General features: G+C 41.6%; 3 protein-coding genes across 11 annotated transcripts; all 3 read right to left on the reverse strand.

The window, feature by feature from the left end:
* Window positions 1–15,305: 15,305 nt before the first annotated feature.
* Window positions 15,306–148,450, reverse strand: SH3KBP1 (SH3 domain containing kinase binding protein 1). 2 transcript variants are annotated; one of them, XM_056861726.1, is made up of 18 exons: window positions 148,324–148,450; window positions 111,721–111,844; window positions 94,410–94,516; window positions 88,720–88,846; window positions 85,311–85,385; window positions 79,501–79,697; window positions 55,737–55,809; window positions 51,643–51,737; window positions 39,864–39,965; window positions 37,052–37,103; window positions 35,564–35,644; window positions 34,167–34,329; window positions 31,612–31,697; window positions 22,957–23,066; window positions 19,704–19,829; window positions 17,811–18,082; window positions 16,550–16,613; window positions 15,306–15,799 (listed from the first exon to the last, which is right to left on the reverse strand). In XM_056861726.1, exons 1-18 carry the CDS (start codon window positions 148,375–148,377, stop codon window positions 15,758–15,760), a joined length of 1,950 nt encoding a protein of 649 aa, XP_056717704.1. In that variant the 5' UTR covers window positions 148,378–148,450; the 3' UTR covers window positions 15,306–15,757. The 2 variants fall into 2 exon arrangements, with proteins under 2 accessions (XP_056717704.1, XP_056717705.1); XM_056861727.1 differs by lacking the exon at window positions 85,311–85,385.
* Window positions 148,451–177,699: 29,249 nt separating this feature from the next.
* BCLAF3 (BCLAF1 and THRAP3 family member 3) lies at window positions 177,700–212,157 on the reverse strand. Its single transcript, XM_056861725.1, has 11 exons — window positions 212,082–212,157; window positions 210,578–211,156; window positions 209,580–210,245; window positions 206,234–206,412; window positions 205,588–205,696; window positions 204,644–204,707; window positions 204,213–204,331; window positions 201,247–201,361; window positions 188,598–188,687; window positions 178,959–179,108; window positions 177,700–177,714 (listed from the first exon to the last, which is right to left on the reverse strand). Exons 1-11 carry the CDS (start codon window positions 212,120–212,122, stop codon window positions 177,700–177,702), a joined length of 2,127 nt encoding a protein of 708 aa, XP_056717703.1. The 5' UTR covers window positions 212,123–212,157.
* Window positions 212,158–245,778: 33,621 nt separating this feature from the next.
* On the reverse strand, window positions 245,779–280,013 carry MAP7D2 (MAP7 domain containing 2). Of its 8 annotated transcripts, none has more exons than XM_056861848.1 (15): window positions 279,939–280,013; window positions 278,274–278,437; window positions 271,924–272,032; window positions 271,025–271,120; window positions 267,331–267,441; window positions 262,895–263,043; window positions 259,965–260,092; window positions 257,354–257,586; window positions 255,852–255,978; window positions 254,325–254,529; window positions 253,486–253,590; window positions 252,176–252,229; window positions 250,916–250,994; window positions 247,538–247,724; window positions 245,779–246,136 (listed from the first exon to the last, which is right to left on the reverse strand). In XM_056861848.1, the coding sequence occupies exons 2-15, from the start codon at window positions 278,352–278,354 to the stop codon at window positions 245,887–245,889; spliced, it is 1,914 nt and encodes a 637-aa protein (XP_056717826.1). In that variant the 5' UTR covers window positions 278,355–278,437; window positions 279,939–280,013; the 3' UTR covers window positions 245,779–245,886. The 8 variants fall into 8 exon arrangements, with proteins under 8 accessions (XP_056717826.1, XP_056717827.1, XP_056717829.1 ...); XM_056861849.1 differs by having other exon boundaries at window positions 245,780–246,136; window positions 262,895–263,019; XM_056861851.1 differs by lacking the exon at window positions 271,025–271,120 and having other exon boundaries at window positions 245,780–246,136.
* Window positions 280,014–288,358: the final 8,345 nt, after the last annotated feature.

Here is a 288,358-nt window from a genome sequence, read left to right on the forward strand (position 1 = left end):
GGTGGGCAGTGCCGCCACACACACCCCCCCCCGGGGAGGGCGGTGGGATTACTTAGGGGGGCACGAAGAGCCAAGACTAGATGAATTCAAGCCACCGTATTCCCTATGGTCGAAAACGCATGGTCGCTTTATCCTCCTTTAATCCCTGTTTCAGCTAAGATTCAGCCTGGATCGAACGCATGCGTTTCACTTAATGTGCATTCGATCCTGGCTAAAACAAGGATTAAAGGAGGATAAAGCGACCATGCATTTTCGACCTATGACTATGTATGGGTGTGAAAGCTGGACCGTGAAGACAGCTGATCGGAAGAAAGTGGATTGAAACGGTTCAAGACTTTCTATTCCTTGGCTCCGCCATCAACCCAAAGGGAGACTGCAGCCAAGAAATCAGGAGGAGATTGAGACTGGGAAGGGCAGCCATGAAGGAGCTAGAAAAGATTCTGAAGTGTCAGGATGTGTCACCAGCCACCAAGATTAAGTTAATTCATGCCATCATATTCCCTATTACTATGTCTGGGTGTGAAAGCTGGACAGTTAAGAAAGCTGATAGGAAGAAAGTGGATTTAAACGGTTCAAGACTTTCTGTTCCTTGGCTCCACCATCAACCCAAAGGGAGACTGCAACCAAGAAATATAGTATTTGTAGGATTTAACTTCAGCTATAGCAAAATGACTAAACTGAGGCTGTCGTATTTTGGTCGTGCCATGAGACGACAAGAGTCACTGGAAAAGACAGTCATGCCAGGAAAAGTGGAGGGCAGCAGGAAAAGAGGAAGACCCAACAAGAGATGGATGGACTCCATAAAGGAAGCCACGGCCTTCAATTTGCAGGATCTGAGCAAGGCTGTCAAAGACAGGAATTTTGGAGGACTTTCATTCATAGGGTTGCCATCAGAAGCGACTTGACGGCACTTAACACACACAAGAGGCAAGGGGGCAGCAGGGGGCGCTAGAGGTGGGCCCCTTCGACTGTGCTCCTCACTAATTTACAATCGATCAAGCCAATGGCACCATGCTGGCAAATTTGGTGGAAACTATCAGAATTTCCCCCCCAGACTTTGAGGAGCTGGGACCACTGGATCAAGTTCATCCGTTTTGTTGGATAAATTTTTACTAAAAAGTTTTAATTTGATTTTGAATAGATGTGCAATTGTTACTGTTTTGAAAATTTTATTATTGTTAGTGAGCCATGCAAACCCCTATTATGAATAATGCTTTTTATAGGATAGGGTAGGAGGCGCTGGGGTTGAATTTGTGGAACCAAGGGGGCGGTGGCCCAAAACGTTTGGGAACCTCTGGTCTACACCTTACGCATCTGAACAAGAGGGCTCTAGTAAGCTTGTAGAGGAAGGAACTGGCAAACCACTTCTTGCCTTGAAAACCCCATAAGGGGTCGCCATAAGTCAGCTGTGACTTGACAGCACTTTACACACACACAGTAAGCTTGTGCTACAATTAACGTTTCGTATTTAAGACCTCACAAGATTCATTGTTATTATGGCCATATCTAGACTATATCAGAAGGCTTTTTTAAACCAAATAATACATAATTGCGAGGTGCACAGTTTGATTTTCAAATGGTCAGTTGCTTAAGTAGTATGTGTTTCCATGCTTCCTCAAAGGTGGAAAAATGCAACTGCCTTTTTGGCAGAACTGAGATCTGCACCTAGTAGAAAGCAGTCCAGAGCATTGCACATATTTGTCCCGAAGGCCAGATCAAATTCATTGGCAACATCAGTATCCTAGAACATTCAAGACAAGGCCCTAGATGAAGAGACTGCTTTTGATGGGACCAGTGGACCCTATGAAATAACCCATTTTATTTCTGGTTCAAAACTACAAACTGTTGTGGAACTATGGAATTCTCACCAACTATGTTATCTGTTTGAACCTGCCAGACATTTTGCAAAGGAGAAATACAAGAGGCTTTCAAGTAATGGATTTTTCCTCCCCCTCCATTTTTTTAACCAACATCCTGCCTGCTAAGGAGTTCTGGAGAACACGGCCACACACTGTTTTGCATCATTTTGGTTGTACTTAACAAAAGTCATGTTAACACCCTTTATTTCTATTTTTTTGCATTCATTATGTGACACAGAGGCCGGCAATGACAAAACACTTCTGAACATCTCTTGCCTTGAAAACCCTACAGGGTCACCATAAGTCAGCTGTGACTTGACTGCAAAAAAAGTGATAATAAAGTTACCTGTTAAAAATAGGTCAAGACTACTGTTTTACCATCAAGCCTCACTATTGATTGATTGATGCAGAAGAGGTCCTGAATTGCTGCCTGGCTGCAGTGATTAACTGGCTTAAAGTGAACAAATTAAAACTAAACCCTGAATAGACAGCGATAATTCTGGCTGGGAAGGTGGAGGCCTTGAAGGACATGGTCTTCCTTACTTTTGACAGAGTTCAACTGACCCTTGCTGACTCAGTTAAAATCTTTGGGGTCATACTAGATCCAGCTTTATTACTGGAGAACCAAGTTAATGCAGCTGCAAAGAACACTTTGTACTAACTCAGCCGAGCCCGTAAGGCGGCCCCTTACCTTGATAAGGCTGACCTGGCCATATGAAGCCATGCCACAATAATATCGAGACTAGACTACTGAATTGCACTGTACATTGGTCTCCCCTCAAAATCAACTCGAAAACTCCAACTGGTCCAGAATGCCATGGCTCAGCTATTAACGGAAGCTAGATGGAGCGTGCATATTACTCCCATTCTGCAGATGATCCATTGGCTGCCCATTTGTTACTGAGCTCAGTTTAAGGTATTGGCTATCACATACAAAGCCATTCACAGCCTTGACCCATCTTATTTGTGGGACTTCCTCTGCTCTGCCATGATAACTTTGCACAAGTCAGCAGGGGCTTCTGCAGGTGCTAAACGTGCTTTCTTCATTGCTGCTCCTGCCTTGTGGAATGGCCTGCCCAAGGAGGTCAAGAAGGCTCTCTCCTCGCCTTCCACAAACTATGCAAAACTGAATTATTCAAGAGGACTTTTCTGTGCAGATAGTACAAATTGAAAACAATCTTACCTGGATAAATTATTGGGACTGTGATCTATACTGCTGAGTATAACTTATTGTAGTAGGACTCCTGATGTAAACTCTGTGTTGTATAGGCCATTTATGCAGGGGAGGTTTTGCATTGGATTTGCCGCTCTCTAGATGCACATTTTCCCCATCCCAATTCTCAAAACTCAAAAATAAGCCCCCATGCAGAGTTCTGAGAATTCAGATGGGGAAAATGTGCATTTAGAGAGCGGCAAATCCAATGTGAAACCTCCCCTGTAAAAATGACCATAGTGTGTTATATGCAACTACTTATGCTATGCTTCAGTTCTTTCTGGTGGTTCCAGACTTCTGACATCCTTATGCATTGGTAATTAAATGTCCCATTTTGTTGATTGTACTGACTCACTGGTCATTTATGCAGGGGAAGTTTGCGTTTGGTTTGCTGCACAGTTTTCTGTTCCGAATTCTCAAACACTTTATGCATGAGGGATTCCCCCCCCCAATTCAAAAAGTACCTTGTGATTCTGTGCTTCTGAGTCCCTCCCCCTGAAAATGCAGCCTTGTTGCACTTTACTTGGAGGGGGCAGGTTAGCTCTTAAAGGGACTGTGTGCTTTTGCTGGGTATTCCTCCCCACCTTTCCTCAACAGCTCCCTGCTGGCCCAGGAGCTGCCTTCCAATCTTTGCAGCCTTCTTCAGTGTCTTCCTGCACATTTCATGATGGATTAACTCCCTCTTTTGTGCTTTGCTTTGAGGGAAGGGGTTGGATGGGAGGGACAGACACGTGGGAGGGAGACACCAAAATGGGCATGGGGAGAGAAACCTGAACTTAAGAGCTGTGCATGGAAATAGGGGGAATTTGCCTCGAAGCAGTATTAAAATTCGTCCTAAAACAGGATCCTAGAACTGCGGGGGAAAGTCACGTCAGAAGGTTGGTAAAATCATGAATAATGCAAAAGAAGCCTCGAAACAGTCTGCAAACTGTGTGTGTGTGTGTGTGTGTGTGTGTGTAAAGTGCCCTCAAGTCACAACCGACTTATGGCGACCCCTTTTGGGGTTTTCATGGCAAGAGACTAACAGAGGTGGTTTGCCAGTGCCTTCCTCTGCACAGCAACCCTGGTATTCCTTGGTGGTCTCTCATCCAAATACTAACCAGGGCTGACCCTGCTTAGCTTCTGAGATCTGACGAGATCAGGCTAGCCTGGGCCATCCAGGTCAGGGCCTGCAAACTATATACCCCTGCATAAATGGCCACTATGTGTAATCCTCCTTGAGTCCCTGTGCGAAAGCTGGACTATGAATAAAGTAAATAAAATTTGAAGCATTCTTCTGGTTTTTAAAGTTTTGCGTTGTTTGAATGAAATGTACTAGACTAACAGCTGTTTCAGGCTCTACAGTGCTACAATTCCATTACAGCAGGGGTTTGGAATATCAGGCCCAGGGGCCTTTTAAGGCCCGTGAAATCATTTGGTCTGGTCCTTTGTGGGTCCTGGCAGATCTCTAGCTCAGAAGGATCTAAGACTGGTGATCTGCCCCTCCCGCGGACAGGAATAGCCTTTATTCAAGGCAGTTGTGAGTTTGTTTTGCTGAAAAAAGGAACCCTCTTTCCCCCTTGCAGAAGAGTCGTTAGCTATGGAACTGCTAGGACTGCCCAAGAAACTGTGTTAACCCTTTCCCACCCGGGCCATGGAAACGTATTCCCTCTGTACTACAAGAAGGCTGGGGGTGGAAGTGGCAACAAGGGAGGGGTTAAAGGGGGCAGGGCCAGAATGCGCATGAGGGGGGGGAGTTCTTAGCCAGTGTGTCCTCATTTCATCCCTGTAGGCGGAGGTATCAGGAGCCGGCTGTAGAATCCGGCCCTGACCATGCAGAGCAGGAGCAACTCCAGCATGTGGCTGGACTGCTACGCCCAGCTGGTGCAACAGACCATCCTGTGCCTCCAGATGGGCGAGTACACCCCTGGTTGGATGCCTGCCTGCTTGCCCGTGTGTGTGGGGGGGTCATCTGGGGCAGCTGCCTGCTTGGGGCTTGGTCAGCTAATTTACACAAAACCAAGTCAAGATGCTGGACTAAGGCTATTGTAACTCTCTTGCTAAAAGGGAAGTTCTGATATTGCTCTAAAGAAGTTCTTTTTTTCCTCTAAATGACGTTAAATGTTGCAATTCTTGTGTAACCAAATCCTATTCATGTTACTTAATGAGAAATAAACAACAGCAAGTTTGGTGGAATTTACTCCTAAGCATATGACATTGGAAATATAATGGATGCTTTCCAGAGTAATAAACCATAGGCTGGGTTCATTTTCCAAGGAGGACTAAGGCATAATGGCAGAACACATACTTTGTACGGCAAGAGTCTGGGACATGTCCAGTTAGAGGATCTTAGCCCTCAGTGCCAGAATCAGTACACATCTCTATATCCAAATGGGCAATGAAATAGACTGAACAGATTGAAAGAGTACCTCATTTATGTACTGCTGAAAAAAATGGTCTCATCAGGTAAAGTTTACTTGGGTATTTTCTGTCCGGTTTTTACATCTTCCATTATTAGACAATGTCACTGATTGACAATTATTAGAATTGCTCTAGGGAGTCCTCACTGCCACTGATTATCTAGATCCAAAAAAGTTGAGGTTAAGATCTACCCTCTGCACTGAGACTTCTTTTATAGTTGCCTGGGTTGATCTTTATCTGGAGATGGATTGGTAGAATATGACCACCTATCATCTTGGGCTTTTGAGTCAGGTGTAGCCGTCCTCTGTCTGGATCTTGCTATCACCATTCTATCTCAATTATAATGACATAATGATACATTCTATGTGAAACTGATCTTGAAGATGACTTGAATTTATAATTCTACCTTTTACTAATGCTAGTTAAATCCCAGCAATTAAAGCTGCTGTACTTGAAGGAACACTTTCTTCAACTTTCTATCCCAGTCACTTTCTAGTGGTGATCTTTGTTCCCACTTTAGAGTGTAACAATAGCCAGCAGGTAAAGTTATGTTCTGTTCATTTATTTTTTAACCAGGTGACTGGCAGTGATGTGTTTTAATCAGTGTTGTGCTGTATGATTATTTCTTTTCCAGTATTTTAGTGGTTTTATAAATTTCCGTGAATACTTTTAATAGAAATTCAACATAAATACACAAATACCACCTTTATAGAAGCCAGTTTTAATTTTAAACTTGTGATCTTAATCATGTTAATATTAATATTGAAGTATGTGTGTGTCAAGTGCTGTCAAGTACTTGCGTGGACCGGAAAGTGAAATTGTAACAGGAGATGAAGAGAGGGCAGAACTCCTCAATTCCTACTTTCCCTCAGTTTTTTCTCGTGAGGGAAGTGGTGCTCAACATGGCATAAACAGAACATGTGATGAGGGAAGGGATTTGCAGCCTAGAATTGGCATTGGGGTAGTGCACAAACACCTGGTTTCTTTAAATGAAACAAAATCCTCTGGGCCAGATGAATTGCACCCAAGGGTACTCAAAGAACTTGCAGATGTAATTTCGGAACCTCTCTCCATTATTTTTGAAAGGTCTTGGCAAACACGTGAGGTGCCAGACGATTGGAGGCGGGCAAATGTCCCTATCTTCAAGAAGGAGAAAAAGGAGTATCCAGGTAACTACCGACCCATCAGCTTTACTTCTACACCAGGAAAAGTATTTGAACAAATAATCAAACAGTCCGTCCTTGAGCATTTAGAAAGGATGGATCTGATCACCAAGAGCCAGCATGGGTTTCTCAAGAATAAGTCATGTCAGACTAATCTTATCTCCTTTTTTGAGAAAGTTACTACCTTGCTGGATCAGGGGAATGCTGTAGACATAGTTTATCTAGATTTCAGTAAGGCAGATAAGGTTCCACATAGCATTCTAGTTGACAAATTGGGAAAATGTGGGTTAGATCCTATTATTGTTAGATGGATCTGCAACTGGTTGACAGATCGTACCCAAAGAGCGCTAGTTAATGGTTCCTAGTCCACTTGGAGAGAAGTGACTAGTGGAGTTCCTCAGGGATCTGTGCTGGGCCCTGTGTTGTTCAACATCTTTATAAATGATTTGGATGAAGGAATACAGGGGATGCTTATTAAATTTGCAGATGATACTAAATCGGGAGGGGTAGCAAATACAGTAGAAGACAGAGCCAAGATGCAGGATGATCTCGACAGGCTGGAGAAATGGGCTAGAACTTATAAAATGCACTTCAACAAAGACAAATGTAAAGTTCTCCATTGAGGTAGGAAAAATCAAATGCATAATTATAGGATGGGGGACACTTGTTTGAGCAGTAGTGTGTGTGAAAAGGATCTTGGGGTCTTAGTAGACCAAACACTGAACATGAGTCAGCAGTGTGATGCTGTAACTAAGAAGGCAAATGCAGTCTTGGGCTGCATCAACAGAAGTATAGTGTCCAGATCACGCGAAGTGATGGTATCGCTTTACTCTGCTCTGGTTAGACCTCAACTAGAGTACTGTGTTCAGTTTTGGGCACCACAAGTTAAGAAAGATGTGGACAAGCTGGAACGTGTCCAGAGAAGGGAAACAAAGATGGTGAGGGGTCTGGAAACCAAGTCCTATGAGGAAAGGTTAAAGGAGCTGGGTATGTTTAGCCTGAAGAGGAGAAGACTTAGAGGGGATATGATAACCATGTTCAAGTACCGTATTTTTCGCTCCATAACACGCACCTGACCATAACACGCACCTAGTTTTTAGAGGAGCTGTGCTGGGCGGCTGGGAGGGACCTCCCACAGCCCAGCTGGCTGGCAGCTTTAAAGCCGGCTCCTGGGGCGGCCCAGCTCCACGCCCCGCTGCTGCTGCGCTGGAGCCCGGCCGTACATCTTTCTGCAATGCCAGAGCCGGGCCGCCCCAGGAGCCGGCTTTAAAGCCGCCAGCCAGCTGGGCAGCGGGAGGCCCCTCCCATCCCCCAGCTGGCTGGCGGCGTCCTAGCCGGCTCCCGGGGCCCTGCGCCCCGCTGCCGCTGCGCTGGGCGGCTGGGAGGGACCTCATACCGGTGCATTCGCTCCATAACACGCACAGACATTTCCCCTCACTTTTGAGGAGGAAAAAAGTGTGTGTTATGGAGCGAAAAATACGGTACTTGAAGGGCTGTCATATAGAGGAGGGTGCCGAGTTGTTTTCTGTTGCTCAAGACTGTCGGACCAGAAACAACAGACCAGAAACAAATTAAATCAAAAGAGTTTCCATCTAGACATTAGGAAGAATTTTCTAACAGAGCGGTTCCTCAGTGGAACAGGCTTCCTCGGGAGGTGGTAAGCTCTTCTTCCCTGGAGGTTTTAAAGAAGAGGTTAGATGGCCATCTGTCAGCAATGCTGATTCTGTGACCTTAGGCAGATGATGAGAGGGAGGGCATCTTGGCCATCTTCTGGTCACTAGGGGTGTGGAGGGGGGAGGTAGTTGTGAATTTCCTGCATTGTGCAGGGGGTTGGACTTGAAGGCTCTGGGGGTCCCTTCCAATTCTATGATTCTAAGTACTGTATAACACTACAACACCCAGTTCCTACATATAGTAGTGTTAATAAATTTCCTTTTCCTTTTAGTATTCTTTATGAATACTGCCCCCAGACTATAAACATGACTTAGAGCCGTTGCAGTCTTACCAGTTCATCCTGTTCCCTTCAGTTCTCTACATCAACGTCTCTACAGTTGATCATTTCCTGTCTTACTAAGAGGCAAGGTCTTAAAGTTCATATTTTAGGAAGTGGAACTTGAAGTAGTGCAAAAATATTTGTTTTGGCAAAAGGATTGAATCCCACGTTGTTGTGGGTAAGATTGTGAATCCGATTGAAGAACTGCTTTTCGTTATTTTTCTATTGTCCCTTAAAAGAACATCAAAAAACTGTTCTCCCTTTTTTCCTTGATGAGGTTGTACTTTGATATTGACATACAAGGCTGGTAGGTGAACAAGCTGAAACTGAATCCAGACAAGAAGGTGATGTGGTCATACACAGTGGATGGTCTTGAAGCAGCGGCCATTAAAGATCCGGTCATTATATTTCATTCAGATTCCTGCTTGCTGCTAGCTGTATTGCCTGATGGAAGCAGTTACACCGCCATGTGGCTTTTCCAGGAAGCTGACAGGCATTATTCATGGGTAATCCCTGTACATTTCTTCTCCAGTGGAGGTGGCAGGAAGGAAAGTGCTGGGACTAATCCCTGCCATTGGTTCTGCTGTGAAGTCCTGCTGTAATGGCCCTACCATTTGAGTGCCTGTGTGCTGCCCACAGCAACAGGGTATCCAGGTTAGCTTCATGGATAACATTGGCAGCTCGTTGAAAGAGCAGTCAAGTCAGAGCTTCCTGTTTATCTAGACTGGCTATAGGGGGAAGCCATGTAGAGTTGGGGAGAGAAAATTATTGCTGTGTTATAGGTGTTACTCCCATCTGTCTTGTATAGCAATAATGGCAGTAGACTCAATTCTTCCTGCCAGGATAAGCAGTGGCAGAAAATTGCAAATATTTTACTGGAGACATTGCAGCATTGTATAGGCAGAGAAAAATTACAGTAACTTCAGGAAACATTGTCAAAATTGTTAAATTTCATTTTAAAAAAGATGTACTTGAGTACAATTTTTAGCTGAACGTCACAAGAGCGTTGGTTTAGCATAAATCTAGCATTCCATTTGTATACGTGTTTGTAACAGCATCTCTGTTGCAGATCAAGCAATTGGAATAAAACTGGGTACACACAATCACAGATCAATATATCTAATCCTCAAATGGCCCTATGTGCAGATACTTAAATCCATGGCTTGGTGCCACATTGACAGAAGGAAGATTTTTCTGCAAACTTAGGGGACCTCCCAGGATTTCAGAAAAATCTGAAACTATAAAAAAGGGGGGTGGTTTTCCAAACACCAGGATCCAATTTGAGGTAAATCACATGGTTGGAAGTCACATGATACAACTTGGCTACAGCTAAGCAAGTCTAAATCTGGCCCCATGGTGAAGAATCCATGGCGGAAGACTGGTAAGGGTTAATAAATAAATCCGCAGTATGTTCCTTGAAGGCTGAAATTTCAAATGGAAGTTGTTAAGCACCTTTGGCACATAACCACGTTTCAAATTCAAACTCCTTTAAGAACTATAGGAGATAACACTCACTTTCTGGCCACAGATTCTAAATAGTTTCAATTCTATCTATCTGGCTGTCTGTCTATCTATCATCTTTGAGCAGAAAACAAAGAAACAAAAAAAGCCTTACTTGGTGTTATTCTTCTGATATTTAATTAGGACTGAGTTCCCAGAAAGAAGGATTATGTTGTAACAGCATATAGTATGTATATGAGTATATTTGCCTGTTGAATTAACCATATGTATTTTTCTGGCAAGGCCGTAATAAAGTGTTTGTTTAATTATTGCTCCTATAAATTTTGCCATAGACAGAGTAACAGAATAATTTATATACGATAATAGTCACGTCATTTGCGCTCTTGTACCGCCAGATGTCTCGTTGGACATCCACATTTTTAAATAAAGGAGTAATTAAACTTGCCCTCAGCTCATTAAATATTGGACACTGCATGGTAATATGTTTGATAGTTTTAACTTTGTCAAGTGAGCATCTACATGTTCTATTTGAGTATGGCACTTTTTTATATCTTCCCTCCAGTACTGCTGAAGGAAGGGCATTCATTCTTGCCAAAGTAAAAGCTCTTCTAGGCTTTGGTATTGTCAGATGATAGAAATCAGTTGTTTCAGGAGGGCAATACCCAAAAAGGATGTTGAGCATACCCTACGAACCCAATTCCTTTATTCACGTTTTGATTAGCCTAGTTATTTCCAGATATGAAGGAATGGCCCCCAGTAATGGTTAGTGAGATTAAGGCCTTGATTAAGCAACAAAAAAAGGGGAAAGCACCTGGTCCTGGCCTAATACTAGTGGAATTGTTTAAAACTGACCCAGAGTGGTGGGCACTGTTTCTGGCCCCAGTATTTACAAATATGAACAAGACGGGAAGCATGCCTGAAGTATGGTGTAGAGCGATAATTGTCCCGATTTATAAAAAGGAGGATTCAGTGGACTTGAAAATTATCGTCCAGTAAGTTTGTTGTCCACCATTGGAATAGTTTCAATTATATAAATTTCCTTGAAAGGAAGGCCTCCTTTTTTCACCATATAAAAAGTTTTAGTGAAAATATAATGAAAACTTACTATTCATGCCTTTTAAGTGGTGGGCAGCAGAAACCTAAGGTTGATCAATCGGGTATGCTGTTTAAACCAATGTCACCCCAATTATAGCTAGCTAGTATCCTATGCGTGTTCAGCAGAGAAAAGATAATAAGAATAATTTTTTTAAAGGAACAGAAACCATAGCAACAGCAGTAGAACCCACAGTGACACCACCAATATCTACCAATCACACAGCAGCATAATGACAAAACCCCCATACATACCACATATGGAACGAAACATTTGACTTACTGTGAGGGTTTCTTTTTATCAGTAGAATGGAAAGTATCCTGAAAGAACTACACTCCCTGCTTGCTCTGTGGGAAGGAATAGATACCTTCTACTGACGAGAAGAAACCCTCAAGGTAAATCCATATTTCATTTTCCATCAGTGGAGGAAGGGGTCCTGAAATGGGATGTTGAAAAGCTATGTCATCCCTGGTAGGTAGAGTACCAAGCGTTGGAGGAATTCCTGGGGACCACCTGCTGGAGAACTCGCTTGTCAAAGGCTGCTTCTGTAGACCTGTAGTGTTCAGCTTATAGTACCTCATGAAAGTAGAGGCTGGTATCAAGGTTGCTGCTTTGCAGATTTTGCAATAGGAGCAATGGTGGGAAAAAGCAGTTGAGGTGGCTGCTGCTCAACCTTGGAATGAAAGGCAAATATTGCTGCCAGGTGCACCTTCAGCGAGGAGACCGATACGCCTCCATCCTCGAGAAACAACAAATATTATATCTGCTAACAGAGAGGCTCCGTTGGTGGTTGCTCAGTTGGCAAATTTGTGCCATTTTGTGGAATAGGATTTTCGTGTGGCCGGCTTAAGAACAGTGGTAAGAATCTCAGTAACCCTTGCCGACCCAGGAGTCAGGGACCGATTAGCAACACCTTTAAGTGTAGTGACTGAGCATTGCAATGAAGCAAAGGGCCTGTGTTTATTAGATCTTCCTTCCCCCAGGAGAGTAATATGAAGACCCCTAGACAAGGCCCCAGAGGGTGGATAACCACCCTCCCTGACTAATATGGGGTAGTGAAGAAGCAGTCTTAATTTGAGAACTTTCTATACAGAATTAATTCAGGAGAAAACTGCTAGATCTAAAAGTATACTGATAGACATTGTTTCATTTAATTGTGCAAACAGAAAAGGCAAAACTACAACGAGAACAAATATTCTATAATACAGGTGGGGGGTTTTAGGTGTTAAGTCACATCTGCCATTGCCTTCCTCCACATCACAAACCTGGTATTTCTTGGAGATCTCCCATCCAAATACTTGCCAGGGTTGACCCTGCTTAGCTTCTAAAATCTGACGAGATCAGACTAGCCTGGGGTATCCACATAATGTTAAAAGAGGCAAATAAACCATTCTTGTGTTTGAAGATGCAGCTTGATGTTAATATGAAATAAAATTCTAGTAATGCACATTGCTTAATAAAATTAGCCATAAATTTCTAGTTTATCTGTGCCTGTTAAATTCTATTTTGTACAGCTCAAACAAAACATTTGTAATTAATCTTTTCTCTTTTCCTTTGGTTAGAAAAAATATTCTAAAATAACCAAGTTACGACTTCAAGTTTAGATGTCATTAGTAAAAAAAATTCAGTGTAGAAAATGTCATTTCTTTTTGTTTTGTGTAAATGTAATTCATTGTGAAAATTAATTCATTGTGAAAATTAACTTAACTATCCAGGAACAATGAAGCTTAGAACAAAATAATTTCCACAAAATCTCATTTAATCTTATATTACAAATCACAATACGTTGGACTCCTCAATACAAGTTTTATAAAATGACAATTTACCATCTTAACAAGAGGGAAAATATTAGAGACCCTGCTTTCAGGTCAGTCAACACTAATCAGTTTTGTTTAAATAACATTTTAGAACCATGTCACATTTCAAGGCCTTGTCTAAGAATTTATACTATACTCATTCACAGTTTTTCCAATGAATGAAATCAGAAATTCACAATGCGGTCCTGCAATTTTCCAAGTGCAAATATATACACACTTCCTGTCCACTTGTTGAAGTATCCAAATTCTGAAGTTAGTAGCTATAAACCTTTATTGCTAGAAAACTGTAAGAGAATTAGAAAGATCCAGTAAGAAACACTGATCCAGAATCTATTTCAACCCCAGATTCATGCTTAACTAATACATTGCTGTTGTGTCATGGGAATCACTTCCCAATGGTCAGGTCAGGTCTATATACAAAGACCAAAGCAGCTGGGCAGATGATGTGATGATTCCCACACCTGCAACAGTGTCTCCCAGAAAAGAGTGGTACTGGCATGGTAAGGAACCACATACATTTGCCTGATGTGTGGTTTCTCCCTGTACATGTTATTTGAGCTGTGCTGCCCTGGCAACATAAAAAGGAGTCTTCTGAAAGGGCTTGAAAATGCTCTCTCTCGTGACAACTTCGCATATTCTTTCCACAAAGATGTCTGCAGTTTGGAATGCATGGTAACCCCTGCCATTCATACAAGTGCTTGTTAAAATAATTTATTTTCAGTGATCTATTCAAAGTAGCATGCCAGTTTAGATCAGCCAAGGTCACATGCCAAAACCCACAGACCTTAGGCATCTTGGGTATACATCCAAACTTTTGCTCCAATACTAAATGCTTTAGCCATCATATTTCCCTGTGATATCGTCATAATGTTATTGCAAAACCAGATCATCATATATGGTAATACTGTCTTAAGTACTTGCAAGGTTTAGTAGTGGCCATTAGAGATTTTTTTGTAAGATAAAATAATACTGATCTATTGACCTCATATAGATGTTGCAAAGATCAAGGAGTTGATTTTTTCATGCTAAAAAGTGATATTGATTTAAAATCTTAGAGGTATCACAGTGACGGATGTTTTAAGTAGAGCTTCATGTTAACAAGTGAGAAATATACACAAAGATTCTGATTGAAAACTAAATTTAAAGTACTTGCTGTTTTATCTTTTATGCAGGTATTTATAAATTATCTTACTGTAATCAAGTTGCAAGTCTTTCAACCAACTAGAACTAAAGGAAAATAACCTTCAGTACTCAAATTTGTAGAGAGATGGTAACCAGCCACTCTTGGCATGATAAAGAGATCCACTGTGTGATATTTAATGTAAACGTAATAGCTCAGACTATAGAGCTGTGCAAAAACAACACTGTATTGTTAACATTCCACAGAAGAAATTGGATGGTTCAGTATCACATATACTGTTCTAGGAGGCTTAATTAAATCTATTATGAAAATAGAAAACCCAACTACAATTTTTTGTCATGAACTGCTTCCATGCATACGAACAAACACAATCTCTCTCTCTCTCTCCTACACACACAGTCTGTACCCAACAAAATATGAAAACCTCTCTACCTACAAATACCAAAAGTAAACATCTCTTTTCTGTAACTCTAAGGAAAGAAAGCCCAGATGCAAGGATGCTACTAGAACAAAATCACCCATTTCCAATCATCAGCAAGCTCACAGTAGAATGTGGCAATTGACATTAAACATCAAGTTAATATGTCACAACATTCTGAGTGTGAAATAATACAACTCTCTCTCATTGATTTATATTTTATTTGTTTTTACTCTTAGATTACGCATATTCCGTTCACCCAGGATGCGCAAGGATGAAGATGAAAGCAGGTATTTAGGTGTTTGAATGAAATCAAGCAGAGGTGAATCAGCTGAATAAAAAAGCTGTAGCTGTTGAAATAAAGCTCCTTCAACCTGATGTAGCCATTACACCCACTTCAGCAAAGAGCATCTGTTTCTCTGAACAAACAGCTAATATATATTGAAAGAGTGACCTCTAGTGGACTGTCAGGCCTCATTGTGATAGCTACATTACTACGACCTGGCCTGCGACCAGCTTTGATCAGCGTTTGGCAAAAGAAGGCACAAATCATTGTTAAGACCAGATATCTCTTAATTTTTTTTCTCCTTTTTAAATACACTATTTTGTACACAAGATTCAATTTGTAGATAGTTTTTGGACATAAGTTTGCATATGTAATAGTATTTAAAATAACAACACAAAGTTAGACTGCTGTATGTAAAGCAAAGAAAGAGAGAGAGAGAGAGCACAGGAAAAACGAACGCCCCCTCCCCCAATGCCAACATTTATTTCTAGATATATGCAGTACAAACGTTTTAAGAATTTGTGACAAAAGACAATTTAAAAAGTCAAAATCATAAAACTTGTAAACTGATAAACCTGAAGTACATATTACTTATGGAAAATATCGTTAAAATAGTACCACTATGAACTAAACTGCCTGAGTTTTCAGTTTGTTTTGTGAACATAGAGAAGATTTTAGCACAGTAAGAACAATTTCAATCAAAACCCAGTGCCATAACCAACCAGCCATATCACAAGGAATTTCCCCTCTTCTCTGGAACTTGTGTTGTGCTATCAAAACTCTTGTGCTAGTTGTTCAAACAAAGGGATGTTAGAGGCAGATCATAAATCATTTGGCACAAAGTTATTTTATCTGGGGCATAAATCCAAGTCTGTGTCAGGATGAATAATGCAACATTCCACCAATCAGGTATTCACTTTGATTGAAGAGCTTTCTTTATATCATTAACCTCCATCTATAAAGCAGGGAAGAAAACATCTAAATTAAATGCTCTCCAATAATTAGCTATTCCTGCTTGGAACACCTAATAATGCATGCTTTAAAGATGTAGCAGCGCATTGCATTTTCAACTTCAATGTTACACAAGGGGTCAAAAATTCAAACAGGCAGCACCATATTGCCCTCACAGCTAATCATAGGGCTGCAACATTTAAGAGGACTATGTACAGTTCAGGTCTCCCCATCTCGAAGCAGGAATTCCCCTATGAAGAAACATGTTAGACTGTTCTAGGTGACAGGAGGAGCACTAGCATGCATTCCACACCCACATGCTTGGCAGAGCAGGGCTCTCCTCCCCTCCTACTTCAGCCCTCTGAAGTTTTGTTCTTGGGGATCAGTGGATCCTCAGGAATCGCTTAGGGGGCAGAGTGGGGCATTGCACTGGAAGGAGAGAATGGGCAGAAATCACTGCTCCCTCTTCCAAAGATTAAAGGGCCATTCAGTCTTCAGAATGGTGAGTGGTTGGATACATTCCAGTATGTTAGGAAATATCCTAATAATAGAAAAGTGTTTTAAGTAAATTTCACAGTTCTGAGACGCATTTCATCCTCAATGTTAAAAATAGATGCCACATTTGTAGGACCAAAATTTCCTTTAAAATACTTCTATTTGTACTTTTAATTTATGATAGTTATTTATCTTCCTTAAACATTTCTCTCTACAAAAGATGCTTCAGACCACAGATGTACCTGTAATGTACAAGTACCTGTAATCGTAGCCGGATCTTCTTTTCTTCATCTAATTCAGACAGCAACTGTTTAATTTCTTTTCTAGTAAAACAAAATATATATAATTATATTACCATGTTGGAGGCACATGCAGTTTTAGTTAGCATTACTTAACAGTTTCCCCTACATTTGTTTTGCTTCTGTGAGTTATGTTAGAAATCTTGGGGTTATCAACGTGACATTTAAGCCAAGACTCTTACACCATGCAAAGCCTAATTAAATCATCATCATGTGACTGTCTGAATGTAGCCTACTTCACTAACTGTAATAAGCTAGGTCCCATCAAAGCAGGATCTAAAGTTAATTCATTCTGAAGCTGGGGAAGGTGGGAACAGACTCCAATAAGGACAGCTCAAGAGCTTTTCAGTCTTCCACCCATGTTAAGAATAACCAGAAAGGGGAAGATAATATATTTCTAGAATATGATTTCAAACTAATATGAACTGTAGAGAACTGCTTAACTAAATGAGGGGGCTCCTCCAAACCATTTTTCCCCAATTTTGTCTAGGCCAGGTATGAAAGATATGTTCAGCTCAGCATAACTTTTGCTTTTGAGACAGATGGAAGTGCCTACTATTTTCAAGTTCATCAAAATTAATAAAAAGACATTCTTGAAAATACAGATTACAAATAGAATACACAAGAATAAATACCAGTTGAGCTGAAAAACCACATCAAATTGTATATTTGGAGTGGCAGCTCCTTGAGAAATTATTTCATATTGTTATACTAACTGTACAATCCTAAGCAGAATTAGTTTAATAGGTTCAGAAGGATGTAACTTTGTTGAAATGTATTTACTATGTTGAAATTGATTTATTAGAATACTTGTATCCTGCCTTTCCTTCTGGCGCAAGGTGGCTCCAATCATTTCATCTTACTTCATATACTCCCCATCTTACTTACCTACTGTCCATCCCACTTCAATTTAAAGTTCTCACATGTTTGATTAGATAACCATGAGATTACAAACACATGTGGATTTTACTTTCTTTTAAAGAAATTATAATGGCAATAGAACTCCAAAGAGTTTAATGCAGTTATTTTTATGGGGTTACGTTTTCTTGCTTTCCCATTGTCCTATATCAACCTTTTCATAACACCTTGTCAAGTAAGAAGGCAAGTGACAATCACACAATCAAAATATCAATGGAGAGAAAGAGACATGGACTTTATGAATTAACATATGGGAAGAGTTAGTACACAGTACCATGCCTAAAAGGGATTAATTACACTTACTTCTGCTGATCTTTCATTGTTTCAATGATAGTTCGCAGCTCCTTGACTTGTGTTCTCAGCTCTTCCAAAGCTGCTTCACTTTGGCTGGACTGATCAGTCTTTGGCTTTCCTTCAGTACTGAACAAAGATGGGGAATTTGATCGATGGCCCGCTGCTCCTACTGAAACTGAGTGAAATGCTGATGAAGATGAAGATGATAATGATGATGGAACATTGCTTCCACTTATCAAGCTCCCTGGCTTGGTAGGCAGTGAAGTTTTGTTATCAGATACCTATTAAAACAAAACACAGGATCATTAGGGTTACCAATAATGAAAAGCTCCAGTTTCATAGCTGTTTTTCTCCATCCAGTGGCCATGCTGAAAGACCTTAGCCTGGATGTTTTATACACCACTCAACTATGTCTTTTCAAAATGTAACATTGTGCTGACATGTGACTGCTATGGGAATACTGCTGGACAGACTGTTCCCCAAACTGCTATTGTTGACCAGAAAAAATATCAACATAAACTGGGTTAGTGGGGTGTGGATTGATAAATACTCCAAATGGTACACAACACAGAGAGATTACATTATTAAAAATAAGAAATCAAAATTGTGATTGCATTTTTATTATAATGTCAAATGCATCTAATCAAGTTGGCTCTGCACAAAGCAGGTTTACAAGCTTTACCTGTGCTAGAAACAAGAGAATGTAATATAGGTGACCCTAGTTGCTGTTTCTAACATATTATATAGTATATGTAAAGTCTAAAGTATACTGGTCTGGATTGTATGTAGATCAATAGGACCCCTGGAATCAGAAATGTTGCATGATACACATTTGAGTAAAACTGAGTACAAATAAATAAAATTGGATAAAACCATCCCAAATCAGCCATTAAGGAAAGCTACACACCATTCACGATACCTGATTGCTAGCTGTAAGAACCTTGCCACTGATTCAATTATTTTTGGGTTTTGTGTGGTCACAAGATAGGATGTCCTTTTCACCAGAGAGCCATTCCCTGTTTACGAACAGTGGGTCAATGAATTGGGATCAGCTACAAGCATAAAAGCAACAATTGAAAAGGACATGCACAAGGGATTCAATTTCACCATTCCCACAGGGGCAAACTCTGCCCACAAATGGGATTTTATTAAATCACATGGAGTTGTACTTACCATGGGGAAAGACATACAGGATAGAATACTTAGGGTTGGACCCAGACTAGCAGGTGCAAGGATTTCCACTTGAGTGTGATTTTCCTGCTTCCACACTCCTGTGGCAGACCAAAATGCCCCACCCCCAGATCTTGTTCCTGAGGGTTCCCTCTCCTCCCAGAACTGAATTTCAGGGGGAGGCATTTTGGGCTGCTGGGGGATGGGAAAAGGCAGGAAAACTGTGCTCTTAATTGAAACTCATTTCGTTTGTGGTATCGCCTCATCCAAGCCTTACAGTGCATTCCTAAGGAGAGTTACTCCAGTCTAAGCGCATTCATTTCAATGGGCTTAGACTGGAGTAACTCTCCTTAGGAATGTACTGTTAGTTTCAAAATGGGAACAAAGATTCAAATCCGTACTGAACTCTAAAATACTTTGGGCAAGTCACTATGGAATGCTCTAGATATACAGCTGAGTACTACATGGGCTTTAGGCTCATATACATCTGTCACTACACACAGAAAATAATGTGTAAGCTAGATGTGTTTGTCATCTTGACTTGTCTTTCATCCATTTTGTAAGAAAGTCTGAAAAACCAGGTGATCATGTGTCCAGACCATAGGAACTGAATTGTGTGTTCGCTGCCTAATGCTCAGGTTATCATACATCTATGTGCAGTGACAATACTACTACATCAGGCATTATATGTATCAGCTGTCACCACAGTAAAAAAATTCCCAAGTAACTTACTAGTGATATTGTAACAGTCTTTGCTTTCTTCAGTGGTTCAGCTACTTTGTGTGGAAGTGAGATGTGTTCTTCTTTCTCATCTTCAGGACTTGGTGAATCAAAAAAGTCAGGACTTGAAAGTGAAGACTGAGGGGGGGGGAAAGAGAATATTTTCTTTCTAAATATATTTCAAAAGAACATGCTTATTTGCAGTAAAAATTAAACATTACTCTATTTTAATCCACAATGTCAATATATGCCAACAACTTCCTTTGGATCACAGTCCAGTTCAAACATTTGAACCACTTAAATTGTACTAAATTCTCTGAGGATTGACAAGCAAAATGTTTCAGTGATGGTTTCTTTTTAAGGAAAGCTGGTAGTGAAGGAGACGCTTTGCAGTTAACCTCCTGGCCAGGTAAGCAATCCGACTAGAAAGCCATGTGGTTGCTTAATTCATACAAAGTCCCCAACATACGATATTTTACCAGCATCCTCACGCTTCAGGTCTATTCAAAGAGGGCTAATCATGAAGCAAAGTCAATCCTGGGCTGCAGAGAAGCATGAAGAGATATGAAAATTACACATAGGGAAAAACTGACAGAAGGTGAAGCCATGCACAAATGAATCAAAGATGCAATACGTTTGTATTTGCATGGCGTTACTACTACAGAATCTGGTTGTGCACCTTAAGGCCACTTTAATATTTATTAACTCAGCAGGACTCCACCATTGTTTAACTGAAAGAAACCATTTTTCCCATTATCTGTTAACACTATTTTTCTCCACTGTTTATTTTTCTTCATTTCATTCTTTTCATTCCACAGAGCACTCTTGTTTCTCTTCACCATCAGCCCTTGGTTATACTCTTTCTTTCTTCCCATCCAATGCTACTGATGACTTTGCACCCCAACTACATCTTGTTAGATAACATCCAGAATCCTCCCCACAACAAGCAGCAGACAGATACTCCGTGAAGCCTACAAACAAGCAACAGCCCTCATCTGGATTTAGCTATCAACAGTTGTTGTTAGACCCATCCCCCATGAATGTGTACAAAACTCATAAAAAGGGAGATCTAGTATCCATTAACATAACTTGTCATAGTAAACACCTTGGTAAGTATGTGTTGTGTGAAATATTCTCTTTTGTCTCTCTTGAACTTCCTGCCAATCAATTTTATTGGGTGAGCTCATATTTTAACTTTATAAAGCAAGAAAAAATTCTCTCTTCCAACTCACTTTGCCATTCATAATTGTATAAACCTATGTCATGTTCTGTCATGAGAAGGGGTGGAGCCTGGACACATTTTTTTTGTCCATGGAGAGTCCCTTTTTAGGAGCCTCCTAGCCCCACATGGTCTCTTCTACTCCCTTCAGCTCTGGAGCAGGCAAGGGCCTTAACTCAATGCAAACACTTTTGGTTTGAAGGCTTGACTGGGGGGGATGGGACTGTTTTTACTGGGCTTCTAACTCAGCATCAATACCTGACCCCCTCAGGTCTGACTCACCCCCACTCTGAAGAAAAAGATCAGCTCCCTCTGACAGCAGCCTCACTTCTGCCCAGTTCAGAGAGTGAATGCCTTCCATCTCTCTGCAAGGGCCTATATGCTTCTTGTACGGTTGCCCGGCTGCAGCTTTCAACCCCTGGGAGGAAGTGGGGGCAGGTCCTGACATTGTGCTGGCATGTTGGTGTCTCTTCAAGTAAAAACTGTGACATTTTTAGCCTCTCTAACATTTTTTTAAAAAAAACCTCTATAGTTTTACCATGGAGTGCTGGAATGGTGCCAGCATGCACTGCTTTCCCATTTCCTCCTGCTGGCACCTGAGTTGCCAGTGGGCAACAAGCTCAGATGCCAAGGTGGCCTGCCTTTCTTAGATTTTTGACAGAGCTCCTGCCTTTCCCTGTGTTTCCCCCAGTTTAATCCTGAGGCTTGGGGTGTGCCTGAGAAATGTAGGCCTGCATGAACATTTGCAGTAAGGCCAGAGAGAATCATGACATGCCCCATCCCATTCCCTATTTAGGTCTTTTCCTAACTAAAAAGTTCAAAACACTTCAACCTTACCTTTCCTAATCCACAGATCAGTTTGGCTTTATTTTTCATGGTTCCCACCCCCCCCACCATTTCAAAGAGATCTTTTCATGACCAGAACAGCACTCCAAATTTCCAAATTTGTCCACACCATGGACAACAGGTATTCAGGTGTTGTAATACTTTGTAGAGATTTCCGGCTGCTTCCCCACAGTGTAATTTATCCATGGAACTTTCAATGCGCCTGCAATCGGCACCCACATGACAGTTTTCCCTGCACTTTTTCTTGCCTTAGCAATAAAATGAGAACAATGACAGAATATATTTGAAGACGGTTCAGAAATTTCAATTGGTCCAAAATGAGGTGGCCTTGGCTACTACAGGAATCATATCACCCCTCTGCTGAGAGTGATGCACTGGCCACCCATCTGTTTCTGGGCACAAGTGAACATGTTGGTTCTTACCTTTCTGTTAAATTGTTTTAGATCTGCTGTTATATTGTTTTAGATTGTAATGGCCTCTGGCCTTATACAATACATTTGACTTTGACCTTTCAAGCCCCAAGTGGCTTGGGGCTAGGGTCCCTGATAGACCATCCTCCCATGCCTTCCAGTTAAGATCTGCCTCTCCAGCCTCGTTCCCCATGCCCCTGCCTTCAGAGGTGAGGTGAGTGACGAGTAGGGGCAGAGGGGCACTTTGTATGGTGGCGCTTTGCCTTTGGAATGTCCTCCCCCTAATTTACTTTCTTTCAGTCTCCAGGCTAGAACACCTTTTTAGCCAGGCTTTTAATTCAGGGCTTATCTAATCAACCTTTTAATGATCTGCTCTGTTTTATGGATTTTTATGCTGCTTGTGTTTTTTTAATAGTTTTTTTAATGGCTTGTGTTATATACCGTGTTTTTTATTTGTAAGCTGCCGTGAGCAGGACTCTGAAAAGGGGGCATAGAAATATTCTAAATAATAAATATATATTTTATTTATTGAAAACATTTCTATGCTGACTTTCCACCTGAATAGGGAATGCTGACATTGAGCCAGTTTTTGCATCCGTTGTATATAAATGGCGTTTAAATGACATAAAAGCAAATGCCAGATGCCAAAGAAATTTGTCAAAAGAAATAGGCAGGATGAAAATGGTAATTATTACCATGCACATAAATTCAGCAACAAAAACAAAATGCATATTTGTGCATCACTATATGGCATACCCTTTTTGAATATTTTCCCTTACAGAATACTTACAGATGTAAATGACTGAGATGGCGGTCTTCTGCCAGTAGCTTTCGGTCTGGTAGTTGTTGGGTGGCTGAGTTTCTCTGCAATGGGTACTACAGAATCAAACCCTTCCAGATCTTAAGGACATGGGGAGAAAACGTGGATCAAAATCACTCAAGGTGGTAACTAATTAGATTATTTTTTTTAAAAAATTCTATTTTACATTTCTGAGTTCCCATACTGTAGGACTGATCTTAATTTTATGCGCAGACATACAGAAACCTTTATCTTTCCTCCCAGTTAAACCTTTAAATGGTTGAGGAAATAATTAAGCACTGGATGTTTTATATCCAATCTATATGAGATGAATGAATGACTATTCTAACAGTGCAGTCCAGGGAACCACAGCGGTCGGGGAGCGGTGTGGCCGTGGCACCGCTGCAGCACCTCTAAAGAGGTTTCCCAGCCGCCGCGGGTGGCGGGAGGGAAGGGGTTTAAATTTTTTAAAACCCTAAAATGGAGGGAAAGGCCCTATTGCAAACAGCGATGCTGCACTATCAAAAATGGTGGTGCAGCAATGCCGTTGCGTTTGGGGAATTCCCAGTGCGAAAAGGGTTAGGAAGCTGCCTAACTGCAGCTCTGCCCCCCTGGAACACCGCTGCGGGGACTTGCTGCGGCGGTCCAGGGGGGCCAGCGGAAATGACTCTACACCGGCATCCATGCCAGTTTGCATGGTGCAAATGGTACAGACACTGCCATAGGGGTTACGCTGGCTCCTAAAAGCATTCACCCCCCCTTCAGGATTGCACAGTAGGAGTATTTTAATAAGCAATAGTAACAGAAGGAGTATCACACTGTTGCAAATCAAAAGAAATCACAAGAACAGCTCTTTTTAAAAAAGTATTTGCACCATAATGTTTAAAAATGCTATGGTTCTTCACAGCCAAATATTATGACAATCTGGTTCTTGTAGGTTATCCGGGCTGTGTGACCGTGGTCTTGGTAAGCAGATTAAGACAATCTGCTTCCCATACTCCCCAAGCAATTGACCCCTTTGACTCCTGATGATTCTGCTTCTAATCAGGTTTATCAGGTACTTTTAAGTCCTTGTCACAGTGAAATGTTGCACATTCTGTTATTCAGTATTTGGCAGAGTATGAAGTTGACCTTGGGCCATTAACAGTACTCTCACTCAACCTACAGAAAGACAGGCTAAGGCAAACCATCTCCAAACGTCTCTTGCTTTGAAAACCCTACGGGGTCGCCGTAAGTCAGCTGTGACGGCATTTACCACTACCAAATGAAGTTGCAAGATTATCCTTGCAGAGATAAGGTGATAATAGAGATAACCTGTGTTTTCATTAACCCTACTGAGACTGTGATGGACACTAGCCTAATAGCTATTATCTGATGCCTATGTCCAATTTATTACATTAGAATATTTTTATCAATAAAGCAACAATATATGCTAAGGAAGCTCCTGTGAAATTATATTTTTATTCTTATAACTTTATTTTTTTACCAAATAGTTAGTTAAATACTTACAAACTGGATAGTATCCAACAACAAGATGATTATCATGTAAATGTACCAATATATCTCTATTCATAATTCCTATTAATGCTTTATTTGAGCAATAAATAATCTGCTTGAAAGGCTGCAATCAAATTACATCAACAGTGATACAGCGAAGAACATAAAGGTCACACTCAGGAAAGGGTTAAAAGGTTCACATTTTGTTGTCAGTAAATGATGAGAGCATCTGAAGGTTAAACCACCTAGTTTATCAATGTAGTTTTACAACAACCTTTCTAAATTATTACCTGACCTCTTCTGCATACTTATCTTTCTCACACACACACACCAAGTTTATATTATACATGTACAGGTACTCAGCACCACCTCCTGTACTAAAGCCATACTTAAATGTTGTTGTTTTTTAAAGTGGGAATAGAATGGAGATAGGGCTCTCTGCCCTAGGGAGCTATTGGTCCCATTCATACATTCTGTACTTTGACTGGCAGCAATTCCCTTCAGCCTGGGGACCTTTCATATGCAAAATATGTGCTCTTCCTCTCTCCCATCCATCTCTCTATTCTTTCATATTCCAACTCAGAACCTGTTTCTTGCACAACACCTCAAACGAATAGCAAAATCTTCATAACCAACAGAAAAGAACCTTAAATATGAGCAGCTGTATTTCCTCACATCCATCCCATGGATAGGATTCAAGGCATCTCCAAGCACAGCAGGATTTCCCTGCCTTCTTCCCTCTTGCTGCAGCCTACTCCTCTCCCTGAAATTCTGTTCCAGCGACTCTCAGGAACAGTGTGGGTGAACAGTGGGAAGGGAGTATCAGCAAAAATCATCCTTCCCTCCTCCAACAATAGAAGTTCAATTCCACTGATAGAAAATCTGTTCTGCAAGAAGAACAGCACCTTTGGATCCAGTCTCTCGTTACCCTGTGCCTTGCCTTTCTTTTGTCCCTTTTTTTTTACTCATCTAAATTTAGACTATCCTATCCAATGGTGATATATAAAATTAAAGAAATTTCTTACCCCACAGTACTCAATTGGATATCTCACTTTGAATGGAATTTTGCTAGCTGCATGTTCCTTTCAAGCAATGAAGGTCACTACAGATTAGAAAAATTTGCACTCTCTTGGCTTAAAGGAGACAAGTGGTAGCCTTTATTGATTAAACTGATGTAAAAGATAGAGACTGAAAAATAGTCTGTGGGATGTCAGTGTTTTTAATCCCGTGAAATGATTTTTTGCGTTTATATTGTGCTACTGTTTCTTAAACTATGTATAGATAACTAATTAAAAAAAAAAACTAACTAGAATTGGAAATTAGAATGTTGTTCATATTAAGAATAAAGCCTCAATTTAATTGAAATACTAGTGATTGGAATAAAGATAATCCATCACTATCATTGTCAACAATATTGAGTGGAAGTGGGGGAAGAATGAGAGATATTCTCTTGTGTTCACAAGGATGTCCAACATGGCTCTGATCTCTCAGAAACAAGTCATACTGTACAATTCCAAAGATACAGAGATACACACTTGAGAGACCTACAGAAAACATTTTTGCAACTACAATATCCTGCTGATATGGTGAGAAAGATGATTGAGAAGGCCAGAATGATACCCAGGCACAACTTACTACAAGATAAGCCCAGAGAGAATGACAACAGAACACCTCTGGTTGTCACTTATAGCTCCCAACTAAAACCAGTCCAACGTATTATTAAGGACCTACAACCAATGCTGGATTGTGACACTTCCCTCGCTGAAGCACTGGGGGGGGGTCCCTTTCTTGCTTACAGACAGCCGGCTAACCTAAAACAACTTCTCACCCATGATGATAAACTACTTAACAGGAACATGGACTCTGGCACCAAGGCCTGCAACAAACCAAGGTGCCAACTTTGCCCTCATATAGATTCTAGGAACATCATCTCTGGACCCACCAATGTCAGCCATACTATCTCAGGTTCATACTCCTGCTCATCTTCTAATGTAATTTATGCCATCACATGCCAGCAATGCCCTTCCACAATCTACACTGGACAAACAGGTCAGTCTCTTAGACAAAGATTAAATGGACATAAGTCTGACATCAGAAACCACAATATTGAAAAACCAGTGGGAGAACATTTCAACCTTCCAGGACATTCTGTTGCAGATTTAAGAGTAGCAGTTCTCTTACAAAGGAATTTCAAAGGGAGATTGGAAAGAGAAACTGCTGAATTACAGTTGATATTCAAACTAAAGACAATGCATTTACCTGGGCTGAATAAAGACCTTGCATTCATGGCTCGTTACCTATGCTGATTTCTCCACACCCATCTCTCCCCTGGACATCACAGACTCTTCTGCATACCACACCTAATCCCATCACGCCTGCTATTCACATTGACATACTGTTAACATTTACATACTAATACTTGTCTGAATTCACTCTCCTCTACTTAAAGACAGATGGATTCACTTTCTAGCTGTATCTGAAGAAGTGAGCTGTGGCTCACGAAAGCTCATACCCTGCCAGAAAATATTTTTGTTAGTCTTTAAAGTGCTACTGGACTCTTGCTCTTTTCTACTACTGCAGACAGACTAACACGGCTACCCACTGTGTACAATTCCAAAGAAAGTTACACCCTTCTATGCCCTTAGAAGTGTGTAACTCTGCTTAGGGTTGAATCCATGGCTGCCTTTACCTCTTAACATATCCCATGACATACCATAATAAAAATCTCAGAATTATTTATAATGCTTGTATTAGTATTCAAATGAAAAAATGCATATTGACATGAAATTCTGAAAAAGAAAGGTTACATCCTGTGGACAGGTTTCTATCAAGTCTCTGAATGTGCTAGAAACTAATTTATGAATAATAAAATCCAGCCATAGAATATGCTGCTCTCAGAAGAGTTTAACTCATACAGACGTTCTATGTATATTCCATTTTATTGAGGCTGAAAAATCATAATCATAAAATCATAATCATACAAAAATTATTCTTCAGGGCATATAGGGTGATTAGTTAACAAATGTCATTTAACAAACCTGGGTAATTCTATTAAACTGGGAAGGGTGGCGTGTACATTTTTATGATAAACAGACCATGAACAGATAAATTATAATTCAAATTTCACAATTTTTTCACATAGGAAACCAAACAGTGCACCTTAACGATTTATCTTCCCTTATTTTAGGTAAACATTGTTTCTTTCCTGCACCCTACTAACCCATCCTCTGAAAAAAAAAACCTTTCCTCTGACATACAGAACTTAACAGCACCTTTTGTGTAGTGTCTTGACACTTCTTTAATCTATTGACATGCATGTGCCCTTCTAAAATCTAAAAATTGGTTCATCCCACAGACCAGTCTATATCAAATTAAAATTGTAGGGGAAAAAAGATTATACTAGTCTCATGTTGCTCTGGAGGAAAAAAAGAACAAGTTTAAAATAATGGGTAGATCCCATGGATTTCAAATCCATATCTGTACAATGGCAGTAGTCCAGGTGATCCAAGAGGTGCATTTGGGTCATGATGAACAGTGGCTTTCATGTTCTTTCCAATGAGCTCTACAATCAACCCTCTGGGAATCCCTGCATGCATAAAATGATTTCCCTTCTAAGAAAAGAACAGGAAGCTCTTCATATGCAATTGTCAGACTCTGATGTTGGGCTGGAGTCCAGGACTGTCTCCTTCTCAAAAGTTCCTTTAGTAGGGCTTGCCCTGGGGGAACCTCAGAAGACAGTGAGGTTTACAGCACCCTCTCCCACTCCTACCAGTAACCTCTCCCTAGTTGCCTTAGGTGTGGTTTTTGGCCCTACCTCCCTTGTTCTCCCAGGGTGCACCTTTTTAAGGGTGGGCCTGGGATAAGACAATTCTGGCTTCACCCACTTTCTCTATCCTGGGGGATGGGACTATGTGAGTGGCAGGTCCTAGGCCCACGGAAGAAGCTGCCTGCCTGGGATCCCATTTTCCCTGTCCCTCCTCCCTGGGAAGCCTTATAGGGGTTCTCCTCTGGCCCGTGCAGTGAAGGAGGTCACTGCAGCCTGTTTCCTGCCCTTCCACAGAAGCCTTCCTAGCTCCCACAACAGATGTAGAATAGGCCATCACCTGTGATGGATTCTGCTGCTCCACTGCCACACTTGTTGCCGCATGCCTCTGCTGCTGGCCCTTGGGGGCTGGCTGCTGGCTGGCCACTGGTCTGGCCAGCATCTCTGGGTGTCACGGTGAGCTGGGAAGCGGCTCCTGTGGCAATTTATTGGGCTTCTGTGGTCCTCCCTGGATGGTTCCCTTGGCATGGTCTGAAGGCCTCTGTCTCCTCAGAGGTAGGTGCAGGGGTGGGAGGTATGACCCTGGCCAGCAATGCTTTGGGTTACATGTTGTTTTGGTCCAAGGTCCATGCATTCTAATTTACACTAAAGATGGATGTGGCTTTTGATTTAACTTGTAATGATGGTCCAAAAGTATTTATTCGATCTTTAGGACAGCAACACTTTTAATTGTAACAATGAACGTTTATGCATTGTGGATGTGCATAAACTAATGCACTATTTTAGAGGAACTAGATTAACAATTAAATAACACCTCTTAGTCTACAACAACTGTATTAGCGACAACAAAACAAAACAGGATGTCAAGAGAATGATACTATCATGCCGCTCATTCTGAAGCAAAATAAATGGCAGGACAGACAGAAGGTGGAAAACAGCCTTACCATCATCAAGTGAAGAAGAGTTACCCATGGTAAAAGGATGTAAATGGGGAAAGCTTGAAGAAATATGAGTAGAAAGGAAAAGAAAGGCATCACTGGAAATGTAGAAAAAGAAGAGAAAAGAAAACAAGGTGTGAGGAGGAAAGGGGAATATGTTTTCTCTAGACACTTAACATTAAGAGACTAACAACTTTTTTGAGAGAAAGAGGTGGGACCACACTTCCATGGCAAATCTAAGAACAAAAATGTCTTATGTGCCAATAATCAAATTTGAAAACAATAAGCACAAAATTAATGTATTAAGTAACTCTGCCTTATTAGATTAAAATATCCTAAATTTCCATGCTAAGAAAATTACATCAAGTCAACCCATCCATCTGGGAGTCATGTTAAAATACGCTTGCATCAAATTTACAGTCAGCTATTTCCATTTCACACAAAGTTAACACAACTCATCCCTGACTGCAAACTTGTAGCCAGCATCCTACAAATCCAACAATACTTCTCCAAGGTATACTCCAACTATGTGTGGCTTGATTTGTACATGTGTGTTTTATAAAGCATGCTTGCTAACAAAGTATTGCTGGACTTCAGCCTATAAAGACTGCAGCTGAAGCCTATCCTCTGCTGACTTACATCACCGTGTAAGAGGCCGTTCTGACAATATTTCTTGCCTTGCATGCATTTTACTTTAATTTCACCTGCTCTCATTCTGCCCTCACTCCATTAATGAATATAAATCTTCTAAAGTATTTCTCCATTCTCTCCTATTTTCATTCACATTATAACATTACCAACAATATAAAATGTAATCCAATCACTCTTCACTCTCGAAATCATTACGAAACCCATTAAACGCCCTAAACTATTCAATTTCTTGTACGAGTAACACTGTGTAATACTGTAATTCTTCAGTTTTTATTTAATTCTGTATCTTTCTATTTTCTTTTTAACCTTTAAACAAAAATCCAGAATCTCTTATGAAAGTATGTGGCCTATGAATGCTCTATAATGGACTGTTCTGAGTTTATTTTCTTTTTCACAGATTAGGGAGTCCTGATTTGCTGTTGATTTTTCAAATTCTGGAATTGTAATTCGCTGCTGCGATCCTCATTTATGCTTCCAAAACTTTTAGAAATCCCATAACGATTTATTGCTATTAAGTGATTATAATTTTCATACAGCCTTTTACTCATTGCTAAAATTTACCTATCATTATGTGTTAACTCTAATAATTTTGAAGGATATGAAATTATTAATAGCATTAGTCATAATTATAATCAAGCCTTTAAACTAAAAACACACACTGTGTCATGGTGGCATTTATTGCTTTTTTAATGAGGAAACATAATAAATATACCCATTTAAGTATTCTTATTTGTAGTTTATTGATTTTTACAACCACATAGTACTGCTAGTCTAAGTGAAGTGTTTGACTGAAAAAGTTACATTTATGAACTTAACAGGTGCAGAGATTCTGCACAGCAGTGGGGGACTCACATGAAACAGACACGAAATCTGAGAGCAAATCACCACCTGATTCTAAACGTTCTTATTTGGAATTAAGTCTTGCAAAGTTCAATGGACTTGCTTCCAAATGAGTATGTTTAGGATTGCAGCCCAATTATTAGAAACCTTTGTTTTAAATGTTAGTACAACAGCTGCAAATAAATGCAAAACTGCCAAGTGTGGAGAAAAGGAAGGTTAGTCAATTGCAGCATAGCATTTTATCAACATGTGCTCTGTGCTGAAGCCACAGCATAAAAATAACAGTGCATGCTACCAATGAGCTGTAGTAATGCTTACAATTTAGGATACAAAGAGTCTGCCTTTTACAAAAACATGTCTGCTGCAGCACAGTTGTTATTGAACTGAGTGACTGAAGCAGATGACATTGAAATATTTCCATCTGCAAATGACACTGTCCTTGGATTTGTTTTCAGATATATGACCACAGTCAGAACACCTCACCTCCCCACCCCCCACCCCCTCAGGAGTCTACTACACCAGCAACTTGGAACACGGCTCTTATGGATGGTGAACTCATGAAGGGAACAAGAATTAAACTGCAGCTTTAGTCCTCAAAGTTTAACGTGAAGTGATTCAGGATATTTGAACCGTTGTTTAACTATTACAGAGATCTGCAATTCCTTGTAAAAACGGCAGCAACTACTTAAGGTAATTTTTAAAAAAATTCTAGCTTTTAAAAGAAAAAATATAAATTATACGCAATTGTACAAAAAATTTTTGTTAAAAGATCAACATTTTTGTATCTAGTTCTTTCTACATTTACAAAAAAAAACCAATACCCAATAAAATAGCTCCTAATTAAAATGTTATCACAAAATGTATGGTTGTATTAAGAATGCAGAAGTGCATATGGAGCTGGAAGCTTGATAACAAGATGACTTTACTACGTAGGTTATAAAAAGCACCTCAACTTACCAATGTCATTGCTTCTTTCTGTGGCGTCTTTCTCTAAGGTGCTGGATAGTGTACAACCCACTATGTCTAATTTTGGAATATCACTCCTGTATTTTGAAACAAAAGTGACATTTACTAGAATTGCCTGTTAGCAGTACCTTTTTAGCTTTCATCTAACGGGAGAAAGAAGCATTCCTCTTACACAGCTCCTGAATCAGAGCACGCTGTCAGCGAAAGTCATCTCTTGTAAACCGACATGCTGCTTGGATTAACCTTATCTTGTTTCTCTTTAACACCTGTCAAATGGGCCTATTTTAGACACACCAGAACCCTAAACCATTTCTCAGATGTTATCAGCATCTTGAAATGAAAAAGTCAAAAAGCATAAAAAACCCCATTTCAACTAATGTTTTCAAATAATATTTTTGCCCCCAAAATCATGAAAACAAATGGCATAACTGTGCAGGTTAATTAACAGACACAGAGAAATTGTCAAGCTGTGATGACAGGAGTTACGATTTCCTCAGTTTTGAGCTGCTGGCTGAAGCTCCTTCATTATGATTGTTCCCATATCACTCACAGCTGACATCATATGAACGTAAGAATAGCCAAATGCATCAGTCAAATGGTCCACTTAGCTGAGCATCCTGTTTTTAACAGTGGCCAGGGTACTCTGGCAACAGCCCTCACTTGCTAACCACTCCCCAGCGTCTGACAATCAGATGTATTGGGTATTTGAACACAGAGATTCTATACAGTTATCATGTTCAATACCAAGCAATAGACCTAACCTCCATAAATTCATCCACCCCCTTTTTAATCTCGGCCAGTGGCTATCACCACATTTTATGGTCAACTACCCATCTGAATTAACAATTTGTTTCCTAAGGTGACCCTAAGTTCTAGTACTATGGGAGATAAGTTTCTTGTTATTTATTTATTTCATTTGTACCCCACCATTCTCTCCAGTGGGGACCCAAAGCTTCATTTTACGCTCACCATAATCCTCTGGAAGTTATGCTGAGTGTGTGTGGCTGGCCCAAGGACACCCAGCAACATCCCATGGCAGATCGGAATTTAAACCTGAGTCTTCCAAATCTTAGTCCAACAACTCTAACCACTTGTCAGGAGCAGGCCATGAGGATGGTATGCGGTAGTGCGATTGTGCTGCTTCCAGGTGCTGTTGTGCTATTCTGTCCAAGGCCGTGTTTAGTCTTCATAGATTCCCATACTGTGGGAATCGCCAAGTACTCCTTCCTGCCTCTTGGAGGGGGGGGGTTGCCTGGGTAACCGGTTATCTCCTTTTGCTCTTCCATATATGCTATGTACCTTGCCTTTGACCCTTACTAGTGTCCTTTTGAATATGGCTTCTGAAACCTGTCGATTCTACCCAATAAAAATGCTTTTGTGGATTGGTTGTCTGCTGAAGTCTGTTTAAGGGGGCCGCAGGACTAGAGCTTACACCACTACACTACTCTGTTGTTTATCCACTTCCTCCACATAAAGTATATTTTTTGTAGACCATTATGATGTCACCTCTCATCCCGTAACAAAAGGACCTGGAACTCACGGGATAATAACAAAAATTCTGGTCAGATAGGTTAATACAGACCGCACAACATTTATATGCATCTAAACCTTTCAATGACCTAAGAACTTCCCTAATCAATATGAAAGATCCATCTGAGGCCATACACTTATATGATAAGCTAATTAATAACTTTACTGGTTCACTTAACCAACAAAATGTTTGTAAGCTTAAGTCTCGAGGTGATAATGTAAACCCCTGGTTTGATAGGGTATGTCGTAGTCTGAAATTCTATCTGTGAACGATCTACCATCGGTACCGTTCCACTAACAGGAACTCATTACCAGCTGAATATTTTAACACTAAGAAACAGATAAATAGTTTAATCAAATTAAAAAAGAAATCCTTTATTGACAAGCAGCTAACCAAATCCATCCTTACTAATAATACCGGACAATTCTGGGCATTAGTTTCTGATGCTTTTCGAAACAAACCCTCCCCAAGTTCAACAATTTCCTCCCTTACATGGTATGATTATTTTTTAGGCCTTTTTTATGATCAGGGAGAATTTTCTACAGGAACGACAGAATTAAACCCAATAGAAACTCCTGATTGGCCGCCCGTATCCCCAGAAGAAATAAAAACATTAATTAACCAATTTTAATTTTTTTTAAAAAAATGTCACCTCTCAATTGTTTTTTTCTAAGCTAAAAAGCCCCAAATGGTTTAAGACCTGACTGTTCTTTTTGCTTGCTCTTTTCTTCACTTTTTTAATCCCTTCAGTAGCCTTTCTAAGCTGCAGAGACCAGAACAGTACACAGTATAACAAGCCAACTCCCCAGTTTTTTCACAATAGATTTTAAAATGGTAACAGGATTTCTATTCCCCCCACCCCAGGCTCTTTATTTAAGGTTGCAATCCCACATATACTTATATTTCCAAAGGGAATCATCAGTAACTGTGTAAAAAAACTGCACCATAGGAATTGAAAAATTTATTCGCCCACACAGTCATTACTCCTACTAGGAAGTACTTGAAGAAACAATACCTTGTATGGGTCATAGGCACAATTGGTCTTTCTGGTCTTCTTGGAGGCAACGTACCGGGCCTGTTCAAAGAGTTTGTTTTCGGTGGTCGAGGTTTCTTCGGTGGTATTGCAGGAACAGAAGGCTTCTGTAAATCTAACAGTTTTTGATCTCTCTCTGGTCTTTCTTTAAATCAATTTCCCCCCAAAAGAATAAAGACATTATTAAGCAGAACTCCCTGACCTACCAAGCTCTATAACCTTGAGAAGTGATAAATACTGACAATGAGCAATCTTGTATTAACTCACAACTCTTTACTGCAACAATAGTAGTGGCCTGTATCCTGCCTTAGGCTGGAGAAAAAATATTTTTATTGACATGTATCCTACCTTTGTCTAGGGAGCCTTTCTTTAACAAGCTGCTCTTAGGCTAGAAGAAGGGATCAGGGTTTACTCAGTGGAGTAGGATATATGCCAATATATCCTACACACTAATTGCTTTAAGGGATATGGAACTAACTCCTTTATAAACTTACTCTCTACAAATTCTAGACAGCAAGAGATTGCTCCATCAGCTTTGTAGAAGGAGTTAGCAAAATTTAGCAAAAGTTGAAAGAATTAAAAGCAGGGTCGTGGGAGAGCCTCAGAACAGTGTTGCTAGTCAGTTATGGGACTCTCCGAAACCTAGTCAAACTAAGATTTTGGGCACCAATAATTTTTTGGACAAATAAATCCGTTATTTATATTCATATTCAAACATTTCTCTAGCCAGTAACAATAGATGGCCTTACTGTGCAGATACAAAATTCTGCATAGGAGGGCCACCCAAGGATAGGGTATATCTTTCTGCAAACTTGAGTTCTTCCATAAAGATTTGAAAACTTTTTAAAATTGGGGGGGGGGGGTAAAAGCACCAAAACACTATGACTGTACATGTGCAGAAATCACAGGAAAAAGATCCCCAATGGTCAGATAGCATTTCAGATCGCTGTAGAAACTAGGGTCGGCAACCTCCAGGTGGGGGCATGGAGATTATAACTGATCTTCAGGTGACAGAGGTCAGTTCCCCTGCACAAAACAAGGCTGTTCTGGCAGGGCCTGTTGGGGACAAATCCATGCTGTCTTCCCCGAATCACCAAGTTGTCCTTCAGATGCTCACAGATTGATCTCTTTAATATCAGTCCACTGTCTGAAGAGGGCAGGGACCTAGTCGGTCTGAAAAAGGGATCCACAGCAGATGGCCCAGCAAAACCATTGAAAAAGGGCTTTGTTAACAGCACCAGTTTTTTACATGAAATTAAGGGATGAAATAACAAAGATATGGATTGGAAAGTCATAAAATGTACTTGATTTACCCTCAGCGACTAGCTTAGAAAATATGGATTAAAACACACTTTTCCACTCAGAAGTTAATTTCCTACCTTTTTCTTCTGTTCGATGAGGAAGACATTCTGGTCTTTCAGGAGGTACTTTTTTTATTTCATGCTTTCTATCTGTGATAGCTGTCAAAAATCAAAATTCAGTTATTAAGGAAAAGGTAAATCTAAAAAAAGTGCACACACCAACATTCTGGGTTGGATCCTATCTATGATTCTGTTCTGATAATGGCAGAGCCTTGCTCTAGCACAAAGAACTTTACTTCTGGTGTCATCAGAGCAAGGAACCTTGTACCACAGATGGTACCTTGTGCCAGGGATTATTTAAGTGGAGATGATGGCAGGTATCCTACCACTCTGCTCAACAAAATGTGAAGTCCTCTACCAGCCCAAGGAGGCTTTCGCCAACTTAAGTGGCTCTTCTGTTAGGAAAAACGCTCCTAGGGCAGGAAAAGGTCTACAAACATTGCAAAATGGAGTGGTAGGATGCCTGCCAGTAGCTTATAAAGAACATGTTAATCCAACCAGGCTATGTATTTTCCCAATAAACTCTTACATGAACAAAATACAAGTAGCAGACTAACACATATACTGCAGCATAAGTTGGTGCTTCCATTGTGACTGTTGAAACTGCTATACCTCCTGGCATTCTTTGATTGTAATATCAGAGTATGCTGGTTTTTGTTACTATAAAGACCACACTGTAGCAGCAGATATTGACCACTGTGCTTACTTTCACCCCCTCTCCCCATCTTCATTCTGCTTTAAAGGACAAGGAGAGAGTGGCCAAGTTGTGTAGAGGGTGCTCTCATAAAACTATCTTTGCACTGTACAAGTTGCTACTCAGGTCTTGATCTCCTGAAGGCAATTGCTGCTTATCTGGGCAAGCAATACATTACTATAATATAGGGTCCCTCTTTAGAAAACAAAACTGTGTTTATTCACCATTACTGTATAGTTTGCTAGTTCTGGCAAGAGAAATCAGTGCATTCCGCTAATGAAACATTAGTGGCTTTAATTTCAGCTGAGCATATAATTTGCAGGTTAGTGCTTTTCTATAACAACCACTAGATGGCAAGGCTATATTGTTGCTTATGAGCAATTTAGAGAGATTTTTGGATAAACAATAATCTATGTCATAAAAACAATAATCTATGTCATAAAATCAAAGGTCTTCTTTGTGGCTGGAGGTAAAAAGAAAGTGTAAAAAACTGTGGTGAACTGAAGTATAATCCCTTAATGAAGAAATAAATCAACTCTCCCTGACTAGTTTAATTTGGGAAAATATATAACAAATTCCAGTTTCTCACCTAACTGTGATTGATTCATCACAATTTCCGTCACAATTTCTTACTGTCATGAGCAACCCTGAAAGTGCCACAGTAATCTATTACGAAAGTACCTGCAGTTTAACAATTCTTGAATGGCATGGTAGATAGTGACACTGACAGTCTATATTAAGAGAGAGAAAAAAGGTCTGACTGTCTAAAAGCTATATTTACTGGTGTTTATCATATGACAGCAGCGCATTACCTAATCCTTGTTTGATGGCAGGAGCCGATGGAGGTGGTGGTTTCTTAGGTCGCTGAAGCAAAAGGAAGTATCCATAAGATTACTAGCAAGAATTTATAATGAATTTAAGATTTATTTTATGCTTACACCCTGAAGAGGAAAACAAATCCTGTAAAGTTTTTATCACTGTATTAAGTACAACTTTAAAGAGAACACCACAGAAAACAATGATTACCACTTTTATAATCAATACAATTGTTCCCAAAGATTAAAAATGAAAAGCTCCAACTGACATGGCCCTTGTGTATCAGACAGCACAGTGAACATCAAAAACTACTTTGGAAAATACATAGACACTATGGAATCTGAAATAACATTCATAGAGTAAACCAAATCAGTAAACAAAAATCATAGGAAAAGCTCTCCTCAGGGTATGTTTTTATTATGTGCTGCTGTACGTCTGTATTCCCATTTGCAGAAGACACTGTCAAACACCAGTAAAGCCTCTGCAAACAAAATTATACATATAAATAACATACTATTTGCCATTATTTAACCGATCCTAATTCAAAAAAGTCTTCAGTACAGTGGCTGTTAAACAAATATATCTAATGAACCTTTTCCGGATTTCAGTTCCTTTCCCTAAGAACACACAGTGGCTCTTAAACACAGGGAAAGACACAGAGCTGACAAATGCTATGAAGTGTCAAGAAGAGGGGCGTTATTATAAAAAAGGTCAAAATGTTGGGAATTTATAGTATTATGAAACAAAAAAATTGATCATTGACATTTTGTGTTCAAATAATTGAGCAAATCCATAATATGGCGAGATACTTATTACCACTTAGTGTTAAGGTAAGGCTGTTACATTATTTAGAAGAGATAGTGGCAGAAACAGATTTGGAAATAGCTCTTTTAACAACAGCTAAAATATGTATGGAGCCCCGTGGCGCAGAGTGGTAAACTGCAGTACTGCAGTCCAAGCTCTGCTCACGACCTGAGTTCTATCCCGATGGAAGTCGATTTCAGGTAGCCGGCTCAGGTTGACTCAGCCTTCCATCCTTCTAAGGTCGGTAAAACTTGCTGGGGGTAAAGGGAAGATGACTGGGGAAGGCACTGGCAAACCACCCCATAAACAAAGTCTGCCTAGGAAAAGTTGGGATGTGACGTCACCCCATGGGTCAGGAATGACCCGGTGCTTGCACAGGGGACCTTTACCTTTAAATATATATATATGTATAGCAGTGAGGTGGAAAAAACCTGATTTTCTGACTATGAAGGAATGGTGTATGAGAATATGGAATGTATTATCATTAATGACAAAAATTAACATACCGAGGGAGATTTAAAGAGCTAGCCTTCCCTGACAAATTTGTGGAGAAATGGTCTATGTTTATTCAGTATTGGAATTTTAAATTCCAAGATAAGATCTCACCTTTTGTTAATCTGGGTGTGATATAAATATTAAGATTAAACAGAATCAAAGTTACTCTGGTATTTATTTTTTATTCTTCTATCCCGCTGAATATTCTCTCTCTCCAGTGCAGGTGAAGTTTCTTAGATCTTGGAGACATACAAGATGCCTTCTTTTCTCCATTTTAGATCCTAGAATTATACCAACTTCTAGTGTACAGCATGTGCTCAAAGAGTGTAGTTAGTGAAGAAGTAATCTCTCAGGGAGCCTACAACTAACAGTCTAAGTCTTATTGGGAAATATTTTCTACCTTACACAGCTGATGGCGCTGAACTTGAAAATAGTTTCTAAACAAAAAAATCATCACTCAAACTGGTTCTCTGCTTGGGGATAAAAACATAAGAAAAGCCATGCTGGATCAAACCAAGGCCCATCAAGTCCAGCAGTCTGTCCACACAGTTGCCAACCAGGTGCCTCTAGGAAGCCCTCAAACAAGACGACTGCAGCAGGCATTATCCTGCCTGTGTTCCAAAGCACCTAATATAATAGGCATGTTCCTCTGATACTGCACAGAATAGGTATGCATCATGACTAGCATCCATTTTGACTAATAGCCATGGATAGCCCTATGCTCTATGAACATGTCCAGTCCCTTCTTAAAGCCTTCCAAGTTGGTGGCCATCACCACATCCTGGAGCAGGGAGTTTCACAATTTAACTATGTGTTCTGTGAAAAAGTACTTCCTTTTGTATGTTTTGAATCTCTCACCCTTCAGCTTCAGAAGATGACCCCACAACACCATCAGGACAAGATCTATTCAATTGGTTGCCTTATTAACTAGGACAAAGTTGTATTTGTGGTAACTATGTAATCTGTACATATGCTGTACTTTTGAATATGCTGTACTTTTACATTTTATACTTTCCAAACGGATTCAGATATATCTCTATGATTCAATATTCCCATGGCCAAAACAATGATATAAAGATGCTGTAACAGAACATTCAGAATACTGCCATCTTCTTTCTGAAATAATGCATTAAGGCTGCTTGTAAGATAAGGTGACATATGTCTAAAGCAGGTGGTTTCATATTCTTTCTCGTTAGCACCCTGCATGTTAATGAGCAAAAAGCCTAGCAAATTAAACTACGCATCAGCAGTCGGGATTTCAGAGAAATATTACTGAGGCTGGATGAATAGTTTTAAAAATCGACATAGTATGCTGTGAAAAAGCTACAAATATTCAAATGGAAGCAATCATATAAAAATCATTTTCAGGAGGCTTTCAAAAGATGCAGCTATTGGATATTTTTTCTCAATAACAAGTTACAAATAAATGACCGTGAAGAACTCAGGTGTATGAGTGACTTAAGTACTACTCTCCATTACAAAAGAAAATGACAGAAAAAATGTTCATACCTCTTTTTCAAAATCAGAATGAAGAAGTTTAACAAAGTTATCAGGAAAGACTCCTCGTTTGCCACCGAGTTCTCCTTCCCACCAGCCAGCATCGATGCACTCCTGTGGCTCACCAAGAAAACCAGTGAGGCAGTTAGAATGATTTAATAATGGTCAGTTTTATTATGTAACTTTAAAGTACTTATACCATGAGTGAATGATAGAATACAAAGCAGTAAATTCCATGTTATAGAGTCACAATAGCATATCTTAGGGAAGATATCAAGAGGGAAACAAAACTGTATATGTTCACCCAGTTAAAGCGTGTTTTTGTATATTTTAGATTTTGTGTACGTATTGTATTTGTCCGTGTTTCTTTTTGTTATGTATTTTATGTTAGTTTGTATTATTAGTTATGAAATAAAAAATTAATTAAAAAAAGAAAACCAATGAGATTATGACTAGTACAAAAACATATGCTCAAGGATAATATATTTCAGAAGTACAAACAGATGCATGCAAAACAAACTGCTGTTGTCATAATGGCATCACTGATATGCTGGTAACTAAGTTTAGATAGGATTAAGCTTTCCATATAAAATCAAGTTAACAGCTTGTGTTTGCTCCTCGACACAGTTTTGTTAAGCAGGTTGAAAGAGCGCCTTCTTTTAATTACATGTAGCTTGTGAGCTCCCCACATTTAGGAAGGCATGTTTTATTCCAGAGACCATTTGGTGGAGCTTGAATTGTTCCAGTAGATTCAGCTGCCGCTAAGCCTACCTCTTGGCCTGAAGCTGCAGCATCGGTTGTGCTGGGGGTGGGGGTGGGGGGTGATTCTGGGTAGTTGGGACCCAGCAATGGCTGTCAGCCAGGTAGCTCTCAAGCAGCTTTTTGCAACCTGCCCCGCCAGCCCCTTGTTGGGAAGGATGGGGGTCGGCAGACCTGAGGGCTACAGGCTTCTATCTTGTCCGCAACTCTGGCTGAAAAGGAACAGGCTGAAGGTGTGCTGGGTATTCAGGAACTCTCTCAGCAAAGATCCAGTGCAGCTAGCAACAGGCACTCAGTGGAGTAAGGTATCTAGAAATGAATCTAAATGTTTTAAAGTTGGTTAACTTGTGTGTTTTATTCTGTTTTAATTTTGTTAATAGGAGTATTATTTAAGTCCTTGCAACTTAGCTGCTGCATAGTTCACCACTTTGAATCCAAGCAGGATAGAAATGTTTTAAACAGAAAATAAATACAGTTTTTAGTCTCTCTTTATTTCCCAAGGATCATCTCTTAACTACAGTCAACTTCTCCCATATGAGGCAGTACTCTATGGGGTGATTAGAATGCCGACTGGTATCCAGATATTTAAGAGTGTTGACAAGTCTCAGGCAAGTTGTGAGACCCCTGCTTATCACATGGGTAGACACAATAGTAGCAAATCATGACTGAAACATATTTGTAACATGACAGAGTTTTCAAAAGGCTGATGCTTATTTCTCCCTCTACTAAAGTTTATTTTGTTCCTTCCTTTCAAAGGAACCTAGGAAGGAAAGCAGCCTAGAGTTTTGATTGTGTTAAGAAAAAAAAAGACAGAAATAAGGACTTTGTTTACAAATACACATATGAGCCAGAAACACACATAGATCTTCTTCACTTTATAAAACATACAGGTATTCAAACATTGGTAAATTGTAACAACAGATGTAACCCTAACAATACAGTATTACAAGCAAGATCCAGCACAAATTCATCAGTACAGTTGACACAAAGAACAAGCCAACTTCATTGGAGCTACCTCTAAGCACTTCTTGGGTGGGTAGCATTTTCTGCTTGGGCTTCTGTTTATGCATGGAACTGAAAAGGAGACAGAGGGAGAAAACGCATGGTAGCTTTATTCTCCTTTAATCCCTGTTTTAGCCAGGATCGAACGCACATTAGGCGAAACGCATGCATTTGATCCTGGCTGAATCCTGGCTGAAACAGGGATTAAAGGAGGATAAAGTGACCATGCATTTTCGCCCAGAGCCTCTGTTGACACTACACACGTGTGTGGGGGGTTTTGGTTCTGCATGCTATTTCAGGTTTCCTTCCCTGCACGCAGTGTGCACAAGGTACAAATGTGAAACCAATAAAACCAATAAAATGAAAAAATATTTTAAGAAATTACATGGCCACAGGGGTTTCCCTTGGTTGGGGGTGGGGCACACAGCACTTTGCATGAAGGCCGGTCAAATGTTCTGAACCAGAATCAGATTTATTAGTACGGCATATGCCAGTAAAACATTTGTATCATCTATACATGAGATTACATAGATTTTAAAGAGACGATACCTGGTTAAAATTCTTGACTAATATTTAAGAAACTAAAATTCACTAAATATTAAAAGAAAAACTGAAAAAAATAATCTAGTTGCCATGACCCAACTTTAAGCAGCGGAGTTTATATGTGACTGCTAATCAGATTTATGAATACGGCGAAGCCATTAAAATAGTCATATCAATTACAAAATAGAATTAAAAGATACAATATCTAAAACTATGGGATATATAATTCTTAAATAGATAAATAAATTAGCTGAAAACCTCAGATTAAAATAACATTCTCCATTTTAGGTTTGATTGCCAGGCCCCCGCTTTGTCTGGCGGTTCTTGTATATAGCAGCACAGAATTTAGCAGCTTGTTTCATCGTCTGGGCTGACCCTTCCCGTAATGTTCTGAACTGGTTGGCTGATATAGGGAGCAAAAGTCATACCAAGGTAGCAAGAAGATTTGTCCTCACTATTAGTGACTGGCTTTATTTTAACCCACAGCATGCCTCACAGCTAGGGTATTGTGAAGAGGAAGAAACTGGTTACTAAACCCAATTTTAAAGGCACCATTTAGCAAGATACTGGATCATTACAGTCTTATTTTTGGAGTCTATGTCTTACCACAGGACAATGCACTAGACTTCCAGAATTACTTAGCATCTGACCAAATTAATACTTTAACAATCTGACTGGAGAATAAGGAAACAGTATATAAACTGAATATTTTCTTTGTTGCTTTTATGATGCATTTATTTTATTGTTATCCACCCTGGCTCCCAGTTCTCTGGGAGAAATGTTTTAAATAAATAACCTAAGAAATAAGCAGCCTAGTTCATCTGATTTATAAGCCAGCCTTTGGTCAGAAGAGACTAGCCTTCTTAAAACATGTATATCTCCTGCACTCTATGAAAGAAATGGAGGAAATATTCCTAGTGATATCACACTTGTTTATGGGATGAGAGACAATTTCAGGAATTTTCTAAGGTTACTCCACGGAGACAGGTTTAGGATGATAATGGAGTGATAAACAGGATGTGCCAAGAAGCCCCAGGCTGTCCTTTGGCCAGGACTGGGTAAGTGCCAAGATGGATTTTTAAAATTTTTCTATTTTAAATTTTTAAAATTTCCTAAACTGGAGACAAAGGGTTAAACTATCAGCTTGGTTTTGGCAATGTATGCCAAAGAGGAGGATCTGGAAGAACAAAGCCTGAAGCAGGTTACAAAGCTGGAGAGAAACCTTTGTTAATTTTACGCTTCACTTGAGCCCATTTCCAAAAGGGAAATTTCAAGGTAAAGCACTGATAAATTTAAGGATTAGCAAATTATTCTCTTTTTGGTTTCTTTCTGGTAATCTGCAACATCTGTAGGTGGGCTCTGATTAATTCCCATTTATCCAGTTTATGTAAGATTAAAGTTTTTACCTTTAAAGATGTTTGGTGGTTTTTGACTTAATTTAACTCTTACCTTGTCACTCATTAATGCAGAACACCATGATCTAGCCAAGCTAGAGGGGTAACTTGGACTAAAGGACAGAAAGAGGTTTTTTCTCTCACACACACCCCTGCTAGTGAATCACACCCCTGCACATTCACCTGCTAGTGAATCAGAGCACCGGGAGGCAGTTGGCAGGAGGGACCGGGATTAGTAGCAAGTCTACCTAAGAAGAACTCTTTGCAGGAAAGAAGGTTGGGAGATGCATTAACAAGCTGTCAGTCGCTTGCCAGGGAGAGTTAAAGAGAGGGGCCGAGAGGGTGAATATATGATACCCTTCACATCATCATACTTCCTCTTCCTTGCCTTCTTTCAGCTCTTCCCTTACATCAATTATGGCCGGAAAGTTTGTCCCAAGTTGCTTCTTTGGCCATTTCCACATGGTGTGTTCAATGCTTTTGAGAGGCAGGTTTTTCCCCGGCTTCCCCACAACATTGTAGTGTTTTCCGTTCATGTGTGTTCTCTGAAGTGGCCCTCACCTCATGGAGTGGCCAGCCTGCTGAGGCCAAAAAGTCTCCCACCCTTGTGGCTTTCTGCAAAGAAAATTCACCAAAACTGTGACCCATCCAACCCTCTGATCTTCTACTAGTAAATATACAGAAAACCCAAAGTTTAGATTCCTGCCCAGGCCCAAAGTGATCTTCAGGACTCATGACAACATGGTTTGTACAGTGAGGGAAAAAAGTATTTGATCCCCTGCTGAATTTGCCCGTTTTGCCCTCTGACGAAGAAATGACCATAATTTTAATGGTAGATCTATTGCAGCTGTGAGAGACAGAATAACAACAGGAAAACTCCCAGAAACCCAGAAGATAAAAGTCAGAGATTGATGTGCATTATAATGAGTGAAATAAGTATTTGATCCCGTATCAACCAGCTTGAAAACTGGGCTACAAGACTATTGCCAAGCAGCTTGGTGAGAAGGTGACAACAGTTGGTGCAATAATTCGCAAATGGAAAAACACAAAATAACTGTCAACCTTCCTCGGTCTGGGGCTCCATGCAAGATCTCATCTCGTGGAGTTGCAATGATCATGAGAACGGTGATGAAGCAGCCCAGAACTACACGGGGGGAACTTGTCAATGATCTCAGGGCAGCTGGGACCATAGTCACCATGAAAACAGTTGGTAACACGCTACGCCGTGAAGGACTGAGATCTTGCAGAGCCCGCAAGGTCCCCTTGCTCAAGAAAGCACATGTACAGGCCCGTCTGCCATTTGCCAATGCACACCTGAATGACCCAGAGGAGAACTGGGTGAAAGTGTTGTGGTCAGATGAGACCAAAATTGAGCTCTTTGGCATCAACTCAACTCGCCGTGTTTGGAGGAGGAGGAGAAATGCTGCCTACGACCCCAAGAACATCATCCCCACCGTCAAACATGGAGGGGGACATATTATGCTTTGGGGGTGTTTTTCTGCTAAGGGGACAGGACACCTTCACCACATCGAAGGGACGATGGACGGGACCATGTATCGTCAAATCTTGGGTGAGCACCTCCTTCCCTCAGCCAGGGCATTGAAAATGGGTTGAGGATGGGTATTCCAGCATGACAATGACCCAAAACACACGGCCAAGGCAACAAAGTAGTGGCTCAAGAAGAAGCACATTAAGGTCCTGGAGTGGCCTAGCCAGACTCCAGACCTTAATCCCATTGAAAATCTGTGGAGGGAGCTGAAGGTTCGAGTAGATACACATCAGCCTCGAAATCTTACTGACTTGGAGAGGATCTGCAAAGAGGAGTGGGACAAAATACCTCCTGAGATGTGTGCAAACCTGGTGGCCACCTACAAGAAACGTCTGACCTCTGTAACTGCCAACAAGGGTTTTGCCACCAAGTACTAAGTCATCTTTTGCAAAGGGATCAAATACTTATTTAATGCACATCAATCTCTGACTTTTGTCTTCTGGGTTTCTGGGGTTTTTCCTGTTGTTATTCTGTCTCTCACAGCTACAATAAACCTACCATTAAAATTATGAACTGGTCATTTCTTTGTCAGAGGGCAAACGGGCAAATTCAGCAGGGGATCAAATACTTTTTTCCCTCACTGCATATACTTGCCAGTCTGAGCACACATTCCTTTCTAATTCCTTTCAAATATATTTCCTCAGCTGTTACAGAATGTATGGACTGTTGCATCCATATCTGAACTTGTACAGGAAAAATACTAAGAACAAATATTTTCCTTACAAGTACATGCAAAAAGATAATGGTAAAAAAAAGGAATAAGAAAAATATGTGTGTGTGTGTGTGTAAAGCGCTGTCAAGTCGCAGCTGACATATGACGACCCCTTTTGGGGTTTTCATGGCAAGGGACTAACAGAGGTGGTTTGCCAGTGCCTTCCTCTGCACAGCAACCCTGGTATTCATTGGTGGTCTCCCATCCAAATACCAATCAGGGCTGACCAAGAAAAATATAGCTTATGTTTAAACAAAACTGTTTTAGCCGGCGGCAGACTGACACTTTTTGATGTATCATTATTACCACTGCTACTATTTATAAAACATCCAGCCATCTGTCTAGCACTCTGAATAGAAATTAAATAAAGCTTCTTGCCCCAATATGAATCACAATCTGCACAAGACCATGGAATAGGTATCCTTTGATTTATGTTTTTAAAAAAGAACGTTCAGTTTATACCCTTGATATTATTTTCAGTATAATACTTGTCACAAGCAAAATATAAATACTACTACTGTCAGGAGTTGAAAAATCTGTGAATAAGGAAAAAATGCATTTGTTATGCACTTTTCAGGACTGTGACAACTGTTCAGATTTTGGGCAATTTGAACATTAGCGACTTCAACTGCAAACAGGGACTCAGGAAAAAGGCATTCTAAGCCCTGTTGTCTTAAATCCTTTCAAAGGAATTCAAACTGGTTCTTTCTGCTTGCAAAGCATGAACACTATAACTAAGCATAAATCCAGAATCCATTCAGGCTTCTCATAATGGAGCAACAGAACCAGAACAGAAAAGAAATTGCCCCTTATTCACAACAATCTACAATTGCCTGAAAGGTTGTGGGGGGGTTTTCTATCAAAATTCATTATAGAATAAAATATATATTGCCATGGCAAATAATTCCTAATAAATTATTAAGCAAAACAGTAAATTAAACATTTAAAACATAATAGTAAGTAACACGTGTGTTCAGAGGTCTAGTGACTGGCCTGGAAACAAACAGTCAGCACTTAAGACAACATACAATTATTTGTTGAGTCCTTTGTGGAAGAACTATAATTAATCTAATTGGGTACAAAATTAAAACAGTTGTGAATAAATCTGAAAGTTTAAAAGAAACAACAAACTAAATCTTAAAAAAAAAAGTGTGCCTCAGCAACTAGCAGAAGTAGCCTTGGGTAGATATTAAATTAGAACCATATTACAATAAAGATTATACTTTTCTTTCCACTAAGTGGGTTTATTATATTGTGCATGCATAGAGCAAGATACACTGATTTAAGGTCATGTATTTCTCATAAGAAATGTGGCTACTTGGAATATGAAACCTCTGATTTACGTATAATAATAGAAGTATGGCAGGCTGCTTTAATATGTGTAGTTAACACACAACACCAGATATTCATTTATTGATTGCTCATAGGGGTGTGCATATTGATAAACCTGAATTGAAAATAAACCAAAAATATTTGGGTTTTGGTTTTACCGAACGCCCAATCCTGGGGGTCTCCCTGAAGCTGAATAGGTGATTCCTGGAGGTCTCCCATCAAAATACTAGCCAGGGCCGACCCTGCTTAGCTTCTGAGATCTGACAAAATCAGGCTAGCCTGGGGCTAGATGATAAATGTCTTTTACCTGACATTATTGCCACATTGTGAGTGTATCTTATCTTTGTTTGCACATGCATAATTAGCCAGCACTGCCCAATTAAAGCTTTGGCTGATTCAACCAACTGCAGTTTGTAACATTCCCAATTTATTTCTGCCTAACTGATAAGCTGAGAACTTCATGACAAACAGGATCGCTGGGGAAACAAAGCGTTTGACTGCCACAGCATATTCTTAAATTCAGCCCTCAGATCAGTTCATCCTGTCCTTTGTGTTCACCACCTGACTTGAAACCAAGTTAGGCAGCTCTGATAGATAAGTTTCGTTTCACCATTTCTGCACCTGCACAGGAAGAAAGTCAATCTTCCCTCCACTTCACAGTTGGGTCAGGTCATTATAGGTCTACATCACTCAGTTTGCCTCCCAATTTTTCTTTGCTTTGATATATTGCCTGTTACTGGTGGTATGTATTTATCACAAGACTTGCAATAACCTGCTCCCCCCCCAATGAAAACCTAAGGTATGTGAAAACAGCCAGTTACTCATACTCATGATGTGATCAGTTGCTGAGGGAAGACTAGGATTTCCTCAGAAAACTCCCGGGAGTCACTGAACACTGGATAATTTGTCCTTGACTGGGACACAGAGGGTGCTTTTACTTTAGCCAGCATGGACTCTGCACACAGTTTTTATTGTTTAAAAATCTTAAAAGACATTTGTGGGATGGGGAAACAAAATACAACCCACACAAGACTGTGCAAGAAAACACATGCACAGACCTCCAGCTATTAACATGCAAGTGGCCAGATGTACTCCCAACCAATCAACATAAAGGTCTTTTCAAATTCATTGTTTCAACTGTTATCTTTGTAATTCTTTATTTGAACAACTGGCATGTGCTGGTCTATGACCATAACAACAATAAATTAAACTAAACTAAACTAAGAACAACTGGCAGTAGCCGCAGCGCGGGGAAGGGGGTGATTACATTTCCATGCATCCGCAGGTGCTACATTATCCAGCCATGTTTACTCATGAGCCAACAGCTTGGTGAACATTCAGCTGGTGTGATCATGACACATGACCTCAATGTAAACTGAACCAGCAGGTTCTTGAGCATGTCTACATTCGATATTAAAGATGTACAAAAATAAATATCAGTCTGTACATCTACAAACAAAATGTAGTGCTTCATTGTCTCAGCCTTGCTAAATAGTCAAGCATTTTAGCCAGAACTGCAATATTCAATATGGCCATAGGACAGAGACACATAAAAGCAGTAGCCCAATAGGGAGAGGAACTACACAGAACCTGGTTCTGATGTGCTTCTTGAACCTACCTAACCATCCCTCATTGACCTCACTGGTCTGCACTAGGTGCTGCTTATCCATGCAGCTGAACATTGTTGAAATAGCAACAAAACTGCTGGTGTGCAAATGAAAGCGTACAATTCTCAGATTTGTTGCCACTTACAATGGAGCATGCTCAGCAGCAGCAGAAATCGAAGACTTTACCCTTTTATTGCTCACAACTGGAATTAGATTTCCCTGTACTAAAGGTGCCCTAACCTGGACAGCCCAGGCTAGCCTGATCTTTTAAACATTTTAACAAATGTATTAGCGGTATTAAAACAGCTAGATTCAAATCCAGTAGCACCTTAGAGACTGAAAAGATTTTCAGTGTTAAGCTTTTGAGAATCAAAGTTCCCTTCAACAGACACCAAGGAGATTTGATTCTCGAAGGTTTATAACCCAAAAATCCTGTCGTCTCTACAGCGTTACCTGACTTGGATCTAGCTGTTCTACTGCAGAGCAGCACAGCTTACCTCTGAAATTATCTTTATATTAAAAGATAATAAAATAAAAGATATTGTTATTTTAACAAGAGTAAATGGAACCCCATGGTGCAGAGTGGTAAGCTGCAGTACTGCAGTCCAAGCTCTGCTCACGACCTGAGTTCGATCCCAACGGAAGTTGGTTGCAGGTAGCCGGCTCAAGGTTGACTCAGCTTTCCATCATTCCGAGGTCGGTAAAACGAGTACCCAGCTTGCTGGGGGTAAAGGGAAGATGACTGGGGAAGGCACTGGCAAACCACCCCGTAAACAAAGTCTGCCTAGTAACTGTTGGGATGTGACGTCACCCCATGGGTCAGGAATGACCCGGTGCTTGCACAGGGGACCTTTACCTTTTACCTTTAAATGGAGTGAAGAGTTTAGAATGATGGAATAGGATCTGGGATTTTGAATCTCTACTCTGCCAATGGGAGCTTGCTGAGTGACATTAGGCCAACCACACTCTCGCAACCTAACCTGATACACAGGATTGTTGTCAGGATAAAATGGAGGAGACTGATGTGAGTAGCTTTTGGGTCTCTCCCTATTGGAGAGAAAGGTGGGGTATAAATGAAGTAAACAAATAACAGTATTTCAATTTAGGTATTTCATTACCATCAAATTGCTACAGGTTATCCTAACAGTTTTTAGTATAAAGTTTTGTACTTTTAAAACAAGACTTTTTGAAAACCTTCATGACATTTGATGTTGTCTGATCCTTATTGATCAAGCTTTCAACTTCTGAGGGGGGAAAAGATGCATGGTTTCTATATAGGCACAGAAGACAGTCCTGAAAAATAACAGTTCTTGCAAATAAAGGATATCTTCATATTGATTTAATTTGGAGGGGGAAAATACCATCTTCCTTGACTGAAACTATTTTTAAACATTCCTTTCTGTGTGACTTGTATTTCTAAATGACTTTTAAAAAATCAGCTCCTGCAGCCATGAGTGAAATTATCTGGGAAGATTATTCTTCCTTTTATTGATTGAAAACTATAGGAGAGGCATTCCTCAATTTTAAGGACAAACTGCATGAAGATAACCTTTAAACTAACAGGACTGCTCTTGAAAACAATGGTTTGAAGACAGCAGTGCTTTTGAAATAATGTTATAAGACTTCTGTTATCCTGCCTACTGTAAATCATTTGCTATATAGAGTTAGAGTAACCTGATTGATTGATTGATTAAATAAATCAAGCATAACTTTATTCATACATGTACATTACATATGTATACACTGTGTGTATGGGTGCACGCAGACATGTATAAAATACAGAGAAACATGGACAGGACAAGCATTTCTTCTTGGTTCTCCAGAGACCCGGCACAGTATAGAACCAGCTCACTGTGGAGCATGGTAAATTCTATGTCAATAAGGTATTTCTTGAATTTGCTATCTCTGTCAAGAAACCTTCTTTTATATGGAAGGAGAGCTAAAGCTTACACTGCCATAGCTGAAGTTAAATCCTACAAATACTATCCAGCTCCATTTAGAATTACTTTTCCTTGCTATCCTGTTTCTTTTCAGTTTTCTAGTGTTGTTATTAAATATTTATAGGGAAGCAGAAGCAGTGGCCTTACATATGATCACTGGACATCACACTTCTGTACTCCTCTTCCAGAAAAGCTGGTTAAGTTGCAAAGGAACACAACATACTGGCAATTATGCCTATGGGGTGATCCACACATTACTGAAGCAGTCCTGGGAGGGGGGTTCTACTGGCCTGCTGTGGAAACACTCAAGTGTATCCCCAAAAATACATGGCTTAGCCAAATAATATCCCTCCCCAGGTAGATAAAATGATGTAGGGGAAAGCAGAACCTCTTTCTCCATCCCCACCACAGTCCTGCTCCAAATCTGGCACCCTACACACAGGAATTGAGGACAACCCACAACAACCTTCCACGAGTTTTCTGCTGGATTCAGCAGATTCAGCAAATTATGCAGAAAAAGTTGTGTGGCTTTTAACATGGAAGGGCATTTTACAAGATACAGTAAGGCCATTTATGCATGGGAGGTTTTGCCTTGGATTTGCCACTCTTTAAATGCACATTTTTCCCATCCAAATTCTAAAAACTCAACAATAAGCCCCCATGCAGAGTTTTGAGAATTCAGATGGGGAAAATGTGCATCTAGAGTGGCAAATCCAAGGCAAAACCTCCCATGCATAAATAGCCCACGTGACCATTTCCCATCTGTATTTTTCTGATGGTACTTCATGCTTTTGAAGTGTATCTCCCATAACACCTCAAACTGTATGTTACAGTCACATACAGACATGCAATTTGAGTGGATAGTCTGAGTATAAGCAAGAGGCAACAGCTATTTTTTATCTGAAAATACATGGCTACTTTAAAGTGCATGGAAGAGAAGAACATTGAATTACCTTATTGACAAGAGTGACAATATCACCTTCTTTGATTGTCAGTTCATCTTCATTCTGTGCTTCATATGGAAATATTACTTTGCAATACTCCTTTACTGCAAGAAGAGGACACAATATAACATTTTATTTCAAAATAATGAGTAAAGCTTACTGAATGGTACTTGCACAACTGCCTCCTCTGCCCACTAAGCCACCCCTCCCAAAATGCTGCCAGGGCCAGGGACTCTCACAAACAGCGTGAGCGGGTATCAGCAAAAATTATCCCCTAACTCTGCCAATGCATTGCTGACCTGCTAGAGTTCCAGAATAGCACCTTTGGAACCAACTCATTGTAATTGCACATAAAAACTTCTGTTATATCGAAATGCTTACCATATAACAAATAGAAAATATCACTTTTGCGCTTGATAAAGTGAGCTCTGACTCAAAAACTCACACTGGAACAAATTATATTGGGCTTTAAAGTGCCATGGGACTTTTGTCTATCACTTTTTGTGAAACTCAAGGAGGTTATGTAAACTTTAGTCAAACAGAAGGGTTGGGCTACAGCCGGATGGGGATATAGGTGGGCTCCATGCACATGTTAAGTAGCAAGTGGGAGAAGAAGAGTTGGTTTTTATATGCCAACTTTCTCTACCATTAAAGGAAGAATCAAACCAGCTTAGAGAGAACTCTAGAGCACTGTGACTAGCCCAAGGTCACCCAGCTGGGTTCATGTGGAGGAGTGGGGAATCAAATCCGGTTCTCTGGATTAGAGTCCACCGCTCCAAACCACCACTCTTAACCACTACACCACACTGGCTCTCAATGGGGTTTGTTATAGCCTTTGTAAAGCAATGGGGCTTGTTATAGCCTTTGTAGAGCATATGGTGGTACCCAGTGTACCCACTGACTGAAATGTAAAAAATATATTCCTATGAATGTTAATAAAAATCCTTCCTATACTGTAACCCTACTTCCTCACTAGCCCTGCAATGATTATATCAGAATCACATTGATCAAGCAAGCACATTCAGTTTCTTTTAAAGATATGGCATCTCAGCTCTTATTGTTTTTAGAAAATGCAAGCATATTACCACTGAAATACTGTCCAGAAAAAGCAATTATGCTCCTTAAACCAAGTATTGCTAAGAGATTAGCCATTATGATACAAGAATATAAGCATCACAATTTAATGCCAAACAGCAGTTACAGCCTCAAGACACACCAGGAGCATACCATTCTATTAGTGAATATATGATATATACATGACATCACATTAATATACACATTAATATAGCATGTATTAATATGAATATTATATATTGTATAATATATACATATTAACACATCATAGTAATGTAACATATTAATGCACAGCAGCCTACACAAGAGGCAATTACTATAATTATAACTGACCATTTTTTTCATAACAGTACACGAGGCTAGATCCCAGTTCTTATATTTTTAGTCAAAAGGATAAAAGCTTTTCTGACTGACTTTAGGAAAGCAATTGTTATGCAGTGTCAGTACTTTGGTGTCCGTATCCTAGATACAGGCCTGATTTAAAACCTAATAATAGTCTAATATTATGTACCCATCTTTACCTTGCTTGTATTCCCAAGAAGTAGTTCCTCTGTATCTGACAAATTCAATTTGCAAATAGTTTTCCTGTTCTTCTAATACACTACACTTTTTTTCCACCAAATTTTCTTTGGCTGCTTTGTGATACTCATGGAAGATCTTCTATATTCGCAGCGCTCTGAAAACTGTTCTCCTTCTTTGCATGTTCTCCATTATCTTTGGTCAAACTGGATTGAAACATTCTGCTTGCTGGGGGTTGGTAGAAGAAGTGGGCTGACAAGCTTCAAGATTGTGGGGTTTGAAAACTGCAGCTAAACTCTCACCCTTTGCCATTTCCCTATCAAAATATCCCACATTCTCTGTTGAGGCTTAAAGCAGTCCAAGAGGACCACAGAAATGGGAGAAATTGAATGGTGGGAAAGAGGATAGCTGTCTCTCCTCCTCTAGCACCATGACTCCAATCCATACAGGGTTCTTCCACAACTGCTCTTCGGGGCCAAATTACACATTGGGAGTGTTTACAGAACACTTCCCCTATTTTAACCCTCAGAGCTCCCAAAGCAAGTCTGATAGATCCTTTTCTAATGTGATAATAGAATTCGATCTACTTACTACAGCTATTAGAATTTAGAGAGTAGAAAAGCTTTAGTAGTTTGGAGTTGGATTCCAACCTTTCCATGAACAGAGCAAGTCTGCATAAGAACTTTCCCACTGTACTCCATAAAAAGCTACTTCTGATAGTGAGGGATCCTCATGGCATCAGGGGGTATGGCACAAGAGCAGCAGCAATGAGGGGAATTTGCAGAAATCTTCTCCATTCTCTTTTCTCTGTTTGGGATAACTTGCTCTAATCGCTCAAGAGTGAACAGAATGATTTCTGTCAATTTGCTTTCTTGCTGTAGTTCCCACAATAAAGTCCAAGCTATCCCTGAAAGTGGATTTTTCAGAGGGGTACAGGGGATTCATACTGGAAGTATAAGGCAGCAGAGTTGTGCCATTTCTAGAATGAAAGAACCCAACCCTGTAACTTCTTATAATATACATGAGAGACAAGAACAAATGATAAAGAAAGGAGGAAATAAATTAACTGATCTACTTGGTCAGTTTCAGCATTGTTTTTGTGTGTGTGTGTGTGTGCAAAGAACACATATATATGTATGTTTTAAGTTGGTGAAGATTTAAATAAAAAAAAGATTCTCTCCCCACCCCACATCTCAAGCTATCCAGCCTGTTAGCAGCTGACTGCTAGTTCTCTTCCCCAATCAACCAAGGCAAAAGAGCAGTGTGAGTGTGTTTGTATGTGCATGTGCAAAGCTCATGTATGAGCTATTGGAAGGATTTCGAATTAAAAAAAAAACCATCAAGAATGTGTGTTTCTAGCAGCCAACCCTTTTCTACTTATTTTTCATAATGCTTTATTTGGATTGTGAAGGTGGGGGGAATATCACCCTATACTTTAAAATAAACTTCAACCTGAAACTTCCAATGTTTTATAAACAAATCCCACTTTTAAAAATTGTAGTCTTCTTTTGTCTTTACTCTAGCAAACCTAGGTAACTTCATCATACAACAGACCACAGAGAATCATAACATCCCCTTTTCTCAATACAAGGTATTTGAGACCAGCTATTAAAGAAGACTAGATGTTGGTTTTCAGCATTTGTCCTTATTTGCTATAACTATGCCTAAACATTTAAAGATGATTAAGCAAGATAGGAACTGTCTAAGGCATTGGAGTATAAGGTTTCTTCATTCTCCTTCCCAGGAAAAGAAATCGCTCAGCGAGAGAAAGGTCTCTCCTTGTGAAGAACTCTCTTCTTTAACAGTATACTGTAATTACATAGTGCAATCCTAAACAGAGTTATAATATTAATCAAGGTTACTGAGCTTAGAAGAGTGCACCTTTGTATAGGGCTGCACCATCAATCTCCTAGCCGCGCAAAGAAATAATCCTGCTTCCAAACACAAGGGAGGACTGGGGCTATTAATGGTAAAGTTGTATAAACCGGACTGAAGCATAAGAATCTGATGTCAACTAGATACTAACAAGTATTTTTTCTTTCTAGGAGGTAAGGAAACCTAATTATAGGGTTCAACCATTTTTAAACACACACTAATTCATAGTACTGGAAATGCATACTACTATTTTTACTTCTGGGAGACCACTGTCTGACAGTATTTACTCAGAAAAACAAAGACAAAATATTAAATATATATTTCTGAGATGCATGTGCAAGAGGATTTTTAAAAAACAACAACAGAAGAACAGCCAACAAATTGGATTTCTTTAGGAGCTGAAAGTGCAATATAATCCAATATTCTGTGTGAGAAAGTAGTGAATAAAAGGATAATTCAATTGTTAAAGTCTGTGAAACAAAATGCCTAGACATTTTTAGCACAAAGCCCTATGGTATATTCACTTGGTTATTTTTTAAATTAGAACACTGCTAAAAAATGAAAGTACTCCCAAATTTCCCATGCTGACCAACTACTCTGAGTACAAGGAGAAATAAAATATTAGCAAGACTTACTCTTTGTTCTGCTGTCCAATTCTATTTTCGACGGCTCCTGAATTGTAGCTGTAGTTATTCTTTTTCCAACCGTCTGCAAACATATAAGTGATTCCTCTTAGTCTCTTTTCTCTCACTGTCTTAAAATTGGTAGTAAGCAAAATATCACCATTAATGTATTTGCTTCTCTACGAGAACAAATGGTCAATTTTAAAAAACCACCTTATTAAGAAGTGGAAGGGTTCACCTGCTCCTTACCTGCCACAGTCCCTTCGGAGTTTAAATGGTTAGTTAATTGACCTGTTGTGCCTTATAGTTACATACCTGTTTGCTAAAAGGCAGTTCTCCTTTCTATATTGTCATATAAAATATCGCAAATTGTCTTTGAACTCTCATTAATTGTATTTACAGTTATACAAGCATAGGTACAAACAGGAATATACTATATAACCCTGTAAAAATTTGACTACCTAAATGGTGCAATTATTCCATAATAATTTAACTTGGTGGTTAAAAAAACCCTCTGAGGGTTGATAATTTGACAAAAGAAACAGCCTTCTATGACAAAATGCAGGCCAGATCAGGCCCTTTGAGGGCTGTTATCACACCTGTGATCTGAGGTAGCCACCACCTCCCACTCCCGATTCTGAGCTGCGGGGGCCTTCCGATCTTGCTGGCTGGGACCTCCACATGGAAATCCAAGCCTGCAAGCAGCGGGGAGCAGAAGGGGGGGGCTCCAGTCCAGAACTTGGGTTGCACTCCCCCCCCACTCCCGAAGTTGGGGGCTGCTGGGGAGGGCAATGAGGCTGGTGAGCCTGCTGTGGGTTGGTACACATGGCCCAGCCTGACCAAATGACATTTATGTCATATCTGGCCCTCGTAACAAATGAGTTCTGGAACTTTTCAGTTTAGAAAAAAAGACATCTGAAAGGAGACATGAGAGATGTTCATAAAATTATGCATGGGATGGGGAAAGTGAATAGAACAGAATTCGGGGACCTCCAATGGTTGTTAGGCAATAGATTCCAGATAGACAAAAGGAAATGCTTTACTCAACAAGTTGGGAATTCATTGCCAGTGGATGCAGTTATAGCCACAAGCATGGAGATTAGAGAGATTAATAGAGGATAAGTCCATCAATGGCTATGAGCCATGGTGACCAAAAGGAACCTCCTTATCCAAAGGCAACAAACCTCTGAATACCAGTATCGGGGAAAAGCCTTGGTCTTTGTATCCTGTTTACTGGGTCTCCAGGGCATCTGCTTGGCAGCTGTGTTGCTGAACTAGATACACCACTGGTCTGATCTAACAGGGCTGTTCTTATGTTCTTAACATTGAGCAGTGAATATGTGGAAGTCAGTGATATTGACAGCATCTAGTTGATGCAATAAAAAGTATGGTAGGGTGAGGGAGTTTTATGGCTGCGTAGCGAAGATCATTTCAACTGCTACTTTTATAATACAGGCTAAGAGCTGTTGAACAGGGAGATGTAGTATTAAGCAATTTTTGCCTTCTTAAGAAAGCAGAAGATATTAACCAGAAGCATACTGGAAGCACAAGACAGTAACCTTTTTGCTGAAAAAGGAAAACAGAGGCAATAGAGAATACCAGTGCCCTCTGGGGGGGGATTACCCAGGGAGGCATTAAGAGGCAAGGGGGCAGCAGGGGGACACTAGAGGTGGGCCCCTTTAACTGTGTTGTCAGATAGGTAGGGGGCGGTGGGGTTGAGTCTGTGGAACCAAGGGGGCGGTGACCCAAAAAGTTTGGAAACTACTGGTTTAGAAGGATGTAACTCTGCTTTGGATTACACTGTAAAGGTTCCCAGACATCATTAAGAAATCCCAGGACGATAGTCCAAAATTTGTGGCGTACAGGGCAGATCTGCCATAGAAATATATTTAATTAATTAACTCAAAAGGTTGGATACAAAAGCACATTTTCGTCTGGTAGACAGGTTATATGAAAGGTGAAACAGCTAATTAATGTTTGAGGGGGCACATGTCTGAACCATGTGAATTAAATTTAGTGTCCTTTAAATGACTGCCATCTCTGAGAATCGTTTCCCTATGTTCTTTGGGAACATCTCAAAGAACATCGGGAAAGGTACATCTCAGGCTACAAGTATCAGTCTTCTTTTTGCAGATAAAATAGAATACACACAAACTTCCATATTTTAGCTCAACCACATTTACAGTGCAATCCTATGCAGCTACTCAAGTCTAAGTCCATTGAAATGAATGAGCTTAGATTGGAGCAACTCTACTTAGAATTGCACTGTTATTTAATATTTCAAATCTCTCACAAAAGAAAGACCAACTTATCACTGTTTTTTCTTTTAAACATGTTTTTGAAAAGTGGTTACCTTTCCATTTTAACCAAAGAATACATGCATGTTGGTTCTTTAAATCACCCTGTCATTTAAACATGTCAAAATACGACACATCAAGGATTTTTCAACTCTGCCTGAATATGTACAAATGATAAAATAGCATGAAAAATGGAATTAAGGGGGATTTTTCTCAGTGGAGCTTTTTCATCCTCCACCCACCGTATTTTATTGGGAAAATTTGCAGCATCATGAACTGTATAACCAACAGTGTTCTGGGGCAAAATTTACCTCCGTTGCACTTTTTTTGGAAGAATGGATAGAGGAGACCTCTACATTTTTCTCCCTTTTAGGATATTTTCACCTGCACATTAGTAAACAATGTGCTCAAAATACAGCGACTTACAGTTTTCTTTCAGAAAGCTGCTTGGACACACACACACAAACAGAAGAGCAATATGACCAGAATATGAATATTGGAAACAATACCCATATCAGTATGTCTTGGTAACAGATCATTACGCCTCTGTGGTTTACACTGACATAAAAGGTCACTAATTAATCATATGCAAGATGACACTTGTTGTCGTCATTCTGTTTTGGGTATGACAATTACGCAAAAAAGAGAAAGCAGCACAAATTTCTTGCTTCCTGTTTCACATCTTTATCTTGTCCAAAGTGAATCTTTTTTGCAGCCACTTCAAATGGGGAGGTATAGAAATTCTGTTTCAGACAAGATGAGAAATATAGAAAGAAAAAGACTATGGTTTTTGCTCTTCCAGCAACTATTGCTGAAAGACTATTGCTCTTCCAGCAACACGATCACACTTCTTTCCTTCAAGCTCCCTTGACCAAAAGGTCTTCAGCAGTAAAAGAGAAGCCTTTATTTCTTTAAGGAAAATATGGTGGATAGATACTTGGCTACTGCCAATGAACACAATCACACTTCAAACTACTCAGAATAAGTTGTTCTGAACATCCATTTTTAAGGCACTTGTTCTAGTGAATTTACTAGCTACTGGTGAATTTATCATAAGTGCATATTGTTTCTCCAGGGTCCTCAGATTTTGATATTTTTGGATCTTGTTTTAATAGGGCATATGCACACAAAAAACAAATATCTGAAGGCTCAAACTGAATGATCAATATCTCAAATAAAATAGGGGAATCAACTGTGTGATTAAAGTCTTCATTAAAGGACAAAGGGAGAATTGCTTCTGATTGCCCACACGGGAATAGGGTAGACATGAAAGGGGATTCTAAAGTAAAGTGGGATAGCCACCTAAGGATGCCCAAGGGCACATGCCAGGCAAGTCGAAAGAGAGAGACAGGGTGGAGGTGTTTCTATGCTAATGCTAGAAGCCTCCAAGCGAAAATAGGGAAGTTAGAGTGCATTGTTTTAAGGGAAAGCATAGATATAGTGAACATTACAGAAACCTGGTGGAAGGGAGAGAACCATTGGGATACGGTCATTCCTGAATACAAACTCCATAGAAATGACAGGGAAGGCATATTGGATGGGGTGTTGCTATGTATATCAAGGAAGGCATAGAGTCTAATAAACTAGAAACCATAAAAGGGCAGGCTCATCCACAGAATCCTTGTGGGTGATGATTCCAGGCCACAAAGGTAATTTAGTACTGGGGATGTTCTATCGTCCCCCTGACCAAAGGGCTCAGGGTGATCTAGAGATGGACAATGAATTAAGGGAAGTATCCAAAGTTGATTAAGCAGTAATAATGGGAGACTTTAACCACACTCATGTTGACTGGATAAATGCATGCTCCAGTCAAGCCAAAGTGATAACATTTCTAAACATCCTCAATGACTGCGCCCTCGAACAGTGGGTCATGGACCCAACCAGAGGGTAGGCAATCTTGGACTTAATAGTCTGTGGTGCTGCCAGCGACTTAGTGCGGGATGTGGATGTAATTGAGCCAATAGGCATTAGTGACCACAATGGCATCAAATTTAATTTACATGTATGTGGGAAAGGGCCTGGGAAATCTCACACAATTACCTTTGACTTTAAAACAGGGAACTACTCTAACATGAGAAACCTGGTAGAAAAGGAAGTTGAAAAGAAAAATTACGAAGGGTAAATTGCTGCCATTGACAACTACTCTTTGAGCGAGGTTCTCCAACCAGTTCTCTATCCACCTAACTATACTAGGGTCCACTCCACAGTTCTCTAGTTTACCCATCAGGATATCATGGGGAACCCTGTCAAAAGCCTGAATGAAATCCAAGTAAACAACATCAACTGCATTCCCTCAATCCAGTACGCTTGTCACTCAATCGAAGAAGGAAACAAGGTTGGTCTGGCAGGACCTGTTGTGGACAAATCCATGCTGACTTCCCCAGATCACCAAGTCATCCTTCAGATGCTCACAGATTGATCTCTTTAATATCTGCTCCCGTATCTTCCCTGGGATAGGGGTCAAACTAGCCTGTAGTTGCCTGGCCTGTGGTTGCCTGGGTCATCCCTCCTCCCTTTTTTTAACATTCGGATAACGTTCACTCTCCTCCAATCTTGTGGCACATCTCCCATCCTCCTGGAGGTTTGGAAGATGATGGACAAAGGCTCTGTAAGCTCTCTAGAAAGTTATTTGAACATTCTCGAGTTCATATTGTCTGGCCCGGGGGATCTGAACTCATCCAGCGCAGCCAGATGTTTCTCAACTACCTTTCTGTTCATGTCAACCAACACCTGAAGCCTCCTTTGGCTCCTTTAGACCTGGCCCTTCCAGGTGGGCCTCTGCAGTTTGATTGCCTTAATTTAAATTCCTACATTGGTTGTCTCCTTCCCCTTGTGGTATTAGTTTAAAGTCCTCCTGATGAATCTCTCCAGGTTTCTTCCAAAAACATTCTTCCCCAACCTTGAAAGGTGAATTCCATCCCGTGCTAATAGATCATCATCCAGAAAACCTAGCCCGTGGTCCCAGAATCCAAACTGCTCCGGCCAGCACCACCAACGCAGCCATTGGTTCACCTCCATTGTCTTTTGTTCCTGTTGCATTCCCCTTCCTGACAGGAAGGATTGAAGAGACCACCACCAAGGCCCCCATTCTCTTCAGCTTCCTCCCAAGAGCTTCATAGTCAGCTTTAATGTTTTCAGTGGTGTTCATAGCTGTATTGTTGGTTCCCACATGAACCATCACAAATGGGTAATGATCTCTAGGTTTTACCAGTTTTGGTATCTGGTCTATAGTATCTTTAATTTTTGTACCTGGCAAGCAACACACCTCTTGGGCCATGGGGTCAGGCCTGGACACATGACGTTCCATATCCCTCAGCAGGGAGTCACCTACAACCAACACTTTCCTTTTCCTTCCAGTGCCAGCTCTTCATGTCCCCCTGTCCCCCTCCCTCTGTCTTCCTTGTGCTTGTGTTTCTTCCACTGGCAGTGTTTCTGGCTCTTCCACCACTGTAAGGGCCTGGAATTGATTCCTGAGTTCTAATGGCGCTGAGTGCTGTCTCACTCAATGCCTATGGGGATGTGTTGCAGAGCTCTGAGGAGTCTTGTTAGGGCAGGCAACCATACTGTTGTCCCTTTGAATCATTTCTCCTTCCCTATGCAGGGCCTTAAGGCTTCTGTTAATAAAATCCTCCCCTTCCTTGATGTCACAGAGAGTAGCAACCCTTTCCTCCAGGCTCCGAACCTTGTACTGTAAAAGCTTTATCAACTTACACTTCTGACAGGTGAAGTCCATCTTGTCCTCAGGGTGGAAAACAAACATGGTACGCTTCCTGCAGGTGACTGGGAATGGTCCTGGAGCATCCATCATCACCCTCATAGTAAATTATTTCACTCTAGAAAGACTTTGGTGTGTTGGTCTCACCTGAAACTAACAGACCTAAGCACTGTCTACTGAAGGCAAAAGGAGTGGCAAAAACACCAATGTAAAGGCCTCTTAACTACTTACATAGTCTATATATTATATTCATGAGCGCTTGTCCCATTGATAGTCACTTGTGGACATCGTTCACACAGGCCAACACACAAAAACTTTGCAACAGATGACAGCAATGAAGATTAGAGCAACTAGCTGCTAAAAACACAAGTGACTGTGGACCAATAGCTCTGTACAAGTTCCTTTTGAAGACAGAGAGGAACAGCCTTTCCTGCTCACAAGCAGCAGGTCAGAGCAACACTAATAATAAAACTTTTAAAAGGTAAAGGTAGTCCCCTGAGCAAGCACTGGGTCATTACTGACCCATGGGGTGCTTTGCCATTGCCTTCCCTAGTCGTACTCATTTTACCAACCTCAGAAGGTTGGAAGGCTGATCAAACCTGAAAAGGCTACTTGAAACTGACTTCCGTCAGGATTGAACTCAGGTTGTGAACAGAGCTTTGACTGCAGTACTGGCCCAGGTTATTGTCAGACACACACACACCCCATCCTATCTGTATTGGAAGCTAAGCTTGTGTAGTGGTTAAAATGTCAGATTAGGATCTGGGAAATCCAGGTTCAAATCCCCAGCCTGCCATGGAAGCTTCCTGGATGACCTTGGGCCAGTCACACACTCTCAGCCTAATTTACCTCACAGGTTTGTTGTGAGGATAAAATAGAGAAGGGAAAACTGTGTAAGCCACTTTCAGTCCCCCTTGAGAAAGGCGGGATATAAATAAAGTTATTAAACAAATGTTCTAACTTCTGTTCCTTATTTGTTACCACTAAAGCAGATTACCATTCTATTATCATGCGTAAAGGGTAGAGCAGTGGACTCTAATCTAAAGAACCAGGTTCAATTCCCCACTCCTCTATATGAAGGCTGCTGGGTGACCTTGGGCCAGTCACAGTTCTCTCAGAACTCTCAGCCCATGCGAAGCCCTGTAAAAGTTTTTTATTGTTGGTCTGGGACCCTATTAAACATTTCGATACCCATGCAAAGCCAGGCAATGGAAAACCGCCTCTGAACTTCTCTTGCCTTGAAAACTCTATGGGGTTGCCATAAATCAGCTGTGAATTGACGGCAAACACACATACAAAGGGTGGGTGGGGGGAAATGATCTTTTTACTATTATGGGGAAATATAACCGCCCCCTTCTGTTAAGAAAGATTTGCTGCTATACTACTATTAAATACATTGTAAGTTGCCAACCAGGATGGATGACGAGTTGAGACTGAAAAATAAAGCGGTGGGGGAGAAAAATTAGAAATGGGAATAGACAAATGGCACCTTGTGAAAAGAAGACAGCAAAATGAAGGAGGAGAAAAGTGTAGAAAAGAGTTAGAGAAATGTAGGAAAAGACAACAAAAGTGGTTCCCCCCCCCCCATTTTGCTACCACACACTAACAAGGCTGCCCCTTTGCAAGACCCGGCTGTGCAGGAGCTGGGTAGAACTAAAGAAAGATGGGACCCCTAAACCTTGTTAGGAGGCTGCATTGTGGCAATGATGATAGCTTGTCCTGGCTGGTCTTGCCCAGCGGTGGCTTGGCTGATGGGTTTAACAGGCTCTGATCGGCAAATGGTTTCCCTCAGCCTCGTATGAAACTTTGCAGAAAGGCCAAGAAGACACCAGAGTCAGACACTGCTGCTCTTTGTGGTGCTCTGCCTTCCCTGCGCCCTGAGTGGCTGCAGCCAGAACTGCATCAGGATTTTTTTTTTTAAATGCATTCAATGAATACCGCATGACGTTGGCTTCAGGGGCCCTGCAACTGACTTGGGCCCCCTGAATGTTGTCCCCCCCACTCTTGGTGGCCCTATCTGGTTCACAGAGGTGGGGCTTGTAGTGGGAGAGTCATCTCAGATGAGTTGACCCCCACCCCCCCGGTATATAAGACTCTATCTAGCCTGCTCCAGTTCAAAGCCCTACCGCCCCTTTCATATCCATGCTACTGCTCAGCATCTCTGTGGCCTGGGTAGCTTCTCTCAGGGATGTTCTGAAAGTAGGGTTGCCAACCTCCAGGTAGTAAACAATTCCAATTGAGACTGGGTTGTTTTTATGTAACCAAAACCAAACCAAAATTCATCTCTATTGTGTTGAGATACACACGATTTGCCCCGCAGGGCTTAACACCCAAATGATAAAGAGTTAGCTGATGTTGTGTTATAGCTCACACAATTAGCCTCACAAGGCTGAAAGCCAATAATAACAACCTGAAAAAATATTATACATTTACAATGGCCACTAGGGCTTATTACATTGCATAAATACAAAGTGTATCAATACATAGTGTATCCAAATGATCACGAAGAAAAGGTAGTCAAAGCTGGAGTCAATGACCAGGTCCAAGGCGGGCTAGCAAGGACGCGTTTCGAAATCTTCATCAGCTAACTGACCCGACGAAATTTTAAAGGGACTACTTTAAATTAGTTCATTCTATTCATGTGCAGTGAGCATCTAAAGTTAATAAGGATATTAACAGAGCCTGACAGCTAAACACCGAGTTATGAGAACACATATTATTAAACACATATTATCACCAATTATAACAGTTCTAAGGTTAATGGTATGAAATAGACAAGACTAGCTTACCCACTGCTTCAATGTATCAGGAACCGCATCAGCAGAACTTCATTATGGTATAAAAAAGGCATATCAAGCACAGGACGTCCAAAAAATTCTAAACTGTCAAGAGAGACGCTTCATCTTTCTCTTTAAAACGTTAGCCCCTAGTGGCTTAAACACTGATTTCGACCTGTCCTGTTTTTTATAATCATCCTGTCACTTTAACAATTCTTCCTTCTGCTACACCTAGCCCACAGCTGAAGGTATTTCAGTGCACAGTCAAAGTTACTTTTCACTCCGAAGAAATCTTTGCAACCATATGGATGCATTCGATTTATTCCATTGGAGCTCTTGCCTAAAGAATTTTTGGTTTATTTGGTAAGATTTCTTTACATTATTTCCTTATGCATTGTTCACTTTTGAAGTTAGATCTATAATGTTTGGTTTTGTTACACTCTAGAAGGGCTTACCTTAATGAAATTCTGCTGATGCGGTTCCTGATACACTGACTCCAGCTTTGATCATTTGATCATTTGGATACACTATGTATTGATACACTTTGTATGTATGCAATGTAATAAGCCCTAGTGGCCATTGTAAATGTATAATATTTTTTCAGGTTGTTATTATTGGCTTTCAGCCTCTCAAAAAAACCTCCCACCAGTGGTGAAGAAAGACCTGGCAACCCTATCTGAAAGAGGACAGTTCCTACTACTACTGACTTACACTGCTTCTCAGCTGCTTTGCTGGTATTGTGTGCTGATGTCTACTGAGTAAACTGCCACCACCTGGGCAGCTCCACAGTCAAACTCAGGTAACCTCTCTACAGGCAGCAGCAGTGCCCAGCCAGGTCCAGCTGATACTCTGCCATTCTGTCTCTTCAGGGTCATCTATGTCTGGAGCCCAGAAGATACTTTATTTCTCTGGTTAAAAAAAACAAAAACAACGTTTCTTCCTTCTTCCAAAATTGTCTGGGAGAAAAAGATTTTTGAGTTTCAGTTTGCTAATCCTGCCATTACTGCTTATGTTAAGACATTCAAAATGCTTCAGTTCAGAAGTTTTTATTGGGATTACTGTATATAAATGGCATGCAGTAAGTCAAATGCAATGGTTTTGATAAAGAGGACATAGTCATAACAAATAGAGCAAATTACATTAGAATCACTGATGAACATTTTGTAAATTACAAAATTAAACGAATATTAGGCCTCTCTATTATGCATCCCTCTGTTCCATGATAAATTAAAAACAAACAAAACAAACCCCTGAATTAAATGATAATTTTTACAAATATGGAATTCAAAACCTTTCATGTCTCCATTTTTTCTTTCAGCTATAAAAAACTCTTTTGGGTTCTTTTGCCATGCCATTTAGACTAATGTAGAATTATTATTTTTATCGCCATTAAGTCGCAGCTGACTTGTGGTGACCCCTTAGGGTTTTCAAGACAAGACATTCAGTGGTTTGCCACTGCCTGCCTGTGTAGCAACCCTAACAACAACAACAATAATCATTATCATCATATTTTTAGGCTGCTCTATCCCAACAAGTTGGGTTCAGAGTGGCGTACAACATTATTACACAATTAAAACCAATACAGTATACAAGTTAAGCTAAAATATTAATTAAAATTGACAGTGCCTTTCATTTATAGCATCCAAACAATAGAGGAAGAAGAGGGGGAAGGAAGAGAAGGGACTCCCTAGGCTTCCCTGGCGGTCTCCCATCAAAGCACTAACTGTCATGACCTTCTTTGCCCAGCCCAGTGGCTCTGAGTCCTTGGGAAAAGAGACCGAGGAGGACCAGAGAGGGCCCAACACTGCAGAGGTGCCTGCTGATGACGTTCCAGCAGAGCCAGAGGCCTCCCAAGCCAGTGCCTGCAAGGGAGACTTCACCACTGGCCCCTGGAATAACCACCAGGCTTTTGCCAGGCAGAATGCGAACCTGGGCCCATAGTCCCCCAGAGGATGCTCCCACTCTGCAGGAATGGCAGTGGCAGAAGGCCTGGGCCACGGTGGCCCAAAGGAAGTAAAGTACTTTAGGCTGCATGCAATCCCATCCCAGAACCAAAGAATGAGAACAACAATTCTTTGCAGGATCCCTTGCTTTAAGCACAGTGCAGCAGGAGCTCAGCACCTGCCAGCAGGGCAGTTGAGCCCTGATTACTTCCCAGGCCATTCAGGCTGAGGCTTGGGAAGGCTGCCTTGCTGTATCAACTTGTCCACTAAGCACAAGCTCCAATTCCCTGCCTCCAACTCCTGTCAATGCTCTCAAGATTCACTATCTAGACCCGAGGGCACTGCTTCCAAGGAGACCAAACTGGGCCTACCTGCAGCGTGTAGGACATGAACCAGGGTTGACCCTGCTTAGCTTCCAAGATCTGATGAGATCAGGCTAGCCTAGGCTATTCAGGTTAGGGTGTAGAATGATTAGTGTGCTATAAACATAATACCTGACATTTTAAATCAAACCTATACTATTTTATATCTCACTGTAGTTTATAAAATGGGGTCTGGCTTTTGTGTACTGTTGTACAGAAAACAGATCAAGAATCTTAAAAGACATGACAGTAGCAGCCACACTACTTTATTCATATGCCTGTCCCAGTCACACATAAAGTGGTAGAAAGACTGATGTTACATCATAAGTGATGCACAGGTGAACAATATTGCTTCCCTGTTGCTGCCTTGCTTCGGGTGGTTTTTGTTCAGCCTAACTCATTTCCAGTATCAGAGCCAGGCAGGGAGGGCAGAGTGCTGAGAGATAAGGTGAAAGGGGCAGGATTTTGTCTCCTCATTTACAGAACAAACCAGAGGAAGGCTACCTAAAAAGGTGCAAGCACTGGGTCATTCCTCACCCATGGGGTGACGTCACATCCCGACGTTTATCAGTCAGGCTTTGTTTACGGGGTGGTTTGCCAGTGCCTTCTCCAGTCATCTTCCCTTTACCCCCAGCAAGCTGGGTACTCATTTTACCAACCCCGGAAGGATGGAAGGCTGAGTCAACCTTGAGCTGGCTACCTGAAACCAACTTCCATCGGTATCGAACTCAGGTTGTGAGCAGAGCTTGGACTGCAGTACTGCAGCTTACCACTCTGCGCCACAGGGCTCCTGAAGCTACCTACCTGTCTCTATAAACATCAGAAATCAAACACCTCGCTTGTTTGTTGTTGTTCTATGTTATTCTTGCACTGTTTTAAATATATTATATATTCATTCATTCTGATATTTCTGGTTATCTTCAGATGTCACAAACAAACCACACAAATACAACTTGCTTGCTTTCCCTCCCCCACACACATGGTGGAATGACTTATTTGCCCAGAAACCCATATCTGGACATCACAGTAAACTGGATTCTGGAGCTTCTAAAATCAGAAATCTTTCAAAAACACTCTGGCCAAATGACAAGGCATTGCTTCAGGGTGTAGGAGGTGAAGAAACCTTGCTATACCAACCCTTTCCATACTTAATCAATACAGTGGGGATTGACTTAATCCCTAAAGTAGTAAATGAAATTTTTCTGCAGAAAGAGATCTGAAATTGAATATCATGTGTGAAACTTCTACATTTATTACACAAATGGCCATTAACTATAATATAACTATAGTAAGCCATTAACTAGTTCCTTGATCCAATCAGTGCCACAACCATTGTTCTATCAGGACTTTAGTTTATTAGTCATTATTCAGCCTAACACTGATTCCATTGTGTCAGTGTGGTTTGAAGAAACCAGCAGTGCTGTCACCAGGATGCTGATGACACTGAAATTCAAGGCCAATATAAAACATAGGGGAGAAGACAGACTTCCAGAGAATACAATCAGTTAGCTTCCACAGGGCATAAAATGGATTCTATGAGCACTAACTTCTTACTATCTAGGTATGGATCTAATGCAAAGTTGCCCCTCATTTTCACTTTCCGGCAGTCCAGAAAGATGTGGTTGATGGTATTAGAAGTCACTGAAAGCTCTAGAAGGGTCAATAAGGACATATTCCCTCACCTATCTCCCAGGAAAGGTCATCCTCCAACACAGCTATATTTCTCTGTGAGTCACATCTTCCTTTTAAAATGCAAGACTATACAAACACCAGCTATAACAAACATTGAATCAAGAAAGCTGCCTATAGTGTTAAGTAGACCTAAATACTACGAAAAACAGGCAGTGTTTGCCTTCATTCTAAACTAGGTAATTGGGGCTCAGAGCATCAGCTGAGTTCAGCAGAATGTCAGTATCCTGGAGTCTCTTTTTAAGCTGTGACTTTACTGTCCTAAGACTTATCTACGACAAAGTACATCTTTTTAAAAAGGCCTTTAACACCATATACTCAAGTAGTTGTAGAACATAGTTCCAGAAGAGATGCATTCTATGTTATGGCACTGACATTCTCTTACACACCCAACAATGTTTCAATAATCACATTTGTTACCTCTTTTTATCTTCTCAAAATCCATATTTATTTTTCATATTTCTAAACCATTCAGAGGCAATTAAGTTAGCATGTCCAATTCATTCATGGATAAAAAATTTATTTTTAAAAATTGTAAGAAACAATTCTCAGCAAATTTATTTTACTTAAAACATTTATATGCTGCCTTCCCACCCAAATAGGGTACCCAAGGTGGCGAACACTCTATAGGAACAATTCAAACATATCAATTGGCGTATTTATTTTTCTCATTTTAGTATGGTTCCAAGTTTGCTACTGCAAAATGGACTCTCTATGGTTTTTCCAGAATGGCTTTTGATACTTCAATAACTGGAAGCACCATCTTCACCAGTACTGCCTATAGCCCACCAGTTAAGAGCCTCTTCTGAAGCTGTACCCATGCTTGCAGAGGTGAGATGGGTGGCAATCAAGGGCTTTTTCAATGGTGGTGCCTCACCTCTGGAGTGCTCCCCTATGAGCCTTGCCTGGCATTTAACTTGTTATCCTTTAGGTGCCGGGCTAAACCCTTCCTTTTAACGGAGGCTTTTAACTAAGGGGTTTACATCTTTTATAAAACATATTTTACCTTCTGCCCTAGCCTGAAGACATACCTACATCATTTTAGACAGCTTGATGTGTTATAGTGTTTTCATGTCCTGACTTGTATTTAATGGCTTGTTTTGTTTTTAATGGCTATGGCTTAATAGTTTTGTTTTATTGTTTTAATTGTAAGTTGACTTCAACAGGTCTGTAGAATTTTCCAAATAAACAACTGTGGATGTTTTCTTTGTCATTACATTGCAGAAGTACATTGAAGTGCCAAACTATACTTTATGTTGGGGATCTGTAATCAGATTCTCAATGTATAGCTTAGCTTTAAAAAACAATTGTAGGAGCTCCCAAGGGGATGACGATGTTGAAAGGGGTGTTAATTCTTATCCCAGTCAAAACTGGCTATTGGTTACTTTTACTTTGGTACAAAAAAAAGAGGTTCATCTTTTTACTCTATCAGGGCTAAAAGTAGCAGGGCTAATGGTGGTTTCAATAACAAGAAATATCTGGGGAGAGGGATGAACCATAGTTTCCGCAGCACCAACCCATGTCTCCCTTCTCCATTTGTCTCTTAAGGATAAACCACATGCTGGGGGAATCCCAAGTGCCCAACAGAACATGTAGTTTGCCTTATTAGTACTGTATCAGTACTACAGTTTTGAGTTTGGAGACGGGGTATATTTGTGACAAGAACTGTGAGCTGGTGAAGCACCTTTGCATGCAGAGTGTCACTATACAAACTGCTGTGGGAGTGTGATTGCCTTCACTTGTAAAGACAGCAAACATCACAAAGATGCCATAAGTATCCAGTACCCTATCATTCAGAGGAAACTATACCTTGTAGTATTGCCTGGAGGAACCTCTCTGTGCTTGTGAAGAATAGCAGGAAATGATTACATCAGGGTTGTCAAATGTAAGGCCTGCAGGCCAGATCTGGCCCCTTGAGAGCTCTTATCTGGCCCGCGAGCCAGCCACCCCCACTCTTGATATGGGCTGGTGAGGCATGGCTCAGCCCAACCGAGTGACATTTATGTCATATCCATCCCTCGTAACAATTGAGTTCGACAGTCCTGGGTTAAATACTGTGTAGTGACCCCTCATCCCAGAAGTGTTATTTCCAAAATGCTCATCACACATGGATCCAAAACACACTTACTTGAAGTTAAATTTTACTTAAAGTGGATTAATTACAACTAAAGAACTATCTTAAACTTATGGACAATAAGCACATGCATCTTCAACTATACTTAAAATGCTTTCACTCAAGTACACTGACTTTCCTTCTTCATTGCTTACTTCTACAACTATTTCTCCTTTTCTTGAATTCTATTCTACCCCCATCAAGGGCGGTTTGGTATTTCTTTTTCTCACCAATACATTTTCTTGCTTTCTGCCTATTGTTAGTTTTTATTTTATTTTTAGATTAACATCTATGGAAAACAGTACAATTAAGTTCATGAAAAAGGAAACAGACAACCCACACATTTTTCCATCCATGTCAACTTATTCTACAGGTTATGCAGAGGAACAGAAAAGGACAGGAATTTGTAGGATACTTTGCAATGTGGAATGCAAACTGCAGTGATGATTGTGAGATTCTAATCTGTGACATGCCCCATCCAGAGATGACTATCACACAGTTGATTTTCTGAGCAGAGACTAGGAGATTTGCTGAACAGCAAAATGATGCAAGTAGCTAGCACCAAAACAGTAGCAGGAAGCGCTCTGGCACGAGGGCTACAAGTTACCATTTCAGCAGTCTTGTTGAAATGGTTTCCCAGAAGTTCTCAGAATTACCCCAATTTTTCTACATCAGTGTAGTGAGAACAAAAGTTTTTGGATACAGTCCCCCAGGTACTTTTTCACAAGTCATTTCGAAATGGAAAAGGCAAGAGCCCAGATACAGACTCACATATATTTTCCACTGCCAGTGATGTGTGCGTTTATTGTGTCAGTCTATGACCGTGTAGAGCCATGTACAAATCCCCATTGGGCAAGAAACTAATTGGATAACCTTGGGACAATTTATCTCTCAGCTGAACTTACCTCAAAGGGATGTTGTAAGGATAAAACAGGAAGACTATATAAACCACCATGACCTCTTTGTAAGAACGGTGGAATAAAAATGAAACATGCATTTCAATAAGGCTTGCAAAGACCTTTTTTTTGTGGGGGGGTTAGATTTCATTTTTGGTAGATTGTGTTCTCTCTTACCCTAGTGTTATTTTTTTTAAATGACTATGTTATTTCTCACTTCATGTGTTCAAAATATTTTAGACATTTCAGTTACATGTTAAATGTTATCCTTCCATCCATCTCATTCTCTTTTGTTCTGTCCCAAACAGGAAAAGGAAAGACACATGGCACATAGTAATCTAAAAAAGCTATTCAGGGAACTATGCATCTTTGTTCCATATTTCAAGCAGAAGTTGAAACGTCTGCTTTTAAACACATACACAGAATTAGTCTTATAGATATAAAATTACACTAAGACTGGCATATATTACTATATATATATATATATATATATATATATATATATATATATATATATATATATATATATATATATATATAACAATAGCAGTTTGTTCATTATACAGCAGTAGAAACTGTTAAATTTTAATTAAGAATGATTTTACCATGAGAACTAGGTGTCATATGCAGACATAATTCTGTCTTAATTTTCAAACAGAAAATACAAAAAGCCGACCAACATTAATAATTCAGAAATCTTTTTCTGGAAAAGAAGAACTTTAATATACCTAACTACTTTGGAAACAGGCCTCACTTCACCTTCACAAATATCAACACAAATGAATGAAACCTTTTCTAGCGTGCGCACGCACACACACACACACACACACACAGAGAGAGTTTATTAAATAGCAAGTCTTAAAGCAGTTCCTCCCCCCCCCCAAAAAAAAGGCCAACATTAAATCAAGGATATCATAAAACATCTGTATACATTTACAGATCAAAGGGGAAGAGTGATGCGGCTATAGAGTTCCAGGGCATCCTGCCTTTGCAAAGGAGTAACTTATTTTAATATGTTACTTATTACTTCACAAACACAGATGGAGCTGTTTTCCATTTTAAGACTCCAGTGAAAAGTCTCTCACTTTTAACACATCATTTTTATGCCATGACACAATTAGCCAAAGGCCTTCTTGCCAAACATCTGTGCTCTACATTATGCGAGTTACAACACAGTTGAAGAAATAAGCAAAAAGAGAAGCATTTGGAGACAGACATACCTCTTCTCCCATTGTGAAGTAAAGCTGCTCTTCTAGCGATTACACTAAGCAGCCTTCAAGAGCCTCAGTGGGAGCCCTCCCACTTCCTCCTAAGTGCTGAGCTCACTAAGTCTAGGAGACCAAGCCTAAAACTGAGTCACATTTAAGACCAATGTGAGTTAAGAGGAAAGCAAAACTTGCCCTTGTTTATTTCACTGGAAACCTGGAATTGCTCGCAGTTTGGGCTACACCACGATAGTGAGGTTTTCTGTCCTACCTACCAAGAAAGCTGGGTTTCTTCTAGCTTAACATACATGGAGAGTGAAAATGTCAACACTGGCAAAAGGAATTTTTTCCCCACGACCACACAGTGAGAAAAATATTTTCAAACAAAATTAATCAAACATAAATCCAGAAAAAAGTCATCTTTCTTCCTTAAGATACTCATACCCCACTACTTCATATGGTGGGAAATGAGCAGATTTTGCTGGAGAATGACTCAGTAAGAAGCAGCAACGTAGACGGCAACTTTAATTAAATAAGCTGTTACTATGTATAGAGATGACTTCAATAATGCTACTAGAACATAAAAACTACTTCTAGGTTGCAGTGTAGGTGAAGTATACTCAAGGTAGGTATTACAACATAAACGTTCTAACAGCATGATGGTATCTTTTCGCCTTTCTCTCCCCCGCTCCCTGTTAAAAATAACAAACAGAAAATTAAAAAGAAAATAGAGGGGCTTTAGACTGGTAGTAACAATTTGATAAATGCTATCATTCGTTTATGTTGGAAATGGAATATCAAAAATTTAATGAACAGAAATAATGACAGCCCCACATTGATTTCTTACACAGTTACACAATGGGCACCTCTAGCATCAACACGCTCAGCTCAAAACGATGCAGTGGAACAGGTTCGGACCTGACTCCACAGGGCAAGATGCCACCCACAATGAATCACCAAACCCAGTTTCCTAAATATGACTTTCAGTTCAAGCCTCTGCTGAAATACAACTTTCCGGTTTTCCAACAGCTAAATAACTTTACAGGATATTTCCAGAACTCATCATTTCTACCAGTGGGTAGAATGCCAGCCTTGGAACTGGCAGACCTGAGTTCAGATGTCTCCATAGTGATGAGGACAAGTTACATAAAATCTATGAACTAGGGTTCTCTGTTGGCAAGCCTGACTAGCCAGGCAGGACTGGTGTGACAGCAAATAAGGCTGCTGAAGATCCACAATGTATATGCATTATGGTATGTATGTTAATCGAGGTTAGGGTTTAAGTAGCCCTTCAGAATTTATTTGGAATCCACCGGCACATTTGATAATCATTTTTCACCTGGAAATATTGGGATGAAAATCCTTTGCATAAACAAAAAAGTTGATCAGTGGGTTTTGTTTCTTTGCCATGTTCGTCGCAAACAATGATCAAACCTATGATACAAGGATGGCTCAGTTTTCAGCTGCTCCTGTTAAGTGCAAACTACAAATAGGCCCACACCACAAGTAGATATAGGCTGAAGTCCCAAACCCATTTAACTGTAGTTAGGTCTCACTGAACTTTTGTGGAGCTAATGTCAAAATAGAAGTATTTAGTATTACACTGGGGCAGCCCATTATTGAAGGGGGGTAAATCCGCTGTGGCTAGGAGTGGCACAGCCTTCTCAGAGTCTTCCCAGCCACCAAATATAAAAGCATTTACAAAAATTAAAAAGAGAAAATGCCTACAAAGCAGAAAGCGAGGCTATGCCCCCCAAAATGGTGGCGTAGCAACACTTCTCCTCGAGGGAGTGTTCCCCTAGTGAAAGGGGTTAGGAAGCTGACTAACATCAGCTCCGCCCCTTGGAATGCCCCCCCCCCACGCTGGTGCGGGCTCCTACTTCCAGAATTTTGCTGCCAGCATTGCAGCATTGGTGGCAGAGTCCTGCACAGCAGCATGGCTTACCAGTGCTGGCATGAATGCCCTCCCCCCCGTGCCAGGGTAAGTGCCCCTTATCCTGGGATAAGTGGGCACTTAGGTTGGCGAGCGGTCACACCGGCTTCTAAGCCAATTTGGCTCCCCCCCTTTAGGACTGCAGCCTTAGTTTTCAACCCAAATAATGTTCCTAAATTCCCTACACTCTGTGAGCCAAACTAGACATGGTGTCCACAGGTCTGACCTGTGGACACCGTCACATCTGGTTTAGTTTGACCTTCTAGCGTGCACACACACATTCACTTTTGACAATGCCATTCATCAAAAGGGATTCTATAGGGCAGGGCAATTCAAAATATGCCTCTGTACCAGCAACCCTACTATTATGAACCCTTCCTATTCTGACAAGCACTTTCTTCACTACTACTGAATAAAAGCTATATGGATAGAAAAATGACCACATAATCAGGTTCTCATTCCAGTTACAAAAAGATGGTACTCAATATAGTTTTATCTGCCTTATAATAAAACAGTGAAAGAATTCCAATACAATTTAAATCAGGGGTGGGGAATGTCAGGCCCGGGGGCCATATAAGGCCTGCGAAATTATTTGGTCTGGCCCTTTGTGGGTCCTGCAAGATCTCTGGCTCAGAAAGATCTAAGACTGGCGATCCGCCCCCTCCTGCGGACAGGAACAGCCTCTATTCAAGGCAGATGTGAGTTTGTTTTGCAGAGAAAAGGAACCTTCTTTACTCCTTGGAGAAGAGTCATTAGCTATGGAGCTGTTATGACCGCCCAAGAAACTGTATTAAACCTTTCCCACCTGGGAAAGAAATCTTTTCCTCTGTACTACAAGAGGGCTGGGGGCAGAAGTGGTGACAATGGAGGGGTTAAAGGGGGCAGGGCCAGAATGCACGGCCCACGAATGATGTTATAAATATCCAAATGGCCCTTGGCAGAAAAAAGGTTCCCCACCCCTGATTTAAAGTTAAAAAAAATCATGCACTTCAAGTCATTATTTTTGCCAAATAACTTGAGGAATCTTAGCTCATCCAATAACATTTGAATATGCAACTAGGGTGCTTCCCTCTGATACTATTTACCAATTCATTTATTCTTGTGAATTCAGATAACTATGAATGCCACCGTTTGGAAGGAATATCGTTATTCCCAGGTGCCTTCCTGGTTTCAAAGTGCTCAGTTTTACTGACAGAGAGCTTCCATCACAATTGTAGGGCAATAATTTCAAGGATGAATTATTGAAGCCCAGTTGCCTCTCTTGATTTGGAGGATGGGTTTGTGATGCAACTGGTAAGATATTCTATAATAATCACTCAAACTACATACAGATACTTCAGCTCATCCAGGGTCAATTCTACTACAATTAGGAATTTATTTATTTTTGTCTTCAGGAAAGATTATTTCATATTTTGGCCATTCTTCAAGATCAGGATCTAAAGGTGAATATTCACAATCTGATTTCTCAGAAACTGAACCACAAACGAGTAACCCCTGATATTCATCCACAGTAACTTAAAGCAGAACAGCAACACAACTACGAATTTTCTTCAGTTAAAATTCAACAGTGTGGGTGCTTTTTCTTGTTGTGTTGTTGTTGTTTTGCTTTATGTCATTTAGTTTCATTTGTAAGAACAAGACAAAATAATCAGAAGGAGAAAGCCCTCCTCCAAGGTCCGCAGGAAGCCTCCCCACCCCGCCCCGCCAATGGAGCTCTTTTACTGCCCAGGGGAACCTGCGCCCGCCTCACTGTTTTTATTTTGCAAAGGCAGAGAGTAAAGACAGATCCGAGAGGAGGGGGGAGGTCTAAAGCCAACAGTTTAATGCTGATATGATGGTATACCGGCATGCCAGTATTAATTTTTTTTTAAAACCTCAGCATTAGGTCAACCCTTAACCAGCATCAGCCAATCACAAAGCGGTGATGAAAATTATGACCACTACCCTATTATCCTGCGGAGCTGCGCATGAGAACATTCCTCCCTGATCTTTTTTGCAGGATTGATGCGGGGCGGAGTTCACCATGCGTTCAGTTTTTTGATCTCGGGATAGAAAAGTGTGAGACGTGAGAGGGACAAACCAATGACATCCTAGCCATGTGTTAATGGCCACAGTGAGAATAATATAGCTATATGGAGCCTGATTCTCGTTCTGCTCCTTCTCTTGCATATACAGCCTGCTATACAGGGAATCTAATAATGAAATCCATTTGTGGCATCCTCGTCTCCCATCCACATTTTAACTCAAAACCAATGCTGGATAGAGAAGGTATTGATTTCTTGTTCAATAAATCATTTTAAAATAATGACTGCTCAGTCGTACAAAACTGGCTTTTTGAATTACTACAAATTGGCTTTTCAAACAGCTTTTAAATTGAGGAACTGTTACAGCAGGGGACTGTATCACTTCCTGTATTTTTTATACATCTGGACTCCCATATTTTTCAGTTACTTTCTTCACCCAAATGAAGTCTTCTTACAGAAACCATGTGAGGGGAACTAGTTGCTCATCAGCTTCAGCAACAGTAATTGTTGCAGTCACATTTTGGAAAATAATGGCAATACAACTTATTTGCATTACTTCAATGCAGTCTGCTTTAAACCAATACTGTTATTGAGGTGCAGAACTGTTATGATTTCAAGCTCACAGTTCTTCAAGTGAAACCTTCTCTCTTACCAGAGTAATACCCCTATTACTTTGCTACGAATAGCCAGGGAATTAGATAAAGCTTAATAAATTTTGTATACCCTAACAATTTTGTCATATCTCAAAAGAGTGTGATTGTATAGGAATTCACTCAGGGAAGAATGCACATCTTCGCTTAAATCAGCTCCCAGCTGTGAATTACCTATCAGACCAGCAATTCCAAGAGGAGGAGGAGCTGAACCCATTCTGCTTCAGATAAATCAGTGACACATATTTGATAAAACTCCTGTCCATTACAGTTGATAACTGTGCTGAAAAAGCTACAGTGTTCACTTGCAAGAGGTCTACCAACTTTTCAATTCTGTGGCCTAAAACAAATCAACAACAAAATGCATTGGTTTGGAAAATTAGTGTTGCCCAAGGAGGATACAATGCTTTCTTAGAAAAGGAAATTCTTGGAGGAGTTGATTGCCTTCCAAGACTCATCATCTTCTAAGAAACCTTTATGAAACTTCACCAGGATTTTGTTTGCATGGTTAGACTGTTATGAATAGAAAAAAGACCTCTTATTTCAAGAGTCTTTGCTGTATTCAAGTCAGAGAGGAAAAAATAAAACTCAGTTTTAAGCTGTTATACATAATCTTGCTTCCAACTTCTACGCAGAAAATGATTTTATGGTTTCTTCTGGAACTTTGCAATGAGAAGTGACATACCTAATGTAACACAAATAGTGCTACCAGAAAATACCATAAACACGAAGCAGAACTTTGATGCACTCAGACACACATGAGGTCTCAAGGGGTACGCGAACAGAATAATGAACAAGTGCGCTTGTAACAAAGGGACTGTGGAACAACGAATAATATAGACTGTAGTTATCTGTGTCAAGACAGGAATAGTGCAAAAGAACAGTAAAAAAGAAAACCTGCTATTTTTTTTTTCATTTTTACTTAACAAAATGAAAATAAACTTACAAAGAGCCACTTTACAAATACTGTTTTGCAGTTCATGAAAGGAGGAAATGTCAAGTGCAAATGTTTATCAGAGAATATGACAACCCATTCTGTTCCCCCACATTCTTGTACAAGCTTCAATGTACTCCCAACAGCCCCTAGACAATGAGAACACCACCCAATTTTCTTCAGAGAATTGTAACACTCTAATTTCATGGGACACAAAGTTACATCCTAGGGCCTACTATTGATGTCTCATCTTGGGATGTGTTTGGAACAGATAATTTGCTCAGGTGCTAATTCAATGCATGGGCTTCTGTGGTGACTTAAGTGTTGGGTTGTAGTTACCAGGGAAGCTCAAAAGCTATGGGAAGGATTTTTTTCCAATGCCACCAGCCACAGGATTTCAATAAAAAGGAGTCCATTAGCTTAATTCTGGTAGGAAACGTAGCCTTCGTCCCCTGACTTGGTCATGTGGGGATTCAGGGAGCTATTTAAAGATGTGGTAGGAACCATTCAAGATTGTTCTGCTAACTGAGCCAGTTACTGTATACTTGTGGTATCTCTGTCCATTTTTCCTAGATATTATATCCACTTCCTCCTCTACTACTACAAACATTTGAACCATCTTTGCACTGCAATCTGTCATTCTTGATAACTTTTGTTCCTCAGCTCAGTGTGCTCACAAATTTCCTGCCTACTACAATATATGTAACTTTTATTATATATTACCATCTGATGTTATTTGTTCAAGTACATTAATTTTGAATAACAGGATAGCAAACATTGTTACATGCAAAAATTTTCATTAAACATAAGCAGCCAGAAAATTGTATTGTATGGCGTCTCGAAATATGAATGGCCCAAAGCTAGGACACATTAGTGTCCTTCACTTTGAGGGAAAGGCTGAGGAGTTGATTTGCTATGTGTACTTGAAAATCAACACTGCAGTTATTAAATAAAATTCTATAAAGTTCACCCGAAGACAGCACAACTACAGTTCAGACTGAACCATAATACTATTTGCATAGTCTTCAAGCAGATATTAAAACACTGTTACATTAAAAGGCATAATTTACCCACTGGTATAAAGGATTTTTCTTCTAGGCACTTAGGATGATCAATTACTTCAACTTACCAATATTCATTTTCTTGACTTTGGCAGAGGATAAAACCCAACAGTCAAACTTAGGTTTAAAACAACCAAATGTCAAACATATCTGAGGATCTTTAATTATTGACTGTACCTTTTCAACAGGCAGAAAGTCATTGTCTACTTCAATTGATCTTGGCCGTAGTTTTATAGGTTTGTCCTTGAAAATGTCACCAAAACCAATCCCCTTGACCTTTTTGGGTTGGATTGTTGCTGCCCCATTGGCACCTTCTGATTTTGTGCTGCTTGAGTCACCACCGTCACTTTCAGAGCCTGCAGCATCTCTTAAGCCTGTGAGACAGAAGGGAGGAAAAGAAATGTATGACCGCTGTCAAGAATTTACTTCTAAACAACAACTGTGCAATGTGTATTGTTTTAAAAAATGAAAAATTAAAGTAAGTGGCTCCAGTCAGAAAGTACTTGGGTTAATAGTGGGCCTTGTGTTCGTATAACTCATGTCAAACTACTTATGCAATATTATCTGTGGGAGAACTAGAGCACTGAATACTAGTTAATCAAATATGCAATCTAATAACCTGCACAGTATTGCCAACGCATTTAATTACATTCCTGTCTAGCTGAGGCAATCTTGTTACAAATGCATGCATCCACACCCCTGTGCAGAAATAAAATGAATCAAAACAGACAGCCTGATTGGCTTTAGTAGCCTCAGTGAGAAAGGCTATTCCGCTTATATTAGCTTAAAGGATAAACAGGTTTTACTTGAACAGCTTCACTGAGATACTGTCTTGCTATGGATGCATACCAAATACTCCTCTGTGCAAGCAAGCTGAAGGTATAAGATCTCACTCTTTTCCTCCAAAGACACACAGAAGCATAGATTGAGCAAGCAACAAATGAATGATACAGTTTGAAATTCTGACAATTAAAGCATGAATGGCCAACAAAACATTGTTAATCTAGCTAACTTGTATTGTGCCAGTCAAGCAGAATACATAATTCTGGAACACTATCTCTTAGAGCATAACTAACTGGGATTGTATTTAGCATATGGTAAGCCCTAACATTTAATAATCATATCCTATTCACGTGTATTCTAACATCATTTAATAATCATACCCTATACACGTTCAATAAAGATACTATGAAATAGTTAGCATTCACAAAATGACAGCTCACAAACAAGTTCATAGACAACTTTTCAACGTTTTCACATGAATAGGCATACTCCCCCCCACAATTTAAAAGTCAGATCACTGGTCCATCCAGCTCTGTTAACACTATTTTGACTGACATTGGCTCACTAGGCTCTTAGGCAAAAAAGAGATCTCCCCTAATACCTTCTTATTTAGACCCTTTTACTGGAGATGCCAATGACTGAAATGTCTGCATGCAAAGAAAGCAGCCTGCTCTACCACCAAGACAGGGGATACCTAATTTTAACCTTAGCTTTAGCAATATTTCACTGTAAAGAAAAAAAAACCCACTCTACTGGGTTTATAGGAATCAAACATTTAAAAATACAGTTACAATTTGTGCACGAGGCACCAGACACTCAAAATCAGTGCACTAACAATAATTATTCCCTAGGGTTTTGCTGGCATCAGCACAGAATTCAGCAACACATTGAGATTTCTCAGAGACAATGACAGTGGGATGTATTAAATTACCTTTTGAATTTTACCATAGTATTTGTTTTTATTTTAACACCTTTTAAAATACAGGGAAACAATTGTTTCCATATGTAAAAATAAGAAAAGGAACAAAATAAATGTCCACAACACTGCCTTGCTTTGAAAATAAACTGCACCAGAGTTATCTATGTTATGTTACAGTTATATGATAAGCGCTATCTATGTTATGACACAGTTATATAATCAATGTGTATTGTAATATATCTTTCTCAAACTGCATTAATGTCAACTCTCATCTGAGACAGCTTTTTCTTATTCTTTATGTTAGGTTTTTAAATATATATATATTTATAAATAAATATATATATACACACACACTTCCAATACAGAGAGAATGATATTAGTCCTTACCCGGCATTATCTTCACAGATATTGAGCACTGCAAAGTCAGTTGCATAAAATATATATAACTGAGCCACCTAAGAGTTTCTGTCTAATCTGATCTGCCAACCAGGAAGAACCGTGTGCTAAATAAAACTACAATTAGTATTGTATTGTATTAGGGGATATTCCTTTTCAGAAAAAAAGAGAGAGATTGCAATATTTCCTTTGCTCCACTTTCATTTTTTACAGATAAATCTGCAAAACATTAGTATAATAAATACATCAGGATAGTTGGAAAAGACCAAACAACTTCTTTATGCTTTGCGCTTCAATAAATCTTTAAGTCTTTCAGGTATCACAAGACTCCTTTTTGATGTAAGACAGCATTGGACAACTACTCCACTGGAACTTTAAGTGCTTGAAATGGTCAACATCTCCATTCCAATGTTATCTAATTTTACTTAGTTGCTTTTTTTTACAAACATAGTATTGTTCGCAGCAAAAAGGCCACTACAAACTAGCCATCCACATACAAGACATCTCAGTCAGTCCATATTAACCACTACAAAACAAAGGATGTTTGTGAATAGGTCCTGTTAACCTATGGAAGTCAACCAAGCCATGTGCTACAGCAAAATATGCTAAGTTGGTACGGAGAAAAACTCCAAACATGGTTGCCCATCAGATCCTGGTTGTGAGCAAAACTAATTAATCAAATTTCCAAACAAAATATTAGATTACTCCATGCCAATTAAAGTTGATGGTAGAACTTTGGTGAAGGAAAGAGGAAATCCCAAGGCTCCCATTGACTTTAACTAATCAAGACAAGTGTAAATCTTAGGACTGCACTGCAAGTCTAGTGCCACCTGTCCAACTAATGATTAAACAAAGCAATTTGCATTTTGGTTTAGTGTCAATTATCGGGTGCCTATGTCCGACACCGACCTTGTTTTAAGAAGGCTATATTTATTTTAAAAATCAGAAGATATATTACATTACAAAAGTTTAACACTTTAAAAGTCTTGTGATATATATCATAGATGTATTCATAATTCCAGAATATATTCCTCAGGAAGACACAGTTTTAACCTCCAACAATGTTTTGTCATTTCCTTTCTTAAACACAAATCATATTCTGTAACACAAACAAGCTTGAACAAGCTTGATTTATGCCTTGGCAACAAATCATGCAGACTAAAAGGGGAATAAGCAGTTTCCTGTAACATGGGGCAACATGAATGGCAGGGCTCCCTTGGCATAGCTGGGAAGCTATTATTATGGATGCAGACAATTTTTCTTTTTTTCCAGAAACCATAACAAAAGATTGTTTCTGTTAAGTTTTTGTCTTCTGCTTCTGTCTACTGCCTTAGCCATTCACTTGTTTTAATTTCTTTAGCACTTCCTGTTATGTTGGTTATTTGGCAGAAGACGCAATACAACAATGGAAATAAAGTATTTTCCACATGACATCTATAGTAAAGCTTATATTACAAGCCTAAAAAATAACATTTGGAGACCTGGAGCATAGCTTTTTTTTCCGGTGAACTCTGCATTTATGTGCCCAGCGGCATCTGCTTGCATTTTAATGTTTAATCACTGTAACTGACCACTGTGCATGTGTTTATTACATTGTCATAAATTTACTTTAACTCTACATTACTAGAAGTGGAGGAGAGAGGTTAAAACAGCCCTATTTTAAATGAGTCACAGAAAGTGAAAAAATTATATGAGAGCACTAATGTTTTGCTTACTATGAACAAACGTTTTGATCTACAAAATCAGAATTGTGAATAAATCTAAGGCCAGTTGCCACCCAGCTTAATGGGGATAAAGTGTAGAAGACTTGGGAAGGCAATGGCAAACCACCCCGTAAACATAGTCTGCCTAGTAAATATCACGATGTGACGATACCCCATAGGTCAGTAATGACCCAGCGCTTGACCTTTACCTTTGTTGCTTCTGAACAACTCTTAAGACAGTGGCTGGCAAAAATATAGTCATGGACTGGGATCTGTTCTTGGGATTACAGTGAATAGCAAAACACATGAATACTGGGAGACAGGGACAAAGGGGGTCTTGGCTTCCTAGTCACAACATAACCAAATAACCCACAAAATGCAACAATGTAATATTTAATATGGTAAAATGGTGGGGGTACAGAAGGGGTCTACAACCTTTTTCAGCCTGCAGGCACCTTTGGAATTCTGACACAGGATGGTGGGCACAACCACAAAATGGCCTTTTATGCATGGAAAGTTTGCATTGGGTTTGCCCCTCTCTAGATGCAGTTTTCTTATCTAAATTTTCAAAACTCTATGCATGGGGGCCTTTTGCTCCGAGGAAATTCCAGGAGTACCTTATGATCAATTATGCATCTCCAGCTAAAATGTGGAGCTTTTGAACCACATGGGAGTTAGTCCCCCTGAAAATAGTTTGTAATTGGCTGTAGTATATATTTTTTTAAATACATCACCAGCCCCCGCCATCCCCACAGAGGGATTATTTCATTTTAAATGAACTGAGTGGCCATTTTACAGCCAAAGCAGAGAAAGGTCCAGATAACCACCTCCCCTCCCAACCAATTTGTTTCTGACTATCTCACTGCAGGGATCATAACAACATAAAAACACTCGCATAGTCATTTCCATTTCATCATTCCATCGGTAATCTAGCAGGGAGGGAGGGAAATCAGCCCAGCTCTGATGGATCTGCGATGTCTGAAAAAACTTGCAGGGAAAGATCTGGTGTGTCGTCCCCAATGCATTCGGGTCACTCAGTGGTAAATTGCTTGAATTGGGGGGGGGTGCCGGGTCTTTCCCTGGTGTGCCAGGGGGGAGGGGTGTGCCGGGTCTTCCCTTCAGTCCAGCATTGTTTGCGAAGCTAAATACTCATGCATAAATAGTCAATGTCAGTGAATGAGGTTATTTTCTTGCATACACATAAAATTACAGATATTGAGCTAGCTAAAAAACTCTCATCCATCTTCATTTTGCAGGCATTTACACACTTATGCAAAAGGAATAGGAAAAATAGCTTCTCCAGCTGTCCCTTTACAGGAGCTCTTCTTCCATGAGCCCAGACATTTTAAACCTGCATTATTTCTTGTAACCATGACAGTTGGTGCTGAATCACTGGTGAAAGCCCCCTGCACATGTTTACAGTAAGAGAGAGATTCTGGATAGATTCTGATAGGAACAAAAATGATGTCAACAAAATTTGATATACTGATGTTGTTATCAACTTCCACCTGAATTATAACAATATATTAAAGCAGGGGAAATCTGATGACTTCAACAGAAGTGTCAGCTTTCCTCTGAGTAGCTGCAATATGGCAAACAAAAGGAAAGGTCTAAAGTAAGAAGCAATTAGTGAAAGGGAGGTAAACCCCGCTCCCATCCCCTACCCCAGCCATTCTCACTGCACACATCCAGAACACGGCTTTGCATTAAATATAATAGGCTAGAAAACATTGTATATAGCCTCCTTTGTTATCAAAAAGCAGGTCTGGCTGATAAGTGTTTTCTTATTAAAAATAATTCTATTCTTTGTTGGGTAAACCATCCTAAACAAACTTGAATAGTTGTATTTTGCCCACCCTGGTCACATAGTGCTTAAGAGTAAATTGCTTTTCATGGAACATCACTCAGAAATATGCATTCTAATTCCAGCAAACTGTTAAAGTATACATTTATAAATTAATATTCTATTATGCAGTAGTGCCCCATACCTTCAATACTGTTCATACATGTGTACACATACACATCAGCCTATAGGATTGGCAGCATCACAGCATACACACAGCATATTCACGCATAACAGCCAAAGCTGAGTGCAATGGGTAGCTGTTATTCAATGGCAGATGAAATTGCACACAATCAAGGAAGCGGACTTAGCTTAGCATTCCTTCTTTTAAAAATTAACTCACTGTTATAGCGTCTGTAGCTGTCAATCTTGGTTGGTGCCACTTTATACAGAATTGAACCTTCAAAGGCAGATTTTCCTGACAGGAGAACAAAGGAAAAGGAAAAACAAAACAAAAAGGGGTACAAGAAATCGAATAGTGGCAAAAGAAAGGATAGGAAAGGATAGTTTTAAAAGTCTTTGCTGTGGACTGAAAGATTTATTAGCAGAAGAACAGGACTTTCAGTAGTCAAGTTTCACTAAATGCATTTCCAACAGGAAGATATAATGATTTTGCGAAGAATTACATCATAATATAAATAATTATCATTTCCTATGATCTCACGGGTTGTCAAAGTCAAAACGTTAACTACAGTACATACAACCACACTTTTTAATTAAAAGTTCCACTATGTTTCCACTTCACTTTTAATCTGATTATGTAGTTTAATTTTTTAAACTTCTTAACTGACATATTAAGATGTTTCAAAGACTTTAGTTCCAAAGATGTCTCAAATAGGAGCCTATTACACACCTGCACTGTCCTACAACACCCATAAAAGATACTCCTCCCCTTCATTTGAACTACTTGCATCATTCATGTGTCCTTTATCCAACCTCCTTGCTAGCTTTCCAAATGCCAGGGAAGGGTGTGTATATGATTAGAAATTATTCTGGTTCTATGGTTTCACTTGATGGATCTTTTAAATTATCCATAAGCCACCTGCATACTCAATATCATCACACCCAGCTACGTACACATGAACACATGAAGCTGCCTTATACTGAATCAGACGCTTGGTCCATCAAAGTCAGTATTGTCTACTCAGACCAGCAGCGCCTCTCCAGGGTCTCAGGCAGAGATCTTTCACATCACCTACTTGCCTAGTCCCTTTAACTGGAGATGCCAGGGATTGAACCTGGGACCTTCTGCATGCCAAGCAGATGCTCTACCTCTGAGCCACAGCCCCACCCCTCTGAAGACATTATGTGAACAATTATGAGAATTGACCTTCCTCAGAAGAAAGTCCCCCAAGATGAAAACACAATATGGTGATGGGGCAGGTCAATGCAAAAAAATTCAAACATTTTGAAATATGGATTATTATTCAAATTTATTATAATCCAAATTATAAATATTTTGATTATTATCCAAATATTGCTGGCAATATTCCCACAATGGATCCCTTCCACCAGGCAGACAGGTATGTGGACAGTGTGACAAACCTTTAATGGAGAGAAAAAGCAAGGCCATGAATCTGTCTGCTTTTGGGTCCAAAAGATCAAGGAAAGTGTTCATTGAGTTTGGAATGAGATATATACATGTCGCTGTTGCTGAAAAACAGCCCATCCAGTCCCTGTACCTTTCCATAATATCTTGTACAAACTATCTGTGGCCTCATGTTATACATTTCCCCACCTGCCTGCCAGCTGAAGTCATTGACTGGGGGCAGGAAATGTATCTTCATGAAGTTACAATATGTTTACTCATAGGTCAATATTGTGGTGGAGGACTAGAAAGCTAGATGAGTGACTTCTTTTTTCAGTGTTAATGCACATTTGTGCTGCAATGTCTATTTCTGACTCAATTTAATCCATCAATACTTGTATATTTTAGATTAAAGCCATACATTAAAAGTACAGTGTTACTGCATCAGCATCTCAAACTACTGTCAGAAGTATAAACCAATGGGTAATCATACAACATACAGAAATAAGATTTCTAACAATATGCAGGAGTAAACAAAATTGATCATTTTTATTCCATTAAAGCTAATGAAAGCAATGTAACAGCCATTCCTCCAACTATATTATATGTATCCATATGTTATCCAATATTATTATAGTTTATAATAGAGCAAGTGATCTGAAAGAATACAATTTTTTCAAAATGGTGGCTAAATTCTTCAATATTAAATAAAATCTAAAGTAATAATTTTAATAGTATTAAACCCAACATAAAAAAGTATTAAACATGCATTTAAAAAGAAGTAAAACAGCAGTTTTAGGGAAGTGGCTATGAGGACAACACTTTCCAAACACTGCTGGCATTTTATGGCAGTACCAAGCCAACAGATAAGCAGAGGAAAAATAATACCAAAAAAATTGTTATTTTTACCCATGGATTAAAAGATGATAAAAGAACGAACATACTTCCCAAAAAAGACACTCCTGCATCCTCAGAACAAGTAATTTTGAATCCATAAAGGCCTTGAATCATAGCCTCTTGCTAAACGAATCCATTTGCTGTATATATTTTAGACATTTCTTACCAAAAACAACAATTACCCAGAGACAGGAATCTTTGCAATATAAATGGGAAACCCTCATGTAACTAGAGTTTGACTTTTGTTTTATGGGTTTTTAAGTACTGAAAAAATTACTATACCAAACAGAAAGAGGGCAAATACAAATACAATAGTACAATATTATATAGTTAATATTATATAGTAAATACAATATTATATAGTTAATATAATATTAACTTGAGAAAATTGGGAGTAGGCCACTGAATCTTGCCACTGCAAGCTTCCTGCTTTAAAACTTGTTTTCCTAAATTACTGTTGAGGAGTAACCATACTGTCCATGGCAACAATCAGGTATAATGTCGAACAGTACTTATGGCAAGCAGAGAAAATTGAGCAAAGACGTAAAAGATATGAGGAAGCAGGCATGGGCTGGTCCTTTAAATCTACTGATCCCCCAAGGGGGCTTGTACTCTGGAAGGACTCTGTTGCCATCAGTCTGCCGGGTGTCACTGCCTACTGTTTGGCAGATGTCATTGCTCTGGCCAGTCCCCTACTCCTCAATAGTGGCTACAGACTTCTAATCACTAAGAGGTCATTCCAGGCTCCTCTTTCAAAAGAGGGTGGTCCAAATGAAAGTCCAACAGCTGCCACCTTCTCCTCACTAAGCTATGGTATTCAGAGCAGGTAGTAGATGCTTCCTCCACCTCTTCATGAGAAGACAATGGTGTCTGGTGAGGTGGTGGCAGCTGCTGCACTCTTCATATTGAAGTGATGGCAGCTATAAAGAGGACGCAGGGGTCACTGCCTACAGTCTCTGCAGCCAACCCCTCATTCAGCCACCATGACTGACGCAGGAGGTTAACAAAGTCAGGCCAGAAGTGATGTGGGCTAGAAGAGAAATATGCCCATTCCCAGGAACCTTTGAACTTCTCCATCTGCTGCTACATTAGGCTCCTACATTAGGGAGCACACAGTAGTGTAATCATTTATCCATTGCTGAACTGAACATTACATCTGCTTCATTTTGCACTTTTCAATGTCTTTAAACTTTTTCATGTTAACATATAATTCATCCGATATTCCAAGACAAAACTGTAGAAAAACCATCATGCAAAAATAAATATATTTCTAGCAAAAGCGAAAATAAAATGGAAAAAATGGGGCACGGGATGCTGATATCCTTACTTGGTTTTACTAGTTGCTCCTCTTGAACAGTTCCCACATCATCAGATTCTGAGAGTTCCTTTATGAAATTGGAAGGAAACATGCCAGTCTTTCCATTGAGAACTCCTTCCCACCAGCCCTCTTCCACCTGTGCCAAGACAGAAACATAGTATGTTCTGAAGTTCAAACTTGCACATGCATGTGACAACCGTTTGGAATGTTTTTATTACTGATTACCTTGCATTGGCTTTTGATAGACTGATCAAAGGTTCTACAGAATCCTGCAAGTTTTGGGAGTCCTTTGTGATAGTTCTAGATTCCTTCTTCTACAGAAAACTATGGGGGATGATTGCTGTTCTTCCACCTTAGTTACCTTGTATAATTTCACCTTGTCCTGGGTACTGTTAAACATCTATTTGTTGATGCTGTGAGAGATAATCCATCAGTACAGAATGCAGTGTCATCAACAGATTGATGGAAGTCTCCTTCCTGAATTTGTGCCTGGAACCTATTTGGATTGCATGATTGAAAGAAACCCAGCGCCAGAAATACAAATGTACTGATAACTGGAAGTCTCTGGCTCTTGGAAGGGATTATGCTCCTGGGCCCACAGGTTATTGTGGCACCTTCTAGTAGTTATGTTCAGCCAGGTGTGTCCCCTTGTAGATCTCCAGCCTCCAATTTTGATTACTGTTACTTGTTCTATGCTAGTGCTGAATACTATTCAAACAGCAGCTAGTTCAGAATTCAGTCGGCTACCTTTTAACTAACATAAAGTAAGAACACAGCCATATTCTGACGTGACTGCATTGGCTAGTCATTTGTTTTCAGGCTTGAATATCACATCCCGGTTATTACATTTAAAAGTCCCAAATGGTCTTGGTTGCATATAAAAGCCTTCCCTCAATCAACTGATGGACATATATTTAATGAAAGTGCTGTGTTGCTTTATTATTGCTGCCTTAGCAGTCTGGTGATTTATTATTATTTTACTGGATATTGATTTCAGTAGTTATATATGATCCACTGCATATTTTTTAAAAATAAAAACAAATACAATGTAAAAGAATATGGTGTTAACCCTATAAACACAGTACACATGTGTACACACATAAGATAAAATTTTAAAAGGCAGTGGGGTTTAGTAGATAAGAGTATGGTGGATCCTCGATCTGCAAGATTTCATTTTAAGCCCCGCTATTACTACACATTCACCTAGAATCATAGAATCACAGAGTTGGAATGGACCACCAGGGCCATCAAGTCCAACCCCCTGCACAATGCAGGAAATTCACAACTACCTCCCCACTCCACACCCCTAGTGACCAGAAGATGGCCAAGATGCCCTCCCTCTCATCATCTGCCTAAGGTCACAGAATCAGCATTGCTGACAGATGGCCATCTAACCTCTTCTTAAAAACCTCCAGGGAAGGAGAGCTTACCACCTCCCAAGGGAGCCTGTTCCACTGAGGAACCGCTCTAACTGTTAGAAAATTCTTCCTAATGTCTAGACGGAAACTCTTTTGATTTAATTTCAACCTGTTGGTTCTGGTCCGACCTTCTTGAGCAACAGAAAACACCATCCTCTACATGAAAGCCCTTCACATACTTGAACATGGTTATCATGTTCATGGTATCATGTATCATGTTCATGTATCATGGTGTCTTCTCCTCTTCAGGCTAAACATACCCAGCTCCTTCAACCTTTCCTCATAGGACTTGGTTTCCAGACCCCTCACCATCTTTGTTGCCCTTCTCTGGACACGTTCCAGCTTGTCCACATCTTTCTTAAATTGTGGTGCCCAAAACTGAACACAGTACTCTAGCTGAGGTCTAACAAGAGCAGAGTAAAGCGATACCATCACTTCGCGTGATCTGGACACTATACTTCTGTTGATGCAGCCCAAGACTGCATTTGCCTTTTTAGTTACAGCATCACAGTGCTGACTCATGTTCAGTGTTTGGTCTACTAAGACCTGGTCTTAGCTATATCACAGTTTGAATCTGAGGGCCTAACCAGATGTAACATTTTCCACATGTGCACTTCCACTTTCAAAATGTTGCATCTGTTTTGTTATATCCACTAGCATGGAGGCTGTTGCCCCTCCAGTGTAGAGGAGCATTTACCTTGGTAGGGAGGAAAAAAGAGATGCAGTTCTGCTGCTTGAAAGAAAGAAATGGGGAAACTTCCCGCAGGAAGGTTAGCGATGGGGGAGGGGGAGAAGGATGCAGGGGCTGCTCCATCTCATAGCTCAGCCAGGAAGGGATGAGGAAGGGAAGAGGTAACGGTGTTGGCTGCTCCCTGCTGCCGCCATCCTCCTCCCTGTGTCCTCTTCCCTTTCCCGTCTCCTTCCTGCCTGTGCTACGTGACTTTAGGTCATACTCATAGAATCACAGAGTTGGAAGGGGCCAGACAGGCCATTTAGTCCAACCCCCTGCTTAATGCAGGATCAGCCTACAGCATTTCTGAAAAGTGCTTGTCCAGCCTCTGCTTAAAGACTGCCAGTGAGGGGGAGCTCACCACCTCCCTAGGTAGCTGATTCCACTGTTGAACAACTCTTACATTAAATACTTTTTCCTAATACCCAGCCAGTACCTTTCCGCCCGCAATTTAAACCCATTATTGTGAGTCCTGTCCTCTGCTGCCAACAGGAATGGCTCCCTGCCCTCCTCTAAGTGACAGCCCTTCAAATACTTAAAGAGAGAAGTCATGACCCCCTCAACCTCCTCTTCTCCAGACTAAACATTCCCAACTCCCTCAGTCTTTCCTCATAGGGCTTGATCTGATCATCCTTGTCACTCTCCTCTGTACCCACTCAATTCTGTCCATATCCTTTTTGAAGTGAGTCCTCCAGAACTGCACACAATACTCCTGGCATGGCCTGATCAATGCAATGTACAGCGGAACTTTGACATCTTGAGATTTGGATGTTATGCCTCTGTTGATGCACCCCAAGATCGCATTAGCTTTTTTTGTCACTGCATCACACTGGCTGTTCATATTCAACTTACGGTCCACTCATACCCCAAGATCTTGTTCACACACACTGCTGCCCAGAAATGTATCCCCCATTTAGTATCCATGTCCCTCATTTCTGTTACCCAGATGTAGAACTCTGCACTTATCCTTGAAAACCTAGCCCGAGGTCCCAGAATCCAAATCGCTCCTGCCGGCACCACCAACGCAGCCAGCGGTTCACCTCCATTATATTTAATGGATGCACCCGGCATGCTATCTCTCTCTCCTTACCTCCACCACAACTAGCATTACAACTTTTATTGGTTTTGGACTGTAAATTTATTATAACTAGCATTACAAGATAGTTACTTTGCATAATTGTTGTAATTTGTTCCATGTCTAGATTAACTGAGTTGCATCTGAGTGGAATAAAAGTTTAATTTAACACACACACACACACACACAAATCGTTTCTCACTTTTAAAAAAATTCACTTGTATTTTGATATAAGATTGGAGCATACTGAATTGAACACACTGATACTGTCAACAAGATTCAGAAATCACTTCTGTTTTAAAGTGGTAAATTAATTATTCTCCAGCATAACAGTAGTAGAAAATAAATGTGTCATGTATAGTGATTAACTTTCTTCCAAGTAATTCCATTTAGTATGGAATGGCAGCTTCATGCTGGGAAATGACATTCTCTAAATAGCAAATACCCTTAGGTTATAAAGTGACAGAAGAAATTACTCATCCTCTATACCAACTAAGGATATCTTTGATATTTTAATAATTTCCATCCATCAGACACTGCCCATCTACAGAAAAGTGACAGAAGAGGACAGCTTCAGTATGCTAATGATCAAACCCTAACATGGATGCAATCCACTTCTTTTCAGAAAAAAATATTTTAAGCAAATAATTGAACAAGCAATTTTTGAAATCTGGACAAATCTAAGCAAAACAACATTTATCTTTTACACAGACAATGTATTACACATTCAGTTTACTCGGGCTTCAGTATTTTCAGGTTAACAAAAACTTTAAAGGACACTGAGAATCAGTTCAGTTTGGGATGCATATATTCCAGTAATATTTTGTTTTAGATTTGAACTAAGTTAAGTTACTCAAGATCAATTTAAAAACTCCTTAAATCCATTCAATGCAAACTAGGTTGTCTGTCTGAAACAGTATGTCAAACAATGTGTGATTAAAGGTGATTTTTTAAAAAATATGTCGACTAATTTCACTCTCAGTGCACTGAACAAAGAAGAAATACAAGATGAAGTCATGTGGCCTAAGAAAATAACTTGTTTCTCCTTGTATTCTCTAATAAAAACCCCAACAAATTAGGGTCAAAAAACTTTAAAAACAGGATAAGGCTGCAGTTCTACATATACAATAAACACTGCAGGATTTATTTAAGAGAACAGAGGACTTTGAGCAAAACCAGATATGGCTCACTTAAATTAACAAACCTTGGATCCAACTGTACACCACGAGAAGGAAGTCACCTGTTTATTTATCTGAATAGATTAAACTATAGTAATCAGTAGTTTAGAAATTAGGAATGCAGCTACTCAGACTTTCCAAGCTAACCACGGCAGACTATAAAGTCCATCAGCCAACTAGCTACTGTATGACCTCTTATGTCTTCCTATTAAAATGTAACCCTTCTAACATACTCATTACATTTCTAACCTATTTAATTGCTATTTGCATTTCCCCAATATAAATATAGGCAGCATACTAATTCATTCACTTATACATTTGAAAACTTAGTGCTACACATGTATTTCTGGTCTCACTGTATCACTGCACCATTGTGCTGTTGGGTTACAATGTTGGAACTAGGATCTGGAAGAATCTAATCAAATCCCCTATATGATAGGGCAGCTTGCTGGGTGACCTTGGGCCAGTCACACACTCTCAGACTAACCTACCTCACAAGATCTAATACTAAATAAATAAATAGAATCATTAAAATGTATAGCGGAATAGTAATTATATGAGTGCTTTAAAAAATTGAAAATAACATATTCATTTATGTCTTTTACAACTGTATTTGTATTTTGTGTTAGATCCCCTGATGAAGCAAATTGCTAAAAGTATAGGGATCTAGAAGAACTAAATAAACTCTGTATCCTGCAGTTTGCTCTCCTTTGTCTTTATTTTTATTAACAAGTTATCCTACTGTTCACCATAGAAACCCCTTGCACCCCAAAAGTCCTTCTGCTCTGAATCCTGGGTGAAAATGTTGGTTCATGTTATGACTATGCTCCACAATTACTACAACCCCTTCTCTGAACACCCACACAGTGCCTCCTCTCTCATCCCTACCTAATTTCCTCAAAACCCAGTTTGGTAAAACTTTAGTTTAACCTCTTAGTTTTCATCTCCTACTGGAACTCTGAACCGAAAGCAATTCTTTCATCTGTTACTCACACTCAAATCTTGTTTACTTCTCTTGTCAGCCTCCACTTCAGGGCAGGGAGCTGTCACCTTGTTTTTTATGCATACCTATGCACAGTCCATATTGATAATTCCATATAAATAAATATACTTAGGCATGTGCAAAAACACAACAGCATGTTGTTGTAGCTTTAATTACCAGATTACCACACACAAAGCTGTCTTTGAGATTTAGCAAATTGGGCACATCTTGTGCCATATGGTTTTAAATGATGTGAAGTTTTAAGCCAATAAAAGCCTACTGGAAAATGAATTATCAGTGAAAGAACACTACTTACTTCTCCTACTACCTCAATGATGTCTCCAACTTTTAACTCCAGCTCATCTTCATTCTGAGGCATGTAACTGAAAGCCACCTGACATCTTCTCCGCCTATTTCGATCTCCTAAATACAAAAAAAAAAACACCATTATTGCTGTTATTAGTAATAAATCTGCACTATCAGTAAAGTGTTAATTACACTTCCATGACAAAGCTACTTTGCTCTTCTTCACAAACTTGTGCAACTTACTGGAAATGCAGCATCACTACGGAAAATATTATTTTGAATATCTGCAATGATTAGCAAATGAACGCTAAAACCTCTGAGAAAGCAACACAAGCACACCTTGGAGACACTGCGGGTTTGGTTCCAGACCACCGCAATAAAATGAATATCACAACAGAGTGAGTCACACAACTTTTTTTTGTTTCTCAGTGCAGACAAAAGTTATGTTTACATTATAAGTATGCAATAGCCAGGGAGAGCAGGGTATAAGGTTGAAATAATAATAAATAATATGTCTTTAAAAATGAACTGTACTAATGAGGAAGTTTGCAATATTGCAAGAATTACCAAAATATGACACAGAGACATGCTGTTGGGAAAGTGAGCACGTGCTGATGGGAAAATAGTGCTGATAGACTTGCTGAAAAATGCGATATCTGCGAAGAGCAATAAAGAGAACCACACTAAAACAAGGTATGCTTGTATAGTATTTAAAGCTCACATATTTGTACCCTTCTGTGTAAGTCCCACAAGGTAAGTCATAGCTTTGCTCCCACACAGTCCAAATGAAAATGCCGAACCACAATACAGGTTAAGCAAAGGATTAATTTTAAGAACAGTTGAACTCCAGTTCACCAAAACTTTCCTTCCTAATAGCGTGGGTTCCCTAACGTATTATCAAGCAGATTTGCCAATGCATGGGCAGAACAACCTTGAATCAAAGCTTGAAGAAGTAATATAACTGGACCACACTTTTCCTTGCTTGTGCATCAAAAGGTGCCAAGAGATACTGCTGTGCAACACCATTCCCCTATGCTCTGTCAGTATGCAGGTTCAAATCATGATGTTCCCTACCAAGAATTCCCTCCCTTGGCACTCTGATTGGGAAGCCCACAGTGTCTGGTCTTATGAGCTCCCCTGTCAACAGATGTCTAGTTAAATCAAAACACCGAACCCATGTTTATCTGGCCCCAAAAGGGCCAACCCTAGCTCAGCACCTCTCACTCCACCTGCCAACAGTAAACTGCACATGCCACCATCTCGTTCTCCTAAAATCAAATTACCTGAATTGGAGAAATTAATCCCACCAAGTCTATAAAGATGTGGAAGGGTGGATTAGGTGGCCCAATGAAGAATAATTCCTGCTCCTGCCACTGCTGACCTCTGCAAATCCCTGTTAGTGCAGGAGTGACTGGGGATCTGCTTGTTCCACTGTTTGCTACTTCCTACTCTGGTGTTCAGGAGAGTAAGGAGGGTGGTACTGTTGCTGCTGTCTGTAACGACTCTGGAACTGGAAATGGTAAGAATGCTTTAGGAAATACCTCTGCTTGTACAAGAGAGCTGGTTGAGTGGTTATCCCCAAGGAATTTGCTGTTATTTTTACATATTCTGTTCAACATCCGTTTGGGAATCAAAAAGTTCCTTTCCTTCAATCTTGGTTTTTCAGTGTTGACTCTGGTGTCATTGGGGTCACTGGGGGTATATGGGGAGGTAGTTGTGAATTTCCTGCATTGTGCAGGGGGTTGGACTAGATGACCCTGGTGGTCCCTTCCAACTCTATGATTCTATGATTGGGTAACATGGAACACTTTAACCAGGAATGATGCCCTAGCACCACTCCTGATGCCATGACTCGTCTACAGCAATCAGCTGCATCAACATTTCTGAAACCAAAGAATTAGCTTGGGGGTGTTGAAAAAGGAACTCACATCTTTCTTCCCTAATTCTATATAAGTTTTCCAACTTTTTTTTTTTTTACCAAGGCAGGGCCAGAAGCAGATTTGGCCCATATGTTATTAGCAATGTCCAATAGTCCTTGGAGCGCGAGGAATGCTACTGGACCCATATTAGAATTGTAAAGGACTTTGAGAATCAGATCCAAGGGCTTTGGATTCAATGAAAGATAGTCCAACTCCAATGCCTTGGCCATCCTGATTTGCTATTCAGAGTACAATCTCAAGTCCTCTGTTGGTGATACAGGTGAGTGACATCCAACGGCATCTTCTGGAGATGGCACTGAGGGTGATTTGGAGTTTAAGTTGGAACCATGAGCCAGACCTTCCTCCTAATCTGACGGAAGCTGTTAACTCGACGCCAGGGCCCTGAAGTTGTGCATCCATGTCAATGGCGCAGGACCAGCTCAGATATGATGACAGAAGGCATAAGCATAAACAAATAACATGGCTGCTGATCCCATTGACCCCACTGAGGTAGGTACATGGGGAGGAGAGGGGAACCATGGGTCATGGGCCGGACCCCAGGGAAAGGGGGTGCCAGGCATAATTCCTTGCTGTGCTGGAAGAAACAGCACCTTCTGTGGGTGTGACACCAATGAGGACAGAGGCGGAGGTACTCCAAAAACCTCATTGTCTGAAGACTGTGGGGAGTCTGATGCTCTCATTGATGGAGAAGGTGTACGAGGTCAAAGCCCTTGGTCGGAGTCGATCCGAGAGGGAGAAGCTTGGTGCCAAGGAGAAGGCGACTTTCAACATTGACAGGAAGGCAATGAATGGTGTTGAGAAGTTGATGGAATGTGCTTCTTTTTTTCTTTGCCTTCTTAGATGGTGGTTCAAATACTGCCCTTGGAGTGGAAGCTACCCTATGAGGTTGCTTAGCGGCCAGTTCCAATGTCGGGGTGGAGGGCACAGATACTACAGAGACAGCATACAGGCCCAGTTTTCTAGCTGAGCCAGGTGCTTTTTGAGCTGGGGTTCGGGAGACCCCAGTGCTTTCCCCCACAATGTAGCTTTCAGCCTAGTGGCCCTTTCATGATGGGCCTTTACGGTAAATTGGTGGCAGACCTCACAAGCCATAGCATTGTGACCTTCCCCCAAACAGGACAAGATTCATTCTTGTCATTTTGAGCCATTTTAGTCCCAAACTTGACACTTTTTAAAAGAGTGCCATGATCTGACTTTTTACCAGAAACCCTCTGATGAAAATCCTGAGGATAAATGCTTGAAGAGAAAGTTTTGGAAACTATCCTCCCACCACGGTGGTGAAGAGAGGACTGAGGGAAGAACCCTTTCCCCATTTCCCTCATGTGCCAGTTTGGGCAGGAAATGGCAGTGCAAGACATGGGGGGGGGGAGCATTCCTAGTGCTTCGGATCTTCTAGAAAGCTTTGGATTCTTTTATCTCTACGGCTGGCCTGAAAACAGAAAATACTAAAGGTTGTGTCCCATTTTTAAAGTAACTTGGTGCACTGCCAATATTTCTCCCCTATATTTTCTGCTGCAGAAACAACTGTAGTCTTTTGAATTGGATTCTGTGTTATTCTTACTGCTATTAACATAGAAATGTGAACCTATTGTACTGAAAAACAAGAGTCAAGTTATTTTATGAAACGGAAGAGCAGGGTAACAAACATAGCTCTGACTCAAATAATAGATGACATTTTAAAAGCCAATTTTAAATTAAATGTAGTTCGAGATCATAATTTTTAAACTCTCTATATAGGGAATCAACATTCTCCTAATTGGTTTAGTAATCTGAAATAACTAGCCAAATAAAAATGTGTTTTAACAAAGCTGTAATGTAATTCTATTATTTCCACAGTGTTCCTGTAGGTCTCCTTGGAAACCAGATCTTGTCTCTAAAACCTATACTGTAAAATATATTTTAAAAGTTTATTTTGCTTTCAACATGAGTTAGAAAAATGTAGCACCTCATGATGAAAATATTTCTTGGAAATGGATGACAAATCAATTTAATGATAATTTTAAATGTTTTCCCCCTATTCTTTGGCCATTTCCCATTCTTACCCCAGTGAAAAGGATGCAAGATTTAAACACACCAATTAATCAACCAAAGCTTTAGTTGTCCGTTAGTAACAACCAATTTTACATCAGAGAGTACAAATTTATAATCAATAGCCTAGCAAGAATTAATTATACATTAGTTTTAAATTAGTTTGGTTCGTGCAAAGGTAAAGGCATAGGTGGTCCCCTGTGCAAGCACCGGGTCATTACTGACTCATGGGATGATGTCACATCACGACATTTACTAGGCAGTCTATATTAATGGGGTGGTTTGCCACTGACTTCCCTAGTCATCTACACTTTACCCCCAGTAAGCGGGGTACTCATTTTACCAACCTCAGAAGGATGGAAGCCTGAGTCAACTTTGAGCCAGATACCTGAGCCCGACTTCTGTCAAGATTGAACTCAGATTGTGAGCAGAGCTTTGACTGCAGTACTGCAATTTACCACTCTGTGCCACGGTTCTTTTATATTCTCTTAAAAGAGAATGAAATATATCAACAGCTTTCCCTTCTAATAATGAACGCTGCTTAAACTTTCAGAATGGCAACAATATTATAGCTTTAGTAATATGCACATTTTTTTTATTTAAATGAAAGAAACTGAGAACAACCCCTTTGGAGGAATGCACTTGAAAACTAAATGTCAATTGTTCATGTGCGTAATTTATTTTGGGACAAGTCGTTCATTGGGATCTCTACTAAAAGAATCCCCCTGGGTATTTTAGGGTAAACATGCTAATCATCCTTTGGTGAAATGCACACTCCACTTTGGGTTACATTACACTTTTGAGACTTTGAGGGCTACAAAACCCCCACAATTATTCCAGGTAGTTTTGGAGAACAAAGGCAGGAAACAGGACAGCAGTTTCTTTCTTTCTTTATTCTATTTTATATCCTGCCCTTCCCAGCAAAGCTGGTACTCAAGGCTTGGTTATACAAATGATTATAGACAACAGAGAACAATCAAATTGCTGTTTCAGACCCTAGCATGTCCATAGTCTGGGGGTGCTTTTGGACCAAGGTCTACTGCTAGGTAGTGAGTGGCAGATGTGGCCAGGAGTACCTTTTACCGGCTTCGACTGGGTAGCCAGCTGCAGCTTTTCCTGAGCAGAAAAGATCTGTCCACTGTTGTGTATGCCCTGGTTACATCTAGATTAGATTACTGCAATGCTCTTTACATAGGACTGTCCTTCAGAAGCACACTTCAATTGCTGCAGGCTGCTGGTACGGTTGTTTCTTGGAATGGGCAGTAGGGACAACATCACTCTAGTCTTGGCCCATTTACACTGGGCACAATTCAAGATGCTGGTGTTGATTTTTAATGCCAAGGCTAGCTCGATCTTGCCAAATATCGGAAGCTTAACAGGGTCGGCCCGGGTCAGTATTTGGATGGGAGATCACCAAAGAATACCAGGGTCGCTACACAGAGGCAGGCAATGGCAAACCACTTCTGAACGTCTCTGCTTGAATAATTGGTCATGGCACCAAAACTCTGGAACAATCTCCTCAGGGAGATTAATCTTTTCCCTACTGTTGCCATCTTCTGCCAGTGAGTGAAGACTTTCTTTGTTTCATTCGGTGTTCCCTCTCTCCCTCTTTCCAGTGTTTTAATGGTTGTTTTATATATCTTTGTATATGTTTTAGCTCTGGTTTTGTTTACATTATTTTTGCTTGGTTTTAATTGTTTTAAAATGTGATTTTATTAAGGATATTTTAATTTGTTTGTCACCTCGATGGCCCTTGTGCGGGCAGAAAGGTGGGATATATATTTTGTGAAATAAGTATATAACTATGGCCTCATGAGATAGAGGTTAACAAAGAAAAATCCTAGAGTGTTTTGCTACAACAGTTGAAGATGGGAAGACTGTAATGCTGGGCTGCAGGTTCATTAGTGTTAACATAGATTAAGTACATTTGAAATGATAAATTTTTTCAGAGTCACCTCAGGGCAGTGACTGGCACACAACACAACGGTCTCGTATAAATCACCCCTGTGTAAGCAAGTGATCCATTAATAGTGCCAACTGTACTACCACAGATAAAGTTTTACAGTACTGAAGTCAAAGTAAACGCTGAAAGAGAAAAAATCCTCCTCACAGGTGCTCCATATCTATTAACTTTAAAAGCATTTCAAGTCTCCGAACAGTAATTATTATAAAATAAAAAGTGGGAGACATGAAACTGGCAATGGATGAAAGGAGAAGTACTAGCTTTGGAAGAACACTGCCCCCCCCCAAGGTCAATTCCCTCTGTTCCACGTTGCCCTTGAAAATACAAAGTGCCAGACCGCCTTCTATTTTAAAATACCCTGGCTGTAGATTGAACTGTTTGTATGTTTCACGGGGCTACGCCATCTTTCTGCAGGCATAACTCAATGCAAGCAAAAAGGGGTGTTCCCAGGGCAAAAGGGCTTTGGAAACACTCCCCTGGACATCAGCGCAGGCACTTGTGCTGGAGAAATGTTGCGGGGGAGGCAGCACCTGTGCATGAGGTTCATGCTGTCGCACCCTCTCCAGAGCCAGCATGTCACCCTGAGCCAGCGTCCATGCCACTTTGGATGGCACAAATGGCAGACACTGCTGCTGGGGTGATGCTGGCCCCTAAGCAGCTCCACCTCCACTTCAGGATTGCATGGGAACACCTTTTCCAGCCAAGAGTATACATCAGTTGATAAACACACAACAGCAAGTTGCTATATTCAACTGGAACTTTAGCTATTGGGCTACAACCTTAGCAACATAGACTAGATAACCTCTGCATACTTGACTTTTCTAAGGAACAGCTGCCTTGCCCTAGCTGAGTTTATACAAATGGTAAAAGAGCTAAGGCATCCCATTGTAATAGAAAATGCAAAACTGTTGTCCCTCTTCAAGAAAAAACTCCTGCTTCTGGCATAATAGAATGAAAGCCCTTGTTCTTGGGCAGAGATGCTGATGACCAATTTACACAACATCTTTTCCAAAATTTTGGCTTATACAGGAACCAACACTAATATTAGTCTGGTTCAACTAGGAAAATGCCGGTAATGAGGGAGTGTTAGGATAAACTGGGACAAGATACTATGATTGCCAGTAAAATTTGCACATTTGGTGGAACATTTGTTAGTTGGATACATTTGCACTACACTTCTTTTTAATCTGCATTTGTTTGCTGTGAATTGTCATCGTGTACCCCAGGAAGTAAAATTTCCATGAGCTAAACTTAGAATATACACATATGTTTAAGTCCATGGCAGTATAAAATCAGAATAGCTCATAGATTCTGACATGTCAGAATTATGGGTTGGATCCATACATCTATTTTCACTAGCAGAAAAGGTGGTTGGATCTAACCCAATGTCTAATTTAATCCAATAGTAACCAGACAAGTTGATTGTAGCACAATATGGTAGCCTGAAAAGTTTCTAAAACGTGCTAGAAATACATAAGAATTAATTGCATCTGAAACAGATCTTTGGATCCTGACCTTTTATTGTTAAATACAAAGTATTACCATCACCTGGTTTTGGAAACATTCTCACAGAACTGGGAAGCTGAGACAAGTTTCATTTGACCCCTTAAATTAACAAGCATTTGTCACTTCCATCACAGAGAGGTCTCATACCAGCTCAGACATTCATATGGACAGCTTGAAATGCCTCCTCTCCAAATCTTACACAAATGTGACTTCTTGCATCATTCTGGGCCAACCTGTACTCTCCACCCACAACATAAGAGTGGGGAAATACACACTGTTCCACATAGTCCACCACAAGGGGGCAGCCATTGTAAAGGAAGGAGGCCATTACGAATACCCCACGTTTAGATTCAGCATCTGTTTTAAAGTGCAGATGTCCAAATTTACAAAAGAAAAGACAGCATAGTAAAATTAGTTGTCTAGCAACCTCCTGGAGGATGTCTGAGGAAAAAATAGATGTTCCATCATAATTTGTAAAATTGCTAGTTTTCTAAATGCAACACATAAGCATATTGTTTGTGTGTGACTCAAGTAATAAGCCATTTTATAAAATGCCAGATTCCAAACATTTAATTCCTAAATTGGGCATATATATAAATGTGAGTTTATTGTGAATAGCAGCTACAGCATTAGCTGGTGGGACTGAACATACGGCAGTTGAAAATTAATAACATCCCATTTATAAAATTACTTTATAAGAAATACTACTTAGTTCTTCTTTTTTAGAAATTAGACAACCCCATTTAAGTGATTTTAAACACGCTCCAGCTTGGAAATATTCCAGATTAGTCATATGTTTGCCAAGAATTTAAAAATGGATTTAGCATAACAAAGACAAACAGCATGAATCCCAACGTAAAACTATATAGGAGTTCAGCGGAATTTTTCCATTGCTCTTTGCAACATTTCCTTAATGGTTCTCATCACAGTGCCATATATGTTTTATGTTCTTCTTTTTATCCCATCCATATCAAGCTTCTTCTCCAGACCTTGGAACACCAAGGAAATTCTGCCACTTTTACCCGTCTCTGTGCATTCTTTTCACATCCCATCAGCTGTCTGTTATTCTCTAGAATGTCCTTTCAGGCCTTTTCATAGCATAGCTGCATCGTAGCTGGGCCTTTCATCTGTTGGCTTCCTGACACAGACATTCCACAATAAATCTCCCCAGTCTGAATTTGCACTATTTAGTTATGCCTCTAATAACAAGCCTATAAGGAAAGCTCATACTATCTTCTCCTGATACAGCTTTCAGACTGCAGCCCACAGCTGGTCTCATAACGAAAGAACAGTGAACCATGTCTCCGCCTCTTCATTACATTCCCAATAATTGCCTAAAGGTTAGGATGGCATATAACTGTTGAGAATTACATAATGCGTGAGATTTGCCATTTTGGGGCTAGGCCAGGAAGATGCACTCAGTGCCCACTGGGTGAGGAGCAGGGTGGAAGGGTGTCATGGCAATGTTGAGCTTGCAGCATCGTCCAACAGGAATCACTGGGCTTCTGCAGGATTTGTGGGGAGGTAGGGGAAAGGCCACATGTGTCTGCGCCAAAGCTGGTGAAGCCCTATAAAAGAGTGGGCTTAGGAGGCCAAGGACGACATGTAGGTTCCTGCATATGGATGCCCTCCTTGGCCTCCTGAGCCCAAGGGGACAGCAAAAGGTCAAGGGTAACCAGAAACCACCTTCCCTGTCAAGACTAGGAGGGCAGGAAGGATCTCAGAAAGGTCAGTTCTACCTGGCCAAGGAAACCTACACTAACCTTTAAAAATTATATAATTTATACCATAGATGTTTTCAATCACCAGCCTTCATGCAATAAAATATTAGACTCCAAGCTGCTGCTACAGGAAAAGATTAATAGCAATGAAAGAAAGCAGCCTACCATCTTTAAGTTGCTCATGGATAGGGTTGCCAGGTCCCTCTTCTCCACCAGCGGGAGGTTTTTGGGGCGGAGCCTGAGGAGGGCAGGATTTGGGGAGGGGAGGGACTTCAATGCCATAGAGTCCAATTGCCAAAGCGGCCATTTTCTCCAGGTGAACTGATCTCTATCAGCTGGAGATCCGTTGTAATAGCAGGAGATCTCCAGCTAGTGCCTGGAGGTTGGCAACCCTACTCATAGAACAAAAAGACCTATAATTTCATTTGACTCTTTTAGTCCCAAGCAAGAGATATTCAACCACTGGGATATAGGAAAACAGTGAAGTCAAAGTAACTACTCTGCCTATCCCAAATCTGTGGACTTTAAAACGTGTACTAAAATTTCTAATTCACATTTAAAAAATTCTATTGAGTTATATTGTAAATCTAAAATTGACCTATGAACTACACCAGTCAGATATTTATACGCTGTCTCACAGAGCAATATACTTTCAGTTATCAGAGGGCACTAAACTCTCTTGCCCCTTAAACCAAGCCTTTAATACTCAAGACAGTATGGAAATGTGTAAAGATCAAAAAGGGAATGGCCTAAAAGGTCCCATAAGGAATCTGCTAAGAGAGGTGGCCTTATCTCTGCAGAGAAATGTGTTAACAGTAAGTTTTCTGAATTCCTCAAATTTTGCCTATATAACTTGAGTACAACCAATTGGCACAAGCAGTCACCCACTTTTAACCTGATTTCCTTTTTTCTTACTTTGAAATGTCACAAGAGGGAAAAAATCTTGTACTATAGTCAAATTGTAAAAGTAATTAAAAACTAATTGGTTAGTACAAGACAAGATATATCGAAGTGCTATTAAAATGCTAAGGCTTAAATGTTATTGCCATCGTAACAGAGTGTACTTCCTTCACATTCTGGTGCCCCAGATCTCTGAGGCCCAATTGCCATTTGCCATATGGCACCTTCCATTACCCTCCTCCATTCACTCCCAAAAAAACCACCCACAGTTCTGAGTCCATTAGAACACCAAAAAGAAATGCAAAAATATCATAAGCAAAATGTACCAGGGGCTTCAGTTTCCTGGACCCACATCCTGAGAACCTTTTAATCAAATGCCTCATTCTCCCAGATTTTTTAATGTTTTGGTTTAATTTTTGTAGCCTCCAACCTAAAACCTTATTCCCTAATATGGGGCTTGGATGTTATTTTCTTGTTCTTCTAGTTACCCATCAGAGACCTTTTGCCTCTATATAATACATTTATGGATTATCTTCTCATATCTTACTAAACAACATATTTGCAACATTTCTGAATGCAACTATGAAAAGACAAAGACCATCTCTATGCATGAGCAAAACATCCTAGGGTTAGAAAATGTAGTTTAAAAAAGGAATATAGCATTTGTCTCATATTATTAGCTGCACCAAATTTGTCCTGTCTTCATACCTAAAACCTGACAGACGATGCAATAGGACAAATATTGTGGTAAATCTTCTCCTCTTTAGTCTGTATAATTTTTGTATTTATTTTCAGAGTCTCCAACGGTTTTGTCATGTGATATGTTTCAAATAGAAAACTGGATCCCTTGTCAATTTCTGGTACCTTGCCTACTAGTTATACTTCTAAAGAAAACAAGGTAAATCAGATATTTCTTATGTTCTTAAACAAGACTGCCCACTCAAGATCACTTTAATATATTTTATCTTAGTTGTTAAGGAATGTTCATAATGCATTCTTGCTTTGTGAAATTAATATATATCAGTGGACTTTAAGGAATTAGTGTAAAAAAGGAAAGCAGACCACACAAAACTGGAGCCATCCTAATCTTGTTATAGAAGATACAGTGCAATTCAAAACACTGGCGCACATTGTATCAATAGATTGGATCCCGTGGAAAATTTGACAGAGAAAGATGTGCTGTGCTGATGGAAAACCTTCTGTGAGCAGAAATGTTCACCAGGATCCAAGCCAATGTTTTCTCCAGCTGCATTCCTGTTTCACATCTTCGGAACATTGTTACCAGTTTCTTTCTAGTCCATTAAGCACAAATACTGAAATACTCCTTTCATATATTGCAGAGATTACATTAGCCAATGCTGAATCCTTGAAAAGCAATAAAGTACATAAACACAGGCATCAAACACTGTCAAATAGGACACTGCTTGGTTGTACACGCACACACATACAAAATAAACCCCCAACCAGTGGCTCAGATCCCACTGCAATTTTTGCCAATTCCTCCCACCTGCAGCAGTCCAAAACACACCCTGAAATGCTGCTACTTGACAATGGGAGACTCCAAGGAATAATTTAAGATTGATTAATATTGCCCCCCTTTGAATTTGCAGAAATCTAGGCACGCCTCTATCTGCATTTTCAAAAAAAAGTGACAGATTAAAAAAAAAAAACACATAATGAATCTATTAATAGGTTCACACGCTCATTTTTAAGCAAGTTTTTTTTAACCCTTTGCAAATTTTACTACAGCTTTATTTAAAAATGTTTATTTACTTCATTTATACCCTAACTTTCACAATGGGCACTAGGAGCTGTGGGAATTTTTTTTTGGTATTTTTCAAGTTCGGGTTTATCAAACCTGGAAATTAAATTATCAGGTTTGAAACACCTGAACCCCCAAAATACCGGAAAAAACAGAATCTGTCAGATCCACCCCGCTGGGCTTCTCTGGGGCGTATCTGACTGCAATCCAGCCCACACCGCTTCTTTAGACTCCAGAGAAGTAGCACGGGCTGGACTCCAGGATGCTCGCCTGCAGCCAGAATAGGAAGTCTCCCCCCCCCTTTTTCTCTGAGCTGTCATTACGTAGAGAAAGGAGGGAGCCTTGTCATTCTGACTGCAGGTGAGTGCAGGGGTTTCCAGCGCATCCACTTGCAGCCAGAATAGGAAGCCTCCCGCCTTTCTTTCCAGGCTGACAACACAGAGAAAAAGGAGGGAGGCTTGCCATTCTGGCTGTAGGCGAGCGCAGGGGACATCAGCGTACCTGCCTGCAGCCAGAATAGAAAACGAGATCTAAAGCAGTTCCATGCCGCCCCGATTCTTGGGAGCCCCAAAAATCTGGGTGGCATGGAATTGATTCAAAGGCAGATAAGTCAGGAAGGAGGGAGGGAGGGCAGAATGACAGTGGGGCCAAAGTGACTCCCTTTATTGCCACCTTTTTCCTTACCGGTAAACCCCCCCCCCATACCAAAAAGGTATTTTTCGTGGATTTTTTTTTTACTTTGGTAAATATGATATGCACACCCCTAGAGGGGACCAAAGCTGCTTACATTATTCTCCTCTCCTCCATTTTGCCCCTCACAAACATCCTGTGGCATAAGTTAGGCTGACAGGGTGTGACCAGCCAAAGGTCACCAAGCAAGCTTCAACGGCAGAGTGGGGATTCAAACATGGGTCTCCCAAAACCTAGTCTAACACTCTAACCACTACACCATAATGCATGGTGTGGAGAAAAAGGAGAAAGGGAGAGAACCTCCCACTATACATGTATGGTATACAATATCACACCTTACTGGCTACAACTCTTCTGTGGTACAATATCACACCTTACTGGCTACAACTCTTCTGTTAGTGAAATATTTCAGTGCCTGAAAGTTGCACTGTCATCACATACAAAATATGTTGAATCCTATGAATGAATTCCACTAGCAGCAATCTCTCCTCCACCGACACCAGGCTTTGCACTCGAAGAGAGGCTTCATAATATTCAATGTAATAAGAACTCATCTTAACCCTAGCCAGCCCTGGCCCCAATTAAATCCTCTCTCAAAGGCCAAACTAGGCCTGGAAAGGACCCTGCCCCATCCCCCACCTTTTACTGACACAACCAAGCCTGGAATCTGTGTTTGCCTAGAAACAGCCACCAAGGGAATCTGTTGCTTAAAGCTACAGGCGCTCCGTTGACCCTTTTCAGGTTTTTTAAACCTCCCAATGTACTTTTTTTTTAGATTTCACATTGTTCTGCAAACCTGGAGATATTTTCAAATTTGTAGAAAGATCTGTCTTGCCTCTGCCCAGCTCCAGTCACTGGATTTAAATATCCTCATGGTTGGCCAACTTGGCTATTAGTATACACATATGATGGTGATGATACCCAAAATCAGTCCAAAATTCCTTTATTGCAAGTTCCTTTATTTTCAAGAATAATAGCTTACCTACTTAATTTAAGAACTGAATGAGCTGTCAACATAATTTTAGGCTTCTGTAACTTTTGATATTTTCATTCGCTATAATGTGCATTACACTGGTTACTGGTAGAAAGTTCAGCATCCCTTGACAGTAGAAGTTGTAAAAAGATCAACTTTAATTCAGAGGTACAGAAAATAACAACAATATATTCTCAAGAGAAATGCGCACAAATTAAAAATGTGCATTTGAACAAGCACTCTTGAGTACCTCATTTACTTTTTATTCAAACTTTAAAAACAAATCAAGACTTTTAAGATTCTAAAACTTTAATAATGTGACACACAGACAGAGTAGTCATTAGCTGGCATAACAAGATAAGGGACAAGTTTATAAGACAATGAAGGTTTCTAGCTAGATTTGAGTCCAGTAGTACCTTAGAGACCAACAAGATGTTTGGGGATGACACTCTATGGGCTGTGATGGATTCCATTTTGTGAAGCTAGGTTAGGTTTGGGTTTTGTTTTGTTTTTTAACAGAGTATTTTACAGGGGTGAGCTCTTTTTTGCCTCTCCCTGAAAGATAAAAATAAAGCCAAGGCCAATGGTGCAAGTACCATCGGCCTTGGTCTTATTTTTATCTCTCAGTAACTGCTGTGGCCCCTTTATTTTCTTCTTCTCTCTCCCTGAAACAATAACTACAGAGTGTCATAAATTACATTATTAAAAATATAGCACCAAAATGTGGCTAGGGTGAACTTTCAACCTTATAATGTCCTTTGATGAAAAGTCTCCAATGATTAGAGGTCAAAAACATGATGAAGCAGAAGAAATCAGTTCTCCAGCAAAGACTACGGTTTCAGAGACATCATTTCTGTGAATGTGATCCTTTCTTCCCAATGATCTGTCAAACTACACAGGGCCTATGAAATCAAGGTAAGACAATTTGGTGCCCATGGCTGAATGAGGTCATTGTCAGTGTAGTTTTCATTTTTAACTCCTCAAAAGTGATACTTATTGGGATTATTAATTCTAATTCTTTTACATATATATATAAAAATTTAAAAAAGTTTAACAAAAAAAGGATACTGTTCTAGTAATTATTCAACTGCTCATTTCCTTCCTCTCCATTTATTGTCGTCTTATATTTTGACATCCTACGTCCCGATACCTCCAAATAGTCCTTCTAGTACCTTCTCAAGACAACCCTGCTCAGAACATCTCCTTTAGTCCGCCCTCAAAAAGCATCTCTCAAACGTCTCTAGATCTCATCCCATAGCTCCCTTTCTTCCCTCACAAAGGAAATGATGAAAAGAATCAAGGTTACAATAAGGAGGAGGGCAGAACAAAAACCTGTTATATTGTTAAGATAAATTAAGCTTCAGCAAATAGAACATCACAACACATGCACCTTAATTAGAGGATCATCTACAGCAAAAAGAAAATCCAACTAACTGATAAAGTATGGAAATATGAAGGGCATGATAAGTTCACCAGCATAAACATAGCAAAAATCTATGACGGCCAGAGTAAAGCATTCATGGGGTTTGGCAATGTAAAAGACGACCAGTACATCTTTTTTGTTGTAAAACAACATTTCTATGCCACCTTTCCACCCAAGTTAGAGTCCCCAAGGAGAATAATTTATTTAAATGTAACTTATTTATTAAAACATTTGTATCCCACCTTCTTTCATGGTTCAAGGTGACTTACAATAACATTTTCAGTTTAAAACCGGAAGTAAAATAACAAACCCCAAATCTCTCCCCTGCCCCTCCTTAAAAGATGCCTGCCAATTTAGACTCCCTCAAAAGCCCTGGAAAACAGGAAGGCCTTGCAGTGCCTCCTGAAGATCTCCTAGGAGGAAGCCCCCTCACTTCTTCAGAGAGCCCATTCCACAGAGCCAGAGCCACAATGGAAAAGGCCAAGGCTCTGATCGATGCCAGATGGACCACCCTAAATGGTGGGATTGCCAACAGGTGGCTGCCTGATGATGATAGCAGTTGGCACACAGGAACATATGAAAAGAGAAGAAGAATTGTTTTTTTTATATGCCGACTTTCTCTACCACTTAAAGAAGAATCAAACTGGCTTACAATCACCTTCCCTTCCCCTCCCCACAACAGACACCCTGAGAGGTAGGTGGGGCTGAGAGAGTGTGACTAGCCCAAGGTCACCCAGCTGGTTTGACATAAGACCCTTTGAAATAACCTCGTTCCTTGAATCCCACCAAATGGTGACATTAAAAATTGCTGTAAAATAGAGAAAAGCAACTGCTTGAAGAACATATTCTAGACAAGCATTCCTTTATAGAGCTGCACAGAAATATTTAATGCTGTTCAAAGTTGCCAGTTTGGAAAAAACAGACTTTCATAGACGTTCTTCAGTAAAATATTCCTAGATGCAAATAAAGCATTAGGATTAAACAAACATAAGTAACTCCCTACCCACAAATGATGTGGTATGATAGATGGATGCCTATATCACCGCTTGTAGGCTCTATTCTGTGGTGATTTTGGTTCTACAAGGAATCCCACAAGGTTCTATCTTGTCTTCCATGCTTCTCAACATGAAGACACTGGGAGAGGTCATCCAGAGAGTTGGGCTGTGTTGCCACCAATATGCGGATGATACTCAGCTCCTGTCTCCCACTGAAACTGTGAACATATGCCTTGAGGTAGTTTTGGGATGGATAACATAAGAACATAAGAAAGGCCCTGCTGGATCAGACCAAGGCCCATCCAGTCCAGCAGTCTGTTTGCACAGTGGCCAACCAGGTGCCTCTAGGAAGCCACTAACAAGACGAGGGCAGCAGCACCATCCTGCCTGTGTTCCACCGCACCCAAAATAATAGGATGAGGGCTAACAAGCTGAAACTTAGTCGTGACAAAACAGAGCTACTACTGGGACGGGAAAGGCTTGACCCAGGAATTGGCGTATCTCCTGTTCTGAATGGAGTTGCACTCCCTCTAATGAGGAAAATTTGCAGCTTGGGGGTGCTGCTGGAACCAGGCCTCCTGATGAGACAGCTGCAGCCTTTCCTGGGTGGCACAGGTCTTGCCACTCAGGTGCATCCCCTGGCAATATCTTGATTAGATTACTGCAATGTGGGGCTTCTCTTGAAGATTGTCTGGGAGCTACAGCTGGTACAGAAATTGCAGTCAGAATGTTGACTGGAGTGGGTCATAGGGTCCATATCACCCCAGTCATGTTCCATCAAAACTGGCTCCCAATTTGCTTTTGGGACTAATTCAAGGTGCTGGTATTGACTTGTAAAGCCCTATACAGCTTGGGGCTAGCATACCTTCTCCCATATGAACATCCAGTCATCACTGGAGGCTGTACTTTGGGTGCCTTCATCATCTGAGGCTACAAGGGTGGCCACCCAAGAAAGCGCATTCTTGGACATGGCACAAAACTTTGGAACTCCCTCCCAGGAACATTCCTCTGTCTCTTTCAATTGTTTTCTGCTAATGGTGAAGACTCTTTTGTTTGGTGTACCCCCAGTAACACTTGCTGGCCCTCCTCCATAGTTGTGTTTCTTGTATATCTATATGTTTTTTACTGAATTGTTTAAGTACTTTATATATACTTTATTTTCAATGCTGCTTTCATGTTTAAAACATTTTAATGTCTTAATGTCCACTGCCTTGGGGACCCTACTGCCTTGGGGACCCTACTGGAAAGACGGGACAAAAATATTTTAACTAAATAAATAAAATAATAAATGCTTGACACAGCTCTTGTGCACCTGTGTTTGTCCCGGTTAAAGAGCTTTCCCACTTTAATGCAGAGAGATATGTATTTTGTCTAGTTTTATTACTGCAAACATTTCAATTTGCATTTAAATGTACTTTACCTTTTTTGGAGGTTCTAATAATTGTCTCAGACAACAGTAAAGGGCTTCCATTGGAAACTTCATGTATAGATCTTTCTGATGCTTTGCTGACAATACTTTCTTTTTTCACATCTTTTTTTATTTCCTGTATGAGAAAAAGAAACAAAGAGAGGAGGATGAGCTGTTTAGAAGATAATCTCACGCCTTGCACTTCTGAGTATTATGTGAACTTTTTGTTAATTGCTATGACCTTTAGCAATAGACCAAGGAAAAATGATTTTGTAACCAACACCAAGTCTCAATTAGGCAACCAGATAAACCTTCCATTATTACATAATATTTCTACATGAAAGTTGCTCTGAATTCTATACTGCCCTGATTTCAGCAAGCAGAATTGTTTTACACTTATGCCTATGAACATTATTAGCAAAAGAAATAAAAGAAAGAAGAGATAGAACAATGTTAAATTCTACAAGGTATTTAGTTAAATGCAGCAAGTGGGAGGCAGAGTACAAAAAGAAAATGGAACTCTACTAATGGTTCATTGGCTTTCCTTTTCATCACAGATAATTATTTTATTTTATTTTATTTGTTAAAGTTGGTATAAACTGACATACACAAATTGCTGGCCTAAAAAGAACCCAAACGGGTTTGGAATACAAGATACAAATAGCGTAAATATTTTCAAGGGTATCTCTTAGAATGGATTTATCAGACTTAACATTGTATTACAACATGGAAGCATACCTACCTGCTCAGAAGCCAATTACTTATTTAAAAAACTATTGCCCTGTCTTACCGTAGCTGAGTGTAGCTTACAAAACAAAACTTTTACCTACACAAAAATCCATGGGGTGGGGGAGAGAGAGATAAACTTTAAAATAACCATTAACATAAAACTAGCACTTTTAGCAACAACCACCTATTTTCTTTATCAAGATGACCTGGCAAAGGACCACACCTTGAACTTTTAGCTGATCAACTAATAACTGCTGAACCCCCCTCTAGTGCAAACCACGCTCCCATCAGCTAATCAACATCATCTCAGTGTTCACTGGGTTCGTTTCAGCTTAGTACCACCCTAATATTCTGATCTTGCTGGCTAGAACATATTATGTGAGAGGAGTTACCATACCAAAGTTCAGTATTTCTTCTCTGAGCATCTTTTAAGCATCTAAAATTTTTTGCTAACAGTGCTCACCATTATTAATTGAATTGTAATTTATATAAAACAGCCATAAACTTGTAATCCTAACAAGTAAAACCCCTTATAACAATTTTGTACTAATTTCAAACAGCTACTAAAATATTTAGAGAGTCAGTGTGGTGTAGTGGTTAAGGCGTTGGACTAGGACATGGGAAACTCAGGTTCAAATCCCCACTTGCACCATGGAAGTTTGCTGGGAGACCTTGGACCAGTCACACATTCTCAGCCCCAACCCAGGCTAGTATTTGGATGGGAGACCTCCAAGGAACACCAGGGTCATGACGTGGAAGCAGGAAATGGCAAACCACCTCCAGGTGTCTCTTGCTTTGAAAACTCTACGGGGTCCATGTCAGCTGTGACTTGATGGCAAAAAAAATTCAATCTGAATATCCAAACTTACGCTTGAAAACTTTCTTCATATTATTGAGTCTTGCGTTGTAATTTTAGGGATGCAACTAAATTAGACTTCTCCTTCTGGTCTTATTTTCTTGAAACAATTTCCGAGGAAAAACTGTGAATGAAGCTTGCAAATGTGTTTTGCCACCAGGAATCTGAGCTCTACTTCTGGTATTTTCTGACTAACTTTACAGTCTGTGACTAATGAAAATTAAAGTTTCTATGTTAAACTTGGTCATGCAGTTAAAGCACTACATGACCCATGTCTGGTTTCTATAACTTTACTTGGCTGATCTACAAAAAGCTGACTGATTTTTTGAATGATTATACACACTCCTTGGTTTATTATATGAGATTTACTGATCTAAAGACAGGAGCGAAGAAATACAGTGGCCTCAAGCAATGGATCAAATTCTATAGTTGTAGATGTACCTGGCCTGGAGTGTTGAACAATGGCTTGTGAACAAAGCAATTCTGTGGACAAAAACACTTAAATTTTCCTATGGAGACTTTTATTTCAGGTGCCAGGAACCAATCAGCACTGCACAGAAAACTCCTCTACAGAGTATTCCAAACGTTGAGGTTAAGTTCTAAAATGATTGGTTTCTTTAGAAACATCAGAAAAACTGAACTGTAACCTCTAGTTCTACAGCCTTTTAATTATATGTCTGGAATATTAAAGATTCTGAGTTTCATAGCCGGTGATCTGGGAGACCCAGGTTTAAATCCCCACTCTGCCATGGAAGATTTGCTGCATGACCTTGGGCTATTCAACCTAATCTCCTTTACAAGGTTGTTGTGAGGATAAAATGGAGGAGAGGTGAACAGTGTAAGGTGCTTTGGGTGCCCACTGAAAAGAAAGGCAGAGTACAGAAGATGCAAATAAGCAGTTTTTAGGTTAATGAATAACACATTCATATTATACATGTACACACACAAGTGCCTCCAGGCCCCATCTGGAGGTTGGCAACCCTAAAACTTAGATTGCTTACAGAACAAAAGAAATAATGGAATATGAGTTATGTTGTAAATTCAGGATTGTTCTTGGAATTTATTAAATCTTATAATTAACTGATAATTACCAATTTAGAGATTGGGTTTACAAAGCTGATGCTTTGATAGATTGTTCGGTAATCTTAAAATTTAAAGCAGAGCCATGATATAAATTAATTTAAAATGACCACTCTAGAGCCCTCTATCTAGTTAACATTGCAAATGCTTATATTAAAGCACATTTTACATCACTGCGCTTCCAATCCACACCAACGGCATTACTGGATGGTAGATATTCCCGATTACCAAGGGAACAATGCGTGTGTATCTGCGGATCCTCAAAACTGCAAGACTTACCTCATTATATCCTTTCTTGCCCCCTGTATGATGATTCTAGGGCCAAATTCTTAGCAGGAATATTATCTGTCATCATGATATATTTGGATGAGGATAAAATTAAATTTCTGCTGTAGGATGCTTATGTAACACATAGGGTTTCTCTGTTTGCACTAGTGACAAAGAAAATAAGATCTAAGGTTTCTGAAGGAGTTATCAATTAAGTTTAAAATGGTGAGTTAGTACATTTTGGTATCTATCATAATATTTTACTTGCTGATTTGTTTTATTTATATTGCTGTATTACTATGTTTTAGCTATTTGTATGTATTACTATTTGCTGAATTACTATGTTTTAGCTATTTGTGACAGCCAACAGCCATATACAATAAATTTTCTGGATCTCTGGATAATTAAAACAGACATGTTCCTTTTGAGTTAGTGTCTCTAGACAGGACTTTGCCTCTATCAAACACTTCCTCTTCTTCAGTTTTAAAACATTCCACAACCTTATGACTCAATTCATGTGCTATATGATCAAAGTCAAAAATTAATTGGTTAAGCAGTGTCAGAATACTTTAACTGATGCACAAAGTAAAGACTGAAAGCAAGCTAACAACACAATTGTTCTTTTCTTTTTTCCAGCTCCATGCCCCCAATTTTTTGCTTTGCATAGCCACATAGCAATTATATCGGTTTCTGGAAGCAACATGAAATTCATGTTCTTATCCTTATAACTGATAGAAGTAGAGACGCTTACAAGAAAGTCTCAAAAGAAGGAGAGACGCTTACAAGAAAGTCTCAGAGAGCAATGTTCACAAACATGCTCTTTGCTCAGAAGCTTTTTAGACATACTGTCAATGCTCTAATATGTACTTATCTTTCTGAAATATGTATCTTGCCTTTCGCTCTAAAAGGGGACATGCATGCATATATGCAGCACTTCAAAACAACACTCTGAAAACATCTTACAACCATGCTGATCACCTACTTAAGCGAGATAAAAATAACAGAACATCTCACCATCTATCCATCTACAAATCTGGTGCCAATTAACTAGAAGTCCTCTGCAACAATGCTCTTTTACAGAAGTTTCTAAAAATCACTGAAGATGATGCTACCAGATAGCATAGTGAACAATAATGAACAAAAGTTCCCTTCATACTCTTCCTAACAAAAATTATTATTTTTATTTTTTCTGAAAATCTACATACTTTCTACTATCTTATGAACCGAAGTATCCAAATACCACATCTCTGCCAGGTTGGGGTGAAATGGGTGTCAGAAAGAAATAACGTGTCTCAGACATTTGGGTGTTTCCGTCAAATGAGGTATCTCTTCTAAAGACAGAATTTTTACCATGTGTCCATTATAGGCCATCATGAAGAAAGTGGGATAATAAATATTACCCCTCCCCATGAACATGCAAGACAGCCTTCCTTTCATAAATATTCCTATACAACATTAATACTTTTCTATTTAGGAGTCAAAAAAGTGCCTCAGAACTGGGTATCCATCAGTTTAGAGTATCCCTTCATAGCACTTAACACAAAACCTTTTGATCACTCATATTACAGAATTTAAGTATGTAACACTGAAAGTCATTTAGCCTGTCAAAGAAACTAAATATTGGTACCGGTACATATATATTTAATTATCTCTTCTGAAGCATACTTTTGTGGAGGAGGCTTAAGACGTGACTAAACTGAGATCAGAACAATATACCCAACCACAACTTCTGCTTTCTGCTCTTAGAGATGAAAAGTAGACATTTCCCCTTTTCCCCCAATTATTGAAATAAATACTAATGCATATGAAAATAGGTTATGATTTTTAAAAGAACGATTGGCTCCTTACTCTTGCAACAGAAAAGAAGTGTTTTAAGAGCAGTCACCATGGTTTGAATGCACATAAAAATAGACATATGCAAAGGGACCAGTAATAAGGCAATCAGCAGCTCAGACCTACCTCCTCCTTCGTTTCAACCCACTATCGAATCTCAATAAGTTAGAAGTATTATTTTTAAAACAGCACCAGCTATGTAGAGGGCACATAATGAACTCAAACCATCATAATAATTGAAAGCAATATTACCAAGTATGGGACCAACAAATGTAGCATACTAGTGCCAGTTAGTTTGCGTTGGTCATTTACTGGGCCTCACCATGAGCTGACCTCAACCGACGTGGTTAGCTCCAGCACTCCTGCGCTTCATCTATCTTCAAATGAGCACAGGCCAGCAGAATGTGCCACATATGAGCACCACAGTGAATTTCCTGTTTTTGCTCTGCGCCTAGGATTGCGAAACGAGAGCAGTTGTCAGTCACCTGGCAGACTACAAACACCTGGTTGATAGAGTGCTTTTAGTCTGTTAGGTCAAAAGTAGTACAGGCCCAGCCTGGGGAAATGATGGCAGGAAACAAAGCTCAAGAACCATATTTCTTTTCTACACATCCTGCAACCTTAATGAAGATTCTTAAAGAGCTGGCATGAAATGTTACTGCCCCTTTTCCTTTTTATCAATTTTTTTTGTCCGTCATTAAACAATTCAAATGAAAATAAACAGGCAATTCCTGTGACACAGAAATTACACGGGAAACACACACACACACACAGTTATATTCAAGTAAGGTGCACAGCTATATATTGTACTTGCTAGTCCAAACAATACATTTGAATAGTATAACAGAAGTGTTCAGAATGCTAAATGTTTAACTTCTTAATAGTATGCTGTGTGTTATAATAATATGTATGTTATACATGTGAGTAAATGCGTAAGCTACAGTGGTCTCGCCCAGTTGAATTACATATGCATTTTAATTCATGCTTGAAATTGCTGGCCAAAAGAACAAAATCACAAAAGTGCAAATAACAGGCCTAGAAACCGGAAAGGACACCTGAGACTGAAATACGCGTCTACAAAATATGGTTTATGATGCTCATGGAAAAATATACGCATATAGGAAATTCTGGGAAGGGCACAGAACTTTGCAGGACCAATTCATAGAATTGTGGCATCCTTTTATTATATACTGTGTTATATAACATGTGTTATATGTATTTGTCTGAAGTTGATTATTGTGTATCACAACATTGTAAGGAATACCTGATGAAATATCATGAAGCATGATTGCCTTGAGATACAATACTCCAGTGATGTCAGAACTGATTGTCACATATGTTGTTATATTTATATTCTGCTTGTCTTGCTGAACAAAATCCATTATTATTTACAGTCTGCTTATCTCATTATTTCTAGCACAAGTAGTATATTGCAGAAATTGGATGTTATGTCTTCTTTTTAATGCATTTTAATTATCTTAAAGAGCCATACCAAAGTATTCATACCAGTGCAAATATAGGATCCAGGCTATGCTGGCTGAAGACCTATGGGAGAACGGGCTTCTGAATAAGCATATTTTTTTAGAGGTTGATTGACTTAGATAGGGTGACATTCTTGACACAGGTCACAAAGCTCATATCCTGCCAGAATTTTTGTTAGTCTTTAAGGTGCTACACAACTCTTGCTATTTTCTTCTACTATTCTTGACACAGAGATGGGCAAATAGTGTTTCCTGAGTTTACAGTTTTACCATATGGGAGCTGTGTTTGCAGGTGGAAACTCTAAAGCTATGTTTATTATCCTACTAACCTTGATATTTATGGCCTAAAGGGCTGAAGAGCTCTGATGGCTCAATATATTCCTTGTGTATCTGGGATATTAGGATGTTCCTTGCTGGGAGTACCCCTTATCAATTCTTTCTTTTTTATCTAGAAGTCTTCATTTCATATAAAGTGACATGCATTATCCCTCATATCTGACTACTTGCGGTCAAACATTCTTGGGGCATTTTGTTCCTGCATTCCTGGCACCAAGTCAAGAGATGTTGTGGGGATGCTTTGCCCCATGCCTCTGGTCCATGTTAACCAGGGGATCTTTCGGTTGCACACATAACTGGCCAATGGGGGTCAATGGGCTACTGTAACAGTTCTTACACAGGGTTGAAATGGGGTTATTTTTACAGTGGTGCTGTGCTCCTCTGTGTCTCCTTCAACACCCACCCCCCAGGAAGAGATACAAAAACAGAAAGGCAGCAGAAGAGACAGAAAACAGTATCATCATTTAGAGAAGCATCTTTACAAGTGAGGCACAAAAAGAGCATGGACTGAAAATGAAAATAAATATCAGCTGCAGCAAAGACTCTAAGTGTCTCGAAGGACACAACTCAGCAAATTCCTTTACCTAAAAAGGCACTAAGCAGTTAAAACAGCCTCATTCCCTCCACTGTAATGAGGAAACTGCAGTAGGACATTAAGGGGGAAGGAGGGAGAAACTAGCAACTCAAAGGTGTCCACTAAGGGTTTCCAACCTCCAGGTAGTGTCTGGAGTTCTGGAATTATGACTCATCTCTAGACTCACATATCAATTTCCCTGGAGAAAACAGCAGCTTTTGAGGGCAGACTCTATGATAGCTGTGTTCCCTCCCCTCCCTAAACCTTGCCTTCCCCAGGTTCAGACCCTACATATCCAGGAATTTCTGTACTTGGAGTTGACAACCCTATAGTACGGGCAGTCTGTGATTCTGCGGTGCAAAACTATTGAGTCTGGAATTTTTGATGTGTTGGCACATGATTGGTCAGTCAACCATATTAATGAATTTGAAAACCCTAACTCCACTGAAACCACTCCCTGTTCAGATATCTTATCGCCTTTTTTTCTTGTCTGAGCGCAGTTATATTATTCCATTTTGTATGTGCTGAGACTTTCATTCTTCTGATTAAAATGCTATATAATTTGACCTTGGCAGACATCTCTCTTCATCTCCATCTCTTCAGGTCTGGGTAGCATTCCTTGGGCTGTATTCAGACAATGGCAGTGCATGAGATGTCACTTACTGTCAGCTCAGCACCAAACAATATATTTTTTGAAATTTCACCCAAATACTGTCTTGCCAGGTATGAGAACACTGCTCAGACATAGGGGCGTCTATGATATATCTGTTCCAACTCCTAAAACCTGTGTATGTGGAGTTTTCTATTTAGAACACTGGTTCCCAACCAGGGGTCCATGGACCCCCAGGGGTCCCCGGGAACTAAATTAAGGTCCGCGAAACAAAGTTATAAACCCATAATAAATTAATATTTTCAATTAAAAAGTTCTCTATTATAAAAATATATATTCAAATATTATTCTAAGTTTAATGTTTACTAACAGTTATGGTTAAAGTTTATTTTCAAATTCTCTGAATTTTTATTTTGAACCTTGGGGTCCCTGCACCGAACAAAAAAGTCCTAGTGGTCCCTGGTCAAAAAAAGGTTGGGAACCACTGATTTAGAAGGTTTTTTAATCATCCTCTCTCATGCTTATTTTAAAGGTTATTTTTCTTGCAGCCATTGCCTGTTCAGAAAAATCACAACTGCTACTGTGGGTAACAAGAGCGGGAGGCAGAAATGAAACTAACTCTTGAACAGAAACACCTGTTGTGAAGCACAGGCAGAACCAGTTCCCAGGTGCCTGATCTGAAAAAATGGTGGTGATTCAAGTGATCTATAGAATCAGTGTGGCCAAACATATATCTTAAAATGAAGCTCTAAAATTTAAATGGTTACAGTTCCAAAGAAAAAAGTACACTTCATTTAGCAAAGGAATAAAGAATCAAAGCAGAAAATAAAACTATCCCAATGACACCACTGGCGTGAGCCAGGGTATACTATACCTCCAATAATATGAATGTATCCTTATTTTGGGTCATAAGCATTAAGTTATCTAAAAATGAACAATTAATGTATATAATTTTATAAAAGATAAATAACATTAAGCTAAACATTTAAAAAACTTACAGTGTACCATGAGGCTGTATATTCAGTTTTAAATCAACATTTTTGGTAATGAAAACAATTACAATGTAATTTTATAAAGGAAAATAATAGATGGAAATGTTATACTTAATTTTGCTTTTTTGTCTTAGTTATTTTAATGCCCTGATTTAAATCCTGCCAATGTTCCTACAAGTAGGGGCACAGCGACAAGCGGCTTCTCTGCACAGGGGAGGGTTACCAACTGCTTCTCCATCTGTGGCAGCAAAGGATGGTGCAGAAGTATTGTTGCTTCATCAGCTGAAAATTATTTGAGGCAGAAGGCCGTGCTAGTGAGGAAAGCCCAACATCACCAGCAAAGCACATGTGAATTACCATGAACTCCTTATTAGGGCAAATACAGCAACTAATGAGAAAACATCTGACTACCCAGTCCAACAGCACAGGGGGAGGATGCCAAAAGGAAGATTTTATGGATTTTAACCATGAAGAACAAGATCATTTCCAGCAAAAAGGATCAGGGTACTGATATGTAGTGTGACCATGGGGATGCACATCATGAGTGAAAGGCCAGAGAAAAAATAGGGGACTCAACAGCTATTTGAGAACAGGATGTTCAAGGCATTGGATGAGAGCCTATGGGTCTGGAATATGGATCAGACTAGGGGGTTGAAGTCACTGGACTGGACAATCAGGTCTCTGCTTCCAATCTGCAAAATGAAAATAATAGCAACCTGTTGCCAGCACCTGGGAGGGGTTATGTTTTTCATGGGGAAAGAACTTGCTACATAAAGAAAATTAAAACAAGACAAAATAAAGTCCCACTATTATTGCCCCTGTGATAACTTAGAAACAAGCAGCCCGATCCTATGCATGTTTATACAGATGCAACCCAGCTGACTTCAGTGGGATTACTCTTGACATCTTAGGCCTTTTGTGCTTGGGAAGTTTGCACTGGGTTTGCTGCTCTTTAGATGCACATTCTTCTCATCTGAATCCTCAAAACTCTATGCATGGGGGCTTTTTGCCCCAAAGAAATTCCAGGAATACATTGTAAACAATTATGCATCCCTAGCAAAAATGCAGAGCTTCTGAGTCCCTCCCCCGTGAAAACGCTGCTTTGTAATTGGCTATAGTGTATTTTTTAAAATATGTCACCAGCCCCACAGCAGGACTCTTTCATTTTAAATGAACGCAGTGGCCATTTTACAGCCAAATCAGAGAAGGGTCTGGAAAAACGCTCCCCCAACCGATTTGTTTCTGGCTATCTCAATGCAAGGGACATTAGAACATAAAAACACTCAAACTGTTATTTCCATTTCATCGTTCCATCAGTAATCACTCACAAATGGGAAAATAGGCTTTCATGCTTGTAAGAGGACATGTATTGGGGGGGGGGTTTCAGCCCAGCTCTGCTCATTCCTGAAGTATGATAACCCTTGCTGTGAAACTGACTAAAGGGGGGGGGGATCAGCCCAGCTCTGTTCAGCCCCTGAAGTCTGAAAACCCTCCCTGTGAAACTGACCAAGGGAGGGGGAGTCTTTTTTTAACTGAGCCAAGTAGCCATTTAACAACCAAAGAAGAGAATCACACCCAAACTCAGGACACAAGCTTGTTGTTGTTTTTTTAATTTGCAAGTTCCATTTTAGCAATAAAATGCTAGGTATATAAATAGAAATGAAGACAAGAGCAGTCGAGGGAAAGTCCCAGTGCTCCCTCCCCCCTCCCCCACAGTTGTGTAACTTGGTGGTAAATTTCCCGAATGGAGGGGTAAGGGAGTATGGGTCTTTCCCTCGGCTGCTCTTGTCTTAATTTCTATTTATATATTTAGTGTTTTATCACTAAAATGGAACTCGCAAACAAAAAAAGACAGAAGGTGGCTGGAGAATGGCGACCGTCATGCTGTTGGAGAAATAAGTGGCCACATGGCTGCTTATTTCTCTAGCCTCCACTGAGATGGTTTCTGGGGGCTTTGGGGGGAGGGGTTGGCTGAAGGCTGGCTGGAAGATGAGTAAGAGGGGAAAACGAGAATAAGGGTGTGGGGAGAGAAGCCCGAAGTAAAGCCTATGCACAAAAATGGCAGTGATTTGCCTCCATTTTGGCTCAACGCAGATGTAAAGATCATGGCAAAACAGCAACCTGAAACTGTGGGGAAAGCATGAGGTGGGAGCGAACTGAATTCTGAAGGTCAGAAAAACCATGCATAATTCCAACAAAGCCCCAATGCACTCGGCAGTGATCCCGGTGCTAACCACGCATAAATGGCCTTATATTGGAAACCATCACAGGCACCCAGTCTATTAGTGTGGGGTGGCTTAGATACAAATGAGGGCTTGATTCTGAAAAGGCCCCAACAGCCCTGACCCACTCATGCTGGCCTCTTCCTGCATGTGAGGCAGCGCCACGGGTGGCAATCAGCTAAGTGGTGGGTAAGGGCAGGGGTGCTGCGTCCTGCACCCCTGCACTCAGGGCAGTGATTCCGGGGGCCCATCTTGGAGTTCTGCCCAGGGCCCCTGAATACCTAAGACTGCCCCTGATAGTTTGTATACATTCTTAATATACTGGGCCTCAGGCACAGCTGTATCCCCTGAGCCAGAAGGCTGTGAGCATGGTGAGGTCTCTTCTGCTTGTGGCTGATCTTCAGTCTGCTGCTGCTCCTCTGTCCTCACTTGGCTGGCTGCCTCTCTCTCTTCTTCACCTGAGAACGTCTCAGCAGGCTGACTCACAAGAGCTCTGTTCCTGCCATGCTGAACACAATTTCCCTCGCAAGAGAAGACTGAGAACAAGTAGGAATTGAGCAGTTCTGCCTTCACTTTATCACCTGTTACAATTTCATTTTTCTGTCCCCGCAATGGGCCTACCATGTCCTTGTTCTTGTTCTTTTTCTGGCTTCCCTTTGGTTATGAAGTAAGCCTATGCATCCTCACAGGAACCAACACGGATGTAAAATTTCAAGAAATGTTAAAACCACATAAAATCCATTGTTCTTTTTTAATGAAAATTTGGAATAAAATTGCAATATATAAGTTCCTATAACATCTAAACTTATTTTACGTATTTAATAACAAAAAACATACTTTATAACTACAAGCCTATAAAATTGTACTGTTCCTATAACATCTAACCTTATTTTATGCCATTAATAACAAAAAAATACTTAAAAACCTATAAAATTGCACTGTTTGGTGTATTGATGGAAATGTATTAGCTAGTATAAATGTATTACTTTGTTGAGAGCCAATGTGGCGGGAGACCCAAGTTCAAATCCCCATTTTACCACCATGAGCAAATTTAGATATTGTTATAAACACTGAAAAATACTTAAAAACCTATAAAATTGTACCATTTGGTGTATTAATGGAAATGTATTAGTTAGTATAAATATATTAGCTTGTCGAGAGCCAATGTGGCGGGAGACCCAGGTTCAAATCCCCATTTTACCACCACGAGCATTTTTAGATATTGTTATAAACACTGAAAATGCACTTTCTGTATTATCATTAAACACATTATAGCATATTAATTGTTATTACAATTATTCACATTTAAATAATAAACATATACTTGAAAATATATTTTGTACGTTTACAGTATACATAGGAGTGTGCGTGCATATAAATATATACCATATTTTTCCATGTATAAGACTGCTTTTTCTTTAAAATTTTGCCCCAAAATTGGGGGTTGTCTTATACATGGAAGACGACCCCTATTTTTTCCTTAATTTTGGCTTAAAAAAAATAGGGGTCATCTTATACATGGGGACGTCTTATAGGCGGAAAAATACGGTAAATGCTAAACTTGGATCTCTGGCTATGGATTGAAAAACATGAATGATAGGGCCAAGTACACACTGGGAAGGTGTTTGAACAAGCCTGGGTTTGCATAGAATTCAACAAGAAAAAAGATTGACAGGGATTTTTTTCATTAAAAAAATGAACATGCTGGAGGTAAACCGAGATCTCATGATGCTGCATTACAACAGCTTGGTCACTGATTAGCAACCCTAAGAACCGCTAAAACCAATCCAAGTGGCTGAAAGTTGCTGCTGCTGGGTTGTAGAGGTGATGGGGGTAAAAGGAGGTGAGTCAGGCAAGATCCAAGTGAGTCAGGCAGACGGAGGCAGCAGCAGTGGTGCTGTAGGCAGGGTAGCTAGTGAACAAGCAAGTGGGTGGGCGGGTGAGGTTAGGTTAGGTAGTGAGGACGGTGAGAGAGGTGACATAATTACGTGAACCCAGGAAGAGGCAGTGGTGAGGGCAGTGGGAAGAGAATGAGGGTGGGGTAAAAAAGGACGCAGGGTGCCAGTGGGGAGTGGGGGCAGGGGAACTGAAATAAAAGAATAAAGATTTAAAAAAGGATACAAGATAAAGACTGCCCCCTTGGCATTATTATCTAATGCTATAGATTTCTTATATATATTACTCATTCCAAAGAAAAAGAAGTTCATAGGAGTTCCCCAAACTTTCCCAATATTTCCATCGGAAAAAAGGAGCTGTCCTCAGACTTCTTCATGCTATACATTTTAGGTGAGAAAAAGCTTGTCTTAAGAAGCATTTCCCTCATTCCAAAAGAGAAAATACTTCAGTTTTTTTTTCAGTGCTCCCTAGCAGAAAAATCGAAAGAAGTCCTCTGAAAAAAGCCTTTTTCCTGAATTTCCAATTTCCTAGGTACAAGTTTATATAAAGATTGTCTCACTATGGTTATGTACTGCTGTTCTGTAGATTTTTAAAAAAAGAATCAGTCGTTTTTATTTTATTTTATTAAAATTTATTTATTATTTTATTTTATTCTTCATGTCCTCTGACTTTCTATTGCAGGGACACTATTACACAGACTACTCCATGGGAAAACCTCAATTTCTACCTCAAACTAATGCTAGGTGCACGTTACGTTATTCATATGATTCCATTTGCTAACCTCAATATGTCATAGATCATGCACAAGCAACAGCCATGCTAGTAATTTTAAATGCAACCTGTCACTCTAAGACTGATTCAACCTTCAATTCGGAAATCAGCTAAAAGTATTCCTTAAATTCCGGAGGAACTATTGAAGAAAGTAGAAAGAAAAAGTCTTTCGTTAAACAATTCTGCTTTTAACTCCTTAGCCCGCTGTGCTTCTCTACTGAGCGACTTCCTGTAGCTGTTCTCTCACTCACTGCCTTCCTCTGTGGCCCGGCCTTGTTTCTCCAGCCTGCTTTCCTAGCTCACTTAGCTCCACAAACATGAACACATCTTTTCTTTTATGAACAAAGGAAACAACAAAGAAAACTTCAATTTAGACACAGCCTTTTAAGATAGTAAGGTTTTCTTACTATAGTTGATGTGCCCATGTTTTAGTCTGTTGCACTATGGAAGTTATTTTTTCATGCAAATAAATAACATCTGAGGTATCTAACTGGCCAGTCTCTTGTTCCCTCAGGCAATAGGATCTGGGAAATCTGGGCTTCCTCTTGTGTTTGAGGGCTTACAACTAGAGTTGTTGTTGTTTTTGTCTACGAATTTTCTTTCTTCCTCTTTGCAGATCAAGCTATAGGATTGCTGCTTCCCCTTAAGTGCCTTCTGTTCTCCTCAAGGTTGGGTCTCCAGGGTTACCACTTCAAATGATAGCGTAGTGACTTGATACTGGACTTCTTTTCTCCTGATCACCCACTTGCAATTTTGTAAAATGTAGTTACAAGCTTGCCTTTACTTCTGTTTTGATGTAGGTTCAGCTCACTTGTTGTGGCCCTCTAGCTGTAGTAAATTGGTACCCAAAACCAGCAAAGAATTTGCCCTAAGACACTCCAGCACTGAGCAGGGCTTCCATTCAAACCTTGTGAAGGTTTGTGAAAACCAGTGGTCAAGGATGAAAAGATATGGATCAGTCCCTGCTTTAATTGTTTGGGGTACAGACTCTGTCTTTTCCCTTTCTGCAGTTTGGTTGTCTTATTCTGAGATTTGTGCCCACTGATTCATGTTCCCTCATCTTGGAGTTGTTCTCAGAATTATCTGGAGACAAATACTGTTTTCTCTGCTACTTCCTCTCCATCTTGTCTTGGCCCTTTTGGGTTCTTTCATTACTCATCCTGGGCTTTGACTCATAAAAGCCTGCACCCTGGAAAATTTTGTTGGTCTTGCTACTGGACTCAAATTTTCTTCGGCTACTAGGCTAACATGGATACCCACCTGAAATAACCATTCAACCTGTTATTCACCCTTCTACTCAGACACAGAGTCACAAAGGTTAAAAGCTCAGGCCATAAAAATCCAGGCATTCATAAGGCAGTATTCATGGAGATTTCGCTTTTGCTTTCCAGGACTGAGAAGGGTCAGATGTCAGTAGTGCAGACTGTGGACTTCTCAAAGGCTGAGCCTCTCCCAAGGACAGCAGCAGGGGGTGGGTGGGAGGCCGGAGCACCAAATGTGCTCAGTTGCAATAGGAGAGAAGAGATGGAAAAGAGGGATAAGAAAGACTGGAGTGGAAGCAGACAGCATAGCTTGGGTTGGGAGGAGTGAAAGGCAGGATACAGAGCTGAAGTCTACCTCTACTAGGCTTCCCCCCCCCCAACCCACTCCCTTCATTTTAAGCTCTGAGTGGGAGGCAGGGCTGCCAACTCCAATGGAATTTCAGGGCTTTTAGCATCAGGGAACCAGTTTGCCCTTTGGGTTTGGCTTGCACACTGGGACCTAGAGAGAAATTGCAGGAACAACACAGAATTATCAAGCTGCCCTGGCACCCTCCTTTTGTAGAGTCCTTGACCTGTTATATGGTTTTTTTAACTGGAAATGTTGGGGATTGTACCTGGGATTATTTTAGGACTGTCATTCCCAACTGGGGGCAGGATATCCCCTGCCATCAGCATGCGCTTCCCCACCATCACTCATATGGCCAGCGGAGGAAAGAATGGCAGAAAATGGGGGGATGTTGGCAGCATCCTGATGTGCTCACGTCACTCCCCATGCATCCAGAGGTGAGTTCAGTGCATTGACAGCGGGCTGTCAGAGCACTCCTGGTTTCCAACTGTCAGGACATCACCAGTGACATCATTACATTCCCAGTGAGGACTCCTGCCACCAGTAAGTCCCCTAGATTGTCTGCACACAAAACAGATGCTCTGTCATTGAGCCACAGCCCTTTCCCACTATCGAATTCCAAGAAACAGAGGTTATTTATCGTTCTCAAACCTACTTGCCCATAGGTTTCACAATGCACTTCTTACCCATGGTATCTGCCACATGTCTTTTCATTAATTGGTACCAGGGGTAGCGAATTGCAGGAGGTCCCACAATCCAGATGAAAATGAACTGGACGTTTGTTCAGTAACATAACAGCAATCAGTACAGCAGGGTATGTATCAGACATTTCAGTCTGTCCCAGTATGTGTACATCATGGTTTACAAATCCCAAAGCCAGGCTTAAGATAACCTCATAAACGTAAGGGTTATCACTGTCTTCCTTCACTGTTCTCACTGCCAGTCTCTAAATTTTCTTCCTGGACTGACTTATGAAATGATGTCGTTTGCCACATCCTTTGCACTGCAGTACGTATGCTTTTCTCTTTTCTTGTTGTTTCCCACAATACAAGCAATGAGTTCTGGGTGCCTCTTTACTAGGCTGCCTTTCCTCCTTATGGTACAGCCACGACTGTCATTGTACAGTATGCACTTGCATCTTTGGTGGGCCTGTTAATATTCTGATCCTGTCTTTAGAAATGTCTGCTGCCCAGGAAATTTCCAGATAATTATGCCTCTGATAAGAGAATCCATGATTATCCCAAAATTACAAGTTGCTTCTAGTATCCATACAGTTACATAAGCATCAGCGCCTCTTCAGCACTTGCTGCCTCATAAAGAATTTATTGTGCTCTGCCATTTAGTTCTGCTTACATAATACAGCATCCATCTAGTGACTTGAATAACTACTGCAGAATACAACCAGTGTCAAGACCAAGAGACTTGCATAGACTGGCATATCTCTCTTCCTTTTACTCCTAGCAGACAGTGTACTAGCTTTAATTTTCACTTTACTTCCTCTTAAGGTTGCCAACTCTGGGTTGGGAAATACCTGAAGATTTGGGGAGGGGGTGGAACCTGAGGAAGGTGAGTTTTGGGGAGGGAAGGGAGATCAGCAGGGTATAATGCAATAGAGTTCACCTTCCATTTTCTCCAGGGGTAATGATCTGCTTAGTTTGGAGATCAGGTTTAATTCACAATCTCCAGGCCCCACTACTTCTTCTCCCTCCAAGACAAGATACAGATACATCTCAACTCCTCACCTCCGGGGGTGCAGGTCTTGTTCCATACTGCAAAGTCCTTGCTGCTTTAATCGTTCCTGCAGAACTGCTACTAAATCACTGCCATAATGTTTCTTGTGCAATTAGCTGAGAGTCAGGCAAGACAAACAGGCAAAGCCTTTTATTATACAAACCTGATTGTAACTCTCCAACTCTCTGGCTCTCCTGCTCGCTCTTACTCTCTCTGCTTCTTCACTGGCTTCCTGCAGGCTTTTCTACCCTACCTTTTGTGTCCTTGAATTATTTCCCCAGCTGTTTTTCCCCCACTGGCTTTCCTAGCTCAATTCCATATACGTTTATACATACTTACATAGCTAAAATTAGTCAATCTGCCCTCTCTCATTGTCTTAATATTTCAAACTCAGTTCAGAATAAAAATAATTAAAGGTTTAACTTTGAAGTTCAATTGGACTACTGTATATACTCGTATAAGCCGAGTTTTTTAGCCATGATTTTTGGCTTAAAAAACTCACCTCAGCTTATACTCGGGTCAATATGGTAATTCGCCTGCGGTGCCCTCTCCCAGCGCGCTCCTGCCGGACAGCTGATGGGCGGGCTTCTCCCACCCCACCCGATCGCGTCTTCTGCACGGCGGCGGTGGTGGCTTCTTCCCCCACCCCACCCCACCACGCCTTCTGTGCGGCGGCGGTTTCTTCCCCCCACACCCGATCGCGCCTTTTGCGCGATCGTCATGCCTTTTGTGCGCCTTCTGCGCGGCGGCGGCAGTTTCTTCACCCCCACCCCACTTTCTGCTGGGCGGCGGCGGTTTCTTCCCCCCCACCTCACTTGGGCCGGTCCTCCCGCTTGCCAGCTGACCCTGTGGGGCCTCCTGCGCGTAGGGAGGGGGCCGCCGCCATCGCCTGCGCGCCTGGAGCCCGGTCAGGTAAGCCTGCGGGGGGGGAGGGGGTGCATTTCCCCCTCGGCTTATATGTAGGTACCTAATTTTTCCCCATTTTTGGGGTGAAATTAGGCACCTCGGCTTATACTCGGGTCAGCTTATACCCGAGTATATACGGTAAGGTAGGCAGAATTAACCACTACAAATGGCAGGAAGAATGACGTTCCTGAGTTGGTTGGCTTTGAGCCATTCTAGCGGAAGCCTGGCCTTCTATTCTAGCCAGGTCAGTAGAGCCCGACCCTTCTTCCTGCTGCACTTCAGACCTCCAGCCCACTTCCAGTAACTCACTTCAAGAACCTTGAGCTGGAGAACACACACTTCAGGACCAGACTCAGCTCTTCCCGCGGCCCTAGACTAGTTCTTGCAGGAAATTGTTTACTTAGAATATTTCTATTTCATCTCTCAAAACTCTTGCCCAAAGGTGGCTGAAAACCAAAGTAAAACTATAACGAACACAACTAGTTTAAAACAATTTAAATTATGTATTAAAAATCCCAACAATAACATTCTCAGGAAGAAAAAAACTCAGTAAAATTAGTAGCATAAAAATTTACAACCAGAGGTTAAAAGTATCAAAAGCCTCAGTAAAAAGAAACATTTTCATCTGGTAACTAAAAGCTAATCAGGTAGGCTTCAAGGAAGATTGCATTTCGCAACTGGGGAGCCACCATTGAGAAATCTCTGTGGGAGAGATCACTGTCAGCAGGATAGTACAGGAGAAGGCAGTCCTTCAGATACGATAGCCCCAGGGCATTTAAAGGTGAGCACCAGCATTCTGAGTTGTGCCCAGTAACAGCCAGCGCAGATGTTCCAGTACAGTGGTGATATGATGACTACATCCAACTACTGAATTTTGGACCAAATTAAATTTCCACTCTTCAACTGAGAGGCGAAAGGGCCCTGTCCCTTTCTCTGTGATCCCCCCCCCCCAACAAAAGTATGGCTCATCTGGGCTCGATTAGTGGCAGCCACTGCACAGCTTACCCAAGCATTGCACCCCTTCCTCTCCTCAACAACTGCTTATGCTTGGCCAGGCCAGTCTCCTCGTCTCTGTGGACGAGCTGAGCCCAGCTGCCAAGGCACAGAAGATATCCCCCAAGGCCATTGGGACTTTTCCTGGTGGACATAATGGCCAACTGGTCTTGAAAGGTCTACGCCTGGGTTTCAAAGGCAGACTTTCACAGAGTGCATTATAACCAAAACGTTTTCAGCACTTGGAACATTTTAGCCAAGGGATGCTTTTCAATGACTGACTGATAAAACAGCTGCTGATAAAAGGCGCTACGTGCCACAGAAGAGACATGAGACTAGTATAACAGGAGCTCAAAGTTACTAACCTGCTCTTTCAGGGGTGCAAAGCCACCCTCCAAGACCGGCTGACTCCTCAGTTCTCAAGTGATAGCCATTGACTAAATGCTCCTCAATCTTTCCTAGATTAACCTTCATTTATTGTCTCTCATCAATCCCATTACCTTCTCCAAGCATTTGGTTCAGGACATACACAGACCCAATACATTCTCGTGTTATGGAGAAATATGGCTGGATGTCATCTGTATATTCAATCAATCAATCTTTATTTTACGGTCATTTGACCAAAAGTAGAACATCTAATCAAGAGCTACATAAATTGTAATAAAACAATATCAGACAATCGAAAAGCCCGCAAAATAAAATATATCAATAAAATCCCACATCTAAAAAGGTAAGCAAACTAGCTTCTAAAACGTTTACCTATTCAAATTGTACCTATTTGTACATTACATCCTTTCGGGCCTTATAGATAGCAGCACAGAATTTGGCCACACATCTCGAAGTTTGTGTGTTACTATCTTCCAGTAGTCGTTGGATACAGAATCAGGTAGCCCTGTATTATTTCTTAGAGTTTCTGGAATAGTCTTAGATCTAGACTCATGATGGAGAGGGCAGTAGAAAAAGACATGTTCACGGGTCTCAATTTCTTCACCATTGCAAGGGCAGACTCTCTCGGAAAGAGGAATTTTTTTATATCTGCCTTCTAGGACAGCTGATGGCAAAGCTCCACATCTGGCTAATGTGAAAGCCCTTCTAAATTTGTTCGCCTCCTGTGTCATCAGATATGGGGCTGCCATCATCAGGTGTCTGAACTTCTGTGAGGCTATGAAACCAGGGGACCTTGCGAGGTCATGCTGTCTCTCAGTGTCTTCCACTCTCTGCCTTATTACTTTTTTAAACTGATCTCCGCTCAGTGTCAATAGATCCTGGGGTGAAAACCCTAGTTTTCTTAGGTTTAATTGCACCTCCTCGGACCATTTGGACTGATATGCGTCCAGACTAATCATTGCAAGGAGGCCGGGTTTATGTATATTTAGTTTTGCCCACATGTAAAAGGACATGAGATTAATTTTAGCTTCAACTCTCATCATGCCTGTCTCCAGTCGGATCATAGAATTGGAGACACATCTCGGTACTTGTAAAATAGCGCGTAAGAATTTTGACTGCATTTTTTCCAAGACCTTCAGGCCTGGGCCCACAGACCCCAAGTATGAACCATACAGTAGTTGTGCCAAAACCTTTGCCTGATACAACTTTAGGGCAGCCGGGATATATCGACCTCCTTTGGAATGGAATTTTTTTTTATTATAGAATGGGCTGAGCTCTCAGCATGATCAGCAATGTAGTTATAATGGGCCAAGTTTGATCCTGAGGCCTGTATTAGCACTCCCAGATAGTTAAAGGAGTTTACTTGCTGGATCTCATTTCCATCTAATTTCCATGTCCTAATTTTTGGGTGCTTCCCAAAAGACATTATTTTAGTTTTAGGGTAGTTAATTTGGAGATGCTGGGTTTGATAGTATTCGGAGAATCTGTTTAGTGCTCTCCTCAGACCTAATGGGGTTCTAGACAGCAACACTGCGTCGTCTGCATATAACAGCACTGGAATATGTCGGTGGGCCAGTTTCGGGGGATGAAAGTTTTTATCATTCAGATAATCCGCCATATCATTTATATAATAGATAAACAGCAAAGGGGCTAAAAGACAGCCCTGTCTGACTCCTTTTTTTGGCCTAATTGGGTCTGTGAGATGACCTTTGGCACTGCATCTGACTCTGAGATACGAATGGTTATGTATCACCCGTATAAGGGCCAAGAGCCTTCTGTCGATATTCGTTGCTACTAACTTTTGCCATAATTTAGGCCTTGAAACTGAGTCAAAGGCTGCTTTTAGATCAATAAAAGCTGCATGCAGGGACGTTGGACCCTTTGAAGTATATTTTTCATTTAGGTACTGCAATAGCAGGCAGTGGTCAGTTCTAGATTAACCTTCTCTAAAGCCTGCTTGTTCTGGCACTATCGCATCTTCTTGCTCCAGCCAAATAAGGAATTTCTCCAGTAAATGTCTGGAGTAGAGTTTACTAATGATACTTAAAAGGCTAATAGGCCTATAGTTTGCAGTCATCTGTATATTGTGGTACCTCACTCTAAATCCTTGGACGATTTCTCTCAGAGGTTTCATATAGACATTAAATAACAGGGAAGAAGGTACCCTGTGAGACATAAATGCTATGTTAAGCATTTAACATGTGACATGTTAAGATTTACTTCCTTAGATGTTACACTAAAATCAATAGTCTTAAACTGCACCAAGAAACTAATTAAACAAACATGGGAGTAGAACAGAAAAAGTTAAAAAAAAAAAGTTAAATGCTGCAATTTAAGGGAGCTGTTTTTAAGGCATGATGATATAGTAAACACCTAGTGCAATTCTAAGGAATAATTAATTAAATTAATAAACACAAACAAGAATATTGCATATCAACATAACTGCTCATAATTATGTTGTTACTACCTCAACAGGTAGTATGCCTGCATGTTATCCTTTGCAGTTGTACCACACAACCTCAAGCATACATTCAAATTTTAATCAATTTTCCAAGATACCAAAAATCACTGATGCATTTCTACACTGTCTCAGGAAAAAAACCTGTTATTTCCCCTTGGGAATTGTATAGACTTAGCAGCACCCATCTTCAAATGCAGACCCATTATTTAGAAAAGGACATGTTTGTATAATCAAGAAAGCTCAGGACATGCTTGAAATAACTTTAATATTCTGACATGTTTTGACAACTATTCCAACTTTTCCATCTATTTTTGGGGATTCTCTAATGGCTTCGTTAAACAAATTCTTCTTGTGTGCACCCTCTAACCTGACTGTGTAACTGTTTAGGTTACAGGAATATATATTACAAGAAAGGGACATGCAAAAGCCTTTTTTTACCCCTCATAAGAGGGCTGCAGTGCAGACCGAAAGTAGCTCATGCTTGTTTCTGAAGTGAATGGTTACCCCTGCCTCAAAACAGCCTTGAAAGAGGCTGTGGTGTATCCACTACTGAAAAAGTCTACCCTGGATCCAGGAAATTTTGATAGCTATCGAGCTGTCTGTTCTTGAGCCGCGTGAATGAACGAATAGTGCCAGACATCTTCAAGCATTCCTGGATAAAGCAGACTATTTGGATCCCTTCCAATCTAGTTTCAGGCCTGGTTTATAGGCCTTGGTCACCCTGGCTGATGATGTCCACTGGGAGATGGACCGAGGGAGTGCAACTCTGATTATCCTGGACTTCTCAATTGCTTTCAATACCATTAATCATGGCATACTTCTGGACTGCCTTGCTGGGCTGTGACTGGGAAGCACTGCTTTGCTTTTCAATATCTACATGAAACAGCTAGGTGATGTCATCTGAAGATTTCACTGGGTTGTCACTTGGGTTGCCAGGTCCCCCTTCGCCACCGGCAGGAGCTTTGTATGTGTGGGGCGTTCTGTGCATGCACAAGGCGCAATGATGTCACTTCCGGGTTTACCCTGGAAGCACCAGCATTGTGCAGTATGCTCTAGCACATTCCTCCAAAAACTCTATGGAAACCACAGAGGTTTTGGGGAAGAGCGCTAGAGCATCCCCGTTGCAATGCCGGCACCTGCGAGGTAAACCCATAAATGACATCATTGTACTGTGCGCATGCGGATCGCCCGCTGGCCAGCTGAGGGGTGATGGGCAGCCCTGTTAATTGGCAGGCAATTGCTTGCCATAACCAGGCATTTGGCAACCCTTGTTGTCACCAATATATAAATGACAGTCAACTCTATCTCACACTTCCAGTTGATCCAAAGGACACTGTAAAAAACCCCTGAAACAATGCCAGGGTTGTAGGGACCAGATCTCTCCAATCTGGGCCCATCTACACTGGCACCAAATTTGTTTCTACACACAATTCAAGGTGCAGATGTTGACCTTTAAAGTTCTACACTGCTTGGGACCAGCATACCTGAAGAACCACTTACGCTAATACGAAGCTATCTGCTACGGTTATCATCTGAGGCCCCGCTTTGGGTGCCCCCACCTTCTGAGATTAGTGGGTGGCAATCCGGAAGAGGGCCTTGGTAGTGGCACCCAAACTCTCCCCAATGAGACTTGCTCATTCTCTTATGTTGACATCTTCCACCAGCAGGTGAAGCCTTTGTTTCCTCTAGGGTTCCCTCAGTGATCCCTCCTATCTGCTCTGTGTTTATTTATTGTTTTCAGGTATGTGTATTTTATTGCATTGTATTTTGCATTTAATGTTTGAATGATGTGTTTCTGTTGGTTTTAATGGTTTTTAAGATGTTTTCAATCTGTTGGCCACCTTGGTGGCCAGGATATTATTATTGTTGTTGTTATTAATAATAACAATCTTTTTGCAGTAAAGCATACAGGTTTTCTGTTCTACCATAAAAAGCTAAGGGTACCTTCAGTCACCCACGAGTTCTGTGGTATATTCAATCGTTTGTTAATATGATGACAGAAAGGTAGTTATCATAGGTTTGGATCCTGTGATTAAGTTCTGCGTGAGCAAGATTGTCTCTGCCACAGAGTGGGCTTCCTCTTGCACCAGCATTTCCATTTTGCATGATGGTTTTCAATAAACCTTGTGGCAAATGGAAGTGCTAGTGGCGAAGGAATCTAATGCACATGAACTTGTTCATCGGATTCAAACCAAACAAGCCAGATTTTTTTTAACCTGCTGGGCAGGTTTTAGTCAATAAAACTTAAAACTAAGCATTGTTTGCTTGGTGGATGTTTCTTAAGTGCCAGTTAAACTTGAACTCAACTCTGTCAGCAATGCTGATTCTGTGACCTTAGGCAGATGATGAGAGGGAGGGCATCTTGGCCATCTTCTGGTCACTACGGGTGTGGAGAGGGGAGGTAGTTGTGAATTTCCTGCACTGTGCAGGGGGTTGACTTGATGGCCCTGGTGGTCCCTTCCATCTCTATGATTCTAATACAACAGCAGTATTTCTGATTCAGACATCGCTGACACCTGTGTGTTGATATGCTTCATTCACCACTCTTTCACAAAACAAGTTACACAAAATGCACAAGACGCTCAAGAAAGCCAGATGATGGTTATTTTCCTAGTTCATTTGGCCCTTACAGAATCTTGAGATGAGTTGGTTTTTATACCCTGCTTTTCTCTACCATAAGGAGTCTCAAAGTGGCTTACAATTGCTTCCCCCCCTCCACCACAACAAGCACCTTGTGAGATAGGTGGGGCTGAGGGAGTTCTGAGAGAACTGTGACTAGCCCAAGGTCACCCAGCTGGCTTCAAGGGGAAGAGTGGGGACTCAAACCTGGTTCTCCAGATTAGAGTCCATCGCTCTTAACTACTACACCACGCTGGCTTCACTCCATGCTGGCTCCATAATAGTAAAATAAAGGGATAATATAAAACGAAGGGACCAAAGAGAAAATTGCAAATTAGAAGTGCTACCTAATCAACAACAATAGAAATTTAAATAATTCTACACGAGCAAGCTAAAAACATATTGCCAAATATTGCTCCATTTGTGTGTAATGGTTGAGTGAAATGGGAATATGGCATGTATAGTGGCACCGGGGATTCAGCAGTTGCATAGTTTATCAACCAGATGAACATTTTTTATTCTGTCAGAAATAGGAAGGAAGGATCTTATTGAAAGACTTCAGTGGATTTAAAATGGTGCAGCTCTTCTTAGGATTATACTGCTAGTTTAGTGTTTACTGTCTAGTCTAAACATGAATAGGAATACAAACCACAGCATACTTGTATATTTAAGACCTTTTGGAAACAATGCATAAACATACACAGCTGTGCACTTATTTGTTACCTTTGTTTTCAAAATTCACTTTAAACAGAAGTTTTTACTCTTTACTGCAGTGTAACTGCCATCATGGCTATAACCACAATGTTAGTTAAAGAAAAAAGCTGCAATATTTCTCCACACTAATAGATGGGGAGTACTCCAAAAATCAAACCAACACGGTGCATAAGACACATTAGAATCAAATTTTCAATGGTCTGAAAACCATTTAATTGGATTTGATAATGTGGGTCAGAATTATCTGTATTCACTGAACAAAGCCAACATTAAAACAGTGAAAGATATCAAACTTCAAGTTTGGCACAATTCAGAAATCCTGTAGTTCAGCATCATCCTGCTTCCTATATTTATTTATTACATTTCTACCCAGCTCGCCCCAACCCAAAGGTAGGGCTCAGAGCAGCTTACACAGTCTAAAAACACAATAAAACAATAACCCATTAAAATAGTTTAAGATAATTTAAAATAGCCCAGTAATGCCCCTCAATGACGCCAAAACTCCAGAGACAGAAATTTGTATAAATTAATCTAATCTGTCACAGCTAATCTGTAACTTTTATGAAAGCCAACCTACTGGTTAACTATAAGCACTGTGAAAAGATAGGTCACTAAATTAGGATATAAATAAAAATTAAAGTCAAAACAGTGTGACATTTTAGAACAATGAAGAGTCACAATTACAAGATCCAAGGCCAAAATGAGATCTTATTCATACATAGCTGCGCTTTTGAAACTCGTCCTTCCTCCTATAATCCCCTACTCTACCCAAGCACAATGTATTCAATCTCAGGGAATTTTTGGGAGCAGCAACAAATTTAGTATGAAGTGCTGAAATATTCTAGAGCACTCTCTGAAGATGACATTCTACTATATTCATTTAAAACATTTCTATTCAACCTTCTGATTAAGGCACTCAAAGCAGCTGACAAAACAGAAACAAAACTTAATTAGAAAAACAATTTATATAACAAAAAAGAGGCTAAGAACAGCAGATACTGTAAGGAAAACCAAACAAGATAAACATTCTGAACTTCCAAATGTAGGGTTGCCAACCTCCAGGTAGAAGCTGGAGATGTCCTGCTAATCTAGTGTGGTATACATAAACATGTATAAGTAAATGGTGTTTTTTAATCTTAGACATAAAAATTAAAAGGCACAAAACCGAATTAAAAATTAATTTGTAGATTTCTGCTTCTTTCCAAAATCAGAACTATGTACAGTGATTATGCAATTTATTAGCAAGTCTGTGTTTGTTTGTAACACCATTCACACAGCTAGTTCATAGTAGCTATATTTTTTCATCACATAATTTAATTTTATTGTTATTAGGTACACAATGCACTTGTGGACCAGGATGTTCTGAAATGCTCCAACATGTGATTAGACTTAGATCCAACTATGCTTCACACTCACTTACTGGAAGTACACTGGCATGACTGCAGATGTCAGTGCACAATGTGAAAATACCCAAATCCATTCATTGATTATGTACAGTGAGGGGAAAAAGTATTTGATCCCCTGCTAAATATGCCCATTTGCCCTTTGATGAAGAAATGACCAGTCCATAATTTTAATGGTAGGTTTATTGTAGCTGTGAGAGACAGAATAAGAACAGGAAAAACCCCAGAAACCCCCAGAAGACAAAAGTCAGACATTGATGTGCATTATAATGAGTGAAATAAGTATTTGATCCCCTATCAACCAGCCAGATTAGGCTTAGGGTTCTGCTGTCGACAGAAGCAATCAATCCATCAAATTCCAAACTAGCCACCGTGACAAGACCAAAGAGCTGTCCAAGGATGTCAGGGACAAGATTGTACATCTGCACAAGGCTGGACTGGGCTACAAGACTATTGCCAAGCAGCTTGGTGAGAAGGTAACAACCCTAACTCTAACTGTCAACCTCCCTCGGTCTGGGGCTCCATGCAAGATCTCATCTCGTGGAGTTGCAATGATCATGAGAATGGTGATGAAGCAGCCCAGAACTACATGGGGGGAACTTGTCAATTATCTCAGGGCAGCTGGGACCATAGTCACCATGAAAAGAGTTGGTAACACACTACGCTGTGAAGGACTGAGATCTTGCAGAGCCCGCAAGGTCCCCTTGCTCAAGACAGCACATGTATAGGCCCGTCTGCAGTTTGCCAATGCACATCTGAATGGCCCAGAGGAGAACTAGGTGAAAGTGTTGTGGTCAGATGAGACCAAAATCGAGCTCTTTGGCATCAACTCAACTTGCCGTGTTTGGAGGAGGAGGAGGAATGCTGCCTACGACCCCAAGAACACCACCCCCACCGTCAAACATGGAGGGGGACATAGTATGCTTTGGGGGTGTTTTTCTGCTTAGGGGACAGGACACCTTCACCGCATCGAAGGGACGATGGACGGGACCATGTATTGTCAAATCTTTGGGGAGCACATCCTTCCCTCAGCCAGGGCATTGAAAATGGGTCGAGGATGGGTATTCCAGCATGACAATGACCCAAAACACACGGCCAAGGCAACAAAGGAGTGGCTCAAGAAGAAGCACATTAAGGTCCTGGAGTGGCCTAGCCAGTCTCCAGACCTTAATCCCATCGAAAATCTGTGGAGGGAGCTGAAGGTTCGAGTAGCTACACATCAGCCTCGAAATCTTACTGACTTGGAGAGGATCTGCAAAGAGGAGTGGGACAAAATACCTCCTGAGATGTGTGCAAACCTGGTGGCCACCTACAAGAAACGTCTGACCTCTGTAATTGCCAACAAGGGTTTTGCCACCAAGTACTAAGTCATCTTTTGCAAAGGGATCAAATACTTATTTCACTCATTATAATGCACATCAATCTCTGACTTTTGTCTTCTGGGTTTCTGGGGTTTTTCCTGTTGTTATTCTGTCTCTCATAGCTACAATAGACCTACCATTAAAATTATGGACTGGTCATTTCTTCGTCAGAGGGCAAATGGGCAAATTCAGCAGGGGATCAAATACTTTCCCCCCTCACTGTACATAGATACCTGTGCTGCTCTCCCAACTGTACCTGCAGGTCTACTAAAGAGCAGTAAAACTGCCAGTAGTGCTGTGGGTACCTTGAAGTTTACCTTTAAAACTTTCTTACTTTTTTACATGCAAGTTCATTTGACTTATTCAGATGCATGTAGTCTGCAGAGCTGCCTCACCTCTGCCAGCTTCCTTATAGTACTTATGTGGGATCACTGCCCAGATATGCAATGTTCCTGATGCAAGGTGCAAAGCCTAAACCAGGCAATCTTCAGAGTGAGAGGTGGCACATCCTTTGACTCAGGCAATTTAAGGCAAATTTGGGCCAAACTGGAAAGTGTCACATTCACATGGATGCGAGTCTAGAGTAATGGGTCTTCCTGACCATACATGGTAATAAGCTGCTTCTGGGAGAGAAAGAAACAACAGAAACTGGGATCCCTCTTCTTTCAAGCAGTCCCTTCTGCTTACACAAAAAGCCTTCAAGTCCCATTGCTTAAGCGTTCAAAGTATTTTACATAATAATGATTACAACTCTGTCAGAGTGAGTATTGTGTTATGACTGGAGCCAGAAATCTGGCTCAAATTCCTATTCTTCCATGAAATTTGCTGGGTGACAGTCTAGTCACCCTTTCAACCTGAACTATGTGACTGGGCTGTTTCAGGGATAAAGTGAAAGAGTAATAGCCAAGTAAGAAATACAGAAATTAGAGTGCTTACATAGGAGAAAATCTTACAAACGTGCAGGCTTATCTCTATTCAGTATGTTTCATGGCACAGGTACATTATGCAATGTATGTGAAGCCTCCCGGTCAAGCTGGCTGGAGTAATGGCAATGACCCATCCACTTTTGGAAGAAACCTACAACAGAATTGTGCCCATCTGTGGAAAAAATCAGATGGGACTGACAACAAACTCTCAAAAACTTGTATCAAACATTAAGAAAAGCTACTAGTGTAGCAACTGGGTTCCCCCATTTGGTGTGGTTGGCTTATGCCTGTTCGCAAACTGGCCTGAGGGACATCCATTGTAAAACAAGTTGCAAGGCTGTACCATTTCATGAATAAATAATGGTTTCTAACAATTCAAAAGTTGTGATTTTGTGTCCGACAAATTAAACTGATTCAAAATTTAAAATATTTGCTAACATTTCAATCAAAGAAACGCGTAATAATTCTGTACGTATTTGTTGATTCCGGAGGAATTAACATGGATATTTTAAGAGCAGCATTTTGAATCAAGACATTTCAACAGCACATTCTTTGTCCCTTCCTTTTACCTCTAAGTGTTCAGAGGAGGAAATGAACAAACAGATGTCTTCAACATCTGCTTCTGTAGATTGGCAGAAAGATATGCATTTCCTTCCACATTTCCTATAGTGACAAATTAGAAGTGAACAAACTGTTAGTTCAAGAAGAAACAGGGCCTACTGTAAACAGTATCTTCAGGAAAATAGAGTGCTTCCAGCTATGAAGGGATGTTAACAAACAGAAGCATTATATCTAATAAAGAAAAGACGCTGAAGATCTAGATTTTCTTCCATTCGGTAATGAGAAAAAAACAACCACCGTAATTTCCAATTTCGTTCCAAGATTAATATTAAATGTTCATGTTTTTCTCAAGATTATTTAAATTGGTGCTTTCAATTTGAATTACTTACTGTTTTACCTCTTTGTGTTAACCGCCTCCAATTCTGAAGAAGCAGGGCGTGGCACCAGGGAGACAAGGAAGGGTGGATCACCTTTAAGGGGGAGGGAGGGGGCCCAGTTGGAGCTAGTTAGCCCATAGCTGATGATTGGGTGAAGCCAGAAAGCCACCAGCTGGGCTGTGGCTGGTTGGGAGCCGGAGCCGCTATCTCTGAATAAGGCGGCACCCATTTATTTATTTTATACCTTACACATTACTGAAGTTTTTGGTCCCGAGAAAAATCACTTATCTTCAGTGGAAAAATAAACAGCTCAAGTGATAGAAGCATACGCACACGGGCACACACACACAGAGAAATAAAAACAGGGTCTAAACTGAACAGATTTATATAAGTCTTTTGATCAACTTGGAAGTAAAATTATTTTAATCATTCCACAGAGTCATCTAAAACTCAGCAATCATTATAATTTTTCATCTATCATTCTGCCTCTTTCAAGGATTTTTTCTCTCTCAATTACTATGGCCTTGTTCCTATGGAAACAATTGTACAGTTTTATTAAACTAAAGAGGATCTTAATCACCACAAGAGACTTGGTAGTACATACAACGTTTGAGTACTGAATGCCAAGTCTCATTAGACAGACTGTGCTTAGTTAAAACGTGTATGATTGTTCTTGTCAGATGTGTCTTTCCACATTAAGCCCATGGAGCACAGTTGAGGAAATCCATATGAAAGGTACAGGTTAAATTAGCAGCACAACAACAGATTACCATCATGGCAAAACAACTATTAGTCAGGCAACTACAAAGGAGGTTGGGGTGGGGTATTTAGTGGTTGTTTGCCTGTAAGGACATGCCCAAAATGTGCTTGGGACTTGCTGCTGTCTAACACACAATATTACTGCTCAGCCTCAGAAAGGACATTTACATAGAAGGGAGCACAAACTTGATAAATAATTGCTACCACTAAAACATGCATACAAGGGATGTTCAAGAAACTTCTGGAACCATAACATTGTTCTAGAAGCACACTTATTTGCAAAACAAGAAGACTGGAAGATATACAGAAGACATTGCTGTTTATAAATGAAGAAGAGAGTACCAGCTGGGTCCTGCTCCATGGCCAACAGCTCTGTCTACGGAGAAGGTTCTTTATTCTCTCATGAGCAACTACTGCAATTCTCCAACACAGCTGCTGATTTACAGAGCAGAGAGGCCATGACAAAATGGCTGAAATCCTACAACCCCACTTGGATCATTCAACGTGTTCAAACACTTTAGGCTGCAGGATTTTCTTCCACCCAGTCCTTTCTTCATTAGTAAAGACGGGATTTTAGAGACACCCTTTTGATTATTATACAATCCTCTAATAAGAGCTGTATAGAGTTCTCAGGAGTTACACTGTAAGTTCCCCAATATCAAGTCTAGCTAAAAAATAAGCTGCAATTGCTGTTTAAAAAAAAAAATTTTTTTGACACACTTGATACACTATTAATCATCAGCGTTTGAACAGATTTACCATCTATGTATGTGTGCTTATGTGTGGGTAGAGTGAAGTTTAATCACCAAATCAAACATGACAAGTGTATGCACAATTATTAACATTATGATGCATCAGACACTTTGTAGGATGAACATTCCAGAGCTCAAATGCATGTATGAAAACAGATTTTTACAGTTTCCTTTAACAGAGAAGCTATCGAACTACAATTACAACCACAGGATAAAAAGTAAAATGTGTTTCAGCAGTTCTTTGTATAGCTCGACAGTCTTAGAACTACATTTCCCTATGCTTAGAAAGGTTGCCATGTTTCTGAGCACAACCACAGGCAGATCTGTTTTTCATCACAACAACAGATTCACATAAGACTCAAAGAAAGAAGTCCATACTGTGGTTGTACTGCCCGCTCCAGAACTTATCCCACTAGTGAACTCTTGCCTTGAAAATCCTACAGGGTCGCCATAAGTCAGCTGTGACTTGACAGCACACCTCTCTCACACACAAACCCTGCTTTATGGAGAAGATTTACAATTTTTACTATTTTGGAGAGGATCATTAACCTCCCGGATAGAATAAGTTAGCTATCTGAAACAATGCTCACATTCTTCTTCAAAATGTACAAAAAAAAAAAAAATGCATTCAGGCAGCATTCCAACCCAACTGAAAGCTAAAGCCCCAAGCCCCAAGGAAATGCATATTTATCTTCAACTAAGTAAGCCAAAAATAGACTGAATCAAAAGACAAGCATCTGCCTTTTTCTTTCCCACATCCTTATCTCCCAAGGGAATGACATGCGTCAGTTATGAACTTAAGCTGCTCTTTAATATTTTGCATAGTATAGTCACCGTGCTAGAAGGTAATTGCAGAATCACACACACTCAAAATCAAACAGAAGCAGAAAAGCAGGGGACCAAACTTACAGCAATCTACTTTCCAACCAATCTTTACTTCACAGTCACCAAGAGATTTTTTCTGGATGTTCTTAATTAGAAATTCAGCAATATTTTTAAATGCTTATTTCTCTACTGTGTGTGTAAAGTGCCGTCAAGTCGCAGCCGACTTATGGTGGCATCTGTTCACAATAAGTACTAGAGAGCAGAAAAACTAGGACTAAACAAAATCAGGATTTACATTCTCAAAGCCTCATAGCCTGCTGAAAATTTTTTGCTACCCTGTCTATTGTGGCAGGATTTTGTCCGGAAAGGAGGAGCTGAACCTTATACATATCTGAAGCTTCATTCCATTTAACTAGGAGTGAGTTGAGGAATTTGGCCCAAATGTTAGCATAAAAAGGGCAATACAGGAAACATGTTGTAATTATTCTACACATCTCAGTCTACAAGGGCAGAGTCTGTTTATTTATGGGATTTTCTGAAACCTCCCAGTTAGCACAGCTGAAGGTAGAACATCAAACCTTGTAAGCACAAAGGCTCTATGTTGCTGTGGGTTGGTCAGTGATAGAAACAGAAAGCTGGGCCAGCCTGGGATGGTGAAATCCCCAGATATAAAGGGGAACAAGTTTTTCCAGCTGCGCAATTAAGTTCTTGGAGTTCTACATCTAAGATTTGGTGTTTTATGATTTTATATGGAGAAGCTTCAGAAGCCAGTGAAAGAGTCTAAAGAGATTCCTAAATTTTTGATCTTTTGCTCAATACGGCCTAACCATTTGGAAGACTGATATTCAGTGAGCATTAAATAGATAAGACTAGTAGAATCAGGGCTAAAAAGTAAATGCAGCCAGAATTTGATTGTTATCAGCCATGCTCTGGTTTCCAGCAGTCTTTGACTGGTTTCTATACAGCTTGCAGCATGTTACACAGTTTGGGTTTCCAAGAATCCTACATAAAAAGGAGGATTGAAGGCTTTCAACTACTTGATTGAAAGCATTGATCCACACTGGGATGCCATAATACCACTGGGAACACAATTTAGCGTTAAAAACTTTGAGCGCTGCAGGCATGTATTGGCTACTCCTTGTATAAAAAAAATGAGCCATAGTCTGCATGCTATTTTTGCTAGGTTTATTACATGTTTGTGATGCGTGACCCAACTTGCATTGTATTGAAAATATAATCCCATTTTAAGGGTTTCTACGTTTTTGAAAAGACCGTTAGTTTGGAGTTCATCAGATGGTGACCCCAGTCAGGAGTGTCATTTCCTCAAATTCACAAGCTGACATTGAGCATTATTTTCTTACTCCTAGAAACCTACCAAATATTACTTACTGAGATATTTTGTTTTATTACCAGATAGCTGCGGTTGTAGACAAGGAATGACAATGACCACACTGCAGTATTCTGCTAGATTTTATTATTAACCAATGGATTCATTAACTTTCAGATTTCCTAGATTTTAGCATATTTACTAAGTTTGTTTGGCAGTAAAATTCATATACACCTTTCCTTTGAAGAACAATTTCTAGGATTCCTGTCTTCTTTTGGCATGTTGGTATTGCATAGCGTAAATCCATTTTATAACATACTGAACACACTTCATGGGGCTTTCTGAGTGGTCATAAACGCAAGATATCCCCAATTTCATGGGTTGTGACTGGTTCAGCAGGAGCAGATACTCCACATAGTTACAAGGGCAAATATTTAATTCACAGCAGTTTACTATTTATGCTACCTACCCAGCCAAAATCTTGGAGAGATCTAGATGACTATGCTTCATTTTTAGCACTTCCAAGTCTTCAAAGATTAAATTAGAAGGGCTGTTTGTAGTATATTTTATATACATACTACATATGCCAAACAGATGTTATCTACTCCCATGGTGTGCATGTGTTTTGTGATAAATGCCATGCTTGTTTTAAAAAATCAAGCTACTTGTTTGCCACACTGGTGTCTAGACCAAGCAGGTTATAACAGAAAGCGTAAGCCAACCCCAGTGTTAAGGTCTGTACTTGACTGTGGTAGTAAATATGTAATTTGAGAATACCACCTACAATTAAAGTCTTTATTTTGATGAACACTTTGTAAATCTCTCAAGTTATGTTGCATCTTTTACACAAACACAAAAACTGTATAAAAAATTAATGCTGTCTTGCTCTTCATGTTCTAGGCCAATACAAATATCTAATCAACATTTAGCAAACGGTAGATATTGCTGCTCGCGCTAGGGTCAGCCCACATAACTTTAGGTTACATTGTATATCTACTTTTGTATGTAGATGGTGTAATTGAAGCTCATTGATTGATTTAAGTTTCACAGGGTAGCTGTGTTGGTCTGTAGTAGAAGAAGTAGATTTGAGCCCAGTAGGACCTTACAGAACAACAAGATTTTCAGGGTATGACCTTTAACATCTGATGAAGAGAGCTTTGACTCTCGAAAGCTCATACCTTGAAAATGTTGTTGGTCTTTAAGGTTCTACTGGACTCAAACTTGGTTGATTTAAGACTTTCATTCTGATTTTACATATTAAAATTTACCAGCACCAGGAAGCTGTCCTTCCTGCTTACAGCACTAAGATCATACTCAGGCACACCTACAAACAGCTTGCCACTATTATGCATGAACCACAGGAAAACATGTCATCTAGCAACGTTCTCATTCATTTCAATGGCACCTGCATCAGAGATGCACCTGTGAGACCACTTACAACCTTTGCAAGTCATCTGGAGAAGAAGATATCTAGAGAGACCACTGATGCAGGCTCTTTCAAGTGGTATATATGTGCCAGTAATCTACAAGCATATCAGAGACACAGTTGCCTTTGCAAACTGAAGGCAGCAAGCATAGTTTTACCACCACAGTTTCCTGCTTTATAATTCTCCTCATATGCTACACTCAAAAATCTTACCGTCTCAAAAACAATGGCTACTCTAGTATAAAAACTGCATTTCTAATCCAGCTTTTTAAGAGTATGCTTCATTGTTTGCACATGACTAGGGGTGTGCATACCAATATGCCAAACCAACCCCCCCCCCCGAAAAATACTTTTTTTGAGGGGAGATTTTGTAATTAAAAAAATGGCAGCAATTAAAGGGTGCTGAAAAGCTTTACTTAGGGCCATGTGGCCCCACCGCCATGTTTTAAACCTCCTCCCTCCCTCACTTACCTGCTGCTGGCTAGTGTCGCTGCAGGATCCAAAAGTCCTGGACTTCAGAGAGGGCAGTGACACTAAACTGTGACATGTTTTGTTTAGCATCAACACCTGCTCCGAAGTCCAGGACTTTGGAACCTGTGGCAATGAAAAACTGAAGACTGTGCTGTCTCCCAGCTGGGAGGCAGTGCAGTCTTCAGTTCTTCCCCACCCCAGCCAAGCTCCATGTGGGGCTCCGTGTGGAACTTGGCTAGGGCAGCGAAGAAAAACTGAAGATTGCACCGTCTCCTGGCCAGGAGGCAGCACGATCTTCACTTCCTCCCTGCCCCACTCAAGCTCCATGTGGAGCTTTTGCCCGGGGTTGGTACGAGAAAACACAGAGCATGACTGGGGCAGGGAGGAACTGAAGACAACACAATCTTCCGGTTTTTATCCCAGCCAGACACTTGGCTGCGGGAGGGATGTAGAGCTGAGGGCTGGGCTTGCTCTGAGGCCAGCCTTCAGCTCTGCACCTTGCATTTTTCGGGTTCAGATTCATTAACCCAAATTTTTATTTTTTCAGAGAAAACCAAATTAAGTATTCAGCTTTTCCCAGATTTTCAAAAAATATCGTCTAATAAACCCAAACCCGAAAAATACCTCCAAAAAAGTTGGTGTGGACCCCTATTCATAACATGCAGCAGAGAACTCACACAACCACATACCATTAATACCCTAAATGACTAATGTACATGTTTCTTCTAACATTTTTCTTTGTTTAGCCTATCTACAGAGAATCTATTTGATTGAGTTCAATTTTCTACACATGTAAATAATTGTGATTTTCCTTCTTTTTATCTACTGGATCTTTCCAATATACATTATGAACAGCTGCTTCGTTGCAGGACTGTTTGACATGTTGACTTCTCAATACTCAAAATGACATAAGAATCTGTCGTTTTTTATGGCATTCTTTACTTTCTGGGGCAGAGCATATATGAATCCAATAAACGTAATGGGTTCTGTGATTTTATGATAAATGCAATCTAGAGTTATATCTAAGATAAGGAACATTTTTTCAGGTGTTAACTTTACCTCACTATTTTGATTACAAACAAGGAAGGAAATCCTAACAGAAAATTAGGAAACAGAGGTATATCCCATACCACAGTATGTCAAAATCAAATTAACTGTTATATGCCATTGCCCGTTACACCATTCCCATGAGGTTTTTGGGTTGTTGGTTTTTTTTTGCAATGACAGAAACAGCAGGCATATTTTGGAAGTAGACATCACTAAGATCGCAACCCTGCATCTCATCAAGGTAACACAGCAAGCAGAAGACAGTAACAGTTTTCACTTTGTACTCACTCTTACAAAGTTGTCAGGGAACAAACCTCTTCTGCCTTTGAGCTGTCCTTCCCACCAGCCTCCATCCTCTTTTCTGACATTGGTGATTATGTCACCAATTGTGATGGTCAGCTCATCATCATGCTGAGCCTTGTAGTCAAACTCCACTATCGCCTCCACTGAAAAGGAGAACAGACAAAAATATACCGCAGAATTAGAAAAAAATAGGCTTTGAAATACTCAGCAAAGATCTTCTGTGGCTTTGGCTTTTAGAGAGTTGAGGAAAATAAAACATAAGAAGTTTGTTGCAAATCCATTAATGATATTTAATAAACTAACCTCAAACTCTTAGCATATTAAGCTAATGGTGTAGAAAAATTCTGCTCCAAGAGCTTTTTGACAGTTTAGGTTACGCTAACTTGTATCTTTAGAAATAACCAAGACTAAGAAACTTGCATTCGTGATGAATTATCTTCTTAATTACCTTGTTTCTGATGTCTATATATCTGTCATATTCCCTAGAGGTACCTTCATACCATGTTTTAAAAGGCAGGAGTCAATTTAGAACCACCTGTTATCCAATTTCACTCACTTACTAGTTTAAATGTCATACTTTTATTCACTGACATGTCCAAACTCAGACAGATGCAATTTGCTACAACAATGTATTATCAAGTGTCAATTTATTCTCAGACATTTTCAACCCCCCCAAAATTATACGTTCTTCATGAAGTTGCATGACCATCCTAAGATACGAAACGTAATAACTGTTTCAGATGGACCTGATGGTGGCCACTTCAACATGTTAAGTGACAACAAAGTCATTTATCAAGCTGTACCCACCACAGGGATTCATCACAAATTGGCTGCCTGTATGTATAGGGCACAATTCCAAACATTTCTATTTTAAGCACGTATACTTTATAGGCATATTTAAAGACAGTAACACATGAAACAGTCACACAGACTTCCTTTAAAAATAAACAGAAACTATAACCCATTATGGAGCCCAACAGTTTTCAGATGACACTATCATAATACAAGGTCAGGAAGTTTAATTCAAAATAGAGAAACCCCTTCAAGATATCCCTCCTTCTCCTTGTCTTTTCCCTCATTATCTTAATCCCCATATTGACTTAAGCACATAATATTCAATATAACCTAAGACAACCTCATTCACAGAAACTGAGCCTGTAGAGCAAGGGCCTATTTAGGAACTGGAGGGAAATACACAAAAAAAAAATCTTCTCTCTTTCTAGGTATACATTTTCAACATCTCTTATTTATTTTAAAAAAATTTAGGCTACCTTTCAACTTTACTCAGCTTTCCAAAGGCAGTGAACGATCAAAATTTTACAAGATTTAAAATTATACACACGCACAACTTTTATATAACAATTAAAAACAACAATTACTGAAAAACAAAAATAGAAAAGAAGGCCAGTGTGGGAATGCCAAACACAACAGAAGTCTTTATCTGTTAGCAAAAGACAATGATAGAGGGAGTTAGACAAATATCCCTAGGTAGAGAATTCCATAATTTATTGCCATGAGCAAGAAGGCCCTTACCTGGGCTGCCACCCATTTAGTCTCAGATGGCAGAGGAGCACCTGAAGCAGGGCTCCTAAACATGACCATAGTATTTGGGTAGGTTCATACAGAAATTGACAGTGCTTAAGTTTTGCTGGCCCCTTGCCCTATAGGGCTTTAACATTCAATACCTTGAATTGGGCCCAGAATCAAATTGGGAGCCAGGGTATGTGGAACAACAGTGGAGTGCTGTGGTCCCTACCAGGAACTCTAGTCAGCATTCTGTGCCAACTGTTCCTTCTGGACATTCTTCAAGGGTAGCAATTACAGATGTTACCAGGGTACACATGACAATGGCATGACTTTTTGCCCAGGGAAGATCACAGCTTGTGAGAGGTACTCCTGTCCACTGCTGCCACTTGCTTATCCAACAGGAGACTCGGGTCCAGCAGCGGGCCCAAGCTACAACCTGCTTCCCTAGGGGAAAGTGCAACCCCATTAAGAACAGGATATACCCCAGTTCCTACATCAATACTTCCATCTCCCAGTAACACCTCCATTTTGTAAGGATTTTCAGCTTATCAGCCCTCATCCATTCCAAAACTGCCTCCAGAAACGGGTTCCACAGTCTCCTTGGGATCCCATAGAAGGACAAAATAGAGCTGAGCATCATCCTCATAGCGGCAACAACTCAGTCCAAATCTTTGGATGACCTCTCCCCGTGGCTACGGTATGGAAACAAGATGGAACCTTGTGGGACCACACACAACCTAAAACAAGGGGCCAAGTACCAGTGCCACCCTCTGAAACCAACTTTCCTTAGGACCAAAACCATTGGAGAACAGTGCCACATAATCCGAAACCCAAAAGGTGGTCAATGATAGATGGCATTAAAAGCTACCGAGAAATTCAGGAGAATCAAGAGGGTTGTACTTCCTTAATTTTCCTCCACGGTCATCCACCAGGGCAACCAAGGCCATTTTGGTCCTATACCCAGGCCGGAAACCAGATTAGAAAGGACTCTGTAGACTTCCTGGTGGTTTGTCTTGACTTGACTTTTGAGCAACATTCCAGTGAGGGCCTAGCCCCCTCCCCTTGCTTAGTGTATGTTTCATTACTAATATTTCATTTGTATAGAAATGTTTTTCCTGTCAATATCTTTTGTTTCATTTTTCTTTCTGTAGCCCTTGTATGCCTCTATTACAGAACAGAAAGACTAAGCCAAAAATAGTTATTCTGGGTACTTCAAGAATAAGACCATGAGTGGTAAATTGAGTGTTAAGAACTAAAACTCTCTCTTTAAGTAGCAGGACAGTTTGTGGAGAGCATGACTACAGTGCTGTTTAGAGTGGCATTTTCCCCACAGGTGCTATTCTTGGTTGTCACCTCCGACATATACATCATGGTAAATAACAAATCTCAGTAGTCTTCTTCTGCTGCAGAAGTCTAGCTGCCAGAATCTAGAACAGCTCATTTAGAAATACCAGACTCTTTCACAGCAGAATAATCCCCGGGACACATTCTTTCAGTTTATTTATGATTTAAGAGGTTGAAAGAGCAAGTAAAGAAATACCAGGGTGCAGCAGCTTTCAATGTAGATATCTATCTGTGCCGCTGCTAGAGTTGTCAGGGAAACAAGCGACCGAGACAGCCAGGGAAATGCAATTATTAAGAATATAAAATATGATACTGGGAACAATTACAACTATAGGACATTCACAGGACCAAGTAGCGGATGTTACCTCCTTCTATGGAAGGGGGGGAGGATCACCAGCCCTTGAAGCATTTCCTTTTGCCTTAGTAAAGTTGCAACACCCCCATTTTAATTTCCCAAACACATCCCTTCACTGAAAAAACCATACTGTGCTATTTAAGAGTTAAAACTGCTCAACCATTGTCAGAATCATCAGCTGCATTGTTCTATGCTGCATGGATTGAAATGACTTCCAAATTGCCTATTGAGATAGGAACTTAACTCCCATTGAGCATCTAGGACAGTGGTGGCGAACCTATGGCACGCGTGCCAGAGGTGGCACTCAGAGCCCTCTCTGTGGGCACACGAGCTGTCGCCCTAGCGCAGAGTTTGCCTGTTTGTTCCCCCGGCTGAGGAGGCTGGGGACCAGCGGTGCCTTCCCGGCTCCTCTGGGAAGCGCCGGGCTCCTTCCCAGTGCCTTTTCCTCAGTCGCCGGCTGCACGCTCATGAAGTGAAGACCACAATGAGCCTTCTGCCGAGGACTGGAAGAGGCAGAGCCGGGACGGGGCTGGACAGGGAGTGGGACGCCTGGGCGGCTGTCTGCAGCAGGCTGGTTGGTGACTGAAGCGCAGGGGGCAATTGGACTCCATGGCATTGAAGACCCTCCCCAAACACCACCATCCTCAGGCTCCACCCCAAAAACCTCCCACAGGTGGCAAAGAGGGACCTGGCAACCCCTAGCCCCATGTGGACTTCTAGCTGTGTTGGCACTTTGCGATAAATAAGTGGGTTTTGGGTTGCAGTTTGGGCACTCGGTTTCTAAAAGGTTCGCCATCACTGATCTAGGATAATTTCAATAGTAACATTACCTTCAGATACAGTTGCATGCTTTTATTGACTAATTCTTGAGTAAGTTCAACGATTATGGATTTGCCCCAAAGTTGCACAAAGCTGTTGCCAATAGCAATCCTTACCAGACTTCTATAAGATGTGCTACAATTCATATAACTAATTCCCACGTGTGTGCCCTATCTGTGGATAACTAAATCCGCAGATAGGGGGCACACTCACTTTGAAGCATTTCAAACATGTTTTTGCAGACTTGGGGGACCCCCTAAGCTTTGGGTGAGCAAGCGAGAGTGGGGTTGGGAGGGGAGGCCTTGCCACCCAGAGCAGATGGGGGGGGGAGAAAAAGAGAGCTGGGGTAGGGGCAGAAAAAGAGAGTGCTGGGGCAGGGGTGCAAGAAGGTGGGGGGCAGAAAGAGAGTTCTGGAGTGGGCACAGAAAGAGATAAATCAGAAACTGCTGTTAGTAATACCCAGGAACAACAAGGAGAAAACAACATTTCCTTTTTAATCTGTTCTTGATATTTCTCTTGCACTGTGAAGTATTACAATGAAAATAGCTGCCAATATACTTATCTTTTTGCTTCTTAATAATAACACAATTTATCAGCAATCACTAGAACACCAGCCCTTCAGCTTTTTACAATTTTTGCCACCATATTTTAACAAAAAAGAAAACAATTAAAGCAAATGTAATTGAGATTTAACTGGGAGAAGTTACACAATCTCTCTAAAACTTTTTTTTTTTTTTTTTTGGCTGTCAAGTCACTGCTGACTTATGGTGACTCCGTAGGGGTTTCAAGGCAAGAGATGCTGGGAGGTGGTTTGCCATTGCCTGCCTCCGCATCACGACCCAGGTATTCCTTGGAGGTCTCCTTTCCAAATACTTGCCAGGGTCAGGGAAAGTTATTATATCACCTGAAAAAAATCAAAGTTTTTTTTTTAATATACCCCCCCAAAAGTAGAACTACAAACTTCCAAAATACAAAATGCGAGGGACTGTTTTTAGTTGGCACCAAAGCACAACTCTAGTTTGAGTGTAGCTATCAGAGGCGGATCTACTGTGAAACTAATGAAGCTTCAGGGCCCCTAATCCCGGAGGGGCCCCCGAAGCAACTTTTTTTTAATGAGTGAATTTCTCAACAAAATCGATGGAGTTTTTTAGCGATAGAATCATAAGCCAATGAGTTGAAGTGTTTAATATTGACCTTAGAATATGCTCTAAAATCCATTTCGTATGGCCTCAAAATGTCCCTGTAATTGCCAGAAGCTATTCATAGCCTACATTTTGGCAGATGGATCCTCAAATCCTTCGTTGGTTACGGCTTAATAGTTCGATAGTTTTATTTCATCACTGTATGGCCCATTTTCAAGGACTCCACCCCACCACCCTGTTTGCTGCCATTTGGGCCTCGAGGTCTTTGCAACGGCAGCAAGGCTCTTGTTGGATGTTGCCCTATTGTTGCTGGTTGCAAAGGGCCCCCCATAACAGTTCAAGATTCAGGGCCCCAGAAATGTAGGTCCATCACTAGTAGCTATTTAGCTAAAGGTCTGAGAGATTGAGTACCCAGCTTGCTGGGGGTAAAGGGAAGATGACTGGGGCAGGCACTGGCAAACCACCCCGTAAACAAAGTCTGCCTAGAAAACGTCGGGATGTGACATCACCCCATGGGTCAGGAATGACCTGGTCCTTGCACAGGGGACCTTTACCTTTAACCTTTGGACTATAATAATATTGTTTAGACTAAAATAATAATATTGTTCAATAAACAATGCAATAGGGTTAGGGTTGTAGAACCAATCAGAAATCTAAAAACAGAATTAAAGCAAAGCAGAAGTATTAACAGGACACATTAAATGATGCAAAATTCTACAATAGGATCCTAGTTTCAGCAAGCTATACACAGAGGCATAAACCACAGTCCCTAACGATTTTTTCAAGTAATTTTGTGAATCATTTAGTACAATTCAGCCCTTTTGCCTGCGTAGAAAAGCCCTCTTGAATAATAATTTGGTTTGCATAGTTTGTGGGTAGCCATGAGAGTGGGAACCTTCCTGACCTCCTAAAACAGGCCGTTCTACAAGGTGGTGGCCACAATGGAGAAGACATGTGTACGGGCAGTTGTTGGTTTTGCCCAAGCTCTGTACTGTGTACTCCATCTGGCAGTGGCTCTCTAGGATCTCAAGCAAAGACAGGCAAGCCCTGCTAACCTGAGATCAGTTAAATATAACTGCTGGCAGCAGAATCTGAGACCTACCCCTGAACGCACTGCTGGTTCTCTACCACTGAACTGCAGCTCCTTCCCCCTTATCTCTTCCTCTCTTTCCTTCCAAACACATAAACACATACATCTCATATCTGCTCTAAAACCCAGGCCTGCCACCATAATGTGCAGTTAGACTCAACTAACCTAAGTAAATTAAGTCTCCCTGTTCAACAATTACGCATTAATTATATGAGTTGCTTGCTGAGGAGAGAGAAAGCAAATGCTATCAAAGTTCACACTAAAACCTGTTTGAGCATTGTACTCTTAACTACACAGAATTACAATCTTTTGTAGTCAGTATTTTCAGAACATTAGAAAAAAATAGACAGGAAATTTGATGACCTGACTTCTTCCCCTTTCACAACATATTTCCTAGAATTTGCTTTAAAAGTAATTAACAGGAATTGTTTCGAAACGTTACATATTGGACTCACATTTGCTTTCTTTAATATCAAAATCTGTATCGTCTCCAGTTAAAAGGCCATAAAAGCTTTTCAAAACTCTATCATACTTGATTTTGCAACATGCACTCTGTTAACTCTTTAAAATTGTTCTGCAAGTAGGTTTAAAACCATCCATATTCGTAAGTATAGCAATCTGCAAATCAGGTTTGACTATTTAACAGATTTTTGAAAATAATGTCATTTTAATTTTAATATTCACGTTACTATGCAACAAAGGCACAATCTACAGTGCTCCAGTGAATCTCATACTCATGAGTGCAAGGGAAGAATAGGAACTGTCTTGTGGACTGATTATATTTAAGATACAAGTGACAATTCTAACTAAAAGGGAACTGGCTACATAACAAAGAATTTAACACATTGGTTGAAAAAAATGGGAGACATACATGAACCCACTGCTGTTTGCAAAGCAAATGCTGTCACCCTTTTGGAAATGAATGTAGCCAGCATATTTTAAGTGTTACATAAGTAAGACCGGCCTTTAGTGCAGGAGTGGGGAACCTCCAGCCTGTGGGCTGTTTAAGCCCCATGGCATCATTTGGTGCGGCCTGCAGACTCTCCCGCGGAAGCCGGCATTGCCGCCGCAGGGCTGCTTGCGCAGCCCGGTGACTCTGTGTGTGTGTGTGTGTGTGTGTGTAGAGGGGGGGAAGCCAGGAAAGCTTCCCCTGATCGCCGGGCCACTTGTGCAGTCCAGTGAGTGCGCACGTGTGTGCGGGGGAAGCCGGGAAAGCTTCCTCCGATCGCTGGGCCACTTGCGCAGCCCGGTGAGTGCGCACGTGTGTGTGTGTGTAGAGGGGGGGGAAGCCGGGAAAGCTTCCCTTGATCTGTGTGTCTGTGTGTGTGGAGGGGGGGAAGCCAGGTGAGTGCCCAGTGAGTGGGTGTGATCGCCGGGCTGCTTGCGTGGCCCAGTAAGTGTGTGTGTGTGTGTGGGGGGAGAAAGCCTCCCTCCCTCTCTTTTCTTCCCGCCTCTGCATAGCCTCTCCTAGGGTTGCCAACCTCCAGGAGGTACAGCAATAAACAGCACCCAACTCAATATAATTCACAAAAAACCTACTTTATAAGATCCCGGCAGCGTCCCACAAAGCTCTTATAACTCTATACCTCCCGTAGGAGGATGAGTCAGGAGACCGGGAGGTCCCTGCGCGGCCGGCGTGAGCCGCGCTCCGAAGGCAAACGCGGGGAACGTTCTATCCGGAAACGCTTTCGCCAGTCGGCTTCATCAGCCCCGATTTCATCAATGTTAATCTCTACAGTCCTAGAAATAGGTTTCTATGGCAGGTTTCACAACGAATTCTCCAGCCATCTTTATTGACGTGAGCACTTGTGTCTCCAGCATCTACTTTGAACTTTCTATACCAGTTTGCTTTGGAATTGAAATTTGTGGTCTCTTTGATTTCATGGACTTTGCAACAATGGAGAAATGTTTTCTGTATATATAGAGAATTGATAAGATAAGATAGTATTCATACTGTGTGTTAAATTGTGATACCTATAAAGTAGGGTTTTTGTGAATTATATTGAGTTGGGTGCTGTTTATTTCTGTATTACCAATATTACAGTATCAGGGTGTATTTTGATTGGCTGTAACCTCCAGGTGGTGGCTGGAGACCTGGCAACCCCAGCCTCTCCCCCCCCCACAGGCTGGGAGATCTACACATGGTATGGCCCCCGAATGATGCTATAAATGCACAAATGGCCCTTGGCAGGAAAAAGGTTCTCCACCCGCTTTAGTGGGTCAGGTACTATTGCCTTGATTAAAATGTTACTGTAAACCTGATATATGCCTACCTTTAACCTCAACTTTACAAAAAACACCTAATAACAGGCATTATGATGCCTAAAAAGAAAAGGACAAGATTTAGCATCCAATAGCCCATAGCTGCAGATCCTAGCTTAAGCAGGAGAACAGCACTTTTACATTTTTTCCCCTTTAAAACACATGTCATTATGCCTGTGGAACAAGGTCAAAAATCTTTATTCTTGCTGTCTGTCACTCCGCAATCATCTGTGAAAGCAAAGACTCTCTCCTACTTATACAAGATAAATTCAAATCATAAAGCACAATCAACATTTTTACATTACGTTCTGCTACCAAGGGACAGAACTTACTGTTGTCAGCATGCAGCACATAGCAATTACCTGGTTTTGCAATGTTGGAAAGGGAACAGTTCACTCCTAACATTTCAGTGAACCACCATTACATCTAATGCTCAGAAAAGCACACAACTGAAATTTTTGTTTATTTTGCTGTGTTCAGTCTGTCTATTTATTTACTTCATTTATTCCCTATCTTTCCCCCCTATGGGAACCCAAAACAGCTTACAACGTTCTCCTCTTCACCATATAACCCTGTGAGGTAAGTTAGGCAGAGAGTGCATAACTGACCCAAGGTCACCCACAAAGGTTCCATGAAAGAGTAGGGATTCGAACCCGGGTCTCCCAGATAGCAGTCCAGCATGGCACCACACTGGCTCTATTGATTCCCCTGAAAATACAATGTTAGCAATTATTTAATTTACTTTTTCTACTAAAAAAATCTCTTGAGGGGCCTTATTTTTTAAAAATATTAAATACTGGGTCACATTTGCCAGCACAGACACATGTCTGGTAGCCATTGGAAGAACCTTTTCCCCAGTCAGACTCTTGCACCATACATCCGTTCTTGTGTGTGTGTGGGTTGTTCCCTTTTCAGACACATTCCTATATCTCTCTCATATCCAACTCTATCACAATCTAAGGATTGTTAAAGGGGAAAGCTACATGAATTCTATGACAGCTGGTTTGATTTGGTCTAACAAAGTGCTGGCTGCAATTATGAGCCAGAGTTCCTGTCATGAGTTTCACACAAATAGTATAAAAATCCAAATGCAACTGAAGCTTGAAACTTGCTTTAAAAGAATACATTTTTATATCTTTTTAATGATATGGATAGCCTTATTAAATGTACTTCCTTTGCAAGAGAAATGGTGAGATTATGGTACAAATACATGCAACCCAAGATACCATGATGTCTAGAAAAGTCTGAAGATGAAATAGTGTTTATGCTACTTGCCTGAATGGAATATTTTACTGCAAAAAGCAAAGCCAAATGGTTTCATCCTAAAATGCAAATTACCTGTAAGCTTTGAATTCAGAGCTCTCTCTCCCCGCCCCCCATCAAATTTAGCAAAGGGAAGATGCAGCCTGCACAGATGTGTCCTTCAGTCTCAGCACAACTGATTTATTAGGGGAAAGCTTTAATCTGTTATTAAAGATTAATTAAACTACCGGTGAATGCCTGCAGCCCTACTAATTAAGTGCAATGATATAAAAAATAATTGGGAATCTTACTACTTCACTTTTATATACTAACTGTAGTAGTCTGAACACTATAGCTCAGCTATGTCTTCTTTCCAATATTTTCTCATTCCTTTGACTCTGAGCACAGCAAGTGCAGCAAGCTGAAAATGCCTCTTCCAAGAAAACCCTGTGGAAAAAGGCCTAACTTGGCACCTTCAAAAAGGGGCGTTCCTGGGCCGAAAGGGCTTTGGGAGCTGACTAATGTCAGTCGTCCCCTCCACTGGGAATTCCCCTTTTGATGCCAGCATGAGCCTCTGCACAAGGAAAACGCTGCTGGTGAGGCTGCGCCAGCACCCAAAACCTGCGCTACCGCGCAGCTCAACACCATCATAAGTAGGGTTGCCAACCTCCAGGTAATAGCTGGAGATCTCCTGCTATTACAACTGATCTCCAGCCGATAGAGATCAGTTCACCTGGAGAAATGAAGTGAAGTGAAATGAAATGAAGTTTGATGCTGGGTGGCCAGACTCTCCTCATACACACATCCCATGCAAAGAGGCACACTAAAATAAAAAGAGAACAAGTTCACATGAGCCCAGCATACATTAAGGTCCACAAACGAGTGTTCCAGGAAATCAATAACCCAAAGACACAAAAATGAGACTGTCCCATTGCCATCTCCATAACCATTAGGTTGAATAAACAAATACAGCAGACAGCTATCACTTTCTGTCCCAACCAGAATTCTAAAACTAGATTAGGAGATCCTCGGCATTAGTTATTATAAGCCCAGATGCCATGCTTTCAAGCTCCATGCAGATGTAAAGCAGATTGCTCAGACTCGGCACAATACAGAATGACTACAATCATCACATAACTTAAATAAAAGTAACACTTCAGCCAGCACAGGGACTTCTTTGAGAAAAGGAAGAGGAAGCATATTTCACATAGTAATATTTTCTTGTTACCATTTTGCAACAATTCATACATGTTTTGACATCAGTTCATCTACGATGTGACAAGAATAAATCCAATACATTACAATAGACAATAAAGACAATAGAGGAATTTTAAAATATTAAAATACTGTTATTTTGGGATAAGGAATTGGCTTTGCTATTTCAAAGGAGATTCCAACATTTTAAAAGGTGTTATATTTATTACTTAATCAAGATATGGATTTAAAGGCAGTAACCAAAACAAGTAAAGATTTATTATTAGTCTTACAAGAATTTTGGATTAATAGCTTGAGTTACACTATTCAGCCAAAAAAAATATCTGTAACAGTAATTACCAGCATACCTTCGGGACTACCTCTCCTGGTATGCCCTCTCTTTGCAAATAACAATTTACTGGCGGTCCCCGGCCCAAAGAGTGCCCTGCTGACCTCAACCAGGGCTAGGGCTTCTTTCTGCCCTGGCGGAACTCTCTCTCTAGTGCACTGGTTCCCAACCGGGGGTCCACGGACCCCCAGGGGTCCGCGAGAACTAAATTAAGGTCCGCGAAACGAAGTTATAAACCCATAACAAATTAATATTTTCAATTAAAAGTTCTCTATTATAAAAATATATATTCAAATATTATTCTAATGTTTAACTAACAGTTATGATTAAAGTTTTTTTTTCAAATTCTCAGAATTTTAATTTTGAACCTTGGGGTCCCTGCACAGAACAAAAAAGTCCTAGTGGTCCCTGGTCAAAAAAAGGTTGGGAACCACTGCTCTAGTGAGACCAGGGCCCTGCGGGATCGAATGCAGTTCCACAGGGCCTGTAAGACTGGGATGCTCCACCAGGCCTACGGTTGAGGACAGCAAAGGAATGTGGGACAGCTAGCCTCCCTCCCTCTCTTCCCCCCCTTCTCATTATTCTGTACCAACTCTGATCCTGAGCGGGGCACTGATTGCTTCCCCCAGACTTGTCATGAACCTGCGCACCAAAGACAGGTACCAACTAGTTTTAGTATTAGGATTTTACTGGGATATAATATATTTTATCACTCATATTTTACAGTAATGTATTTTAAATGTTGTGAGTCACTCTGGGCCCAGCCTCGGCTGGGGTAAGAGCTGGGTATAAATTTAATAAAAATAAAATAAATAAAATAACTCATTTGTAATTGGTGCAGGATGGCTTTTTTTTTTAAAGTTCCATGCCGACTACTTACCAAATTGCTGAAGAATAAGCTACTTTGCCACCCAAGTCACTAACAGTATGATTTCTCTATTTACGTTACATATTAAGCATCAATTTATTTATTACTACTTCTGTCAATACATAGAATTGAACATGAAATATACCATAGTCTGGTTTTTATTAGGAATAGTATAGACAGGTAGTGACACCATCAGGTAACAAGAAGCACAAGATAAATATGTGTGCTGTGGAACTATTAAAAGTATACAGATAATCTTAATATTTGTAATGTAGAGACACTTTAATTTCCTTACAGTTACACTAATTAAGGGAGTTTGATTTCATTTTGATTTGCTGTCAAGTCACAGCTGACTTATGGTAACCCCATAGGGTTTTCAAGGCAAGAGATGTTTGGAGGTGGTTTGCCATTGCCTGCCTCTGCATCACGACCCTGGTTGTCCTTGGAGGTCCTCCCATCCAAATACAAGCCAGGGCTGACCCTGCTTAGCTGCTGAGATCTGATGAGATCAGGCTAGCCTGGGGCTATCCAGGTCAGGGAGTTCAGTCCCCTAAGTAAATTCAAATAGTTATCATCCCTCAATCTAGCCTCCATCCCAAATTGGCACTTTTTGTTTTGGTTCGAAGCCTTCTTACTGGGCAGCGTCTTCATTGGCTGTTCTTTCTAAGTTTATTGAGCCCCTCTTTGTGAGAATGGGACCTGGCAGGTCAGGAAAAAACATTTGAGTTGCTCCTACATGGGATAATCCTTCAATCACTTTACAGGTTGCGAAATTTTGCTTGGCATCAATGAAAATTCGTCGCCATAACCCAATTGGCAGAAGTCTCTCGGCTGTTAATTCTTTTTTTTTTTTTTTTAGTGTTATAAGACTCGGACTGTAATTCTTTGTAAGAATATTTTAGTCCATATTTCTGGTTTTATCTGGCTAAGGCCCATCAATAAACAATCTAATCTAATCATTGGCTGTTCTGAATTCAGAGGGCTGCCATTGGAGACCAGTTGTCATCAGTTTGGGACCTATCCTGTGGGGTTCCACAGGACGCAAGCCCCCTCACACACAATCCCCCATGCCATTCAACCTATGTTAGGACAAATCATTCAAAGTTGTGGGGTTGGCTGTCAGCAACATGCTGCTGACAGCCAGCTCTGAATCTCCTTATCCAAATCGAATTTGTCATACTTGGAATCTGGCAAGAACTTTCTCTTCTGCCAGGGAAATCCAGGGATGACAGAAATTGCTTGGTGGTGTGTTTCCCCTCCCCCATCACTGGAAATAGGAAGTCTGTCTTGGCTAAATCACTTTTTTGCCCAGCAGTGACTATTTCTACATTACACCTGCTTACCTGATGGGTACACATTACTAAGGATTGTGAGCTGATATGGAGGATGATTTAAACCAGATTACCATTAGGTCCCTCCCTACTTCACAATTTTAAGAAATCCACGCAGCTTTGAAAGCAAATATGTACAGAAATGGAAGAGAGGAGGACTAGCAGGTTTTTTTTGTTTCTTCTTAGGACCTTGAAGGTAAAACATTTCTCCAGTGAGACCCTAATGGACAAAAATCAGCACTGCTGGGTTAACCCAACTGTTAAATGCTTCTACCTAGTACCAAAAGAACACAGCACACTAGACTGCACACCAGACACAAACCAGACTCGAGGGTTTATGCAATAGAAGGAAAGTGGTTCTGCAGTGTAAATTTAGTTTTGGAACAGAAAAGTTATATAATACAAAGAGGGACACTTGATGTGCTCAAGAGCAAAAAATACACAACTGGAGTGAAATAGTGCCCAATATCAATATCTTCCACTACCAAAGAGAAAATGTAAACCATGAGTGAGTTACATTAATGATTTTTGCCTGTATCCTACCTTCACATTTTCTACTATGGTCAGGAGGTTGTCGTCCCCCCCTCCAAGCATGGGTTCTCATGCTTAGCTTTTCTCTTAATTTCTACCCCAAACTACCTACTTTCTCTGCTTTTCTCCCCGCATTTCTTCTTTCATCCTCATACCTTGAACTATTCATCAGTGACAAAACTATTTAAATTTTGATAGTACAGTTTAAAGCTGCTAACGGAGATAATAAATCTTTTATTTCTGTACCTGAAATAATAAGGGTTGTGCATATTAGCATAAAAAAGTGATCACATTTTCTTCAGAAAAGGAAAATAAAACTTAAATTAAAAAATTCAAATTCACAGCTTCTTTGATCTTAACCAATGACTAAGCACAATCATTTTGCTTTGCAGCACAAATTCAGTTATCAAGAAGAGTCAAAGATTAGGGACTAAAAGGATAACCCCAAGGAACAGGGGAGGGGTTGTGGCTCAGTGGTAGAGCATCTGCTTGGCATGAAGAAGATCCCAGGTTCAATCCCTGGCATCTCCAGTTAAAGTGACTAGGCAAGAAGGTGATGTGAAAGACCTTAGCCTGAGACCCTGGAGAGCCGCTGCCGGTCTGAGTAGACATTACTGACTTTGATGGACCAAGGGTCTGATTCAGTATAAGGCAGCATCATGTGTTCAACAGTGGGCCCTCTCCCCAAATATTTCCTGCTAGCCCTTTTTCTCCATTGGCTTTCTTTCCTAGCATGTATTAATCACAATTAGAAAGCCTGCTGGTGAGTGGAGGAACTTCAGGCATCCACTCCTGTCCTCTACCCAGTAACAAGCATTCCTACTCCAGCCACACCTAGGCCAGCCCTGGACAAGTTGATACACATGTGGGGAGGGATTATATCAATTAATTACCCCTACAGGTGTGAACTGATATTGACCTCCTCTGCCATGCAAGCATAAGAATAGTAATGCTGGATCAGACCAATTCTCTAGTCCAGACCTTTGTATCACACAGGAGTGAGAAAGATGCCTCGCCTCTAGAAGCAGGGCTGCCAATCCCCAGGTGGGACCTGCAGTTCTCCCAGAATAACAATTGGTATCCAGAGCACAGAAGTAATTTTTCCTGTCAGATACAGCAGCTTCAGAGGGTGGAGAAACAGAAGACCTAGAATGCTACCATATCACTGATAAGTTGCCTCCACTTCCCACTCTACCTTCCCCGGCACATTTCCCAAATCTCCAAGAATTTCCCACACCAGAGTTGGCAACCCTATCCAGTAAGCCAACAAGCAAAGCATGGAGCCCAAAACCTTCCCTGCTGTCACTGCCCAGCCCTTCGTTTTAATACAGAAGGTCCCATTGATGCATATTTGGAGAGAGAATGGAAACTAGCCCAAGAAACTGGGGGTTGCCCCCAGCGGATTTTTCAGGGTGGTTGTTGGTGGCATCATACCTCTTTTGTATGCAAAAAGTCCCATGCTCCATTCTTATCAGGATCACAGGTAACAGAGCTAGGAAACATCTGCACCTGAAATCTTGGAAATCTACTACCAGTCAAAAGAGTTAGCTAAACAAATACCCTGATTCAATATATAGCAGCTTCATAGGTTCAGTTTCATACAGTAAAGGAAGAGGGGATGAAGAAAGGCAGACAAGAAAATTAAACACGTACATTTTGTCCCCCATGCTATTTAACATATACATGAAACAGCTGGGAGCGATCATCCATGATCTTGATGATCTAGTCCAGGGTTGCCGACATGCACACAATGCCCAGTTTTACTGCTCCTTAACTGCTGTGTCAGCTGGATCTGTGAAAATCCTGAACAGGTGTCTGAAGAGATTAACAGAATGGATGAGGACCAATCCAGACAAGCCTGAGGTGCTGCTGATCAACGGAGAAGCTGTTTGAGGACTGCTCAGCCACCCTGTCCTAGAAGAGATTGCATTCACCCTGAATGAGCATGCCCATCGCTTGGAAATGCTGCCTACAAAGTTTCTTCCATGGCACATAGTAACTTTTGGCATGTAGTAACTTTTATCAACTTTGGCTGCTATGGCAGCTATGTTCCTTCCTCAAAAAGTTTCCAGTCAAAATTCAAAGTGCTGGGGGGGGGGTATGTTTAAGGCTCTGAATGGCTTGGGGTCAGGATATGTGTTTCCTCCCATACTGCCCAGCCCACCAGTTAAGATCTGCCTCATAAGCCCTGCTCTCAGTGCCCCCAGCGGTGTGGCAGGTAGGTGAGCAGAGGCAGGACTTTTTCAACAAGTAACTACCGACCCATCAGCTTGACTTCTATACCAGGAAAAGTGTTCGAACAAATCAAACAGTCCGTCCTTGAGCATTTAGAAAGGATGGATCTGATCACTAAGAGCCAGCATGGGTTTCTCAAGAATAAGTCATGTCAGACTAATCTTATCTCCTTTTTTGAGAAAGTTACTACCTTGCTGGATCAGGGGAATGCTGTAGACATAGTTTATCTAGATTTCAGTAAGGCTTTTGATAAGGTTCCACATAGTATTCTAGTTGACAAATTGGGAAAATGTGAATTAGATCCTATTATTGTTAGATGGATCTGCAACTGGTTGACAGATCGTACCCAAAGAGTGCTAGTTAATGGTTCCTCGTCCACTTGGAAAGAAGTGACTAGTGGAGTTCCTCAGGGATGTGTGCTGGGCCCTGTGCTGTTCAACATCTTTATAAATGATTTGGATGAAGGAATACAGGGGATGCTTATTAAACTTGCAGATGATACTAAATTGGGAGGGGTGGCAAATACGGTAGAAGACAGAGCCAAGATGCAGGATGATCTTGACAGGCTGGAGAAATGGGCTAGAACTAATAAAATGCACTTCAACAAAGGCAAATGTAAAGTTCTGCATTTAGGTAGGAAAAATTAAATGCATAATTATTGGATGGGGAGACTTGTTTGAGCAGTAGTGTGTGTGAAAAGGATCTTGGGGTCTTAGTAGACCAAACACTGAACATGAGTCAGCAGTGTGATGCTGTAACTAAGAAGGCAAACGCAGTCTTGGGCTACATCAACAGAAGTATAGTGTCCAGATCACGCGAAGTGATGGTATCGCTTTACTTTGCTCTGGTTAGACCTCAACTAGAGTACTGTGTTCAGTTTTGGGTGCACAATTTAAGAAAGATGTAGACAAGCTGGAATGTGTCCAGAGAAGGGCAACAAAGATGGTGAGGGGTCTGGAGACCAAGTCCTATGAGAAAAGGTTGAAGGAGCTGGGTATGTTTAGCCTGAAGAGGAGAAGACTGAGAGGGGATACGATAACCATGTTCAAGTACTTGAAGGGCTGTCATATAGAGGAGGGTGCCGAGTTGTTTTCTGTTGCTCAAGAAGGTTGGACCAGAACCAATGGGTTGAAATTAAATCAAAAGAGTTTCCGTCTAGACATTAGGAAGAATTTTCTAACAGAGCGGTTCCTCAGTGAATAGGCTTCCTCGAGAGGTGGTAAACGCTCCTTCCCTGGAGGTTTTTAAGAAGAGGTTAGATGGCCATCTGTCAGCAATGCTGATTCTGTGACCTTAGATGATGAGGGAGGGCATCTTGGCCATCTTCTGGTCACTAGGGGTGTGGAGGGGGGAGGTAGTTGTGAATTTCCTGCATTGTGCAGGGGGTTGGACTTGTTGGCCCTGGTGGTCCCTTCCAACTCTATGATTCTATGAACAGTAGCACCTTGCCTGTGGAATGACCTTCCACTTGAGGACTGCTTGGAGCCTACGCTATTCTCTTTCAGGCACCAGCCCAAAATGTTGCTTTTTAGCCAGGCTTTTAATTAAGGGGGCTGATCTGAACATTTTTATAGCCTGATTTTAGCCTGACAATTTATGTTGGTTGTATGCTCTGGGTAGGTTTCTAATGCTGGGTTTTAACTGTTCATAAAAATTAATGGTTTTGGTATTATTTTGTAAGCCACCACAAGAAGGTTTCCTGGAAAGTACAGAAATTAAAGATTGCAATACTACTACTTAACGTTTATACAGTATCATAATTGTTCAAAACACTTTCCACATATTGTTATGTTATAACCCTTATAGCAGCCCTGGCAGGTAGGTCAGCATTGTGTGAAGAAAAGCAGCCTTGCTCTTCTTCTGATCACCAAACATTGGTTCAGGCCCCGGCCTTCTATGTCTTCAATGCCTTGATATCAGACTCGGGGAGCTGATGACCAGCTCTCTCACAAACCATTCCCGTGGGAAACCATTTCCATTTCCCGTGGGAAGCCACTTCACTTTGGGGGGAAAGGTGTGGAGACCGGAGGCACTACCACCTCCACTTCAAAGCACCTCCATTTCAAAGCATTCCTATTGTAAATCAGCTATCTGTTCTTTTGGTGACAATCCTGTTAGAAGCCTGACATCTCAAAAGCTTGAAGAAGCCCAGATGTTTTGCATTGCTGCAGAGATGCAAATACATCCTTAACTTCAAAAGGCCTACAGGTGTCATGCCAAATATCTTACAAGTTTACTGCGTTCTCAACGATCTCATTGGGGCGAATGGCCATCACCCAATGAGATGGGAGAGATAAATATGGACTCTGTTCTGATCAAAAACCATGAAGCTTGGGAGGGGGACATGCTGGCCATGTCCCTGAGCTATCATCATCTTTTGACAACCATGCAGGACTGACACTCTGCGTGTCAGGAACAAACCTTGCTTTTGGACTCTGGTAACTAAATCAACTAAAGCCTTGTCTTTGAAACTTGCTTAAAACTCTGCCTATTTTGCCTGAAACTTGAGAATTACTGTGAAGTTAGAGATTGCTAAGATTTCTTGTTTTTATGCTATCTGCCTCACAAATAATTTCCTTTCCTGTAACGAGCACATTTTATTAAAATAAACTTATAGACTTTATATTGAAGTCTGAGAAACCTTTTTTGGGTCTCAGGGCTAAATCCAAGTGCCTGAGTGTGTGTGTGTGTGTGGGAAACCACCTACCCTAGTGTTTTGTGGCAATAAGCCTCCCCTGGCAGAAGATCTACTCTGCAGGGACGGTTTTTGCTTGTTTTGACTTTTGGGAAACTGGCTGGGGAAGAGTAGCTCTCAGCTCATCCCTGGGAAAGCCAGCCTTTTGGAATTGAGAGCTGGTGGCAATATACCTGTGCTGCGCTCAAAGGGGGAATCCTGGAGCTCAGTAAGGGATTTGGGTTTTCTTAGGAAAACATTTGGTGACTTTGAATTAAAGAGGAACCGGCCTGCTGGAGAGCAGACCGGGTCTCCTCGACACATTGTTATCCTCATACTGCAGATTAAGGCAGAAGAATAATGGCTTTTCTATGGCCACCTAGTAAGTTTGCAGTCATGAGATTTGAAACGGCAACCTTTATAATCACAGCTCTCAGCTATTATGTCATACAATTCCCACCCAAGAACACACAAGTGACCCAGAGCAAACCATATACTGTTAAGAGATTATTTTGCTTCAGGCCATAATTCAGAAAAGTCCTCATGGTGCTTCCTTCAATTCATTGTGTGTCGGGAGGGGGGGAGCAGGGCGCTCGGGCACCTCACCTGTTCTCCAAGAATTCTCAAAAATAATGGACAGAGGCTCAGAAATTACACCTGCAAGTTCTTTAAGTACCCTTGGATGCAATTCTTCTGGCCCTGAGGACTTTGTTTCATTTAAAGATTAATCTGACTGGTAGATGGGTACCAAGCAAAGCCTTGCCCTATCCAACTATATGGACGGTCTTAACATTTGAACTTTGATTCCATGGATGATGTAGCTGACCATACTTACAGTATAATGCATGTTGATTTAGAAGTAGGTTCAACTTTATTCATATGGGCATATTCCCAAGGAAACATGTATATGATTGTAACTCTGTCCTCCATATTTCTGAACAAATTTGACAACAAACCTAAAGCTAATACATTTTTGAAAAATAATGAATCGCCGTATCAAAATCAGCATAAAATAGTAAGTGCACGCAAATGAATCTGAAGAATTTTTAATTCTGAAATGCTAGTATATTTACCCATTGCATGAGTTTGCTCAGTTTAGAAATGACAGTGCAACAGGGTGTGTATGCATACTTTTAACACACACATGATGCAGTATAAAGACCAATACAACCCCTCACTCTTTGAATATTGGAACAGAGAAACACTAAATGGGAATTTGACATTTTTCTAAAAATGTACCCTGAAAAAAACAAATTGAGCAAATTAATTCAGGACAATGCTTTTTAATGCAATGAAAAAAGGCAAAAAGGGTTTTATTTAGTTTACAAGAGTACCTGAAGCTTAGTAGAAAACTGTTGTTGCTAAGTCATGCGATACAAGCAGTCAACAGTTGCAAATCCCTTCCTAAGTAGTTGGCTAACTCAAAAAGGTTTTTCAGCCACAAGCAACAAATGACTGATCCCCCTCCCCTCCCCCACCACAAAAATGTATCAGTCTTTGGGAATTGCATACGCACAACTTGTACTTGCTTTTAAAAAGCTGGGTATACAATAGCTTTCCAAAATAAACACTTCTCATGTTACACCTTTCACCCAGTTATTATTTACAATCAATATATCTAAATAGAGCATTCCTTACGTTAGAACGGCTACAGTAAAAGAGATGATCACCCCACTGTCCAAAAACATGAGTGTTTGACAACACAGAAAGCACTGCCTTTATGAGAAACCCATGTGTGAATGAATGAATGTAGCCCTTCTTCCAGGCCAGAACCGGCTGCTTGCCCGTGTGCCGGCCCTTCAGCCTGCCTCGTGCCTGGCACTGCCGCTTCTCCTGCCTCAGACCGGATATAAAAGGACGATTCATTCCTTAATTCTGGTCAGCATGGCACAGAGGAGATTGCCTGCCAACCTTTTAAGTGCTCCACCTCCAAATATCTGAAGACGTCAGCTGGCAATAACCTCCCCCACTGTAGTAGAAAAGAGCACACGCTCACGCTGTGGCTCACGAAAGCTCCTACCCTGCCAGAAAATATTTGTGTTAGTCTTTAAGGTGCTCCTGGACTCTGGCCCTTTTCTACTGCTGCAGACAGACGAACACGGCTACCCACTGTGAATTAAAGACAGATGGATTCACATCCTAGCTGTATCTGAAGAAGGGAGCTGTGGCTCACGAAAGCTCACACCCTGCCAGAAAATATTCCATATAGGAAACTCAACTGTAACACTGTAACACAGCTCACTTCTTCCGATTCAGTATCTGAAGAAGTGAGCTGTGGCTCAGGAAAGCTCACACCCTGCCAGAAAATATTTGTGTTAGTCTTTAAGGTGCTACTGGACTCTTGCCCTTTTCTACTGCTGCAGACAGACTAACACGGTGACCCACTGTGAATTATACTCATAATTACAGTTGAGTTTACTATATTGAATATTTTCTGGTAGGGTTTGAGCTTTCGTGAGCTCACTTCTTCAGATTCAGTATCTGAAGGGGTGAGCTGTGGCTCACTTAAGCTCCTACCCTGCCAGAAAATATTTTTGTGAGTCTTGAAGGTGCTCCTGGACTCTGGCCCTTTTCTACTCCTGCAGGCAGACTAACACGTCGACCCACTGTGAATTAAAGACAGATGGATTCCCATTCTAGCTGTATCTGAAGAAGTGGCTCACGAAAGCTCACACCCTGCCAGAAAATATTCCATATAGGAAACTCAACTGTAACACTGTAACACAGCTCACTTCTTCAGATTCAGTATCTGAAGAAGTGAGCTGTGGCTCATGAAAGCTCACACCCTGCCAGAAAATATTTGTGTTAGTCTTTAAGGTGCTGCTGGACTCTTAGCCCTTTTCTACTACTGCAGATGGATTCACATCCTAGCTGTATCTGAAGAAGGGAGCTGTGGCTCACGAAAGCTCACACCCTGCCAGAAAATATTCAATATAGGAAACTCAACTGTAACACAGCTCACTTCTTCAGATACTGAATCTGAAGAAGTGAGCTGTGGCTCACGAAAGCTCACACCCTGCCAGAAAATATTTGTGTTAGTCTTTAAGGTGCTGCTGGACTCTGGCCCTTTTCTACTGCTGCAGACAGACTAACACGGCGACCCACTGTGAATTATACTCATAATTACAGTTGAGTTTACTATATTGAATATTTTCTGACAGGGTATGAGCTTTCGTGAGCCACAGCTCACTTCTTCAGATTCAGTATCTGAAGGAGTGAGCTGTGGCTCACTTAAGCTCCTACCCTGCCAGAAAATATTTTTGTGAGTCTTTAAGGTGCTACTGGACTCTTGCTCTTTTCTGCTACTGCAGACAGACTAACCCGGCGACCCACTGTGAATTAAAGACAGATGGATTCCCATTCTAGCTGTATCTGAAGAAGTGAGCTGTGGCCCATGACAGTTCACACCCTGCCAGAAAACATTTGTGTTAGTCTTTAAGGTGCTACTGGACTCTTGCTCTTTTCTACTGCTGCAGACAGACTAACCCGGCGACCCACTGTGAATTAAAGACAGATGGATTCACATCCTAGCTGTATCTGAAGAAGTGGCTCACGAAAGCTCACACCCTGCCAGAAAATATTCCATATAGGAAACTCAACTGTAACACTGTAACACAGCTCACTTCTTCCGATTCAGTATCTGAAGAAGTGAGCTGTGGCTCATGAAAGCTCACACCCTGCCAGAAAACATTGGTGTGAGTCTTTAAGGTGCTGCTGGCCTCTGGCCCTTTTCGACTGCTGCAGGCAGACTAACCCGGCGACCCGCTGTGACTTCTCTTCCCCCCCCCGTGTTCTCTTTTGACAGCTTTCCTCTCCTGGCAGCTCCCTCCACGGGAGGGCCGGCAGGGCGATGCAAAAGCAAACCTGGGGCACTGCAGAGCAGGGCTGCTCTGTGGTCCCGGCCTATGCCGAGGAGAAGGGGGCGGCCCCTGTGCAGCGCCAGGAGGTGCGGCGGAGAACCCCTGGGCACCCTCGGCCGCCCTTTCGCCACCGTCTGCTGCCCAAAGCAAGGAGGCCGGCCCAAAACGCAGCCCCTCCCCAAAAACCCCCCCACCCCCAGGCGCAGCTTCTCGGGGCGCTGCTGCACGGGAGGGCCGGCCTGGGCTCTGCCCCCGTCCAAACGCTCAGACCTCTGCACGGGGGCTGGGGAATGCGGGCGGGGGAGACGTGCGCGCGGAGGGCAGCGAAGGCGAGCGAGGGCCGCCCTCCCGCGCAGCTGTGGCCCGGCGTCCGGCCGCCGGAGCCGCGCGGCGCACCGCAGCAAGAGCTCCTTGCTGCTCCTGGCGCATCAGGCCGCCGCCGGGGCTTGCAGAGGGGGGGGCGGCCCTCCCCTCCCCTCCCCTGGCGACAACCCCCCCCCCCCCAGCCGCGGCACGAGCCGGGAGTCCCTGCCGCGCCCAGAGGGGCCCCAGAGCAAGGGGGAAAGGGGGAAAGGGGGAAAGGGGGAAGGGGGGGCGTGGGCTCCCGCCCCTCCCCCCGTCCCTCCCCCCCCCCAACCACACAGGCCCACCGCGCAAAAGCCGCTGCTTTCAGCCCCCCCCCCTTTTCCAGGGCCGCCGACCCCGTCCCCCGCCGCCCTCGCAGGCACCAAAACCGCCCAGGGAAAGCGGAGAGGCCGGAGGGTGGGGGAGCCCCCGGGGGGGCGGCCGAGGGAGCCCCGGGGGGCTGGGCGCCGGGGGGCTGGGGCGAGGCTGGGGCGCCCCGTCGGTGCGCTGGGCTTGGCGGAAAAGGGGGAGGGAGGGGAAGGGGAGCGGAGGGGAGCCCCCCTCACCCCACTCACCCATTGATGCCCAGCTGGGGCTCCGCCAAGGCAGGCTGGGAGGTCGAGGGGGCGGCCGGGGGGGGGCCGGGGGGCTGCCTCCCCTCCGCTCGCAGGCGCAGCACCCGCCGCCGCCTCCTCCTAGCCGGCCAGCCGCCGATGGCCAGCGCCGCCGGGCTGCATCTCCTTTCCCGCCGCACGCTTCCCCCTTGCAAGCAAAAAGAGCCCCCTCCCCTCCTCTCCTCTCCCCTCCCCTCCCCACCGTTGGGGGCTGAGAGCGACGCGCCAGCAGCGCAGGCGGAGGGCGGATGGAGAGGAAGGGGAAGGAGCGGGCTCCTGCCGCCTCCGCCCCGAGGGGGCTGGCTGGGGGGCTGGCCCACAGGCCGGGACTCGCCCCTCCGCCGGACCTGGGGAGGGGAAGGGGCGGCCGTGGCGCGCGCCCACCTGGCCCCTGCCCCGGCCCAGCTGGCTGCGCAGAGGAGCTGTCGCGAGCGCGCGCCGCCGCCGCCCCCTCCCCTCCCCAGGCCCCAGGCCCATGGCCGGTTCAAGGGGCCGGGCAAGCAGGTGAAGGGAGAGACCCCCGCCTGCCCGAGGCCCTCCTTGCAGAGCCGCTGCCGGGCTGAGCAAGCGATGCTGGCTTGGGTGCACCTGAGTCTGGTCCCTCTGGGGTGGCTCCGTGGCACAGCCCCTGCTTGGCACGCAGAAGGCCCCGGGGGGCATCGCCCGGTCAAGGGGCAAGGCCTACAACCTTCGGTGGCATTGGCCCTCCTGCACTCTTGGGGTGAAAACGCATGGTCGCTTTATCCTCCTTTAATCCCTGTTTTAGCCAGGATCGAACGCACATTAGGCGAAACGCATGCGTTCGATCCAGGATGAATCCTGGCTGAAACAGGGATTAAAGGAGGATAAAGCGACCATGCATTTTCGCCCTTGCTCTTTTCTACTACTGCGAAGATAATTCACAGTGGGTCGCCGTGTTCGTCTGTCTGCAGGAGAAAAGGGCCAGAGGCCAGCAGCGCCTGAAAGACTCACAACAACATTTGTCTGGCAGGGTGTGAGCTTTCGTGAGCCACAGCTCCCTTCTTCAGATACAGCTAGGATGGGAATCCATCTGTCTTTAATTCACAGTGGGTCGCCGGGTTCGTCTGTTTGCAGGAGTAGAAAAGGGCCAGAGTCCAGCAGCACCTTCAAGACTCACCAAAATATTTTCTGGTAGGGTAGGAGCTTTCGTGAGCCACAGCTCCCTTCTTCAGACACTGCGGACAGACTAACACGGCGACCCGCTGCGAAATACCTTTCCAGAAACTCCTTATGCGCAGTGGTTGTTTTTAACTACAGCCCTAAATGCGCATTTCACACGATCCGTCTCTTTATGCAACGTACCCGACTCACTCGTGGCTTCTTGGCCCCTTACAGAGGGACTTTAAAAGGACTGGGGCGTTTCTTCCAGCCTGCGGGAGTGGCTATGAGGAAAGGAGTGCGGCTGCTAATGGATGGAAGACACACACCCCCTTTCTGGGCCCTGCTCAGCACCCTGTGGTTTCTCCCCCTATTACTCAAGAGCCCGTTCTAGCAGGAGGCAGGGATCGAACGGAGTCTGAAGAGGGGAAATTAACTGCGTCCGTCGCAAGCAGGCTCGTTTTTGGTGTAGGCACGCCGTCTAGAGGGCATAAGCTTGCACTGTGCTCCAACAAAGGGGGTGGAAGCTGAGCAACTGTTTCCCAGCCAATTCCACATTGATGCTAAGCTATATTTGCTTTTCCCTGCAGCGCTCAACAGGAGACATTTAGGAAAGTCTATGGATCATGCAGAAAAATCCCACTCCTGGGACACGATTTCCTCAGAGCTACTGCAAAAACAGTGTTGCTCTTACCTGTAACTGCTGTTCATCAAGTTGTCTTCTGTGCAGGCACACACTGGGAAATGAGCAAGCTGACTTAGCGGAAGGTGGAGTGAGCCTCTCGTTGGAAGAGAGACTGCTGACCCCACTGATATCTCCCTTCTCATGTTGACATCTACAGAATGTCTGATGAATGTATCAGCAGACAACCACGTAGCGGCCTTGCAGATCTCTACCAGTGGGATGCCTCGCGAAAAAAGTAGCTGAAGCAACCCGTACCCTTGAAGAAGGTGCCCTAACCTGAAGGGGCCAAGGGACTCCTGCACGTTCATAGCACAATCTGATGGTGGAAACGATCTGTCTGGATGCCTGTGCCAAGGCAGCCTTCCCCTTCGAGGGACACGCAAAAATCCCCCAAATAGTTTTGGAACTTCCCCTGGAATGCATCCCCCAAAGAAAGGGTGTTGTATACCCTATTACCAAATTGAAGGAGCCTCTGTGCAAAGAGGGAGGAACGCTGCACCGCCCTGCTTGTTTAAATAAAACATTAACCAGTTCATCCCTGCGGCTTTGAAAGTCTTCAAGGCTAAAACAGTTGCACAATTACTATACGGCATACCGATATGGATTGGCTCATTTGACCACTCCCTGGAATGCCTCCAAGTTGATTTTTTTAGGAAATTACTCGGAATGCCATACTGTGTCACTTATGCAGCTTTATGCTTAGAACTGGGTCAGGATCTAGTGGAGACCAGGGCTTGGCTGCTGACTCTCAAGTATTGGTTACGTGTTCACTACAATACAAATAGTAACAGTCTCTTGCATCAAATGCTCTTGGAATCTAGCTCCTCCAATTGGCTGACAATTGTAGAGAGAAAAATAGGCACATTGGGTTTATCCCTTGATGAGCTGTTTATACTCTCACAAAGGGAAGCACTCCAAACAATCAAGGATAGAATTTTGGACATACAACTACAAGACCTCAGTAGCGCTGCTGACAAAATTTGCTCTCCACTAAGGCTAGGGTCCTCACTGATGACAGGTGGAACAGCATAGTATCTTAACTCTTTAAAAGACCTACATTTGCATAGAGCCTTTTCCCTGGCTAGGTTCAATGTAATGCCCTCTGCGGTTTTATATGGCAGATTTCAAAAAGTGGCTTAGGATGATAGACTTTGTACATGTGCATTAGGAAGCGTAGAATCCATTGGGCATATTCTTTTCTATTGCCCTTTTTATACACACCTTCGGCTCAAATACATTGACCCCATTTTTATTAACCTAATGGGCTTGACTGATCAAGCTAAAGAACGACATGTACTGAAAGATGTGTTTCCCGACATCACTGTGGAGGTGGCCAAATTTCTTAATAACGTCCTAAAGATTCGTCGAAAAGAGAACGGGGGGGGGGGTAATCTGATGTATTTAACTATGTTTCTATGGTTGTTTGATATCTGAGTGAAATTTATATTAATCGTTATCTTATGCCATTAAAGGTTATTTGAATTGGAAATAAAACATCACAGTTGTATTGTTTATACCAGAGTTATCAACACTCTTAACCAACAGCACCCTCAGCAGTATCCTCCACAGAGGACTTTTTTAAAAAACAGGTTGTCAGGGTTCCTCCCGAAACGGCGTTTAATCACTTAAGACCTTACAGTTATTACTCAAAATTCTTTAGTTGATATAAGGGACAGTGGATCTTGGACTTGAGGGGCAGAATTTTTCCTGAACGTTAAGAAGTGCCAAATGGTTTCCATGTTATCAGTAATACCAGCAAAATTATACAGGAAAAAGGGGGTTCGCAAAACACCTCCAAGCACCATCGCACCAATCAGATTCATCATCATACCTATACAGCTGCTACTGACATTTTTAAAGCCTCCAAAGATCTCTATTAAAGTAATTCTACCATGACTTTCCCTTGTGGTTCCAAGTGGCTTACAATTACAAATCAAAACCATACACAATGATAAAAATACTAACCCCTCACCCACGAAAATGCCTGCAGACTAGACCCCATTAAAAACCTTAACAAATAAAACCACCTTACACAGCCTCCTGAAACCATAGAAGAATGGTTCCCCCACCCTCACCTCCACAGTTTCACAAGGTCGGGAACCACTACCAAAAAGCCCCAGGATGTAATGGATGCTAAGAAAGCAACCTGAAGTGTGTGAACAACTAGAAAGTACCAACCAGGAAAACTGAAACTAGCAGATGGGGTCAAACAGGGAAAGATGTGGGTCCTAAGCCATGGAAGGCTTAAAAGATGTGGGTCCTAAGCCATGGAAGGCTTAAAAGGCAGCCAATACAACTGTTTCTAAATAGGCAAGATATGTTTGCATTAGCTAGCCCCTGATAATAATCAGGCTGCCATTACCCGTCTGGATTCAGCTTCCTTAACCAATAGACCACAGCTGCAAAGCACAGGTTCAGAACCAAGATGAACACATCTGAAGGCTTAAATAATGAGATATAGCACTGGATGCCATCTGTAAATTGATGACACCCAACCCCAACTGTGGGCTCAGGTAAATATTGAAGAGCATGGGTGACAGAACCCTGAAGCACTTCAAAAGGGACCCCAACACGCTGTTTCTGCTTTTCCAGTGGAGATGCTGCGTCCTGACACTCACCCTCAAAAAACCACCAAAGAGCGACTCATGTTGATGGGAGGTGGGGGTGATCTTCATTAGATACCTCCTTCTCACATGAGACCCCACATGGTAGCCATCTCTGTTCTTATGCATCCTTCAAGCATTTTAGGGAGGCAGAGTAGCCTGCCTTGGTTGCAGAGGAGGAAGAACGCACACATATCACAACACAAGTTTTAAAAAATTAAGTTATTTCATGTGATAGCCACACAAATAGTGATTTTGTCAAAATGTTCGACCCTGACGCTTCAAAAAGAAGCTTTTAAGAGAAAGGGGATACCATTCAGGCAATAGATATAAGGCAGCTCAACCAGCTTACACAGTGACCAGCTCATTGTTGCTATTTCCTTGCAGAAGAGGAAAATAGTCACATCAATTTATAAAACCACACATATGCATATCCCTTTAAAAATCTATTCTATAAAACACCTTCAAGCTCACTTGCAGAACTGGGTATGTTGCTCTTGATTAAAATTCTTTGCTTGCCCAACTTGAGGAAACAAAAAGCACCAAGGTATTTCAATCCTCTAATATGCTTTCAGGGCAGTTAGGATCTTACTCCTTTAAAATATACAGTACGCTTCCTACATTCCTTGAACACCGTATTTGAAATGGTTGTAAGTTGTACAAAATTTACAAAATCCACATTTGCACACAAAAATGTAAGCAAAAGTCTTAAACATAAGGAACCTTCCTAGTAAGCAAAACTGCAGAATCTCAGAAGTCATTGTTTAGGAAATCATAAGATAAATTCTGCTGTCACAGAATATAGGCACTTTTTGTTGGGTTTTTTTTATTATAGAAGCAATAAATTTTAAACATATAAACTTCTGTGTATAACAACTCAAGTTCTAGTAATAAAACCATGCTTAGAAGAAAAAAGGTATTCAATAAATAAAGACTCCATTCAGTTTTTTTCTTCAGACCTGCCTGCAAGAGGAACTAAATGGAACCATCCTACAATGTTGAGTTGAATACTGTATTTGAAAAGCCATTATTAAAATGGTAGAAAAGTTCTGCAGCATTCTACTACTGAAAAATAAAATCTTTATCAATAAAAGTATCAGTTCTGCTTTTTCCATTTTGATTCATGACAGAGCTGTCAAAAGCAAACAAACAGTGATCGTCGGTAACTGTCACAGGGGAACCACTTCAGGATTGCAGTTCAGATTTCCATGCCCTATGAAAGGAAAGAGGGGAAAAAGTCAGTGCCAAAATCTTTTTCTTTCTTTTTTTTACCAGAAGTAATCTGTAAGTTCAATTTTGTTGTTTACTGGACTAATACTTTTTGGGATTTCACAAGGTTTTGAGTGGCTTGTAAGGTAGATCCTTTTGAACAGAGAGAACTCTAAAGTGATCACACATGATGTAGGAAGCACAAACCTTCTGGACCTTTTGATGGGGCTCGCTGGTTAGTTCCTAGTGATTCCCCCCCGGAAAAAATTGCTTATTTATTTACTTCATTTATGCCCCACTCTTCACTTCAATGGGTACCCAAAGCATTCTAGTCTTCCATTTCATTCTCACAAGAACCCTTTGAGATCACCTAGCAAGATTCCATGACAGAGTGGAGATTCTAATGTAGGTTTCCCAGATCCTTGTCCACTCCAACCACTATACACTACTATCTCCAGCCCAGAAACAACACGCTTTAGAAAACCAAGTACCTTCAAAACCCTCATGCAATTAGAATTTCTGTTGCAGCCTAGGATTATAATTTTCCTCTGTTTCTGTGCATTAATCATTTCTATTTGGATTTTTAAAGTGTGATCACACTTTAAAAATCCAAATAGAAATGATTAATGCACAGAAACAGAGGAAAATTATAATCCTAGGCTGCAACAGAAATCACACTAAAGGCTGATTAACACACACACACAAACATCACCAAGCGACTTGTCTGCTTAACCCCTTGATAGGTTAAATTCTAAATTATCAGTTTAAGGCAAACCTGAAAATAAGAATTGCCTCAAGGCAACCAAGTGCCACATACATTTTACACAGTTTCTGTATCTCTAAAGACTGCATGTGAGGGGTCTCACTTTTTTTTTTTAAAGGAAAGCTGTAACCAGCCCTCATTTGCCTAGTAATCTCTGAGGGAATGTGGGATTGCTTTTTATCATCTTCTCGGACAGTCAGAAGCCACAGAACATTTTGGCTTCGAGCCCCAATTTCTCAGCTCAACTTAACTTTGCAAGGTTGCTGTGAAACTACTATGCTGCTGAACTGCTTATATGGAAACAACTGCAACGATGCATGAGTATGCAGATTGCAAAAGAAAAACTGATCAAAATTTAGAAACAGTATTATCTAGCCACTCCAGTAAAAAGACAACCATCTCTTTTTTCCTTCTTTGACATTTGGCAGGATCATTAGAGTTATAGAAATATTTCAACAAAACTTAAAAAAAACACCTCAATTCACCTTTTCTTTTCTGAAATACATTCCTTTAAATTTGTTAGTGGTAAATCCTCTTGTTCCAGCATAACGTAACCGCTGATATTTAGCCTGTATATATAAACCCTTTTGTACCAAATTTGATTTGAAGTGGGATCGACCCTCTGTGAAGTTGAACTGTTGAGGAGAAAAGAAATGGTCAAACAGCTTCCAAAATTCTAACCGAAATGATTTGAATATGAGTTTAAGAATGAATACTCTGGTATACACATGTATCGAACATACCAGATTTTTTAAAAGAACACCTCTGACAATAAGGCTACTTCATGCATTACACACCTTAAATATTTGATGAATGGAATCTTGATTACTTACCATGAGGGATCCTTCTGCTCTGAGGTAGAAGGGCATCTTGAAGCATTGGATGATTCCCATCACACGCTAGGGGAGGCAGGATAACTTCCTGTCCCTTTGGTGGGAATCTCCTTCTGCTTCCAGTTTTCAGCTAGCCAAGCTAAATAGAGACAGGAAGAGTAAACAGTCGAAACAGAAACATATATAACATGAGTATAACTAAGTAAGCTAAGGTAGCAAATAACAGTAACCAGATAACAGAAACAGTTAAGGAAGAAGAAATCTTGTGGCTGACTTCTTCCTTATGATCTAGCTGTGTTGCTTGCCAACTAGAATTTGAGCTCATGGAATGCTTCTGCCACCTCCAGTTTCATCCTCTTATGCCTCTTTGGGTGGGCAAGATGCCCTTCTACCTCAAAGCAGAAGGAACCCTCACGGTAAGTAATCAAGGTTCCGTTCTCGCTCTGAGGGAAGGGTATCTTGAAGCACTGGGATGTCCAAGAGTTTTGTTATCCAGGTGGAGTTTGGTCCATCTTCAGCCTCTTTCACCATGTGCTGTAGCACTCTTCTACCGAAGGCTGCCTCTACGGAAGAGTAGGAGTTGATTCGATAGTGCTTTACGAACGTGGATATGATTCACCATGTTGTTGCTTTGCATATGTCTTCAATGGAGGCTTGCTTGTCAAAGGCTGCTGTGGTTGAGGCACTACGAATGGAGTGCACCATGATGCCGTTGGGAACCTGTCTTGTTGGCTTGATAGGCAAGGACTATACACTGCTTGATCGTATAGCTCAATGTTGCTCTCGAAATCTTCTTGCCCATGTTTGGTGGAGCAATTGATATAAACAAGGAATCGGACTTCCTAAAGGAGGCCATGTGTCTGATGTAGACTCTTAATGCTCTCTGACAGTCCAGGTTGTGCTACTCCTCCTTACTGTTCTTTGGACTGGAACAAAAAGATGGAAGGTGTAATTCTTGTTGCTGGTGAAAGGCCGAGTTTACCTTGCGGACAAACGTTGGGTTGGAACGGAGGACCACTTTGTCCCTATGGAAACTACACAAGCCCTTTCTAACAGACAGGGCCCTGAGCTTGGAAACCCTTCTGGCCGAGGTAACTGCTGTTAAGAACGTCTTCATTTTGAGAATTTTTTATGGCACCTCCCTGATTAGTTCAAAGGGACTCTTCGTTAGCATCAACAACACGACATGGAGCCTCCAAGCTGGGAATCTGTGTACAACTGGGGGCCGTATCTGAATCACTCCTTTCAGGAACACTTTCACATGAGGATGCCTGGTGATGACATGCCTAACGAAGGTGGGGATTACTGTGGGGATGGCTGTCACTTGTCACCTTAAGGCAGGGATGGAGAACTTCAGGCCCGGGGGCCGGGAGCTCCGGGGCCCCGCTGTGGAGGTGCGGCATAGGACGGCCCTCCCTGAGGGTGTTCCTGGGGCCACGGCTTGCAGGGGTGCTGTGGTGCCCTTTGGACCTCCTCTCACTGACTGACGGCTGTTGGTTGGCGAGAGGAGGGAGAGGGACACTTCCCCCAAGGTTGCTCCCTATAGCCGCAGCGTGCAGGAACGCTGGGGCACACTGTAAGCTCCTCTTGCTGCCTGTCGGCTGTTGAGCAGCGAGGGGGGGGGGAAACAGGCCCGCGGCTCCCGGCGGCAGAGCATGCACGCAGGAGCCGATCGGGCTTCAGGGGGCCTTTTGCGGACTCTGGGGCAGGGAGGGCATGGAGCCTGGAGCCAGGTCGTGTGGGGCCGGCGGGCGGGTGTGTGTGTGTAGAGGGGGAGGAAGGCTTTTCTCTCTCCCTCTCTGTCTCTTTCGTCTGTCTCCCTCCATCCTTTTCTTTCTCCCCCTCTTTCCATTTCTTTCTCCCTCTCTCCCTTTCCCTCTTTCTCTGTTTTCCTTCCTTCCTCCCTTGCCAATCGACCGCGGGCTGTGTCTCCCTGGCACCTCGTTTGCTCGGGCCCACCGCTGGCTGCCCTCCTGCCTGGGAGGGGTGGAGGACCGGGGGAGCCCTCCAGGCCTTCTCTGCGTGGCCTCTCCTGGGGTTGCCAACATCCAGGTGGTGGCCGGAGACCTGGCAACCCTAGCCTCTCCCCCCCCCACTGGGAAATCTACACCTGGTATGGCCCCTGAATGATGTTATAAATGTGCAAATGGCCCTTGGCAGGAAAAATGTTCCCCACCCCTGCCTTAAGGTAGAGGCTGAAAGGTTCTGCTGGACTCCCTCCCGAATCAGAAGACACAAATTCCTAACGAAGGAGAAGAACGGGCCAGACAGAGAGGGACTCACTGACATGGGATGCACTAAAACGAATGACAGGCTAGCCCATTAGAAACAGGAGCAGCTGCACAGCCCATTGGAAACGATAGGAGCCAGCCAGAGAGAGACTCACTGACCAACAGTTAACTCCAGACGAAGTTGGCAACTGGTGAAAACAGCAGAAAGCACAGTCCCACACAGAGGCAATCAAGCCCACCCCCCAGCAGAACAGGTAAACCCACCCCCTTTGGCTTCCCCCCTCACACACACACACACACACACACAGGAAAAAAGATATAGAGAAAAGCCCCAAAATGGGTCAAACTGTGGATGTCTTGTCTTCCATCAGGAGCAGGGACTGGGAGTCAGGACTCAGGAGTAATCCAATATGATTCTAGCAGCAGGTCAGCTCACCTCAGGATCTCTCACGATCACCACAGGAGCAGCAGCAATGGAAGGAATACAGACTCACACACACAGACTCTCTGGCCATTTATGCACGAGAGGTTTTGCCTTGGATTTGCTGCTCTCGAGATGCACATTAAGGATTGCCTGCTCCCATTAACTCCAATGGGCGGATTGGGGGGGACCGCATAACTCGGGACCCCCTGAACCAATCTTTACAAAACTTGGGGGTTCTTGCAAGAAGGGTCCCTCCAAGCTATGCTGAAGGTTTGGGACCTCTACCTCCAAACATGCCCCCCCCGGAGCTGCGGAAAGCCGTTAATGTGCTTTAAATGGCTTTATTCCAATGGGGGGACCCCTTCCAGACCCCATAACTCGGGACCCCCTGACCCAATCTTCACAAAACTTGGGGGTTCTTGCAAGAAGGGTCACCTCAAGCTACACTGAAAGTTGGGACCTCTACCTCCAAACATGCCCCCCCAGAGCCGCGGAAAGCAGTGAATGTGCACCCCCCCACGGGGATCTTTCTCTCACACAAACAGACACTCTCTTCTTCTTTCCCTGAGCCGCACAGCGGCTGGGCTCACGCACTCATCTGCGACTGATTGGCCAGAAGAAGACCCAGCTTGCCCACCGATTGGCCACGGGAAAATGCTGCTTCGGGGGCGCCGAACTTGTATGAATTTATTCGTCGTCCACCCAAACTCACCGAGTTCAGCTCGTCATTTTCCCGCCTTTTTTGTCTTCAGTTCTATCCGAAGTAGAAACCGTTGAATCGGAGAAAATTCGGCTGTTTTTCATGTCGGATGGAACCAAATCGACAGCTTTACTGATGACATCTTCTTTTAAGCCCTGTCTATTCCTTTCAATTTCCAGGCAGTCAGTTTGAGCCAACCTGGATTGGGGTGAAGGATGGGTCCTTGATGAAGGATCGTCAGAGACACCAGAAGGGGCCACGGGTTCTGGATTGACATCTTTCTTAGAGCTAGGTACCACAGACAACAAGGCCAATCAGAAGCTATGAAAATTACCTCTGCCTTATCCAAACAAATCTTCCTCAAGACCTTGGTAAGAATAGGCAGTGGCATGGAAGGCATATAGGAGGCCCGAAGGTTATGGGGATAGGAGGGCATCTATTCTTTTCGCGTTTTGGTGGTAGAATCTGGAGAAAAACCAAGGAAGCTGTTTGTCCCAGTCTGACGCAAAAAGATCTATTATTGGGAGGCTGAACCTGGCTGTCACCATTTGGAAGGTCTGGTTATTGAGTGACTACTTGCCTTTGACTATTGTTGTCTGACTCAGCCACTCTGCTTGTAGGTTGAGAGCATCCTGAATATGTTCAGCTCTCAGAGACTGCAGGTGAGTTTCTGCCCACCAAAAGATCTTTTCAGCTTCCCTGTGTAGCCGTGATGACTTGGACCCACCCTGTTTGTTCAGGTGAGCCTTTGCCACCATGTTGTCAGTCCTGATCCATACATGGGACTTGATGATGTGAGCATAGAACTTTAGAAGAGCAAGATGTATGGCTCTTAATTCGAGAAGGCTGATGTGAAGACTTCTCTCCTGTCCAAGATCCCTGAGTAAATTGCTCTCCGATTGTGGCTCCCCAACCATCTAAGCTTGCATCTGTAAAGATCTGGATCAGAGCGTCATGTAGGTATTGTTGACCTTTGAGTAGACCTCTGAGGACCACCAGCTGAGGCATCATCATTGGTAGTCAAATGCAGGGTCTTGTCAATTTTGAAGAAGATGGAAGTCTGATGAGGGCGCAAGATTTGCTGGATCAGACGTGTGTGAAATCGGGCCCAAGGGACTGCCCCTATGCAGGCAATCATAAGTCCTTGTAGGAACGTTAGGGCCATGAGCCGAACACTTGTTGCTTTTGCCATGGGTTTCGGAATGCAAGCAATCTTGCTGGCTTTGTCCTTAGGCAGGAACAAGGTGTTGACTCTTGTGTTGATTTTGCCTCCCAGGTGGAGAATCCATTGTTGTGGTTTTAGGTTGCTTTTGCTCAGGTTTATAAGGTAACCGTGAGACTCCAATGTCTGGATGACTCTCGTGATGTGATCCAATGCAAGTTGTCCTTATGGAGCGCATATGAGTCCAGGTAGGGGTGAATTTGCACCCCTTCCTTCCTCAGGATGGTCAACAGGGTTACCAAGACTTTCGAGAAGACCCTTGAGGCAGATGCCAGGCCAAAGGGCAGAGCTCTGAACAGGTAATGGCTGTCCATGTACGCGAATCTCAGGAACCTTTGGAGCGCCAGGTGGATGGGCACATGAAGGTAGGCTTCAGCCAAATCCATAGTCATTGTGTAAGTGCAGTGGTTGTAAAGCTTAAATGATAGACCTCAGGGTCTCCACGCAGAAGTGTTTCGATTGGACATGGCAGTTCATGTGTTTTAAGTCAAGAATTGCTTGCCAGTCCCCGTTCTTTTTTGGGGACTGTAAAGAAGATTGAATACACTCCCGAGGACCCTTCCGCTGTGGGCACTGGTTCTATGGCCTGGATGCGAATGAGGTGGTTTATGGCCTCTAAGGTCCTGGTGCACTACTCTGGCTTGAGGGATGTTGGAGACTGGATGAACCTGTCTGAAGGAAGGCAGTGGAATTCGATCCAATAGCCCTACTGAATGATGTTTAACACCCAGGCGTCTGGCTAGGATAGAGTACATTGTGGGAGAAAGTTGTAGTCTTCCTCCCACCTCCAGTGATCTAGCGTCACTGTTTACCGGGCTTGCCGAACTTGTCTCCTTTGTCGGGGCAAAAGGACTGGTTCTGAGGTGGATGGTTGAATCTGCCAGGTATACAAAAGGATCCCCTGGAGGAGGTCCTGACGAGTGTCTTTGGCCTTGTCTGAAGTGAGGCAAGGTGTGGAAGGATCAAAAGGGTTGCAATGAATAGCCCTTGCCCTCTTTTTTGGTGTTTTTAGCCATCAAGCACTTTTTGTCCTTGATATCTGCCAGCATCCTATCCAACCTACCCCAAAGAGCTTCCCCTCAGTTAGTGGGTATGCCATGAGGATGGACTTAAACCTGAAATCAGCCTGCCAGTCCTCAGCCAAAGTGCCCTTCTAATGGCTGCATTGGCTGACCTGGCAGAGAAGGTTAAGGCATCCAGGGAAGCATCGGCCATAAAGGACAAGGCTTTATGAACCCTGCTTAATCCCCCAACAATTCTTCTATCTTCCCCAGTTTTAGACTTAAATTTGACCTCCTCAACAGATTCAGAGTCCTCTGTTAAATCCAGAGCCATAATGGTCTTGGATAGGAGGGTTTGATAGTTATCCGCAGCAAAGAGCCTGGGATGATGGTCATCACCAGGACAGGGCTCTTCACCAGAGACAAACTCCTCCTCCTCATCCTGATTCTCCATCTATGAATATGGGTTCATCCCTATATTCTTGGCTGGGATGAGCATAGATAGATTTCATCGCCACTTTTGTTGGCCATTGTCGCCCAGCACCCACACAGGTTCCAGAGGGCCCCCTTTCTGACTCCTGGTGAGCGATGGAATGGGCTGGAGAGCTCCCGGGGAAACTATAGGACCCACGGAAGGGAAGGAGCAGGCTGCCTGGGCAGAGTGGGATTGTTGCTGCCTGAGGTCTCTGGAGATTAGCTCTATTACTTGAGCCTGAGCTACTAGTTCTCCCGCAACTTCAAGGAAAGGGAGGGGAATGTTACCGACCACAGTGCTGCTCTTGGAAGAGGCTCGGGACGTCTCCGGCTCCTCAGTGTAGTTGTGGTTGAGTCCCGCACCGTGTACTGCACACATGGGCATTCTGGAAGCTGCCTTATTGGAGCCCTTTTTCCCCCGTGCCTTTTTCTTGAGCCATGACAAAGAGTCAGCGCTTGGACACGATCTCCTCACCCTCCTCAACCCTCTGAGAAACCACAGAGAGGCTATCAGAGGGGCTGGTTGACGGTGCACCAGGTCGTTGGCATAGGGCTGAGTCATGTTCTTTCTAAGAGAGGAATCCGTCCTCTTTAGCTTCTCTAACGGTGTCGGACATTTTGTATCTTGTCGGATTGGGTAGAACGGAGAGGAAACTAAGAGGGCAGGAAAGCTCAGTTTAGATGGTAAAAGAGTTTGTAGAGTGAGGGATATTAGAAAGAATAAATTAACAGAGTAGATGGAAGTTTTCCTCTTAGAAAAAGAGCCTAGCAGACTTGCACAGAGGAGCTACACTGTGGTGGTGCTCTCCCCAGCAAAGGCAGGAAGGAAACTGGAAGCAGAATGAGATTCCCACCAAAGGGACAGGAAGTTAATGCTGCCTCCCCCAGCATGTGATGGGAATCACCCAATTCTTCAAGACACCCTTCCCTCAGAGCGAGAACAGTATTCATTACATATGTTTTGCAGACACATGCCCCAGAAAGCCACAACTGGTCACAATTACTCAGTGCATTATTGCTACAAAATACACAAGTGAATATATGCAGTTGTCACACCACTTATTGCTTAGATGTATACATACATTGATTTTTTAAATATAAACCTGCTTCTACTTTAATGAACACAGAGACCCCTTTGGGTTGGATCCAAAAGACTGCAAGAGTCATGGCACTTGCAGGCGACATGTACCCCAGCAATCCTTTCTTACTGCAGCTCCTGCATTCCTAAAAAGGGGCTCCTTAGGGTTGGAAAACGACATAAAGGAAAATACAGTGACAACTTCTCATAGCAAATGGCCCAATACATGATTATTGAACATGAGGAAAGAAAAACTGAAATCAATGAGTTGACTGATGGCATATATTGTGACTTTATAATAAGAATATTAAGTACACATCTCTGGATTCTTAGATACCCCAAGCTTTCTACCAATTCTAATCAAAAGATTGTCCCCCAAATCCTAAGCTTCTATCACATACATCATATAACAGTGGATCTGCTCCAGGTGGTCAGAAGCCTGTTGGGATCTGGCAAACTGTTTCCTTTCTTTCCAAACTGGGTTTGGGGCTGGTTATGGGACTGAAACAGCCTGGGTTCCTCTGGTAGACAACCTGCTGTGGGAAAAAGAGGGAGCGCAACTCTGTTGATTCTCCTGGACTTATCTGTGGCTTTCGATACCTTAGATCATGGTATCCCCTTCTGGACCACCTTTCTGGGCTAGGATCTGGGCTAGGATTTGGAGGTACCGTTCTGTGGTTGTTCTGATGTACATTTCAGAAGGTGGTGCTGGGGGCTGCTGCTCAACCCCTTAGGCTATGGGGTCCCGTAAGGTCCAATCTTGCCTCCTCTGTTCTTTAACATCTACCTGAAACTGGTGGGTGCAGTCAACAGGACATTTGGGCTAGATTGTCACCAATATGCAGAAGACACTTAAGTCTCTCTCATGCTTCCAGCTGATCCCAGGCAGGCTGTAGAAACCCCAAACTAGTGATTGGAGGTAGTTTTGGAGTGCATGTGGGGGAATACACTGAAGATTAATCTCTATAAGAAGAAAGTGCTACTAGTGGGCAGAAAGTCTGACCCAGGATTTAAAGGATCACCTGTTCTAGACGGGGTTCCACTCTTGGGGTGCTCCTTGATCCATGCCTTCTGCTGGATAAGCAGGCAGCAGCTGTGGCCAACAGTGCCTTTTACCAGATTCAACTGGTTAGCCAGCCACAGCCTTTCTTTGGCAGAAAAGATTCAGCCGCTATGATGCATGCACTGGCTAATCTAGATTAGGTTATTGCAACCTGCTCTTCATGGTGCAGCCCTTGAAAAGTGTTCATAAACTTCAATTTATACAGAATGCTGCAGCCAGGATGTTGACTGGAGTTGGTTGTAGGGATCATAAAACTCCAGTCTTGGCCCATCTACACTGGCTCCAAATTTACTTCCAGTCACAATTCAAGGTGCTGGTCTTGACCTTCAAAGCCCTATATGGTTTAGGACCAACATACCTGAAGGATCGCCTACTCCATTATAAGCCTGCTTGACCTACAACAGTCATCTTTGATGGCACCGCTTGACATGCCCCCACCTTCTGAGATGAGGTGGGTGGCAATCCAGGAGAGAGACTTCTTGGTCATGGCTCCTAAATTCTGGAACTCTCTCCATAGGGAGATTAGTGTGTCCTCTTCTGCTGCCATCTTCCGCCAGACTTTTTTTGTTTTGTTTGACATTCCTTCAGTGATCCTTTTTCCCAGTACATTAGCTTATTTAAACTATGTTTTAATTGACAAAAGTAAGAACTGCTGACAAATTTCAGGGATCTCATAGCTTAAATAATGACATAAGGAAGATGTCTCACTTTAATGGACTCCACTTTAGTTTTAAAAGTATATTTTTCAACAGAACAGGGAATGCTGTCCCATATTTGATTAACTCATTTCCTTTTGTGAAAGGACCTAACTGGGTCCATGTACACCTGGTAGCAGGTAGGTAGAGATACAAGTAATCTTTGTTTCTAATTTTACTGCTTGCACAGTTGGCATCTTCAAGTTTTCTCTGTACCACAGAACAATAGTTTTGAATGTTCTCCACCTAGATGTTCTTGCTTGCCATTTTGCTTGATCCATGTGATGTAAAATGTATAGAATTTAAGAACAGATACTGCAAATCTGGAATGGGGAAGAGAGGAAATAGGGAAATAAGTGCAGCCTTCTGCTCTATTAGAATTCAGAAAAGTTAAAAGTCATACCTTGAACGGTCTTCTAGGTGCTTCAGAATGTTCAATATCACATTCAAACTGATCATGGGAAGAATCATGTGTTTTTGAAGTATAATAATTCTAGATTAAAAGAAAATTTCATTAATTTATAAAATTACTGAATTAATTTACTAAAACATATACACATGAGAGCAAGTGTGGTGTAGTGGTTAAAATGTTGGACTAGGATCCAAAATGTTGGACTAGGATCTGGGATCCTAGTTGAAATCCAGGTTGAAATCCCCACTCTACCATAGAAACTTGCTGGTTGACCTTGGACCATTCACACACTCTCAGCCTAACCTACCTCACAGGGTTGTTGTGAGAATAAAATGGAGGAGAGGGAAATTATGTAAGCCGCTTTGGGTCCCCACTAGGGGAAAAGGTAGCATACAAATAAATAAAATTTAAATTTTTACATCTTCATAAATTCAATCAACCAAGTTTTATATCAGCTCTGAATAAAAATCAAAGTTAGGTTAAAATACTAAAATAAAATAATACAAGTTTATGATTCTGGGATGGATGATTTGAAGAGGAGGAAAGATCTTCTATAGGGAAAGGTATTCTATCAGCCGTTTACGAATCCCACTAGACCGGAGGCAAAATTTGGCTACTTGAGTGGTTATCTCCCAAGAGGAGTCTGCTAAGAGAAGGGAAACTTTAGCTTCTCCCGATCTCCCAGGAAAGGATGACAATATGGGGTGAATGTACTGCGATCTTATGTTGTTGTAGAAGGGACATTGCAACAGGACATGTTCTATTGTTTCCACTTTCTCTTTTTTGCATGGGCATAATCGTTGATGAAAGGGAGTACAGATACCTGCCTTCCAGGAAAGCTGAAGGAAAGGCAATGAAATGTGCAAGAGTAAAGGCCCTTCGATATTTGGATACTTCTAGGAATCCAAGGTAGTCTGCAGGGTGGAAAGGTTTGATGTATTGCAAGATAAGTGAATATTAATTAGCCCTATCCAATTGAAAGGCATGGTCCAAGAGTCTCTGATTGTTTCCTTGGCTTTTTGGTATCCCATGGCTTGAAGAGAGGCCGTGTTTCTGGAGCATCTTCTCTGTTGCACTTTGCCAACATAAATTAAATTATTTGCTGGAATAGCAATAGTACACAACATTTATAATGAAAAGGCTTGAGGAGGGGAACAGTTTATGTAATTGGACTGTTTCCCATTACAACGTATAGTTCAAAGCGAAAGTACAGCCTATTAGCAGCCACAATGGAAGAGTGTATACTGTTCTAGAATTGTCTGATAACAAACAGTAGTTTTATATAACACAGTTTTTAGATAACATACAGGTCATTTTAGATAACAGTTACTACAGCATTTGTAAAGATGAGAAATCGAAGTGTTCACAAACTCTGATTAAACGCTTTCTGTTCCTGAGAACAAAAACAGATACGATATGAAATCCCATGATTGGGATCTTCCATGGTTGTTGTTTTTTTAATCTAATGAGTAGTTCCAGGTAGTACCTATAAATATACACACGCTCATCCTTTCCCTGGATGAGCGTGTTTAACTCTTTCCTTCCATATCTCTTTCACAAGTTATAATGCTCCTCCAATTAGATCTGTGTGAAAGAGACATGTTCAGGCACCTGTATCTGACAAGACCACATATATGTTTTTTAATAAACCACACAAGTTAATTTCAATTATAGCCAACAACCAAACGAATAATGTCTACTATGAGTTGTCTCTGCTATCCCAAGAAAAGAGGCATTACCAAAGTAAACTTGGCTTTATAATAACGTTTGACATGGATACAATATATTTGTGGTTTCCTGGAGTCTACTGACTGCTGCCTCAGTTAATGTTGTCAAGATAGCAAGTCATTGCATATCAGGAACTGTGAGGTTGGGAACACATTGCACTGTGGAAACTGGGTTCAGCTGGAAAGAGCAGGTGTTGCTCATGAGCTGATGCAAGAAGGTGCAATGACTAAGCTAAATGAGTCAGCTGGGTGCTGATTGGTTCCTGTAAACCTGAAAAGTATAAATGTACTGTGAAATGTACCAACAGCGCGGGAGATAGTTGGTGGAGCGTGGAGAGTGTGTGAATTGGATTTTATGCACTGTAAATAAACAATCACTGGCTTTTTGTAGCTTGGCTGTTTCTGGATTCTATAGTAAGGACTCTATAATTAATCCGCCAAGCTCCTCGCAACAAATGTTCTAAAGGTCATCACCTGTCCAAGTTCCCAAATCTTCATTCTAAACAGGTAGCAAGGGAGGCATCCGTACATTCCCCCTATGGGAGCTAGAGATTTCCATAGAGAGAGTCTAGGGCAAACATTGTTTGTTTAACAAGGACTCTATCACCATAGTGGTGGGGAACTTAACATTCACCTAGAACTAGTTGGCAATAACTTTTGGCATTTATTGTCTATTACTGTGGCAGAGTCCCATTTCTCAAAAACTAGGAAGTCACATAATCATCATATTAATAAGACAGCCATATGTGATCTGTAATGGTACTGTGGGTATTTTTTGTATCTTTTACAAGAGGAACGGTGAAATTATTTCTTTCATTATTAATGTAATTCTGCCATATAGCAATAACCTTTTAGTGGAATATAGGTCTGAAAACGATCATTATTTTGTTGATATTACTGACTGGTTACCTCATAATTATAACATTTTTGAGACTGCGATGGAACAAATTATGCCATCTTAGGTCCCAAATTAGACAAATGTAACATTACAGTTCAGGAAAAATTGATGGAAGTTTTGATGTCATCAAAGATGATGGCCTAAAGAGAATGCAGAATGTCTCATATCCTAAACCTCTGCTTCATGGTGCTTCTCTCTGGGGGCTACAGAGTTTCTTGCCTCTGGTGCTAGGCACTTCCATTTGTAAAATGACAGTGTTTTTCAATAAGCAGAAAGTGCCTAGCGCCAGAAGAAGGAAGCTCCACAGCAGAGGATTACTTCTGCAACTCTTAAGAGAGAAATGCACATGAGCAAAGACCATTCAAGCCTCTGTGCTTTTTCTAGGTATGAATGAATGATCACTGCTTACAACCTATCCTTATAAAGTCAAATTCCCTCAACACTATTTAACAACTTTACATGGGATGCTTTGATAATGAATATAGAAAAGAAGCTGTAGGGGCCACAATATAGTTAGACATTGAGGACCCATAAGAAGGCAAAATACTTATACATTCAACAGACATAAAGTACATTTCATGTCTCCTGAAGGGAAAGGCGGAAGGTCCAATTTGGGATAACAGCTATAGAAAACGATGAATACAAATTTTGGAAATTAGTGGCTGATGAGTTACAGGAGACATGCTTTTCAACTAAAAATAGGTCTGGGAATAGCCATAGGCCATTATCTGAACTCTCCCTCGTCTACAACTGGCCTTGAAATTCCACATCATGAATAATACTTGAGTCTGACTCTGGCTATACCTAAAAGAAATATTACACATTGGATAACTGACAAATGGGGAAGTCCCTGTAAAGACACACTACTATCTGAACTACCGACAGGCAGCAGCTGTAGGTAAAATAATTTAACACTAACACTGACCGCTGGAATGTAACTATTTCAAACATGGAAAAAACACTCCGATGTATTAATCGCAGAGAGGGAGTATGTAATAATCATGTGGATTTTAGATAAATAGAGTATTGCTTGGTTCACTGTTATGGATATTTTAGTTATATTAGCAGCACAGTTTTAGTTTCTTTTCAAGAATTTGTATTATGAGTATGAGTATTTTAGTAATGTTATATTTCCATTTCCTTTTATTGTTATATTTCCATTTTCTTTTATTGTTATATTTCCATTTTCTTTTATTGTTATATTCTCATTTTCTCTTAAAAATTTAAAACATAAAAATTAACACTAACACTGAATGGCCACTTTTCCTTTTAGATGGCTGTGTACATATGCTAGGGCTGGCAGTCGGCTGTCTGTGAAAATTCCAACTACTCACAGAATTTGTCTGGATCGCCTATTTTTTTTTTTTAATTTTAGGTTAATAATATTGCAAAACAACTGTGACATCCAGAATTTTTTGCTACCCATTTCTAATAAGGTCCCAATTTTCACATATACAGAGGATATGATACTTTTATCACTTATTCAAATAAGACTCACATCTACTTGAAGAACTTGAAAGAGAAAACATTTAATTATAATAAGACAAAAGTTCTGTTTAATGAGAGATCTATTTAACAGAAACTGATGACCACCCAACAAACCAGGTAGCAACTTATGATATTTAGGAATTTTCTTTCTTGGAAGAAACAGCTGCTGCCCTTAAAATAACATCCTCCAAAACTATGCAAACCATCCTAAAATTTCATGGGCTAAGATATGAAGACCCTCCCAATAAAGTTGTTGAAGGAATGTCTGTGCCTCAAATTGTAGGATAGACTGTGTCCTCTTCTTCAAAAAGGGGGAAAAGCTTGACATCTATACCTAGAAAAGTCTTAGAACAAATAAGCAAATAGTCAGTTCTTGAGCATTTAGAAAGGATGGATCTGATCACTAAGAGCCAGCACGGGTTTCTCAAGAACAAGTCATGTCAGACTAATCTTATCTTCTTTTTGAGAAAGTTACTACCTTGCTGGAGCAGGGGAATGCAGTAGACAAAGTTTATCTTGATTTCAGTAAGGCTTTTGGTAAGGTTCCACATAATATTCTTGTTGACAAATTGGGAAAATGTGGTTTAGATCCTATTACTGTTAGTTGGATCTGTAATTGGATCACACTCAAAGAGTGCTTGTTAATGGTTCTTCATCCACATGGAGAGGAGTGACTAGTGGAGTGCCTCAGAGATCTGTCCTCGGCCCTGTATTGTTCAACATCTTTTTCAATTATTTGGATGAAGGAATAAAGGAGATGCTTATTAAATTTGCAGACAATACTAAATTGGGAGGGGTAGCAAATACAGTAGAAGACAGAGCCAGGATACAAGTTGATCTTGGCAGGCTGGAGAATTGGGCTAAAACTAATTTCAACAGAGATAAATGTAAAGTTCTTCATTTAGGTATGAAAAATCAAATGCATAATTATAGGATGGAGGAGACTTGTCTTAGCAGTAGTGTGCACGAAAAGGATCTAGGGGTCTTAGTAGACCAAACACTGAACATGGGTCAGCAGTGTGATGCGGTAGCTAAAAAGGCAAATGCAATCTTGGGCTTCATCAACAGAAGTATAGTGTCCAGATCACACGAAGTGATGGTATCGCTTTACTCTGCTCTGGTTAGACCTCACCTAGAGTACTGTGTTCAGTTTTGGGTGCACAATTTAAGAAGGCTGAAGACAAGCTGGAATGTGTCCAGAGGAGGGCAACAAAGATGGTGAGGGGTCTGGAGACCAAGTCCTATGAGGAAAGGTTGAAGGAGCTGAGTATGTTTAGCATGGAGAGGAGACGACTGAGAGGTGATATGATAACCATCTTCAAGTATTTGAAGGGCTGTCATATAGAGGATGGAGCAGAGTTGTTCTCTCTTGCCCCGGAAAGTGGGACCAGAACCAGTGGGTTGAAATTAAATCAAAAGAGTTTCCGGCTAAACATTAGGAAGAACTTTGTAACAGAATAGTTCCTCAGTGGAACTGGCTTCCTTGGGAGGCAGTGGGCTCTCCTTTGGAGGTTTTTAAGCAGAGGCTAGATGGCCATATGTCAGCAATGCTGATTTTATGACCATAGCAGATCATGAGAGGGAGGGCAGGAAGGTTTGCATCAGTGTTTGGCTCTCAGGGCCCTTTCTTGCATGCCCAGGGTAGTGCCAATCACCACTTTAGGGTCAGGAAGCAATTTTTCTCCAGGCCAGATTGGCCAGAGATCCTGGAGGGCTTTTTTCCCCTTTTTTCTGGGCATGGTGTAGGGGTCACTTGGGGTGTGGGAGGGAGGGAGTTGTGAATTTTTCACATTGTGCAGGGGGTTGGGCTAGATGACCCTGGTGGTATCTTCCAACTCTATGATTCTATTAAATTATGGAGCACAAAAAAACCTGAATGATCTGGGAGGTCATTCAAAATCATTTTCTTAGGGCTTCCTTAAATATTTCTCAAGGAACTTGTTACTATGCTTGCTTACAGTGGTTGCTGGGCTTCCTTCCATCACAACATGAATACACAGGAATATATTTATGTGTTTGATAAAGCTTCATCGGATGCCACAGAATAGACTTCCAAAATATGTATGCTTGAATAAACGGTGTCTGATAAGTGTACTGGACAATGTGAACGGAGCCTTGTGTACTCACCGTGACGGCTCCTTCTGTTCTGGGTTGAAGGGCATCTTGATCCGTGGGTATTCTCGTCACGTGCCCAGGGAGGCAGGACCAAATATTTTTTCTACAGCTTCCTGTCTCCCTGGGCGGGAAACCCAGTTTACGGACTCGCCGAGCTAATGAGACAGGTAAGTGAACAACAACAAGCAAACAACAGCATTGCATTTAAGCAAAAAACAATGAGCTCCTTGAAAGAACAGTAACTTCAACAAGAAAGAAACGTTAAGGAAAGGTCCCTGGACAAATGGCGGACATAGTTAGTTTCAGGAAGGAATTACAATCTGTTGTGAATTTCCAATTTTAATGCCCTCTATGAAGGAGAAAGGGGTCTTGGACCTGAGAAGGGTGGGCAAGATGCCCTTCAACCCAGAACAGAAGGAGCCGTCACGGTGAGTACACAAGGCTCCGTTCTCAGTTCTGGGTGGAAGGGCATCTTGATCCGTGGGATATCCAAGAGCTATGCCCCGGGGTGGGATTCAGTACTAGTCCAAGACTTGCTGTAACACCCTTCTACCGAATGCGGCGTCAGCGGAGGCCCTGGAATCTATTTTATAGTGTTTAACGAAGGTGGAGACTGACGACCATGTGGCCGCCCGACAAATTTCTTCCAGGGAAGCTTGTTTATTGAAAGCTGCTGAAGTGGCCGCACTGCGCACTGAGTGTGCAGTGATTCCTTCCGGAGGGGGAATTTTGCTGGCCCTATATGCTTCAATAATACACTGCTTGACTGCCGTGCTAATGGCAGAGGTTGACATTTTCCCCCCTTTATTGGGATTAGTGATGGAGATGAAGAGGGCATCAGATTTTCTAAAGTCAGCTGTTCGACTGAGGTAAGTTTTCAGCAAACTACGTAGGTCTAACTTATGCCATTCCTTTTCCTTGGGATGAACCGGATGAGGACAAAAGGAAGGTAAGTGTATCTCCTGAGACCTGTGGAATAGGGAATTTACCTTGGGAACAAAGGTGGGGTCCGTTCTTAACACCACCTTATCCCTGTGAAATGTGCAGAGACCCTCTCTGGAGGAGAGTGCTCCAAGCTCAGACACACGCCGAGCGGAGGTCACTGCGATAAGGAAAATAGTCTTAAGTCTCAGCATTCTAAGGGACACTTCCTTGATCGGCTCAAACGGTGGTCTAGTTAGGGCCGAGAGAACCACGTTGAGGCGCCAGGTAGGGAAACGATGCACTACCGGCGGTCTGGTTTGAGTCACACCTTTTAAAAAGGTTATAATGTGTGGGTGTCGAGAAGGGGGAAAACCCTCTATATCGGTTAGAACTGTAGATAACGCCGCTACCTGTCTGCGCAAGGTGGAAGCCGACAGACCCATATCCAGACCCTCATGAAGGAAATCTAGAATCTTAGGGATCCCTGGGGAAAGGGGATCGATGGATTTACGCTTGCACCAGAGTACAAATGCCCTCCAAGAAGTATTATATATTCTCCTAGTTGACGGTCTCCTAGCTTCTAGCATCGTGTCTACTACAGCTGGGGAGTAGCCGATCCCTAGGAGCGATCCCCGCTCAATTTCCACGCGGTTAAGCGCAGCCATTGAGGTTCTGGATGGAACAGAGGTCCCTGATGTAGGAGGTCTGGGTTGGCTGGAAGTTCCCAAGGGGACTGAATTGACATTTTTTGCAGGCTGGGGAACCAAGGTCTCCTTGGCCAGAGGGGAGCAATGAGTATGACCGTTGCTCTTTCCCTTCTGATCTTTCGAACCACCCTCTGTAGTATGGGAATGGGAGGAAAGGCGAACAGGAGCTCCTGAGGCCATGGAGCCACCAGAGCATCCATTTGTTCCGCTTCCCGATGAAAGTACCGGGTAAAAAACCTGGGTAGAAGGCGGTTGGTCGCCGAGGCAAAGAGATCCACCTTGGGTCGGCCGAACCTCTCCTGAATCTGTTTGAAAATGGACTCGTTGAGGGACCATTCCCCTTCGTCCAGTATCTGACGACTTAGCCAGTCGGCCTGCGAATTTAGGGACCCGCTGATGTGTTCTGCGGAAAGAGATAATAGGTTTGACTCTGCCCAAGAAAGGATCGCCCTTGCCTCCTTGTATAGGCTGGGGGATCTCGACCCCCCCTGTTTGTTGACATATGCCTTGGCCGAGATGTTGTCCGTTCGGACCAAGACATGTCTGTGGCGTAGTATGTTCTGGAAGTGAGTTAAAGCCAAGAGGATTGCTCTCAGCTCTAGTCTGTTTATGTGAATCTTTCTTTCCCTGATGGACCAGGTGCCCTGGGCTATCTGGGATTGACAGGTGGCTCCCCAACCCTCCAGGCTGGCATCCGTAAATACCTGGATACGGTCTTCTACTAAGAAGTGTAATCCCCTGTTGAGGTTGCTGCTCCTGTACCACCAAGTCAGAGATTGTCGGAAGGATAGCGGGAGAGGAACTACCTTGTCCCTGCTCCTTGTGATAAGGTCCTGATATGGATGAAGTAAGTTTTGGAGCCCCCTTGAGTGGAACCTGGCCCACGGTACCGAAATTATGCAGGAAACCATCTTCCCTAGTAATTTGGCTAGGGTCATGATTCTGCCCCGAGTGGAGCCTATCGTGGTCTTGACCATGGACTGGATTTTGACTATCTTGTCCTGGGGAAGAATTACCAAGTTCTTGTGAGTGTCTATAATAACCCCCAGATGTTCCAACCTTTGTGTGGGGGTTAGGTGGCTCTTCTCCAAATTCACCAGGAATCCGTGTGAAGATAGAACCTGAATCACCCTGGAGGTGTGATCCAGTGCTTGCTCTCTGGTCCCTGAGCAAATCAGGAGATCGTCGAGGTACGGAAAAACCGCAATCCCCTCCTGGCGAAGCAAGGCTACCAGCGTCACCAAGATTTTGGTGAAGACGCGGGGAGCGGAGTTCAACCCGAAGGGGAGGGCTTTGAACTGATAATGCTTCCGGTCGTAGCAGAACCGGAGAAATTTGCGATGGGACAGGTGGATGGGGACGTGGAGGTACGCCTCCTTCAGATCCAGGGAAGTGAGGTACTGATCCAATTGAAGGGCTTCTAGAATGGAACGTAGCGTCTCCATGCGAAATTTTCTGTAACGCACGCTACTGTTCAGGTGTTTTAAGTCTAAAATAGCTCTCCAGTCCCCATTTTTCTTGGGGACTGTAAAGAAAATTGAATATACCCCACTTCCCTGTTCGATCTGAGGAACAGGTTCGATGGCCTGGATCTGCAGGAGGTGAGATACTGCCTCCAAGGTTCTCTGATGTTTTTCTGGTCTTATTGACCTTGGGGAGTTTACAAATTTGTCTCGGGGTATGTTGGTAAATTCTATGCGGTAGCCCGATTGAACAATCTGAGCTACCCATGCGTCCGTGTAAGATCTGTCCCACGCATCCTGGAAAAGAAGAAGCCTGCCCCCTATATCTTTGAGGTTGGCGTCACTGTTTTGGGGTTTTTGGAAACCGGTCTCCCTTGGTGTTGGTGAATTGCTGATGTCCCTGGGGGGGACGAAAAAACTTGCCACCCCCTCTACGAGATGGTGAAATTGTTACTGTTACCCCAAGCCCCCCTCCTGTGGTCTGGTCTGAAGGGAGCAAGGGTGTGTGAGGACCTAAAGTTGGGAAAAGAGGATGAAGATGAAGATCTCCCATCTCTCTTGTAGGACTTAGGAAGCACTTTCTTTTTGTCCTTATTTTCAACTAAAATTTTTTCTAGTCTTTCGCCAAAAAGTTTCCCTCCAGTATAGGGATAGGACATTGTCAGAGTCTTATTCTTTAATTCATTCTGCCAAGGGCGGATCCAAAGAGCCCGCCTGATGGCGACATTGGAAGATGTGGCCCTGGCAGCAAAGGACATTGCGTCCAACGACGCGTCAGCCATAAATGCCGATGCTTTGAGAAGCCTATTAAGGCCTTCTGTTAGTTTACGGTTGTCACCAGTATACAACTGGATGATCTTTCTGATCCAAACTATGGAGGCCCTTGCCATAATTGATGTAGCGGCCGAGGCCTGAATGGCCAGGGTGGAGGCCTCGTGCACCTTTTTTGATAGGATCTCTGTTTTCCTATCGATGGGATCTCTAATGCTTCCCATTCCATCCTCTGCGGGGAGATCTGAGGAATGAAGTGCTGCCACGGGGGCATCAATGAGAGGGAGCTGGAATAGCGACATGGCCTGAGGGACCATGGTGTAGAGCTTTTTTATGCTCGCTGAAAACTGCCTATTGGCAAGGGGTTTGTCTAACTCAGTTTGGACCTGAGTCTCAAAAAACTCAGGGAAAGGAATCTCCCAAATCCTGGGCTTGGTACTGGGGAAGAATTCCCTGGTTCCCTTCTTTTTAGTCTTTGGTTTTGGAACTGACTCTGTATCTGGGTCCTCATTGAGGTCCAGTGCAATAAGGGCCTTATTTAAGAGGGTCTGGAAATCCTCTGCTAGAAACAGGCGAGGATGTTGTTCTTCCAATAGTATAGGAGTGTCCTCGTCGGAGTCAAATTCTCCTTCCTCTCTAGTTTCTGAGTCAGAAGCCCCTGAGAGATATTCTTCAGAAGGCTGGTAGGACTGAACCACCGGTTGTGATTTTAAGGCTGCCTTGGTGCGCCACTGAGAGTTAGCCTGACCATCTTGCTCCCCCCTCCCCTGGGGGTTAAGAGAGTGAGACTGTGAAGGGGCAATGCCATGTAACAAGGGAGCCATGGAATCCCTAAAGGCGTTCATCATTTGTGCTTGTCTGTCTAACACCCCATTAAAGAAATTTAGCATTTCCCTCCGAGATACAGGAGCCTCAGGCTCATCGCCACATACATTACCCCCAGTAACGAAATCCAAAGAGGTGCCCTCCAAGGCCGAATTTCCCGGGGCCAGGCCCGTGGTTTGTGGCCGTTCGCGCCCTTCTCCCGTTTGGGCGCCATTTTGAAGCGGCTCCTCAGAGCGCGCTTTCTTTGCTGCGGCCGCCCCATCGGAGCCGGGCGCCGCGCGGCCGCTGGCTCGGCCGCCAGAATGATCTTTGCGCCTTCGCCCTGTTGAAACAACGAGGGCCGGATCCGCATCTCCTTCGGACAGGAGGTCCGAATCGGAGTCCCTCCTGCCGTCCGCCATCTTGTCCGAGGGACGAAGTGGAGTCGGGAGAAAAGAGGAGGGGGTGAGGAAGGGAGGGGGCTAGGAAGATCGGTAAAAGCGGGTAGACGCAAACGCGTCTAAAACGGCAGGAGGAGAGAGGGAGAAAACAACAAGGTCGGAGAGGGAGAGAAATGGAGAGGAATCCTCTATAGACGGAGCTCAAGTTAAACGCTGCCACCCTATACAAGGCAGGACGGAAACTGGGTTTCCCGCCCAGGGAGACAGGAAGCTATAGAAAAAATATTTGGTCCTGCCTCCCTGGGCACGTGACGAGAATACCCACGGATCAAGATGCCCTTCCACCCAGAACTGAGAATGCTCATTATCCTTTCTGGCATATCTATTCAAACTCCAGAATTTAGAATGTGTGCTGTTGATAGTTATCCTGGAATGAATAAGACACAATTTTCCTTTTGCTTTGGGAACTAATTAAAAATACTACCAGAGGATATCTTTGCTTGCTTCCCAGCACATATTGCCATACATACTTTCTTGATTTTTGTCCACTGTAATGGAGAACATTTAGCATAGTAGTAGCTATGAATATAGTAATTTTAATAGTCTTTACAGAGTTTTAGAACATTTGGCCCTTACCAGTTTTATTTACTAGTGGACATAGAGTAAATTGTGGTTTTAAACAAATACATGACCTCTTCCTTTTCTATTTCATAAGTCTGGTTTCTCCCAGAACGGTTCTCTCATTTCATTTCTCCATATGTGCTGCTCTGGAGTATCTACCATATTTTATCCTGCATTTTACCTTGTGCACACTGATCTGATTTTTCTTAAGTGCCCACTGTGAGGTCTGAATATGTTTATAAATAATTATTAATTGTCAGCATTTATATACAAGTTTATCAGTCAACACCAACGGCATTTTAGCCTTTGTGGGATAGACTTAGAAGGCCCAGTTCCCTGGTAACAGTTCAGTAATGGATTTGGAGACTATGAGAAAAGTAGTCCTGTTTGAAGAAGGTAAAATATTTACTGCTTTAAAGCGGAAGGAACACTAACATGGGAAGATGAAAGCATATAATTTCAAAATGCAAGAACTTAAACAGCTTTTAAAAAGTTGTAAGAATGCAAACTAAACCTGGAATGAACTCTGAAAAGTTCCCAAGTTTCCCAAACAATGGGACATTTCTACAAATTAAGAGGGCTACTTTGCAGAGTGCTGTTTGCAACTTGTTTACAAGGGCATGACCACTCCCATGACCAGCCAATGAAGCAAAAGTCAAATTTTAACATGAAATAACTTAAGTTACATAACGAAAGAAAAGGATGTCACACTTCAACTTACCATGTGACTTTTCCCAATAAACTTCCTCCAAGGTGGCCTTAGGAATCGTGTAGACCTTTGGAATCCATAGGAGTAAAAGTTTCGTGGTTTTGGAAAGCTACAACTCTGTTCATCCCTAAAAAGATACAGTATTAAAAGCTGTGAAGACTAAAGGAAATAATTTTAACTCACACAGTAAAGTAATTTTTTAAAAAAGTATTCATGAATAAATTTATATAACTTTTGGTGGGTAGAGTTGGTACAACAAAACAACAATCAGAATATCTGTAAAAGTCCAGCCAACATGGTGCAAAAAGGAGATAGCATTTACTCTCAGAGAGGGCATCACAGCGTTAAAGAGGAAAACACATTAATTGGTTGTCAAAATTGCTGTCAAAATGCAGGTTGTGATTAAGGAAGGAAGGGCAAGAACTGAAGCCCACTCATCAGATAATGCTGATGAAAACTACTGCTGGGCTCTGCAGCAACCTCAAATTTTAACTCCAGGATAAGATCAAGTCTACTACACCCAGTGTTGAGTGACTGAGAGTGCTTACAGAGTGGTTGCCCTGGAGGCACACAAGAGTTTAGTCAACAATAAAAGAAATAATAAACACTGATCATAATAAGCATATTGATTGTATCTCAATACAAGCCTTTGCATGATTTGGGATGACAAACACACAGAGAAGCCAACAAGAGAAGAGAATGCTAAATCTTTTAAAGCATCCACAGTGCTGCTAGGAATTAACTAGATCCTTTTATGAGTGAAGACCACTCTTTCCTCTTTCCCTTTCTTGAAACCCTCCTCTTTTCCTGCCTCCTTCTCTCCTTCCCACCCACCAGGCAACCTATGTTTATTTGCCTTGTTTCCCCTCCTTCTCTAACCCTGGAAGCCCATCCCTGGGAAAAGTCTGGTGAAGTTGGGCCGTGCCAGCCTCCAGGCCAGGCCCAGCTGCACTACGGAGAACCTACAAGGACTTGCAAGGGGCACCTGACTTTCCTCTGTATCTCCTTCCCCACACTATTTCCTCTTTCCCTTCTCCTGGTAACCCCCATACCCTCACCTTTCCCTGTTTCCTTCTCTCCTTCCTACCCTCCAACCAATCTACATTATATCTGCCTCCCCATATTCAGCTATATGTATTTACTGTATGTACACCCTGCCTCTCGCCACAATGGGCATCCAAAGCAGTTTAGATTATTCTCTTCCATTTTAACTTAACAACCGTGTGCGGCTGGTTAGCCTGAGAGTGCGTGGCTGGTCCAAGGTCACCAAGCAATACCTAGGTTGCCGTGGGGTCTCCCTTATCGTAGTCTGAAACTCTAACCACTACACTGACTTTTGTGGGGTGGATATTGTTCAACAGTAGTGAGCACCTAGGCCTGGGTGAGTCATGAACTCGTATCGTATCAAGACTCCTGGTGGTTGCAGGCAGGCCTGGCCATGTTGAGTCCTCCCTCAAAGGCCAAAACAGACCTGGAAAGGGCCCTGCCTCCTCCCACTGCCTTTTAGTGACAGAAACCAAGGCTTCAACTGGCAATACGGTTGTAGCTGCTTAGCAAGAGCCATAGAGGCCATAGGGTATGTGCTTCTTAAAGCTATAGGTGCTGCTTCTATTTTTTTTTTGGGGGGGGGGGACCAGATTTTTCCTGGTTTTTCTAAAAACCTGAGGCTTTTCTCAAATTTGTAGAATGATTTGTCTGCTCTGTTCACAGTTCCATTCTCTGGATTTGGCCTTATAGAGAATCAAATATACTGATAATAGGTATGATAATGTAATATTGAAGAGTTAGAAACATAGAAACACAGAACTGGAGGTGACATCAAAGATCATCTAGTCCAACCCCCTGCACAATGCAGGAAATTCACAACTACCTCCCCCCCCACTCCCCCAGTGACCCCTGCTCTGCCCAGTTCAATGTTTTAAGTTGGATACAAAACACAAATTTTGTAATAACTTGTTTGGACTTAAACCATCTTGTAGTCATAATGGGATTAGCAGTATATTTGTATGTTTTCAACCTTTATTTTCCTATATTTTTAAAATATAAAAAGGCATATATATTCACATACATACACTTTAAAATATGCCGTTATGAATGCTGCATGTTGTTAAAGCTGTAAGACAAATTTAGGCTAAGAAAGAAAGCAAGTGTTGTATGTATTTTGTGGGGGGGTTTCTGCCCCCCCCCCACTGCTACAATTTTGCCAGGCAGAGATTACTCAACAGCACAATTTTATTCTCAGTGCCATACCAAGTTCAAAACTGGACTAATAGTGATTTTGAAAGCTAGTATCAAAGTGAAAATGAGAATGCAAAAAGGACAATCATTCCGCAACCTTTGGGTAGTAACTAACTGAAGAGTTATTATTAGAGTTATGACATTTTGTCATTGGCACCGCTCCTGAGGTAGCCATTTTGTCACTGGCTACATCACGTCAGAATTCAAAAGGTGCCCACCGGATCAAAAAGCTTGGGACCCCTGTCCTAGAGCATTAATAGGCTTCCTGTTTCCCAAAAGAGGGCTTGAGGCAACTCAGTGCCAACTTTAAAATACCCAATTTTTTAAAACAACATATTAAAATGAATCCAACAATAATGTAAAAACTGTATCAGGCAAGAGATGAAAGGAAGGAGATTTCATATTGTTGTCTCCACCTACACTTGTCCACCCCTTTTCTGCAACAGGAACCTCAGGCGCATCTTTGCTCATATGTCCCAAGACAGCATGACTGACAGTTTAATATCAAACATTATTGCTCACAGCTACTCAAAAAGGGGTAGAAGAGCAAAGAAAGAATATTCTGAGACAAGCAAAGGAATAGGTAAACATTATTATAAAAACGCAACATCAGAAGGAATTAAAAATATACTCCAAAACAAAATGCAAATGTATATGTGCCATACAAATGAAAAGATAATTAGACATTAAATGTTCAGCCATGATATCTGAACTCAACTATTAATTATCTTGACACCTACCTTTGTGACATCCCATCAACATAAAATGTGTTTTCATCTTCACTCTGCAGTCTCTCTTTTCTTCTCCTCTCTATGTCATGTCTTAGGTCATTTGGATCTTCTAGAACTCTCACAACACTCTACAAAAATAAATGAAGTAGAGAACAGTACCTTTGATTTCCCTTCTGTCCCTGTATTTGTAACAGTCCTGAGACTAAGATAAACCCAGATACATATAAAACAAAGCAAACAGACCCTCTAAGTTTAGAGATATCAGCTATTCCCTTTCCTGTCTAAGCAGCAACTAACTGCAATGTTTTCAGATGTAGTTAAAATTATTTCAGTACAGCAAGCCTGTACATTTTGGAGAAATCTAAACACTGCAGATTGCTTACAAAAGTGAAATGTAATTATTAGTATGCCCGAAAATACATTAAGAAAAATCTGCATACCTGCCCGGATTCACATGGAACAGCTCGTTTATTCTGAAGTTCTGCCAAAGACATATCAATTCTCCTGATGGAATGAGCACAATTAAGCAAAGGTTAGAGGACCAAAAGGAAAAAGTTAAAATTCAAAAGACATTGAATCACACACACACAAATATATAGCTTAGGGCAAAGGTGGAGGAAGGTACAACAAAGAAGGGCACTTAAAGATGTAAAAGAACAGGTCTTTTAGGTCACATACCTATTAGCTAGATAATTCTCTTTCCCTTGTTGATCATCCAAGCTAGATTTTTATGGTCCAAAAAGCACAGGCCGGAAATGTGTGGGCAACGCTTGAAAAAAATTCAGAAATGGATTGTGCCTACACATGCTGGACTGTGCATACATAGGCCCCCACATACAAATTATGTCTAATATGTGGGCGTCATGCAGCAAGATAACATGCTTGGTGAGCAGAAACCTACCCACCTCCTATTCTAAGTTTTATGTCTTTGACTTTCCCAGTTTAATTTTCCTTTCATTAAATATTACAGAATATTGGTAGTGGTTGGAGTAACACTTTTATGGAATGTAGCAAAATATCTAGCAGGTTACAAATTGGGAGGAGAGGAGAGGAAAACAGGACTGCCTTTTATAATGAGTGGGGAAATGCATAGAAGAAGGGGATCTCCTTGAGGTAAGTATTCCCTGTTAAAACAGATTGGACAGATTCAGTTTTAATCACAATCTGATACACACTTATTTGGAAATAAATTTCACGAAACACAGTGAGATTTACTTCTGAGTCTACTTGCATAGGATTAGGATGTAACTCAAGAGTATGATCCATTCAGGAATTAGTTAGACCTGGATCATGTTATTAAGCTAAGATAAAATTATAAAGTCTTTTATTATCAAGATTTTGTATCCTTTACTGCTTACTCTTCTCTAAATATAAAAGATTTTACCTGTGGATCTCTGGATCAGAGTGTCTTTTCATTTCTTTTGTAATTGGCTTATCTTGTATTTTTGAGAAGCGTTCATGTAAAGTCAAGTCAGAAGACTTAAAATAGTTTGCTGTGAAGAAGATGCGTGAAAATGTTTTTAGCTAACCCTTGCTGCAATTTCACAGTTAAAAGTACAATTGAACAAATACACTGAATAATGTTTTTAAAGTTATTTAGGTGCTTACTCATGCACAATAAAATTATGTTTGTGGCACACAGAATGCTACTATTCTAACGAGATATGATATTCAAAGTTTCATGCATTTGTTAACTGCCCAAAATCAACAGGGAATTACCAAGGGTCCCCTTTCAATGTGACAGTTATCTACTGTCTATCTCATCACTTCAATTCTGAATTCAATCATTTTTTACCTAAGAAGTAGAAAAATAACTTTTCCTGGATTCCTGGTACCAAAGTATTAGATTTCTTTCTAAAGCCTGCAAAATATCCCACCAATATTAAATATCTACTCCTCCTTCAAATTATTCTCTCATAGCTCTGTGCAGTCTGCATGATGCTTCATACCTTGGGCTATCTAGAATAATAAAGACCATAGTAACTTGATTATACTACGTATCAATTGCATCTCCAACATACTGTAACCACCTTTAATGTGATGGATAATTGTGATGATTTCCTGAGCAAATTCGTTTGATGGGTTATGTTCTACCTTCTGTGTCACAGATTTTATATGTTCAAATACCGGATGGAAATTTTCAGTTTTTCTACCCACAGCTACTAGATCACACGACATCTGCCTTTCCATGATATGGCTAGAAGCAGCCCTGGAACAAATTTGCACATATTTAGAAAATATTCATTTAAACAAAAAATCAAAGTAATAACAATACATTTAAAAGATTAAATAGAAGAAAAATTGAACAAAGAATAAGCCACATTTAAAGGAAAGGAAGTTATATTTCAATTTTGATATAAAGTGAACCTCACAGTGCTTACTTTATTCCTACACAAGTATATAAAAATAACAGGCAAATTATGCTGCTGTAATGCACTTAAAAATCACCAACTCAAAATTAGGGCTGAACCAAAAGTACAGGTGCTTCTGGCAAATGTTTTCTCTTTCTTCCTCCTCTCTACTCCTCCCTCCTGCAGAAAACAATAGTTCCTTTCAGTTATTTTGGGAATCGTTTGTGGATAAAGAGGGAAACCATTCCAAGGAATGAAGCTCTCTGCCTCATTTCTTGGTGGTCTGAACCTCTTTGCAAAGTTGATAGCCTACTACTTGAGGACCAATTTTTGTTTTCAAATAACTTGTTCTGCTTAGAAACAGTAATGTCATTATGTAGCCAATCAAATTTGATTGGTTGGCCTTATACCATTGCAGTTCCTTGACAGAACAAGACCCATATGAAAACAAAGGTATACCCATGCTGCAGATTATCAGGATTCCTATTTGAAGCGAAAAAGACTGCTCCCAAAAGGGTGTACATGTGATTGCAATGGACTATCCATGCTTTTTAAGGTCCCCAATACCACCATTTTGCAGTGGGGGAAAAAATTCAGTGAAAACTATTAAACCCCATATATATCCCTTAGTAGCCTAATAATAATGTTCAGCCCATCGACTGATGCATGTAGTATTACAATAAAGGTAAAGGTAGTCCCCCGTGCAAGCACCGGGTCATTACTGACCCATGGAGTGATTTCATATCTCGACACTTACTAGGCAGATGATGTTTATGGGTGGTTTGCCTTTGCCTTCCCGTCACCTATACTTTACCCCCAGCAAGCTAGGTACTCATTTTACCAACCTCGGAAGGATGGAAGGCTGAGCCAACCTTGAGCCGGCTACATGAAACTGACTTCTGTCGGAATCAAACTCTGGTCGTGAGTAGAGCTTTTAATGGCAGTACTGCAGCTTACCACTGTGCCGCAGGGCTGTTAGTATTACAATACAATACAAGCATTAAATAACTAGAATGCTCAGTTTACAGAGTGTAGAAACTCCAAATTAAACAAATATAGATGCTTAAGGAACCTTCATAAAAATCATAACATACCAATCTTATTGGTTGGTCCATCTTTTAGATGTAAATCTGCTTTAGTTCTTTGAATTGCTTTCTTTGGAATTGCTTTCTAAAGGGCAGACTTTGTTGGCTAGATTTGAGTCCAGTAGCACTTTGGAGACCAATAACATTTTCGGGGTCAAAAGCTCGTACTCCTAAAATCTGAAGAAGTGTCTGAAGAAGTGAGCTGTGGCTCACGAAAGCTCATACCCTACCAGAAAATATTTTTGTTAGTCTTTAAGGTGCTACTGGACTCTTGCCCTTTTTGACTACTGCAAACAGACTAACACGGCTACCCACTGTGAATTATCCTAAAATCTTGTTGGCCTCTAAGGTGCTATTGATCTTGAACCTAGCTGTTCTACTGCAGACCAACACAGCTATCTTTTGAAACTTTGTTGTCCTTCAGGAAGTTCTGAAGAACAGTCTTGTTCAAGGAGACCTTAGGAGTTTATAATGCAGTGGCTTACTGAATAAGGTTGGAATTTTCAGTTTTATGAAGATATGGCTTGTGGTGCTCTTTTGAATTATTTAAATTTTATAGTGTTTATTGTTCATGTGCTTCTAAGTTCACGTTTTATTTAAGATGACTTAAGCCACTCTTAAGGGTAGAAGATGAAACAGAATTTTTATTTTAAAAATCAATAAATAAAACCTACAGTTACAGCTCTGGGGTCCAAGTATGGCCTCCTCCTAACTTGCTAGGAACCCAATTATACTTCTTAATGCTGGGGAACAGTATTAGTTACCTGTAGCTCCCTATTATTTCTGGCCTGTTCAGACCTCATTGAGTCTGCTTTCCTGGGCCTTAAGCTCCATACCGTCCCTTACATGTACCTGACCTACATTATGGACTGCTCCTTTACATACTGACACAAACTCTGCTTGCCTATCCATGACTGCTCTTTCAGTCCTGCCATTCTAGAAGGTCTGAATGTTTGCAAGACCTTCAAAATCTATTGCCAAGCTCAGTTCTATACCTAAGTAGATTTCTCCCTGTAGGTGAAATTCCTGATTTGTTCAATCTGAGGGCCAATTTATGCAACTAATAGAATAAAATGGAAAACTTCTCCTAGATAGTGGCTGCTACAGGTGGGGAATTTAATCACCTCAACAAGAACAAAACCCTTGTCCTGAACACTAAAAAAGCATCTCAAAAGGAGGAAGCTAGGCTAAACCTTTACCCCCCGACATGCTAGTTCGGTTTATAGAAAGAAATATTTAAACAAGCAACCTCTTCCCTATCCCTACCTACTCTGCCTCACAGACTGAAGTGGTACAGTTCAGCTTTATTACATGGCCAGGGATCCTGGAAGTTTTTTTCCTTCCTCTGGGCATAGAGCAGGGGTCACTGGGGGAATGGGTGGAGGTAGTTGTGAATTTCCTATGTTGTGGAAGGGGTAGGACTAGGTGACCCTTGCGTACCCTTCCAGCTCTATGTTCCTATGGCTATATAAACTGGCTGTAAATGTCATTTTCAGACTCTTGTCCATGGTAAACCACTCTGGACAAAGTAAAAGCTAAAAAGTCACTTTTAAGAGACATCAAGATACCTATTTCTTTTTGCCTCTTCCTGGGAAGTATTTATAAATACTTTCTAGCATTTTGAGAAGAAAGGTGCTTTGTATACCCGATGGGAATGAGTGGGTGACCCTCTTTTCCAGCTGTGTCCCTTGAATCACAACAAATGCTGCTATTAGAGGATTTCCCAACTTCTAGGAAGAATTTTTCAGGGGAGATAAAGGGATGCAGAATAAAGGCTTATACAGAAAATGTCCAGCATGCGATGTCACAGAGTGCAGATCCCTTAGGATCCTTGCCACTAAACTCCACTGTACTGAAGCTTTATTACCAGACACTTTCATATTTAAGAATTTCTTTAAGAGGTTAAGAGTGAACATTAAGAAAACTGAAAGATACAATACCTGTATTTATTTATTTTCTTCATATCCACTTTGACTGTGAGCCTTTCTTTACTACTGTGGACATCTGAAACTTTTACATCTGAAACTTTGTGATGGGTGTCATGCTGGTGACTACTGGAAAAATCTATTTGCCCCCTAAGATCCCCTTCCTTCTTTATTCTATCCTTTGCTTTTTGATCAAAGGGTATTAGACCAGTATCATTTTTGTAAGATTTAACAGAGGAGTTGCACCCCTTCTCTGAAAAATATTTAACAGGTGCTTCAGTATGATGTTCTTCTGTATGGCTCACTCTTTCACTGTTATAATAATCTGAATATTTGCTATTCCATGCTGCTTTAGGATAGTTATATTTAGTGTCTTCCAACTTGACATACTTTTCTTCTCTGCCATCAGAAACATATTTTCCTCCCTCTGTGATTCTATGACGTTTGTGACTATAATCATATGTCAGCTTCGTTTTACAGTTGTCATTGTACTCCTTTTCAACAGGCCGATGGGACTGAAGACGAGGATTTCTTTGTCCTCCCTTCTCTTGGTTGGGTGAAGAGGAATGATCTTGCTTCCATTTCAAATTGCTTGTTATTTCTTTGTCATCATATCTCTCCATTTCTTTAGCCTTTTTAGATGTATACCCATGTTCCCTGTAATCACGATCTTCAGGATACCTGTGTTGACATAAAGTGATTTATACTTGCAGTAAGGAAGAAAATGAGAACTTACGTATGCAGAATGCTGGTAAACACAGGTTTTTATGTAGAATGTGTCACCCCTTGATCCCTCAAGCCAACAAAGAGCAGGGAAATTATGATCCTCTCATATGCTAACCACCAACAGGATTAACCTAAAAGATAAAATACTTCTCTACCACCAGCAGCCCACAATTAAACTATGTTTCATTATGTTAGAAAAATGCCTTTCAGAGCAGAAATCTTCTACTATACAGGCAATGGACTTTTCCAGCACAAAAATCATTTTAAAAACTGGGCAATTTCTCTACCTCTTCTGCAAAGAACTCCTTGGCATATATTCACCAGAAAATCTTCGAGGTGATTGAGTATATTTGTCTTCTTGTAATTGCTGGTGCCTTAAGTCATTTTCATTCCATTTCCTTTCAAACTTACACGAAGTCCCTAACGGTCTATGAAAAACTGCCATTCCTTTTGTCTTTCCAGCAGCTCGAGTATCTTCATGCATTTCTCTCTCTCGTACTTTGGTAGGATAAAAGGATTGATTATGCTCTTTGTGAGACATTTCTGAATATCTGGAAGTAAACTGGTATCTTTTGATATTTTCATTCCGTTCTGGTGAATGTGTTCTACAAGGTTTATGACTATGTAGATCTTCGTAAGGAATTCTTTTCAGAGTCGGTGAATGTGACTGACACTCATAAACTCGGTGCTGGTTAGTTTCATGCGGCATGTGTCTAGAATTAACTTGTCCATGTTTCCCATCTTCCATTCTCCATGGCATGGGCTTCTTTGGATCTTTCCGGTAACCCTTGTATTCACAGTCATAACTAAAGTGATTGTGCCTTTGTCTGTTGTGTTCCTGATTCCTGAAGGCAGGTGATAGAGACCTACAACATACAGAAAAATATAATTCCAGTGTAAGTGCTGCAATATAACTTCTGCCAGCAAGTTAGATGCTTCAAGCAAACTATGTTGAAGAACCTCTTCCTCTAGTTACCAACAGCAGTTTATGCTTACCACTTTTTTAAAAAATACATGCCCTGAAGTAGTGAGAAGTGATCTTAATACAGAACAAGGTCCCTGCATATGCATTTTTCTCATCACACAAGCAGGCTTCTGAAAATTGTATACATAAAAGTAGTAATCTACTATACCACAAACACAGCAGGAGACTGTTTTGTGTTGAACCAATGAAGCCATCAACCCTTGTTCATCCACAACAGTGAATAGGGCTTTCAAAGCAGCTAACTAATCCTGAGGGTCTATGAATTGGGGATAGTTTATCTCACAGTAAACCCTACTTTACTTTAATTATACTTTTCATATAGCCAGTTCAGCCCTGAACAATGTCACACTGAGATCAAAAATTAAAGAAAAAGATCTAAATAACCCATAAGAAAATTAGTATTTTTTTACCTTGATTGACTGGGAAAAAAAACTTGGCAACTGCCAATGTAGTATTAGAATCCACCCCTGCTAAAATAACCCTCAAATTATCCAATTCACAGACAGATTCTCAGATAAATGGATTTATCCATCTGTCTCTAGCTTTGTTGAGCAGGTCGCAGCTAAACAAGGAATGCTGAAGAGTGTCTATTTGACCAGAACCACATTGATATACTCTCTCACAATATGGTACCCTATTTAAATGACCCATTAACTCCCCTGATGGAATCACAGTAAACCCTACATTTATTTACATGAAAGATTTTTACTATTACCACTACTAAATCATAAGAAATCCCCATTTAATGTTCTCTGCTAGCAAATTAATTGACACCTACATTATCTTCAGGAAAATTGGAGCATTACCTTCGTTTCCATTGTGGTGATCTTGATCTTGATCTAACCATCTTTTCAGATGCTTATCAATTTCTTGAACGTATAAATCTATAAGAGACATAAATCAATGTTCACTAATTGAAATCTGTTACAACTGAAAATACTGACAAAATTTTTACAAATGTGAGAAGACAAGAATAACTGGAAAAGACAATAGGAAAACTGAAGACAGCAAGAAAAAAGGAACCAACAGGAGACGGATTTATTTAATAAAAGAAGCCACAGCCCCCAGTTAGCAAGACTTGACCAAAGCTGTTAATGATAGGATATTCTGGAGGTCATAAATTCATGTTTGTGTGTGTAAAGTGCCGTCAAGTCGCAGCAGACTTATGGCAACCCCTTTTTTGGGGTTTTCATGGCAAGAGACTAACAAAGGTGAGTGCCTTCCTCTCCACAACAACCCTGGTATTCCTTGATGGCCTCACATCCAAATACTAACCAGGGCTGACCCTGCTTAGCTTCTGAGATCTGATGAGATCAGGCTAGCCTGGGCCATCCAGGTCAGGGTCATAAATTCATAGGGTCACCATAAGTTGGAAGATTTTTTGACAGCACTTAACATACACACACATACAACTGAAAATACTGAGAATTTTTTCCAAATTACCAGTTAAAGGTTTAAATCATTCCACCATATTTATTTTTATTTATAACACTTGCTTTAGAAAAAAACAAAGCTCACAATAAAATACAATTATAATCATAACAATGTTAAAAACATTAACAAAGTAAAAACTGTTTAGCATAGAATTAAAGACCATAGTGAAAAGTTACTTTAAAAAGGCCTTAGCTGATGTTAGAAACAAAGGAGGAGGAGGAGGAGACGGTGGTGGTAGGTGAGGCTGAGAGAGCCAGTGTGATGTAGTGGTTAAGAGTGGTGGTTTGGAGGGGTGGAGTCTGATCTGGAGAACCGGGTTTGATTCCCCACTCGTCCACATGAGCAGTGGAGACTAATCTGGTGAACTGGATTTGTTTCCCCACTCCTACACATGAAGCCAGCTGGGTGACCTTGAGCAAGTCACATTCTCTCAGCTTTACCTACCTCACAGGGTGTCTGCTATGGGGAGGGGAAGGGAAGGTGATTGTAAGCCGGTTTGAGTCTCACTTAAGTGGTAGAGAAAGTCGGCATATAAAAACCAACTCTTCTTCTTCTCTAAGAGAACTGTGACTAGCCCAAGGTCACCCAGCTGGCTTCATGTGGAGGAGTAGGGAATCAAACCCTCTTCTCCAGATTAGAGTCCACCACTCTTAACCACTACACCTCGCTGGCTCTTCTAAAGTTAGGAGGGGTATATATTTTTAATGATTTAATATATTTTAATGAAAACAGAAGGTGCCTCTGCCTATTACTTTACCTGAAACCATGTGTTTATTTAAGTTTCATTTTAAGTTGCTTATTTAAGTTTCATTTTCAAAAAGCAACCATTTTAACGATTAACAATTTTATCATTTAAGCGTGGATACACTTTTAAGTTTCTATATTGCCTCTTCAAAGAACATGCCTGAGCATTAACAGACTCACAGTCTTGCCTACATTCATATAATTAGCTCTGCTACTGATTTTTCTTAAGAAAAATTAACATGTTAACATACCAGTCTTGTGCCTAGATGATTAACTATAAGGCCAGCATTGTGGAACACATGTTCTGCAGGCACAATACTTGGCTAGTTTTTCAAACCTAGGAAAAATTATGCATTAACTTCCACTATTGCAACAGACTGCATCCTACTGAAAGGCAAAGCTCCCTTGCCACTAGGTCAGCAGAAAGGACACTACGGAATTGTTGCACTCCTGCAATGTACTTTATCACAACTGTGGTGAGGAGCAGCCATCATGGCTGGGCAGCATTTCTGCGGCATGCCCAGCCAGACGTAAACACGGCATGATCAGATGTGAAGCCAGGCCACCTGGCAACAGAACAGCCACCCCACTTCCCCACAGCTCAAAATAAAAGGACTCACTGGAGTACAAAACAGTGCAAAAAGAAAGGAGGACACTTGTCACTGAAACTGTCAACGCTTATCCAGCACAGTGACTGCAGGAGCACCCTTAGTCCTCAGGTAACTGCATCCCCAAAGCTGGAAGCACTAACAGAGTTGAAGATCACATACAAGAAGGAGTAATGGCTGGTTGCAAAATAATTTTGCCAGGTTGCCACTTTACAGAAGTCTTGGGGACCTGTCGTGGCAAGGAAAGCAGTGAAAAAGGCGTGAGCCCTGTTGCAAGGGGCCTCCACCTGGAGTGGACAGTTTAATTCAGCATTACTATAAACACAAAGTCTTGCAGCGTCCACCCACCCGGAAGCGATTTCTAAAGAAGCTGCTGCTTCAGCCTTCCATGCATCAAACCAATAGGTTGTTTATATGTTGTAATGAACCTGAAAGACATGGTCCTCTGGCACTGAGCGCATGAAGAGATTGTCCAGTTAGTGACTGAGGATTTGGAAGAAAACAGGTTAGGCAATGGGACCTACCCTAGGTCAAACTCCAGGCTAGGAAATACTACCTTAACCAGATGGAAAGTGAAAACAGACCAATGAGTCCCCCCTCATTTTGGTTAAAATGATAGCAACCAGAACGCCACCTTAGTGGATAAAAGAAAAAAACAGGTTAGATGTTGCCATTATACCAAAAGTTTTATGTGTAACTGACACTATACTATACAAATTGCAAAGAATAATAGGGGTATTAGCGTATGGAAAAAAATAGCCAAGCCCCTTAAAGCCATTAGCATAATGGTGTTACAAATATTGAATAAGAATTAATCAGGAACAGAGGGCTGAGATGACCATCAGATGTGCTTGACGGGAATAACAGCCAGGGAAGTATCATTTAATAAGCATGAGTAATGACACCCCACATAAAGGTGAAGTAAGAGGTTGCAAACCGTCTGACCTCGATCATCCAAAAAACTAAGCCCATTTGGCAGCATAAAATGATCATACGTGCAGTATGCATAATGCTATTCACAACATTGTAATTCTAGGTAGGTCCCGATCGATGGTTGAGATGACCACGCCACCCAATGTAGTGAAGGGACATTGTGGCACAGTAGGGGCTGTCTTCTTGAGAAAGTACCCCAAAACCCCATCAGGAATAATCTACAGATTGGGAAACAGAAAACATTGTGGCCAATAGGGACCTAAGAGCATCACTGGTGCCCTGGTTCTGTGGAGCCAGGGAACAAAAATGCAGCATCAAAAGAAACATGGCCAGTGGAACTGGAAAATCTCCCTGAAGGCCTCATGGCAGCCAGTGTCCCGGAGAAAGTAGGGACATTTTGCATCAGCACGTGAGATAATAGGACTCTACCAACCAGGGAAAACCCGTATTCCCTAAAAAGGGAAAGCAGGGAACATAGAGTGAGGAAGTTTCCTGAAAATTGGGCACCTGTGGATCCATATTAAGGAGCCTGAGGCCCTGTCAGGGTCCCTTATCAGCATTTTCCCTTATCAAAGAGAAAAATACTTAAGAGTAAAAACTTGTGTGTTCTTAAATAAAGGGGTTCATTTGCAGTGCAATATAGAAACCTCAGCAGCAATTAACTCAATATGGAGGGAACCTGGTGCCTTGGATGGTTAACAGCCCCATTCAGCACCTAGCACTAACATACCCCGGAGTTAGCATTTATTAATCTGTAGTCATGCCACCTGAAAAGTCCTTGGGAACTCAAACAACCTGTGAGTTGGGGAAATTTTCTCCTGATGTTGGGTAAACGCAGTATGCAAAGGGTAAACGCACAATGCACAGGACTTATCAGAAAATGTACACAAGTTGCTTAGGCTAATTACAGCCCTAACACTGAAAAGTATTCTTCCCTTAATGGGCGATTCAGTGCACCTGCCCAGAGTCAAAGGGGTAGCCCCAGCAACCCCCGGAAAAAAATGGGAACCTGACCCATATTGAGATAGAAGTGTCTCAGCAACCATTAACTAGGTGAGGGATACTGTAAGAGGAATCCAGCATCCTCCTTTCAGCTTTATATAGATTTCCCACCTTCTAGGTGAAAGCTTGGCTATAAAAAGAAGCCAAATGTATACCACATAGGCTTCGCATAACACAACTCCTTGTCAGATCCAAGTTCGAATCCGAGAGAGAATATCAAATCTTCCAAGCCTATGCCATCCAGATTAACTGTTTTAAATACAGCTGAACAACACCGTGGGTGAGACAGGCAGGAACTCTCATGGGCTGCATATGAGATGAAATGTCCCATGAGCCCTCCCTCCTTGATGCTGAGGTGGCCAAGTAAATCGACTTCGAGGTCGGTGGGAAGACACTTCTCACAGAGAGGATGAGTGTGTATACACCCATGGGGGTATATGCATTCCAGCAGGAGCCCCAAGAAGAGGCTCTGGGAACATAAGGGGGGGGGGGGTAACGGAACACGGATGAGAAGCCTTCCCCACATGCTGGACAATATTTCAGCCCAAGCTTGCTTATCCCACCAGGGCCGGCAATGCCTGACGTCGAGGGAAGCAGGTGGGGGGGGGCTGCAATGCTGAGACCCCTCCCCTTCTCCGAACAGATGCCGCCTGTCAGGCCTTTGCCTTTTTTTGCTGGAGCAAAGGCTCTTGACATGAGTCAGGCCAGGTTCTGGCCACACGTCATGTCCTTGGTTCTCATGCCTCTGAACGTCTGTGTACAGTTTTGCTCATCCTGTTTTCTGCAGCTGTGGTAATGTTTAGTCTGTCTTCCTGGGAACCGCTTATCTCAAGGTTGCCTAGCAATGTTTACCTTTTCAGTCCGTAGTGTCTTTATCGTGTAACCTGCCTGTGTTCCCCATTACTAGCCTCACATCCCTGTAGGCAGTCAATCCTTTAATCTGTCTTTTTGCTCCTAATTAAGTATTACTGCTTCAGAGCTACCTGCCTGGATGAGTTTGCTTATGGGATGCTAGGGACAGACGCCTGAAACGTCACGGGGGACAGAACCCCTAGTGCTGCAGGGGTTCTGCTGCAGCATATCCCGTCATTATCACAGTCTTTGGGTTTGAGACCTGTAAAGCCGGATTTCCTCACAGACCTTCGAACTGGAGCCACACAAGATCAAAACAAGCATCTGAAACAGAACAGACCATTAATTTGTGCCATACTCATTCTGCATGTGGCAGAATTGTTAAAGAAAACCATATTGGCAAAACAGACATCAAATGCTGAGATAAAATTTTTTTCTGAGGTAGAAGAAAAGACACAAGTCTCTCAAACAGAACAAGCATTATTAATTTGTACCATACTATTGTACATTTGGCACATTTGTTAAATAAAGCCACGTTGACAAAAGAAAAGAAATCAAATCCTGAAGAGAAGACTACTCTAAAGTGAAAGACACAAGTCTCTTAAACAGCACGACTCGTTAAATAAGATCATGTTGGCAAAAAAGAAGTAAAATCCTGAGGAGAAATTTTCTCTGAGGTAACAGAAAAGACGCTCTGAAACAAAGCTAGTGCTCTCCCCACGGCGGCGAGGGGAGAACTGAGGGGGGAGTGCCCGTCCTCCTTCCGTCACATGACCGTTGGGCGGGAAGCGGGCTCGCTCTTGGCCTGGGACGGAGGGGAAGGGGAGCACTCCGGGCGAACTGAAGCTCCTAAAAGCTTTCTAGTCAGGGGGTTACCGCACTTTGTATTCCCAGCGATGTATTAAGAGTTTGAAAATGTTGTAAAAAACATCGCTTTAGAAGGGTTTTTGGATACCACGGCTTATAAATGGTTGGAAGGCGTCTTCACAGCTAAAGGGGCCAAACAAAGTGCGAACAGTATTTTTTATAACGTTTTCAAACTCTTTAATACACCGGTTCTTGTAGGTTATCCGGGCTGTGTGACCGTGGTCTTGGCATTTTCTTTCCTGACGTTTCTCCCGCAGCTGTGGCAGGAATCTTCAGAGGAGTAACACTGAAGGACAGTGTCTCTCAGTGTCAAGTGTGTAGGAAGAGTAATATATAGTCAGAAGGGGGTTGGGTTTGAGTTAAGTCATTGTCAGCTCATGAGTCATGACAATGACTCAGCTCAAACCCAACCCCCTTCTGACTATATATTACTTTTTGTAAATGATAAATATGTAAAAAAAAAAAAACAACCAAGCTTGTGCAGCTCGCTTTCATTCTGGACAAAGGGCTGCCTGGGCTGAATAAGGGAAGGGGTCTACAGAGGGCCATATAGGACCAATGCCAACAGTGGGGCCAAGGGTGGACAGGGGATCAAAATGTAGAGTAATGGCCAAGGTGGGGGCACTCTACATATCACTGTAGATCCTACTGCTGTGACCGGAGTTTACACTGCAGTCTTTTTAAATTCAGTCAAGATGGGAACCGCCCTCACCCAGAAGCCTTGGTTGGGCAACAGCCCCACCCAATTTTTTAGCACACATAGCAGACACCAGGCATTGTGACAGCAGGCACAACGGCACCTGCAGGCACTTTGTTAGGGAATGGTGTTCTACATGTTTAAGGACTAGGCACAGGCAGACTCAAGCCATCAGGAAGATGGGCTGAGTCCTGTTCCTGCAGTCATCTCTCTGTGAAAACACACAGGATGATGGGGTCTTCACTGTCTTTGTCTTGCTCTCCCTTCCTCCCCCACCATGACTGATCATTGCTCTTTACTGTAAATGTATAAAACTGAGGTCAGGCATCTCTAAGATGATTACCTATGGATAAGCACAGAACATGAACTAATCACTTGACGTCAAAACTGGAAACTTTAACTTGACCACAAAACTATTCTTTCTATTCATGATCATTTAACTCAGGAAGAGCATTGGGCAAACCAGAAGTTCATAACCACCCTTTTCAACACTAGTTAGTCCAAATTAATGTACTGCTGTCTTGCTCTGAAACTTTCAATGGACAGAACTACAAACTTCATGCAACATTCGGAATCTGTAACTGGATCTCCTGATGTGTTATTTAATTTTTTTAAAAAAAAACACCTACCCAGAAATGAGAGATCTGGATTGCAACCTCAGTACTGGGGTAGGTCTAACTGCTCCCCTCCCCCACAACTGCTTTTAGAGTGTAAACGTGCAGTCTTAACTGAGTTGTGTGTGTGTTGTGCTGTCAAGTTGCTTCCAACTCATGGCGACCCTATGACTCAATGGCCTCCAAAAGGTACAATCACTACACCCTCCTAAATCCACTGAAGTAAATGGTTTTAATTCTGCTTGTAACTGTATTTACGCACTTGGAGAGGGATAAAGTTGTACCTAATTTGGCCTCCATTTTAGGGTCCAATGTCTAAGAATCTGACTATACTTCAACGTTTGACTATAACTTCCTGAAGCTTTCCTTTTGCCAAACATACAAAGGATCATTAATGAGGTAAAATCCCCAATTTCTCAAAAGATTTCTCAAATACCCATTTGAACTACATTTTAATATTTTTGTCTTCAAATTTATCTTTGACTGAAGAATATAAATCTTCTGAATTCAGTAATAGGTTTACTCACATTATTAGGTTCATCAGTTCATATGCCACTATCAGAACAGTTGGACTGAGCAGATTTGAAACTCTAGTTAAAATCTGTACCATTCTAGAATTAATGACCAGGATCTAGAGAGCTATTACAGGGGTACCAAAAGTACCCAGTGTGTTTTATAACATTCTCACCATTGAGGGAAAGATGTTCTTTCTCCTATGACCCCACAGAACCCCATGCCTCATCACAAACTGCTTTTGCAATTTTCCAGATTCCAAAGCAGTTTGTCAGATGGGCGGCTGCTCAAAACATACAAACACAAAATTTCAAATCCCTGTTAGGGGTGCAGAACTAGTCAAACATTTGATTTCTGCTAGAATACAACAAACTGAGCAATTTTATTTCTAAATCCCACTGAGTTTTATGAAGCCCCGCAAAACTATGTTTCCCTAGTTCAGGAGACTACATTTTTAAGCTCAGGAATATGGTAACGAAGAACCCAGAGTCTTCTAACCAATTAACTAGTGACTTCAACATATGAAATCTAAACATCAGAAGCATACACAAGAGGAATTTAGTCAATTCACTTGTTCAAAAATGCCAGAGATCGAGTGTCTTCCGGAAGACCTTTTTATTGAGAAAATGATTTCTTTTACTAGAGGATTTTAATAGGTTTAATAAATGGTTCTAAAAAGTCATACTTTTTTAAATTCCCTTGTTTTCCCCGCAAAGACCCCCATTTATAGGACATGGGTGTGAACTGAGCAGTTTCCTAATATGCACTCACACACAGGGTACACTTCAGTAATGTTCTCACAGCAGTGTGATGCAGTAGCTAAAAAGGCAAATGCGATCTTGGGCTGTACAGTGTCCAGATAGTGATGGTATCGCTTTACTATGCTCTGGTTAGACCTCACCTAGAGTACTGTGTTCAGTTCTGGACACCACAAATTAAGAAAGATGTAGACAAGCTGGAACATGTCCAGAGGAGGGCAACAAAGATGGTGAGGGGTCTGGAGAGGGGTCTGGAGTCCTATGAGGAAAGGTTGAAGGAGCTGGGTATGTTTAGCCTGAAGAGGAGAAGACTGAGAGGGGATATGATAACCATCTTCAAGTACTTGAAGGGCTGTCATAAAGAGGATGGTGCCGAGTTGTTTTCTGTTGCTCCAGAAGGTCGGACCAGAACCAACGGGTTGAAATTAAATCAAAAGTTTCCGTCTAGACATTAGGAAGAATTTTCTAACAGTTAGAGAGGTTCCTCAGTGGAACAGGCTTCCTCGGGAGGTGGTAAGCTTTCCTTCCCTGGAGGTTTTAAAGAAAATGTTAGATTGCCATCTGTCAGCAATGCTAATTCTATGACCTTAAGCAGATGATGAGAGGGAGGGCATCTTGGCCATCTTCTGGGCATGGAGTAGGGGTCACTGGGGGTGTGGGGGGAGGCAGTTTTGAATTTCCTGCATTGTGCAGGGGGTTGGACTAGATGGCCCTGGTGGTCCCTTCCAAATCTATTTTTGCAGGGGGGGCCCCAATGGCAGACATCTCTCTTCTCCTTAAAGCTGATCATGGGAATCCTGTCCCTCAGGAGCAGCATTGGGGGCGGGGGGCACAATTTGGGCAACAGCAGGAAATGTAATGCAGAAAATGTCGCATTCTGTTGATGGAAATCCTTCTGACAGTGGAGACTTTTGGCAGAATCTCAGCCACTGTGTATTAACATTAAAAATAAAACTATGAAGAAAGAAGATAAAGTACTTTTAGAAGCTGATATTCTACTTCTAAAAGTACCTACCAATGGATGAGGTATTCCCTTGTGCTTTATAATTTCAATAATACATCCTAAATTTAAAGATCAATCTCTACAGAGTTGTCACTTACGAGAAAAATAACTTTCCTGCTCTGTCCCAGATGATTACAGAAAGCCAAGAAAATCATCGTAAAAATCACAGCTCTACCAAACTAGAAGTTGGATATGTGTGACTGAAGTCACAGCCAAGAAAAAAAGCCTTCGTGCCCAAATCAGCAATGTAGACACATTGGTAGCGTGGGAAAGACTGACATCATGCTTTGGGATAAACAGAGCCAGCACAATTTCAGTGCAGACACTCCTTTTGCCTTGTGGAAAGAAAATGTTCATACATTTTAATGCTGTGCCTTTAAAATTCACCCCGAAGTCAAGTAATTTAACTTGACAGGCAATTTTAAGAAGAAGAAAACAGTTTACTATGGAAATTGCTCATAATTTGTTTTGCTAATCTTTAAAGACAACTGAACAACAGTTCAAAATCTGTAATCCTAAAATCTTTCCAGGCAGAACAATTTGGATCTTAGCCTTACTTCTTTAAATTTGAACAATTAAAATACAGGAAACCAGGATGTGTTTCAAGGCATAGTTCTGGCCAAAAAACATTATACATCAGATGCTTTTTTAGATTTAACGATATAATTAAAAAGTCTTTCCAAGGGCTTACTCTCATTCATTGTGACCTCAGCCTTTATGGGAAGATGCTGACTGCCAAGTCAAAGACAGGTCTGCTTGAGGCAAGTGGGTGGATACCGTGGCATGCCTTCACATTTCTGAAAATCCTTTATAAATATACATATGAATAAAACACATTGTTGGCAATGCAGGTTAGAAATCCACAGCATTTGAATCAGATGTAAAGTGTTGTTCTGTTCTGATGTAAAGTGTAGTCCCTTTTTGACCTAATTGGAAGGGACTATCTTTACTACCTTAGGCTCTCTCTATAAAGACAGATGAAAAACATGCTAAGGCTGTACAATTATGCACACAGTTGTGGGAATAATTAAAAATATTATGAATGTAATTCCAAGCCAACATATACTAAGCCCAAAACGCAAGATTTCTGAATGACAGAACATAATAGAAACGTATCTGGTTGAACAGCAGTGATAAATCTTTGTAAACTTGCCAGAAGAACATCAATCACAATCAACATACCCAAAATTCATCATCACACAAATACCGGTAGTTGCTACGAATATATAGGGGAGCAGCTGCAGGTCTTGACTAAAAGATCACAGAGGATGCTTCGGCAAGCCAGAAGCACTGCTGTTCCAACTAAACATGCCATACAGGGAGACCAGAGACCCAGAATAAAATAGCCTTGCAGAAAGTAAGAAACAAAGGAATAACAGAACAACATGGCCTTTAGATTAGAAACGTGGATAATGTGTTGGATCTGTTGATTCAAGAAGCATCTGAAAATGGCAAGAATGTCCAACTAAATACAGAAATGAAGACAAAGTTCAAAAGGGTCAAAAGAAAATCGTATGTCTGAGAAACTTGCACTATTTTTAAATATACTTAGTTAAGACAAAAAGTAGCAAGAATGAACTAACATAGTTTTTATATATTTAAGTAGATAACTTTGTATGGTGTTTAAAGTTTTGAGATAGTTAGCCAAGAATGTGTGCCCTTACCAAGTGGGACAGCTAGCTATAATTGGAAGATGATTTTGAAAACTTATAAATATGGGAAACTGAACTGGAGTGTCTTTTTGAAGATGTCCCTTGCCTGTGACTTGTTTACTTTTGGTAATAAATAATTAATGGACTCAAGTAATCACTCTGTGTAGAATCAATGGATGGTATTTCATTCTTTTTACTAAGGGTTGAGTTTGTATAATATTAATAAAAATATGGACTCAATATTCTCCATTTTTTAACTTGTGTACTGTTGTGAATTCAGAGATATAGATGCTTTGGAGAGCTTCAAAGAATCCCTGAAGCCATGGCAACTGTTTATTTCCAAAAGGGAAGGGCAATAAAATGTGCCAGAGGGTCAGAGAAAACAGGAAAAGGATTTCAGCACAGACATAGCCATTTGACTTACCTGCCAAGGAAGGAAGGATGGATGACTTTTGTAAAACATGATCTGTGGTACGCAGCTTAGTGTGTGTGACATCTAACCTGATCTGGAAAGAGTTTGGGGGTATCTCCCACAAGGGCAGGAGCCCTAAACCTGGATTGGGGAACATGCCCGCCAAAGCAGGCAAGAAGGTCTTCAGGCAGCTGCTAGACAAACGTTTGTCAGGGATGCTTAGGCTGACCCTCAATTGATCACAGGGTTGAACTAGATGGCCTGAATGGCCCCTTCCAACTCTATGATTCTATGCTGTGACCATACGCCGGGACCCAGTCTGCTCTGCAGAGGGAGCAAGGTAGGGAGGGCTGGGGCTCTGTTTGTTTGACCAAAGGTAACTGTCTTATATTGTAACTTAGCTACACGTAACGTTTTTCTATTCATTTCCCTACATCTGTACTCACTAGGCATGACAGCTATTTTCATGTATGCACTCCAGCTTGATCTTAGTAATAAAGTTTCTTTCCCATTGAAGAAAGCAGACTGTGACTCAAATCCTACCCACATATGTAGACTGCTCATACGTGCTAAGAATATGCGTGCATGAGGGGAGCTAAGGTATTCGGAGAGCTCTGTACTTGCTCAGAGGCAGCCTTACCAGGGTACCTCAAGGCTCTGGTTACATGGCTGGCTGGTTTTGGTAACCTGGAGTAGTGACACAAGGAGAGGGTACATACTGTTACATGCAGGCAAACATGAATGTCAGAACACACAGACCCAGGGGAGGTTTGTGACAAAATGAAACTAAAATGTTGTTGGGTAATTTTCTTGCAAGGAGATTAATGATCTGATATAAGAAAGCTAATTAGGCTCTTAGGCCTTCTTAAGGGCACACCTATATCCCAATCAGGCCTGACACGAGTAATCCAGAACATAGCGGACCCACATGGTTGCTTCTTATACACTTTAATTCACAGTGTATAAGAACTAGAACTATAGTTGCCAGAAACAGTTTAGAATAGGGGTGGGGAACCTTTTTTCCACCAAGGGCCATTTGGATATTTATAACATCATTCACGGGCCATACAAAATTATCAACTTAAAAATTAGCCAACCAATACGTTTCTCCAAGGCCCGGGTGGGAAAGGGTTAACACAATTTCTTGGGCAGTCCTAGTAGCTCCATAGCTAATGACTCTTCTGCAAGGGGGGGAAAAGGTTCCTTTTCTTGGCAAAACAGACACACATCTGCCTTGAATAGAGGCTATTCGCGATAGGGTGTGGATCACCAATCTTAGATCCTTATGAGCTAGAGATCTGCCAGCACTCACGACGGCCCAGACCAAATGATTTTGCGGGATTAAACGGCCCCAGGGCCTGATGTTCCCCACCCCTGGTTTAGAAGAAAGACTATGTACGAGTAGCATTTTCTCATTTAAAACTGTACAGAGAGATATATAACATCTTTTTTTTTTGCTTTGTTGTCATGGCTAATAACTATTGCCCAGTTTTCAAGAGAAGATGCATAATGAACGACAGATTATTTTGTATATTACAAGCTTTTCTGGAAGTATGTGTAACTACCTGCATTCACTAGGGATGCTAACTTTAAATTAAAAAGCAACCTTTTGAACTATCAAAACTTTTATTGTTTAAACATTAGAAAGCTTAGGATCTGCCTAGCCCCATGTACATGTTTTGCATGTTATCAGCTCTGTGATAGGAGGAAGAAACAGCAGAAAATCTACAAGAAGCCAATGGAAATCAACAGGGTTGACTTATGGACAAACAAGTACTTTTACATTGAGGACATCAACCAGATAAAGTAAGTAAACCCAGATACGTAAAATTTCCAGGAAATTGGTATATACATGAATAATACCTCAACTTAAAAATCACTTAAAAGGAAAACTAAACATTTAATAGGATTTTTTTCAGTGCTCCCCAAGCCTCCCCAATTTTCCTACTGAAAAAACTTGAAAAGTTCTTTGGACAGCCCCCCCCCTTTTTTTTCTGGTTTCCCCACCCCAGGTCTTCACATCACCAAGTCAGCCAAAACTCATTGTTTAAAACGCATAATCTGTGACTTGTATTTTTTATTGGATTCATTCTTAGCCTGTGCAATGTTATGCAGTTACTTGGGAGGAAGTTTAATAGAAATCAATGGGATTTCCTTCTGAGTAAACATTATTATATTAAACTGGGGGTGGCAGGCGAAACTGGAAAAATTCACAAGAACCCACTTGCAGAACAGACCCAAAAAGCAGCAACAGAGCCCATGAGGTACATGAGCCCTTGAAACTAGTTCCTGCTACCACCACAGGCAACTGAAGAATTGTTTTTATAACCTGCTTTTCTCTACCAAAAGCGTCTTACAATTACCTCCCCCCCCCCAATAGGCACCTTCTGAGGTAGGTGAGAGAGTTCTGAGAACTATGACTACCCCAAGGTCACTCAGCAGGCTGCATGTGGAGGAGTGGGGAATCTAATCTGCTTCTGCAGATTAGAGTCCACCACTTTTAATCATTACACTACGCTGGCTCTCAACTGGAAGCCCAAGGCCACAAATCCAGAGCACCTCCTTCCCTTTTCCCACACTCACTCAGGATAAGACGGCACATATGCTGCAGCAGTCACTCTCTCATTCCAAACAAGCACACACGCTCCTGTTCCCCTTGAAAAGAGAAGACAACAGCAGGGGATTAGTAATGCACCTAACTAACTGCTTATTTATCTACTTCATTTATACCCCATATTTTCCCCCAACAGAGAACCAAAGCAGTGTACACTGTTCTCATCTACTTTATTCTCACAACATGTCTGTGAGGTAGGTTAGGTAGAGTGTGTGTGACTGGCCCAAGGTCACTCAGCAAGCTTCCATGGCACAGTGCAAATCCAGATCTGGGTCCTCAAATCCTAGTCTGACACTCTAACCACTACATTATTATGCCTGGTATGGAGAAAAAGGGAAGAGCGAGAGAACCTCTCACAGTACAAGAAGTTGTGATCACCAATGAAATTGAATGGCAGTAGATTTGCTGGGTTACTCTTCTAGCTGTCCTGCTGCTGTTCTCAGCATGTGTGCAAAAAAAAGGAAGCGGAAGGCATGGTGCCCTTGCTCTCTGTGCATGAGCAAGGCAACCCATCCTTCCATAAACAGCAAAAAAGGCAGCGCTTATAGGGGTGAATGATCCAGCAGGTGGCCTCGGCAACCCACCTGTGAGTTGAGTCATCCAAGTGTTAAAAGTAGCATGGGGAGAGTTCCATATCAAACACTTAATCCTCTTCCTCTGTTCTCAAGCTAAGATGAAAAGCTTGAGAGATCCCACCTTTGAATTTCAGAGTGATCTGATATAACTACTCTCAGCAATGTCAGATGGGAAGGGGGAATCTTGCTCCCTTTCGAGAATCATCTTTTGGATCACATTCTTGATTGGCTTATTGCGGTTACAAGGTCCCTGGTCCTGTTTCCTATACAATTAGCCTATAACCATTTGGCACAAGTTTTTTCCATGCATGGCCCAATGATAACATCAGGACCAGTGATGGGCCAGGGACCATCTTGCTGCATCTCCTATCTGTTGCTTTTTTACTTATGCTGATTTGAAGATTTTGTAATCTGCTTGCCTCCACACCTGTAAGTGTACATTAGGAAGCCAGATCTGTTATTTTGTTGCAAATGCTTATTTTTTGTCTTATGCTTAAACCTGAACCTCTTCTTTTAAATAAAGCCTGTTGCTTTTATTGGTGTGTTCTATGGCATGCGTGTGAGTCCAAACCCAGTATCGGTCAAACTATCAGAAGGAGATTTATTCCAGGGCCCCGGGTTTGAGGACAGGGGAAAATCAAATCATCCTTGCAAGGACGTGGTGGGTTGGAAACCCCTATCTTTGACACATGAGTTAAAGATCATATGAGTTAAAGATCACTGTTCTAGAATACTATCATATATATAATCCTTATATACCCATGCGTGGCTACCAATCAGATCCCAGATTCATCGGGAAACTGCTCTCATCAGTCTGCAAAACACAAACATTTACTAAAATGTTTCAATGTAATTTTGATGCAGGTTCATTCTACAGCCACGCAATCTCATCATTTCAATGATATAAATGCCATGCGGACCCATCTATTTCTAGGAAATTAAACTCAACATATAGGGAGTGTTTGCCTCTTCCAAAAGGATAACAATAGCAATAAGTCAAATATTTCTACAAAGTAGATGTTGGACGGACTGGCATTAGCCAAAATGGGATTTGATCCTACCAGCTTTTCTGCTAGTACAACAGGAGCCTTTTAGCCAAGCAAGCCCCACAAGCCACAGAGAAGCCTTTTAAAAGATATCCTGGGTGAGGTTTTTTTGATCCAGCATAAAATAGGATCCAACTCATAATGTGGTATGGAGGTTCCCTGTATCAGGTCAAGGGTCTACCTGGTAGATATTTAAAATCATTTTGCTGCAATCTATGATGGCCCTCCTTCTCTCTGAGTTGGATTCACAGAAAAAAATAGTTCATTTCAACATGCTTCTGCCTCTTAATGGTGGCATCTGTTGTCCAGAATAGGTACCTTCTCCAGTTTTATTGTTTCAATTACAACATATGAAACAAAACACTATCATCAGTTCTAGTCTTTCCCTGCTGGCTACTGGAGAAAATGTTTGGCCTACAACATCCCCAATGATCTTGTTTCCTTCAGCCCATTCTCACCCTGACATACATGCAAGTGGCTCAGGCCTAGCCTGTGGCACACAGCGCCTTTTATGAACTTTAGCTGACACACCAACTACGGCCGATTCTTGAACATTTTGATTGGGACACTGTGATCCAAGCTCCAATTGTATCCAGGTTAGGTTGCTGCAATATACTTTATACAGGGATGTGTTGAAGACTGTGCAAAAACTTCAATTAGTTCCAAACACGGCAATCAGGATGCTGCCAGGGATACTTCTCTGTTGAAAAATGAGTACTGGCTGCATGACTAGGCACAATTCATAATACTGCTCTTAAATTTAAGATCCTAAACAGTTCTGGAACAGGGTACGTCAGGATCACTTTCTCCTGCATGGTTAAGCATACCAGTGAATGCACTCATCGCAAGTGCTAATCTTGGTACTCCTGCCTATGGAACTGAACATGTAGCAATCAGAGACCGGGCCACTGTAGTAGTAGTGCCCCGACTGCTGAATGCCCTCTAACTTGAAGCTCTCCTAGTGCTCTGGCTTGAAGGCTTCAGGCCAAACATTTCACTCATTCAGGCCTTTAACTGAATTGTTATCTCCTTGTCTGTTTAATGCCCCATCAATTAAGATGGCTTTTATATTCTATTTTTATACTAACGTAATACTCCTGTTTTCAAATACTGAGGTTGGGATTTACTGCTGGTGTGTTGAATTTTTTTATATATTTTTATTTTTAATTGAATTATTATTTACACTACTAGTTTCTGAAAGATTTTAGAAAGTTTTGAGGCATAAATATTTAAATAATGAAACAAAACATTTCCTAAAAGGAAACTCTGAAATATATATTTTTGCGAGGATTTTAACTGTGCTATGTAATATTTTTTCTCTTTTATAAGTTTTAACCTGTTTCTCATGCTCATTAAAGAACTTATACAAATCCTACACATAACTAAAACATCTTGAACATAGTACCAAATAAAGTATTAAAAGAATACAAGTACAGAAAGGGCAGAGCATGTATCCAATTTCTTGTATTAATGGAATCAGCAGTTTTCTCCAGCATACATCCCTATCTTAGAACTATTTTGTACTTTAGCTGTACCATTACTAGCTAATTGGTTGAAATTATCGTGATAGTAATATTTATGGCCCATTGACACTGAAAATTATCTTCTTCCAGTTCAAATATGGAACATTTTTAGTCACCTAGGTATAATCCATGCTGAGCATAGGTGACAATGCACATGGCTATTCAGATGGTTGAGGTTTTATACATATTTGTATGATAGAATAAAGAGGAGTTGGTTTTTATATGCTGATTTTCTCCACCTTTTAAGGACCAGCTTACAATCACCTTCCCTTCCTCTCCCCACAACAGACACCTTATGAGGTAGGTAGGGCTGGCAAAGCTCTAAGAGAACTGTGACTAGCCCAAGATCACCCAGCAGGCTTCATGCATAGGAGTGGGGAAACAAATCCGGTACACCAGATTAGAGTCTGCCGCTCTTCACCACTACCCCACGCTGGCTCTGTATATCCAATACAGTGAATGTTTGTATAGCTTAGTTTCTCTCCCTTCCACTGGAAGAAAGCTCCACACCTAACAGAACAGAGTTGTAGGATACAACCCAAGATATGTATCAAAGAGCTTACTTGGTACATCCTTTTCTCATGAAACTTGTTGCAACAACCAATTTTGCCACAAGAGTAATAAGATGCGTATTAGATGGTTTTAGAAGATTTTTCCACAACCCTGCCCTAGGGCAGAGGAAACCAGGATGTCAGTCTAAATCAGACTGCTACTTCTGGGAAATGTATTTAAACTTTACAAAATAACTATAAATGGAGATAAGTTCCACACATGTGTTGAGAAGATTACTCTGTGAAACAGTTTGAACAGCTCCAAGTAGATGCAACAGATACTGTCCCAGGAACGCAAAGCATTAAGCAAATCCCTGATTTTTAGTATTTATTCTTTCAACCAGCTAATTTAAATTTTACAAATAGATGAAAAACTGCTTAACCAAGAATGCATTACTGTAGATATAAGAGCACAATCCTAATGGTACCTGGCCCGGGGATGGCCCAGCCAAGCCGCTTCCTGAGTGGCTTGCTGCCAGTTGCAGCAAGCAGAAGACGCTTTTTTTCAGGAAAACCCTGAGGAACTCTTCACTGAGTTCCACAGGGCTATGCCTGCCTTTTTTCAGTCACAAATATGCTGGCTTAAGTGCCCCTGCACCAACGTTAGGGTCACTATAGCCAGCGCAAGTGGCACTAACACAGGGGCAGCGGTCACACTGGCTTCTATTCTCTTCCCCCCCTCCCCCAATTAGGATTGGGCTGTAAATCTTATACCAAACACTTGCTGCTAGGCACAGCACACATGAAGCTTTGTCTCACAAATCGGTACAACACAAACTTTGTTTCTCAACCACCATATGCCCATTTGAACTTTACTAGAAATTGAATGACATTTCAACTGAATCCATTAATAAAATAATTTCCCTTACCATTGCCAACAGCAAAGCAAAGAATAAACATTTATTTATTTGGATTTGATAGGAAGCCCAAATATTTGTTACCTTAATAGCCAAAGACCTGGACACTGCCTTTCCATTTTACATAAACACCATCCACTCCCGTTATTATCAGTCCTTGTTTCTGGAAAGTTCTGGACGCTTCCCCCACAATCCAGTATACCTGTCTTCAGATAGAGACCTCCATCTGCAAGTAAGTGATTTTGCTTAGCATCTTTCCATAAGCACAGGAAGGGCCTAATGGAAGCTCATTACTCTATTTAACCCTCTTCTCTAAGCAGATATATTTGCATAAATTATGTGGGTAGCAGGGCTAGATGTTTCACATTCTACTCCTAAGAAATACAAAGTCACCACTTTGACGCAAACCAATGTGTTTTATTATTATAGCAACAATTAGTGTGCACACTAGCTCTATAAATATAAGAATTATTAAATGGAAGATTTACATCAACAATTTATATCCATCATTTTTTCAGCAATTTAAAGTTGCTTTGATTTAAACTCAATCCACTTTACAGCAAGGAGAATACAAAAGAAGAGACAACACTAAGACATGACACCTGCTGATGAAAGCAGCAGATGTTCAAAACCACCTTAAGGCAATGGAACCAAAATTAATTTGCAGCAGTGAACCTGGTATAAGATTTATACATCCACATATGTATATATACACACACTAAATTATTATTTATAACTACGTGATCTCACATAAGACTCCACTGAACATACCTCTGATTTGATCTGGAGTGAAACAGCTTACCAACATTTCACAATTCTGCAGACAGGCTTGGCAACTTGCTAAATGGCACTCAACCACTAATCTAAACAGTAATAAGGACTTCAGGTTATATCCCTCCATCCCAACTGTAAACAAATCTACTGAAACGTAAGGGAAGTCAGATGATGGACATCTACTGGGAGGTACATTAAGTGTTCTATCAAATGAATCCTGCCATCTCTTCCCCCCCGCCCATAAGGGTGGTTTTAGATGTTACACAGCACTGGTAAAGGTAAATATATGAATCACTCCTCCATCCTCTTTGAGACACACACATAATGTCTGAAGACACATCGTTTCCAAGAACAGACCCATGAACTACAGATAAATCTCAATATAAGACTTATGAGACCCCCACACACTATTGGCATGAAAAGCAGTTGTAGGAAATTGTTCAAGCACCTATTTTTGTTGAGTCTCTTTGTATCGAACATTGCTTTTCACGTCCCTTGCTATTGCAGATAGTGTATATTCAGGAGAGTAGCCACGTTGGTCTACAGTAGCAGAACAAAATTCTAGTTCAATAGCACCTCAAAGACCAACCTACAAGATATTCCAGAGTATAAGCTTTCCTGCATCAAAGCTCACTTTGTCAGAGACCAAGCACAATGTGTATCTGACTTAAGGTTTGACTTATGAAAACTTACACCTGGGAAATTTGTTGTTGATCTTTAAGGTACTGTGTGTGCGTAAAATGTCCTCAAGTCACAGCTGACTTATGGCAATCCTGTAGGGTTTTCAAGGCAAGAGATGTTCAGAGGTGGTTTGCCATTGCCTTCCTCTGCATAGCAGCCCTGGAATTCCTTGATGGTCTCCCATCCAAGTAACGATTAGGGCTGACGCTGCTTAGCTTCTGAGATCTGATGAGATTGGGCTTGTCTTCCCCATCCAGGTGAGGACATTTAAGGTGCTACTGGACTCAAATTTTGTTCTACATATTGTAGGTCCGCGTGTGTTAAGTGCCGTCAAGTCACTTCCGACTCATGGCGACCCTATGAATCAATGTCCTCCAAAATGTCCTATCTTTGACAGCCTCGCTCAGATCTTGCAAACTGAGGGCTGCGGCTTCCTTTATAGAGTCCATCCATCTCTTGTTGGGTCTTCCTTTTTTCCTGCTGCCCTCCACTTTTCGTAGCATGATTGTCTTCTCATAATGTGACCACAACACGACAGCCTCAGTTTTAGTCATTTTAGCTTCTAAAGCTTCAAGGTCCATAACTATATCTAAATGATCAGAGCTTCTTATATGATACCATTCCCTTGACATCGGCACCTATTTATGCTAACCCAGAATAAGCATATCTCTTCAATCTATATGTAGAACATATAATTAGGAAAACTGGATTAGATTTAGATGAAGGTGGAATGAAAATTGGAGGGAGGAACATTAATCATTTGAGATATGCTGATGACACTACATTACTGGCATAAAATAGTGAAGATTTGAAACGACTGCTGCTGAAAGTTAAAAGAGAAAGTGCCAAAGCAGGACTGCAGCTGAACATCAAGAAAACAAAAGTAATGACTACAGGAGAATTACACAACTTTAAGGCTGACAATGAGGAAATTGAAATGGTTCAAGACTTTCTATTCCTTGGCTCCACCATCAACCCAAAGGGAGACTGCAGCCAAGAAATCAGGAGGAGATTGAGACTGGGAAGGGCAGCCATGAAGGAGCTAGAAATTTTTTTGAAGTGTAAGGATGTGTCACCGGCCACCAAGACTAGATTAATTCATGCCATCGTATTCCCTATTACTATGTATGGGTGTGAAAGCTGGACAGTGAAGAAAGCTGATTGGAAATAGATTCCTTTGAAATGTGGTGTTGGAGGAGAGTGTTGCGGATTCCGTGGACTGCCAAAAAAAACAAATCAGTGGGTTATAGATCAAATCAGGCCTGAACTTAACCTAGAAGCTAAAATGTCTAAACTGAGGCTATCGTATTTTGGTCACATCATGAGACGACAAGAGTCACTGGAAAAGACAGTCATGATAGGAAAAGTTGAGGGCAGCAGGAAAAGAGGAAGACCCAACAAGAGATGGATTGACTCAATAAAGGAAGCCACAGCCTTCAATTTGCAAGATCTGAGCAAGGCTGACAAAGATAGGACATTTTGGAGGACTTTCATTCATAGGGTCGCCATGAGTCGGAAGCGACTTGACGGCACTTAACACACACACAAATGCTAGCAAAGCAGATATGTGCCTGTAAACTGCTTAGAAGGTTCAAGGAACTGAGGAAGGACAGAGTTTATCAAAATCATTTGCTCTAACAGGCACGACTCTGATGAGTATGCATTAAGATAAAGTGATACAAGGTAAAGATCATCCACTTGAGACTCACTGCTCGTACACACGTGCCAACGGGGACGCCGGCTGACACGCGCGCGAAGGAGAACCGCGTCCGCTCCCGTCTGCGAAGGCGTGAGATGCGGGACGCGCCTCTGCTCAGCCCGCGCGCCGAGCGGAGGCAAATCCCTGCTCAGGGCCAAAGCGCCTCAACCTCGCCCGCCTCGGAGGCCATCCCGGCCCGACCAGCCGCCCGCGGCCACACGGAGGGGTTGGAGCTCCGCAGGCCGGGGGGGGGGAGGGAGGGGGGCGGGGTCCGCGGGCCCTTACCTCGCCCAGCCGCCGCCGCCCTCCTCCTCGACGTCTATCCGCGGGGTGCCCTCCGCCAGCCCCCGGCTCCAGCTTCCCCCCTCGCCCCGAAGCGCCGCCCCAGGCCCTCGCAGGAGGGTCACGGGGGAGCCGGCGGAGGAGCGGCAGCCCGGCCAGGAGGAAGAGCCCGCCCCGCCCCGCGCAGGAGGCCGGGCCCAGTGCCCCGGAAGTAAAGGGGCGGGACCCAAGCGGGCGCCGCGGCGCCCGCTTTGGGTCCCGCCCCTTTACTTCCGGGGCACTGGGCCAGGCCTCCTGCGCGGGGCCCGCTTTGGTCCCGCCCCTTCACTTCCGGGGCTCTGGGCCCGGCCTCCTGCCTGGGACCCGCTTTGGTCCCACCCCTTCACTTCCGGGGCTCTGGGCCCGGCCTCCTGCCTGGGACCCGCTTTGGTCCCACCCCTTCACTTCCGGGGCTCTGGGCCCGGCCTCCTGCCTGGGACCCGCTTTGGTCCCGCCCCTTCACTTCCGGGGCTCTGGGCCCGGCCTCCTGCCTGGGACCCGCTTTCGTCCCGCCCCTTTACTTCCGGGGCACTGGGCCCGGCCTCCTGCCTGGGACCCGCTTTCGTCCCGCCCCTTTACTTCCGGGGCACTGGGCCCGGCCTCCTGCCTGGGACCCGCTTTGGTCCCACCCCTTCACTTCCGGGGCTCTGGGCCCGGCCTCCTGCCTGGGACCCGCTTTCGTCCCGCCCCTTTACTTCCGGGGCACTGGGCCCGGCCTCCTGCTTGGGACCCGCTTTCGTCCCGCCCCTTTACTTCCGGGGCACTGGGCCCGGCCTCCTGCCTGGGACCCGCTTTCGTCCCGCCCCTTTACTTCCGGGGCACTGGGCCCGGCCTCCTGCTTGGGACCCGCTTTCGTCCCGCCCCTTTACTTCCGGGGCACTGGGCCCGGCCTCCTGCCTGGGGCGGGGCGGGCTCTTCCTCCTGGCCGGGCTGCCCGCCCGCCCGCCCGCCTCTTCGCCCTGTTCCAGCAGCACCTCGCTGTGCTTTCTCAAGCCCTTAATCCTCACCGGGGTGTGTGTGTGTATTAAATGCCGTCAAGTCGCTTCCGACTCATGGCGGCCCTATGAATGAAAGTCCTCCCAAATGTCGTATCTTTGACAGCCCTGCTCAGATCCTGCAAATTGAAGGCTGTGGCTTCCTTTATTGAGTCCATCCATCTCTTGTTGGGTCTTCCTCTTTTCCCAAAATATTGGCCACTGAAAATATTGGCTATATTCACAATATTGCTTGTGGAAAACCAAGGCCACAGTTCCAAAAACCCTTTCCTGGGAGTAGCCCTCGTGTGTGTGTGTGTGTGTGCTGAGTGCCGTCAAGTTGCCTCTGACTCATGGCGGCCCTATGAATGAAAGTTCTCCAAAATGTCCTGTCTTTGACAGCCTTGCTCAGATCTTGCAAATTGAGGTCTGTGGCTTCCTTTATTGAGTCAATCCATCTCTTGTTGGGTCTTCCTCTTTTCCTGCTGCCCTCCACTTTTCCTAGCATGACTGTCTTTTCCACAGTGGGTAGCCGTGTTAGTCTGTCTGCAGTAGTAGAAAAGAGCAAGAGTCCAGTAGCACCTTAAAGTCTCACCAAAATATTTTCTGGTAGGGTATGAGCTTTCGTGAGCCACAGCTTTTCTACTACTGTGATGTGTACAAACAGGCACATAGCTAATCTGATACAATGAACCTTTTTTTTTCTTTAAAAACCTCTTACTCATTGCGAACCTAAATTACTTCCTTTCGTCGTGTTTTCATTGCCTTTGTAGGGGGGCGGTGGAGTATTTCCGCTGGGGTAAATTTAAATTTGGTGCCCTGAGTTTTAAACCTATCCTACACACAGTCTGTGGGTGTATATTTCATGTCTACAGATTTCCCTTAATCCTCCTGTGCTCCCTGTTCTCATGTGTGAGATCCACCATTAGGTATGTACTACTGGGGATAATTTCTGTTGCACTTTTCCCTGGTCCCAAGGCACAGACACACTTAAAGTCAATGGATGCTTTGGCAGTACGGATTATACAAATTCAAATGTGAAAAACAGCTGTGATTGTATCACTCTTCTTTCCTGCAATGCAGAGTCTGATCAATCTCCTTTTGCTCTACCCCAATCATCACCGTTTTCCACATCCTTTCTTGAATGGATAAAACAGCTCTCAGTTCTACCACAACACTAGCAACACAATCCTTTTATTGAAGTCAATGGGTTTTAAAGGGGGTTGCACTGTAAATAACCTACCCTTTTCTGTTTCTGGCTTTCTGTCATATTTAGACACATCCTGATTCTTCAGCATAGTTCCACAGAACTAAATGCCAGCTTTCAGAATTAAGTTTTCTTAAAATAAGTAAAAATTAGATTGAGTCCCTCCCAGTGTGAAAACAACTTTTCACTGGCACCATACCAAACAGCTGGATAAACAATTTTTGTTAAATTATTTAACAAATTTATTTCTTCCTCTCTGCTGTCCGGAATATTAAAAGAAAAATTTCCAATAAACAATACGACAAAAAAGGCATGTGTTATAACTGTCTGAGGGAGGGAAGGCGGCATAGTATAGCCCGATCTCGCCAGGCAAGGAAGACTGCATAGGAAGGCAATGGCAAACCACCTCTGCTCCTCACATGCCTTGAAAGCCACTTGTTGGGGTCACCATAAGTCGGTTGCGACAACAGCACTTTACACACACACACACACACACACAATAACTGTCTGCGGGCATAGAATCCTAAACATCCTATCATCTTACCATGGGCTTTTCAAATTTGTGCATCTTTGTGTATAACAACAGGAAAGTCATGTTGTGTATAGTCATGTACTTGATAAATCCTTTTTCATGTGGATGCAAAATCAGAAAGCTTATGAAGCACCTGATAAGCTACAGGGAGACACAAATTTAACAGACCTGTTTAGTTAAATGTGGTCCAACTGTCTAGGAACATAAACTGGACATAACATGGAATAAAAATTAAATGGAAGACTTACAAAGCTGGTTGCATTCAGCAAAAATATAAAAGGTAGCCGGTTCTCAGCATTGTAGATAGCAAATCTATATATTTTCACACCATTTCCAGTTCTCCTTGTTTAATTTCTTCCCCTTTCAGTTATTCTTTGTTGTATAATCTTCCTACTTTTAATCCTGATTCATTTTCTCTTGGGATTGCATGTTCAGGTTGTTAATAATAATATCACTTAGACTAAGTAGTTTATTAGTGAAGCTAAAATTCAGCTCACATGCTACCATTGAAATCATGGCTTGTTTTGACAAATGTTGGCTTCACTATCTTTGCCTGCCCTGTAGAAGCCCAGCCTGCATTATGATGAGGGTGGCTACATCAAAGAACAAGCCAGAACTAAGCCAGAATGTCTGCATTCATATATTACAAGAAATCATAGTTAAGACTAATTGTAATGAATTGAAACAATTTCAAACTACTTTTTCAGTTTCTGATTTGGCATACCCTATTTGGATGGGAGACCACCAAGGAATACCAGGGTTGCTATGCAGAGGAAGAAGAAGAGTTGGTTTATATGCCAATTTTCGCTACCTTTTAAGGAAAATCAAAACAGTTTAAAATCTCCTTCCCTTCCTCTCCTCACAACAGACACCTTGTGAGGTAGATGAGGCTGAGAGAGCTCTAAGAGAACTGTTATGAGCCCAAGGTCACCCAGATGGCTTCATGTGTAGGAGTGGGGAAACCAACCCAGTTCAACAGATTAGAGTCCGCTGCTCATGTGGAAGACTGGGGAATCAAACTCAGTTCTCCAGATTAGAGTCCACTGCTCTTAACCTCTCACCACAGTGGCAATGACAAACCACTTCTGTTAGTCTTTTGCCTTGAAAACCCCTCAAGGGGTTGCCATAAGTCAGCTGTGACTTAACGGCACTTCACACACACAACTAACAATAGTTAGTTGACTGTCTTGTGTTTGGATATCACACTAAATGTACTTTAAACCATGGCTCTGTGTAACTGAGCCAATAAATGTTTCTGAATGGTATACCATACCACCCAGACATATTGTCAGGATCCTGACCACCTTATCAGGATTCTGACAGTCTCATGCCTGGTTCTGTCAAGCAACAGGTCAGGTGGGTTTGTTTCACTGTGCGATGTCAAGCAGTCTGACAGGCTCTTGACATGAGTTAGGCCCATTGCTGTTCACACATCTCATTTTGGTTTCATTTTCTTGTACTGTTCAAGCAGCCCACTCTCTCATCCTCCCTCCCTACTCCGACCTTGAGCCCCTAGCTGGAGTCTCAGTATTATGGCTGGTTCACTCCCTTGCTTTCTACCAGGTGCTGTTATCTTTTGGTTCCCAACCCGCTTAGCACTGCACCTGGGATGGTGTCATGTTTATGCTTTGTAGTTCTGGCCGCCATTAGCAGCTTTGATTCTGTGAATTGCTCATGCTGTGTACCTTCAAGCTCTTCAATAAAGATTTACCTGCTTCAACTCTACCTGTTCGAGCAAGTGACTTTTTGGGATTGCTGAGGGCAGCTCAATAACTTCACATTAAGCTGCTAATCCTTTTGCTTCGTTCTTCGTTCCCACCCGTGAGTGGCTATGTCGGAGAATGGAGATGACAAGAAAGAGGGAGACAAGACGGTGCCGCCGAATGACAATAAGGACGGTGCCGCTCCCGACAATAAGGACAAGACCGGGGGGGGGGGGAGAAGCCGAGTGGCTCTGGTTTCGGCTCTGGTTCGGGCACGAAGCCTAAAACTGCCCGTATCAGTACCTGGCTGGAATCCCCCTGGCTGTCGGGGAAGGACAGTCGGAGACAAGGTTTTTCGGGCATGAGGTTTGAGGAGGATCCGGCCCGAAAGGAAGCGGTCTGGCAGCATGAGTTGGAAGAGGAGTGCAGTCAACTACTCTTTGAGAAGGAAGAGATGGTAGAAAGGATGGATGCCATGCAAACCTTGATGCAAGAGATGTGGTGCGAATTAGGTGATCTACGGCGGCAGCAGCCTCAGCAGCCTCCGGCAATTCCGGGAGGCCAGCCGGTTCAACCTCCACTGCCGCCGCCGGGGGCGCCGGGTCCAGCGCCTCCACCTCGGCATGAGTTAAAGGTAACGTTTGATGGGTCGAGTGACCTTTTGTCTTATTTTTTGATCCAAGTGGATGTGTTCATGCGTGAACAAGGGGCGACTTTCCCCTTGGATGAGAGCTGGGTTCAATACGTTGCTTCGCTGCTTCAGGGGGAAGCGGCAGTGTGGATGGTGCAACAGTACGAACTGCGCTCTCGAGTTTTGAGAAGCCTAGATGACTTCATGGTGGCCCTCCGTAACCGGTTTGAAGACCCGCATCGGGGGGAACGGGCCAAGACGGCTCTTCTGCAACTGCGCCAAGAGACTAAGTCTGTGGTGCAGTATGCCAGCGAGTTCCAAGTGCTTTCAAGTAAGATTCTGGATTGGAGTGAAGCGACCCGAGTGCAGTATTTTGGGGAAGGACTCAATCCTGAGTTACAGCACTGGGCTTTCATGCAAGGGAATCCTCCGGATGTGGAGGGATGGGTGCGGCATGCAGCTGACATCGAAAACCGTTGACAACTGTTGCAACTCTCGAAGCAGCTATCTGCACGGGACACCAAGCCCTGTGGAGACAGGCCCGGCACCCCAAAAGACTTTTGCCCCGGGATCAGAGGAGGTCCGTCAGTGACGGAATGGAACAAACGTTTTCAGAGTGGGGCCTGTCTCGTTTGCGGAGGCTTGGGACATTTTGCCGCTCGTTGCCCATCCCAGGTCGAGAAGCCGACCCCAACCCAGCCAGCGGTTGCGGAGGTGGACAAGGCGTGCGCTGAGGGACAGGCCCGCTGCAGGAGCGCCCCACCGGGATGGTGGGGGACACCCACCGCTCTGCAGCTTCAACCAGGGCAAGACCCATCAAAAGCTTCCAGCTCATTGGAGCCGCGGATTACAAGTCAAGCTACCGGCTCATCGGAGCCGTGGATTACAAATCAGGCTTCCTCCTCCAGTGAGGAGGACGAGTGGAGTCCACCGGCAAAAAACGCCATCGGTCTGCTGTAAAGGGAGCTCCACGGCAGACCGCTCCGAACTATGAGCAGGGAGCTCCGGTGATGGTAAGCGACCATGAGGACAATGTGTATATTGAGGTGGCCATTGCGTTGCCTAGGGGGGGACCCGTCCTTCGAGTACCGGCCCTAATTGAGTTCGGCTGTGATCGGACTTTAATGAATGAAGAGACTGCCCATAAGTTACGGGTTAAGAAGGTAGAATTGCCTGAGCCCATTCAGTTTGCTCAAATGGACGGTAGTGACTTTAAGGGGGGGGCGGTCACCCATAGCATGCCCCGAGTCGTCTTGGGAGTAGGGGAGCATTGGGAACAGCTCCACTTCACCATAGCCCCCTCAGTTAAATATCCCATTGTGTTGGGAATGAACTGGTTACATGGTCATAGTCCTACCATAGACTGGAAAGCCCGGACTATGACTTTTGTGCAAGCTCAATGTGAGCGACTCAGAAGGGAGGTGGTGTTCAAGGAACAAGCGGCCGTGTTGCAAGAACAGTATAGCAAGGTAAGCATTATGTATAGCAAGGTAAGCATGAAGTATAGCAAGGTAAGCATTATGTCATTATAAATGGAACTAACGGTATGTTAACAGAAACTGTTCTGGGGGAAGGGTTCTAAGGGAATAGAACTCCACCTCTCTAGGCCAACGCTTGGTAGTTCAATAAAGCCTTTGTTAAGAGCACAACTGTATGTTGATGTCCTCTCAATATCATAACATGGTGGCAGCAGGAGAAAACCAATTACTGCAAAACACAGCCATGGAAGTTAGTCTGAAACCCCTTGTACCTCTGGATTTAACTGACAGCAATCTAGCTCAATGTTGGAGTCACTGGGAAGAGGAATTTCAGCTGTGTACAGACCTGACCATAAAAGCAGAGGACGATGCCAAGAAAGTAAAGCTTTTATTTTAGCTGTTGGGGAAGCAAAGTGGACAAGTGTTTAGCCCTTTCAAAGCAAGCAAGGATTCTAGTCACTCAGCAGTGCTAACAGCCTTAGTGTCAGAGGTGTCAGTCGTTCCTTAGCTAGTGCCTTGTGTTGCTCTGTTCTGCCGTGCTGGGGCCGGCCTGTACAAGCGGTTAGGCTCTTGACATGGGCACAGGCCCGGATGCGGATGTTTGCATATTTGCTGTACTGTTCTCACCCTCGGTTTCCCTCCACCCGTTGCTGTAGCCTTGAGTGGCTAACAAGCTATGTCTCCCCGCTCTCCCTTCATCCTCCCTCTTCCCCCACCCAGACATTGTTATCAATCTCTTTCCCAGGCTTGTTAGAAAATGCACTTGTGATGTAATCTTGCTACCACGTTTAAGCTATGCTCTGTAGTCTGGCTCGCTCATTAGCAGCTTTGAATTCTGCAAGTTACCTTAGCTGTACCTGATGCTTCTTCAATAAAGTTTACCTGCTTCTGACTTGGCTGTCTGAGCGAGTGGCTTTTTGGGAATTGCCCAGGTTGGCTGGAGAACCTGACACTTAGATACTTACTACTCAACTAAGAGAAATGAAAGTATTAAGAGGCATAGATTTTTCACCAGAGCACAATTCTTACATTACTGCCTTAAGAACACTAGTAGCAACGTGTAACTTTGGAAACAACTGGTTCATTGATTAGGGATAGAATAGTCTGTGGAATCTGGGATCATTCAGTTCAAGAGAGACTACTAGGGGAAGCTGATCTCACACTAGAATGATGTCTTTATATTGGGAGGGCAGCAGAGGTCTCTAGAGAAAGAGTGAAGGCCCTGGGGAGTACTGCAGCCTCTGAAATACATGCGGTGAAGCAGCTGGTTAAGAAAGCAACTAGTCACTGTAGCATACCTCCTGTGTAGGGTTGCCAGGTCCCTCTTCACCACTGGTGGGAGTTTTTTTGGGTGGAGCCTGAGGAGGGTGGGGTTTTGGGAGGGGAGTCAATGCCATTGGGAGTCAATGCCATAGAGTCCAATTTCCAAAGCGGCCACTTTCTCCAGGTGAACTGATCTCTATCAGCTGGAGATCAGTTGTAAAGCAGATCTCCAGCTAGTATGTGGAGATTGGCAACCCTACTTCTGTGAAATGTATTTATTGTGGGAGACTCAACAGTAGAACCAGTATGCTTACCTCGGAGAAGACTACCAGCTGAACTATACAGCTCTGAGTGACAGCAACTTCATAAATTACAGAGCAAAGACATTATAGCACCAGTGGATGGCAATACGCCTTGGGTGAGCACTATGCTAGTGGTAAAGAAGTCTTCAGGCAAACTATGAATTTGCATTGACCTAAAGCCGCTGAATTGAGATGCCATTATCCACTTCCTACCATTGATTATATAGTGCCAGAACTTTCCAAAATCTGGGTGTTTTTTTGTTTGTTTGTTTGTTTTTACTGTTTGTGATGTTAAGAATAGTTTCTGGAATATTAGACTCAATTAGTAGTCCAGCAGATTCACTACTTTTTCACATCATTTGGACTTGTCAGATGTCTGCAAATGCAAGTGGGAATCAGCCCTGCCCCTCGAAGTGTTTCAGAGATGTCTAACGCAAGCACTGGAAGGACCACCTGGAGTAAAAAATAACAGCAGATTATATTGTCGTAGATGTGGGACAAGATGACAAAGCAGCTGAGCAGGATCATAACTTGAAGTGACTGGCTTTTCTTCCAAGATGCAGAGACAAAAATGTTAAGCAGAATGCTGAGGAAAAGAAATTAAAACGTTATCTCTCTGCCTCTCCAGCATCCAGTGATGAGTAATGGGTGGGACTCCATACAAAGCCATCTTTCTAGTTCTGTTTTAACGTACACAAAGTGTAGATTCTTTTTAACTTTAAGTTGTCTTGAAGACTGATCAAAAGGTAGTATATATGTTGTTAAAATAAATAAACTAAAATAAGCAGTGCACTATGCAGTGCTCTGTATTATCCTAACTCAGTAAGGTGGTAAAACAGGAGTAATCATGAAACACTTTTTAAGACAAGAGAGAATTTTAGTTTTCTCATTACCTAACATTCACAATGGACTAAGACCAGATATTACATTTCAGGATTTACATCAATTATGCTTGCATTCGTTGCTTTTGAAGTAAGAGATCAATCAATTTATTCAGTACTAAACCTTGAGTTCACAGCTATTAAAAGTGTTTTATGTTTATATTGTTTTTCATGGTTACTTCAGAATTGTTAGAAAGTCAGAAATCAGAGTTAAAATGTATTTTACTTCTATATAATGCTGTATGTATCATGCTAATTAAAATATGTCAAAATAAAATAAAAGCTCAAGTGATATCTTCAAACCAACCAGTATCACAGCCATATTTGTTCAGGGTTTTTTTTTATTGTTTAAGAGGAAAACTGCAGAATTTACTTGGAAGACACTGTACCATGCTACAACATATTGCACAGTTACCAAGAAAGTATTTTTGCTGAAGTACATCAACATAAATATTGAAAGCATTTTTGTATATTTTCACATAGTTTGTAATCTACTTTAACTTTTCAATAGGTGTTCATTTTAGAATCACAAGAACAAAGCTACATTACATTTTAACACATCCCTACATATAAAAGTTTCCAGTTTCTTCAGCTTTATTTTTTTTTTTAAAGAATGGGACAGAATTGTCCTCTAGGCAACACAGAATACAGCATAAAAGTTAAGAGTTCACCAAAAGTTGAAATGCTTTAGGCACAATCTAGTCCAAATTAAGCACTTTTAAGTTGCACTTAGCTCAGTGCGACTTAAATAGTCTTTATGTGGGCTTGATCACACCCTTGATCACATTTGGCAACTAGAATGTCTCCATATTCTCATAAAAGAACTTTATACATGTTTGTAGAGTTTTCAAGAGGCTAAAAATTGCATATGGGTACAATTTTCAGTATTCAAGGTTGTGCCTTTATATGGTTTGCTGTTAATTATATGTTACTGAGTTTGTAGGATATTAGCAAAAAGAAAAACCCCTGGTACTGACACCAGATGCTGTGTCTTAAACATTAACATATCATCAGCCAATTCCCCATGATTCAATTATATAATACATATGATTAAACACATTGATCTTTTTTCATAAACCATTAAAATTACGCTTTAAAGAACCATGTTATAATATCATATTCATTTATTTTACCAGTCTAGTTCAGTGCTATCTGACTTAATGACAGAAACGAATAAAAAATAATTTTATATGCTCTTTTTTAAGGTGGAGCAATATTACTTTCCACTTTCTGAAATAAAGGCCTCTTTGTTCCCAGCTGTTGCCTTCTCTGTAATAGATTTGCTGTTAAGCACCGTAATAAATGGCAGCAAAAATTCACCTTTTCCTAAGGGGAAAAACAAATCAAAGGGAGGCATATGGCAAATGAGGAACACACTTTCATTCTAATGCATTTACAGCAACCATAACAGAAAACCAGGTAGTTACATGACAAAGCTAAATGTTTTTTGTTTTGTTTTTTAAATTAATGGACAGGCTCAGGAGCCTGAGAAGACAGACATTTTATGCCCACTTTTTTCTTAGCAGCTGAAGCTCATATTCTAAACAAAATGTGCCCTGAAACCTGTCCAAACAGAAGATTCCACTCTTTACCAAAAATGGTTAATTGTTTGACAATACACATGGGAAGACGGTAAATTCAGTGCAGAATAAGATGACATCCAGTGTTGAAGACTGCAGCAGCTTCTTCAAATTATAACCTCTTATTTTACTGACAGCAGCAGCATCAGGAGCATTTATATCTTCCAAGTTACTTCCCTCTGTCAAGACAAAACACAAATGGTGGGGAGTTTGTTTATTTTTCAGATTTTGTTATATACTGCTATACTTATTGCACTTAGAAACATAGAGTTGGAATGAACTTTGAATGTCATCTAGTCCAACCCTCTGTACAACACAGGAAATTCACAGTTACCTTCCTCCCACATCCCCAGTGACCCTGCTCCATGCCCAGATAAATGCACAAAACCTCCAGGATCCCTGGTCAATCTGGCTTGGAGGAAAATTGCTTCCTGACCCCAAAGTGGTGATCGGTATTACCCTGGGCATGTAAGAAAGGGCCACAGGAGCCAAGCACTGATGCAACTTTTCCTGCCCTCCCTCTCATAATCTGCCTAAGTTTACAGAATCAGAATTACTGCAGATGGCTATCTAGCCTCTGCTTAAAAAAGAGTCCACCACCTCCCAAGGAAGCCTGTTCCACTGAGGAACCGCTCTAACTGCCAGGAAGTTCTTCCTAATGTTTAGCTGAAAATTCTTTTGATTTAATTTCAACCCATTGGTTTTGGTCTGACCTTCTGAGGCAACAGAAAACAATTCTGCACGATCTTCTATATGATAGCCCTTCAAATACTTGAAGATGGCTATCATATCACCTCTCAGTCATCTCCTCTCCAGGCTAAACATACTCAGCTCCTTCAACCTTTCCTCACAGGACGGTCTCTAGACCCCTTACCATCTTCGTTGCCCTCCTCTGGAAACATTCCAGGTTGTCAACATCCTTCTTAAACTGTGGTGCCCAAAACTGAACACAATACTCCAAGTGAGATCTAATCAGAGCAGATTATTGGCTGTAAACTTTATTTTAAAATCTATCAAGGGATACAGCCCAATACATAAAACTAAAAGTGGTCAGCCAGCAAACAAAATGGATAAAATACACTTCTCACAGCCACTTGTTTGTATCTATGAGCAACAACAAATTGTCAACCTAACCCTCAACGCTTCTGAGCTTGCATCAGGTCTTCTGACCTTACCTTGTCATAAAAGGGTTCAATCTCCTGGAGCCATTGCTTTTCATTTTTATTTGAGTGGCGGATTATTACTGAACAGCAGGTGGAGAGCAGATAGATTAGAGTAGAAACAGAGAGAACGACGCAGATGTTGTACCTTATTGCAGAGTGGGTGTCTGTCAACATAAGGTGTTGAAAGTTGACTCCTGTCCTGGGCTATTAAATCCATCAATCAAGTTTTTATTACAATCATCTATGCTGAGACTTTCACTAGATAGCTTAGGATAAGTGGCCTGGCCAGTAAAATCTAGTAGATCTTCAAGAGCTTTGCCATTATTTGATCCATTTTGGTCCAAAGATACACCTGCCATTATTTCATTCAATGGCGAAAACTCAGGGATGGAAATGAGTTCTTCCTTTGAAGCTGGACTATATAGGGATAGAAAAAAATGAAAAACAGTTTTTACTATATATTTTAACAACACTCATATTTGTGACAAAATATCCTTGGATTATAAAAACATCCCCTCAGTTCACTTATTCGACAGTGAGTGGATAGCAGATAGTTCAGCATACAATTTGAGTCTTGGGTACAGTGATAATCCTAGGCATCCTTATCTGGGAGTGAGCCCTAGTGAACACAATGAAATGACCCTTTTATACCAAAGTATTTTGTACCTTAATGGACCAGTTAGATAATCAAATAATGGTTCAAAGATTCTTGTGAAAGGGAAGTGGGAGAAGTGTATTATTTGGACAGAATTATTTAATTATAAACTAACATTAAATGCTAAATGACAGGATTTTAGGAAGAAGGACAGAGTGAGGATGATTTTGTTCATCCTCTTTGATATATCTGGGCTTTTAATACTATTGACTAATGTATCCTTCAGGAGCACCTAATGAAGTTCAGAATTACAGGCAATGCTTTGGACTATATTTGAGCAATTTGGTGCTGATGCTAAACATGTGTCTCAGCCCACTTTTGAATGGAATAAGTGACCTTAATATCAATGCAGATAACATGGAAGCAATGCTAGTGAGGTCTTGGCAAACAAGTTGGATAGAGAAAGACCTCTACACTCTATAGGACCTTGCTTTATTCTTTAACTCCAGGGGTTGGGGGCGTTTGTTAGTTCACTAGATGTGCCCAGTATTGGAAGACCAGGAGCCATCCATGCTTTAGGGATCTGCAGGCTAGGTTGCCCCTGACGATGATTTGAAAAATTCAGCAGGTGCGAAACATTACAGCCAAACTATTGTTTGATACTGACTACCAGTGTGTGTCTGTGCCAAATTTATGAAATTAGTTTTAGCTCTTAAGGCCTTGCATCATCTGGGTTCTGTGTGTCTCCCATGCGAATCTCACCAAGATCAGCTGGACAGTCCCTACTTCAAATTCTGTCTCATACAGAAGCTGAATTTGCTTTCACCTGAAGCAGGGAATTCTCCATAGTGGCCCCATAGCTCTGGAACTTCCTTTCTTTTGATGTACATCAATTTCTATCTTTGTGTTTTGGAGGAAGGTAAAAACTTTTGTATTTCAGTTAGTTAATAAGTTTACCTCCCTGGCCCTTAGTCTTAAGGGGTTTGTGGGGGTGGGGGTTGTTTCCTACTGTTTGGTGCTGCTTAATTTTTGTTGTTCTGTTATTGTTTGCTGCTTTGTAATATTGAGAAAAACAGCACATTATTTTTTCTGATTTTTATATTGTTTTTGAGAAAAACACCATGTTCAATATCATGTAAATATACAAGGCCAAAGCAGCCTCAGGCATAGGCAACTAGAGCTAGAGTTCTTTAGGTTCTGGCCAAAATTTTAATGGTATGTACCTAACATCCATAGACTGAACGTCATCTGTTGAATCATCCATGCTGTTAGACTTCCCATCTATTGCATCCAGTTGAATAAGGCCCATAAGTGGCTTAAGTCCATTAGAAAATACATCATGAGGAAAAGAGTCAGGCACAGCGCATCCCAGGCCTTCATCTTCTTTGCGGGTGGTCAGTCCATTCATTTCTTTGAAAGAATACCATTAGGAAATGTGATGGTAAAAAACACAAAAAGATTTAAATAACAAATTAAAAGATTAAAGGGATCCATCATGTTGTTTGACCCTATCACAAATGCAAGATTGTTCCCTAGAAAACATATATTGAATGCCATGCCTTAGTAGACAAGTTCTGTAGATCAAAACTGAAATGTATAAAAAATAAAAAGGATAATATGGAAGCTGGAAGTTTAGCTGGAAGGATAATATGGAAGCTGGACTGTTAGACATCACTACTTGTAACAGATCTGCCTACCTAAACTGTAGAGAAAACTAGAGAAAACAGTCATGTCAGACAGAAAATTGTGGGAGGGCAGCCTTCAGAATTCTCAGCAACCATATTTCTTACACAATGAGGCTTAGTTCACGTGATGTGTAGAAACATATAGCAAGTCTCCAAGACAGGGAAACAGAATCTTCCTATCAGTCTTCATAAATGAGGCCTTGTTCAATAATTAATCATGTGCGGTCATCACACATGTCAAGATTGGAAATTGTTGTCAGGCTTGTATGTAGCTTTTACCACCTATCTTGCTTACAATTTTCATTGTGCAGGTTTGGTAGTGGGGTGCTTGAGAATATTTATGGATTTGTTTTGTTTAGAAAAGGGGTATGCCACCTCTCCGGACTTGCTCATGGCAGCTCACAATGACAAAACAAAACCAAGCAAATAAACAATAAAAACAAATCATATCAATAAACATATCAATAAAACAATCTACCCATGCATCAAGCCAAATCAATAAAAGAACATGACAATGAAACCTGCCAATAAAGGCAGCCAGGGCATTAAATAGAACAGCCTGAAATGATATGAATAAAACAAATTAGGAGCAGATAATAAAACAGCTAAAAAGATGGAACCCTGTTAGTTAAAAGCCCGGGTAAAGAGAAACATTTTGGACTGGTGCCTAAAAAACAGTAAGGTAAGTGCTAGCCTCAAGGGGGAAGGAATTCCAAAGGCAAGGTCTTACCAGTGGAAAAAGCACTGCCGGTTTATCTTTGTGAACGCATTCCCAGCATATCTAACAATCTAGCCAATTTTGTGAAGTAGAGAGCCAGTAGGATTAAGGTGTTGGACTAGGGTCTGGGAAACCCCCACTCTGCCATGGAAGCATGCCGGGTGACCTGGGGCCAGACACACACACTCAGCCTCGACCCTGGCAAGTATTTGGATGGGAGACCCCAAGGAATACCAAGGGCATGACGTGGAGCCAGGCAATAGCATACCACCTCTGAACGTCCCTTGTCTTAAAAACCCCATGGGTCACCATAAGTCGGCTGTGACTTGATGGGGAAAAAAAGATTTATAGAGCAACAGGAGGGAACCTACCATACCCATGGGGGGAGGTATCCCATATACTTGCTGGGCAGCTCACCACCACTGCCCCTCCCCTTATGCACCCCAAAGGGGGGATTTTGCTTGACCCTCCCCTTCCCCCAATTGCCTGCCCATCCTCCTCCCCAGGTCCACCAGTAAAGGCTCCCTCTTCTCTTAATCCCCCCATCTCCAGCACTGTCACTTTAGAAGCAGTTTTGGGGGAAAGGACATTGGAGGTTAGGGGAAACTCCCCAGCATGGTGTAGTGGTTAAGAGCGGTGGTTTGGAGTAGTGGACTCTTTAGCACTGAGGGATTCCTAGCTTCTCTGAAGCATGACCCTTTTAAATCCTCATGGCAAAAAATCTTAGATGAGAAACTGGCGTTGTTGGGCTTCTCGCAGGATATGTTATCAGATCTTGGGAAAACTGAAGCTTTTGCCAAAATTAAAAAGCGCATTAAAGAGCTCGATTATAACAGCACTACTTTTCGTGCTCGTCGTGTCTGTTCATCCCAGTTCTTCGGAATACCCCCTCCACGTGGTCTGCCTGCCTATACATATTACCTGACAACTCCTCGTCTCTGTAGAGCTTTTTGCTTGGCTAGATTGAATGCTAACCCTTCTATGGTAATGCAGGGCAGAATTCTGAATATACCATACTCAGACAGGATCTGCCCTTGCTCTTCTGGCTCTATTGACTCATTAGCCCATGCCCTTTTGGAATGCCGTTTTTACGAGGAACTTCGATCGCACTATATTTCCCCCCTTTTAATATACAAATCCAATGCCTCTGTGACTGACATAATGCCTTTTTTACTAAGCGATAGGGACCCCAAGGCTACGTTGTCAGTGGCAAGATTTGTTTCAGACCTTATACCCCTCCAGCACTAGATATATGCTGCTCAAGATCAATTGATCAAGGAGCTTCTAAGGGATAAAAGGAAAGTAGTGGACTGTAATCTGGAGAACCAGGTTTGATTCCCCACTCCTCCACATGAGCGGCAGACGCTAATCTGGCGAAACTAGGTTGGTTTCCCCACTCCTACACATGAAGCCAGCTGAGTGACCATGGGCTAGTCACAGCTCTCAGCCCCACCTACCTCACAGGGTGTCTGTTGTGGGGAGGGGAAGGGAAGGTGATGGTAAGCCTGTTTGATTCTTCCTTAAGTGGTAGAGAAAGTTGTCATATAAACACCAACTCTTCTTCTTCCTCCCTCCTCAACGCCCCCCCCACTCAACCACTGCCGCTTCAGTGGCAGTTTCGATAGGGAGCTGGAACAGAGGCTCCCCCTTGGCCAGCAGCCTGCACACCTCCAGAGAGTCCACCTTGCCACTAGTTGATCTGCCCACCCAACTGTCCTCCTCACTGTTTGACAGTGTGTGTGTGTGGGGACTGAGGCAGCAGCTCCTGGGTGTCTCAATGCCTATCCAAAGTTAGGTGGGGCTGGCAGCAGTTCCTGCTCCTCCACACCCACCCACAGCATTACTGTCTCACTGGCAGGGGTGCGCATGTGGCTCCCACTCTTCCCCACCCACTGGCTGGCCACCAAAGGACATGCAGGAGGTGGGCTGCATCAAGGCGCGAAGGCTCGCCTGGCTCCTCCCTCCCTCCCTAAGCCTGCTAAATTGACGTGTACCCTTGGAAGAGATGTGTTCCTCTGTTTTGGAAGTTTTTTTTTTTTAATTTTTCAAGTTTTTCTGCAAACGTGGGGGTTCCCTCAAGTTTGCTGAAAAATCTCCCTTCTGTTTCTGTGGCTCCAAACTATGGATTTAAGTATCTCCAGATGGGGCCATGTTGAGATACTGATGGATATAGACTGATATAAATAAAATATCCTTACCTGGTTGACTGATAGCAAGCTGCTTTAGCTGTTTATCCATATTTAGAATCATTGGCACCTCTGGCTTTGTGTCTTCCTTCTGTACAATCAAACAAGGTGTCAAATTCATTAGACAAACACATCAACCTTTACAAAGAAGCAACTAGATTAAACAGCATTTAAGTCGTAGTTGTTAATTTTTGCTTAAAATATGCTGCTCTGGAATTACATTGCAAATACTCATAGGACTGCAATGCTGTGAAATAAAAGCATCCATCTCTTATTCTAGAATTCTCTTCTGAGATGAAACAGAAATGGCAAAGGGAGGTATCTGCTAAAGAAAATGAACGAGAACTTCAGCATGATTCTTATAGCACAGCTACACTAGTGAAGTATGGAACAAGTACATGTTGCCTATCAAGTTGTTATGCCAATGCATCCCTGCAGTATCCTCAAATCCTTATGGATACTGAGCCATATCCTGTCACTTTGTTTTTAAGCCAAGCATCAACCAAGACTTTTAGGGGAAGCCAGAAACTTAGCACTGCAGAGGCAGATCTTGCTCACTGTACCCTTCCCCTAGCTGCGAATGCTGAAAAGGCAATGCTTGTGGGGTGGGGTGGCAGACTCACACAAGCACACAAAAAGAAATCAGCTCTTCCCCATTCTCACTAGCAGTCTCTCTGCTGGCACTGCAAGGGGGCTTGTACTAGTACAACGGAGGCGTAATAATCCAGATCAGAATTGCTGAGGACCAAATTTGACAGAACAGAGGGATCTAAGTGTATACATCTGTGCCCCCATGTCCTTTATGCCAAAAGCTCTTTAGCTTTCCTCAATTTTACTCCAGTCCAGGTTCAATAATGGAAGTGAACAGGGCTGGGGGGAAAATGCTTAAAACAAGAAAGCACCGCCAAATAGGGTGGCTGTGGGAACGTTCACCTGTGCATTCCAATTTGTTTTTAAAAGACATTCTCCAACAGTAATGAATGGATAGGCACATAAGTGGATTTCCCAACCAGTTAATTTAGCTGTTTGTTAAAATGATTTATTGTATGTTGAACTATGAAATTCTACAGCCCTGAAATTCTACAGTGCTTATTTTGTTCATCAGTTAAAAAAAAAAGATTGCTGTACTCCTATACAAGGTAGCACTGATTTCCACCAATTTTCCCCTCAGACTTGGGAGAGCCCACCCACCCCAAAGGTACTAGTACTCAGTATTGGTGAGTACCACCACTAAAAAAAAGCCTTGATCATAGTAAAGATTCCGTTACATACCTTTACTTCCGGTGTTTCACTTTTTCTTGTCCTTTTCATTATTTCATCTATTCTCTGGGATGCAAACCAGAACATAATTTTTATCACTCATTTAGTACCCTTTCAGTGCAATACATTGAAGTAAATGGGCATAGAATGGTGTAATTCTGTTTAGGATTACATTGTTTGTTTTCCAAGTCTAATAAAACTATTGCCATTGCAGGTATATAGCCTGTATAATAGATAAATACTACTCCCAACATGTTTCATTGAACCTACAAAAGTTCTACAAATCTGAAATAAGGTCACAAAATCTTAAGTAAATGGTCTCCACACCACTCAGCGTGCAACAGATCATTGTGGTTGCAGATGCCAATGGGTTGCATCCTGTGATCAGTCAGAAAAAAAGGTTCTGATGGCTGCAGGTCTTTCTTGCTCTTCCCTCCTGCAGCAGCAATTTCCAGACCCTGGAAAATTTACCCCTGGGGTCATGGGACCTGCATGCAATAGTAGCCATGCAGGCTACAGCGAGGGCAAAACAGCTTCCTTCTGCCTCTTGCTCCCTACTCCCTTCCCACTGCAGCCTCCCAAACTGCATGGCTCCATGTCTTTCCCACAAACCTGGGAATAAAATTTCCTAGGCTCAGAAATGATCAATGGGTGGAGGGGCAATTGTGTGGACCTTGCAAAGTCTTTGTGCTAGATCCAACCCCCTTTAAGTGCAATTTGCCCAAGGTGGTGATCAATTCTATGCAGCAACAACATAGCAACTGACAAACAAGCTCACAATTTTATCTTTAGAAAAAAATAAGGGGAAAACTGTTTTTTCTTTGCTATTGATGTAGTATGTGCATGCTGATTATGGACCTACAAATGGTACCTCTACACAATAGATTGGCTCCAGCCAGCTCTTCCCCCTAGTGAAATACGGATGATGGGGTCCACTTTGACCACAAAATAGGATGTGCTGGAGATCATGAGACCTGCATGGACAAAAGCCATGTGGGATGGAGATTACAGTAAGGAGGGGAAAGTGGGTGAGACTGAGTGGAAATAAATTGGATTGCTTCAACCTAAATGACATTGCGTTGCCTACAAAGAGCAACTGCTATGTTCGCTACGTTTGCTCCTAGAACTGCTGGCTCCAAGATCTTGGATGTAGAGATTAAAAATATTTTTAAATAGTGTTTGTAGTCAATTCATACACATTGACTTGCAGCTCACCCTAATAATCTGACTCTTTTCATGTCCAAGAATATTTAGGTATGGCCTTCAGCTGCAAATAAGAAAAGTAACAATGCTTTTTATGCTTGATAGGAACAATTTGCTACCTTCTTTCGCTCCTGTCTTTCTTGCTCTATCTGCAGCATGATTTGTTCCCTTTCCAGACGCAAATGTTCAGCTGCCTCCCGGGCCTTCATTTCTGCAGCTTCTTTCTAATAAAAACATGTAAGCCAGCATAGAAGGTATTTTTATTCGTTCTTAGGTAAATTACCATCCTCCAGAAGATTTAAGTAATTTGGATACCCTCCCTCCCCCAAATACGTCTCAGGCCTGATTTAAAACATTCTGCCAACCATGCATGTATTATTGAAACTTGTATCTACATGGATATGGGCTCCATGTAACTGAAAACTTCCAACTCTTCTTCCCATCTTGGTCTACTGGGTCATAAAGGGAAATAAATGCACCACAGTCATCAATTTTCAGAATGGTATAAAAAATTTTATGTGATCCAGCAGAACCAAAACAAATTTGAATATACTCTCTCAGGAACACAGCACTTCTGGTGGGCAGATGGACATCTACAACAACAACAGAATGTATGACCAGTGCATTTCAGAGCTTTTTTGTAGCCATTTATCATGGAATCCATTTTGAAGAGCAGTAAAATTATCTATATTAAACAAACCAATTCCACTGAATTTAGGATTGTGTGTGTTTTTATACAGAAGGTTCCAGTCGGTTCAAGGATCACAAGTCGCAGGGTTGGATTTGCCCAAGATTCTGGAGAAATAGTAATGAGCGAGATGGACAATGGTCTCACTTAATGTAAGGCGGCTTCAGAAGTTCACTTGAGAAATGAGAATTTTGAAGAAAAATTATGTTCAGTTAACAGACATAAGTCTTGAAAAAAGTCACATCCCATAGCATGTACAAAAAGCCATACCTGTAACTCAATCACAGCTTGCAATTCCTTTTCTCGTTTTTCTCTTAATATACGTTCTTCTTCAGCTCTTTTTCTAGCTTCCTCTTCTGCTTTTCTTCTAGCCTTTTCCTCCTCATGCCTTCTTTCCTCCTTCTTCTTACGGGCCTCTTCCTCCAGCCGAATCCTCTCTTCTTCTGCTTTTCTTTTCTTTTCTTCTCTCTCTAGCCTTTAAAGCCATAGCAATATTTTTAGACTGGCAGAAAGACTGATCTTTGTATTAAACTCTACATGGTATAAAAATGTATACTTTTCAATTAAGGATAGGGTTACCAACTGCCTGGAGGAAAAAATGTGCTGTCCCTTTAGTAGATGCTTAATGGGATGTTATTTACCAGTATTACATAGCCCCTGGCCCCCAATATTGGGCCAACAGCAACTCTTCCTCATTGACACCAAGGTAAATTCAGGTGCATAAGAGAGGCTCCTTGCGTCCGCCTTTCCTGTCTCCCATCCATAGCCATCTTCCACCACCACGAACAAAGCATAATCGAACCCCTCCTCTTTTAGACAGGGAGACTATGATTCTCTCGCTCCCATTATGCTTTCATTTCCAAATTTAACCTTTCAAATCCTTCTTCCCATCCCACTCCCAGGTCTTCCACTTCCCATTATAGACCAGCTTATCCTATTACAGAGGCCCTTCCCATTGCATCTGGGTTAAGGAGACTTTCCCCCTTGTCTTAAACCCTATTCCTGATTTTCCCGTTGCACCCTCTGGTCCTGGTTTGGGCAGCCCATCACCTTTTTCTTCTCTCTGTGTTGGTTTGGTCTGGATTAGCCAAGAGGGAAGAACATAGTTTGGATTAAAAGAAAATGTAATTGGGTATTTGGCTTAAAGTAGTACAACTACATATTAGGATGAGTAAATTGATTCATTTAATTTTGTTTCTGTGAAAAAACTGTCATTTTTTCTTGCTGTCTATTTCTTGTCTATATCTTGTTAAGGTAATACAGTTATTTGTTAATTAAGTGCTTTGATACCCTTTGATTTCCCCCCCCCCCGTCTAAGATTTACTGTGCTAAAGTGGAGGTTGGGTATATAACAGACTGAACTATTCCAGTTTTACCCCTGGTCTTGTGTCTTGGCTGTACAGGAGCAGAAAACATGACATACCTGGTACATGGCCTGATTTGAGTAACATCGGGTGAAGTCATTTGCCACCATACCATGAAATACTTCAGCTACCCATTTTCACACATTCATCCTTCATTAAAGGGACAGGCCTGTTGGCGACCCTAATGAAGGGGCATTTATGCCACTTGTAGTCTACAACCACCCAGCTTTCTTGGGGAAAATGTTCAAAGTTACAGGGATCCTGAGAGGTCAGAGGGAAGATGCACCATAGCTTAGATCATCACAGTCATGAAACACAAGATAGTTACACTTATCAGAAACTGAAAATCTGATTTGAAGATTTTCTTCACAGCACCAATCAACTGCCTTGGTGTACATGTTTTTTGTTTTTTTTTTCAGGAAAAGAAAGATACCTTTCACGCTCCTCCTTCTCCTGCCTTTCTTTTTCCTCTCGTTCTTTCTGGAGACGAGCCTGACGTCTTTTCTCTGCTAGAATCCTAGTGGCTTCTTCAGCATCAGTAGTTCCTGCTGCAAGTTTCCCTAATGAAATATAGCTGAATTTGGAATACTAGCTTCCAGACAGGAAATTTATTGCCAAACTAAGTATTTCATGAAAATATGTATTAGTAACATCCTATCAGTTGCTTCTTCTAACAAAGTGAGCAAATTTGAAGCACGATGAGGCGAATGCATCTCATGAGGTTTTAAGATGCATTTACACCTTGCAAACTCCCACCTGGAATCCAATATGGAGAGGAACTCAAAGAGGAAAAGCCACATGTGAGGGATTAAACCCCCTTCACCACTTCTCTGCTTCGGATCACCCATTTTCAAAGCTGCTTTGTTTAGAAGCTGCCATTGTCGGGGGTTTACTTTTTGGGGGGATTTTTTGCCGTTAAATCACAGCTGACTTATGGCAACCCTGAACACTTTTCATGACAAGAGATGTTCAGAGGTGGTTTGCCATTGCCTGCCTCCGTGTCACAACCCTGGTATTCCTTGGAGGCCTCCCATCCAAATATTTGCCAGTGTCGAGGCTGAGTGTGTGTGACTGGCCCAGGGTCACCCAGCAAGTTTCCGTGGCAGAGTGGGGATTTGAGCCTGGGTTTCCCAGATCCTAAACTGACACCTTAACCACTACACCATGCTGGCTTTTACTACAAGCCTTTGAGTGTAAAGTGGAGTCTGGGGCTCAAAGGTCCTTTCCAGCACCTTCCCAGATGGGCATTATTTTTTTTCCTTACTATAAGGATGAAAACCGTATTAACTAATCATTTGAATCAACACAGTGCAGAGTTAAGAGGCATTACTTTAGAATTAAAAACTCTCTGTCCTATTAAAGTCACAATATTGCAGTTCTAACACAAAACTTCACTTTAGTTTTAGAAATTAAGCTTGTGATGGACCCTAAAAGTATGTTATTAAATATATCACCAAACATTATGCCGAAAATTTATACTCAAATATATGGTAACAGTGGAAAGAATAATATTTTCCGCTAAGTGGACAGCAGATAAATGCCCAACTCTGGAAGGATGGAAAAATGTATTGACAGAATATGGTGTTGTGGCAAGTCTAACATCCTATATACACAACAGACCATGTTTGGAATTTCAGGAAAAATGGAATGCCTTTTACACATATATGGTGGGAGGCTCAGATGAAAATTAAAGTAAAAAGGGAAACATTTAAGAAAGAAATGTTTTAAAAGAAGTTTTCTGACAACCAAATGTAGATGAAAATAAGACTAAGAGTTATTGTGAAAGCACTGCAATGAAACCTAGTATAGAAACGAATCATTACAAATTTATGTAATACGTTCTATATATAGATGACAAATTTACTAATTGTTCCTATATGTCATAATAATAATAATAAATTATTTAAATAAAAAAGCATTATAAAAACCCCATACCTTCACTGTTGGAAGAAGGCACACATTTTTCAGCAACAGTTTGGCTTACAGCCTCTTCAGATGGAGATACTTGGATTTTTTGGCTAATATTCTCCCTCTGACTGTCTTTATGTTTTTCTGCCTTTTTCTTAGGTGTTTCTTGATTGAGATTTGACATGACACGGTTTTTCACAGGAGAAGCTGGATATTGTTTAGTAGTTATGGGAGACTGAGGGTAAGTCTTGGTAATCATCCTAAAAATAATTCAAATAAAATAAATGAGAAATTACACTAGCAACAGAATACAGAAAGTACAGCGAGTACGGTAGTCGATCCTCAACCCCCAACCTTTTACATCAGTTCCAGAGGGACAGCCACGTTAGACTGTTGCAGACATATAAAACCAGCTGACATTTATTCCAGCATGAGCTTTAATAAGACAGAGCTTACTCCATCAGAGGGATATTTTATTTATTTCAAATATTTGTGTGCTGCCTTTCTACTCAAATAGGGTTCACAAGGCATGTGTCTAAAATAAATGATTCAGTAACACATAAAAACACACACAGTGCACAAAAAGGGGAGGGAGACAGATGAATCTCCCTGGGGAGGGAGTTCCACAGTTTTGGCACCAAGACCAAGAAGGCCCTTTCTCAAGTTGCCACAGTCTAAGTCTTAGATAGTGGGGGCATCTGAAGCAATTACAAGAGAGGTTCATATAGGAGAAGGCGGTCCTGGAAGGTATGCTGGCCCCAAGCAGCATGTGGCTTTAAAAGTCAGTATCTGCACCTTGAATTGGGCCTGGAAACAAATTAGGAGCCAGCACAGTGGAAGTGATATGGTCCCTACAACATACTCCAGTCAACCTTCTGGCCACAATATTCTGTGCCCACTGTAGCTTCCAGACAGTATTCAAGGGCAACCCCACATACAGTGCATTGTAGTAATCCAATCTAGATATTACCAGAGCATGCACCACAGTGGCAAAATCTTTCCTGCCCAGGAAGGGCCATAGCTGGCTCACCAACTGAAGCTGGTGAAAAGCAACCTTGGCCACTGCTGGTACCTGTTTATCCTACAGGAGGTCTGGTTCCACCAGCACCCGCAAGCTATGAACCTGCTCCTTTGGAAGTGAGGTGCAACCCCTTCCAGAACAAGACATATCCCAATTCCTGGATTAAATCTTCCCCCTACCAGTAGCACCTCCGTTTTGTTGGGATTAAGTTTCAGTTCATCATCCATCCCAAAACTGCCTCCAGACACCTGTTCTATAGCGAGGCCTGAAACCAGGCTGGAATTCTATCCAAGAGAGACTATCAACTCTTACTGTTTGAATATCAGCCCTCTCCCTCATGGTATGTTATAAAATATTTGGAAGAGGAACTGTGGCTTGGTGGAAGAGCCTCTGCTTTCCATGCAGAAGGTCTTAGGTTCAAGCCCCTGCATCTCCAGGTTCAAGGACTAGGCAGGAAGTGATGTGAAAGACCTCTACCTGAGACCCTGGAGAGCTGTTGCCAGTATAGGTAGACAATACTGACATTGGTGGACCAATGGTCTGATTCAGTAGGCAGCTTCATGTGTATGGGAACTTACATGCCTTCATTGATCTACTCTGCCTTATTCCAATTATTGTTTGCTTTGCAATATCATATTGTCATCATCTGATACTAACCAAGTGATCACCTGTATAACTGGCCACTCTCTACTGCTGCTGCTCCTCATGGGAACTCTTATCATAGGATACCAGGGAGATAATCTTATCAGCTATAACTAGCTCCAGTGATTCCATTGGACCACTTGCACTAAATCAGCAGAATAGGGAAATGCCACTTAAGATACAATACACTTGACTGAAAGGCTTAAAAATATTAAATAGCAGCAGCCACCCATTGATAAATATTAAACACAAGGGTTTAAATGATGCCATATGACTGAGATTACCCCCCTGTACCATTTACTGGAAAGGGGAAATTGGAAGCAAAGAATCCAACTCGTGAGCACAGTCCTGCCTTCCATGCTCTTATGGCCATTCTGGAAGCAAAGGAATGGTTGAGAAAGGGTTTGTTGATTCTCAGTCCTGATGCCTGCATGCTAGCCAGAGTGGTCTACTGTGGTTAGTATCTGACTAGGATCAGGGAGACCCAGGTACAAATCCCCACACTGCTGTGGAAGCCTGCTGGGTGACCTTGGGCCAGTCACACACTCTTAATCCGATCTACTTCAGAGGGTTGCTGTGAGGATAAAATGGAAAAGAGGAGAAAGAAGTAAGCAATTTTTGTTGCCCGTTGGGAGAAAAGTGGGGCATAAATAAAGTAAATAAATATACACAGATGGGATACTACCTACCTCCTCCCTTTCACCCCAAAAACCACTGGGTGATGATTAGTATATGTGCCCTTCCCTGATACCACTTGGGAATATATGTAACAACATCCCAATGTTAGACTGTAAGGATCAGAGCAGGGAGTCTCTCTCCCTATGGAACTGCCCCTTTCTATACGTTGAAAGCGTTATTCACAATAAATCAGTGGTTTAAGAGATTTGAAGGCTATCAACATTTGAGGCTGGGATTCTTCCCTATGTACAATTCTAATTTCTTGGGTGTTACTGAAAGTCTGCCAAATGTTCTTACTTAGGGGTTGCAGGTGAAGCTGATCTTTTAGACATGGATGCTGGAGAATCAGCTCTTCTGAGAGGAGATCCCAACCCAGATGAAGTTCCAGTCGCTGTGGGCCGTTTCTCTTTCTTTTTTTTTTCACTCTTAAAAAAAAGTACAGGGTTTTTTAAAAATCTGAGATCTGACCAAAACAAAGTTTCAGTGACAGATTAATTTAGCACAGAGTTTCCTGAGCAAAAATATATAGTTTAGGTAAGACCTTATAGGTGATGATTGCAGCTTTTTTCCCCTCAAAGCTTCGTGAAACTTAATCCAACATACATCGTCTCATAGATGCAAGCACAATATAACACTGCAAAATATTCCATGGATAAACACAGAATATCACTAAAATAGTGGAGAAGTCAAGTTCCCACAATTGGAATTTACTCAGGCTACACTTTTTCTTTAACACAAGGAAGATAAAAGTAGTGACCAGGATGCAAAGTACCACACAAACAGTTCCACAAATGCAAGGATACTTTCAGAATTGCTGTGTGGCAAACTGCTTTTCAAACTGAGGGGAAATTAAAATGCAGTTTGGGCCAGTGCCATGGGGCCTGCTGTTCACAATCCACTGGAAGCCCCAACACCTCTTTGGATCTAGGGCTAGTGCCGCCAAGAGAACCAAAACAAAATCAAAAGCATGAACACAGAAATAGAGCCTTCAGCATCTAGTCTGGAGTCTTTGGCCATTTCCACACAGGTTATTTGCCCCAAGTTTGATGCTGTTGGGAAGCTGCATTTCTTTCCTGCTTTCCCACAGCATTGGAATACATTCATCCACCTCTTGAGGTTAGTCTGGCTTTTCTCTGGCCATTCCTAAACATGCATTACTGCAATGTTTTGGGAAAGATCACAGCAAGGACTGAATGACTACTATGTGGGTAAGCAAATAAATAAATGCAAATGCCAAGTCCAGCAATTGAAGATCATTATAACAATCTTTGTATCAAGTTCTCTGAATTCCCAGCTTTCATTTTCTTTCTTTTTTTTAAGTAAGTCTCTAGCCTTTTTAGTTGCAGGCATATAACTTTCCCTTAAGGCGATTCCAAGACAAACTTGGAATTCAGAGAATTCGACTGACAGACTGTTACATCATTGGAATGATATTCCATTGCCAATTAAAAATAATAATAATTAGTGGCACCTTGGGGGGGATGGCCACTGCTGGGGGACTGAGGTGGGGATAGTATGGGGAAACCTTGCCATGTGGAAGCTCTGTTCCTGCTACGCTGTCTCAGCAACTGCAGCAGCAACAATGGGGGAACTACACAAGCCTGTCCCTGCGTGGAAAATGCCTTTACAAAGACAGTTCTTACATATCTTACATGCAAGAAGTTACACTCATTTTGAGATTTTAATTGCTACATTTTTACCCTGCCTTTCCTCTTCCAAAGAGTTCTGAATAGAATACCTGAAGCTCCCAAGTGCTTCTTCTCTTATGCTAGCACTAGCATGCTAGATCATCTGTGCTCATTAGAGTACAACTAGATAAGATGTTGGAGATACGTGATCAGATCTCCCATTACTTTAACCTTGTTTGAATAGCAGCTATGGGGGGAGAGGGGCTCACTTGAATTTGGACTACAGAATTGGGTAAGAAGGGATTACCTTGCCCCTCTGCAATGTGTTCCTGATGGAAATAGTACCCCCCCCCCCAGTATTATTTGCCATTATAGGGCAAACATCTTTTCCATACCAGAAGAAACAACATCTCTAGAGATGCAATATCCTGATAAAAATAATCCCACCCTACTCGAGGCTATAATTTAGAGATGTTAAAAGACGTGAAGATCCAATCCTGGTTCCCCAACATCTCATCAACTGGAATCCTTAGGATTTACTGAAGTCTGACAAGGATACAGAAATAACTACTACTGTCGAAGGCTTTCACGGTCAGAGTTCATTGGTTCTTGTGGGTTATCCGGGCTGTGTGACCGTGGTCTTGGTATTTTCTTTCCTGACGTTTCGCCAGCAGCTGTGGCAGGCATCTTCAGAGGAGATGCCTGCCACAGCTGCTGGCGAAACGTCAGGAAAGAAAATACCAAGACCACGGTCACACAGCCCGGATAACCCACAAGAACTACTACTGTCTTTGTGTTCTGTATCTTACAAGCCTGTGACTTTCCTTTCAGTGGTAACATAAAAAGATAACAGAGCAAATAAGGACTGTGAGGAGGCTTAACAAGCGACTGCTAGCAGTGCCTTCTGTATTACTTTTATGCAAGCATAATCTCTGGAAAATTAAAGAAAGTGTGTTTGGCATCCTAATTTATGTATTCCTCAAGTTATGCAGAAATGACTGAACAGCCAAGCAATACCCAACTGTTCCTTTTTATTTGGGGGGTGGGGGAAGCAAACACTGTAGTTGTTCTTTGCAGCAGTTGTAACTACAGTGGAATATGAGGAAGTGCAACCATAATAAATGGTGTTGATGGTAAAAGCATAGCACTAACATAAATAAGTGTCTCTGGTATAAGCAACATCTGATGTAACTCCTGTCTACCAGTGATAACTTTCTCTTTACTTCTCTAAGAGAATATACACAAGTAATGAGGGAAAAAATTCCACTGGTTCTATTCTAGCACTGTGAAACTTTCTATACTGCCTGCATCTTGCTTAACTTAGCCAGACTTAGCCAGAGTACCCCCAGAGCCGATGTATTTGTTTCCACAGAAACAAATTTCATTGGAGTAGTTGAGTCAGTCCAATGCATGAAACACTACACAATATAACAATTCAGCTTCACTGATTAGAAAGTGCTGGTGAGAAAAGGAATTAACACGACTGGGTGGGGGAAAGAGAAAGAGAAAGAGAGTCACCTTCTTTTTGAGACACAGATCTACCGTAAAAATACAGAAAACGGAGCCCATACATCAGTACCCAGGAAGTTCCAAACCTACCTGTGAAACCTCAGCAGCAGATGCCCCCTTCATCGCATCAGATGTGGAAGCAGAAGCTGCCTTCTTTCTCTCTAAGCTTCGGGTGGGGGAAGGCTTGTAAGGAGATTTAAGAGGGCTAGCTGGTGCTACACGAGGACAGATATGGAATACTAAAGAGTTATAGAACAATAGCAAGAGCAATAGGGAACACAGACAAAAGAAGTGAGGAAAAGGAGAAAAAACATCACATCACAATCCATTCAAATGAATTATTGTGCCAAGTTATCTGCATTTTCACAAAGACATATTGACCCCATATGCCTTTACTGAAATTATAAATGTTTAAATATTTGAGTTTTGAAGTGTTGGTTGTATTTCAGCAGGTTTTTAAAACAGTGTTCTTTTGAGAAAAATCAGTGGCTTATATTAATTTCTCATTACCACTTTAAATGTCTAAATCATATCCCTTGCCCACAGCAGTCAGTCCAAAAACTGACATATGGTGCTGCTATTACTAGCTTTACAAATAACCTTGAATTAGAGCAGTTTACTGCCTATGTGCATCTTTATCACCACTTAACTTGTTTAGCTATTCATAACTATGTACAAATTATTACTAAAGCACTTATACAGGCAATATTCAAGGTCAAGGCTCTTGAGCAGCTCTTCCATTTTTTTTTTAGGATTTCCATACTATAAACATAAAATTATGCTCTACCAAAAAGAAGGGCATGGTTCAGACATAAGGGCCAACTATGGTTTGCCACAATGCGAATGAACCTCAGGTACCCCCGGGCTCAGGGCAGTTCCCTCTGCACACATACGCTACCACCTAACTAGTTACTTCAACTTTTTGCAGCCAAGTGCAATTTGCCTTTATATCTACTGCCAAACTGTGTTTTTGTCTGCCTTCATATGATGTTGGAATCCTGGTTTTCAGGGAAAGCCAGTTCTGGTGTCCTGACAAACTATGGTTGGCTACAGACTCACAGACAACTATTCAGCTGGACACTCATGAAGGGAGGAAGAAGGGGCTGGTGATAATGCAAGCCTGAAAATCTCCCAGGCTTTTCCTACCCTTATAGCTGAACCAAGCTCCAGTTTCTCCAACCAATTTTTGCAGTGTGTCGTATGCATTCCTAAAGAGATTAGGTTTACCTGAATCATTGTATTGCTCAGAAAGCACTAATGAACTTCTGCTTCTGGCTAAAGAAGCTTGCGTGGGAGTCAACAGTCGAGAAATTAAAAAGTTTTCCACTGGACTAAGGTGCATGCGATAAGCTGAAGGATGGAAGCAAATGGAAAACATTTAACTTAAAGTTGGGAAAAGCCACTTCTGAAAACATGCAAACAAATGTAATGAATGACTAAACAAAATGAACAAAGGAAAACCAGAAATGTCTGTAAAACAAGAGATCCTTCTTCTCTAAAAGAGTGATTTGATTCTCATTGTTTTAAGCCAAGCAGTCTAATTAGCAAAATGCTCTCAAGTATGGACTTTCTTTGTGATTAACCAGAAAAAAGACTGCAGGCTTTTCTATGTTTATAAATTACACACTGAATTAACAGTACAATTGTTGCTTCATGAATTAGCATACTAAACACCATAAAAAGTGCCTTTTTGTATCTGATAAACTTGTACCCAGATATTTGTATAGGACATCCTCAATCTCTTGTATGTAAACCTAATGTTGGTTTCTAAATGGACTGGTATATTCCTATACTACCCCTTCAGTATGCACATTTTATAAGTCTTCAGATAATTCTAAAGATTAATTAGGCTGGTTCATAAGCTGCTACTTAGAGGTAGCCATTCAATCAATCAAGCGCTAGAAAGGCATCTGAAGCAGAGGAGTAGTCAGCAATACTCTTGCATTGACAGTGGCCCTACTCCAAGGTACAGTGCAAAAGTTATCCTTTTAGCTGTGGGCTACATTCTTTCCCCTCTGTTTGCATTTCTGGGTCACAGAAACTGTGGGAGGCCTGGGCCAAAATGCACGGGCACATTCTGCGCTGTTGGTGGGGGTGACCTGCTGGTAGGCAGGGCAGCAACAGCTGGCTCTGCAAAGACTGTCAGGATCAGGATAGGATTTTACATTCTGTGGCAAAAAGCCACCCCTTGAACATCTGTAGCCAAAAGCAATCGCCCGGGATCCAAAATGTAACTAAATGGAAATACATTCCACAGCAATCAGAGTAACATACCTATGTACTGAAGGAGCATTAAAAAACCTTTTAGAACTCTATTTTTAAAATGAATAAGTTTTAAATGAAAAATGTCCTGCTGCAAACCTTAAATTTTCATTTAAGGTTTGCAGTAGGAAAAAGGTTCTCTTATCAATGGTTCTAAGAAAACAGAACTATTTCTTCAATCATTGTCTACTGTAATCAAATATTAGCATTCATTCATTTATGTGGGTTATTGCTGTCATGGACTAGATGGCCTACATCCCGTAAACAGTCCTCTCAATTTAACCCACTCCAGTATAGGAGCCAACATCCTGCAAAGTCAAGACGTGGCAGAATGTCCAAAAGGGAGCCACCCCCAGCCCTAAAGCCTCCCTCTTTTTCCTGACCTGAAACAGCCCCAAGGAGTTGCTATTTGTCCTGTTAGCCCGTTTGATAATCAATTTCCTCCAGACCAAAGGGGCACATTACATTCCAGCAGCACTCAAACTTTATCACGCGAAAACCCTAGCACAAATGCTATATGGAACACAACTCGACTCTTCACCCTCTTGTCTTACACCCATTGAACGTGTCCAATCTAAGTTCCTTAGAGCTGCCCTTCAATTGCCAAGATGTGTTCCAAATGCCCTGATACGTTTAGAAACTGGCATGATGAAGGTGGAGGCAAGGATTGTCCTGTCCTCGATCCCTCTCTGGCTGAAAATTAACTTCAACCCTAAGGGTCTTCTCCCACTGATCCTATGTGACTCCTTTAGATCCAGATGGGTGATAGCCATAGATGTCAAATTAAACAACTTGGATTTTACACCCCCAGCTTTACTTCAGTTAGGGTGGGAACAAGCTAAGTTAATTATATCCCAAAGGATCAAAGACATCGAGAGACAAACAGATCTAGCAAGGGCGCCTCTATTCACTGCACCCCTCCATACTAAATACATCCTAGCACCAGCAGCCTATCTCCACTATCTAGAGATAAATAATTATAGAAGGGCCTTTACCCTGGCCAGATGTGCAGCCTTACCATCTGCTTTGCTTGAGGGGAAATATAAGAAGACACCCTGGGAAGAGAGATTCTGCCCCTGCAAATTAGGGGACTTAGAAACTGTTGAGCATGCCCTCCTGAACTGCAATTTCTATAAATTACCCTGTTCGAAGTTTATTGAGCCCCTCTTATCGAGACTGAGACCTGACAGGGCAGGTGAAAGGTTTGAGATGCTCCTACAAGGGGGTAATCCTTCAACCACTCTTCAGGTTGCAAAATTTTGTTTAGCAGCAATGAAAATTCGTCGCCTTAGAGCAGTTGACAGATGTGTCCCAGCTGAAATTCTTTTTTTTTTAATGTTTTAAAAATGTTTTAAGACTCGGACTGTAATTCTTTGATTGTAAGAATCTATTAGTCCATGCTTTCCATTTTATCATGTTTTGACTGGCTATCTATCTATCTATCTATCTATCTATCTATCTATCTATCTATCTATCTATCTATCTATCTATCTGGAAACTTGTTGCCCAGCGGCTTGGGGCCATTTCAAGTTAGGAAAGTGGCACAAGGAGACTTAAGCCCCCGCTCCCCATTCCCCACAGTCTCAATCTGAATCATGTGTGCTGGCGAGTTAAGTTCCAAGTATGAAAGGCAGCAGCTTGTTTACAGCCACATAGTGAGTTTCTAGCAGAGATAACATTTGAATCAAGGAATTTCTGGTTCTCAGCTCTTAGCCGCTATGCTGCATTACCTCTGATCAGTTCATGAACTGAATGTGTCGTCTGACCATTCGGCACTTGGTTCTACTCCAACCAAAAAGAATTTCTTGACCAGAGCCGAGTCTCCTGTTCTGAATTTATTCCCATGTGGCCCAGAGTCTCCGAGATGGCAGCGTTGTTATATATTGGAAGTCAAACTTTCCAAAGTAAACAAGGTACTTTGATGCTTTTAAAAGCATACAAAGATGTAAAATGTGATCCTTAAAGCCACTGTAATAAACTAATTTATACTAAAATTGTGCTTTGAGGACTTTAAAGCTTTCAGATTATTCATGTTACTTCTACATACAGCATTCTTCTCAGCAGAGAGAAACCTGGTTTAAATTAAATAACCTTAACTACAGTAATATTTACATTGATTTTTGCTAAACTACTTCCATAGAAGGATCAACAGATCAGGAAAGGGAAAGGATAGCAGTGGGAAGATGAGAGAGAAAGAAATGCATTTTAAAAACGAAGGTAAAGATTATTTCTGGTGTGACACAAAGAGAAGCACATTCACTTGCCTCTGTCAGGGGAATAGGTTATTGTTGCTGTGGAGGAGGAGAGACGCTTATTGATAGGGGACTCCATTTGCTTTGGCAGATTCATTGTAGAAGCTGAAAGTTTGTCACATGCTGCAGAGAGATGCATTGAATACATTTTTATTCATTCCACAGTGCTTGAATGCTCCCAGACCTAACCTTTCACTGTGTTACCAGGGTCCTTATGATTGGATCAGGACTGAGGGCTGGCTATGCCCGTCAATCCTATAAGTTTCAATTCAAGATAGAGTCTGTTTGCAAATTTAACATTTCAGTTTTACAATATTATGTATAGTGATGGTCAACTGAACAACTAAAAGCAAAATAATAATAATAATAAAGGAATTTTGCACCATCTTGTGCAACATCAATTTTTTCAGCTATACTATGGAGAATCAAGAGGACTTCCCACTATCATAGACTATCATTTGGGGTCCATCAATTCACTCACCAAAGTTCAGTGCAAAAGGAAGGAGGTCTATCCCCACAGTTCTCCTCCCAAGTTTCGGATCAGGCTACAGCTCAGCATGTCAGGGAGCAGAGGGCCCCTCTTCCTCCCAACCTTTCAGTCTCTGAAATCACCTAAGGGTTGGAAGGCACCTGATCTCAGTGTGATCAAATGCAAGATTCCAGGGCAGGCCCAGTGGCAAATAAAACAGTATTCAGCGGCAGTAAACTGTTTAGCTTCTGTTTAGGAGGAGGAGTTTTCACAACTTATGTTGGATATAATGATGACATATAATTTAATCTAGTTTATTTGGGCTTCAAATATTTTCCTAAACAATTAGTATTTTGCACCGTTATTCAAATGAGGTACCTATTTCTTCATATGTGGACTCAGAAAGGATGGTCTGCTACTAAATTTAGTAGATATTTAGAAGATATGAAAATATGGCAAAGTGAGTTCATGCGTAGGGGTGGGCAATTATGTTTAAGTCAGGTTATATATATTAAAGATGGGCCTATTGATGAGTTCTTTTTCAATTATGTTAATTGTTTACTTTTTAAATTGAAATAAAAGTGTTTTGTTAAAATTATTATTAGCGCCTAGTCTAGTGATACAAGACCCCACAGACAACACTTTCCTGTAAGGAAATATGCTGAACTTAGCAAAGTGTTTGTGTGTCAGGAGGGGCATTCCTAAATCTTCTGAGGATGCACCATAAAACACACAGAATCCCCCTCTATTCTCTTCTCTGCGCCTTTCGATATCCTCTTATCAGTATATGTTAAGGTTTCTAGTACTCAGCTGTAGGACTGTTGAGACAGCAATAGACTGTTCTTCCCTGGTTTCCTGCTGAGGCCACACTGCTATTTGCTTCCTAGGATATTACATTTTCCCAAATTTTGTTTAGTGGGCCAACAAGACAGGAGGAAAGAGATGCAATAATCCTCTTTCCCTTATTTGGAAGACAGGAAATTCCAATCTTTGAGTTATCCTTAAATAACACTGAATTAATAATATTTCCTTATATAACCAAACATAAATTATTTATGTATGAAAGTATGGTGGATACAGCATTGTGTGTAGCTTTGTAATCCCACATGCTGCATTGCTTGCAGTGTTCCAGCCTGGGGAATTTGTTGTTCACATCGTCAATTAATTTTGTATTCCTAGTCCTATGCATTGGTATTGGCATTCCATTTTGAACTCCTAGTTCTCTTGTACTGTTAATTTGCATTGTTAGTTGTCTGTCTTATACTGTTATGTCTACATTGTTGTTCACACTGGCATTCAGTTTTGTACTCCTAGTCCTACTGCATTGATCACTCAGTGCCCTGTACGGTATGATTACATTTTTTCTCTTTCTGTGCTCTGTAATCTTTCTTTAGTTTCAGTGAGAAACGTTGGCTATAAATAAGGTAAATAAATAATAAAAATAAAGAATGGTTTTTGGGCTGCCCAAAAACCTGTCTTGTTGGCCCACTAAACAAAAAAGTCTGATTTGACCAGCAGGTTTTATGCCCATTACAATACTGTCCACTGGTGAGTGAGGAATTTACTTTTTCCTAGAATAAATGGCAGTCATTAATATGGCAGATTATATGGCATGCACTAACAGCACATTCCTGAGGTTTCGATGCGAAACCTCTTAGGAGGGGGCATGACCTTGCCACCAGCGTAAGTGCATGTAATAGCGTGATTACACGCACTTACGCTGGTGGCGAGGCCAGTCCCACCACCGGTGCAGGGGGGCGTTCCGGGGCCAGGGGGAGGAGCTGCCGGTTAGGTGGCTCCCTATCCCGGTTCAGCCAGTTACGCCAGCGCTTTTGAGCAGGCACAGTCTCGCTGTTTCCTATGGGGCAAAAGGCCCCGGTAAAACAAAACAAAAAAGCCGTGAAATGGCTTTTTGTTTTTGTTTTACGGCATATGGGAATCAGCTTAGGAAGAGGTGCTGCTGATTAGTTAGGAACTATTTTATATATATAATATATAAAATAATAATACACAATTGAAAATAAAACTCAGTAAAACCAGAAGCCATTGTATCTTTCATAAATATAAAATATATTTATATTTATATATATAAATATAAATGATACAATGGCTTTGAGTTTTACTGAGTTTTATTGTCAATTGTGTATTATTATATTATACATATAAAATAGTTCCTAACATTCTCTGTCACTCTGTCAAACAGGTTTTTACAATTTCTAATCCCTACTATACTAATAAAAGCCCAGTGGCGCACATTGGTAAGCTATAGTATTGCAATCAAAACCTCTGCTCACGACCTGAGTTCAATCCCAATGGAAGTTGGTTTCAGGTAGCTGGCTCAAGGTTGACTCAGCCTTCCATCCTTCCAAGGTCAGTAAAATGAGTACCCAGCTTGCTGGGGGTAAAGGGAAGATGACTGGAGAAGGCACTGGCAAACCACCCCATACACAAAGTCTGCCTAGTAAACATTGGGATGTGATGTCACCCCATGAGTCAGGAATGACCTGGTGCTTGCACAGGGGACTGCCTTTACCTTTTTACTATACTAATAAAAGGTTAGATTCCTTCAGCAGGCTAAATCACCTCCAAGACTCCAATCTATAATGTTCTTACTCTGGAGTAATACTGGTAAGGGTTCTAACTCCAAAATGAAACTACAAATAATCGTTAATTATTAGGTGATAGGCTGACGATTCCTGAAGAAAAATAATTATTAAAGAATGTTTATATTGTATAATTGAAATGTTTTTAACCACTTTGTACCCAAATACATTTTCACCTGCAAAAGCTACTCAAAAGGCACATGACAACATATGACACACATACGTGTCCCACACTTGGACAAAAGAAGGTGAACTTGAGGACTACACAGAGTGGGGAACACATTGGAAGTACCACTATGATGCTGGAATGTCAAGCATGCATTGTTTCAGTATGGGAAAAAAGCAAGTCACACAGCACAGTAACCTCATGGGTACGGCCCACCAAGTCTCCTGCTGCACAATCTCCATTCCTTTCAATAGGATTTGGTGCACCGTCCCTGAGTGGAGAAGCAGCAGCAGCAGCAGCGCTTGGGAGGAAACGGTGCCTTGAACTGCCAACCAGAATGCCATCGGGGTTGAACGGAAATGGCAGAGAACATAGTAGTCAGGGGGTGGATGAAAATCAGCGGATGTGTTAAAATGATTTCAAACAGTTATAAACACGACACTATGGCACTGTGAGTCACTCAAATACCATTGGAGGGATCAGCAGCAGCAGATGAAGCCACAGAGTCTGGAAGAAGGGTGCTGGCAGCTAAACCTAGAGGGGGTGGGGTATTTTCTGATTCACCTACACAACAGAAAAGAAATCAGAGCGAAGAGAAGCGAAAGATTACTGAACAAGGCATCCAGTGCATTGAAATCCCCCAAATACTTAAGGAATAATAATAAAAATTATTCCATTATTCTTGGAAGAGTTAAACGATTTCCTTTTCATGATGCAAATGAATATGCTGCATCATTCTGAAACTCAATACTACCTTAGCTTTAATAGGAATGGATGATAAGAGTTGAAACGGTTGTATTATCAATAGAAAAAAGATGTTTTGTCTAAGCATGACCTATTGGGGAAAGCTGGTGAATTTAAACAAATCTGAATGATTTCTGAAACACAAAAGCTAGTATGTGGTTGGTGGTCAAGTAACTTGCTTTGAAATAAACAAACAAGCAAAAAAAAGGAGCAGAAAGCAAAAGAGAGAGGGAGAAAAATCCGCTTTCCAGTGTAAATACTGCAGCATCACCAAGAAGTCCCCCTGTGATTTCAGGAGTGCCCGAGACAAAAATAGATTATTTTCTGCAAAGTCATACAGCGCACAGAGCTGTTTGTGAGACTGTTCAGTGCAGCGGTTCATTTCAAGCTGTTATTACTGATGCATTATCTGCGTACACAAACTTTGGCAGTGGGCTGGTTTCCAAGACGATACCAGGGCATGAAATTTGCTACGCAACAACAACACCTTTACTGTGCACCTCACATTAGCCTCCCTCTCACATCATAGATACTACCCAAAGTAGATTTTTCTCCAGCTTTCCCCCACCCGTCACACATTTGCAATTTGGAATCTGCAATGCACCCAGGCTCGTTCCACTCACCATCTCTTTCGCCTGCAGCCAGTGCTCCTCCCCACGACCATCTCTTCTGTTTCTGCTCTAGCTGCTGACTGCGCTCCAGAGATCTCCGCATCATCGCCTCTAGTCGTTCCTGGGTAATTAGTATAAAAATAAAACGTAAGCCTGGTGTTTTCAAGCCCCTGCCAGAGCAAATCGAATGTTTATCCTGACTGCGCATACACATGCAGTGGTTGAAAGCTTCCTGTACTGGCACAGTTGAAAGAAATAAGCAAAGGAGGCATCCCTACATCAACTCACCTCCCAATATCCGTATCCTTTGTCTGCAGTCACTACTGAGGTCACTACCGAGGCTGAAGTTGGAAGCACAAGTTACATCACCTCCAAGCATCTGCGCCTACTGGCAAGGCTGCTGCTGTGTCTGTGTCTGTGCTTAATTTGTTTAAGAATAATGCATGACAAGCATTAACGCTGTCATCTCAGCAGCACTCAGTTTCCTCCTTCAGTGGCAGAGCTCAGCTGCTGCAATGATTCCTCCCCAACCACACGCACACATCCTTTTTTTTCTTCCCCCCCTAAATTTTATTAAGATTAGCAATAATGCTGCAATAATGCTGCATTAAAAACAAACTTCTTTCCAAATAAACATCGACCAGTACTTATAAAACCTATAAAACATATAACTTTCTAAATAATCACTCTCTTTATGAACCACCACCAAGATATTTTTAAGCATGTTCTCCATTCGGGATATTGTGAGATTCCATATTCCATCTAATTCCTCTATGTTTTTGTTATTTTGATAGTAAGTTAATTTAATCAACACATTATCTCCCTTACTTTGTTGAACCAACTATTTAAATTTGGAGAATTTGCTCCTTTCCAGCATCTGGCAAAATTTATCCTTGCTAATGTTACCATGTGCGATACAGATCATGAATTGTTAATATCGAAAATCAAGATAAAGCTTAAGAAAAACACCAAAACATTCATAGCACCAAAATACAATCTAAGCAATATTCCGGAAGAGTTTAAAGACCATGTAAGGAACAGATTTGCATTACTGAGTTCAACTGAATGTAAACCCAAAGAACTATGGGTGGAAACTAGAGATATTATGAAGGAAGAATGTGCAAAGACTATTCCTATAGCCAAAAGAAAAGAAAAACCTCCATGGATGTCTGAGGAAACTCTTAAAATTGCCAGAGATAGACGAGAAGCAAAAGTAGAAGGTGACAGAAATAGAATCTAAAGTCTAAGTGCAATGTTCCAGCAACTCGCACGTAGAGACAAAGAGACCTATTATAATAACCAGTGTAAAGAAATAGAAGAGAACAACAAAAAAGCAAGAACAAGAGATCTGTTCCACAAGATCCAAGAAATCAAAGGGAAATTTAAAGCACGGTAAGGCATGGAAATACAATAACTGAACAGGACAAAATAAAGAAAAGGTGGGAACAATACACTGAAGAATCTTTTGAAGAAGAACCTACAGTTTTAGAAAGTGAAGTGAAAGCTGCATTGAGAGCAATTGGGAGAAACAAATCACCAGGAGCAGATGGGATATCAATAGAGCTATTCCAAGCCACAGAAATGGAGTCCATCAAAATCTTGACAAGAATATGCCAACAGATAAGGAAAACAAAACAATGGCCCACAGATTGGAAACGATCCATTTACATTCCAATTCCCAAGAAAGGAGACATCAAAGATTTCAGCAACTATCGGACCATCGCATTAATTTCTCATGCAAGTAAAGTGATGCTCAAAATCTTACAGCAACGGCTGTTACCATATACGGAACGAGAAATGCCTGATGTTCAAGCTGGTTTCAGAAAAGGAAGAGGCACTAGAGATCATATTGCAAATAAACGCTGCTTACTGGAGCATATGAGAGAATTTCAGAAGAAAATCAGCTTGTGTTTCATAGATTACAGCAAAGCTTTTGACTGTGTGGATCATGAAAAGCTATGGCTGGTTTTAAAGGAAATGGGTGTGCCACTACATCTGATCATTTTGATGCGCAACCTGTACTCTGGACAAGAGGCCACAGTTAGAACAGAATATGGAGAAACGGAATGGTTTCCAATTGGCAAAGGTGTCAGACAAGGATGTATTTTATCTCCCTATCTCTTCAATCTATACGCAGAACATATAATTAGGAAAGCTGGATTCGATTTAGATGAAGGTGGAGTGAAAATTGGAGGGAGGAACGTTAATCATTTGTGTTATGCTGATGACACTACATTATTGGCAGAAAATAGTGAAGATTTGAAACAACTACTGCTGAAAGTTACAAGAGAAAGTGCCAAAGCAGGACTACAGCTGAACATCAAGAAAACAAAAGTAATGACTACAGGAGAATTACACAACTTTAAGGTTGACAATGAGGAAACTGAAATTGTTCAAGACTTTCTATTCCTTGTCATCAACCCAAAGGGAGACTGCAGCCATGAAATCAGAAGGAGATTGAGACTGGGAAGGGCAGCCATGAAGGATCTAGAAAAGATTTTGAAGTGTAAGGATGTGTCACTGGCCACCAAGACTAGATTAATTCATGCCATCATATTCCCTATTACTATGTATGGGTGTGAAAGCTGGACAGTGAAGAAAGTTGATAGGAAAAAAATAGATTCCTTTGAAATGTGGTGTTGGAGGAGAGCGTTACGGATTCCGTGGACTGCCAAAAAAACAAATCAGTGGGTTATAGATCAAATCAAGCCTGAACTGACCCTAGAAGCTAAAATGACTAAACTGAGGCTGTCGTATTTTGGTCACGTCATGAGACAAGAGTCACTGGAAAAGACAGTCATGCCAGGAAAAGTGGAGGGCAGCAGGAAAAGAGGAAGACCCAACAAGAGATGGATGGACTCAATAAAGGAAGCCACAGCCTTCAATTTGCAAGATCTGAGCAAGGCTGACAAAGATAGGACATTTTGGAGGACTTTCATTCATAGGGTCGCCATGAGTCGGAGGCGACTTGACGGCACTTAACACACACACAATGTTACCATATGGAGGAATACATCAAGGAATTTCTTATTCATAGTTGGTAAACAGTTTAACAAGATTATTTCTGGATTCATGGGTATTTCTATTTCCAGACCTTTAGATATTATATTTATCACTTTCCCCCAATAAACGGGGGCTCTAGTAGACTCCCACCACATATGGTAAAAATCTGCCTTATCCATATTACAAAACCAACATTTATTTGCGTCTTCCTTTAAGTTCGACATTTTCTGTATGCTAATAGGGGATAGACACACACACACATCTTTTTAAAGGTTAAATGTGTGAACAACAATTAAAAGATCCTACACCCCAGTGAAAAAATTCTTATAAAATGACAAACGATTACTTGCTATTGCCATTATCCCTGCTAACAAGATGGCCATCAAGTTGGATGGCAGGAGATGGAAAAGTCTAGCCATGTCTCCAATTCGATTCTTAACTCTTCCATCACCATTTCCCTTCTGGACCTCTAACACTGTCTGCTCCAAAAGCTACACCGTTCTGGTCCCTTCTCCCAAATTTTGAACCCGAGTCACAACCGGCTTTCATATAGCACAGAAAGGTAAAAAAGGTAAAGGTCCCCTGTGCAAGCACCGGGTCATTCCTGACCCATGGGGTGACGCCACATCCCGACGTTTACTAGGCAGACTTTTGTTTACGGGGTGGTTTGCCAGTGCCTTCCCCAGTCATCTTCCCTTTACCCCCAGCAAACTGGGTACTCATTTCACCGACCTCAGAAGGATGGAAGGCTGAGTCAACCTTGAGCCGGCTACCTGAAACCAACTTCCGTCGGGATCGAATTCAGGTCGTGAGCAGAGCTTGGACTGCAGTACTGCAGCTTACCAATGTGCACCATGTGGCTCTGTAGCACAGGCTGTACTTTTATTTTAAATTTTGTTCATCCTTTGTTATTATTATTAGTGGGCTGTAACCACCAAGTTCACAAGGTAGTCTGGGGTCAAGTGGTAATCTCTTACAATGACATACCTCGCAGGATTGTTGTGTGAAAATAAGTGGAATAATCTCATATTGCTTTGAGGTAAATATGGGTTAAAAAAAATTCCTCACAACAAACATGGTGTCGTTAATGAATGCCACATTTTACAGATGAACAAAATTTGAATACAAGACGATTTTTATATTCAAGAAGGTACAGCCTTAGACGTTGCACTTGAGAGACTGCCAGTTTGAAAACAACAAGAAATGTGAAATGAACACATCACAAAAAACACAATGGGTAGGTGTGTTAGTCTGTCAATAGCAGTAGAAAAGAGCAAGAGTCCAGTGGCACCATAAAAACTAACAGAATTTCTGACAGGAGTGTCAGAACATCTTTCTAAAGGAGTGAGCTGTGGCTCACGAAAGCTCATACCCTGCCAGAAACTTTGTTAGTCTTTAAGGTGCTACTGGACTCTTGTCCTTTTCTACATCACCAAGTAGACTTTCAGCCTAACTTTGTGTCTGATATGTTAGCTTTCTATGAGAAGGGCAATGTTAAGATGGGGTACTTTGTACAAAGTTACCTGCCTTATAGCCTCACCAGCTATCAATGCAGAAGGACACACTGCATGAAATCAGTTACTAAAATAGTTCCACCAATAATATGCATTCAGACATCACTAATAAAGAGGTTGTCCTTAGCTAAGATCATGGTCAGACATAGAGCACAGCAGACTTTCAGCTGTGAGACTTCATAGGTAAATTTCAGCAAACAAAATTATGTCTGGAAAGCTACAGCTTTGCTAATAAAGGTTAATTTCAATCGGAAGTCTGACATCAGCTTTTGGACTGCTCAGAGAAGTCACAGCAGACCTTATTCTGCTATCCTGGGTGTCAAAAGAAGAACACAGCCATTGTAGGTAGGGACACTGTACTGAGCTATAGGATGAATTTCCATCATCTCAAGCCTTTCCAGCCTTGCCCAAGATCATCAAGTGCAGGGGTCCCCAACCCTTTTGAGCTTGCAGGCATATTTGGAATTCTGACATGGCATGGTGGGCACAGCAACAAAAGGGCTGCCACAGGAGGTGGAGCCAGCCACAAAATGATTGCCACAGCTTAACTTCAGTAATGCAGTGCAGAGCCTTGTGCTGTGGTGGCCGCTGCTGCCAAAGCAACATTTTTTAAAAATCCATACAGCCAAGTAAATCTCCAATAGTCAACACAAGGCTTGCTGGGCAAAAGTCCTACCTGGCCCCACCCACTTCCTAAAAACACGTGGTGGGAACCAGAAAAGGTGCCAGCAGGCACCATGTTGGGGACCTTGGTCTATTGAGTCCATAGCAAAGCAAGATTCAGATTGGAGGTTTCTTGGCTTGTAGCTTAGTTTCTTAGCTATGATGCTACACTGAATTAAACCCCTCTCCCAGTTTCACCCATTTGGTCTATCCCTCCCTTCATTCAACAGTTTCTTTTCTTACCTGATCCTTTCTAATAAAGAAAAGAAGGGGGCCCGCACCAAGGCAAAATAGAGGCAAGGAAACAAATGTTGCAGAGGGAAACAAATTCTTTAATATTTTTTATAACCCAAATGTGTTTTGCATGCAGCTTTGTCAGGGGGAATCTTTCAGATTCTTTTTAGTAACGACCCCATGCATGCATTAAGGCAATGGTTTGACAATATCCGATGACAGATACTTCTCTCCACATTCAATGACATCATAGCTGTTCAGACAATGAAGGCAGCAGGGCATGCAGACAGATAGCAAGTTAAAAACTGGCTATTACATATATTTAAAATTGTCACAACTCATACTACAGGGAAGGAGCTACAGCTGAATTTTAGTGTACACGTCTTGCAGAAAGAAGACTCTAGGTTAATCTATGGCATCCTCAGTTAAAAGGAATAGCTTTTCTGCCTGAGACCCTAAAAAACCACGGCCAATCAGAGTGGAAAATACTGGGTTAGAATTGAGGTGGTATAAAGCAGTTTCATATTTTCATATATATTTTTACAAAACTGATGTCACAACCTGTGTAAACATTAGAGTGTGTGTATGTTACGTACCTTCAAGTAACTTCTGACTTATGGAAACCTTATGAATGAATGACGTTCAAAATGTCCTATCATTTACAGCCTTGCTCAGGTCTTACTGAAGGCCATGGCTTCCTTTATTGAGTCAATCTATCTCATGTTGAGTCTTCCTCTTTTCCTGCTGCTTTCTACTCTTCCTAACATTATTGTCTTTTTCCAGTGAGTGTTGTCTTCTCATGATCAGACCAAAGTAAGTCATTTTTACTTCTAGGGAGAATTCAGGCATGATTTGATCTACAATTTCCTTACTTGTCTATTTGGCAGTCCATGGTATCCATAAAACTCTCATTCAACATTAGAGGACGGCAACTATAATATTGCCTACCTCCTCTTCTCTGAGCTTCTGCCTTCTCTTTTCTTCAACTGCTGCCCTCTTTTGCTCTTCCCTCTGCCTCTGCTCTTCCATCTTCCTCCATCGTTCTTCTATTTGCTTTTCATACTGAAGCTTTGCTCTCCTTTCCTTTTCTAAGATTTGTTGTTCTCTGGCAGCTTAAATAAAAAGAAGACATTCTGTTAACTCAACATAAAATATTTTTCTTTTACATAAAAACAGAAAGAGAATGGCATACAAACAAGGCAAATATCTTGCTGATGGATCACTATGCTGTTTTTGTATTCTTGCAACTGTTACTCTGTTAGATATCTTGAGTATGAGGAGATAAAGTGGGACATTAACAAATAAAACATCTTGGCCCACACACACAGCAAAGCAACAGACCAATGGGTCAAAAGCTCATCTTTCTGATATGTTAACTAGAAAATTCAATTCAAACTGAGTTTAGACAGGGAGTACAAGTAACCCACTTTTGGATGTATAATCTGCTGCATGGAGAAGTCTCCACTGCTCCCAAGAGGCCACGCCAGCTGTCCCAGGCAGCACTGAACGTATAGCAACACCATACACTTAGCTTGTTTTCCCTCCATCTCTGCCCTATGTCCTGACGACCAGATGTGCACTGGGAATTCCTTGGTCAGAAATGAATGTCCAGGCATGCCGGGGCCCACCTGGAATTGGGGCCATTCTATATGGGGAGCAGGAACTTAGGCCTTTCCATCCATGCTGTTTTCTGAAACTGAAACAACCCCAGTGAGTCACTATATGCCCTACTGGGAAAGCTTGCATGTAATCCAGATGTAGCCCATCAGTAAGTTTTCCCATGAGGACAAATAGTGGCTCCTTGGCACTGTTTCAAAATGGGAAAATGGCCCTGGAAGAAGGCCTAAGATAGCTATCCCCATGGTCAATTGGATGCCATGCACCTAGGAATTCAGTTCAAACAGAGAACTCCCAGTCAATGTCTGGTAGCCAAGACCCAAGGCAGACACAGGAGGAGAGCTGGCATTAGGACCCAGCATTGTGAAGTTAGGTCCTGCAATCAAGGTGACAAACTGAATGGAACTAAACTCCATCTGATCCTGGGCAGTAGTTCTCTGTTCCCCATACCTTGGTGCCATGATTTTTCAGAGGCTAGTGAGATAATGTCACCCACCCTCCAATGGGCCAGGAAGTCAAGACACAGCTAAGCTGTGGGCCAGTGGTAAAAAGTCCCTACAAAGTCTGCATCCCTGTCAAGATCCTGCCCAATCCAGGAGGAAATTGAAAAGAGAATGCAGAGAAACTGGGCACTGGTACTCTTGATGAGCACTTCCTTGTCTTTCTTCATTTTCTTTTTTCCAGAATAAAGACCTTTGACTCTGAACATTGACCAATGGACATGTAATGCTGGAAAACCATGTTTAGGTTCCCAGATGTATAATTCATCTACAAAAAGCTATACGTGGACTTAAGTACAGACAGGTATTTCCCCCGTACCACTTTCCTGATCAGAAATGCCCCCACAGACTTTTTAAAGATATTGGGGAAGGGGAGGGGAGACAGACATTTCCAGAGTGTGGCCCCAATCCACTGCCACTTTGGGCAAGAGGAGCCAGAAGAGGGCCCGTCCAGAGAAGATTGCCCTTGTATCTCTATTGAGACAAAGCTGCTTACCAAGATACTTCTCCCTTTCTTCTCTTCTTTCCCTGGCTAGTCTTTGCCTTTCATCTGTTTTCAGAAACCCATCCACAGCTGGTACCCAAAAGAGGAAAAAATCATTAGCAGCAGACCATGGCAAATAGCTAAAAGTTACTTTTCTAGTTTATTTGTTATTATTTTGGGAAAGGTTTCCAACTGTCATAGTCATTTTACAAGCTTCATAATGTCTTCTTAATCAATACTTGCAACAAACCCACAAAAAATAACCCTTCACCCAATCAAAGCCTCCCAATGTTCTTCCTGGAGGCAGAGTTTACTTGTTGTTTTTTAATTCATTCTAGGACAGACCTACATAGAATAGAGTGCATTATAACAGTCCAGTCATCTTTACCCTCAGCATTATTGGAAGGGAAATTTAGGAAGCTCCCAAGAGCACAGTGGGGCTGCCCTTGTGGGGCAGGGGAAATTGAAAATACTAGCCATTTCTTTCTCAGGTGCAGTTATTATGAAGGTATTCGACAGAAGTTGATTTATCCTATTATTAATTCAAGGGAACTTGTCTGGCTTCTCTTTCTACAAAAATATCCTTCAAGGGTGTGGGGAGTGACTATATTCAGAAGAGGCAAAGGAAGTGGGAAGGACTGAAAGCAGACTGTGATACCCTCCCAGGGGCAGTCTTAGCCAACTGTTGCTCCAGGTCCCAAGCTGCAGGGGTCCTGACCACCCATGGCTCCATCCACCCAAAGGAAGAGGGAAAATAAGAATAGTTAGGCTCCTGTTGCTGCTTGTACCTGAACAGAGGTTTTGGGGAGGGGAGAATGAGGACCAGCAAATAGTGGTAACAAGGCAGGAAGTCCTAGAACGTCTAGACAAACTGCAAACTAACAAGTCACAGGGACCACATGGTATTCATCCTAGAGTTCTTCAAGAACTCAAATAGGAAATTGCTGAACAATATTATGTAACATGTCCCTTAGATCAGCCTCTGTACCAGAGGACTGGAGAATGGGCAATGTAACATGTGACATAGCTGTGCTGAGTGAGTTCAATGTTTACTTGGTGCAGAAAGGACATTTATGAAACTCTGCCTGTAAGTTCATATTGCAGGCATGCACAAGTTAAATAGCTACGCGGGCCAAATTGCATCATGAGCTAAGTGCGTCACTCCATGATGACACATGGCTCCATTATGGACCAGTAGCTGTTTGAAAGGGGGACAGAACATTGCCTCTCAGCTTTTCTCTGGATGGAAAGGAGTTATTTTGATCTCCCTCCCACCCCAGTAAATTTCTCTGTTGCTTCCCAGGAATTGGCAACTGAAAGGCAAGGTGAGGTTTCCCTTGGGGAAAATGGTGAAAATTTGAGCAAACAGTTGCTAGGATAGTTCTGGACACATCTCCCACAACCTGACCAAAGATAAAATTTGTTCTCTTGCAAAGTGACATCAGTTTTGCCTTTGTTTCCAATTACGTCCCCTTCTTCGGGCTCTACAGGGTTGTCAGCACTCCAGCTCCCTTTTCCTGTCACCACTCAGAGTGGCAGAATGGTAAAACCCAGAAGTGCCATCACGTCTCTCTAGGAATCACCAGAAACACTATGGTAGAACTGGCATCACTTCCTGGGAAAACATCTTTCCCATTCTTCTTCAGCAACTCTAAAACTTTGTAATTGTGTTACTCAATGTACAGTCATCAGTTCCGGGCAGTTACCTGCTGCTTTTTAAACGTTTAGCTGTACGAAACTAGGCATAAACACGAAATAACACAATAATATTAGTGAAATGTGTTCCTATTCACACTGTGACTGCATCCCTGTTTTACTTGATTCCATACATATATGGTCTCATTTGAGACATTTCAGAAAGGAGTCTCAGCATCACGACCTCCAATCCACTCCGTCCCTTGTGTGTGTGTGTGTGTGTAAAGTGCTGTCAAGTCGCAGCCGACTTATGGTGACCCCTTTTTGGGGTTTTCATGGCCAGAGACTAACAGAGGTGGTTTGCCAGGGCCTTCCTCTGCACAGCAACCCTGGTCTTCCTTGGTGGTCTCCCATCCAAAGACTAACCAGGGCTGACCCTGCTTGGCTTCTGAGATCTGACGAGATCAGGCTAGCCTGGGCCATCCATCCCCTACACGTGTCAATTCCTTGCTGCATTTCCTGGTTCCCAACAGTGCCACCTATTGAGGTCACAAGCCAACTCCAGGGTGGAGCTAGTGACTCACTCATGTTCAAATCAGGAATAAGCCTGGGAAATCCTTGAACTTGCACACTCTCTTCCTTTTCTCCCCCTCATGTACAATTACATTTCCACTTTCACAGCAAACCACAGCTGGTTGCTTTATCTGGAGACTGTGGTTTGTTCTCTTACTGCAAATCAGGATGCTTTGGAATTCTGGCTTGGAAGCCAGAGACCAAACCATGGAGTTTAATTCAGAGAAAACCATTAACTAAATTAGGGGTTGAACTCATAGTTATGAGGGCCAGATCCCATATAAGCATAATTTGGTTGGGCCATACATATAATAAATTATCAATATATAAAAAGCATTAAATGTATTAATACTAAGTAATTTAGAATACAAATAAGTAATAACTAAATTAGTTAGAGATGCCAAGGATTAAACGTATGACTTTCCATATCAAGGGTGCATACTCTATGGGCACTTCTCTATGAAATTTCAGGCAACGTTTGGAAAGTGGGATGGGAGTTGAGACTGATTTATTGTAGGGATGGGAGTTGAGACTGATTTATTGTAGAGGACTAATACTGCAGCGCTAGGTAGCATTACTCCAGTCTAAGCCCACTGAAGTCAACTATGCATAGGATTGCACTGTAAAAACAGAACAAACACAAGTGAATGCCCCACAAGTTCTCTGTGGTCCTCAGGGAGGCAACAATGGTCCTTTCTGCACTAACAGCTCATTGAGACAAACCACTAGGGCCCCAGAAAGCCATTGCCAGTGCAGGGAGGGATCACTTGCCTCATTCATCTTCAAACTCTCAACACTAGCCACAGACTTGCCTTTAGCCTCTCACACCCCTCAACTTGTAGTTGGGAAACAGGCACAGCCAGCAAGGCAGGAAGCCCAAGCATGAGCCATTACCAATGACACCTGCAGAGAGAAGCCACAGGACACCTGCAAAGACCTTGCCAGCCACAGTCGTGTGCTTGGCTCCCCTTCACACCCTTATCAGGCATGGTGCCTGGGCTGCAATGTGGCAAAGAACCCATCGCTGCTGATTCTCGCAAGGTAAGAAAGAACTTTCCTCCAAGTACATACTCACCTTACCCAATGACAGGGGGGGGGAGGCACAATCCTCTTGCCCCTCTACCCCCTCACCAGCAACTAGCAAGGCTTTCAGTAAGAGATCCTCAATGAGGGAAATAAGAGGGCTTTCACTCCACTAGGTTCCTCTTCCTCCCTGCAGATCACTCCTACTCTGTCTCACTCTTACACACACAGAACCTGAAAAGCCTCAGCCAACCATCTCCTTGGATGCAGGTGATGATGTCAGATCAATCCCCAGGCTACCTGTAGGGCATGGCAGCCATGCTTATCTCCCTAAGGACTCCCTTGGAGCCAGGTGACTTGGGCAGACCCTTCCACCACCTGTCCCCATTTCCCTGGTGCCACTATGTAATGGACAGTTTCAAGTTCCACCTCTCAGGAACCTTAGCCAGTCTCTTGCAGATAGTGGATGGGAATGTTGAAAAGGTTTTTTAAAAGGAGGAGGTTTGGCAACTGCTGGCCATCTGAGAGATTGAGGGGTGACTGGATTTTGGTGGGAGAGGATTAGGAGGTCTGTTGGTTAAACAGGAAGTCCATTAGGGACTTTAGATATTTTGAAAGTTAAGAGTTTGGGTGCTATTCCTGTCAGAAACAGTTAAAAGTTAAAAGCCTTCTGTTCCATCTAATAAGTCTGAATCAGTCAAACAAGAAACCTGTGCCGTAACTTTACACTTTTGCAGGTCCCAGGTCTTCAGTAATTTTTTTACTATAATACTGAGAAAGATGGAGAAAAGGAAAATGAAGAAACAACCAAACCATGCACATACCACTGAAATAAGCCTGTATCTTAGTTGTTTTCATCAAGCCTACTTGGTTCCTTCAGATCTATAATTCCCTCATAATAGGGCAAGTGAATGCGCCCAAGTCCAGGCATTGCCCTCACTGAGGACGAGAAGACTAAGTGGTTCCAACAGCCTCAATTATAAAAATAAAGGTTTTTTTTTAAAGAAGGCTGTAGGGCAGGGGTGTCAAACATACGGCCCGGGGGCCGAATCCGGCCGCTTGGGAGCTCTCATGCGGCCTGCGAGCCAGCCACCCCACCACTCCTGATCTGGGCTGGTGAGCCCACTGTGAGCTCGCCAGCCAAGACAGCTACCCCCCCCCCAGTCCTGAGGTGTCAATGATCAAAGACTGATAAATAAAAGAAAATACTGTAGGAGTGTTATTGTTTTAAGCATGTTTGTTTTAAAAGTAAAAAAATAATACCATTAATAGGCTTTGCCTATGTCTTCTATACCCTGACCTGGATGGCCCAGGCTAGCCTGATCTCATCAGATCTCAGAAGCTAAGCAGGGTCAGCCCTGGTTAGTATTTGGATGGGAGACCACCAAGGAAGACCAGGGTTGCTGTGCAGAGGAAGGCACTGGCAAACCACCTCTGTTAGTCTCCTGCCATGAAAACCCCAAAAAGGGGTCACCATAAGTCAGCTGCGACTTGACGGCACTTCACACACACACGTGTCTTCTATAAAGCTTGTCTCTCTGGTACCTGGCATTTAATTTTATGGTACACATGACCTAGACTGACCAAGTGAGATCTGCTGTCATTTGCTTATCAAGCAGTAAGTCTGGGTACAAGAGTAAGATTCTTTGCGTCCCCCTTGGGGAGCCAGATGGGATACAAGTGAATTGACTAAATAAATAATAAAAAAGAGTAACTGCAATTCAGTTACATTCATCTGAATTCTGGGGGAGGGGCAATCTGGCACATAAACATAAGTCAAAATATGATCATTGGCATGTGGCCCAACTCATTTCCAAAGTTGGATAAATTTCATTTCCCCCCTCCACCCTTTCTTACCTGCTGGCTGAGTCAGACCCCCATCGACTTCAGAGACTGCAGACAGCAGGGATCTGACTCAGATGCCCCCCATGCCATCTCCGGACTTCGGAGACAGGGGGCAATCTGAGTCAGATCCCCACTGCCTGCAGGGATCTGCCCGTCGCTTGAGCTAGATCGGCATCCCCTGTGGCCTCTGAGATCTTGAAGCCCAGCAACAGTGTCCCCTGCGGCCCCCGATCTCGGAGGCTGCAGGGGACACGGATCTAAGTGCTGGGCTGGAGCCCCAAGGGCGTCAATCACAAGCAGCAGCAGCGCCCTACAAAGACTCAGGAAAAGCTTCCCCGGCAAGGTCTCAGCTTTATTTTGGAATAAGTTATTCTTTAAGGGGATTTTTTTTTTTTGCAAGCCTAGAAATATAACGTTGGATCAGTTTTATCTATGTGCTTACTGACATTGCCAAAGAATTCTAAAAGCTTGGTAACACCAGTCTTCCCTTTGCAGAAGCCATGACAATCATTTTATAGCAAATTTGTTCTGTATGCTTTAACCACCCTTGCTTCAATAATTTTTCTGGAACCAAATTTAAGCTACAGGACCTGTCATTTCCTGGCTCCCACTTGCAGTCTGAAATAGTACAAACTAGTCCTTTCTTGATCCCAGTCCTGATTCTCCTTTTCAGCTATGTATTTTTTTAACAGAAATGCGCTCGTTTGAAACTAAAAATTATCTAGATGGAAATTCTGGGCAATGTTTCAATTATATATTTGTTGAATTTAATCACTCTTTCCATTGGTTTGACAATATTTATCTTTTGCACCAGGTTCTTGACTTCCCTCAGGATTAAGAACGGGGTCATCTTACTTCCAGTCTGCTTTATGAATTACAGTTCGAAGACAAATTCATCATATCTATTTTTTTTAACTAGAAAAATATTCATGTGGATAGTGAAAATGTGGCCCTCACCCATATTGCCTTAGGCTAGCCTGATTACGTCAGAAGCTAACCAGGGTCAGCCCTGGTTAGAATTTGGATGGGCAACTCCCAAGGACTACCAGGGGCATGACGTGGAGGCAGGCAATGGCAAACCACCTCCGAATGTCTCTTGCCTTGAAAACCCTATGGGGTCACTATAAATCAGCTGTGACCTGACAGCATGCACACACACAGTGAGAAGGTGAACATAACTGAAGTCACATTACCACATTCTCTCTTTGGATACTTCTTATTTCTTCCTGCATTTGAAGGTTGCAGTCAGAGTTTTGGTTGGACTGGGGGAAAGGAAAGATGAGGACTATATTATTTTTGGGGCCTACTGTTTCTACGCAGTGATTATGTGAAAAGGGTTGTTCATTTTAAGTTTTCTAGTTCATTGGATTATGTGCTTGCTTTGACAAAGGCATTTACTATTAGCATCACAATGCAAAATATTAGTATTATATCATCACTCCATTTAACACTTTCATTTTCATTGGATTCTAGAAGAAACGTAAGAGACCCACATTCCAGTTAGATTCCTGCCTGCTGCAGAACTTTTCAGCAGAGGATGATTTTTGTGGAAACGCCACGGTTCCCAGTTTAACTGCCAATGTAATTCTTGGATTCAGCATTTGTACACAAGTAAACTGGCAACATAACTACTAATAAGGTACATGTGGCAGAAATAGCCAGCATCCAGCATCTGTTCAGGCCATCCTAACACCCTTTCTCTTTCCCACTCTGAAAGTTGCATGAGTACAAGTTCTTGTGGCTTCAAGAATACAGTTATCATATCAGCAATACAGTTTGCATAAAGTCATCTTGATCCTCAATTGCCAATCTTTAGTCCTTAGATAAAGGTATCTCAGCAATATTAATAGAAGAGAATCCCAACCATTCTTAGAATTAGTATTCTCAAGTTGCCCCCATGTGGTCATACGGGCGACTTGCAACTGATTATTTGGTTTGGAATTGGAAGGGAAAAATCAGAAAGAGTTTAGTGATCAGATGCCCACTGGTAGGTCTTTAATTTTTTTTCTTACTAGCAGCCTCTTAAGAAACAATGTTGGTCATGAAGTGAGCACATTTCCTGACTTGGACAAGTGCTTTTTAATAAGTAGTAGCATTCATGTCATTTCATGTCAGTGATTATCTCCAATGATTGCTAAGCTAGTCTGTTGTAGCAAAATAAAACAAACATCCAGTGGTCCCTTTAAAACTAAAAACATTTATTTCAATATGAGCTTTTGCGAGACACAGATTACTTCTTCAGAGCCCTTTTCTGTGTGTGTGTGTGAGGGGGGGGGATTACCCAAAGAAGGAGTTAATGCAGATGGAATTTTGTCATGAGCCTTTCAAGCTTCTTCCTCATAAGAAGGATTTCCAGTTTGATTTCCATGCATATTTATTATTATTAGCTTCATTTATACTCCATTCTTCTCCCCAGTGGGGACCCAAAGCAGCTCACATTGTTCTCCTCTCCTGCATATTATCCTCACAACAACCCTGTGAGACAGGGGTGTGACTGGCCCAAGGTCACCCAGCAAGTTTGCATGGGAGAGGGTGGATTTGAACCTGGGTCTTCCCGATCCTAGACCAGTATTCTAACTACTATGCCTCACTGGCTCTGAAGAATCTGAGGCAGTGAACTGTGACTCACAAAGGCACATATTAAAATTAACGTTGTTAGTCTTTGAGGTGCTATTGGACTTCTGTTTTATGCATCTCCAGTTATACTTGCCAATAAATATAATTTGATTGTTTAAGGGACATTAATATTTATGAATGCAACAAGAAGAAGTGAAAAACTTTCCCAAGTACAAATAATGACTATTGATTTTGAATTATTAGTACTGAAAGCCGATGCGGTGTAGTGGCTAGAGCAGGGTCGGCAAACTCATTAGTCAAAAGAGCCAAATATCAACAGTACAACGATTGAGATTTCTTTTGAGAGCCAAATTTCTTAAACTTAAACTATATAGATAGGTACACTCTTAATAAACTTTAATTAAAGTTTTAAGTCTTAATTAAACTATACGTACACTGAATAAAACTTGATATCATACTTAATAGTGATCTTATTTATTGATAAAAATTAAATTGTAAGTCCCTGCCATTTCTCCCTCCCCGTCCGGAGTCCTCGTCTGGAGGCCTGGTCTACCACCATAAAAGCCTATTGGTAGACCTGGCCTCCGGCTGAGTCCCATTGGGAGACCAGGTCTACCCATTGGCTTTCTTGGCAGTAGACCTGGCCTCCGGAGGCCCATAGAAGCCAATTGGTAGACCTGGCCTCTGAAGGGGGACTTTTTCCCCTCCTCGGAGTCCAGGTCTACCGCCAAGAAAGCCAGTGGGTAGACATGGCCTCCCAATGGGACTCAGCCGGAGGC

This window comes from Euleptes europaea, chromosome 16, assembly GCF_029931775.1.
Source record: "Euleptes europaea isolate rEulEur1 chromosome 16, rEulEur1.hap1, whole genome shotgun sequence".
Taxonomy (NCBI): Eukaryota; Metazoa; Chordata; class Lepidosauria; order Squamata; family Sphaerodactylidae; genus Euleptes; species Euleptes europaea.

What these genes read in the sequence shown, in the direction of transcription:
- SH3KBP1 (XM_056861726.1), bottom strand. Translation starts at nt 148,377, where the DNA reads ATGTCAGAAAAGAGGATGGAGGCTGGTGGGAAGGACAGCTCAAAGGCA. An exon ending in ATTCTGATTTTGAAAAAGAG is followed by an intron (nt 37,104 to 39,863) that starts GTATGAACATTT and finishes CTTTTGCTTCAG; the next exon opens with CGACCTAAGAAACCACCACC. An exon ending in TCATCGAACAGAAGAAAAAG is followed by an intron (nt 34,330 to 35,563) that starts GTAGGAAATTAA and finishes ATTGATTTAAAG; the next exon opens with AAAGACCAGAGAGAGATCAA.
- BCLAF3 (XM_056861725.1), bottom strand. Translation starts at nt 212,122, where the DNA reads ATGGTTAGATCAAGATCAAGATCACCACAATGGAAACGAAG. An exon ending in TCTGATCCAGAGATCCACAG is followed by an intron (nt 204,708 to 205,587) that starts GTAAAATCTTTT and finishes TCATTCCATCAG; the next exon opens with GAGAATTGATATGTCTTTGG. An exon ending in TTCCATGTGAATCCGGGCAG is followed by an intron (nt 204,332 to 204,643) that starts GTATGCAGATTT and finishes TTATTTTTGTAG; the next exon opens with AGTGTTGTGAGAGTTCTAGA.
- MAP7D2 (XM_056861848.1), bottom strand. Translation starts at nt 278,354, where the DNA reads ATGGAAGAGCAGAGGCAGAGGGAAGAGCAAAAGAGGGCAGCAGTTGAA. An exon ending in GCTTCACCTGCAACCCCTAA is followed by an intron (nt 257,587 to 259,964) that starts GTAAGAACATTT and finishes AATTATTTTTAG; the next exon opens with GATGATTACCAAGACTTACC. An exon ending in GCCTTCTTCCAACAGTGAAG is followed by an intron (nt 255,979 to 257,353) that starts GTATGGGGTTTT and finishes ATATTTCATTAG; the next exon opens with GGAAACTTGCAGCAGGAACT.